We start from the raw sequence: 288358 nt of genomic DNA, 5'->3' as shown, positions 1-288358 counted from the left end.
ACAAACACCCTTAGGCTTTTGGGATTTTAGTACAGAATTTTGAAAAAACATCAAAGGGAGAAAAGTAAATACTGGTTTTGCAGCTATTGACACTTCAAATTCCATTTAACAACAGCAATATCAATTGGATGTTTCACACAGTGTGATTTCCTTAGAAAGATCAGCATTTGTTCTTGAATGTAGAATCAGACTTTTTGCATTGATTTGCAGAAAATGTAGGAAAGTTGTTCTCATTTCAGTAGCAGTAACTATAGTTCCAGAATGTTTGCTTTTACTGTACCTGGTCTTAAACCTTCAGTTACACAAGAGATGTATGACGTAGGAACTCAAGATATTGCAATCATTAGCTGGTAAATTGACTTGGGCTTAAGAGTGCCTTATGCTTTTTCTGAAGTTTTTAAACTTCCACCTGTCGTATAAGTGCAATGTAACAAATGAAACTTTAGCTACCTGTGACTTAGGTGTTCACCTTTTAAAAATATGAGGAATTTTTATGGTAAATATTGTCAGCTATTTTTCATCCTGATCACTAATAAAAGATTTTTATGTATCTACTAACAGAATTTGACAAGGTTTAAAATGTAGGGGTTTTTACAGGTATTCAATGAAGAAAGCATTTTCCCTAGGTAAGTGCCCTGTTTGGGTCTTAGTGAGTTTGCCTAGTATTGTTCTTCAATATGTGAATGCTTCCACTAAAGGACACAGGCTCATTTTTCCATGCATTAGAAAATGTATGGAAATTACATGCGTTACATACAAGGTATACAGACAGATGGCATTCTAATACTGTGTGTAGAACATTAATATCACAAAGTCACAAAGATGGGCTTTCATACCACTGTAGTATGTGTACAGAATTTACCAGCTCAGTAAGGAATCCACATGATGGGGGGTTTTTTAATGACTTGACTCAAATATTTCTATTTCATTTGATGTCTAGTAGTTATGATGCCACACAAAATCTAAAGACTGAACTATAGTATTTCAAAATAAGTGATTAGTGTGTTCTTCAAGGTGCCTTGGAGTGCCTTGCAACTTTAAGCTTGTTCAATCTTAGGGGCTAGGAAATTGAAAGAAGGGAAGAGAAGGTGGAACCCATCAGGTTTGCCGCCTCTTCATCCCTCTGGGCTGGAGCAACAGGAAGAAAAGAAAGAACTGCTCACTTTGCTTAGCATAGATGATGCAGTGCCCAGGAGAGTGGAGAATTTTGCAGGCACTTCAGGAAACAGCTGTGATTTGAACAGCTACTTTGACAAAACACACCAAATGACATAGGGCATAGTCATGACAGTGATACTTGTAGTATGCTAAACCCATGCCTATAAAAAGTACACACGTATATACAGAGTTGTTACAGGGTAGGGGTGTATGGTTGTCAGATGCAAAAGCTCTGAAAACACAGGCAGTCAAAAGAGAGTAACCTTTGAAAATCATGAGTTTCTCCTTTAGCACTGCTGGACATCTTGCTATAAAAATAAGATTACAACAAATGAATCAAAGATTTCAGCAATATCCTGAAGTCCCAGGATGGTAATGGAACATCTGCCTGTTTGTAAATGCTTCACTGACCTGGGACCGGTTATAAAAAATTATTCCAGCTTGAAATGTTCCCAAAACCAGAACATTTTATAAGTTTGTAGCTTATACTGGAATATAAGCATGACAGGTAATAGATAAAAGTTACAAACCTCAGTGGCTTAGTTCAATGTGTCCAATATGGTCCTGATTAAAGTAGTCTTCTAGCCAATGATTGTCTAATCAGGCAGAGATTCTACTTATAATCTGATCTCTAAAATGTATGGGTCAGCTAGGTAAAGAGACTCTCTTCAGCGATCCTAGAGAAGAAACCATAAAGCTGTTGGGAGGGATGTGTCCCCCTCTCTCCTTTGTTAGGTAATCTAGTTAGCAGTAGTAGGTTTCAGTTCTAAACCCAACACAAAATAAGACTAAGCTGCTCAAAAATGAAAATTCTCATCTCATAGAGAATTCTAGTTCTTGTGCACCTGTCTCCCAAATGGAACAGAAAGACTAATACATGTTAGCGATAAGTAAATTACTGAGAAATGGCTAGAAATTTTCAGTTTACAATGTGGAAAATATTTTCCGTTTCAAGATTATTTTGTTTCACTTTCCCATGTAAAATTCCCCTCAATTTGTTTAAAAACCACCATAATCCTGACACAACAATTTTAGTAATTCCTGTCTTTTTGCTTCCCACCCCCATTTTGTTTTTTTTTTTTTTTTTTTGGGGGGGGGGGGGGGCGGGAATGATTCCTTGTCATTTTGTCTCCCTTTGTACCACCCCAGTCATTTTTCCATATGCAAATTATTATTCCTCCAGCATCTAGAACTCAGCACCCAGAAAAACAGTGACGTTGTTGGGCAACTCCATTCATGTCAGAGGCCTGTTAGAATTTTAACTATTTTATTTGATGTAGTTTGGAGAAGCAAACCACCAAAGATTTCCAAAACTCTATGGTGCAGCTAGGGAATATTTTCAGCAGTTGATGCTTCCAAAAGTAGTTGTTCTGTGAACCTGCTGCTTCTGATTTGTTTCATTTTTTATCCCTCATGTTTGTTGGTGCAGTCATGCAGTAAAACAGATCAAGAATCAGCCAGGTCCTTGCTGCTTATTAACTTCTGTTCCTAAAACTTTCTGGTGGACCTAAATGCTAGATAGTTCATTCTTGATCCCCATACCTCTCTGGTTGCCTGTGCAAGGTGGTGTCATCTGTGCAGCTGGGTTCTGAACCCTTCCAAAGACTAGGGAGTGGGGCTTGGATATATGTGAGCATTTGCATAAGTGATGGTGGAAGATGAGGGAGATTCTCCTGAATTCATATGGTATTTTTTAATAAGGAGTGAGTTAAACAAAGTGTGTACTGTCTACTGTAACTCCCGATTCAGACTTAAAAGAGGACAGCTTTTTAGACTCAGGCCCAGGATCTCGGGATGCCCATCACAGTAATTATCCTGCGTGAATACCCTGACCTGGTCAGCGTGTTTGGTCTGTCTTTTTACATACATTTTGTATTATCATTATTAGTATTGTAATAGAGTACTACTATTTTATAATAAAGTACCCCTTTCTATTACTGAAAGGGCCTATGAAAAAGCTAAGCATAGTTGGTGTAAATACTTTTAAATAAAATAAAATCTAGGGAATAGTTAAAGTTAAGTTATGCAAAGCTTGGACATTTTAAAGGGAGGTATGAGTCTTTTGATGAATAGGAAATGTGTTAGGAAATTCTGATTAACTATTAATCTATTGAAAAAGGAGCTAGAAATATTAATATTTTATATCACAGAGATATATTTATATAAAATAATTTTGTAGTTGGTTAGTTAGCTGGTTAGAGTACAGCTTCAAACAATCTACAGAAACAAGTGAATCCTCCTTTATCTCAAATATAATTAGCCATTTAAATGTCTTGGGTCAATTTATTAACACTTTATTCATCGGGGTGTAACTTTTATTAGGCTTTATTGCTATCAGAAATTATATCCTACACAAATACAATAGAGATTTAAATGTTCTGTAGAATGAGCCAATGCTTCCTGACTTTATTGCACAGTATTGTAATGAACCTTGACCAGCTGTAGATTTGATAAGTGTAAAATATTACTGCTTGCTGCTAATTTTGTTCCTTTTTAATGACTGATAATCCATGTCGATTTAGTGTGATAGTCACAATCCAATACTGTTTTCCTGCTATAAATGTGATTGTAACAGGAGCTATTAAGTGTGTCTGCATAATAAAATTAGTCAGGGAAGCTCTGTATATTGTTTCCAGGTCTTTGGATTTTCATTATGGTAGTGGAACTTGTTAGACTGTAAAGCTTGATGGTTGCCAGCTCAGACAAGCTCTTTTCTACTTCTCTGCCAAGCAAAGGGGTAATGATGCAGCACTAGGAAGTCTGTTCTCGCTGTTCTGGAAAATTCATCATATATAAACATAAGGCATCATTTTGGGGAGAGCGTGGAAGGTGTCATTGGGGAAGAAAGAGAGGAAACTTGAAGCTTGCCATATGAGGAAAGGCTGAGAGAATTGTGTTTGTTCAGTCTTGAGATGAGAAGGCTTAGGGGAGACCTAATCACCATGTTCCAGTATTTAAAGGGTGGCTACAAAGAAGGTGGAGGCTCCTTTTTTACAAGGAGTCACATGGAAAAGATGCGGGGTAATGGGTACAAGTTACTCCTGGTGAGGTTCTGGTTGGATACAAGAGGAACGTTTTTCACAGTGAGAACAATCAGCCACTGCAGTAATGTCTGCAGGGAAGTGGAGGATTCCCCAACATTGGACCCTTCTCAGATTCATCTGGACAGGGTGCTGGGTCATCTTATCTAGACCATGCTCTTGCCGGAAAGGTTGGACCAGATGATCCTTGAGGTCCCTTCCAATCTGGTGTTGTATGAATCATCTTGGCAACAAACTATTACAACTGCATAATTGTTGCTTAAAGAGTCAAACCTGGCAGCTGAATGCCTGCATTTGGAAAAGGTAGTCGTGACATCCCTTAGTAATCCTGCAACACTGATAAGTCAAATGCTCATATTCATTAGGATGCCAAAGTATATCATACACTTTGGATCATAGTGAGGAAACCTAGGCAGAAGCCTCTCCTTTCCTTTATCACCCTGTCCAGCAGCTTACTCCATCTTTAGATAATGAACTGTTGCATCAGAGTAATTCTAAGAAACACACGCTTCCTCATAGTCTTGCTTTTGGTCTCATTTCATCTTGTCTAACCTGAAGGTTTCTATTTCAGTTCTTGGCCCTCTAGGTTTGAAGTGGAGATATTTTTGTAAGAGTGTATGAAATCCTAACTGTGAGAATAATCAATAAGTTGTTTCTGTAGCTTAATATAATTTTCTGGAGGTTTTTTAAGTGAATAGTTGTGAACTCTACTGATATCCTGGCAGAATAGTAACTAAAAACTGTACCCATATCTGGGTAGTATCTCAAAAGAAACTGCATTAAAGCAGATATTTAATGCTTGAGTTTCTCTTACTTATAACTCATTAAAAAGGTAACGGGGAATTCTGTCATTGATGTCAGTATAGGCAAAATTTTGCCCATGGTAATTTTGTCTGGGGAAGCCACCGCCCCACTGGTGTGAGAGCTTTGCTGTGCTTTCTTTAACTCGCTGTCCAGCTGGACTGAGCTGTACTGACCACTGGGGTAGGACAAGAACTACTTTCACACATGCACTGACATTGTTGGCTGAACATAGGCTTCTATTTACTTAGCATTTTATAGGGGGAAGCTTATAACGTTTCACTGACAAAATAATTCATAGTTTTCAATACAAGGTAAGAATAAATCTTATGACTCATAAACTTCTAAACTATTTATTTGTAGTATTTCCTCCAATGCTTGGAAAAGCTCCCCAAGAAAAAAAGTGCAGTAAGCAAGCTGACAAGCGTGTGCAGAGATAACTGTTTTAGCCTAAGGTTTACTGTAGCATTTTTACATTTTGGTGGCTTCATGGTAGAAGCTGTGAGGCCCTTCTGAGTTTATGCTTACTGGGATCTTCAGATGTCATCACCCAGTCTCTGCATTATTCAGTCCTGATATACAAGGGATCCTTCAGGTGTTCTTCCCATATGCCTGCAATTTCTATGAAGGCTTTCAATGCACAGCGTAACACACCAAAACCGTGGTCTAAAATAAATTTGGTATCAGCCTTTCTGCAGAGATCTTCAGACTGCCGTTATACTGGGTATATACTGCTTTGTGGAGGAGGACTTCTGCAAGTATTTCTTGGAGTTAAAGGGGTTTCTGCTTTGCTGGCTCAATCCTCTACCCAACACTACTTGAATCAGGCTCTGTGCAATAGTTTTGTGGAATGCTGGCTGGTACAGGGCTGCTTTGTGCAAGAGGACAAAACGCTGAGAGACCAGTCAGCATGTAATAAGTATCTGAAATCTGGCCAACATCAGTGGGAGGTTAAGAGCGTAGTCAGTGCACCAGCAAATTAGTGCATCTATCCATAATTGGGGTATTTCATCAATATTCCTAGGGGACTTTGTGGGAGAAGTCCAGTAACTGCCTCCTTTATGCCTCCAGAGCAAAATGTCTTTTGGGTGGGGAGAAGACATTCCCTTTGCTCAAAGACATAAAGAAAAGGGACCTATTAACTTCACCAGTTTGTAATTCAAGTTATTGGAATAAGTTCCTAGTGCCTCATTCAATTCTTTGCCAGATGAAGATGTCCCATATAGATTTAACTCTGGTCTTTTGCTCTAGCTCAGCAAGAACACTAATACAAAAGGTATCCCTTGCAAATAAACACTGGACAGATATAAAGAAAAACTGTGCAAAACCTAAGCCACGCAATGAGCTTCAGAAAGATCAGATCCACAGATGTGCTGACTGAAGTTTAAGAGGCAACTTAACAGATGTACAAAGCTGTAGATCAGAGGGGATATAAAACAGTTAAACTTGCTTAAAGGCACAATGTGTCACAATCTAACGATTACATGCATCCTAAGCCCGACAGAAGAGGGAACATACGCTCAGCTATGTGCTCTTGGCTGTAGGCATGCCAAGAAGATTATAAAAATGCCATGCTGTGATATGTTGCCCTCCTGCCTGAAAGGCTACCATTAAGCTGCTTATTTACTGCACCTATTCAGGCAGCAGTGTGGTTCAGAGTGCTACCTGTCTTCTTGTTGGATAAATTAGTTGTGGATATCACAGGATTATTGCTGCCTATTGTTCAGTCTGGTGAAGGTGGGAACAGATGAAAGACACTGATCTGACCTTGTAATGTTTTGTGTAAAATAAGAGATGCTTTTTCTTCATAGTGAGTGTCATAGTTGATCTTGGTAGGACTGATTGTGGTAGCAAGTTTGGAGCTAAATTTAAAAGGCTAATATACTAATGAAGGCAAAATTTTATCTCATTCATATATATATTTATCTCTAAAGGGAGAAAGATGGAGGGGGAGAAGATATGGAGGTGTGGAAGAAAGTGTATGTCACTAGAGCTTTGTACTCTCTTTCCAGCTTTGTAAATCAGCGCTGTTTGAAATGAAATCTTGAAGAGAATGCACAGGAAAACTTAGCCACCCCCTCAACTCAAAACGTTTTTTAATATAAATTGTTTTGCCCTCATATTTTTATGATATATGGAGCTGTGAACTTTAAATTAGTGATAACAGAAATTGACAAGTACAGCATTAAAAAATAAACCATGCAGCCCTACAGGCTTAATTATGAAGTGAGCAGGAAGATAGACACAGAAAATCCTGTTTCAAAATTTTACCTCACGTAATATAAATAAAAGATTATGTCTTCCACTGGTAGCCTATAGATCAAAAGGATAATATAAAATGACTACCCTGTATTTATTTTGCCTTTATTATGTGTATAGATAAACTATACATTTCTCATTTTCTTATGTATTTTAGCTATACAGAGACACCTAGATATAGCTATAATTGTGGATACATAGCTACAAATTAACATCTAATTATTTTTATGTTTTCATGTAATCATTAGAAAGCCATGCTTTTTCATTGTCAAAATGTAAAAATAGAATTTTTTTAAAAAGTATTCTAATAGATAATATGGCAAGTTGAATATAAATTAGGCAAGTAAAAAAATAACTATTGATTGGGGTTTATTTTAGAAACAGATTCTGATTATAAAGGTGTTTTAAATAATCACTAAATATCAGACACCAGTTACGATGTAATTATGTCATAATATAAACACCTGTCTCCACCATTCAGATATCATGTGTGCTGAACTGATAATTTTCACTGCTATTCTAAAAATTTTCTACTTTTTGAGTTTCAATAAGGCACTGGAGAGGGTTTTCTTCTTCCTGGTGAACCATTACCAAGGGGAACCATTTTACATTACTTCAGTGTAGCAAATTAGTGGCCAGAAGTTTAATTCTGATGGCAGCAATCAATAACTATAATTTTGTTGCTGATTACACCAAAACATGCCTAAAGTCTGTGTCATTATATCTGAAGTGAAGATCTGAAATGTTCTGAATTTCTAACATTTTTTATTACTAGCAAAAAAAAGGAGGAGGAAAGAATCTGAAATAAACAGGTGCAACTTTCTCCTTCCTTCCTTGAGCTACTTGTTTGATCATTTTTGAATGCCAGTATAAAACCTGCCAGAATAGCAGTTGACATGCACCCAGTAACATTTTGTCACATGAAAAGTGGCTGTTTTGACAGGAAATCAGGCTCACAGGAAGAGTCAAAGAATACGAGCACTTTTTAATAACAGATTACTAAAACTAACCTTTTGTATTTTTCCTTGTTACATCTCAGAATGCATGGTGGTCTTGGTGATGGGATTATCAGAAAAGTGTCAGGCTGTAATATGCAGGACTGTTCTAACAAAGTAATTCCCCATTTCCATATTTCTTTGCCTCTGATCTAGGACCATTTCACACAAAGTCCTTAGTTTGTGAAAGGAGCCTTGTTAACATCAGCCGGGATGATGGCTGAAGCTGAGCTCTTCTGATGGTGGCGTACAGCACTGAGTCCTCTTGGAGTGGTATTTTAATTGGTAATTATCGTATTTGATTTTGATCAATCAGGATGAAAATTGACTTGACTCCTTGAAGTCTAAGTTTCTTTATATCATTATTAGCCATGCATTTTCTTCCTTGTCCCTCCCTCTCAGTCTGCCTCCAACACACACATTTGCTGGATAAAGATAGACCTTTGCAGAAATTAATGGAAAATGTTGTATCGCTAGCAGTCCTAAATTGAATTTAGTATAGAAGAGACATTATAAAAATATTGTTTGTCATTTTCCATTATGTTTGGAGTTAATAATATTTCAGAAACTTTTGTAAAGTGAATGTTCCATTGCCATGATAATGCAGTAGCAGCAAAAGTCTGTCAACTGTAATAACAATTTTTTCTTAAAATACTGCTAGTCTAGAGCTAACACTGGCAGTTGTTACGTGCGAGCACAGCCAGACTGTGGTCTCCTCTCCCTTTTGGTGTATAATCGTATCTCCTCTCTGCAGTTATTTTTTGCCATTTCCCGCCCCTGCCCCCAATCTTTGGGGAGTATGACACAGGAAAACACACAGCATCACACCAGATCTGCAACTTGTATCTGCCTCTACAGTAATATGACTCTGCAGCCAAGGTATTAACTCCCTAAACCAGCTGCTGTACACCATTCCTGCTTCATGTGGACTGAAACGGTGATACACGTGTGAAATCAGCTCGTATCACTTTTTTAGCTGCTCCAGGTAGAAGGCTTCTAAGCACTACTGTATATCTTTAATGTAGTTCAGAAACGTATAAAATCTGTGAATTTCATGACAAGATGACAGAGCCTGGAGAGCATCACCAGTATTGCCAATCTGAACGTGCATAAATACATCTCTGAAATTCAGAAGATTTGACTGCAGTAGCATGGCTGTGCCTTGAGACATTTCCAGTTTTGCTACCTTTTTTGGAAACTATGAATTCAAAGAGATCATTTGGCTTAAATAAAAAGGAAAAAAGTAATGAAGAAGGCAGCATGTTGTACTTATCCTAACACACATGGAAGGACCTAAATCACTGCAGCTGCAACTGATGGTAATCACTGGCAAATCTGCCTTAAATGTGTAATTAATCCTAAGCATGTAAGTAGTCTAACTGATGTAAATGGAACTGCCCAGACACTCATGTACTCACATGCACAGAATTAGTCAGGCACTTGGCTTCTCCAGTAGGGCTGGATGGAAATGCAAAACTCTTCTGCTAAACTGCCATGAGCTCAAGAGAATTGTGCAGTTTAATTAACTTCAACCAGGGTTAAAGAGGGATGGAAATATCCTTTTGTGCCAGAGAAATTCTTGCAGCTGTCATTTGTAATGGCAGGAGCCACCAACTCAAGGGAGCAAGCATAGGCGAGGTTTTGTTGCATGGCAGTTACCTGTAAAGCCAAACTACTTCAAGATATTGATGCAAGCCCAGAGTCATCAGCCTGCGATGAGGTTGAGATTGTTTATTCAAATTTAGAGATGTCCTTCTGTTTGAAAGCATCAAGGGGAAAATTAACTAGGTCATGTAAATCAGAGTAGGAAATCATTTGGGGAGACTTCAAGTACTGCAGTACTAATAGGTACAATTTAAGTAGACTTCTCATTTTTCATGTGTACCAATCACCTGTAATATCAACTGGCTGCACATCCCCAAAACAAAGGGTTGATAGAAAGGGAGGAAGGTGGGAAAAATCCCAGAGCTGTATAAACTAGAACAAAGTTAGAACTGGTTCCTGTGAAAAATTCAGGATAATAGGTGAGCAGAAGGATTTAAAAGTATGCCTAGTAGTTTTACACGACTGAGTAACAAAGTTGCTTTACCCCAAACCTGCTCATAAATGCCAAGAGCAGACAGATGCCAGCACTCTTCACTCCTTGTAACTGAGTGATAGAAAGGCTTTCAGAAAGAATAATATAGTTGTTTAAGAACTTGGGGGTGGAATTGGGGGGAATATTGGTCAGAAACTGAAAACTGAAAATTAGAATTTGGTGCTGGTTTGGAGTGTGATAATCCTACAAAAATTTGTGCCTAATTCCACCAACACTAACATGGCTAATTAAAAGATAAATTTATTGCTTTGTCACTGTATTGGACAGTTAAACCTGGAAAATATTTTTGTGTTAATTATATACTGTAATAGCCTTTATTCTCTATATAAATCTGTTCCATATCTTTTATGATGTAAAAATACAAGTGCATGCTGGTCTTCAGTTAAATCAGTGGTTACTGCTTCAAAAAGCATGCTATTCTGGTTGAACAGTCAGTAGTTCTGATAAAGGACTAAACCACTGCAATGTAATGCACACTTGAAAAGTAAACAAAAATTGCTGTGATACTGAGCTGAAGAATATTTACAGATTCACCTTCCTTTGAAGGGAAGTTCTGTGAGGTTTTGCTGTACAGAACACCTTTCTCCAAAACGTAGCATAATGCAGTGAGAGAATGTATATACAGAATTTTTTACTTCATTTCTTTTTATCTGCATATTTTCAGAGGATGAATTCATGTAACCTCAGCAAAAGACATTCAGGATATTTAGATTCTACAGAATCCTGAAAGATAATTGCAGTTGTTGAAGATAGCTTTATTTTATCCTGCTTTGTGTTAACCAGGATTTGGCAATCAGCCCTGGGTCATAAAGATATTTTTTGATTGTTTGGGACTTTGAGAAAGCAAATATTTTTGTTCTGAAATTTTGCAAAGCTTGCAAAGTTTTATCGTTCCTTCCACAATGCCCAACAGATGGCAAATGGTGCCTGGGAGTGCTTGGGTAAACAGTATCTTGTGCAGCTCTGGTCTGAATCCAGAAAAGTGTGTATAGATATGAGGAAAATACCTGGCTTTCACAGTCTTTCTGGCATGTAAACAATAAGACAAAATGGTGTCATTTTTAAGTGGCTTTTTTATTATTTATCCAATCAGTGCAAGTCTGATCTACTAAGGTACTCTGAAAGTTTTACCCTTCTGAAGGCTGCAGATCTGGGCATGCTGTGTTACTCAGAGCAGTGCAGTGCAATGTGACATGACCGGAAAGAAAAATGGTGATAGAAGGTCAGCTTGGCTCCAGCCTAGTGATGCTTTGTCAATATTGTATTGGCAATCCAGTTACTATAAGAAACAAGAGAATTATGTAGCTGTTTGGAGCTAGAAAATAGATTGTTTGTGATGTTACATGCCATCAATCAGTTTAGTGAATAAGGTTAAGCTCTGGCTGACTGGCATAATTTCTCTCAAAAGCCCGAAGTGTCTCTGTTGCATAATATTTATTTAGATTAAATTAACAGCAAATTAAAAGTATTAGGTTGGGGGTTTTTTAATGTGAAAGAATTTAGAACATTAAACCAGTTTCAAAACTCACATTGTTTTAATTCTAATCATATTAAAATGACATCATGATTTTAAAAAGTATGTCAGTGCAGGAAAGCCATACCCAATGACTGTGTATAGCATTTTGAATTTAATTCAAATTGGAGATTAGTAATATAATTTAAGACACTTTCTTTAGTAAGGTATTTGTCAGTCATAATGCAACAGATGAAATTTAATTTATAGAGGTTAGTTTCTTTGAAATATTCCTCTTTGTGTTTGCAGTGTATCTGCAAACAAAATGTATTCCGTGCTTTATCTTACTCAGCATTCTACAATACCAGACTAAGTCTTCTACATTCTCAGTGTTTGCTTTGCTATGTAAATTCAAAATTTGAAAAGCTGTTGCCTACTAAGTTACCTATGTATGGTTAAAGGGATATAAGCAGCCCCACTCTCCAGTAATACTCCTTTCAGGTCAACTATTTAGCATAAATATTGAAGCTGAGAGATTTAAAATTCTTCCTAGAAAGGAAGCACTGCTGTCTTAGGACTTCTAAAATGTCCTTTAAAAGCTCACTGTGTTGAGTGACCTTAATTAAGTGACATTCTCCATTTAGACAACAGAATAATTGCATCATATATCAAATGTTTGCATTGAAAACCAGATTGTTTTAAGAGAGGACCAAGGATCAGATTGCCATGTCCCAGTAAGAAGGAAAAATGAGGCTTATAGGAGAGGAACAACTGTGAAGATGGTCTTTCCTTTCTGCAAACCCTGGTTCTCCTGCAGTCAGCCATGTTATTTTTCTTAGAGCCTAAAAGGTTTGATCATGGCCATTGGCTAATTCAAGGTCTAGAGAAGTTGATCAAATGCTTTCACCTGGAAAATAAAACCAACAACAACAAAAACAAAAAGTAAAAGAAGGAAAAAAAAGCTGAACACTGGTTAGAAGAAAATCTGTAACAGATTACTAAATAAAAACAATGGTAGGATCTAAATACCTTGCCTTCAGTTAAGTCAGGATATTTTATCCCTAAATTGTCTAGTTTTATACACTTTCACAGTACTGTCCTTTCAACTAGATAGGAGCACAGGTACCTGAGGCAGCTTTACAAACATCTCCAGTTACTGAGAGAGCACTTCTCTTGCATAGGTAAGTACATTGTGAAACTCTGTGATGCCTTTTGGTATCCTGTGTGTTGGACTGCTGACTTTGCATACAGCTTTTTAGACAATTTAGTGTATCAGAAGGAAGCAGACCTCCACAAGTTAGAGCTGAGAACTGGGGTTTAGTGCATGTCCAGCATGCTGTGTGGAAACTGGAGCTTGTGACTGCCACAAGCTCTCCATCAGTCTGTTCAGAATACTGAGGTTGTTGGATTCTCTCACCAGTTTCACAGGTTCCCTGCCACTGTTTTGATTTGTATCATCGGGGAAGTCTGTTTGTCTTTATTCTTTCCAGTTCATCAGTGATAAAAAACTGAAATGCTCACCTTGTGCAGACTCTTTTGCAAGCTCTGGCGGAACTACATACATGCTAAGTGCAGGGCACCATCCTTCTTCCTGAGGGAACAAATTCAGGTTGCTTTATGTTGGGTGTGCTTTGCATATGAGTGTAAATATTTAAAAAACATTGTCTTACTTGGTCTTTGTTTTAATGAACCTCCAAATCTGATGTTACTGCCAGTGAAATGTTTGTGTGCACATGCTGCATTTATGTGTGTCTGTTTTTTAACATCAGTCATCCTTCCCTACAGAACTTTTGTATAACGGTACTGTTAGGACCTCTGTGTAATATAAATATAACTTAAAATAGAGGTGTCTTATTTGGTAAATAGATTATTTTGTACTCTGCAAATACCAAGAAAGGGGATATTGGGCTGAATGACCAGATTCTGGAATACTGGAAGGGCTGGTACATGGACCTGCCTGCAGATTAAGCCATTGCTCTCAGAAAGATTCCCTGGAGCTGTAGGGAAGCAAGTCTGGAATGTGAGAGGCTGCAGGACACCCAAGCAAATGAGAACTGAAGAGGTGGGAATAAAAAGCAAAGAGGGGTGAAGATGATCTTTACAAACATTGGATTTAGAAGGCTGGATCTGCCGTGTTGATCAGTTAGCATTCTTTCTCTATGAGATCACTCACCTTTAATTTTCAGGAGTGATCATATGGTAAAACAGAAAGAAATCATGACTAATTTTTGCATAATGTTCCATCTTGATTTAGGATTTAATGGAAGTTGGTCAAATGGGGATGGAAATGAACTCATAAAATACAGAGGTTGCTATTCTGAGTTTTAGCTGCAGGGGAATGAAAGGGAAAGAAAATTTGCTGCTACGGTCAGGGAAGCTTTTCTGACTAAGCCTTTGTGGGTCAAGGATGTGAATACCCAGGCATCTTTGGGGCTGGTACGTTTGATTGTCATATCCCCCGTTTACCACCACTGGCCAGTGTAGCCTTCCTCTTCATTTTAATTCTCATGTAGCAAGTCATGATCTGTCCCTTAAAGTTACCTAGCCTAACCCCTCTCTGTGATCAGACAGGAGACATGCAGACTTTTTTTTTAGGTGGGACAGTGCCTATGTGCATAGGCAACAACTGTCTGCTGTGAGATCAGTGTCCATTCAGAAGTGTTTTTCAAACTACTTGACATGGAAGCAGACATGAAAACTACCTTCTCAGTGGAGAGCCAAGTTGTTTCCATAGTTTAAAGCTAACCACACTTCCCTAAACACGTTCCCTAATTGGTATTCAATCTTTAAAAATGTCTTTCATTAAAAATGTAATTTGACGAAGTAGGTAATTGACTTGCATTTGATTAAGGCAGATTCTATTGGATTAACATGATTAATAGATAAAATTATAATCAAACAGAAAGCAGTACAAAAGGTGACTTGAGTCATGGGTCATATTAAGATACTAAATTTTAAGAAGATTGATATGGTAGGAATATCCATTTCACAGTAAGTATCATGCAGTTCCCTTACAGTGATGCAATTCAAACAAATTTTGTAGTCAGAATTGGGGCTTTTTTCAAAGGCCTTTGAAGTTGATGAGAGTTATAACTCCAGAGAAGTGTGTTTACGATAAAACTTTACACCTACAATGTAAATATTCAATGCTTCCACACCAATAGCAGCAAAATGCTGGGTTACTATTAGAAGAAATAGTTCTGAACTCCAGAAGGGAAAAAAATGGCCTAATGGTCTTACAGTCAAAAAAACATGTCCAAAAAAATATCCAAAGCTGTCTTCTAAGACTTCCTGTTACAAAGCACTGGAATACAATGTAGAATTTCATTATACATATCTATTAGGAAGTTAACTTAAAATTTGGTATGAAATTTGACCCACCAATACATAGGACACTGCATTGACTCAGAAAATCTTAGTCAGAATAAAATAAAATTTCCAGTATTAAAACTGTAGTTTTCCTTTTAAAAGAAGAAGTAAGGGTCATAGACAGCAACCTCATTTTAAGATAACTGTAAGGATGGAGGTAAACCATTAAAGCTACACTGTGCCAAACTGGCTGACTTGTCAGCATTAATTTTTCTATCTGGCTTGTACTTTACTTTGAAACAGCAAGATTAATTAATTAATGTTTGTCTAGCAGCTAGAGTACTCTGCTGAAGTTAAAAATTTTTCTTCTTTGCCAACTATGATAACTGCATTTTGTTGGCTCCTTTTTAAGTGTGACAAGCCAATACAGTGGTCCATGTGTGGTGGATAAAAGTAATCATGACCTGAAATGTGTGAAATGGCCCACTAGACGGATTATATAGGCAACTAGTTACATTCTGATACTGGAATCTGATATAAAGGTAATGTTTTCCATCGATCATCATTGTATTTAAAAAGAATAGAAACAGTGGAAATAACTAAAGCTACAGTTAACTAACCTTCCTAGTTCAGGAGCTTGTCAGTGATTAGATCAGATTAGTTAGTAATTACATCAGCACTTTGTCTGCTAGTGGAGTTAGTGTGTGCATGGCATCCACTAAGTTATTTGAAAGAAAAAAGTGACAAACAAATTTAAGATACTGGTAAAATATAAGCGATGAATTCTCACTATGGGATGACAGACGAGTGTTTCAAATTTAATTTGCAATACATATGTTTTCAAGGTATCTGTAAGATATGAAGAAATAGATTAATTAAAGACTTTATTACAAGCATTTGATCTCAGGAGGAGGTAAAATCTTTAAGACATCTTCAGCATAATCTCATGATTCACTAAACCAGAATCTAAGTCTGGCAAAATACACTGAGCATCTCAACAAGTTGGAATACCCTGGGAGTTATGGGATCTAGTTGCCCATCCAAGGAGCCATTTTGTGTTTAAAATCACGATTATTTCAGGCTAGTCAAGTGGGGGATGATGATGCCAAGGCAATGTGGAAAAGCTGTGATTATAAAATAGCTTTCCATTGACTGGCTTACAGTGTCCCAAATACATAGACAAAGCAGAATCTGTTTATTGTCTAAAGGAGAAGTTCTTGTACTCTTAAGTTCTCATGCTCCAATAAAAAGGAGTACCAAAAGACCACCAAATAGTTTACTGATAACAAATGATTTAGTAGTGAACTATGACTGTATTTAACATCCTCTATTGTTCCACAAGGAAAAAATAGTTACTGTATCAGTGTCACAACATACCAGAAAATCTGTAGAGGTTGGAAGCGATCATTATAACTCCACAGAGATTACTTGATCAAATGGCACATGTCCCACTGCAAGAAATAGCTTGCCTTTTTTTTTATTTTTTTCTTAATTAAAGATTCAACTCAAGTGCTGTTCTGAGAAGAAATGGGCTTGCTTATTTTTCTTAATTGAGGCTAAAGTAATTCCTACCATTTAGTGGTTGCTACCTTTAATAGACTGGATTTATAAATCCAGAAAAGTGGCGTTACAGAAATGGCATAAACAGTGCTCCATTCCTTCAGAATATCTTCTGCTGACAAGAGAGCCTACTTTCAACATGATAACATTTAAAAGATCCCCTGAAAGGAGAGTAGTCACTATCATTTGGGTCATTCTTGTTCAGCTTAGATGGTGTGGCTCAGTCATATGTATAATATTTGCCTATTAGAAGAAAAAAAATCTCATTTCACTTCCAAGCTTACTTGAAATCTCTTGAACTGCTGGCGCATGACATTGGTATTTTAGTGCCAAAGGTAATAAATTCTGTGGTCTCTATGACATGTTTGGGAATAGCTTTAGCATTGGAGATGGAAGGGCTGAGCTGGACTCTTGTCTCTGTACTAGGATGTTCAGTTAATAAAACTGAAGAAATTCAGTCAGTTCACCATTATTTTCTGGATACCCTGAATCTCAGCATGTGTTACCTCTGTGAGCCAGTCTTTGCTGATGAAGCAGAGTGCTTGTCAAGACAAACTCTAAAGTAAAAGCTATTCACAAATCCAGTTTGCTTAAAGCAAATTGGAAGAAAACGTAAGAAAGAAGGGTGTGCTGTTTTCAATGTCATTTAACTTAGGCAGGACGCTTCACATAAGTAACTTGAAACTGTTGATTTGAAACCACTTGATTAGCTTACTGCAGAACCAGTATTCTGTTACCAGTGAACTTAGCAATGACTGACTAGGGATCACAGTATATAGATTTTCCATTTTATTTAAGAATAAAGTCATATTTAGATGGATGGATGAGTTTGGAACACTGTTGCTTCATTTTTATCTCTAATTGAGATACTACCATGGATTGCAAGGCTCTGGAGTATAATGATTTGTCAGCACAGGACACAGAGTGGACCAATTTAATAGTTGCTGGAGGGGTTAGGATTCACACATCCTTTGATGAAATCTTTTTTAGGTCAGTAACATTTAGAGATATAGAAAAAAAAATCAAGTAATTGTAGAGAAACCAGATGGTTTGTGGCTAATTTGGAAAAGTACAGATTATATTGTTGTGTAGTATCTTATTCATTAAATGAAAAGGTCTTAAGATTTTATAAGGGATAGATTAATATTGATATCATGTTATGATTCACACTGTTTAGTGAGCAAACATCAGCCATCCTTTATTTTTTTTTTTCTGCACATGCTCAGTGCTATCGCTGAAACCACTGTACCAGGAATTACCATGGTGAGTCAGTAGATGACAGCCTTATATGTATATTTCTCATTTATGTTTTCCACTGGAGAAAAAACATTTGCATGTCTGTAAACCATAAATTCAAATATTACAAAGTAGTCAAATTTATGCATATCATGGAAATAACGTGGATGAGTGAAGTTACATAAATATGAGCTGATCTCGCTGCATTCCCTACCATTTTTCAGAGCATCTTACTTTATTCTCATGCTCCTATTCATCATAATTACATCTATTAAACATATGTTCATTTTTAAGTTTCTTCACTGTTACATTCTGAGTTAATATACACACACTAGTTAAGAATTAAGCTATGTGTTTGCATTGAGGTGATAAAGGTAAAATATTTACCCATATCAAACTGGGTAAATATTATTTTATTCATGTTTATTACAGTAGTGCCCAGGGGCTCTGAATGAAATTGCTGAACATTTCATAGATACTTCAAGGGGCAACTTTTGCCTCACACAATTTGTAGCAAAAATAAGCAAGACAGACAAAAGATAAGAGTGCACACAGACTGAGAAATTACTTACTAAGAGTGACTTTATAAGGGAGAGGCAGAACAGGGTTAGCACCATGTCTGCTGAGTTGTGAGACCACACTATCTTACACAAGAAAGGGCTACATGTCCCAGCAGTCTTTATACATGTATCATAAAATATAATACATATTTAATACATTACTATAATTTATATTTATGTATTTATATATATCTGTGTATTATTTTGCAGATATTTCAAGATGTCATTACAAATTGTTACTAGTACACTGCAAGTAGTATAGGGGACTTTTTTGGCTCCCATTAGCTTACTTAGCATTCTTAAGGTCTTAACCTTCTGGCATGGGATGAAGAGATTTAAACTTCACAGCATCTTGCTGTCACTTGCTGACATACTTAAGAATATTGTCTGAGATTTTTGGAGAATCCTTTCCATTTGGCAGAGATGTTTGGATACGCTTGTTAGGAACTGAACACTACAAAATAGATGGTCAGCTCTGGAGGGGATCCTTCAATGAGGGAATAGCTGTAGGAAAACAGTGCCAAACAAGCAACATTTTGCTGAGAGGTTTTCAGAATAACATTCTTGACTTAGAGCCCATTATCTAACAGATGTGTATTGATTTAATAAGCCTCCCTACTGTTTCACTGTAAGCACTCAGTTCTCTCATCTTCCGTGTAGAACGTGGAGCAGGAATCTATTAATAAAAAGTCTCTCATTCCAGCAAAACATGTTGGTGCCCATATTTGCCAAAGACAGTTAAGTATTTCAAAGCTAATTAAAGCTTGATTTTTTTTTTTTTTTATTTTTTTCCCATTGGGATGCTGCAGGCAAGTCCCTCAACTGGATATAGTACCTGATATATATATGTATATTGATACCCTTTTGCTGGAACAAAGAATAACATTGAAAACTATTTAATCTACTCTTTTTTTTTCCCCAGTGTACCCCAAAATGATCTTACAAAATAATATGTCTTTCTGTGGCTACAGAGTAAGGAATTGACACCTTGCTACAGTCAAGCTGTTATCTCATTCTCATTTCTTTCCCTACAGGATGTATTTACTAACTGTATTGGACTCTGCTTTTCCTTTACATTATTTTTAATATCACAGTCTTCATTTGCCATCTAACAGTAATAACAGTAATGTTCTAGTAAAAAAGAATAGTAAAGGAAAATCCCTCTGCATGTGCAGAATAAATGACAGGGCAGAGTGACACACTCTGCATGAACACAAAGTCTCTGTCTTTCCTGGGCTTCAGATGCACTTTCTCTAACACTGTGGTTGGTTGTAGGCTCTTCCTACATTGATGGAAAAACTCATATGCAGCTGATAGTGAAGCTGAATATGGTCAGTCCACAACCCAAGACATCCACTACTCCAGAACTGCAACAGATGTGACAACTGCCTACCTCTGCCCTGTCTCTGAAAGGTGATTCCCTTAAGAAGGCAATAGCCCAGCTAGTTTCTCTGCCTTCCTCTCTTTTTTTATTTTTTACTAGAGCAAGAAACAATAAACAGGAGAGAGGAAAATAGGTGGGATTTGGCACAAAATCTGTTGTGAGAATGAGTAAGTGTGGGAAGGAATAGGGAGAGCCAGCTCTGCTGCAGCTGCAAAGTTCTGTCAGATTTAGCAATGTATTGGGTTTGTGTGGCAAGGTTTTGGTAGTGGGGGGCTACAGGGGTGGCTTCTGTGAGAAGCTGCCAGAAGCTTCCCCCATGTCCGACAGAGCCAACGCCAGGCGGCTCCAAGTCAGAGCCACGGCTGGCCAAGGCCGAGCCCACCAGTGACGGTGGTAGTGCCTCGGGGAGAACGTGTTTAAGATGGGGAAAAAGCTGCTGCACAACAGCAGCCAGGAGAGAGGAGTGAGGACGCGTGAGAGGAACAACTCTGCAGACACCGAGGTCCGAGAAGAAGGAGGGGAGGAGGTGCTGCAGGCGCCGGAGCAGAGATTCCCCCGCAGCCCGTGGTGCTGCCCGTGGGGAGGCAGCTGTGCCCTGCGCCCACGGAGGTGAAGGATGGAGCCGATACCCACCCGCAGCCCGTGGGGGACCCCACGCCGGAGCAGGGGGGTGCCCGAAGGAGCTGTGACCCCGTGGGAAGCCCACGCTGGAGCAGGCTCCTGGCAGGACCTGTGGCCCCGTGGATTGAGCCCACGCTGAGGCAGGTTTGGTGGCAGGACTTGTGACCCCGTGGGGGACCCACGCTGGCGCAGCCTGTGCCTGAGGGACTGCACCCTGTGGGAGGGACCCACGCTGGAGCAGTTCACAAAAAACTGAAGCCTGTGGGAAGGACTCACGCTGGAGAAGTTCATGGAGGGCTGTCTGCCATGGGAGGGACCCCAGGCTGGAGCAGGGGAAGAGTGTGAGGAGTCCTCCCCCTGAGGAGGAAGGAGAGGCAAAAATAACTGTGATGAACTGACTGAAACCCCCATTCCCTGTGCCCCTGTACCACTGATTGGAAGCATATAGAGAAAATTGGGAGTAAAGTTGAGCCCATGAAGACGGGAGGGGTGGGGGGAAGGTCCTTTTTAACATTTGGGTTTACTTTCTCATTATTCTACTCTGTTTTAAGTGGCAATAAATTATTTTTTTTTCCCCAAGTCAAGTCTGTTTTGCCTGTGATGGTACTTGGTGAGTGATCTCTCCCTGTCCTCATATAAACCCATGAGCCTTTTGTTGTATTTTCTCTCCCCTGACCAGTCGAGGAGGGGAGTGATAGAATGGCTTTGGTGGGCACCTGGCATCTACCTAAGTTCAACCCACCTCAAGCAAATACTGCTGTGTTGGAATGCAGCTGTGAGGGATGGAACCAGCTGCCACTGAGCTGGGGATGGCAAGTCATGCTCAGCATTGTACAGCTTTCTCAACAGTTCATAACCTCTGCTGTACACAGAGACACTCGTCTTCTGTCCTACATGCCCACATACATGTGCTTAGACAGAAGGTTGTTACAATAAGATGTGACCTTATATACAATGAGCGTAGCCATTATAATACTCAGATTTTCAAAGCTATGTAAATTAAAGGTTAAGCTGTGCATTTATTCTGATACTTCGCACTTTCATTCATTGTTATCAAGAAGCTCAAATGAAAGAAACAATCGGTTGTGTGTTGGAAGGCAACTAATTTACACTGTGGTTTTGTGGTGCTGAGCTCCAAGTATTTTAGAAGAGAATGTGAGTCGGAAAACTCTCATTGTTTCTGTTTTCTCAGCCTCTTGAGGACTATTCCTGATGTTTCCACATGCATACCACCCAAGAGCAACATGGAAAAGTAACAAGTCCCTTTTGAAAATCTTAGCATTTAAACATTATATTCTTTCTTACAGCTGCCTCAGTTAAAACCAGTTTTAATCAGTTTGCATCTCTGTATTTCGGTAGTGCATATGTTGTAAAGTTCCATAAATCCAATACAGGAAGCATCTTATACAACAGATCATTTTAAGGTAAGAAATGCTCGTATGAGGAGTTCAGCAAGCCTTTTTGAACACAGGACCTCTTCTTTCATAATCTATTACTATTTTCTGCAAAGTTTCAAGTAATTTGCTTTTCTGAATCAAGCTATAAAGCTTTTAACTGTAAAATTGATCTCCTCATAAAGTACGTGTTCTAATGCTGTAATTACCTGAGGCCTGCTCTTCCAACCCTTGGCAGCATAAGTAATCTTTTTTCATCTGTCTAATCGCACTGATTGAATATAGGAGGAGTCAAGTGACTCCAGCCTATCTGCTAGGTCTCTACTCAACTTTCCTAAATCACAATTTGTTTTCACATGGATAAGTGATCTAAGTGAAGGGTTAACAGTGTTCTGTCTCTCTTAATTTGAGATTTGGAAGACAATTATAATTCAAAATGCTTCTTCTAGTTGAGACTCCTTAGGAAAGACACATACGTAGCCTAGAGCTAGAAGTCCAACTTTGCTTTTAAATGCAAATATTTTAACAAGTATAACACACAGAAGCATGAACTATCAATTATTCCTACTAGGCATATGTAAAACATCTTGTTTATCACAAAGAGACCAAATTAGGCTAAAAATGTAAAGAAAAAAAAATTGTAATTGAAGTGTTGCCTGTTCTCCTTTGAAACTGCCCATTGTTCTTATCAGAAGTAGCCTTCAGGTTGTCTGGATGCATCTGAATGGATCTTTCAGTAAGAAAAGATGGGAACTACCAGTATTGGCAGTCAGTGGCATTTGTCATGCAATGAGACTTCTTGAGAATGTTAGAACAGTGCATTATTTACAGCACTAGCCTGTCACATAAGAGTACAGACTTTGTTTCCCCTTACTTTCATTCTCTAAAGGTCTTAGTGGTACATACAGAATGACAGGAGGAAAAGTTTCAGGTCAGGCAGAGTGGGTTTCCCAGCTTACCTACAAACACAAGGATATAGCCAAAAGTCCATGGAAATTTTGAAAGTGTTAACTTTGGTAGATTTTTTGAATCCAACTTTAACTGCATTAAACTGAAGACAGATCAACTATAAGTTTCAACAAATGGGTTTTTTTGATTTCCAGCCCAAATCAAGTAAAATTCTACCGTTTATCTCCATCCTCCTGAAGACTTATGTTCTGAGACAGTAATGCCTTGGGGGTTTTGTTTGTTTTTCCAGGCTACTGCTATCTATCTTTCAGAGCTACAGCTGGATTGAGTCCTTGAGGTGATTTTGTTGCATCATGTTATAGCCACAGCAGCCATTTTACCAATACTTTCCCTTTCTCAAGGCTAGTTGGTAGTTTTTGACCAGGAAATAATTGTCTTGATCATCTGAGCTCAGTGTGTCTTCAGGTTTTACACATGTGCATCCACACTCACAGGATTGACACGAACGTTAGATATGTATATGGCACAGTCCTGTGACTCCTACGTTCAGAAAACATGCCCTGATGATAGTTAACTCTGGAAACTTTCAGTGAAGTTAATGTTACATTGCAGCAGCCTGTATGTTATTTCCCCTCACCCCCATGTCTTGTGAGCTCTTTTGTAACTGGAAGTCTCTTGTCCATCATGGTTAGTGGACTGTTCTGTTTTGTCCTCTTTTGGTTTTGGTACAAATTTTTGTACACTGGTCTTACTGGTATGGAGTGATTTCAGAGCTCTCTACAATCTTTGTTTCTGACACCACAGGGGTTCTGTATATCACTCCAGACCCCTTGATTTGCTTGAGATATTTATAGATGTTATTTCTATTATATCAGTTGCATTTTAACCTTTGAATTTATAGTGGTTCATAATTTAATCTATTTGATGTTTACAGGATTAGTAGATTGTTGCTTAATACCTATTTTACAAAATAATATGTCCAAGTGCTATTATTTAAAGATCTATTCTCTACGTTGTTTCACAGTTTCATCTCTTGTCTTCTTTCTGATGGCTTCAATGCTCTTTAAAGTTCTGAGGTTTTAGGGTTAGGAATTATTTTTTTTTTTAACCATATGCTCTTCTGCTATCACCTAGTTCTAAGCTTTGACTTAGCTGCAGACTCTTTCACTTCAACTCATTAAGTGCATGACAACCCCAATAATATTTACTTCTGTTAAAATAATAGGTCATCTACTAGGTGGTGTTATATATTTATGATGATGTTACATATTTATATATTTATCAAACAGTGTATATATATGGTGTTTGGTTTAGCACTTAGTAAATTCCAACAGTGGAAGTCAGACCATACCCTCTGTGTCACTCAGACTTCAAAAGGACACAAAACAACCTTCACATCTCTATATCTCTATCCAAAGTCTCTCCTTTTTGTTTGGTTTCTTGCATTAGAGAGCAAGGAGTGTACCTGAAGCAGTCAGTTGTTTCTTGTCTTTGTATTGTTTGATGTGTGATAAGCTTGGTTAACAGATCTCAGGGTGCTATTTAATATGGCTTCATTTGCTAGAAAAAGTGCTATCTATAAGGAGGCAAATATGCCCTCTACTGACTTCATCTGTGGCTGGAGTTTAAAAGCTGCTGTCAGAGAGTACACAATGGAACTGTTTGCAAATAAAGCAAATTAAAATAAACATCTTTTATCATAAGAAAGCAATTAGTGTTGATTCGCAGCTTCACTTGGTTTTGTTTCCTGACCTTGACTATATTGTGATGGTTTTGTGCTTCCTTGGACAGTTTCTACTTGCATCTGCATCGATTAAACCTTGATCTCATTTATTATCTCAGGAAATGGTCTCAAGGTCACAGGGCTGGAAATTTAATTATGGTGGCAGTATATTAAGTGGCACATTTAAAGATGCTGAATCGTAGTAATTAATTTTTTGGATGGTGGTCTCTAGGGAACAGGTTTTCTCTACACTGGGTGTTTAGACATCCATCATGGCCATTCAGCTTGGCAGCTGTCTTTTAGCTTTAAACTGCGTCATTATTCATCTTTTACGACTGACTTTAAAAACACTAGACATCTATATCCTTTTTTATTGTAATATATGTCAGATGCTTGTATTAAGCTATACTTCACCTTTGCTATAAAACATTAACAGAGGTTGCTAGTAGTTACCTGGGCTGGCCTCTAAATTGAGACAACAATTACCCTTCGCTGACATCTAGTGTCAAGACATGAGATATAGCTGGAGTGCTGAATCCATTGGCCTGGAAATCCTGCACTTCCCCAGTGATTCAGGCTCACCCAAGAAGCTGCAGCACTGGACATAATTAGTGGACACGAGGGATTAACTTGGCACTCAGTGTTGACTTTGTAGCAGCACTAGGTTATTGAATGAAATGCAGCACTGCCAAGGTCTTAAAAAGCTTGTAATGTTTAATGAAGGAATGGTCATTAAACTTGCTGGATCAAATATTAGGCAAGATGGAACTGGGAGGTATTTAATAAAGAGGCTTGAAAATATGAACTAAATCACATATACTCATTTTAACTGCTGGCTAAAGCCCAGCATATTTCAGGAGTGTTCACTGCTGTTTCAAGTTAAGATGGTATGAACTGGGAAGGAGAACAGTAAGCAGATTATAGCTTTCTGCATAACTTCACAGAAAGTTTTTCTACTGTAGAATTATTTTTCTTAAACACTTTAAAGTTCACAAATTCTGCTGGAATTGCAAAGAAATGTTCGCCAGGGAGTATGAGGGCACTGGAGTTCTCATAGTGAACAATATCCACAGATTTTAAGTGAGGTCTTTCATAGCCTTTGCCAAGCTGAATCTTTCAGAATCAAGACCAGTGGGTTTCAGAGTATTGTTACAAGAGTTGGTCCTCACACCAGTACATTTTTACAGGCTGAGATTAAGAAGAAAATCTCTTAAAGCTGTTGGGACACCCAGAGACTGGAATTAAATTCTAGGCACAGAATATTGGGTGTAACATTCCTCCTGCACCTTGTCACCTCTTCATCTCTCTAGATGTAGTTCTCCAGCAGTGAAAATCTTTGTGCTTGCAGTATTTAATCTTCTCTTAAATTCTTGCCATGATCACACCTAGCTCTTTGGGCTATTTGGCCCTTCTGTAACAGTAGTGTATTTCCTTTCATAGAGATCAGTTATATCTCCTTTTTGTACTGTGTGTTTTGTAATTAGGCTTATGTGATTGTGGTTGAGATGTTTAAATGCTGTTCCTGTGCAGTGGAACTGATGAAGACTAGTTTTTCTAGGTTTATGTGTCTTTTGAGTGCATATTACTTCACTGAGCCAACTCTAGCAGCATGGAATGCTGTGGCTTAGAAAGTAACACCCTGTGGTTCATCTTAATTCAGAGTTTTTACAGGCAGTATTAGTAAATCCTCCACCCATGGTCTGTGTTCCCTTAGTTTGAAAAGGATAATAGCAAGTAGAACAGCGGCATGTCATGACAGAAGTAGAAGAGGGATCTCTGAAGTCAGATATACAAAGGCATATAGCATTTCTTAGCTTTACTTCGTGGTTTGATTGCAAACTTACTGGTGTGAAGGACATCTCCCAGATGTGCCAAAGAGTGTAGCTATTCTCAAAGCTTGGAGTGTGAGAACAGCAGATAATGTTGATCAGGGAAATTCAGTTGCATACAAACCTATTAGAAACGGAAATGAATGATCGCACCGTGGCTTGTTACAGAGTTGCATTGTCTAAATTTAATCTAATTTAAGATGTACGATAAAGGAAAACAAAACAGAGAACTAGGCTGGCCCTCCTCACGAACTAAGGAACGTTCAGGGCATCTATGCTGGTGCATAGGGATAGTTTGGGTCCTTCTTTACGTCTCTCCTGACTTTCTAAAGATGCTTTTCTAGTCAGTAGCCTTCTTGCATGTCCTGTGTGGTCTAGATCTGGTGGCTTCTCTGCATGTAGCCCATAAGATATGTTTTCCAGAATAATGGAATGATATTTAACTTGGCACATAATGACATCAGAAAGGCTTAGAAGCAAGTGAAGTGGAAAGAGGGCCTATGTCTAGCCAAGAGTCACTTCTAACATGATATGTTTGCAAGTATAATGTTCAGTCTAGCCAGCTGGTTTCCATCTACATGCAGTTGACAACTCCTTTGTAATTTCCTCTTAAAAACAGCCTATATGCTTGTAAATTGGCTCTCTTCTACTTTCAAATATTGCAGCAGAACATAAAGATGGGAATAAGGTATCCTGATCACTCCTGTGGATTATAATAGTTATTTTCCAAGTGCCCTAGCCTACTCATACATTATTAAAATTGGATAAATTGCATTTATATATGGTTTTACATCTAGCCAGGCAAAGAACAAATCAGGGCTTAGCTACAGCTGCAAGAACAGAATAGTCAAAATGTTTGGGTTTTTTTTCACATGAGTTTCTGAAGAAACCCCTTTGTTCAGAAGCCATTGGATTTTGTGTAGAAACAAACATGTACAGAAACAAACATGAAGAAACATACATGTAAAGTGAAATTGCAGTATTTGATGCAGGACTATACCTGGAGCTTAGTAAGTACCAAAGAAGTTGAAGAGGATATATGGAAATTCTTTTTTTCAAGCTTATGTTTTCTCACTTCTTGTACCCCATTTTAATGAAGAACATTTAGATGTTTGAGTTGTTACTGTTTATGCTATTGATGGATTCAAAAATGATTCAAATATATCTATATGTAAATATTGCCATCAGTATGTATGTACATGAGTATTCACAATGGACTGGGATTAGCCATATAGAAAGTTTAAATTTTGGAGCATGTAGAAGAGATAAAATCAGTATACCTTAGGTTGCCACTGTGGAAGAGTGATGGATATATAATAAATAATCCATAGATTAGGATAAGTTTATGCAAGCAATTAGGTGAGCAGCTGTGCACAATAAATTGAAGAACAGAAGAAAAAATCATTAGTGATAATTTCAGAAGAGGCTAATGGTCCCAAATTAAGTATTCAACATGAACTGCTTCTTCAACTGTAGTCATAATATACATTTTATTCATATTACTTTACTGTTGGATTAAGTTACTGGCATTTTAATGAAACCAAGATAGCAAATGTTACTACAGTTCACGTGGAATGATGTACGGTATGAATGGCAAAATTAGTCTGTGTCATGTCTTTTTATGTCAACAAGCTCAACAAAACCATTTATTGTTCATGTCTGGAGGGTATTTTATCTAAAATGCTACAGCAGAAGGGCAGCAATGATAGAAAATGGTTGCACTTTACCTCCTTTTGTAACAGACTTGCATATGTTTGGTCAATCAAAATTTCCTCCTACTGAAAGGCTGGATTTGTAAAACCAAGCATGGGAGGTTTCAATCCAAGCTGTACATCACCAGAACCTTCAAATGATATATCGGGATTTCTCCCCTGCTTTTGAACCATCTCTTTATTAGCATTAAACACCATGTCATTCTTGTAATAACTTATTGCAAATGTAAAGTCTTGAGTAAAAATTTCCTTAGAACATTATTTAAAATAGTTATTCAGTTTACTTGCTTTACTTTTTTTCTCATTCTGAATGCCATAGTTTTAGCCCGTGTCAGTGAAAGATTCTTCCATACACGGTATGCAATAACTGGATTTCTACTTAAAAGAACTATCTTTCAAAACTGTTTCAGTGCGTACTCACATGAATGATATCCTCAGAACCATCCACCCTGAACTACATTCAACTTTCCTAAATGAGATTTTATTGGAACTGATTATGATTAGATAAATGGGTGACTTCACTAATGTATAATACACTTTTCAATTATAGAGTACGTATGATAATTTACATTTCTTGTTTGATAGTATGATATTTATGTGACATATTCTGGATGAGATCTGCTGCTGTTTATATAATGGCCTTACTTTTCTCTTAAATTAAATCTGCTTTCAAGTTCTTGCAATATATTTAAATTTTTCAGATAAACAAAGACATTACAAATCCACCTTAATATACCCTTCAGTGGAATGAAACCTACTGGTGGATAAATTCTGGTGCCCAAATTTGTTGCCTAAGGAGACAAATTCTGTCATCAGAATTACAGATGAACATAATGTAGATGGGAATAGGATTTGTCCCCAGTTACGTTAGTGCAGAATCAAGCAGCCATTATCAAATTGACAGCTGAGAGACTGTTAAAGAAAAACAGAATTTGATGAAGAAACACTGTTTTTTCTTTCTTGCAGTAAATCTGATTTATGCCTCCTGGATTAACAGTTTTATTTACATGGAGAGATTTTGCAGAATGCACTGCTAATTTTGAGATACGTGAGAATTAGAGCATCTTTCCTGGCAAAGGACCTCTGTGCAGGGGAAGAAAGAAAAGTGTTTAATGTTTGTTGTTGTTTTTTTTTTTTTCTTGCTAGTAACCTGTACAACTTTTCATCTGGTGTCAATACCCAGAGAGACAGCATTCAGTTAGAAAAGAGAAAGTGTCCATAGATACATCAATAGATTGTATCACTAAATAGTTTTTAAACTTTATATTTTAAGAAAGGCTAAAATGGTAATTATGGGTCACATCTGTAAACTCTAAAAAATCAAGACTTTTGAAAACTATCATGTTCAGAATTTAATTTCAAAGTGGGCAACCTATTAGAGGAATATATTTTTCTAATTCAATCTAATCTTTCTGAATGCCTCCAGAAAATCAATGCAATTTCATGAAAGAAAATAACTCGGCATGTAATACAGTGTAAAAAGGTTCAAGACAAAGGTTGGTTGTGTTGGAAATCCATGGATGCTCCATAGCAGTCTTCCCAGAGGGGTTTAAATAAAAAACCAAACCCCCAAATATGCCAGGCAGAGGTGGTGAGGTGTCCTCTTCGTGTTCCATCACTCAGTATTGGTTAGTTTTGGAAGTGGTAGCTTTTCCAGTCATGCACTATTTACATAGCTTACATGTGACAATAGTGATATTGCCAATCTGTGTGTGTGTTTATACATACAGTGTATATATTCTTATACACACACAATGTCCTAAACCAGAAAAAATTCAATATCCCTACAACATGTACAATGAATTTATGCTTAGTTAGTATGGAACCAACATATGATCCTCTGATATTTGGCTTTTAATTCTTTAAAAGCTTTTTTTCAAATATACCTGATGCTTCTGTAGAATCTCTGCAAAGAACTGAGAACTCAAAGCTATGTCTTTAAGAAACTTTGAAGAGTGCGACAACACTTTTTTTCCTCCCTTAATGGCAAACAACAGAAGCAATTGGTAATATATGCACTTCACATTCGACATTTTCAATTGTTTTGCGTATCCTTCTGCTTTAATCATTCCTGGCACAAGCCTACTGGACTTAGAGAAGGAATGAGGCCAGCTCTGGGGTTAGCTGAATGGTAGCGTTTTGAATATGGACACAAAAATTTGTAATGTCAAGAGTTTGTTCATAAAACATAATTGTGTGTACTTTTGGCTTCTGTAAAATGTTTCATGAAACGATCCACTTTATTCCAGTTAATATTCTTGTGTAGAGATTGCTGCCACAGGTCTGTAACTTTTAAAAATATGTGAGTTGATGAGAAACTTGCATGGCCTTTGCCAAGTTAGTAGGTTACTTTAACAGCTGATCGCAACCTTCTGTTTTATTAGGACAGTATTTTCTAACCTATCAACAGATATATTAATGACACTGGCTGATAAATAAACCGTCAGGTTTGGACTAAAGTTAGGAATTATTTTTGTCAAGGAAATTGATTTTTTTCACAGTAAAAAGTTTTTTATCCCAGAGGACAAGGGGTGTAATGGTTTTAAACTGAGAGTAGATTCACACTAGATATATGGAAGACATTTTTTGCAATAAGGGTTGTGAAACAGTGGACCAGGTTGTCCAGGGAGGTGGTAGATGCCCCCTCCCTGGAAACAACCAAGTTCAGGTTGGATGGGGCTCTGAGCAACCTGATCTGATTGGAGATGTCCTGCTCAGTGCACAGGGGTTGGACTAGATGACCCTTAAAGGTCCCTTCCAAACCAAACTATCCTATGATTCTAACTCACCATAATTAATTTGAATGAAGATATCTATGTAATGTTTTTTGTGGAAGAGGGAGAAATAAGATAAATATTTGGGGACTTCTATTTGTTTAACTGGCACAGCTCTTTGAGGAGGGGCATCCTCCTCCTTCCCTTTCTTAAAGCTCCCAGAAGTGTGGGGGAGAGACACAGAGCCAAAGAAGCATCCTTGTCTTAAAACTGCTGAAACACACTCAAGCTATGCAGTTGGCAATCCCTGAGGTTTTTTGTTATGCAGGATTTAGACTGGGAAACAAAATGTTAAGTTGCGGAGGGGAGCTATGCTGTGAAATGCTGTTGTGGAGACAATCTGCATCTGAATTCTGGTGGCTATTTGCATGGCTTTCTGCAGCCCAGTGACAGGTTTGTCCCTTTTAGTTTCTGGAATAGGGAGAGGGCAAATGCATGAACAAGAGACGGTGTCAACTAAGCTAAGTAAGATGCAGGGTCTCTGGTGAAATGCCATGCAGCACATACCAGTGAGTGGGAGAAAAACTTAACTGGTAGCAATCTGGAGATCATACTATTAGGTCTGCAAGTCCCTCACTTTAAGGTCAAAAATTGTCTTACAGGAGCAATTAGCTCCAAACTCCTTTTGTGTGACAGGTGGATACTGCCCTTCAGAGAAAACAGAGGGGTAAACAATCCAGACTGTGGTTTGAGAAGCCCTGAAGAAGGCTTACAGATAAAGCTGAATCTCATCTTTGTTTTCTTGCTGTAAGGAAAATCAGATTGCAGAAATGATGTAATTTTGGACTTCAGTGAGTGTTGTGTTTTAACCCCAGCCAGCAACTAAGCATCACGCAGCTGCTTGCTCACTCCTCTCACCTCTCCCACCCCTGGTGGGATAGGGAGAAGAATAGAAAACACATAAAAGTCATGCATTCAGATAAGAGCAGTTGAATAATTGAAATAAAATATAATAGTAATGAACAGGAAGATAACAAAAAGAGGGTGAAATAAAACCCAAGGAAGACAAGTGATGCACAATATAATTGCTCACCACCCACTGACTGATGCCCAGCCAGTCCCAGGCAGTGATCTGCCTCTCCCAGCCAACTTCCCCCACATGATATATACTGGGCATGACATCATATAGTATGGAATATTCCTTTGGCCAGTTTGGGTCGGCTGTCTTGGCTGCGTCCCCTCCCAACTTCTTGCACCACTCCAACCTTCTTCTGGCAGGGCATGAGAAGCTGAAAAATTCTTGACTTACTATAAACACTACTTAGCAACAACTGAAAAATCTGCCTGTTACCAACATCCAAAACACAGCATTGTACCAGCTACTGGTAAGAAAATTAACTCCATCCCAGCCGAAACCAGGTCAGTGAGTAAGCACAGAACATCTGCATGTGTAGGCTGGAAAAGATAAACAGTTTCATGCATGCTGCAGTTTGCACAGTTAGAAATGGTAGTTCAGAAGAGTGAAAGTATTTTCACCTTCAATTGTGTTTGAAAGTATGAAGCTATGAATAACCTGCCCAAGGATACTATGCAAAAGACTGAATTGTATGTCCTTTGTAATTACACTGGGTACATAATTACACTGTGCACCACAATGAAACACATGCTTTCTTCTGTACTAAGAAATATTGTTAAAATATAGCCAAAATGTTGAATCTATAGAGAATAAAAAGGAGGTTTGGGCAGCAGTGTATATTCCACAAGGGACTGTTCATTTCCTTGGAACATTGAACAGCAGTGCTCCCGAGCATGGATGAGTCCTCATGTTCAGGGCTTTTACTAGAAGACTTAACAGGCTTATGGTTTCTGTCTGAACAATGACTTGGAGTCATAGGATAACGCCGGCCAGAATGACTCGCTGGAGGTTTGTAGCCCAGTCTCCTAATTGAAGTAGGGTCAGCTGTGAGATCAGACCAGGTTACTCAGGGCTTTATCCGGCTTTGTCTTGAAAACATGTAAGGAATTTCCTGAATCTTCTTTTCCTGCCCTTTCACATATTTGTATTATTGCTAAATTTTTCTCAAACTTAAGATGTTTTATTTGTAGGTATTAGGAATTCTCTATTCGAACAGTGAAAGCTGAAGGAAATGAGTCGACACTTGCTGTGTGGGGTAGCTATAGACGTGCATGCTCTGGCACTCAAGATTTGTGACCTGAATCTGACTTCTCTCTCTAAACTAGTTCACTGCCTTTCAGTAGCTAACTACTGAAATTGCAGGTAATCTGATTATGAAAAATCAACTGCTGTGTAAAAGTAGACTATACACTTAAACCTGTATGAGGTAAAGCGGCTATATGAGTCTTCAGAACATAACTGTAATTCTCTTCCTTCTTTAACAGGACACCACCTGCTATTTAAGTCACTAACTATTCTGATTATTTTAGACAAATTTTAGCATGCATTTTCCTTGTGTCTCAGTAACAAGGAGTGTGTTCGTTCCAAAATCACCCTACTACAGCTAAAGGTGAAAGCATGTGTATTTGATTCATACTGAGCTTGGAGTTTCTTTTACTGAAAAAAACCCAGGAATACGCCCAGTAAGTAAATACTTACATAAACAATAAAGCTGATGCAAGTAAGAGGAATGCTGAGTCCACAGATTGCATTATTAACAGCATATTAGTACACACATTGGCTGAGAGGTAGGTAGTTGTGCATGCTGTAAATAATTCTCTGGGTGTCAAAACAGTAGCATGCAAGACAACTGACCACATTGCAGACAAAATGGCATGACCCATTTTATTTTCTTTTAAAATCATGATTAATTCATGAATTAGTGGATAGCTGTTCTTAGATTTTTAACAATCTATTAAAGCAGTTGGGCAAGATCCTTCTGACTGGATGACTACTGATGATCCTGTTCCTGTTGTCCTCATCTAAATTGGTGTATGCTTATGTATGGTCCCTTTAGATTTCCTTTCAGAAATTTCAAAGTGTGGTTGCTTTACCCATCAACTTTAATTTTGTTCCTGTGCTTTTCTACAAAAATAAAAAATTCTCTTCTAGCCTATCTTTGGCTCTATGAGAACTTCCCAAGGAGCAGTCAAAAAGAAATCTGCTTCAAACTGAAATTCTTGAATTCAGGTATGAACATGCAAACAACCAGGCAGAATTTATTTAACCTTCAGCCAGCTGCTTAACCAAGTTGAAATTATTGATAGCCTATCAGCAATGATCAAGATGGAGAGACTAAATGAAGAGGTGCCTTTTCTTTTTCTTCTCCCCCATTCCCCCCTCCCCCCCCCTTTTTTTTTTTTTAATAAGAGAACCATTGAGCTGGTAACAAGACTTGAAATGCCGTGTCAGCTCAGCTAGCATGGTCAAGGAGCTCAGCTGTAGAAGGGAAATAAAACTGTTAAGTTATGGCTGCCCTCCAATCAGTCACAGGGGTAATGATGTTTGGCTTTAGTCAGGTTATATGTCAGTAAATATACATCTCTCAGACAGCCTTTAAGACAGTCTTAAGATCATGCTTATTGTTTTATATAGATAGGGGTTGGATGCTGATATATGGTGGTCATAGGCCACTGAAATAAATTTCACAACATTCAGCAGGTAAAGTTAATCTCAATAGAACAGAATGTGGCTGCAGTTTTGATAGAATATTCATTCCATTGACAGTGATGGGGCATTTTTTCTCTGTTAGTTTTTGTGCATATCACTCAAATGCAGAGGATTTTTTTTCCCTGCCTTGATTCTAAATTTATCACTACCTGAAGTGACCAATTACATTCAGTCTTTAGTGCAGAGCCCTGACAAGTTCAAATTTCAAAATTCCAGTTTATAAACATCACTGTGAGCTATATTCTGTTCACCTGCCCTGCTCACAGGAACATAAAAATCCAATTCAAAGGTAAGGAGACCTCAGAATTCCAAAAGCCAAGTATCTCTTTCATGAGTGAGTGATCGTGTGAACTCTGTCTCAGAAGCAAAGGACAGACACAAGACCACACTGAAACATACATTCTAGACTTAACAGCACTATGAATTAAAATCTTACTTGGAAATCTTACTGTAGACTTAGGCAAATATTTTTTACTATATTTTTTCTAATACTGATATTTAAGTTTCACCTTAAGCTTGCTGCTAAGGAATTTGTATGTATTTGCAAATATTGGATCTCACCTTCCATTACTGTAGATTGACATTAGTTATTAAATTCCACCAAGTCTCTCAGTAGTATTTGAGAGTTAAGATGCACCACTTAGCTTTTTTAATAACATATATTGGGTTGCTATAAAAAGCAGAAGGTCCCATTATGCAAGCCTTTGCTCTTACTAGTATCTGGTATGACCGTTCCGCAGAGTAAGAAAACGGAGAAATACAGTCTATGTGCGTTTTATGTAACACCTATACAATTAGACCAGAATTTGATAAAGCCATATGTGGTATTTATTCCATAAGTAAAACTTGCTGTGAGTCTTAGCCTATAATGAAGTGTTCATTTTTAATTTAGCAGAAATGTGGCTGTAAGTGTTAAACTAAAGCACTAAACTGCCCTGTGGTGTAGCAGCCTTTAATCTATATCCAGAATAACAAAATTGGTTTTGGTTTAGTTTAGTAGGATTTATCAGAGCAATGGCTTAATCTTAAAGTTTTATTTTGTGTTTTAATTTTCAAATATCCATTGAATTCAGAGAGAATTTGTGTGAATGAAGACCAAGAGTGGAAAAAAAACAGCTAATGTCCAAGATTGCATGCAGAAATTGTTTATGAGTTGACTGTGTATCAGGCTTTCAATGTTAAGCTTTGCTGACATTGTTTTGTTGGGGTTTTGTAGTTACTTTAGTAAATGAACAGTCCCTTTGATGATGAAAAATTTCAAACTCCTCCAGCGATCCAGGTAAGTCCAAGTTATTACCAGTGAGAGCAAGACACAAGCATTGTTTGTATGTTTAAGAGCGATGGAAATTTAGGAAGTGGGTGTGAATTCAATGTATATGTGATGCTGAATTTAGTCTTTTAATACTTGTAGATGTGCAATTATAAGCATACATATACTGGTCACAATGTTTAAGCGTTAAAATGTTTATTTTTCTATTAATTAAATTCTGGATTGCTTCTTTGAGAGTCCCAGCCTGGGGTCTGTGGTCCAGCTGATTTCACTGGAAGACTTACTACCTAAAGGGTACAGAATTTGCTTAATATTATTGTCTTCCAAAAGAACAACTTTTTCTGTGATTGAGACAAGCTCTGCTCCACAGCTTTCACAGTGCAAATTTTCTTATGTATTCCATCTCATGCATTCTAACACCTGAGAGCTTCCTGCTTTAAGCCCCCGAGCAGATGGTGTAGAAGGCCTTTCACTCTGAATTCCATCATGTGTAAGCATTTCCAGTGGGGTCCACTGAAATAAATACTAAAATTCCATTAAGAAAGAACTTCAGGTTCTGCATGCACAAAAATATCTTGGATTATTTGCCTTCTAAATACAATGCAGAATTCCTTGAAATTGCTTCAAACAACTCTGCTAATAACCAATCCACATTTCCTACCACCAACAGCTCAGATCTTTCAAATCTCCTGCAACTGAAAAAGGATGAAAAGACAATGACAGTGCCCCAGTCTGCAGAATTTATCACCTAACCTTGGTCTGGGGATGGAAGGGCAGTTATTAAGAGAGTCCAGGAATCATGGGGTCCTTTGGCACCATGGTTGTCAGCTTAGGGAGGACTTTAGCTTGCTTTTTCTCAGAGGGATTCCAGTAGGGACAGTGGTTAGGAAAGAAAATGTTCTTTTGATTTTATTTCCTATGATAGCTTGAGCTGGATTTGCTGTTTTTTATGCAGCATGTTTCAAACACATCATGAATCTGTTATCTGACTGACTGCTGGTGGGACAAAGGAGCAGAAGCAATAGCCCATGCTGCTGCTGCTAATATTTTCCATTCCTAGCACCACCCTGGGACTGTGGTGTGGTTTGGTTTTTTGGTTTTGGTTTTTTTTTTTTTTTTTAAATCGACTTTCATCATCTGTTATCTTAACAGGGAGTAGAGGAGGATGGGAGGGTCCTTATTCCCTGCCACTTTCCACTTACAGACTGCTCTCTCTTCCAACACAACCCCTTAAAATAGCAAAATTGTACCTTTGAGTGTGAAGGACTTCAGTTCCAAAAGAAATCTCTTCAGGACTCCTGAATTTCTTCAGGAACTGAGTACAAGTTGTATCGTCATATTTGCTGAAAGGCACTCACACAATAAATTCCTACAGGAGACTTACACAATACAACCAATGAATCCAGCTTTAGCCATCTCACCAAAATTTCTTATGGGAAGACAGTCCTGGAGTACAGGAGGTTTATTCAGGTAGTTACCTCATAAACCTAATGATACCTAGAGCACTTGATGAACCTCTGGGTCTGTGCAGATAGTCTTATCCTAAACCATGATAAAAACATGCACTCCATCATCAGATCCAGAATATCAAACATTTACCTTCCTCAGTGGCTTGGATTCTTGTGAGCATCTTGATCTGAACAGAAGCTTGACAGCAGTCTTCACCTGTGGGTGAGAAGAGAGACTATCATGTGGCTGCAGATAATATTACAGATATTATGGCTTTCACATCTCCATTGAGAACAAACTGAACTGATGGAGAATATTTTTAAACGTGCTTCATACTTTTAAATTTTGTGGACTCAGTGATCATGAACTGTCAGCTGGTATCCTTACCTCCTGGCTCCACCTCAGCATCTGCGTCTGGACCGCTGACATTTGAAATAGCCTATTGGAGGATCTGGAGTTTGTAGTTACACTCTGAGAGCTCAAGCTGGCCTGCAGGTAACTCTACAGTCTCGCTAAGCTGACATTACCTAATGGAATAATGCCCCCCCTAAAAACTTTTGACAGAATGGTCCAAACTCCATACTAGCACCTAGCCTTGCACCTTTCTCCCCCTTGAGCCAGTTACTGACTTCAGCAGAAGTCAGGCTTCACGCTAACACTGAACAGCTTTGGAAACCCCAAACTAATTGTATAAATATGGGCTCTGATATTTTTATTAAAGGAAATGCTTTTGTTTGCTTGGGGTTTTATTTAACATTGATTGAGATAACTTACACAACAGTGGTTTGATTCTATAAATGCACAACCACATTTTCTTTCAGAAATTTCTTGATGGATTTTACTTATGGTGTTACTGTAGTGTTACCAGATCAGTATGGAGAATAAATGTTTTCTCACAGATATGGGGATATCAAAACAAAATTCTCACTAGTCTGATAAATTTGGCTTTAGGTAAATCACCTATCTATCTGATATTTTTTTCTAACCCTGCTCCATAACATTATTAAGAGGTTCTTCAAACTAGATAACTAGAGTATATAGATGATACTAATTTGTAAAACCAAGACTGCTGGATTTGCTTCATATTTCAGGGCAACATGCGAACAAAAACAACTTACCTGGTCTACAGTCATTTTTAAAAAATATAAAATATGCTACAGATTATTTAATCTATATTCTATAGCATTTTAATTTTTAAGATTTAGAGTTAAACTCAGAGACTATAATGTTCATAGTACAGCCGTTATATTTGCTAAATGCTGATCCAGATCCTAAGAGAAAATTATTATATCATCAATATAAACATAACAGATTTTATCTTTTAAATCTGCCAGGAAAATTATTATGAGACTCTGAAATGTTGAAGAAGCTTTTTTTTATCTTAGATGGTATTACCTAGTCTATATTCACTACAAGAGGATTTTTCATTTTTTTTCCCAATAGCTAATTTTCATTCAGAGAAGATGCTCTAATATTCTGGGCTTGTATAGCGCTTTTAAAGCAGGTTTTCCAAGACGTCACATGCAGCAAATGACGTTTTATAAGGTTTTTGATGCAAACGTCATCAGCTGAAAAATTCTAACTATTACCAGGAACCCCACAGTTAACTTAAATCCTTTACATGTGAAAACTGAGTAAGAAATGAGAGTTCATGTTTGTCTGGACTATAAATAGGCATGAAATTATTCAGATACTTTCCATATGATCATCATCTGTAACTTTAATCTAGTAAGGCCCCTTTCAGGAAAGCGCTTAGACAGGTATTTCAAGCTATCGACTTCTGTAAGCATGTGATTAAGAGCTTTCCTGAAGAGTGACCCTAATTACTATTCTTATGACTTAAATAAGGTTGGCTACGTCTGCACACCTACTTAACTTGGGGAACAAAGATTCAGCTTTTCAAATTAACGTATTAAAGTTTTGTATTTTCCTCATTTAATATATTAAATTGCTTCCTTCAGAGAAGGAGAAGCATTTTAAACTATTTTTGAACAGTTTGTCAGGGACTGCTGTTTTTTAACTCCTCTTCCCCTCCTGGTCAGGTTTAAAAAGCATTAAGTTATAGGTCTCTGAATTTTCTATTACAGATTTTACTATTGGCCAATTCTGACTGTTCTTCTGTTTAATATTTGATCAATGTCTGGAAAGGCTTTCGTCTGAAGGGAACATATGATCAGTAATGACTTTTATATTTTTTTGTCTTGCTGCAAGTTGGCTATCTTTTAGCAGTGCTTTTAAGGCTATGAAATTGCTTCTGTGTTTTGCAGTAGTGTACCTTGTAGTGAGTTTCAAAAACTTTAAGTCCATATGTGGCATCCCTAATGTCAATGTTTCCTTTTATTTTACCCTTTCCTAATTACATGTATGCTATCATCCAGTACTACAAGCAGTTCTCCTAAAAGCTCACTTCTCAGATTTAAAACAATTTTTCTTCCTATTTTTTCCTGCTGATTTAAAGAAAACAGAGTAAAACAATCTTATGTAAAAAGCAGGTCGCATTTAGGGCATGTCTCTAGTTTAAAAAAAGTAAAAAAAAAAAGCTCCTGCTGCTTTATAATGATTTAATGAAAAGTAAAAAATTTCCCTTAATGTGGATAGGGATCAGTATGACATTTTTTACACTGATACAGCTAATTCCCATGAAGGAAACATAAGTCTTTTAAAGTCTTTAAAAGCACCTTTTCAAGCACTGTACTTTCATGTATGCCAGAATTTTTGCTGGCATGATAACATCATTAAAAAACAAGGCATACCCTTTTCTGTAACTACATTGGTGTGACTGTTCAGTATTGATTATTACTTCTGTGCTGTTACAGATTCTTCACTGCAACATGATGATCTATACAAAACCACGGAAATAAGTATCTGTTTTGTTTCTTACAGATTATTTTTGAAGAAGAAAACAAAGCCTTTTCCAGCTATTTTTATTAAAGTATATTCTGTTCCAACACAAAGATGTCTTTGAGAACAACTAATACAGGTAATTGTTTAACATTTCGTAATAGGCTACTCAAGAACTACACCAATGCCCAGAAAATGGAAGACAACTAGTCAAGCAGTAAAAGTTAAAGTCTACATAAATTATATGGTATTATAGGTTCAAATCTATACAAAAATTATTAATTCAGCCTTTTACTGAGGCTGATAAATGAAATTTTAGCAATATCTGTGTATGGGTTTTTGGATTTAGCTTTTTCTACTTATGTTATATCTTCACTGAACAGATTTTCAACTCTTGTAAGTAAAATACCTTTTCCTTATTTTTCTTACTGGTTATTAACAAACTACAGCTTATTCTCATATCAGGAAAAAATATGAAAATGTCAGGGAAAAAAATCAGGAAAAGTACTTAATGAATGCATATCCAGAATTCAGACACCCTTTAAAATGTTGATGTGGGGTTTTTGTGTTCATGCAACAAAGGCAGGCTTTGTGCCAGTTTTGGAAGGAACTCTGGGAAGAATGGAACTCAGTGACTCTTCAGAGTATATACTTCTAAATACTTAGCAGAAAGCAATTTATTAGCTACTTAAGATAGAAGTTAACCAAATCACAGCTGGCTAGAGCCAAGACAGATATACCAATCAGACTTCTGCCAACCTCTCAATTTCAAATGCAGCTATTTGATGTACAAATTTATCTTATGACTATGAAGATGGCAAGCTTCAGCATTAAAAGGATATTTTCATGGGTTACTGTACAAGTTCAGTGTGACTGGTTTTAATATATGCAATGAATAATTTTGCCCAGTTACTGCTGAAGAATATACTATGAAGATTTGTTGATGATTCCTCTTAGTAAGCACTTCCTAGGCTATCTTTGCAAGAAAAGTCAAGTGTGTTACAAGATGCAGTTTCTGATTTTGCTTTTAAAGGCTACTGGTTCTGTGGTGATTGGTACAGATTTGGCTTTGGAAAAAAACCACTATTTAAAGATTTAAAATTAAAAAGATCTCATGGAGCCTCAAAAAACACAGCTAGAAATAAACTGCAGTCTAATCACATGGGCATCATTGTGCACACAAGGGATTTTTTGAATTTTAGTGGGATACTCATGAATAAAGGTTTCTGGAACTGCCTACTATTTTTCTTGCAATTGGTTGCTGAAACAGAGGTATTTTTATTAATTAAGATGAATTATTCTGGTATTTTCCATAGGCAAAGTTCTGAAGGCAACTATAACATTTTCTGAGATATTTTTCTTGCCTTATAGATGGTGTTTCATCACAGTCAGAAAAGCTCCCTGTGTAGTTCCCAATGAAGCCTTGCAAACATTTAAATCCCCTACTGGAGGGGAAGTTGATTTAATTAGGAGTCAACATACTTTAAAACCTCACTACAAAAAAAAAACAAATTCCACAACTTTTTTTTTTTTTTAAATCAACTTCGGACCTGAGTATGATTAACAGGAAAATCTCTCTACAGTAATACAAAGAATGATTAAGCTGTAAATTCAGTCTGTGTTTGCCAAACGGGAAGCAATATTTTCTACTGCAGGCTCCCCCCTACCCCAACTTCATCCATCTAGATAAACATAATTAAGTAATGGATGATGGTTTGTTAGCATTTTATTACACATGTTTACAAGGGCATTAAGAATAATCATAAAATGCACAAAAATATTATAGGTATTGAGGTTTTCAGCAGTGGAAAACGTGACTTTTTAAAATCTGGGCTGGAAACATGTATTCCTACAAATTAACTATTCCTCTATGCAGAACAGCAATTGAGATGCTGCTGTCTTAGTTGATTTACATACACTAATTGCTAGTTCCTATTAAGCACTGAGTGGTCACCTGCTCAATAATATTCATAAATTAATATCTTCAGATAGCAGTTATTCACAAATAGTAGGAAACTCTAAATTCACTTTAGATTTTAGCAATGAAATTGGATTGTCCTTTTGTTTCAGAATGTTTGCTGCTTTGCTATACAAACAAAATGATCTAGTGAAGCTGTCAAAATTTGCAATATTTTTTATATGTATATTACATAAATGTACACACGTGTGTATATAATGGTAAAAGTTTCAAGCAGACAGGGATGGAAATATTTAATTTTTTCTGCACTTTGACTAAGTCACGTGGTCAAAATGTCTCTACTGAAGCGACTCATTTCTCTGGCTGGGAAATAATTACATTCATATTCTGCTGCTGAGCCTTTAAAGCAGATCGAATTCTCCACATACAGGACCTATAGGAACAATCCATATTTATGGATAATGCAGTTCAAAGGAAAACGTGAGCTGGCACTTGTAAAACTCCTTGCAGCTGAACTTCCCCAAAAATCCATTTACCAGCTTAGTTCAGTAGCATATGACTCGTCTGTGTCTTAACCAATGCACAGCTGGCAAATCAGAAGACAGCGTTACAGGCACAATACACCTTGCCAGCCTGTGGCAAAGGGAAGCCATAGACTCTACAGAAAATGAAGACTGGAAATGCTCAGCCATAGCACAACTGACATAACCTGTACAGGCTTCGCAGCATCGCATCACTGCATTGGTCCTGATCCAGCAAGGTACTCACAGCCAGTGAGATTAAAGCACAGCAACGGCCCTTCTGCTTCTGCCTGGATTACTCAATTAAATACTACACTGAGTTGAGGCCTTTATATGGAACTCCTTTGGGTCCTATTTACCAAACACGTCCCAGATTATTAGTGGGCAACAGTGGTAAAACCCCTCAGTTTTACAACACATTAACTGACACATTCTGACTCACTTGGCTCTTTTACTTTCCTCTAGATTTGCTAAAAACACTTAAAATCCAGGACAGAAAACCCTGGAGATTTAAGTACAGCTTTTGGTACATGCTGAAAAATACACAAGAATTCCACATTCTGCATCAATGACAGTGTGGAAGGATTGTTTTACCAACAACAGGTTTCTCAATTTTAGAGACACGGTCCTGTATCTGACTTCTGAAGATAACACTATACTTCTTTTTTCTTTTTTTTTAGGTATAGTGATACTTGTCATTTAAGAATTTCCTGATTTTTCAAAACAGAAAAACCCTCAACCCTCACAGTGATTTTGCTTTCTTGTAAGAAATTTTTGATTCTTTACATATGTAGCCTAATTTTCTAGAAAGTCAAAAAACTAGCAAGATAAATAGATTTTTACCTCTATTTAGTTCTTTGTGTTTTGAGGAGTATGTTCAGAGATAAGAGGGTCTCTATGCTCTTGTTGAAGGTATGAACATGTAAAATATGACAGAAAAAAGCATTAATACCATGCTATATGAGGGCGACAAATGCAGACCTAAGAAAATGCTTTTAAAGATAAACATTGTTTCTGTTATGCCAAGTCACTTGCTCAATTGAAGAGGCACAAAACCACCACTACTGGAATTTCAAGTAAAACCTTAATTTATTCCTAGAAGTTAGTGATTTTCAGGGTCTCATCTGTGGCCAAAGGGCCTGAATTCTGCTCCTGTTATGTTTCTATTGACTCCACTGAGAACTTGGACTGGAGTCCAAGAAGCCGTAATTAAGGAGGAAGGAAGTGCAAATGATGCTACAGGACAACTTCGAATTTAGGACACTATTGTGGTGTATTTCTGCACAGTTTTGATGATAAACATTGTCCTGCACGAAGCAAAATAGTAATAACTCAATCTGATGGACATGGTAAGTTCTCTTTTTACCCAGTGTGTGTTTGTGTCATGGTTTGAGGCCAGAGGGCAACTGACCACCACACAGCTGCTCACTCACCCCTTCCCACTCAGGAATGGGAAGGAGAAAAATACATCAAAAGGCTCTGAAACTGAGACAAGAACAGGGAGCAGTGATTCACCCATTATGGTCATTGGGCAAAAGACACACTCATTAGGGGAAGAAAAAAGAACATTCCTTTAATTCAAACACTAACAACAACACCACTTAACAGACAGAGTAGGGCAATGAGAAGTATAATCACATCTTAAAAACACCTTCCTCCACCCCTCCCTTCTTACCAGGCTCAGCTTTGATCTCAGTTTCTCTACCTCTTCGCCCCCCAGTGGCACAGAGGGCAGGAAATGAGTTTATGGTCAGCCTTGCCATTCCCTCCTCCTCAGGATTCCCGGCATTCTTCCCCTGCTCCCATGTGGTGTCCCTCTCATGGCAGACAGTCCTCCGTGGACTTCCTCCTTCCCACAGGCTGCAGCTCTTCCCGAACTGCTCCAGTGTGGGTCCCTCCCACGTGTTTCAGCCCTCCCAGCAGTGAACTACAACCGCGGGGGCTTCCCACAGAGTCCCAGACTTCTCTGGGCGCAGCCCCTGCTCCGGCGTGGGGTCCTCCCCGGGCTGCAGGTCGGCATCTGCTCCCCCGGTGACCCCCACAGGCTGCAGGGCACAGCCGGCCCTCTCACCACGGGCTGAGGGGGGGCTCTGCTCCAGAGCATCTCCCCCCAGCGCCTCCACTGACCTCGGTGTTCATGTGGGTGTCCTCTTCACAGCTCCTCCTTACAACTCCCACTTCTCCTCCCAGGTTCCCCTTCTTAAATACATTATCACAGAGGTGTGGCCACCCTCACTGGCTGGCTCAGCCTTGGCCAGAAGTGGGTCTGATGTGGAGCCAGGGGAGCTTCAGGAAGCTTCTCAGAGGGGCCGCTGCTGTAGCCCCCTCCCCAGCTACTAAAACCCCACAATACACAAACCTAACACACTTTGTAACAAATGCTGTTATGTGTTTTCTACTGTGTTACTTCTAATGTTAATTATGTTAATTATTTTAATTATTATCTTGAACACTGCTTTCACAGAAAGATAAAATTTCAAAGATATTAAATGTTTACAACAATGCAAATCTCACAGACAACCTCCACATTAAAGTTAAGTTCTTGCTGAGAATAGATGAGATTTGATTCTGGTAAAGTTTCATTTTGAATTTGTGTAAACCTAACTCACCAAGCAAAAATTACAGTGGCACAATTTATAAAGGATAAAAACCTAAAAGAAATGTTCCTTAGACATCGGTGCATTTATTTTACATATTTTTTTAATATGTCTTAATAATTATAGTGTCTAAACTCTAACAATTATCGCAGTTGATTCCCAAGATCTTTAAGAAGAGATAGTTACGGCTGTTGTGTTTTGTGTCTCCAGTTCTGAAAATACTTTGAGGTGGATATCTGGGGCTACAGAAGATTAGCACTAGCTTTCACTATAGTTTAGATTATATATATATATATATATATATATATATATATATGTAAAATTTAGGTTTTGGACTGCTAAAATCAGAAGCCCCTTTAAAAACCCAAAAACCATAATTGTACATGTATCACCGAATGTATTATGGGTTAAGAAAATAACAAGAAGGAAATTAAGGTGCTTGTCTCCAATTTGCATAAACATTTAGATGATGTTTTCAATTTTTATCCCTTTGAAATGCTCATTCTTGTTAGCCAAAATATCATTTGCTACTGTTAGAAGGCAAGTTAACAGCATTACAACTTCGGTGAAATTTGAATGCATTCCATGTTCAATTTTTTTAATAAGAACTGTAAATAACAGGCCATTTTGGAGTATAATAAATGATCCCTTCCAAAGTCTAATGATAGCTTACTTTAGTTATAGCCGTTCTTTTATAGCAATAGACAGCTTTAAAAAAATCATTCTTACAGCATACACATAATTTTAAAGAGCTGGAATAAAGTTTTGGAACAAGTCCATTCATTTAATTTATACAAATATGCAAGTACTAGGAATACCTTTGATGACCTAAGTATCATTTTACACAGGAAGCTGCCTTATCTTTAGGTGTTTCAGTTTGCACATAGTATTCTCTTCACAGGTATTTCATATTCTAGAGATTTCCTTTCTACTTGGTATTGCTTATCCTTATTGATCAAATCTCATCAATCAGATGTTACTGATTTATAAAGTAGGTTTAAAAATAATAAGATTTTTTAAATTAATGAAGTCTATATTAAAAATTTTCCTCTGAATTTGATGTCTCTGAAGAACTGTATTTTCCAGATATTTACTGAAACCCTGAAGAGTAATATTTAAAATTAAGTAGAGCACCAAATCCTACTTAATCACACAGCTTTCGAAGTTGCAAATTTAAAAACACAGCGAGATTTATGATATAATTGAGAGGTAAAAATAATGCAGCCATATTATTAGCACTAACTGCAGCATTATAGATTTCTTTACCTATATTCCAAGCAGAAAACTATTTTCGAGCACATCAAGCTTTAACTGTTCTGAAAAAATCAGAGAAGAAGAAAAATCAAGTCCCCTTCAGAGAAATATATGCATCTTTCTGCTTCTGTCGAGGCTATCATTTTATGTTCAGACCAGGACATAGAAAGCAGAAGGATAAAAAATACCACACACATTAATGCTGTTCATCATGAAAACAAATGATAAGATGAACTTCATTTTGAAATCACAAATATCTGGCTTGGAAGAAGAAAACAAGTAGTCTGTTACTATAACGTTTTGCCCTCTTGTTGGTCCTGCTCTTACCATATTTAAAATAGTGTCCCATCACCAGAATATGTGAGCATGTTATAGAGATACTACAGCCACAGAAAAATTCTCCAATTAGAGTTGTGTCTGAGAGAAAAAAAAAAAAAAGAATGAAAATTACTTATTCTGAGTGGGCATTTTTTTTCCTTCAAGTTTTACTATGTGGTCAGATTTATTCTTGAAGAGAAAGGTATGACATTCTTGCTTCCCAGCTTCATGCTACAGGCTAACCATCAACTGTCACAGCCTATAATGTCCTTTTTGCACTGCTATATTTTTTTACAGAGTTTAACTTTTCATGGTAGTTGAAAGATGAAAAGCTATTTATGGAATAAACAGCAACAAAAGCTAGCCAACTCTGCACAGCATAATGGGATTTTAATGTATTCTTCTTGTCGGCGTAGTGTATTTCTGTGATAATTTTATGTGACAGTGTAATTAAACTGGAAAACAATTCCCATTTCCTATGTATTTTATCTATTCATCATCATTTATTTCTTTACTTTCTTGCTCTGCTATAAATATTACTGTAAGGAGAGTTAAATAAGTTAAACCAATGCAATTACTTTTACAGATTGAAATTAACTTCATATATCAACTTATACTGGTTTGTATACAGCACCTACTATTTGCCCTGTACAAATAAATGCAATTGTTGCGGTATATTTATAGTGTCACTATGGTTTCCATGTTTGCACTCCTTTTGACTAATGTTCTATATGTTAAAACTTGACGTTTTAACAGTATTTTCAAACAATTTCATTCATTATCAAATAACCATTTATTACATCGTGGCAATTTCAAACCACTTACTGGACCCTCTAGACATTGCTAAACAATGATTTATCAAGGAGTATGCAAATTTTAGTGCTTATCACAGCAAATACAAAAAGTAACATTAAATAGTGACTTGACACCAGCTCTGGCTAAATTATTTTTCTTTTTTAATCTTGATGAGTCATATTTAGTCATAGCAGTTTGTAAATGCACTGGAAATTGAGGGCAATATTCTAGATTGCTCCATTGTAGAAGGCTTTTTCTGGTTTGCTCAATTCTTTGAATGCTTGGGGGATAAACTGAAGACTGTGGGACACAACAGACATGTCTCTTACTGCCTTTTTATTTTCTTATGGTACTTACAATGCCCCAACATTGTCATTGTGTGACAGTGCTTTTCACATTTGACCATGCATCTAACAAAAGCCACCTCTAGCTAAATCTGTATTGATTTTTGCTTACATAGAGCGAATAGCAGTGATGCAAAGGATTTTTAGTTCTGTTTTCAGGAAAATTCTCCTCCTTCCCAATGTTCTAGCCAACAAATAGGACTGATTTAATTTCATATGTGACCACTTGGCTGTAAAACGCTGTGTTTGTATCTCCATTCCTTATCCTCCCTATTTCTATGGAACTTGAGATCCATAGTACGTGAGAGAACAGACTGATACCCACAAATGATAATTAGGTCTCTGGAAGCATTTAAATGCAAACTTTACACTGCGAAGTATTTGAGGGAGACATCCCCATTCTCAGGCATCTCATTAATCATTGCAGAGCTCACACATTCAGCTCAACATTAAGTAAATTGAAAGGCTTAAATATTACAGAGGATGTTCATAGAAGGAGTTTCAATGATTTGGGAGTATTCCTCATTTGTGAGGTTCATACATGGACTACAGCTGAACAAATATCATTAACACTGAATTTAAATGATCTCTAAATCAATAGTTTGGTATTGTTTATTTCTATTACAGTAACATTAAGTAGCTCCAAATAAAGCCAAGGCCTCACTGTGCAAAACTAATAACTTAACATATTCATCCTTGCTCAGAAGAATTTACAGTGAATTGGGGTAGTAAGGAACTACACCTTGGATTGTGATCTTCCTTGGCCAAGATCATGAAAAGAGCAGAACTGGAAATTACACACAAATTTTCCATATGTCAGTCTTAATTTCAAAGGCATCCCAAATTTTTTGATTCATTATCTCCAAAAGAGGAGTGGTTATCAGGACCATTTTTTCTATTACTGCTTCCATGGTAGAGCCAGCAAAGAGAGCTTTTACTCATTAACCTAATAATGTAATAATTTCGTTTAAATTGCCACAGATTTCAACTTGTTCTGTAAACTATAGTAGAAAAAAACCAGACAACTTTTTGTTCTGCGTGGCATCCTCTGCCAGAAAGGGGCAGGCAGGCTTGGTAACTTCAACAGCCCATGCAGCAACAGCTAAGATACATCATAAATTGGGGCCCTGCATACATGCAGAAAGGTAAACTCTTTTTTGCTTGTTAAAGGTCTCACTACTCCTAGTTTAAGGACTTCAGTTCTTTAATTTTACCCATGCATATATCCTTTGTGTTTAATCATAGGATCTCAAAGATGATGTGTTTACTTGTGATGACAGTAGTTAATGTTTAGTTTGGGGTCTTTTTTTGGTATTTGGCTTCATGGGGTTTTTTGTTTGGTTGGTTTTTGTTTACCAGCTCTATTTACTAGTATTCTGTGAGACTTTTGCTAGAATAGTAGAATATGAACAAGCCCAATGCATGTTTACAGAATACACAAGGATTCTCATCCAAAACCAGTAAAAAATAATGATTAATTTTACCCCAGCAGAACTGCTTACTTGTCTTCTCAAACTTCAGAGATAATTTTTAGAAATTCCTCATCTATTTCTGAATGACAGTAATTCTTAACACACTACTACTACTTTAAACAAAATGGTCACTGAAGTCAGGTAGGCCAGATCAAGCACAAAAAGAAGTTTTGGCTTAAACCAATCACTTAATTTTAAGTGATTCCGTATGATGACAGAATAAATTAACCATTGCACCCATGTCCCTGCTTATTTAAAAAAAAAAAAAAAAGTCTTAGGGAATTAAAGTGTCTGAGGACCCTGAGCAGACAAGAGTAAGCATTTAATCGTCAGAGAATGTCAAGCTGAGTTCAGTCACAGGTCAGAGCTGAAGGTCTTCTCAGAATCAGGTACCTCAAATTGAAGCACTTTGGGCACAGATGTGTCTACAGCCGAACACTCAAATGAGCCTAACAAAAGTACCAGTGTGTTTGCTTCCTTTTATCTTAATCAGTCTAAATTACAAAGTCCTAAGCCATTGAGGTATGTTCAGACCCAACTCTTGTTGATGAAGGACTTGATCCTGAGATGACTGGTCTTGTTACCCCAATTCCAGCCTCCTTCCCTCCTCTAGTCTGCCTACTGGAGATTACTATTCCTTGATTTCCACTAGTTAAACTGATCCTATGGCTTCTTTTTCACCTACCTCTATGAAATTGAGTCTGAAAAAAACCCTTTTTGGTTTTGTGGTAGATTTTTTATATTACAATCCATGGAGGTTCAGCAAACATGAGCTATGAAGTCCCAGAGCTAAGGCCTGAAAATAGCAAAAAATGTTTTTTAATATAATCAGGGTTAACAACACTCCCTCTCAGAATTCAGAAATGTAAAAAGAGAGATAGTTTTCCCAAAAATCAAAGATATTATTTCTATGTGGCCAGCAGCCTAGGTGTGAGGGAAGAAAGTCGTCAAGGCGAGCTCTTTGCTCACTTAAGGAGATATTATACAAAACATTAAACCCAATGAGGGTATCTGTCAAAATCTAACGGACTCCATCTCTGCTGTTATCTACCTTCCATTAGGGATTAATCTGACACTAATTGCGAAAATGATTTAATTTAGCTAATCTTCAAAAAATACTATTTGAAAATTAAAATTAATGGCTAGGATAAAATCTAAGTATTCTAACTGAATAAAAACTTAGAGATGAAGAGCCAGAAACTGACAGGGAAATCTTAGATGGGAATTACCTCCAAAAATTACATTTAATACATAAAGCAACAGCGAACCAAAAAGGAATTTAAAGAAGAACATGACAGGTACCAGTCAAAGAAATTGTGTAATGATGGAGAGGGATGGAAAAAACAATTTTGAAGCATTTTAGCTCTAAAAAGGATTTTGGGACTCCTATTTTGTTCGATCTAAAAAACCACAAGAAATTACACACTTTAAAATGTTTTATCTAACCAGCAGAACCTAGAAAATCAAATATTTACCAACTACGCATTGGACAAACTGGAGAACATGATTTTTGGAAATGGTCAGCCTCTCCATATGAGGTTTGTAGTTCAAAAGTTAAATTTGCACCAGCAAACTGATCATAGTTTTGTGATGTTCTTTCAGGTCCTATTTCTGATAAAGACAGTGTGTAACATGACAGCCTCTCATCTATACCAGATGGTACAAGTCCCTGATGAATCATATGCCAGCTGTGCACAGCCAGAATACAACACACTCCAACCACCTTCCTCTTTCCTCTCAGCCTGCACCCAGCGCAGCGAGGCTGTGTGACACTCGGGCTCAGGAGCATTCAGAGCAGCAGCCCATGGGTGTTGGAGGCTCCCTGTATAGCAGACGTATGAGAGATGACAGCTTCCAGAGCTACACACTTTGTGCTCTTCCAACTCATTTCTTCCTTTGCCAAACTTAATGAGAAAGGAATGCAAAGATAGCCTCCTTTGTCTGTTGTGTCTGTTCTGTCCAGGAGGTTGGAAGGGTAACGTTCTCCAACATACGAAGAGTATGGTTTCCCTTATCCTTATGTTTGCATTAAATTAAAGGGTGCTATTTCAACATCACCCCAGTGCCACTAGACTTGCCTTGCTATACAGTACAGTGGGAAACCTAACTGCCCCACCAGAGCACTAATGCCTGCTTCCCTTGTGGTCTTACCTAATGTAATTAGCAATGTGTACAGCTTGCAAGGGAGAGTAAGGTTGATTCTAACACATGGTTAATTAAGATATTACAGTTAGCTATTTGCTAGGCTGACTCAAGGGAGAAGTAATAGGATATGGAGTCTTTCACCTTAAGTTCAGCTGTTCTTACCCCCAAATTCCCAGGTAGTGATCAGTAATTTCTCATTAACCCTGGCACAAGATGGGTCTGACTCCACTCAGGCATGTGGATGAGTTCTGAGCACATGCCTGTCAACAAGGATTGTCAGTGTCTCTGATAATTAAATTTCAAAGTGAAGAACTCCACTGCTGTGAGTGAATAGCAGAAGTTGATGCCTCCCTGTGGCATTATTTTACAGCTTCCCCCCCCCCCTTTTTTTTTTTTTGGTTGTTGTCTCCAGACTCAACAAGGTATCATAATATCAGCAGATACAAATTTTGGTTTTGAAGACTACAGATCGACTGTTGTCCTTAGGGTGCACTACAAGACAACTAACAGTAATACAACCATATAGGCTGGAAAAACGTAGTTTAAAAAATACCCAACCCAATACCTAAATTATAATGAATCTGCAAGAGGCCCCTAATTTCATGATCCTACCTGCACTGCCAAGAACATAAAGAATCATTGGTTCTTGACATCATTCTCTTGCCGAAGGGCAATTACCTCTTCTGTATGCATTGCCTTAATCATGTCAAGTTGTGTCCCGTAAATTTGCATGTCTCCCAAGGAAGCACAGTGCATTGCCAGCAGCCTGATAGGCCAGATCAAAACAATTTCCTAATGTATGTTTACATCAGCGTTGGCTCCTGAGCTGTTTTTGCTCTAGCTGTTCCGCAAAACACAGCAAATTCCCTCTCTCTAAACTGTGTGTTGCATCAGGAATAGGAGGCAGAATAAGCAGAGTATGGATGGATACATTGTCCTTACCAGAACTGGGCACTGCTTTCTAGATTAATGAACTGCAAATCAGCTACACAAATGAAACCCCATGCTAGATATAAACATAGTCCTCTGAGATGGGCTTGTTGTCACAGTCAGAGAGGGAGAAAGGGAGAGGGAGGGAGTGCACATGCATATGTGTGGTGGGGGGGTGTGTAATGAATGCCAGCTCCCCTCTCGACTCTCTGGGATACATGAGGATGACAAACTCTCTGAGGAACAATTCCTTTGACTGGTTCGTTGAGGAAAGGAAACTTGTCATGCTGCCAAGAATAAAACTGCTTCTGGGCTTAGTTTTGAATTTTATAAAGTGAATAAGTGAAAAACGTATACACATTCACTTCAGACCCAAGTCATGAATAATTAAAAGAATATATAATTGTACCCAGTTTTCCCCTGAAGCTCAACCAGCAAAGATATCTTCTGTCCATGTAACAGGGTACTTCATGTTTTTTTCAGAAACTGTAAGAAGTGAGCTGAACCAAGTATCAGTGAATTCATACTGCATGCAAGTATGAATAACAGCCTGACCATCAGAACACACAGAAATGCAAAATGAGAACACAACAGTTTCATATGAAGGAAGTTGCAGATTTTTTTATTATGCACAAATATTTTCCTGGTGTGATTCATCCACACTTGATAGTGGATTCGGACCACAGGATGATAAAAATTGTATTATTAACACAGCATTACAGTAGACATTAAGCTGATACTGCAGATGGCAAAGATCAGACATTTTTTACAAGGCACGGTAATAGAAGAATTTTTACCATGTCAAAAATACCTATGCAGAAAAGAACCTCAGAAAACAGAAGTTATCTGTACCTATGTGTAACCATCTCCTTTTCTGAGGTAGGAAGACTTTCTAGTACAAAGTAAGGAATGTGAATTAATAGTATACAGCCACATGTTTGTCTGCAATTCTACTGGGGCACTGGAACTGTCTAATAGTATTTATCTGGAAGAGGCAGATACAAGAGATCTCCTATTGCTTTTATTTTTCCACATCATTCCCACAGTCAACCAAAGTGAAATTTAGGATTAATATCTATTTTTCTTGAGGGCATAGCAAATATGGTATTAATAGCAATGTATTTAGTACCTTCCACTTGCAGATACAGAAATCTTATTTAAATACTAATGAAGAACATCAATAACTTCTGTAAACAAGATAATAATTATTTTCTCCCCCCTCCCCCAAATGTAGACATGAAGATTCTCATGGCTAGCAAGTTGGCTCTTGCTTTCTCTCATATTGGTATGGCTGTTTGTACCTAATGAACTGTGGGGTTCTCTGATAGGAAAAAAATATTTTAAAAATTAAAATCATACACAAAGGGGATGACTAGATTCTGGTTTGTATGTAGGTAATAGCTATGTCCTTGAAATGGCAAAGGTCTGGCGTTTGGTTTGACTGTTATTAAAGATGTGCATTCTTTGTATTTTTGTATTTCTCTAGCTGAATTACGAAACAAGATCTTCAGTAAGACCTGCCTTAGACCATGACTTCTTCTCAACAACGAGGTAGTTCAGAGATAGAAAAAGGCAAAACATCAAGGAGGAGTGCTAGGAGATGTGACGTGCAAGTCTGCTTAAGCAGAACTAGTCCACTACAGCATCATGGGTTGTATCTGAAGTAGCTCAGGGAGGTTCGGGAGAAGGTACACAGGGACACAGAAGGACTGTGGCCAGGGTCACTTTCTCATCAATATTTTACTCCATGATATGCAAAGAGGATGCAATTATGAAACTCAGCTAGCTGCAGTAGCACGACAACTGATTAAAGCAGAATGTCTTTAAAGACGTGATGATGTACCCAACAAGAATATCAGAAGTGAGGCAAAATATTACACACTATGTACTTCCTGTCCACGTATCTGAAAGCTGCTACTCTACAATGTGTTGCTCTTGTCCTTTTGTATCACAGGTGTCTAAGGAGCCAAATTATATGTGCATGGACCACAAAATCAGAGCTGAACTACAGCCCTAAGCCCTTATCATCAAAAATGGGCAAAATAAGGTTGGAAAAAAACAGTATTCGTACTTTCTGTATAGGGAAAATGGCAAGGAAGAATTCTAGACAAATGCAGTCTCTACATCCAACCCCACAGAGACAGACTTTCAAATGAGTGTTTTAAAATTCCAACGTTTCTGAGCTTGAACCACTTGAAAAGAGAGCATTTTTAATCCAGTTGTTGGGTTTGGTTTTTTTAGATTACTATAAAATATTTTTTCAATAAGTAAAATGGGAAAAGCCTGTGAAAAAGGTGAATGTTTTGCATTCTGTTGCTTTTGATGACTAGTTTCTATTTAAAGGTTAATTGTGAATTATGTCAGACCTGAAATTGTGTAACAGTTGATTTTTCCCATATACAGGACAAAATTCAAGCAACAGAGCATTATTCCTTCAAGCCTGTTTCTTTGGTAAAGGTTTCATGTGAGAAACTGCTTATATTTGCAATTGTCTGATGTTTAAAAATAGAATTATTCAACATTCCCTAGTAGTTGGCTCTGACCTCTTGTTTGCTTATTTTCTAGGCTGTATTTGAACACTCGATAGATTTCCAGCTATATTGTGCCACCCCGTGTAAGAGATGGCAAATTGCATAACTCTGCAATGACACGAATTTGGCATTGGTCCATTTTGAAGACAGTTTTGAGTTTATCAACAACAGAAGCACACTTAAAAAGTGTTAAAAGTACTTAATATTAGACTTAAATTTTCTTAACACATTCATCTGCTGGAAAATTTTCGACCTTTTGACTGTTGGCCCTTTATTTATTACTGCTCTGTTGAAACACAAGGAAGATTATCTATTGGGTAATAAAATTATTCTCTACAGCATAATTTAATCTCGTTTTCTACTTTACCTAAACCAGAATAGAACAGTACTGACTCAGAATCTATACTCCAACACTTTGCAAACTTGTTTGCTGATAAAATAGGGGGTGTTCAGCCATCAAACTATTAAGTTTTGATCATGTTGGCTGAGCAGCCCATAAAAAGGAACTTCTCTTTTCTGTAATGCAGTGTGCTCCTCTAGACAGGCACCCTTGATCTTTGGAGCTCAGTTAAACCTAGCTCATTTAGACCCAGCTCAGTTAGACCCAGCTCATTCCAACTGTTCACAGATACTCTAAATCAGCAGGCTGAGCTCTCTTCTCACTCAGTCTTTAATAATATAGGGAAGTACTTTGCAAACTGATCACATAAGTCACATAGTCAGATCTTTGCTATTGAAGGCTGGGGTGCTACAGACATAGAAAGTTCCAGAGTAGGAACACTGGTAGTGGTAAGTTTGGTGTGCAGCAGGGAGTAGATAGGAAAATATAATGTTCTTAAGCATGGAGTATTTGGTTATCTTCTGTTGCATTCTTACTTCCACAAACAAAAAATAATGACATAACAAATGTGGGAGGATACAATATTTTTTTCCTTTTTGCTTTTTCCCCTCACTGTTTTACTGTATTTCCCTTACCAGTAGTTTCAGACACTTTATTTTATTTAAGCTAGCTCTTGCTTTACATTTGTAACTACTATCTGATAAACTTACAGCAATAATGCCTAGAGGCCACAGGCCATTCGCTGTGCATGATACTAATTCTTTATAAATATATTTTCAATGCTCTAATTAATTTACCTCAATAATTGCTTTTTTTCCCTGTACTTGTAGATTTTATCTGTGCTTTCTGTTCTTCTTTAGTGGTATTTTTCTTTCTCATGTTTTCCTCTTCATTTTATGCCGCCTTATATGACTTTTTAATTCTTTCCACACTTTTTCTCCATATCTGTCACATTTATTCCAAGTTCCTTAAGCACCCTACAGTAAAACAAACTCCACTGCTATTGTTGTAACATTCATCTTTGGGTAATAGATTAGCTGTGAGTGATTTGCTGTGATTAAATTAGTAGCTGTCTGTATATGATCACAATGTGTTAGTGGCAAGTTCTAAACCTTAGCCAAAACCTTCCTTTCATCCTGATCTCCTCCTCCTGGTAATGTTGGCTACCATTACCATTCTTAGCTATGTGAAAAGGATGAAAATGAGATTTGTATAACTTCCTGTGCTTCTCTGTCCGTCTGTAGTATCACTATATTATGTCACGCAGGAGGACTGTATTTTGCATGCCATATTTATACAGCTGAAGCTGTAGTTTCAAGTGATGCGGAGATTCAGGTTTTTTGCTCATTAACTCCACTACCGCCGCCTTGCCGGTATGTAATATTGATGCCACCTCTTGTTTTCCTGGTGGAGAACGTTCGACTCTTGTTTCTGACATTCATCTCATACCTCCCCGAGCACCTGAAATGCCAGGCACGGCACACTATCTAGCACACAGAGCTCGGACTTGACATTTTCCATTCGGTGTCCCGTTATCGCGGCCCAGGACTCGACCCCTCTGTTAACATTCCCGTGACAAGGGGCTGCCCTGGCCGGACGGGCGGCGGCCGCGGAAGCTGTCCGTGCCCAGGGACGGCAGCGGCGCCGCTCATCACCCCCCGCCGAGGCTGCCCAGCCCGCAGCACTGGCGCTCGGCGCTGGCGCTCAGCACGCTCCCGGCAGGACGGACAGCCAGCACCCGGACAGACAGACAGCGCCCGGACAGACAGACACCCGCCCGGACAGACAGACACCCGCCCGGACAGCCAGCGCCCGGACAGCCAGACAGCGCCCGGACAGACAGACACCCGCCCGGACAGACAGACACCCGCCCGGACAGACAGACACCCGCCCGGACAGCCAGCGCCCGGACAGCCAGACAGCGCCCGGACAGACAGACACCCGCCCGGACAGACAGACACCCGCCCGGACAGACAGACACCCGCCCGGACAGACAGACAGCGCCCGGGCCCGCCCCCAGAGCAGCACGAGCCCCGCCCCGCGCGCGGGAGGACAGAGCGCGCAGGCGCCAGCTGTCGGGGGGGGGGGGGGCGTGCGTGCGGCAGCCGCGTTCTCTTACGCATGTGCCTGAGTGCGCCAATCCCCTACGGAGAGGGGCTGCCACGTGACCCCGGCGGCGTATGCGCTTCCGGGTGAGCAGGGGCGCGCAGTCGAGCGGGCTCTTTCCGCGGCGGCGGCGCGGCCCAGGCCGCGGCTCAGCCCGTTACGTTCCTCTCTCCCCTGTCTCCTCCCAGGTATGGCTGCGGAAGGGGCGATAATAGCGAGCCGGGAGCTCTGAGCCGTGGCCGCGGCCCGGCCGGGCCGGGCTGGGCTGGGCTGGGCTGTGCGGTGCGGTGCGGTGCGGGCGCGGGGCAGGGCCGCGGCCCGGCTTCCCGTCGGTGCGCGGGGGGTGGCGGGGCTCAGTCCGGAGCCCTCGGGCGCGGGCGCCCTGCCGGGGCGGTGCTCGCCTGCGTCTCGGGCGTGAGAGCCGCTGCCAGGCCGCGCCGGTGCCTGGCACGGTGGTTGCCCCGCGGGGCGCGGAGCGGGCTGGTGCGGCCCCGCTCTGCCGAGATCGCGGCTTCCTCCGCAGAGCGCGGCGGCGGCTTCGCCCCGTGTGGCTTCGGCTCGGCCCTGGGAGCGCAAAGGGTTTTGAGCCCGTAAGTGTTAAACTTAGCAGTGCCTTCCTCTGCCTCGATGGAGCGGTGGCACCAGAGCGTCAGCCTTGTTTTCACAAAATAGGCTGGGGGTTTGTCCTCGGTGACGGAGTCTCTATTTCCCCTTTCTCTGGTGTGGTTGAATAACGAGTGGAGTAACTTTTTCCGATGCAGGTTTAGCAAATGCACAGTATAGAGCTATGTCACAGTAGCTGCTTTCTAGTGTCTTTTATTTTAGTTCCTCCTTATTTCCAGCTATTAATGTAATACACTAAGTAGTGATTGGTTATTTCTGGTTAACTTGTATGAATATTTAAATCTTACAAAGGCATATTGCGTGCATTTAGGCAGTGTATAAATTTTTTTTGGCCGTTGTCTGGCAAGTTAGTATTTCCCTTTAAATCAATCTCAGTGATTCAGAAATTAGATTATTCCATTGCTTTGAATGTAGAGTTTAAAGTAGTATCCCTGGAGATGAAAGCAGCAGTGTTCTCAAAAGTTTTCTCTTCTAGTTGACTGATTTCTTTGTGCTTTCATGCAGAGAGAAGGGACTAAAAGTGGTGAAGAATTGACTTGTTATTAATAAAGGTTCTTGCACTACCTCATTATGCAAAGTTACAAGTGATAAAGTTTGGATGTCTGTCTTCAGAGCTGGGAAATGTCTCCTGAGGTCATGGATAGTGTGGCCACCTTCTAAAAGTCAGTGGGGTTATAAAACCATATAGAAATTATAGTGAGCTGCACCATGTGGATATGTGTATGAGAAAATACCTATCTGTTCCTTACTTTTGTCTTGATGTAAAATAAATGTGAAGAATATTCTTAGCGGTACCTCTTTATTTCACTTAACTAACAGTTAATGTTTCTGTCAAAATGGTGGAAGTGAAATGTAGAAAAAAAGTAGGCTAACCTTTTTTTGAAGTTCATTTCAACCTTCTGAGACAGGAACAGCAAGCTATTCTTTGCTGACCAGGTACATAGTTCAACAGCGTGCTCATCACTGCAATTGTCTTGCAAAATAAACTTTGTTTTTATTCTACTAAAGATGCTGAGGTACTGATCAAGGACTGAATATGAGTCTTAGTATTGGATAGGCAGATACGACCATATAAATGTGTAACTCCTATTTATTTGTGTATTCTGAGAACTCAAGGGTGAAAACCCAAAAAAAAAATTTTTGTAAGGGATTTTTAACTTAGGTAATAAGATTGTTTCATGCATTCTGTTTTTTTGGGGTTTTTTTGTTGTTTTTTTTTTACTTTAAGTGTCTGGGACAGATTATTCAGCTGAAAACTAAATTTTTAAAAATGGCAATTTATAATAGGCTGTTGTATTTGGTACTCCTGCACCTGCCAGTGAGCCAGATTGGTATTAATGAGAACTCTGAAAATTATCTTTTTGCAGAAAAAGGATGAGAACACTGATGTTTTGGCTTGTGGTGCAAGCAGTAATACTCTTCAGGTGCGAGGTGTTCTGGAAATGGACATCTTGTTCATTAGCTGTAGTGGAAGAGTAGTGGGTTTTAGTGATGTGTTTGCTTGTGATGCTATTTTTATTTTTGTAGCATGATAACTTGCCTGTTGAGATAGTTTAAAAGGCGTTGTTGAGCACCAAAGTCCTGTGGTTCCTGTAAGAGAGCAGAACCACATGGCAGTCCTGCATCCACATGTTCTTTGATGTGTTGAAGTTTCTGACCTTTAGATAGCTCCTAAACTTCCAATTCCATTTCTTTAAGTAAAATGGAAAGTAAGGAGAATGGAGAGTAAGAATGATCAGTCTTGCTGTTCTCAGAAACCATGACTTGACTTGGCCATGAAGAGTGATAGAATCAGGTAGAAATTATTGCTTTTCTTCTTCATGACTAATAAATACTTGCATTATTACAATATATTGCATTTTTCAAGTTAAGATTTTAGATCTTTGATTTACAGCTGAATTAAAAAGAGATTTTGCCGTAGTAAGACCAGAAGATGTCAGCACTACCACAGCAGCTATAGGAAGACTATTCTAAACTTGGCTTTAATTTGTATGAGCAGAAATAGTAGATCTTTTTCCCCTGCTTTTTAAGCATTTATACTGGTCATGTAAAATTATTCGATAGTTAACTTTGAAGTCAGCACTTTTCTAACTTTCTTGAGATTACCTTTCCTCCTTAATTTCTCATTCTTCTAGCTGACAAATTGTAGTGCTTTTGTATATGAGACTTTAAGTTGAAACATCTAAAACAACTGCTTAGCCTGCATCTTAATTAGTGTGCTAAAAACCTAAATTCAAGCTTATTTGATGCTTAACTTGGAACTTGCCTTGTAAGTTTTTTGCAGCTGTACTATGTGGTATTTAGAAAATTATTGTTTTCAAATCTGCCTTAATGAGAAGCTGCTGGTGAGAATTCTGTAAGTAGAGAAGTGTTCTGTAAAAGTGATTTAAACTTCGGTTACAGCATGAGTAATTTAAACTTTGTGCCTGTCTTAGTGTATTGAGTTTATCTGAATGTAATTTCTACATACTGGTAGAAATTTCTTCTGCACTGAAATGCTGTACATCTGAAATTAATAGATGTTACTTGGTGTTTGGTATTCTTAAAAAGTATGGTGAGAAAACTGATCAAGTCTTGGAGCAAAACTACTTTAAACTGTCTTGTGGGAACTGTATAGTGAATGCAGTGCAGGCAAGCTCAAGAGTAGCATCTTATCAGCACAGTGATAGGTTGGTTTGTGGTGGTGGGTTTTTTTACTGTCAGTTTTCTTAGTTTTTTCATCTGTTCCTTAAGAATAAAGTCATCAGTTTAGATTTTCTTTTAGGTTTAGTGTCTGTTTACAGTGAACTGTGTAATTGCATCAGATGGCCCATTCCATAATGACTGTAACAACTATATTCTTTTGACTGTGCCGGGTACCTTGTGAAACTTATTGTGCTTCATCTCAGTGTCCTGAAACATATGTGTAAAGAACTATGCATATAATTCAGTGTTACTACTAATCATAATCTTGTCTCCAAGCAAATATTTAAAATTCATCGTTGCAAACACACAGGAGAAACTAACTGTATGCTGAGAATATAATCATTTTACTGCAAGAGAGGACATGTTTCATGAGGAAAGTCATATGATTCAAGCAAGAAGAAACTACTCTAAACAGCATATTAGTCAAAGGATGAACAGAAAGAGGGAGAACTGGGAGGACAATTGCTGGGGGCAACTTCTTGGAGACTGTGTGCACAGGAACATACTGCCAGCAACTGAATGGTGCAGGGGCTGAATGATTCAAACAAGGAGAGTCTGACCCTTAAGAGGAGCTGGGTTGCTACCTTCTAGAAATTTTAGTTCTGTTTTCTGGAGGAGGGAGGCAGGGAAACATCAGTAAAATAAGCTTAAATTTTGGTCGTTAGCATGTAATTTTTCTCTGGTACTGCAGTTTTATTAAAAAAAAACCCGAAACCAGTCTTGTAATTTTTTATTAATCGGCTTGTATAGTGTAGGTTTAAGCATTGCAGGATGTTTTAAAATCAGTCTGTGACTGTAATCAAGTCAGGAGAAGAGAAATTGGGGTTTGTTGTGAAGGGTGATCCCACAGAACAGTAAGGGTAACTTGTTTCTTTTTATCCATGTAAAAAGTACATTGTCTCTCTGGCTTAATTAGCAGTATGTTAGCAGTCAGACTTTGTACTTACTGGTGTTCTGTGTTGATTGCTTCTTTGCATTTAAAAATATCATTTCCTGTTTTGATTAGCATTGGTTTTCTTAACATCTTCATTGATAAGTTTACCTGTTGCTGCCAGTCTTCAGAGCCAGCACTACCAAGGGAGTCAACAGCTTGGATTTATATGTCAGCAGAATGGTTTATTATGTTCCATTATTGGGAAGTCCTTGTTGCTGGTGATGGGTGAGCCTGGAAAAACACAGCTTAACTTGCACTTGACAGGGTGAGTTCTCTGAAAATACTTTCTGAAATAGGTATCTTTAAAATGTTTTGGGGTTTGTGGTTTTCTTGTGTTTTTTTAGAACTGGGTTGAGTTTTAGATTTGACCACTGTAATTCTTTTTCTCAAAATATACAATTATTCAATATCTCCTATGGAATCTAGAGAGCTGTCAGATTTCTTACAGCTTGAGCTGGTGTAATCCCAAATGCTAGATCAGGTTGCTCAGGCCCTTGATTTTAATTGAGAGTTGGTCCTGCTTGAGCAGGGCATTGGACTACATGAGATCCCTTCCAACCTAATTTATTGTATGACAAACCATTCCATAAGTAGTTTTGCATAAAAAAAACCAAAACAACAAAATAGAAACAAATCATAAACTCTTCTGTTTTGTGTGTGTGGTTTTTTTTCCTGCATAATACCTCAACTTGATAATAAGTAAAAGGATGTGTTGAAAGTATGGGAATTACAGTAGTACTGAACTAGCATCTTCTGTTATGTTCCTGCAGTTCCTCTTTAGTCCACTGTCCTGAAAACAAGAGGTTCTGGCTGAACAGGAGTCTCTATTAGCAATTCAAGTTGGCTGGAAAATGGAAGGCGTTGAGTTTAAGGAAGAATGGCAAGATGAAGATTTTCCAAGGTTTTTAATGTTTTTTAAGTAATTCAAATCAAATGCATAACATCCAGAATAAGCTGCTACTTTATCTTCCTGGTGAACTAACACTCGGTAATAACCTTGAAGTGATTTTCATTAATAAAGTAGTCTTGAAAAGGTTTTGTGGCATGTTTCTTTATGGTCTGGAAAGGGATCACTTCATGTTCATGTGTAACTTCAGCAGTGGCATTCCTGTATTACTTTCCAGTGTTGTTGAAGTGAAAATTTGAAAGCTTGGCTTTGTTTTCTGTAGTAATCTTTTGCAACTACATTGTTTGCATATTATTACCAGTGTCTGAAGGCCCAAATATTTGATTAAGCAACATTTCTCAACAAAATTTTTGAGACTGCTAGTAATGCTTGGGCCTACAAAGAGCTAAACCAGCTGACTTCAGAGGCATTCTGTAATAACATGAGTAAAGTACTTTTGTAATGTATTTAACATCAAATTTTTTCAAGCAAGAATATGAGAAGTTTTCTTAAGGGTGACACATGCTAGTAGCAACCAGTATTTTGTCATTTCTCACATCAATAGATGGTTGCTTGAATGCTGTAATGGAATTCTCTGCTACTTTGCAGTTTGCTTACTGAAAGCTTCAATTTAGGCTATAAGTAAATTTAGTTTGGTACTATACCACAGTGGGTTTTTTAGGAGTGCAGTCTAATTATTTAGCATTTAGCTGGCTATTTAAGGAAAAAAAAATGTTTTGTCACAATAGTTTCTACTTTGTACACCACCAGGCCCCTGCCAGAGGATGATCCTGTTGAGTCAGATATATTGGCTGCAGCTGGAGAAGAAAGTGAAGCTGGTACGAACATTTCACTCCAGTCAAGCTGGCTGCTACTTAGATGGCTGTTTTAAAGCTCCATTTTGTTTTAGGGTGTTTTGGGGGGAGTTTGGGTTGGTGGTTTGTTGGGTTTTGATTCAGGCTTGGGGAAACAGCATTCTAAATGACATTTTTGTATGTGAAGGTTATTATAAACATCTTGCCTAGAAAGAAAAGGGTTTTGCAATAAAATGAGATTTCTCCCTGTGAACAGAGCTATCCAGGCAATACTGGACGAAAATGAATTATTGCACTCCTGACCTGTCTTAAAATCTTGATTCATTATTTGGCTTCTGTGCATCAGTTAGTACTTCAGTTTTGCTCCAAATTTCAGACCTTTGTGGCCTTATTGTAAGAATGTTGCCTGCCTGAATGGTCAGAGGTGAAATAATGCAGGTGTTTTCTTGATGTTTACATTTTTTGCATCTTGTCTGTCTGCTTTAGTTGTGGCATTTCTAGTGCTAGATCTGTCATTTCATTTTATTCCCTGCTTTCGACTGCTAAATCACACAAGTATTTGCCTTGTGTCTCAAGGAATGCTGTGTATTCACCTAACAGTTTCTTTAATTTTCTGTCCTCGCTATTGTTTGTCAGCCTTTTTTTTTTTTATCTTGTATATTATTTATTTCATCAAAGATGCTTATGATGTTGCCAATACCTTAACAAAAACAAGGGCTAGGGACATGAATCTATTGTGTTATTTGCAAGACGTAGTATAACATCTAGAACAACTCATGGTATGCTTTGACGTAGCTAATATGGGTAATAGGGGCTTAGGTGGTGGCAACACTACAGGTTTTTCTTCTGTAGGGAGTATGGTGGGTCTACCACTGTGATCATAGCATGTATGCAATCAGGTAAACTTACGGTTTTGAGAACTCTTACCTCCAGTGCTGTTCTCTTCACCCTGTGTTTAATTCTTATTCCAAAGATACATTGTTTAAATTGTGTTCATTTACAATGCATTCTGAGAAAGCACTATGCTCCTCTGTCTTGCTAATATGGTTATCTAAACTCACTTTAGCTTTGAAAATAAATAATTGATTTTTTAAATACAGAGGTTAATAGAACCAAAGCGAGGAAGAAACTGATGGCTCCAGATATTAGCTTAACTTTGGATCACAGTGAGGAATCTGTTTTGTCTGATGACTTGGATGAGAGTGGAGAGATTGATTTGGATGATTTAGATACTCCTTCAGAAAACAGTAATGAGTTTGAATGGGAAGGTAAGTATTTTGTTACTTTTGTCTGATTCCCTAAAATATTTTTGTGTGCAGGTCAACAGGTCTTCAGGTGGGATATAACTGTGACTCAGTATTACAAGAGTAAAAATGTAAAGGAGTGATTAGATTAGAAATTGGAAGTAGGCCCAGTGAATTTTTAAAGTGCAAAGCAGAATTTAACTGATTGTTATTAGCTGAATGCATTAGCTGTAACTCCAGATAAACTTAGGTGAATGTCACTAAACACCTGTAAGACCTGAAGTTATGGAAAATCCTCTCTATTGCAGTATGTTTTCAAGAACCAGCCTGGGAGAAAAAAATATTCAAGGTGTTTCACTTTGAAGTGAACCATATGCAGAAATATAGATTAAAGTTTAGCTGGTCAAAAGTCGACAAACTACAAGCCTTTGTAATTAAGGAGGACAATGTTATTTTAAAATATATTCAGTAACACCTGAACATCTTACTGTGGTGAGAATGACAAAAGGTCAGTAGCCTTAGAGTTTGCATGCTCTCTGGATTGACTGCAAGTGGTAGAAGATCCTCTTTTGTGTCAATGAATTCTGAAATTATTTGATAGGAAGTTACCTTAGCTATAGCCAGGTTCTTCATCTTATTCTTATAGGCAAAACCTGGAGATTCTAGCAAATGTTATTTGAGATAAAAATGTTATGTGTATGAAGTTTTAAACTTGAGTTTAACTTTGTTTTAAGGCCCTTTTATGTAAGCCAAGAACTGTTGTGTTGGTCAAATAGTTGGAGTCTTTAACTTCTGTAAACTTCATGACTTAAGAATGTCTCAAAGTAAAAATGTAAACTATTATTATTTTATTCTGGAAATAAAATAATTTTAATTCCTGAGTAAACAGGAAGCTTTCTTTTCACTATTACATATAAAACACTACCTGTTCTTCATTCCGAGATGGCTTACAAACAGAAAAAAATACACTCTTTAGAATGAAGGGGGGGGGGCGGGTAATGGGTAAAGACATATTGCAGGTGGTTTTCATAACAGAGACTGGGTTTACCTGTGTTAAAAGGATTTTCATCATTTTAGTGAAGAAGAACTGGTATTTAGGGTTAGTTTTACAATGATGCAAAGGAAGTTTCCAGATGTTTGTGCCTTGTTTTTAAAAGTGGCTGAAAAGGGTTTCTGTCTTTTCTTCCTTTAATGCTGCTGCCTTCATTTTCCTGGAAGGATAGTTTCAATTAACAGCTTTGTCTTGGGAACAGACAACTAACTTGCAGTAGGTTTTTCTCGCTTTGGGTAAGGCCTATGCAACAAAGCCAAGAATCATAATTTAATTGGAGCAAATTGTTTTAGATTGCTGTCAGCGTAAATTTCATCTGTATTGATTGCACACATATGAATTAGATTTAATTTCTGATAGATTTGCCTGCATGTCTGCTTGCAAGGTATTGTCACTGTTTTAAATCATGCTTTTATGTAAATCTGTGATCAAGCAACCTGTGTAATTATCATTGGAGTTAACCACTTTGTCTACTTTGAGATTCATCAGGATCGGTATTCTGAAAGCCTACAGTTAAATAGGCTTCCTACATGAATGAAAGTTAGTCGTGTACTTTGACACAGAAAATTAGTCAACAGATAACTGCCAACATAGGAGTATTTTGATAAAATATATATTACACCCATGAGATCCTATTTTGTAATGACTGAAGGAACCAAGTCAACTGATGTGTCTGACTGGCTAGAGAATATTAAAATGCATTAGATAGCAAAGTGGTTAACTGGTGTTGTAACTGATTGTCACTACATGTAGTATTCATAATGGATCTTTAACGTGTTTTAACTTTGGCAGATGATCTTCCAAAACCAAAAACTACTGATGTAATTAGGAAAGGATCACTTACTGAATACACTGCAGAAGAGGAGAAAGATGATGGTCGACGCTGGCGAATGTTTAGGATTGGAGAACAGGACCATAGGGTGGACATGAAAGCAATTGAACCGTATAAAAAAGTTATCAGTCATGGTGGTAAGGATTAGTGATGTGCTGAGCGGAACTGTTGAGAAACTGCTTCTTTAAGCTGAGTTTGGGGTGGCACAGACAGAGCTCATGATTCATTTGTTGCAATGTTAAGGCATATGGTTGACACTATTTTTTTTCCCTGTTAAACTAAAATTCCAAAATGTACGCATGTTCAGATGAAGCTACTAACATGCACATATGTTGTAAGATAAGATTATCTGGTCTACAGTGTCAGTGTGACTGGTTTAAGAGTGTTGAAAGCATTAATTGTAGATCTAGTAAGGCATAATCAGTTTAATGACAGTCTGTGGAGTTTAAGTTGGAAGAAAAGTTCGCTGTATAAAAGTCTGAGATTTTAAACTGAGATGTTGTTTGTAGGCACAGCATTGGATTTACATCAGCTTCAGCTGTTTCTTTAGAAGTAGACAAACTTGAAAAAGAAATCTTGATATTTTCTGTAACTGTATGAATTTGTCCATATAGAATAGATGTTTGTAAATCTTTTCAAGGTAAATACTGAAAAAGCTTATTGAATGTGCTTGGGTTTGTGTAAATGTAGTCAATATGTAGTTATCTTTGTCACTATTGATGCTTTTTTCTTTGTTTTTAGGTTATTATGGTGACGGGTTAAATGCCATTGTTGTGTTTGCTGTCTGCTTTATGCCCGAAAGCAGCCAGCCTAACTACAGATACCTAATGGACAATCTATTTAAGTAAGTCCATTATCTGCCTCTGAATACTGTCTTTTCACATTGTGTAACTTGGCATTTTGATGTAAGAGCAGTTACTTCTCTCTTTTTTATGAAACTTTTAATATTTCAGATGAAAGGTAACAAATGGAAAAGCAACAATATCTGCTTCCAAGGGAAGGAGAGAAACTATTATTAGATGTTGCTCAACACTGTTGCCAACTCTAAATTTTTAAAATATATTTGATCACTATTAGGAATTTAATATCCACAGATCTTCACGTGAAAGTTTTATTTGCTTGTTTTTGCAGGTATGTAATTGGCACTTTAGAACTGTTAGTAGCAGAGAACTATATGATAGTTTACCTGAATGGTGCAACAACACGGAGAAAAATGCCAAGTTTAGGCTGGCTTAGGAAATGTTACCAGCAAATTGATAGAAGGTAAGAAGCTCTGCAGTGTTTTCTTACAATATTCACATGTTCAGTGATACATGTTTAGGAAAAACTGCTGTTTACTGTGGTGACTGGTACCTACTGGTTAAGATTTAATGAAGCAAATTGCTTGGTGTATTGAAAACCTCTTCCTAAAGCTAGACAGTGTGTAATAATGCTACAGCCATGCCTTGTTGTCTTGCATTTCTTTGAGTGAAAATACTAGTGTTAGAATACTTGATACTGTTACCACGTAAAATTTCCTTAAAACTTCATGTATTAATATGATAAGGTAATAAGGGGGGGGTCCTTTGTGAACCACTTCATCATTAGTCACGTAAAAAGATTCAAAGACACTTGTCTTTGGAGTGTTATTTCCCTGTCAGTGTTGTCAGACTGATACTATATCTCAAATTTTGACTATGTAGTTGTGTGGTATTTTTCTGTTCTGGCAGATAGTAATGAATAATGGAATATCAGAATACCGGACTGATCTGACTGGTTGTGCTTGCAAAAGCATACTTTTTATATATTAAACACCTTGTCATGCTGCCTTTTTGTTCTAGTAATTATGTTCGCTGTTTGAATTCTTCAGGTTAAGGAAAAATCTGAAATCATTAATCATAGTTCATCCTTCTTGGTTCATCAGAACAATTCTGGCCATCACAAAACCTTTTATTAGGTAATACTCTGAAAGCTATTTCTTTTTGTTTGTTTGTTTAAAAAAAGTAATCCTAACAACTATTTACTTTAAACTTCAAAAACTGTTTTAATATTGACCTACTGAAAAATTTTTAAGTTGTAACTGTACCCTGCATTCGTTCTTCCACAGCTCAAAATTCAGCCAAAAAATTAGGTATGTCTTTACCCTGGCAGAACTAGCTGAACTCATCCCCATGGAATACGTTGGCATCCCAGATTGCATAAAACAGTACGTTTTATTCAAACATGTTCTACACTGATTATATTTTAGAACCAGTATATATTGTATACAGTGATTGTTTGGAATGTAATACTTTGCATTTAATAAAATTTCATTTAACTCAGATCATTGCTATCTCTAGGAGGACGACCCATGTTTGACCACATTTCTAACTTCGGTTTGGTATGCAGTAGCACGGATAGTCAAAATGTTAACGTATAGGGATCTTCACGGATAGTGCCTTACATGATTACCAAGTTAGGGTGTGTGAATCAAGTCTTCTAGAGAGAAGACCTTAGTCCAGTTGTTCTACCCCTTAGTATACTAAACTGGCTTGTGAATGAGAAGTTCTGGTCATGTTTATACTGAAGTTACAGTATCTTCAGTTTTCGTGCTAAAATGTGTAACAAGTGAAGTGATGAAATATCACTTGGGTTGGGATTTAATTTAAAAGAGCTGTGGTGAAAAAATGCTCAATCCCTACCCGTAACAGTTCTAAAACTACTTTGGTGGTTAGGGCAGCATCAGTGTCCTTGGTTTTCTCCTCTTCCTTCCCTCCAGATATAAATATCCATTTTAATGTCAGCATAACTCTGCTTTCAAATATGATGATGACACTTTTGTCAGTAGTATCTCTGTAGTCAGTAGTGGGTGCAGCAATAGAGTAGAAACTATAAACTTGGGTCTTAATGCCAAATGAAAATACTAACAATTCTGATGATAAATTGATCAGCCTAGTAGAGGGTATAGCATACAAAACCTATAGGGTATACATCACAATAGGTGATCACAAACTGGGAACTCCATAAAGAAAGATGGCATAGTCTCTACTGTGTGGACCAGAGGGCACATCCATGTTGGACAAATTCCTTCCCCACTCCTGCAAATGGCTGGTTATTGCAGTAAACATTCAGCTGGTATGAGTTGCATGATTTAAATTTTTATGAAATAGAGAAAATGCATTTTTCTTGGGGTGGAAAGACGTGACAATGCTAAAGCAGTCTTGTACTGTCTTTAGAATATTCTTTTTTTTACTGGGGCTTTTGAGGGATATGTTTTGAATATTCAGACTGTCATTCCAAGTCTTGAAAGACTCCTTTCTGTATTGATGAACTTTTAACTGTTCTGCAAAGGCCGAACTTATTTGACAGGTGGAGTTAATTCTCAGACTTCTGTGAAGGATTATATCTGGCTTCAAATTGTTTTGAATACAGACTTTAAATTTTAGTGATGGATGTTAATACTTGACAAGAAGTTGTATTGAATTCATATGTTGTCATAATAACTAAATCTTAATGCTTCTTGTTGAATGCTTATAAATGTTGGAGGTACAATATATTTTTTCTTAATTATCAGTTCCAAAACTTGGTATATTTGTACAAACTGTACTGACAATAATACCAGATTGCAGCTTCTGTTGAATTTGGCCTTCATATGTTATATTTACTGAAATCAAACTTTTCCTCACCAAGGTATGAAGAAGAAAAGTTTAGAAAGAAACAGAAAAGGTATATTCATATTTTGATTAGGGTTGCATCTAGATAAGACAATTTGCACTGCAACTAACTCCCAGTTGATGGGCTTGCAAAAAGGAATAAGCATTTGTAAATATAAACATGCACTAGTGACTAAGTCTTTAAGCATGAAAGTAACTATACTGCTTGCAAGTACAGTGTATCATCTAAAAGAACTCACCCTGGATGTTCAGACAGATATTTGTGAATACTCTCCATTACATGAGATGCTCACTTTTAAGGGGATACGTAGATTCTCAACTGAATCTTCAAGAGGCCAGAGTAGTGCTTCTGTATGAACTAAATCAAGTTTCACTGTTTCTGACCAGAAGTGATGTCTGAAGGAAGAGCTGGTTTTAGGCGCTAAGCTGTAGCTATGCGTCAGCAGAGATGCAACTGGAAGAAGTTCTAATATTGCATCTTGCATTTTGTATTTTTGGTATTCACTACTTTTTTAGTTAACTTGCACAGATGCAATCTAAATTATTAGTTTTAGTGCTGTTTGTATTTGCAGTGCCTATGCTCCTTGCTAATAAACATTGGATTTTCATTTTGTTAATTTTCAGTCTCTTGCTAACTATTCAAGCTATTCCAGCAGCTGATGAAATTTTTTGAATGGATATGTTACTTTTTCACTGTCACTAACAAATGTACTGAAAGGTTTTGCTACTAACTTTGCTTTTTTTTAATTACTCTTCCTGTGTGTGCATAACTATTGAGAGGCTTATTGTCTAAATTGTGTAATGAACATAGAGAGGAACACTGAGAAATTAAAAGCATTTAAATTATTTCTGAAAGCTAGCAGGTAAAGCTGGTGACAAGTGTTAAATGTTTTCTAGGAATTATTCCAATTAAGTGATAGTTTTGCAGTGTATAACCTGAAGTACTAAGAAACCCTTTCAGTACATATTGAACAACAGTTCTGCTTGATTTTTTTTTTTTTTTTTTTTTCTTCCCCAGCATACATAATTTGGCCCAGTTCTATTACAGGGCCCATTTGTATTCAGGATGCAAACCTGAGACATTCAAACAGTAATGTAAAAACTTTTACAAATCTTTGGTACAACAAGCACCTTCTAGTGTCCCTGGCAATATCATTGCTTATACCACCATCACTTTTATAAAAGTAATACATTCCTAAGTGAAACTTACATATTGAGGAAAGATCACAGGCACTGTTTGATACTGAGACTTCAATCAGATTGAAAGCAGTTGTAGGCATTACTTACTATAATAGGGGGAAAGGATATGTGTTGAAGTTCAGTTACTGAATTGTTGAGGATGGAAGTAGGAATTTTTTGGCTATGTGTATGGGTCACTTTGGAAGCTAAAATATGATACGCTTCTGTGGATTTATATTGTCAGCTATATGCTTATGCATAGCTTGTTTTCTTAGACTTTCTGTGGTCAGTCTTAAGTCATGTGAAAACATGGTTTTTGAAGATACTGCAATGAGGACAGGGATTAGTTTCATACTGTGCAGGTGAACAGGTATTCAACCAAGGCTGTTGCTTCCAGACAACACTGTTCCAGACCTATTAGATCCTTATATGCTAGGTTCAGTTTACAGCTGCACAAATCCCCAACCCACTTGCCTTCCCTTCTTATGGGTTTAATTTACCTCCATGCACAACTTACTTTCTAGAAGATATAGTTAAGACTGTAGCATGTTGTTACTGTAAAGAGGAAAAGTACATCTCATGCAGGACTGTCAACTATCACTTGTCTCTGCAAAGCAATGTTTTGTTTGCTAGTTCCAAGGCAGATTACAAAAAAACCACCTACCCCCAAACCCACAAGCAAAAAAACAACTTTAGCAGCATGATGGTGAATTATTCCCAGGTAATTACAAGAGTTTTAAATAGAAAAGGTATTGCAGTTAAGGAGCCACTTAACTTTTGTTGATTCGACTAGTGCTGTTACCTTCTTGGCTTAATTACTGTAACATTAAAGGTAATTCTGTGCTTATTCTTCAGTCATGAATTCATCAAAGTAGTAGTGCTTGAAGATATTGTCATGTTACCTATAAACTTGTATTCCTGCTTGCATTCATTAATAAAAGCACAGAACCTGCTTTTTTTCTTCTGTAGTCAAACTTCACTTGCACTTTTCAAATGCTTCCTTTCAAATGCTATAGTTATTTAAATGGTTTCTTAACAACTTTAATTTCTAGGGGGAGGTAGAAAAATAGATACTTTTTTTACTTAAAAGCACTGTTGTGACTACATTCAATAAAAATCTTAATATATATTTACTAAAACTTTTTCCATGTAAAAGCTTTGTGTTTTCCTGATAGGGTGAATAGTTTTTGCTTAATATGAGCTATCAAACTAGACTACTTCGTAACATAGTTTTAATCTTACTGCTTTCTTTGCTAAGCAGAGTTGACCAAGAGCTGAATGGAAAGCAAGAGCAGAAAAGTGAACAGTAAGTTTGGAGTCCAAACAAGACTGAAGAATATGCAGATGGAATTATGCGATTTTTTGCTCTATTTACAAAGCATTCTCTGTGTGTGTATATATTATATAACCTATTGAAAAAGGTGCTTAACTTCTTTGGACTAGCACAGAATGGACTGCTTACTGCTGTATTGGTTTGTCTTGACTTTAATAGCTATGTTTATGTAATCATTTTATACTGCTAAATGTCAACCCTATGTTTTCAGAGGATGTTCTTGCAATTGTTTATCTAAATGATGCATGTTCTTCTGTAAAATATTTATATACCTAAATGTTAAAGGAAAGAGATAATATATATTTTTATGACTGAGCAATATATTGTGTGTACCTGCTGAAGGAATTAATTTGCAGGTAGATAATGCCATAAGTTACTTGTTGTTATTGTATACATCTGTTTTGCTGTAAATGGTCAAGTGCATTTCTTCGTTGCCACAGAAACCTTAATTTGTTTGGTTATTAACAATCACACAATGTAGTCTTTCACAAGTGTAGAGATCCTTATTTTTGTTCACAGACCTAATACAATCATGCACTGACCTCACTAAAGTGAGTTTGAGCTTTGATGTCTGTTAGTCCATTTTTCAGAATGCAGGACTGTAGTTCTGTGAACTTCAGTCTGTTGGCCAAAGGATTTAAGCCTAAGCCACAATAGAAGCTGAACTGTTTGAATGACTAGTAAGATATCGGACCTTTCTCAACTTAAGTTGCAAATTTAGATTCTGCTTCAGTAAATCAAGGTTATCTCAGCTACCATTAGGAAATAAGTACACTGCAGTTCTTCCTAGATGAATATAGGTTGTCACCAGTAGGAACTCTAGTCATACTCAGTAAAGCTTGGGAGTTACACAGATATTCTAGCCATAATATCAATTGTTTGCAGAAGTATGGGGGATCTTACGCTATCTTGTAGATGAAACATCTTAGTTTGGCACATGATACAAGCACTAATTGCACTTAATAGAAAAGTGATTTAAAGGTTGGTGTGTTTTTCTTTCCCCACGGTGATAGTAAACTTGTGTCTGTAAGAGGCGTTCTTGGACACATAACTAGTGTAACTAGGGCACCAATAATGCACTGGTTGATATGTTGTAAAAGTTTGTAATGTCTTTTGGTAATCATTGCTATTTCCCTCTAAGGACAGGTACATGCAAATAAATCCATTCAGGAACTGAACCAATATAATATTGTAGCCAATACGTTAAATCTTCACTTTTGTTTTTTATTGTGCTCACAATTTTGTTTTAATGTCAAAAATAGCAATTCTCAATTATATTAAAAGTTAGTGTTATACAGTTATTTAAAAAAAAAAGGTTACATTCAACCAAAGTACTACCTGACCCTGATAAATTGCAGTCAAGAGAGCATTCCAGGGTCAAGACTTATTACCAATTAACAGTTAATCTACTGTCTCTAATGACACCTGTATAGGCTCTGAGAGCATATTCATGTCAGATGAGGGCAAATTGCCCATGTCTCTAGGAGTTGAAGTCTGCAATTCAAAGACTTTCATCTCAAGATCTGGGTACTTTTGTTATGGTAGTTTCTGTATCACAGTTTCAAAGAGATTAATGTGCAGGGTGTTCTTTTTCAACAGGTAGTGCTAATTTCAAGTTGCCTTGCATCCATTTAATCAGGTTTGGATCTTGTTCTGAAAGCAGAACACAAATGTGAAGAGTTTCTTTGGGGCTGTCTTATCTCCTGCTTCAATTTCAGTGTTGGCCCAGATTAATGTAAAGTCCCAGTCAGTAAACTGGACACTTACAGCCTGTCTACTTCTGATGCTTTCACAGTACAGTGTACAAACATGCACACATGTAAACCTGCCTGATCTTTACTGATTCTGTGTGGGTCCTAAGTTAGATAACGAAGCATTCTGATCATCTCATTTCATTTTTTTCCTAATGAAAAAAAGTATTATTCTTGGTAAAGTCATATTCTTAGTGGAAGGATTGTACTTCTACGTGTCCTGTTCCTTCCTATGTGTATAGTGTAGTATAGAGTAGCCAGTCTAATGTATAAGCCGTACTGCCAAATGATGGGATTATTATTGTTGTCTTTCCTGGTGGCTGAGTGATTCTTTAGTTTTCATGCTGCAGTAGTACTGTTTCTTTTGGAAATGTGTATGTGCTTACCAAATGGTTTATTTCTCTAGTATGGTTTTTTTTTAATTAATATACAGCCCAACAGTTCTGTCCCTAAAGATATGCAGCTTGAGAAACAGTTGTACTAAAGACCTTTTGCAGCTCATCATTTAATGGTGAGGTGGATGTTTACAAAAAACAAAGAGGTCCCAAAGTTATCTTGAACACAAATGGATAAGTTTTTGGCAAACTTATCTTTTTTATCTATAAAATAATTAATATATTTTAATATTTAAAAGTTGGAATGTCGTACTGTTATTAAAATTATCTCAAAACCCGAATCACTTTGTGATAAGAGATGGTATTGTAGGGAATTCGCCATTCAATTGTACTTCCTGCTAAAAATAAAACTCATGTTGCCATATGGTTTGAGTGCTATCATGAAAAGATAATTTCATGAGTCACTAATTTATCTTTGATTTGGAAGTCTTATTAGGCTTTTTTATATATATGTGGTAATAAGTGATTATCTTTTATTATTACTACATGCAACTGAAAGAGATGTTTGGGCCAGCAGCCTCTCTGTGGGTGTCATATTTTGTAAATTGATTTCTACAACAGGATAAGCGTTCAGAAGTGGCAAATATATTTTGAAGAAAGTGTCATTAAAAACTGATGTTAATAGACTCTAGATTGCTTGAATGTTCTTGATGTTCTGTGTAGTATGGCAAAGCCATGTTAGTTTGGAAAGTAATGGAGAGGCATGTGTAAGGATTTAGTGCTGAAGCAGATTGAAGTCTTTGAGGATCTGGGATGTTAAAATGGAGATTTCTTTGGTTCCAAAAAGCTTAAAACTGGTTAGAATAATATGTAACCTTGTTCGTAACAATGCAGCTTAGCAAATTTTTTTATTTTCAGTGGATGAGTAAAGAATAGTACTTCTTGCTGCAAGGAACTTTGTATTGAGAAACAGTAGTTACATTCTGAACTGCACACAATTAGCCTGTATTTTTTAGCATGTTTCAGCAAGTTTGTTGCATTGTACACTTAAGTGCTTTGATGATGACTAAAGAACTTTCAACAGTTAGTGTCAGACTTCAAGATTAATTACGTGTTGGTGGTAATGCAATCTTTGTGAAATGACCTGGAAGTGTGTCATAGGGAGGAGATTGTGGCATTGGTGCCTAGTCATGTCAGCTTCACTGATGTCATCCACTGAAATGCCTGTAGTTAACTGAAAATAATGGAGCTACATTATGAATGGGCACTTTCTAAGCTAAATCTGTCACATAGTAGTAAGTTTCTCAGTGAAAAGTGTATTGTTCCAGTGTCAAATTTTTGTCGGTGTATCCTATGGATTTATAGAGTATTTATTATGTAGGATGGCTTAAATGCATCTCTTAGGAAAAGTTGTTGGTTTTGGAGATGACTTTGATTCTCAAGTCGTTCCAGTCTCCCTCAGAAAAGTCTCATAAGCAACAGAGGGGAGAGGGCTAATAGCTTGCGTGCTTTTTGTAACCACCCAAGTCTTACAAAGCTTTCAGTGAAAATTCTTACTCAGTCCTTGTGAATGCAGGTCATTCTCTGGAGGATTTGTTTCACCGACTGGTTGTCGGAGATGCTTGAAATAAGTGCTTTAATTATACTTTTTAAGGATGCCAGGTTTTAGTCAGAGTAGCACTCAGCAATGTAAGGAATACTTAAATATTCGTATTCTGAAGGACGGATTTCGCAGCTTTCCTAGCTTTAAAATTGTAAATTTTGAACTACATGGTTTCCCTTATTGCATCTTGTTCCCTGTATTGAGCTAACAGGAAAAAAGGATGTTTGTGAAGAGGATACAGTTGTATTACAGTTTTTTCATCATTCCCTTCAGCCATGACTGAGACCAGTGAAATTAAAGACATTCTTCGCTTAACTAGATTGGGGTTTTTTTCAATTTCAACTGCCTGGTTTATTCTGATTTAAATATACTGATTTTATTTAGTATTGAAAATGATCTGAGAAGCTGCTTGAGTGTTTTCAAAAAGTCAAGTCCTTATCTTACCATGCTCCTTAACTAGCAGCTGAGCAAGCTAGAGTAATATTTATGACATGGAATTCCAGGTTAATAATTACAAAAAAAAAAGGAAGACAGATGCTTACTTTCTTAGTGGCTGTGCAGTTCTGCAGTGTTTCTTAGTCATGTGAACAAAGCATTTTTATTAAGAAAAGCCTGAGTAGTAGTGTGCTCTAGGAGTTGAATAGTAGATAGAAGGGTTAAGACATTTTTAGTATCAGTAAACTTTAATATACATGATATGGGAAGTATGCAATTTAACAAAATGAAGCTGCAGTAGTCACAAAAAAACATAGCTTGTGAATCACAGATGATACAACTGGCTTAAATTTAATATTCTTCACAGATGTGATTGTTTTCCTTTGCCCCTTTTAATATAAAACTATGTAAGTACAAGACTTTCCGCCTACCTCTTAAGAATGATCCCTTCTTTTTAAATGATCTTGTTTGTTCCAAGGTGTCATGGAGTAATGTGATAAACACATTTCTGAATGTCCTAACTGTTAATACTTATGGGAAACTTCTTAATTAGGAAAAAAATAAATGCTGTATGCAATAAATACCTTTGGAAAAGGTCTGAATGTTTTATTTTACTTCTTAGGAATATATTGCCTTTTGTGATTGTACCACCACCTTCCTTGTAAAACCGTGAAATTTAGTTTTGGTTCCCAAAGCATTGCAGGTGCCAGTTCATAGTCGCAGTGAAACTTAACGGTTATTTTGAAGATAAGTTTTGGAGTCGAGTATTTCAAAGGCTGTTGGCAGCTGGTGCATGTTGGGAGTATAGCGTTAGAGGAAAATGGGTTAAGTGCTTCGCTGAAGGAGGGCGTGGATCAGTCACTTGAACAGGTAGAATACACCTGAACCCGGAACTACAGCCATTTTCGCGGCTCGCTCCTAGGTCACGCTTTAACCGAGCCCCTTGCAGCCTCTCTCGGTGTCCCGGGGGGCTGCGCCGGGGCCGGCCGGGCGTGCTGCGGCCCTGCCCGCGGGGCGCAGGCGGCCCCGCCCGGCCTCAGCCGAGCGCTGCTGCGGCGGCGCAGCGCCGGGGGCGGGGCGGGGCCGTGCCGCCGCGCTCGCCGTTCCGCTTCCGGGCCACGGGCGGCCGGGAAGGGCCCCGCACCTCTTCCGGCCGCCGGGAGCGGGTGAGCTGGGGCCGCGGGAGGCGGCTGCCCCGAGCGGGGCTCCCGGGCCCGGCCCGTGGCGCGGCGCATGCTGGCGCGGCTCCCCCTTCCTGCGGCGGGGCTGCGCGCCCGGCGGGCCGGGGCTGGGGCTGCCCGCGGCTGTGGGGCGGCGACCGGCGCCTTCCCCCGGGTCCGCGGGGGGCCATGGGCGCGGGCGGGGCGCTCGGTCCCCAGCGCCGGCCCGGCGGGCCCGGCCCGGCTCTCCTCAGCGCGGCCTGGGGGGACGGGATCGGTTTGGAAGCCGAACGGGCGGCGGACAGAGAGGGTCCCGCGCCGGTGCCGCCCCGGTTCCCTCCGTCCCTCCCTGCCGCCGGGCCGTAACGCTTTGTGCTCTTGAGCGCGCTTAGTTGTCGGTCAGTGCTTGCGGAATGATTTTTAAAATTCTGTTTGCTTTTGCTGTGCGTTGTACGTTAAGGGCTCTGTTGTGCTTTTTAGGCTTTTAAAGCTATTTTTGTTTGTTTTATCTGAGACCGAGGACTTAACAGGCGTCGAGTGCCGTGGATGACCAGGAAGGCGTCCGGCCCGTCTGGGTAAGCCATGGCGTACCAGCTGTACAGAAACACCACGCTGGGGAACAGTCTTCAGGAGAGTCTGGATGAGCTCATACAGGTGCGTGGGCTTTAGGGTCAGGGCCGTTAGCGTAAGAAAAAGAGAGTTTAGTTACCAAAACGGCTTTGTGGTTGCTGTATCGGCCAGTGTTTGGAAAATCACTGATTGCAATCAAAAGCTATTTGTACTCCATTGGTAGTACTTTTGTGATTGTACCACCACCTTCCTTGTAAAACAGATTAGAAGAGCCAGATAAATTGGGAACACTAATCGATTTCCAGCTCTTATGGTTGTTTCCAATGATGAGTGGTTTTCAGATGAAATATTTGTGTAGCACAGAAAATGATGTTAGCACATCATTTCTTCTCTCGAAGTTAAAATAGGAAAAAGGAAGTAAACATAGGAACGTAATACTTTTGTAAATTTTTCTTTTAGAGATCTGCTTCATGTGAACTTTGTTTTGATGTTTTTAATTTTTACTGCATTTTTGAGTTTACTTTGAAGCAACTCAAAACTTTTTTTTTTTTTTTTTAAACTACTTCAGTCACAGCAAATCACGCCTCAGCTGGCCCTTCAGGTGCTACTTCAGTTTGATAAAGCTATAAATTCGGCCCTGGCACAACGAGTCAGGAACAGAGTCAATTTCAGGGTAAGATAACAATATATAAAAGTTCTTCATGAGGTACAGTAACTAAGCGTTGATGCAGAACATAATTTAAAGCTGTGTGCTCTAAGCAAAAAGATATGAAGGTCCATTTTGACTCTGAAATACTGTTTACATGTATATTCTGTATGCAGTTGTAAGGCTTGTTATCTTACTCTGCCAGGGATCTTTTGAAGGAATGCGAAAATCAAACAGATTTGGTGGGTGGATGAAAATAGGGGAAGAGGGAAATGCTTTGATGAGTTGCATGGGCATCCTCAGTGTCTTGCAGATGGGGAGGAAGACTTGCCTCTCTTCGTTGTACCTAGCAGAAGTGAGATGAGGCCAGATTTTCAGCCACATCTGTAATATGAAGAGAGACTAGAGACTTGTAGAGCTACCTTTAGGCAAATCACTGGATCATTTTGTAGTTATATTCCCTAGGTATCATAGAAAAACAAGTTTGGGTTGTTTTGTTTCTTTTTTCCCAGATAGCCACCCTAATAATGTTACATAGCCAGTAAATTGTTAAATGTCAACTTGATTGTCATTGTGAGAAAAAACCCAAACCAATTGTCGTCTTAACTTACATTCTAATACTTTTTCTCCAGTCTATGCATAATGCATTAATGAAGTGAGCTCTTAAGATTTTAATTTTTAAACCATACAGATACCTTAAAAAGAGCATAACTTCTTTTTTCCAGCATGCTTAATTTGCTTTGTGTATGTAACACAGTATAGAAAACTGTTCAGAATGGGGTTAGTGGAGAAATTTTTAAAACTGTTACTTGGAGTTTAAGTTCAGGACTACCAGGTTAAAATATGTGAAGGTAAAGGTCAAAAGATTTACATATTGAACATACTTAATAATGTATCAAACATGAGGGATACTCCTTTGTCACATAGGTTCGTTTTGTCGTGATCTTTTATTTAAACAGTTGCAGAATTCACATTTTTTATGATCGTGACTGTAACTGATTTTTCTTATGCCCCGTGCTTTAAGGAATCTTTTCTGATACTGATCCTTTATACATACTAGAAAAGTTACAAAACTCAGCGTACCTGTGAAGCTTCCCCTTGGATAGACTAAAGTCTCTACATGGTCTTGAGAATTTCAGCCACTGGAGGGCATTTAAACTACAGTTTTCCTCAGAATTGCCTGCTTGCCAAGTTTGTATGCATTCAGGTTTACAGTTGGCTTTATGGCAAACCTAGTTCTAGGAGGTATGTAGTTCAGTAGATATTAAACATATGTTCTGTTATTTTTGGGATGCATCCTATAGAAAATGTCTCTTGTCTTTTTAAAGGGGTCTCTGAATACATACAGGTTCTGTGACAACGTATGGACATTTGTACTGAACGATGTTGAATTTAGGGAGGTCACTGAACTTGTCAAAGTGGATAAAGTGAAAATTGTAGCATGTGATGGAAAAAGTAAGTATGGAATACTGAGACACAGTACTTGATCGTTTATAGAAAGTTTTGACCAAATGTCTGATTAAAGCTAGATTGATTATATTATTCAGACAAAAGTAGGTCTCTGCACTCCCTTTTACGTATGATGAGAAATGAAACAACAGCAGGCTAAATGCTTCCCTAACTCATAATGTGTTAGAGGCTGCTTTACATCTGTTGTTGAGAAGTACGTACTATTATGGCAATGACAAACTCGGAGCTAATCTTATTTGAATTTCCGTGTGGTGATTTTTCTAGTATTAACCTGTTGGTTAGAACAGCACCATGTTTTACTGACTGTCCATCGGTCTGAGCAAGCAATTGTCTGGGAACTGTTTAAGCAGTTGTTTGCTGCATTTGATAGTAGGGGACCCAAGCATTTGCAAATCATAAGATTTATGTACTGCTCAACAGGCCCACTGTATGTACACTGCTTACAGGAGTTTGTTCCACATTTGCTTGGCTGGATTACTTTTGTCAGTGTTCCTTGGAATTCTTTGCTGGAAAAAGTCATTTAGTGACTTTTGTGGCACGCTGGTTTATAATTTTTAAAACCATCAGTGTGGCAGAATATCACTAAAGATGTGTGAAATGGTGCTACTTGTTTCATCACTGGGCAGTGATGCTAAAAGGAAGAACAGAGAATGGAAAAGGCTTTATTTAAATATGCCCTAGACCTCTGAAACAGGTTCTTCATGGGTGCCTGATCCTGGCATGATGACAGTAGTCATTGTAGTGACTTCAAATTGTAGTTCTAAAGAGTTGACCAAATTTATTGTTTGCTTAACTTCTGGTATTAGCCAAGCATATAATCTTAAGGTTTATTTTCTGTGTGCTTATTATAGTTAGTAGAGGAAACCTTACTTTCCAAGTATTCATCGTTTTCACTCTTGATAAAGTATGCAGATAAGATTTAAAGACCTGGGTGACTTAAAGTTGCTATTAACATTACAGCCTTTTTTTCCCCTTCAAGAAGTTGACTTGCTAAAGAATATAACAAAAACTGACTTGTCTTTCTCTGTATCCAAGTTATGTATTTTTTCCATAGAACAAGAAAGCAGTAGTGGTAGTAATGCCAGAAGTTGCACTGGTGCTAACTGGTGCTGCCGACAAAAGTTCAGAACAGAGAATTGCTCTCGGTTGTTTTATGAAGTTGATGCTCGTTCTTGCGTCTGCTTCAGAATGCATAATGAACTATAGCCTGCACTCCGTTTATGATACTGGATGTGTAAAACCCTTTTTCTCTAGTTGACCATGTGATTTAGCCAGATTTGCTTGTGGCTGATGGCAGTAAGTGTTTGTGTATCACTACTAGTTAGAACAAAGCTGCTTGTATTTTTAATGCCTTAATAGCAAATGATGTGTGTGCACAACCTTGAAGTTTTGTGCTGGCTCTTCAGTGTTGCTAACTGAAGGGAAACAGCGTAAGCAGTTCATGCATTGCATTGATAGCAGTGGAGGGAATTGAGTAGGTGCAGAACATGTTCTAAAATGCCTGGGAAATGCTTTTGAGCTTGGGGAAGGTATTAGAGAATGGTATTGGTTCTGGTTATAATCAACGATAGCAGGGGTATGTATTCTTCACACTTTCTTTTTTCTTTCCTAGACACTGGTTCCAATACTGCAGAATGAATAGAACTGTGGTTTGTCTGCAATATTTTCTGTTAATATGCAGCACTTTCTGGAGAGAAGCATGGAAAGGGACTGTGTTCATACTTAATTCTTGTGTTGCAGATGTGAGTTAATTCATAGTAGAAAGCATCACAGAATGACAGCGGAAGAAGTACCTGTAGCATTTCTTCAGTTCACCTTATAGGGCATGAATACAATATTACTTTCTTTTTTTTTTTTTTAATTACAACAGATACTGTTGTCTTTTTTTGTTCAAAATAATTTCTGTAATAAACTTTTATTTAAAAACTTGTGCATGAGTGATCATTGGAAAGCTTTGTTTAAAACCAATCATTAATTCAGTATTTTCTCCCAATATTGTCTAAGTGTATTTAGAGTAATGTTGCAAATGCAGAGGTCTTTCAGTTACAGGGTTCTGAGTATGGTTGCACTGATTAGTATTGCAAGAAATCAGAACGATGGAGGGTGACATCAACAAGCTCATGCTGGCCAGTGTATTTGCCTGTTACTGCATCTTTTTATCTATAAATTTTTCCCTTTGGTACCCTCTGCTAATAATACTTGAACCCAAGTAGTAAAGTTACTACACACTAATGAAATTGAAATAATGAAACTGAGTCTCATAAGATTGAACTATATTCTCAAACAATGTTAGTGCTTCTTGTTTTAATGTTTTTCTAAATGTTTTTTGTATTTACTGGAAATCAGTTTAATTGGACACCTGGCCAACAGGATTCTGGTGAAAAAGAGAATTTTGAGATATCAGATAAATTTTGAGGTATCGGATGGATAACTTTGGTTTTTTAGACTTAGACATTCCACTATATAACTCCCAATCAAGAAACCCTTAAAACAGTTTCTTCAGTTTGAGTATGATATGCTGACAGCTCATTTGTCTGGCTTAACAGCGGTGACTGTTCCAGTGTGGTCGTAGGAGTGCTGCCCGCCTCAGACTACTAGAAACTGGAAACTGTACAGAAGAAAAGTCAAAGGCTAACTGTTTTCAGATCAGTCTAAATACTTGATTTGTGCCAAAACTGGAGCATAATTTACATGTTGAAACCTTTCTCTACTTGTCAGTGGCCCGGTCTATTAATTGAAGTAATAAAGGTTTAGTATTTCTGACAATATGTTTCCAGACTGGTATGTTAACGGTTCTCTAATTCCTACTTTTGGACATCAAAGGATATGTATTTGAGGTTTAGTTAACTTCTGCTTTCCTCACTTCAAGTGAGAAAGGAGTTCACAAACTTGCTTGCTAGACTGTTAAAAGTTTACCACTAATTTTTTGTCTTGTATTCATACTAAATGTCCTTTGCTGCAAACTGCAGATTGCTAAGTAACCATTTTTGAAAACAGAAGAACAGGCTATTGCTCTCAGTTTGAACAGCACAGTAAGTACCTGTCGAGGTCATTATCTTAAAGGATGCAAATATATGTCAGTACTGTGGCTTTCTCTTTTTCTACATCAGACTCGATCTTCTAGGTTTGATTATTTTTTTTTCCTCTTAACAGTCATGTGGTAAACTGAATTTCAGCCCTTACAAGTACTAAAAGTTTGCTGTTCCTACCTCCAACTCTGCAGTTTCTTCCTGTCTCTTGACAGAAACTTAGTCTCCAGTTCTCTGTAGCCTTTGGACTCCCTCCTAATGCAAATAATTATATATCCGAGTTTGTTCCAATTGAGTGTACATTACCATATTTACTATAGCATTTTTCCATTAAAAACAAATTTAATAGAGAAGCACAATTGTACTGATGATGTGAGGTTATTGTGTGAAATGGATTTATGTTTACATTTCATTGTTACTCTTATCAGACTTCTCTTGTGTTTCAACAGCTGTATACTACTACTTCAGCACTCCCAGGCTTACTGCTGCCTTTGCTGTTAATTGAAAGTAAAAGAAATATTTAACTAAAAAAGAAAACAATGTAATGAATATATATACTAAACAAAATTATAAATAAAAGGATAAATAATTTTGTTGACAAAGATGTCTGCTACTTACTGATTTGAATTTCACTGATTACTGTGAGCAGGAGCCAGAAATTGTGTTCTTCATTCAGTACAGCTTTACCGAAGAGGTAATCATCCCATTGAAGCTTAAGACTTGGTCCTATAGAAGGAGAAGGTGATGGGGTACTCCCTGTGCGGATGCATAACAGTAATACTTTGAATTGTATACCTTACTTATCTGGTGGTTGCTATTTGGCATGAAAACTGAGATTTGAATATTGATTTGTAAAGAACCATTTGAAAAGGAGATTGACGTTCTGAAAATAATTTAAATGCTCTGTACCCAAGTTCTACTGTACTGAAAAAATGCGCCAACACTTGTGACACTGATGTTCTTGATAAGCTTCTTGTTTAGCCTGAGGTGAGGGGCAAAAAGTGGCATTTGTTGTGAAAGACTTATTGAACTTACACCTAAAACTGTTAACTGCACTTTTGTTACGCTAAGGTATTTTAATATCCAGCAGAAGACAAAAAATGTATTAAATGTTATGGATGCTTCCGAACTGTTCTAAGATTTTTTTGTTTTCCTAATAATAATGTAGTCTTAAATGCACAGCAGACATTAAAGCTTTTTGGAGCAAAAATGCTTGGGGGCAGACAGCAATCTGTTCCTGGGCATAAATAAAGGGACTGCACGCCGAGGGAATCTGTGTAACTTTGTATGAAAGGCTAGAAAGCATGCACGAATGGGCAGTAAGGGAATGTTTTAGGTGAAACAGCAAACAAATGAGTAGAACCAAGCAGGCAGTAGTAACATGCGTCTGTAATCTAGACACTCCTTTCCTCTCTCAAGCTGGAAGTCTGAGAAGGCCTTTCATACAAAACAACAGGAGAGGAGTTACCAAACAAATAAAAATCTAAGGAAAGAAAGGCAAACATGTACCCTGAGTCTTTTGTATTGCTACTGCCTGGGTAATTATTGGTGGTATTAGAAACTTAATTTCACATCTGGTTAATGTTTTAATATAACTTAAAAAAATTTCTGGTAAGAGTCTAGCTCTGATTATGGCAAATTCATTAAGCTCTTGTTCTGCAAACCACTCGTTTTCCACTCTTGTGGCAGAATCCTTGTTCTCTGTGTATTCTGTATTTCATTTACAAAATAAATTTGTTTTACTAATTTTTCCTAAAATTAACTCACATATGCATCTTGTGTTTTCTTCATGACAGTGCAGTGTTAGGCAATGCAGATATCTGATATTTTTGCATCCGTGGGATGCTTCTACAACATGGAATTCAAATCTGGATGTATACAGACTACTGAGTTTAGCTGGGTACACGAAGAACACTTGAACTTTTGGGATCAATGCTGCTGTTCTTTGCTCTTGTCTGTTGACCTTAAGAACAAAAGGGCAATCTCTGCACATGCAAGAGAGAAGCATTTGGCAGCAGTGTTCCTTGCACTGCTATGTTAAGGTTAGGTTCAGAAACTCCAGGTATTGACTGCTTCTTTGGTGTTAAACTTGGTCAATGAATGTTCAGTACTGTTGAAAACTGCAGAAGTTACTGTTGTGCATGTGAAGAAACAACATAGGTTGCTTTTTGGTTTCTAAAACTTCTAAAATAAACCTCACCCAGGTCTGGTGTTTCAACCTTATCTGGCTTTTTTCTGTATTTTGTTCGGAAATACTCTGTTCCTACCTTACCTTTAGCTTACCCTTTGTTGTTATTGTTTCTAAACTATCCTTTTTTCTTAAATTCCCCATTAAGCATAAGGTATTTATACCCTTTTGACTCACCTCTTTAGAAAACGGTTCCTGAGGCATGCTGAGGTGTAAATAATTCTTGAGAATTGCTCCAGTGATGCCTCAGGGAATATCTGCCGATGGGATGAAGGCTGCTGCCTGCAAGAGAAGCTTGCCTGTGCTTCTAGAGGATTCTTGCAAACCTCACAGCTGTCAACACAAGCTCTGACACTAGCTTGGCAGCACATATTATTTTTGGCTCTAACCACATTTCTGGGATGGTGTTTGTCCAAGCCTCAGATCTGCTACTTCTGTGGAGGCTTTCAGCTCACAAAAGGAGAGGGAAGCAAAGAGAAGGTAAGGGGATCTGACCTGTTTTTTATTGCTTCACTTTCCATAACTTTCTTGCCACTTGCTATTTTTTTCTGTTTGAATTTCAGCTAATCCCTCCGTGTTCATATGATTAATGTGTGTTGTGGTCTTGGAAGATTTGTTGAACTTGCACCCAAAACTTAACTGCACTTTTGTTATACTGAGGTATTTTAATACCCAGTGGAAGACAAACCATCTCGCCTGCGACAGCATCAGGATACTTGCTGCTGCCTATTTGGTTCTTCCTTGCTATGGACTGATTCATCTGTTTTTTTGATGATTTTTCTCCAGGAAGGTCATAGTTACTTCCACCTGTCAGTAGCAGAGAGAAGCGCTTTGACCTTGAGCTGGAATAGATGTTTCTATTTAGAAAGTAAATTAACTAAAAGAAAGTGAAGAAAAGGAAAGAACAAACACTAATGCAGAAGTGGCTGTGGGTGACTGCCTGTGTTTAAACATGGCTTCTGAGAAAAATAATTTTGTGAATTCTGTAAGTGTGCAAAACAGGATGTTATCTGAAGCAAGCTGTTTGCTCGGTAAGAGGTGTCAATACCTGACTTTAATTTGTGTGTCTCTGATAACATGTAAAGGAAAGTGCAGAGCAGGAAGAGGTTATGATGAATTCCTAGAAGAGAAGTTTAATCAGGACTGTTACGTACTTCTACACAATGACTAGGTACAATGGGGTAGATGAGAGTTACGCAGAACAGAGATATTTGCTTTTACAGATCTCAGCAACTTAAGAGGTAGTTAAGGTACTAGTGACTTAGTTTTGTTTTCCTGTGCTCTAAAAGTTCCCAGCGTGTGTGTGTAAAAGTTGTAGCATTGTAAGATGCATTTTAACTTTAATAAGGCTCCTGGGAGATGTGGACTTTTCCTTCACTGTAGCTTAAAGGCTGATCTTTGGTAGGAAAAGAGCTTTGCTCGAAGATAAATTTAGGGTATACATTAGTCATTAAGCTTCCTAGGTAGTAAGTCACAGATGTATTAATGTTTTGCTTTTCACCTTGTGCTAAAAGAGCGTGCACCCTCCAAGGAAGTGAAAAATAGTTCACTGAGTGTCTAGTTAATGTTTCATGGCTACTGCTCTGGCCGTCAGAAGAAAAAGGACACTCTAACCCAGTTCCTGAACAGTTTTACTCATTACTTCAAATACTTACATTTTGTTCCTATAGGTCATGCTTGCTTCTGGTTTTGTTCAGAATTTATTACCTGGTTTCCTCTGAATTTATTTCAGTTGACCCACCTCTTTATTATAGGACGTTTCAGAGATGGTCATATAAAGTATGAAAGAAATGCAAAGCAAGAAGGAAGTAGACCCTCCTAACTACAGTTAAGAAGAGCTGTTCATGGACCTGCTGTGTAAATATGTATTATGCCAGTTTCAGCTCCCATTAGGTTGTTCTTGTAAAAATTAAGTGAAACCCACTTGGAAATAAAATTAAAAGCCAGGTGGGTTTGAAGAAAAATAATCTGTTATTAGATTTCAGAATTACAGTTTCACTCTTCTGTGCATGTCTTGAAAGGTAAACGGCAATTTGCAACATATTTCCTCCTTAAACAACTGATGGTTTATTTATAAAGTTCAGGTTGTTAGCTAACGATTGTAGACAGAAGTATCAGAAGTAGATTTTCATCCTCTCACTAGACAAAGTTAACACTAGTATTTCTGATATATTTCCAATTTGGATAGCCCATAATCTTACTGATGAAGTTCATATGGGATTTAACCTATTTTTTTGGAGGTGATCCTACATTCTGATATGCCAGTGGGCTAGAGCTTGTCCTACTCTTGAAGTTTATTCTTTTTTCAGTTCTTCAATTAACTTTGGTAAGTTGCATCCTTTCTTGGTGGCCTGTTGCTAGTTTTCTAAGATGCTAGCTATCTTATTTCTAAGATACTTTGAGATCTCTGGAATACAAAGTTCTATATGAGAGTGATATTTTTTCTTGTTGTTTGTAATGGTAAGGATATTTTTTTTTCCCCTGTATCACTGCTTTGACATCTGACTGCAGTCATAAATCTGGTATTTCTGATGTCTTTGGAAGAGGAAATGCTGAGAACATTCCTTTGTAAGAATCTTGTCTTAGTTCACCTTCTGAATTTGGGAGTGGTCTGATTCTTTCAGAAGAGATTAAGTCACTACTAAAAGGAGACGGTGCGTTGAAGACAAATTTGCACAAGATATGCCTTTGTTTTTTGAACCAAATCATCTGAGATAAATTGTGAGTAATTACACCAACAGAAACTGAAAATTTTCTTTGAATCAAGAAAATTGGATGTGGAGGTCTTACCACAGAACAGATTTGAAGTGGTGCATATCCTCCCCCCACCCAATCTAAACACTTGTCTCTGTGTTTCCATGTGTAACATTTTTTGCCAGGGCAGTGTCTGTCAATAATAGATGAAACAAATAAGCAGTGTGTACAAGTAATACTTCATAATTCTGCCAAGAAGAAAGAGCTGAAGAAGTTAAACATATTTACAGAGTGGATTGCTGTTAACAAACCTATAAGAAACCTGTAAGTATATGTATTTCTTTACAGGTACATGAGTAGATGTCCCACTTTTAACAGTCTTTCACTGTATTAGGCTGGGGTTCCTTTTATCCCCCCAAACTTAAGAAAACAAGGGTGTTGGGTGATTGTTTTGTTCATCTCAAAGGCATATGGCAATTATGGGAATCTGGCAATTATATTACCGAAAGCACTCCTTACAAAAATCTTTTTTTCTGGGGGGAGGGAGAGAGAGGAAGATGTTAGAAGAATGTAGGTTTTCACACCACTAACTACATAAACATCCCTCTCCCTGTGTTACAGACGAAGTGGGGTGCAGAGGAGTTAACTGGTTTAATGGCTCTGCCCAGGAGCACAAGCCCTTCTCCTCGGGGGACTACAGAATACCAAAGAGCCATCTATTTGAATAAATTCGATTTTATTAAAGGGTTGTGTGTGTGTGTTTTGTTTTTTTTAAATGGCTGATGCCTACTGACAGAAGGTAAACTTTAAAGTGATGCGAAAGCAGCAGCCAGATGTTAAGCTGAGCAGCGCAGCAGGTGCCAGGAGCAGCTGCCCTGCCAGGTGCTTTGTGGAAAAGCAAATGAATTACAGTTTCAGCTCTGCTTGTAGCAGAACGTGGAGTCACCGTGGTCTGTAACCTAGCCCTCCCCGTCTACCCCAAGAAGGGCCGGGTCCCCTTTGCCAGCAGTCTGGAGGAGAAGCGAGAATGCGCTCCGTGCGGCGGCGGGTCACCGAGGGCCGGGGGGAGACCGCGCCCGCGCGGTGTCTGAGGCGAGGCCGGCGGGTCGGGGGGCGCCGAGCCCTGCCGCTGCCTCCGCCAGGCCCGGCGCGGGCCGCCCCCCGCTCCGGCCGGTACCGGCCTCCCTCCCGCGCTCCGCCGGGCTCCGGCCCCGGCCCCGCCCGCGGCGGGTGCCAGCCAGGGTCCGGGCGGCCGCGCTCAGAGCCCCCGGCCGTAGAGGGCCCTGTGCCGCAGGTGCTCCTCCAGGCACTGGATGGCGGCGTCGTCCACCAGCGGGTCGAACTTGTTGGCCAAGAGGTGGTGCTGCTGCAGCATCCAGGGCACGTCGCCCGCCCCGTAGATGCAGACGGTGCGGCGGTGCTGGCCGGCGCAGGGCGGGTAGGGCGCGCCCTTGCTGGGGTCGCCCTCCAGGTACTGCCACTTGACCAGGCGGGGCAGCGCGTTCATGTCCGACAGCTGGAACTTGTCGTTCTGCGGCATGGCGCCCGGCACGCCGGGCATGCGGTTGAGCGTGGCCCAGACGTGCTCCTCGGGGCTGTAGGTGTCCTTGGCCCACTCGAGGAACTGCTGCGCCGTGGGGTTCTCGAAGACGTGCCGCACGAAGGCCCGCGTGACCACGATGTACGCGTTGCCCGTGAACATGGGGTAGCTGTGGGGCGGCGGCAGTTTCTCCGTGGCTGTCCGGGAGATGAGCTGCCCCACTTTGTGGTGGTACTGCCAGCGCAGCTGCTTGAGGGCCGAGGGCTTCTCCGACTCCATGCTGTTCCGCCCCTGCAGCATCTTCAGGGCATGGACGATCTCGGCGTTGGTCTTGAGGGGGAAATCGGTGCCGCAGGTGTTGAGGACGTAGCGCCACGGCACGGGGCTCTGCAGCAGGTCCTGCATGCAGTTGAGGTCGGCCTGTAGCCGGGACCAGGAGGCGTAGACCACCTTCTCCAGGTGGCTAGCCACGAAGACGTTGGGGAAGCAGGCTGCGATGGCCCGCACCGCCTCCTGGAAGGCGGCCGGGGACTTGCCGTCGACGTGGACACAGTAGATGTTCTGGGGGGCGTAGAGGGACCGCAGGAGCCGCTCGAACATCTCGATTTTGTCGTGGATGACCATGGAGTAGGCGATGGGGAACTCGGCCTCCTCCTCGCTCAGCGGGAACTCGATGAACCGGCGGCTCTCCTTGAAGAAGCCGCAGTCCTTCGTCATGTTCAGGTACTGGCCCGGCGTCAGGGAAGCCCTTCGGTTCGCCACCTCCAGGTTGCTGAGCTGCGCCTCCTGGATGGCCTTCTCGTCCCCGCGGACGATCCCCGAGCAGTTGATTCTCCTGCCGGGGGAGAGCTCCAGCGCCTGGTAGCGGCGCTCGCGGCAGCGGGGGAGGCCGGCGGGGCAGAGCCGGGTGCGGGTGCCGCTGCGCAGCGCCAGGGCGGCGGCCAGCAGCAGGGAGCCCAGCAGCGCCGCGCACCGCCGCCGCGCCGCCAGCGGCTTCCTCTCGCACAGCCGCATCGCCCCGCGCCACGTGCGGGCCGCCGAGCCCCGAGGGTCCGGGCTGCCGCCCCCGGGAGGGCGGCGGGGGGGCTCCGCGCCGAGAGCTGCCCGGCGGCCCCGCGCCTGCTCCCTGGGTCGGCGAATAGTGGCAGGGCGATCCCTGCGGAGCCGCAGGTGAGTGGGAGGAAGTCTCCTCCTCCTCCTCGTGGCGTGACCGCCTTTGGGTTTGTCAACCCTGGCGGTGGTTGTGTATCTTGTGCCTCCGTTTAAAAGAAATACTTTATCTCACCCCGGTCACGGTGTAACGCAAGGAAAGTTTCTCTAGAATGCAGTCCCACACAGCACGCTTTTACAAAAGATTTTACTAGATGACTTGGGGATCTGACCTGTTTTTCCAGGGTTCAAATCATCCCGATTTACAGGTCGAGCGAGCGGCAGCGATAGTGCTGTGGTCTGGAAGCCCAGCTGCAGCAAGCGTTCTGTGGGCGTGGAGCATTTTTAGTGAACAATTACTGCCAAAGATGTTGGGTAACTGGGCAAAGTGGATTCTCTGCTTCTACAGCGGAAGCAGAGGGTGAAGACGGAGGTCGTGGTTTGTAAATAATTTGCCACAGACTGTCCGCTTAAATGAAGGAGCTTAAAGGAAGGTAGAGAGTGTCAGGACCGCCTGCGTGCACCTACAGGCACATCCTGATGACGCATCGCTTAATAGAAAAAGAGGGATCATTGCAAGTGACTAAAATACACCCTTGTGCCGTGATGAACAAAACAATGTTCTCGAGGTTTTGCAGTCATCCTGAACCACGCTGTGGTTTGAACCCAATACAGTATTTTGTACCATGTTTGCAAAAAAGGGCCAGTTTCAATGAGTTAAAAGTTCTCAGATGGGTTTTTGTAAGATACAAAAATCTTTTGTTTTTTTGTTTTGTTTTGTTTTTTTCTTTCTTTCTTCACATGTACCAGGGAACCAAACTCACAGAACCTGTAGCTGGACTAAGGACAGCTGATGTAAGTGTACTTCTGCACAGGTTATGGAAAACAGCAGCAGTTACGTCCCCAATTTCAACACTGAGGTTATTTGTTCAATTACTGCTTTTCTCGATCCAGCAAATAATTGTCTTAGACATTTGTGGTCCAGGAATTCTAATGGCCATTATGAAGGGCAATGATGTGATACACACAGTATTTCCCATATGCACAGCTGTCAGTTTGCCTGTGCTAAGTACCAAAGTGAATGTGCTTGGGAGAAACGTGGGGAAAAAAGGCTTGGGGAATGTAAACAAGATGCTAGGTGTTCCGGCTGCTTTCTCAGTGCAAGGAAGACATTCGTCCCATTTATATGGGATACTTAGATACAGTCTTTGCTCCTGAAATTTATTTCTAAGCTATGTTCAGCTTGCACTAGAGAGCTTGTTTACCTGAACAGTTTCAAAGTGTCTGAAGAAAAGTGCTTTCTAAGAAACAGGACAATAATAATCCTCTTGGTGCATCTTCTGCACTTCCAAGCAGCTCTTCCCCTCCAGGTCACCTCTGCTAGACTGTATCCTGCACTGTTGTACGGGGGGATGGCAAGTTCTTGTAGTTTTGGGATTTTCTTTTTCTAAAGCAGTGTCTTTATATTGATCCTCTACTCTGATTTTAGTATGCAGATACCATTTTTCATGCAGTCACTACTTATGGACTAGGAAGACGAGCATATTTTACATATCGTATAGCATTGTAAACAACCGTTTCTAAGGTTCTAGCTGCTTTGTATGTGTTGTGCCTTGTGACGGTGTGGTGGAAGAAATCCTCAAATTTGTAATCCCAGAGGAATTGCTGAAAACATGACGACTTCACGTGAGAGCTCTTAAATGGGCTATAGTTCTTCCCACTAATGTGCATTTTTGAGTAATTTTTCAAAAATTATGGCGATGTGATTCAGAAATGCACTGCTTTTTCCAAAGGTGTTTTTCAGGAAGTTGAAAAGAAACTGGAACTCTTGTCACATTTTTACCATCTGTAATTCTTTGTTAAGAGTCAACAGTTGTTAAGTCTAACCTGAGACTTGAAAAATGTGTTTTCCGTGTTATCAGCTATACTCTTAAAGCCAACAGTGTATTCTGTTTCTGAACAGTGCCAAAAGCTGAAAAAAAAAATAACCCACACCCCAAAACAGTGTGTTAAATGATAGTAAATTGCTGCTGTATTTCATTTTTTGCTGGCCAATGGCTGAAGTCACATGCATGGTCAGATAGAGAATGGGTTGTAGGAGTAATATACTGCTTGAAAATGCTGTCATACACATTGACGAATATCAGCCACATGGAAAATTATTTCCAGAAGAGTTATCATTGATGATAACTTTATCTGACAGTAAATGTTTTTCAAGGAAAGTCCAATATTGAGTAAGGAAGGAAATTATTTTGGACTAATTTGTCAGCATTCTGTAAATTTAGTCACAGGTTCATCAATATGAAACTTGTTTGGAAGAAGTCTGTCACTTATCATTAACATCTTGAACTTGTTCAGTGCAAGAAACTTGAAAGTTTTGAAGGTTTCAGTGGTTAGCAGCATGGCCATAAGACCATGCATCATCTACTGTGTGGTATGTAGCTTTTCACATATAGGCTCTTATCTCAAGTTAATGGAAGTGCAGCAAACTCAAGTAGTCTGAATGCTTATGCCTCTACTGACTGAAACAGCTTCCTTGCCTCCTTTCAGGGTGAATTTTTAAAACTGTCTCCTTTGGAAAGTATAAAACGTAAATGTCCAGCTAAATACTTAGCTGAAAATCTGAAAAACCTCCGTAATAGTTATCAGTTGATCACACTATATGTACTGACCAACCCTTTTGTTATTTGGCACGCTAGTTTTTCTTGTGCTTTGGTATTGTTCTTTAGGCATTCCCTTAAAGCAAGTGGTAATCCACGTGATCAACACAGGTAAGCATTTGCTTTATTCTCTGCTAAATACGTCTGCTGCATAACACACCAGATGAGCTGTGGTTATGATTCCAAACTTTACAATTTCTGTGAAGCTTGGTATCTAACTTGTCCAATATGAACAGTATGTCTTACAGACAAGACATATACATCTAAAAAACTTAATGAAAATGAATGTGTCCTTAGTGACTGTTTAGAGAAATAGTTATTTCAGTTATGTAACAAAACAGAGATGCTGATATCTCAGCATAATTTTTCCTGTTGCATATTTTTAATCCTTAAAGACACATGAGAATGGAATTAAATAAAAGATAATTAACAGCGTGCTTTCTGCAAAGCTACTTTTTTTTTTTTTTTCCGTGAAAGAAATGTTAGCCTACACAAAATAATAATTTGCTGGTAAAGTCCAAGACTTAAGAACTTGTTTTCATACTTAATAGGGATTAAAAACTGTTAATATTGATATTCTTATGTGTAACTGTAACTTCCAAAATACTTTGCTTTAAACTGTGGACTCAAGTCATTGGCTTTGACTTTGTTTAATGATGATACATGTCTCAATGAATATAAAAATGACTCTGTTTTAAAGTGAGTCATTTTTTTATGAGTTTTGTCTGCAGCGTAACCAGCATTCACTTGTTCGCTTATGTAGAGATCAATAGCCTGGAGATATGACAGTAGATTACAATGTAAGAGAAGGATGGTTTAGTCATAATTAGATAATAATCTTTGAGAACACTATCTGTGAGATGTTACATAATGTAAGATACTTGTGGTGTGCTTTTTGCAGAAACATACAACAGGCCGCAACCCTCTGAAGTTGTTTATATTTGAAATGATGGAGGAATGGCATAGAGAGGAGTTCAGGTGTTTGGCAGTAATGGCGGTGGCTTAAAGATCACTGCTGTTGTAACAGACTGATGTTTCTATTCATTTCCAGAATTTCCCTGTCAATATCAATCAATAAAGAGTTCTTCATCAGCATGAAGATGCTCAGTTAAAACAATGATGAGAAGTCTACGTGGCACATTTACCTAGTGACTTTTTGTACCTGCTTCCATTTTAAGAAGCCACATCAAACCAGAAGTTCCTGCTTTTTTAGCTTTCCTGTTAAGGGATAAAAAGAATCATCACTAGGTGACCTGTTGCCTACTTGCCTAACTGCACAATTTTTAGGTTGTGGTGCAGATATTTCTCTGAAGCTGGAGAGTGGAAAAGAAACATGTATTCTGCTTGCTTCTCCAGGGGGAAAAAATAATACTATGTGATTGTTTGCTCATGTTACCACACCTGGTAGAAATTTAGGTTGTGATGTCAAGGCTCATAGTCTCAGGGGGTTCACATGTACACAGTTAGCTTGTAGAAGGAATAGGGTTTTTCCCTGGGAAATCAGCATTAATAAAGAAGGACAAAGAGAATTCACTTGAAGGAATAAGCCTGAAGTGGTGGTTACTAACATGTGTAAGGAAGGGTTTTTTTATATATATAACTATACTGTTAGCTTCTTTAGTGTGACCTTGGAGAAATACATGAAAGTAGTAAATTTTGCTACCCTAATCAAATAGACATCTGAGACCAGGCTTGGACATGCTACAAAAAAATCTTGTGTGTTATACTCTATTGCTTGGCTGGGCTGAGAATTTTGGTTTTAGCTTCTTGGTCACAAATGGTTTGATAGGTTGTTTGTTTATTGGCTTGTTTGTTTTTTAAGTTAGAATCTGTGCCCTCTATTAAGAGACCAGCCTGTAGGGATTTTGAAGAACTCCACCTCCAAGCTATAATACCACTTTTAAGCCGTCAGGGCATTGTTGTCTTTATCATTCTGCTTCTTTTGTATTTTATATCCTCTCAGTTTTCAGAAGAGAGCCTTATCTCCTGCTGATTCATTCAGAGGCGTAGTGTGCATTGTAATGTGGTTTCTCCTGTGCTGGCTAACCGCTCTATAGCCATTACTAGCTCGCAGCTAACTTCTGTGTTCTCCAGGACATTTATGTCAACAGGAGGAATTTTATGTTCACAGCACAATAATTCTCATTTAACCTTTGTGTCTGATAGTTATTTGTTTTGTACATGTCATCTAGATAGTGAAACCTTAAATAGAAGGAAGTATGTACATGAGGCATAATTGTAATTGGAAAGCAAATGCACTTCCCTTTGCAAACTGTTTCAGTGTGGGTCCTCTCTGCACGCTACAGTTCAGGATAAACCTGCTCCAGTGTAAGTGCTCCACAGGCAGCAGGTTGTCAGAAAACCTGCTCCTGTGTGGCCTTCCCTCTGCTGGCTGCAGCTTCCTTCACAGCACACCCACCCCACCCACCGCTGCCTCCCTAACCCGCCTTCGCTGGCCTCTGGGTCTGCAAGACTGTTAGTTTCTCACACTTTCTGCTGAGCAGTTTTGTGGGTTTTTGTGTGGTTGTTTGTTTTTTTTTTTTTTGTTTAAAGCTGTTCTGAAACATGTTTTCATAGAGGCACTACTGATTGGCTCAGCTTTTTGCGTCTGGTATGGGTCAGCTTTTGGTCTCTTATGACAGAGGCTCCCTCTCCCTCCTTACAAATCCATTGCCATGTGAACCCGGTAGATAGGTGAACCTTGGTTTGTAAATTCATCCTCTTATACTAATGGCAGGGAGAGTGTGCAGAGGTGAGTGATAAGGATGTGACTTAAATAAGAAAAAGGTTGTATGTGACTTTTTTTCTTGCTTTTGTCTTTCCCTTACTTCCTCTACCACCCTCAGTTGGTTACATATTTGCATAGAGAGGCAAATAGCTGTAGTCTTCTTGGTGTCCATACAGCTATAAGGTGATTTATGGTATAGTTAACATAGATGATTATTCAGGTTTATAGATAACCTAAAACCATGGAGAACCAGCTAGCTGATTCTCTCCAAAGTCATATGGATTAGTTATGTGAGAAATACCCACCGGCATGAGACCTGTAAAATTATTTTACAGGCCCATATCTAAAAATACTTAGGGCTGGCTCTGGTCTTCCTATCATTTTTGGTTATGTAGTATAATTTAACAAAATTAGTGATACTCTCACTGGCTGCTACTTAAGCAAAATTGTTCCTAAATGTACTTTATACATAATTTGTTGTTAAGTACACACCTTGTGTTAAAATCTTGTATTCTGTTGTGAAGAGCTGCACTCCAATTTTTGATGTGTGTTCACATAGGGAATTTTCTTATTTGTGTCAGGTAGAAATGGATATTTTCCAAAAGAACTATTCTTTTTTTAATCAATACTTCCTTTGAACTATGCTAACAAGAAATTAGATTTCTATCATCTTGGCTGTTCAGACCTTCTTTTTTAGCTGCCTGTGCTAGTATTATGATACTTATCTAGAAAATAATAGAGTCATCTTTGGCTTATAATTTTAAGATTTGTATTTTTTAAATTACTGACAAACATTTAAAAACCATTTTGATAACCTTCCCATTATATAATTTCAGAGACCAAAAGTTCAGTGCTCTTTTTGTGTTGAGTCTGGCACATCTTGCTTTCCTGGGGGGTGTGTGTGGAGGGGGTGGGTGTGCGTGTGTGTGAACAAGGAAGTCTTGAGGTTTCAAAATGAATATAATAAAACTTATGCAAATATGTATGTACTATATGTGTACGCTTTATCTGTAAAAGTTTAACATGATGAACATGGTCTTATGCACGTTTTACTTTTTGAAGTTGAAAACTGTCTAATTACAAAAAACTGTAGCTTCGGTTTTCTTTCCATTTCATTGCAACTGAATTATGTGGTTCAGTCCTGTATTCTCTAACATGTCAACTTGTATTTTTACAAGCTACTAATACTGCATCCACACTAGCATTATCTTTGGTCGTTTTGATGACTAATTAGAGATTAAGTCAATCTTTGAGGAAACTATTGGATGTCAATTTTCTCTTTAGAGTTCTGCTTCATTGCTGGTTTGTGACAAATGGTTTGAAATCACTATATGCAGTACCTCTGGGTATGCCGCTGTGTGGACATGATTCAGAAAGAACATGAAAAGGCAGCACACAGAAGTAAAAAAACCAAAACACAGTCATTTTGATAGCATACATACCAGTTCCTGTTTTGTAACTGAGCACTGCTTGATGCTAATCACCTTAGAGTTACAGGCTCATTGCTCTTCTGCTTCTGGACCTCTGTGGAAATCTTACTGGCAGGGAGAAGGATTTCTGCTCTTATCCAAGGCAAAATAGCTAAACTGCATGGAGTAACAGGAGTATGGCTTTGAAGAAAGCTTAATCAGATAGTCATAACTGACATATAGTCATCAGGATGTTATTTATTACCTGATGTTTTACACAAAGCTGCACTCTGCTGATAAGGTATAATGAGCTCCCTAAATCACATTTTCTGTAATACAGCAAAATAGGGGGATAAGGCATTACTCACCTTATGCAGATTGCTGAAGAGACGAGCAAATAAATGAGACGGTGCTGGTAAAGGTGTTTACAAAAATTTCCTTGAAACCACTCTTAAAACTGGCACTGTCTCTGGCTGTGATGCCCAACACTGCAAACTGGACTGCATCCTGGGGGAAGAAAATAACCTGATTTTTCTTGAAGGATGTAACACAAAGAGAACAGTGATACTGGAGATAATAAATACATTAGCTCATGCCTCATTGTTTCTAGAAAAGGATTGCTTCATACAGCATGGGAAATAGAAACAATACAGCAAACAAGACTCTTTTAGATTAGGCACTAGAGGAGTTCAGGGTCGTAGAAATAGAGAACCAAAAAGAATGAAATTGATTTTGTACATTTCTTACAGTGGAGAACCCATGATAACTTATCTGCTGAAGAGATTACTTCATAACAGATAAATGACTTCCTGAAATAGACAGAAGTGTTACTGAGAGAGTTTTTATCTGAACAAAAAATAACCTTAAAGCACGTTAGCTTTGTTTCTTGCCTTGTCAGCAGTTGTTTAAATAGTATTCTGAACTTAGGTGTTTCTATTCCGTGGCAGAACTGTATTAATTTATCAGTGTTCTGTGCAGTTTATTTTGGTCATAAATAGTCTGCCATCATGATATCTGTGCAGAGTGAAAGCTAACATTGGATTGTGTCCAAAACTTCTGTGTAACGTAATATGCTTCTTTCGTGTCTCCGTGGCTGCCCAGAAATGCATCTGAATATGTTTAGAGCTACAGTTTATCTGATTGCTTTTGAATGTCCAACGGCTGGATAAGAATACTTTGGGAAGGGAGTTTATCCAGTTGTTGAATTGGTGTGTCCTGGGCTTAGTGAGTCCGGTAAATTTTCCTTCAATGCCTGTAGGATTCATGCAGAGCCGCACTCATGAGATGCAATATAAGCAAAGCCAGAAGACAAATCATCAGTGGAAAGGTGATCGTTACTCTAGAACTGTTATGGGCTATTCAGTTCCATCTGAAGTTCCTGCAGTGTTGCTGTCCTGGTTTTGGCTGCTATTCTGCAAAGAAACCCAAGTATTTCATAGTAGCTTGAGTGCCCCTACCTTCTCTGCTGTGTATGCTGCTGCTACACAGCAGTGGTCAAATATGCAATTACTTTGTAGGCGTGGGAAAAAAGGTAGTTGGGGGAGAGTATTGTACTACTTTCTCCTTATTTCAGGTGATCTGCTTCCTATTTTTCTCCCTGTAAAAAATCTCCTATACACTTGACATTTTTGCTTCCTCTCATGCAAAGCTGGAAGAAATATTACCTGTGCTTATTTCATGTTAGGGAAAATCCTTAACATTTTCACTGGTTATTATTTAATTTTTTCCATGTTCATAGCATGTCTCTGGACTCATGTCTTTGTCATCCAGAGGGACCTGGACAGGCTGGAGAGGTGGGCCTGTGCAAACCTCCTGAAGTTCAACGAAGCCAAGTGCAAGGTCCTGCCCAGGGGTTGGGGCAATCCCAAGCACAAATACAGGCTGGGCAAGGAATGAACTAAGAAGTCTGGCCAGCAGGTACAGGGAGGGGATTCTCCCCCTCTACTCTGCTTTCATGAAACCCCACCTGCAGTGCTGTGACCTGCTCTGGGGCCCCCAACATAAGAAGGACACAGACTCATTGCAGTGAGTCCAGAGGAGGCCACAAAGATGATCAGGGGCTGGAGCACCTCCCCTGTGAGGACAGGCTGAGAGAGTTGGGGGTTCAGCTGGAGAAGAGAAGGCTCTGGGGAGACCTTAGAGCAGCCTCCCAGGGCTGAAAGGGGCTACAGGAAAGGGGGGAGGGACTCTTGATCAGGGGGTGTAGGGATAGGATAAGGGATAACAGTTTTAAACTGAAAGAGGGCAGATTTAGATTAGATGTAAGGAAGAAATTCTTCCCTGTGAGGGGGGTGAGGCCCTGGCACAGGTTGCCCAGAGAAGCTGTGGCTGCCCCCTCCCTGGCAGGGTTCAAGGCCAGGTTGGACGGGGCTTTGGGCAACCTGGGCTAGTGGAAGGTGTCCCTGCCCAGGGCAGGGGGGTGGGACTGGGTGGGCTTTAAGGTCCCTTCCAACCTAAACCATTCTGTTATTTTATTTCTCTGTCCATGGATGTTGTTCCATGCTGCTGTGGACTAACTCCAAGGAAAAAGATAGCAATAGTGTAAGATAAATTTTCTGTACAGTAGGTAAGCAACTGAGGTCTAGAACCACTAAGGTATTTGAGTATCCCACTTGAAAATAATGAGAAATGCCTAAATAGATGGACCTGGATTGTGGAACGGTTCTGTACAAGTAGCGCTACTAAGACAGGAATTGCATCTTTCTTCTGGCATCTGTTATGTGTTAGTGTGTCCTGCCCCTACAGAAAGAGTCAAACATGAAACTGTTTTTCGAAGAGCACTTACTGTTGAAAGACTGACATGCTGATGGCTACTGACTGAAGGTTGTGTTTGTCAGTGCTTGCAGGTGAGCATGACTGAGCATATCTTTATGTGAATGAAGTAGTTTATGGTAGTGCTAGATATCAGTATCTCCTGACTCATAAAATCAAAAAATAGCATATGTATTTTTACTTAGTAAGTTTATTTAAAAAAAAACCCAACAACTTCTAACATTCTATATTCCTGCTTGTAAGAAAATGCCATTCTTTATGATTTTGGCATATGTTTTAGGTCGTTAGCCCTGCAGGAGTACAAACTGTAGGCCTATGGGAAACACCTTAATTGCAAATTCAAGGGTGGCGAGCAGAGTAGTAGTTCATTCTTTAAAGGGTATGACACTGGTGTGCCCTTGTCTTCATGTTATTTTCAATTCTGAACTTGAATGTAGTCTTTTTTGCTGCTTTTGTGTTCAGCAGTGATGGTGTTAGAGTCCAATATATGAAGCAGTGACAATAAATCTGAACTAAGGTACATGAACTTAAGAACTCTTTTTCATTGAAGACAGGTGGAGAGGGAAGAGGAAGAACAAAGAAGGTAGCCTGTGTTTTACTTCAAACAGGGATCATTTCAGTAGTTTATACCTGAACCTCTTAGTTCTAGCTTGCTCAGTCATTAGGTAGCTAAAAAATGTGCAATGTCTTAACTCCTCATGTTGGAATAATCCGTATACCTGAATGAGAGTTTCAGTGACTAGCCATGTCTGCTGCTTTTTAGATTACTTTAGTATTGTCTAATGCCAGCAATGAACAGTGTTTCCAGGTCATTTCACCCACCTATTTAAAACAGTTGTGCTGTTGTCATGAGTAGCAATTCATCACTTTATCTCTGAACTGTGTCACGACAACTGAAAGTTGCAGTACCAAAGTCTTTAAGGTTATGGAATTAAAATATATATTCCAATAATTTAAATATAAATTATATATATTAATATAGATATAATTCCAACGCATTTCTAGTTACTAGGCAGCTTGCAGAAGAGTGAGATGGTACTATAAAATATATTTTCAGTTAAAAATTGATTCACGTGAGTTAACTGAGTTAGCTTGTAAGGCCATTTTCTTAGTCACAACTGAGATGAAATTCTGCATGTTGTTTCAGAGAACAGCTGCTGGAATTGTCACTAATATCATACCCCCTCCCATTCTTCCATCAAGATCGCTGAGATATGTATATATGTAAAAAAGTTTAGACTAGAAAGATTTTGCTGTATTGAAGCACATAAAAGATGAGAATGTTTGGAAAATGTGTGTTTGACTAATCATAGAGCAATTCTTGGGCAATAAAGGCTGGGTGCAATCAAGGTGGTAAGTTTGAACTGTTCCTTCTTCCCCTTCCCCATTTAGGCTTACAAAACCAACAAAAAAACCTACCACACTTTGTAAGGGTACATTTTAGCAAACAGTAGATTACATAATGAAACAATGTGTGCTTTAAGAGTACTAATGTTCCTTATTGCAGGAAGGTTATGGTTCATGATCTTCTAGAAGCTACTTGAAAATAATACAGCAAAGAGCACTACAGTGTTCTACATTTAAAATGGTGAGATTCTAGCACTGATGTGTAAATACTGACTGGTGCTATTGCATGATGCCCTCTGCCATGCCACTGCAGGACAGAATTGCTAAAATACCAATAGCAGTGTCCCTCTGCTGCTGACACACAGTGTTAGCCGTTATTGCTAAAGCTACTGGTCAAGAGGAAATGGAGGGTATCTGTAGTCAATACTTTGATGGTTTGTTGTTTGTTTTTACATACACCTTTATATTGTTTGTTGTAAGGGTGTTACTGCAATTGAAACCATAATTCTGACTAGTGATACTGTCATGGTTTTACTGCTGAGGCTTGACAGGCATATTTGTACTTACTAGCGTGAATATTTAGCACATAGCAGAAAATTGGATCTGTAAACGTGGTGTTTGTGATTACATTAATTTGAATAAAAAAATACATGTCAGACTAAACTCTCTTCGCCAAAGAAGAGGAAAAACTATTTCACACACAGGAGGATATGAACTATGGTCTTTGTATCAGGGTAGTTTTGCCATTATTTCATCATCTTCTGCCTGAAGTATGTTAAAGATCTGGTTAACTCTAACAGGAACTAAAACGACACTGTTTTTATCAGTTAGTGAGAGCCGACTCTCTTGTTTTTTGGAGTACCAGAAGTGACCAAATGTAGTGTTAAAGCAAATGCTTGCCAATGTCTGAGGTAAGAATGCAGCAAAACCACACAGAGGGTTTGGAAAAGGTTTTGAGTTTCACAGCTGAGGGTGCTATGTGATGTGGGGTTTTTTCTTAGTTTTGAATGTCACCTGCTAATGACACCTGAGAACCCCACGTCCTTTCATAGAGGAGACAATGCTCAATCTCTAGGCTAGCAGTAATAAAAAAAACTTGCACTAGTGACTGCAGGAAAGCACAAAAGAGTATGGGCAATATGCAACAAACAATTGAGCTTTTGAGAAGAGAATAATACTTGACTCACAATGAGCTTGCAGTACTCTTCCAGTTCTGTAGTCACTGGATAATACAGACTTCGTGTTTGCCTGCAGTATACAACTACATGTATGTCGGAGAGCAGAAGCAAGTCCTGTTTTTTTGTTGGTTTGTTTTTTTTTTTTTAAACACATGCCCAGTCTTTGTGATCGTGGCGCAGTCCAGTGGTGTAATCTCTCTGAAAAGAGTTTAAAAGGAATAAGGAACTCACTGTCGAACAGGTGTTTTTTTCCGACATGTGTGCCCTCCCTTCTGAGTTAAACTTCAGCACTAATATTTTACCACTGGATTTGGTAACAGAGGTTTTTTTGTGCAAGCTAGACTAGTCTGCTGATCGTTAAACTTTTTGCTTTAGCAGTAGCATTAACTTGCCTAATTAAGCAAAGTCACTTCTCTATGAAATGGCAAGTTTAAGTGACAATCACTGAAAAAGCTTCAGTCATGAATGAAGGAATGAATCACAGCAAAGGCCTGAACTAGCTTGTACATATATGCCTTCATATATGTTTTATGTACAACAGGGGTGCAGCTGAAGAAGCAAAGGATTGTGACTGTGTGAAGTAGTGGGAGAAAGAAGTTATGTGTTTGGCTGCTTCTCAGATAGGTAGTATGTCAGTGAGAAGTGTATTTGAGTGTGTTGCATCAATTCAATTTTTAATCAGTACAGACACCAAAATATATAATGTTCTTGATGTTTGTCATCTGTTGTGAGCATTTTTACCCTGCCTTTTAAATCGTGTTCTAGGTGTCATTGTCTTAGATAAATTAAATAGCTGAATGAGTGCAAGAAAAGAAACAGAAGTGTTAAATGAGTCTGGGCTGTGACCAGTATCTTTGAATAGTTGAGTTGCCTTAGACTTTTTTACTAGCACAGGAATGGAAGGTATCTTGTCAGAAACCAAATGGTAACAATGTCCAACTACATCTTTCCAAAAATCTCTCTGATCTTAATCAGACTTATGGTTAATTTATGGAGAATGATTTGGTGATTTATTTTTTTTATTTTTAAAAGTTAAAATTTTTTTAAATAACTGAGTGTGTCTCTGCAAGAGAAAAGAACAGCAGGCCCACATACTTTCTTCTTTAACTTCCAGTCTGTCAGTAACAGCCTCAGGCATGAGATATTCATTAGATATTAGTGACTCCTGTCTTTTGAAGGAACAGGTAAATATAGCATATCAAGAATACGGCACATTTTCAGGGACTACAGCATATTTTCCTACCTGATTTTTCAGTGTAGTTGGTTTGTTTGAGTTGGTCATTTTTTGTGATTTTTTTTTTTCTTCTGGTGGGATTTTTTTGTGGTTTTGTTTGTTTGTTTTTGTTATTTGGGGTTTTTTTTTGGAGGGGTGGAGGAGTTTCCATAGACATGGAGACAAGACAACCCCTTAGCCACTGGTAAGTCACAATTATCAGGTTGCCCTATATTTCCTAGTGGGGAGAGAAGTCTGTGTGCTTAATATTTGATGAAGCCTTTATTTCGATGGGTGTGCAGTTGAAGTAGAGTAGAGCCGGACAATGCACAGCTATGTATGTTCTCCATCAGTGAGAATCTAAACACTGGGTTTGAGTGGGTAGTCTTGTTGGACTTTGTGCACAAATGCTGTGATTCTTCTCAAATTCTTTGGGCCTGAACACTATTTCTGGTATAGTCAGAATTGTAAGCTTTAGAATTCTTGTTATGTACATTCAGAAATTAAGATATGGAGAGGTGTTAATTAGAGAAGAGACATGAGAGGAAGGCAACAGTGCTGCGTATGGAGAGATGAGCAGATACTAGTTACCTATTCATAACAGGTGCCGTGAGCTGCATGCTGGGTTAGAAAAATAGGTAATTTTTCAAAACAAGGTACTAAACTCACAGCAAATATTAAACAGTTGGAAATCTATAGAGTTTTCTGAGTAAGACTGGGCAAGAGATTTTTCTTTTCAAGGCTGACAGCAGAAGTCCATTTTTCTTTCCTTCCTTCATAAGGGGATTGATGTAAATTGCTTGTCCAGCTCTTTGGCTTCCAGTTGTGTTTGGAGCTTCCATTAGTGATTAATCTGGGATTATTTGTATGCCATCAGTTTTCTGTTTGGTACTAATTTTTTGCATGTGTTTAGAACTGCAGATATAGTAAAAAGAGTTAGGTGGAGTGCCAAGTTAGAAACGTAGATATAAATAATACCTACAAAGTGCATGTGTCCCACTTTACAGCTGTTTCTTTAGCATTTTTAGTGCAAGCTGAATAAAGCTGAGGGGAGGATAAAAATCTTTTTTTCTTTTTAAAAAAGTTTTTGTTTTCAAATCCTCCAAGCAAGTACACTTGAAGCATGTCGTACTTGTTAACAAGCAATTTCTGTGTATTTGAGTCATCTTGGCATGGTTTGCTTTCCTTTCAACTTCAGGATCTGTGAAAAATCAGCAGCGTTCCAGAGTTGGTGGGTATCTCTGCAACCTTCAACACCACGTGAATGGGCTAAACAGTGGGACTCAATTAGACAAAGACCCATTTGAAGTAGATGTAGCATTTCCAACTTGCTGGCTGTATCATCAAGAGCTTCTGTCCGCCAGCTGAGTTAAGGGATCTGACAAATCCAGTATATATTGCAGAATCTGCCTCTAATACTGTTCCACTGTCAACTCTTATTTCTAACTAAACTGAAGTTGATTTACAGCTCAAGGGAACTGGCTGTGTTCCCTCGACTAGCCCTGTTCTTCAATTGTAGGTGAAGAGTTCAACTGTAGTTGAAATTCTTCTATTGTTTCCAGCAGATGATTCAAATAATCAGTGCGAGACATTCTGCCAGTTGCTAATTCTGCACTTCAATTAAATAGTTTTTATATTGTGTACATATAAACATATTTAACATGAAGGTAATATGTCTCTTCTGAGCAGTGTCAGATGTGATAGTCAATGGTATTACACTCTTTTAAGGTGAAAAAGCTGTGTGTGTCTTGTTAGTTTATCTAAATGTAATCTAGTTATTTTCTGTGTTCTTTTGTGGCCTGTGAGGGGTTTCCAATATGCTGTTAAGTAGTATTAGTACAAAAGTGTTTTGAAAGAGAACTTTCATCCATAGTCAACAAATCCTGTTCTGTCTCTCAGTGGAAATTTGAACTAGACACTGCTGCTCACACTGAAGTTACGTATAGCACATTGTCTGTTAACTTTTGTGTTCTCAGTGTATCTGAATATTCTCCCTCAGCTAGGTATGACTTTGTTTTCTGTATACATGCATTCCTATCTGTCCAAATCTCTATCCTACTGAGACACAGGACTCTAGCTTCCTTTTAGTGTGGGGTAATTTCTGAGTTATAAGTTAGTTCTACTTGAAACAAAAGGAAAAGGAAGTTATTTTCTTCAAGGGAAAAAAAAAAAAAATCACTGACTACAACAATCACCAAGGCCAGTACTGCTGGTTGGAAAGAAACTACTTTTTGTCAAAACTCTTCTCAGACCTTACAGGCTCTGGGTGGATTTGCTTTGTGCAGCGCTGGTTTTGAATTGAATTGCAAAGTAATCTGTCTTTTAAAATTAAAAACTATCATTGGATGTATACCTGTGGTTCAAGCAAAACCAGGTGTATTTTCTTTTGCAGATTTTCAATTCTATGAAATGAGCAAAGTTAATTAGTTTTTGTCACCTTGTTTTGTGTTTTTTAAAATAGGTGAGTGCAATGTTCTTGGGCAAGTGCCTGCTTAGTAATGCAAGAATAACTTAATGTCTCCTTTTTCCTAAAGAATACCAGGGGTTTTAGCATAGCAGTTACTTGGATGAAATAAGCCCACTGACCTGTTTGTTAAAGGAAGGGCAGATCGGCTTGTTCCGTGTTCTCTTGTCTGTGTTAGCAGTGGAAAGGATGACTGTAATGACGACAGTCATACCAGAAAAGGAGGCAAGATTTCAACTTGTTGAAGAAGCTAGTCAGCAGCTGCAGACTTTTCGTATATTTACTTATCTGTATCAGATTATTTCAGTGACCTAGAAATCAAGGTCACATAAGCCTTTTTTTGGCAGGGAGTGACAGGGATGACAGATTGTTTTTTCTCTGCATTCCACATGCTTTCTCTCACAAGTATTTAATTGAACTCAAGAAAGGACTACGCTAGAAATGCTTTCTTTCATATGAACTCATCAGTTCGTGCCTATACATACTTAGAAAATCTCTCTTTTAAAGTTATTCTAATAAGTAAAATTAAGTTGTTTTTCAGACAGATTTCTCTTTCCTTCAGTCCTTTTTATCTTTTCTTATACTTTGTGGTGCTTTTTGTTAGAAAATAGAAAACTTTTTTGATTAAAAAGAAAAAAAAAGTGTGTATGTGAGAGATAAGGGAAGTCTTTTAGTTGTCTCTTCTGATGTCTGTTTAGATAGCAGTTACAAATCCACATTTAATGACCAGTAAAACGCAAGTGTGCACATGTACTGGACTAAAGTCGGAACTGCTAACAGCTTTTCCAATTTCTTTTCATAGCTATGTTGTCTCACCTTGCTCTATTCTAATTAATGACTGACAAATTTTGGTCATACCATCTTTCAATTAGGTATCTTATGATTTCACAGACTAATGGAAGCTAATATTTTGAGAAAAGGTGCAGCTTGGGTATAATGTGTATATATATTTCGGTATTCTTCCAGTGCTATTACTCTCTCTAACAATAGAGGTAAGGTAAGCAAAAAGAAAAGAGACCGTTTCTGCCTCAGAGAAGACAAGGACAGCCAGAGTGCTAGCCTAGGACTTTGGAGAGTAAGATTATGTGTCATGTTTAGTGGCAGATTTTGCCATGGTGAAAAGCAATGTAACTTAATTTTTTGATACTTCATTTTTCTACTTTTTGTGGAACTGATCTTCACGGGGCTTTTCTGAAATATTTTCACTGTGTAATCTCTTTTACAGTATGAGGTGCTGTGTGAGTACCTCAACCTTAATTGTACAGATAATCTTCCTGATTTAGATTGGCATTTTGGTTCATGAATATTCTTGGGCACCCAGAGGGATCAGGTCTGCAAATGTAAGAGATCTGCTGAAAAATGCGCAGTAGTGTCTTCCCTGACTAGGATCTATGAACTTAATCAGAACATTAGATATACAATACAGGTGTTCAAATTCTCTGTCTCCTTCCGAACCTCTTATAATCTCTATGACCCCTCTTCTTTCTTTTCAGTCTTATGCAAAGCACAGACTCACAGGGAAATTGCATTTCTCATCTGGAGTTTCCTTGTTTGCTTTTGTGACACCTGCTTATCAGCCAGCAGATTTTTTTAGGAGTGATTTATATAAAATGAAGTTGACAATTATTTTTCCTGCTATCCTCTGTGTTTTTAAAATATGTGAATACAATGTTCTTGGGCAAGTGCCTGCTTAGTAATGAAAGAATAGCTTAATGTCTCTTTTTTCCTAAAGAACACCATGAGCATGGAGTGGGTCCAGCAAAAGCACAAGTGCCACAGTCTGACCTCTCTTTGTTCCAATGTGCTGTATGTAATTCCTTGTGGGTTGACCTACAGCTTCTCTTAAATTGCAAGAGTGGGTCACACCTGGATCCCTGCTGCTGTCCAGAACGGCCATAAGTGTCATCCTGCCTCTGGTGGGGCGATTAAGCTAAAATTCTGTCAATTGGAGGCTGATCTTGAAACTATCAGCCTGGCCTCAAAAGAGAACTGCCAACAACCATGCTCATCGGGCAACAAAGATGACTTGCCCACAGCAGATGTAGGGGTTAGCTGCGGCTGGTATTGGGTGGTCCTGAGTCCCCTGTTCCTTGTTTCACTTCAGCTGGTCCCCTTCTCTGAGCAGTGGTCCTGTCTGCAGTAAGAATATATTGCCGTATGTGCAGCAGCATTAGGACAAAGAGGACGGAGGCGAAATTTGCAACCAAGTGGCAGGAGCTTTGTTAGGAAAGGGTGGTAGATAGAACAAAATCCTCATCCAGTTTAGATGGCAAAAGTATCTGCCATCTTACAAAGGACAGAGCTTGCTGAAATGGCTTCATCTTCCATCTCTGGGGAAGTGAAGCGTACTGAGCTAGGGAGATGCACTGGCAGTACTTTGGGATGAAAATGTTGAAGGTGGCACTTCATTAACCATAGTAGTTGCTTTTGTGTGAACTTAATTTTAGGCTTGGCTTGGCCTGGCAGAATCCCCATTTTAGCAAACCCTCCAGTGTAAACATAATTTTGCTAGCATAAAAGTATATGATTAGGTCAGCTCTCCTTATGGTACTTAAGGAGGTGGCATAATAGCTAATTTCAGGATAAACTGCCTCTCAGTACAGGGGTTGGCAAACAGCTATCCTGATGTAGTGATATAGGCCATTCTTTATATCATAGTAGTGACATAGATCAGTTGCTATGCTAGTAAAGGCCTTGTAGTGTAGATGTGCCTTCAATAGTTATTTATATTGTTTTCTAGTTATCTTCAAATCAAAAGGAGATTCTCTTCTACTTCCTGTGAGAATAGTACCAACTAAAAGAGGCTACATCATTATTTCTGAACTTTATACAGTGAAGCTGTTTAGTAACTATATAGCTCATTACTCCATTGTATAAAGAATTTATATTGTGTGTGAAAGGAGTTGACTGTAACTGAATTATTATTACTGATTTTCTCCCATGAATAATCAAGCTACTGGATCACTGTTGGACTTCTATTCTGTCTCTGCAGCTGTATCCATGTCTGTTGTTTATCTTGTTGACATACTTGTCACACACTTCTGTTTAGTGCAGCACAGGGGGGAAAGAGCACACTTGCTATCCCTTTTGGGCAGTTTAATTCCTGATAAATCCTGTGATACCTTTCTGAGATTGCCAGTTCCATTTCCCTTTAACAATCTGGCAAAGAGTTACAGACTTGATGATTGATTTTAAATTTTTTTTTTTTTAAAGGAGACTAAATGTCTTCAGAGCAGTAAAAGGCTCAACAGCTAAATGTATCATGTAAATTCAAGAAATGTTCTTTCATGTAGTGAAAGCCACAAACTTGAATCTCTTCCATCCCATGTGAGCACCCTGACGATACTTCCACCATAGTTTTAGCTTAGCTTAGCTTAGTGGAGGTCCTGGCATCTGGAGGAATTTTATGTCATGATGCATTTGGAATGGGAAGAGTCTTCTTAGTTATCTTGGTTTTCAGGTCTTAGTTTTTAATGCATTAGGCACAGTCTCCTTTTTAAAACCCGTTTCCTAGTCTAGTGTTCTTCTAGTTGCATGTGCTGTAGGGGATTTCTCATAGGTGCTGTAGCAGTTCCTGGTCTATTTTCTAGGTGTGTGTGTGTTACCATTCTTTTTTCTTTGTTTTTCTTTTTTTCTTTTTTCTTTCCTAATGTTCATGTGGAAGGTAGCTATGGCTGGGTGGAGGTTTCTTCCCTCTGAAATGAAAGTGTGTGCTTTCTGTGTGTTGTTTTACATACCTGATTAATTAAATAGTCTCTTTGACATCTATTAGCTGACAGAAAATTTACCTTGTCTACATAACTTACTTCTAATGTTACCTACCCAACACTCTTATGAGCTTAAACGTATGTTACTCATAACTTTGGTTATAATCTTTTTAGTGATGATCATTTTAAAATGATAATTTTGGAATAACATACACTTTAGGATTCCGGTGCCTATGCTGTGCATCTAGAACTGGAGAAGACATTTTATTGTATTTATCAGTTTGACTTAATTTGTAATAAATAGTTCCTAGTACTCTTGATAAATGTTTAAACACAATTACTAAAATAAAAATCCCGCCATACTTCACCACCAGGATAGGCATAACTAACCATTTTATCTGCATAGTAATACATTTGACCCGCAAGGCTTTCTTCAAAGTCCAGAGCTTCAGGAGATGAAATAGTAGTCCCTAAAAGAAGAGGTAAGGGCACAGTAGGAGCAGTTCCCGAGTAACTGGGTCTGATCTCCTGCAGTAGCAGGTAAGAGACCTCTGAAAGTCATCAAAGCACATTTTAAAACTAATGAAAATGCATCTGTTCAGAGGCCTGTAGGTCAAAGGAAGGTGAATGCCAAAGCTGTTACGTGCCTCTCATGTATATGCACTAAAATACTTCACAGTTCTGGAATATGGCATAATTTTTAAATGTATTTGTCCTTTCAGCATCTATTTGAGGTTGCAAGTACTAACAAACAACTGCACAATTTTTACTTCCAGATGAGAACTGAGGTTAAGAGACTTGCTTTCAGGTTTGCTGAGTTAGTCTGTCCAGCAGAAGAGGGAGCTGAATTTGCATTTCTCAAGTCCAAGAATGGCATTGTCTACCCTGATCTGCAGTGGTTGGTCACTTCCCTCCTCCTGTAGCTCTCAGTCAGAGGGACTACAGAGTCAGTAGGGAGTCATAGTGATTTTGTTACCTCTCAGTTTTTCCTCAGATGAGCAACTCTTCCCTCCTGTTTAAAAGAAATGCCAAAGAAGGGAGTGAGGGGGAGTTTCTGGGGGAAAGCTAGTTTTGACTGCTATTTTGACAAATACAAATTATGGAATATAAGTTTGCTTCCCAGTTGTGTGCTGTCTCCTGTTGTTGCTGAGCGCATTTTGTTGGGGGCAGGGAAGGAAGAGGCAGGGGGAAGTACTGTGGATTTATTAATTATTTAAGCTCTTGCACCATCTAGTGGTAGTTTTTAAAAAACGCTGCTCAATCATGGAGTAAGATAGAAGCAGGTATCTATTTTAACTTTCTCTTTCAGATTCCAGCTGCATGTATAATTAAAAGCAAGTAGCTATATTCAGTCAAATATAAAAGCATCATCATTCCCCTAAGGAAGACTGATGTTATATTCCTTCTTAACATGTGTTTACACCTTTCTTGCAGGTAACGTAACTTAGTTTTATCTTTTCATGCAAGATGCTCTTCGTTGCAGAAGAGTTAGCTTTTCAGAGAAGAAAAATTATCTTGTTGTAAACCAAAAATAGCCTATGTACAAAATAATATTCATTTTTAGTTCAAAAGATCAAGTGTTCTCTTTAAAAGTATAACTTTTAAGAGAAGTGGGATTAGCACTCTAAAGAGTAAGAATATCCACTGCATAGACAGAGCAGTGAAAGTGGCATTGCGTATTTTTTCATATAAAACTGCTGATGTGCCTTACATCTGCTCTGGAGAGGGTCCAGTGGACAGTCAGCTATGAGGAGTTGATGTATTATCTAGTTCCTGCCACTGAAGGCATCAACTTAGAAATCATGAGGTTTTTCTTAAAAGCCCACTATGAATTTCTTGTATTCTTCCTAGTTTTTTAGCCTGTAGGCTGCACTGGTTTCACACTTTCAAGCTTTTCTCAGGATGCAGGGGAGTGGAAATCTTCTCTTTTAAAATTAATGCTAAGACTCTCAGGCGTGATTCCAGCAGCAGAGACTTTAAGAAAAGCACTAAAAATAGTGAGAGTCATGATAAAATTGTGAGAACAGGAAGTGTTGCCTCTGAGAGGAGTGGGGAGGAATCTCAATTTGTATGCATTCATTAACTTGGCTTCTGAAGTTAAGCTGCTTTTTCTAGGGTGCTGCCTCTTTCATTACTGAAGGAATTATAAAAACTGTTCACAAACCAACCCCTGGCCGAATCTCTGAGGTAGTTTATAACCATTACAATAACTTGCTATTTTACAATTTCTTGTTACAGATCTAACATGTAATTCAGATGATTTCTGTTTTTCTGGATGGCTTTGTTTTTGCAGGTAGACTGAAGTTGTTTGTGTGATTAATTTTTTGGATAAAACGTCATGGTTAGTGGTAATGATCTGGAGTGTGTTAGAAAGGTATCTGCATGCTAGGCACAATGATATCATTGAAATGAATGATCTTCTTGGTCTTCATAGTTATACCTATGATTTAAAAAGATGCTATGATAGTACTTCTGCATAGAGAATAGTAGTTTTGTATATGGCAAGAAGGTTCTACTTACATGCAGCTATCTGTGATTGAAGTATAAAAGCTTTATGATCACTGCCAGATGTAATGCAAATAAAATACAGTTACATCTCACATTGAAGGAAGGAGGGCACGGGGTGCTCATAATTCTACAGAACAACATGAAAGAAGATAAGGAAACAAATTCAACCAGGAACTTGGTCTGGGGATTTGTTCCACCCAGGGACCTCAGGTGTGTACTGACCCAAGTCCTTTTTACTTTCGAATTGGAATGTTTTGTTCTGACACCTTCTACCTCAGGTTAGCAGGTAGTGTATGTGAATCTAGCAGCTGTGCCTTCCTTACAAAGGAGAATACCCTTGAAAGTGGAAATGGCTGTTCCAGAGGTTATGGTACTAGGTAGTGAAACTTAGTGCCAGATGTTTAGTAAACACAGAAGGAAACTTTCCTGGTTATAAAGCATAGAAACTTCTGCTCCAGATCAAAACCAAGTTTGTCACAACAGCAAAAAAACACCAGAATTTAAGTTTTTGAAAAGTGATTTGTACTGTGTCTATAGGAAGGTAGGTAAGTTGCCTTAGTATATACATTTGTTGTTAACAAAACCAGCATATTTACCTCTGTCCAACGTAATATGTGACCTTTCACTTTCTTATTTTAGTGTACTGCAGTTGGAAATGGTCCCCATCAATATTTTTATTGTCTGGTTTTTGTTCAGTTTAAGTTGTTACAGTTTTTCTTTTGTGCCCTCATTTTGCTCAGTACATCTATACTCCCCTTGCCTTGGTGTTGGTTGTACATAACATGCTATCATTTCTCTTAAAGTTCACTAAGACACTGAACTATGGTGAGGCTATTATGTCAGTGATGTGATTTTCCTGTTTGCCGTATTTTAATCTTTCCTAGCAAGTGATGTGACTTTACTGGACTTTGTAGTGCAGTGGCATCTTAGTGGTAAGGTTTTCAAGGGAGCTTAAGCCTTTTCCTGCAGATCCATCCTTGTGTTAGTGCACTGAGAAATTCTGAAGTAAATACTAATCACAGTCCTTTCTGCACATCAGAATTAATTTTGTGAAAGTGATCTTTTAAGTGTTGCTGAGCTGATTGGTTATGGTTGTTATTTTTCTACGTGTACGAGTAAAATACAAACAAGGCCAAAATAAAATGTAACCAATCACTTTGAGATTTAAAAAGTAATCCAAAAGTATAGTGTCCAAATTATATTCAGTGTTCTTGAACTATGATTAACTTATATAACCAGCTGATGAAATATTGTCCATGATTACCCTTTCATTCCCTCTTGGTACTAATTTGGAATTTGAAATGTTATTTGTTTGAGATGAATAGTCTATTGTAGTTTGTAAAATTTCTAGCTGTTTCAGTTTTAAAGCAATTATTGGAAATGAGAGTGCCTTTCTCCTAGTGTGATGTTCATTTCTAGTAAAATTCAACTAATACAAGTAATGACATGTATCATAAACATCCTTACAGTACTTCTATTTGCATTTCTTTGGATGAACTGGAATACCCTGTCTATTTGTAGCTGCTTTTAAAATTCCATACTAGCTGTTTAAATCTCATTTAGATAGCATTGACTAAATATGTTGTCTGGCTAGTGAATTCATGTTCCTGAAACAGCATGACAATCTATTTTTGAGAGACTTCCAGCTACATAAATGGTTTGATGAAGTAACCAAAATTGTACATTCATTTTCCTGGGAATTTCTGGGGAGGGAGCAAAGGAGCTAGGAATGTGAATACTCCTGAAATTAATTGAGAATTGGTTAGCAAGATTGAGTTCTTATTTAGTTCTCAGGAATTCAAGCAACCCTGATAGTAAAGCTATGCTACTGAGTGGAGGAATGAAACAAACTAAGATTTAGTATAACCATGGTTTTGCTTCCAGAAATGCCCAGTATTACATATCGTTTTCTTGTCCTTTGTATCTGCCATTTTCAGAGTCAAATGTGTGCTTCTACAGCTTCTGCTAATGATGGCAACCCCATAGCAACACCATCTGTTTATTCAAATGATGTTTCCTTCTAAGTGCAACGTGGTAGTTAAATATAGCTTGACAGTTACGTGATGTTTTCAGAATTTAGGTTGTTTTTCATTGCAACATAGTAAAAAAACCCCAAAACTGGAATGAATTTGACTGTCAGAAGCTAATTATGTTGTAAATAATCTTTTGCAAAGCCAAACCCCCCAATTTTCTGTGAAGAAACGCTGCTCTTATCTCTCAAGTTCACTGATGGCCTGGTTACTGTAGGTGGTTGTATGATATAGATCATCGAGTTAAGGACTTAGAGTAGGAAGTATGCTATATTTATAAATGTCAAAGTGCCTGCAGCAACTGGATTTGGTTTGCTTTTGGAAAACACATACCATATGTTAGTATATCATGTACTCAGTTTTCCCCTCTCACGTTTATTTGGATGAATGAGAAGAGAATTGGGTTCATGTTACAACTGTAGACTTGCACATTTTTAGGTGTAAGTCCACAAATGTCAAAGAATATCAACCAGCATGAGAATAAATTTTTAGATTCCACCATCTCTTAAACTGTAACTGTGCACAGTAGTTGATTTAGCACTGCTAGTCCCGAAAGAAGTATCATAATTTCTGGGAACTTTCTGGTTTGTTTTGGTTTTGGCTTTGGGTTTTTGGGTTTTTTTTAGACTAGATGTTTTGGAGGCCTGCCTGCACACAGGAGTTCATATGCCTGTGTTTAAGTATCCAAACCCAATCTAAGTCAGAGGCAGCTGCATATGTGTAATGGAAATGCATAATAGAAATATATTTTATCTGTGCAAGTTGAGTTCCAGTCTCTACCAAAACACATGACAAGATAAACCGATCTGACCTTTAAATGACTAATGAAAAAACAAACTGGTATGGTTATCTTAAGTAACATAAATGACAGAGCAGCCTTAGTCATGGCCACCAGTAAGTGTAGTCATTTGAGCAGGAAAGTAAAAAAAACCCTACAATATCAAGTGCTTAAATAATATATTTGAATGTCTGTTTTGGTTCTGTTTAATGCACAGCTTAAAATGGACATGTGGCTATCCCTCTAATTTCTACAGACTTCAGCATTGTAGGGAAGGAAGCAAGAGGAAAGAGGAAACAGGATACTTCCTTCTTAGACCTTACTACCCTGTGGCAAGCAGAGTGGCATTACTGAGAGTTGTTCCTGTCTCTGTTCCTTTTGCTTAACCTCTAGAGAAATTGTAAAGTTAAAGCCTGCTATCACAACAGCACAAACACTGCTAGTGACAGCCAGTGTGGGCTTTTCCTACTTGTCCTACTTAGGCTTAGGTATATGAGAGAAGGCAAAGGAGCAGGCTGTAATGAAACTGCAGAACTTCAGGTCCTCAACATGAAAGGAAAAGAGATTAAAATGAAATGAGACGTGAGTCGTCAAATTGACATGCATCACTGGATTTAGCAGTTAGTATCAGTGGGGTTTTCTGTAGGAAGATCTGTGGTATTTTTGGCTATTGCTGTCAATAGCTGTCAGAAGAGCTGGACTGAGTAAAATGAGATAAAAAGGAAGACTGTAATACAGAAGGGACATTTAAAAAAGCAACATATCTAATTATTTAATTGCAGTGTACTTATATTCATTAGCTGCTATTATGAATTAATCTCTGCTTCAGGTTTCCATTTTGAAGGTATAAGATACAGAGAAAAGCAACTGTTCTCCAGCCACTTACTAATACTGTTTTAGGTTTTGTATCACATTTTATGCCTCTGATTTAAATAGTATAATCCAATTTTAAGTGCTTAAGAAAAAGTTCTTATGGGAGAAATATGACTGGTTTTTGTACAAGAAGATTAAGTGCTATCGTTGAGATTCATATAGTCATGATGAGACGGACTGTCTGATCATGCTTGTAAATAAGCAATTATCCATTCATTAACAACTCTCAGAAAATAGTAGAAATAGAATTGTGTGTGTGCATGTGTGTGGAAAATAAGACTGGAAAAAAAATCTGTAAACTTTCTTTTTAATTGAGAAATGCCATTTTAATTTTTTTCCCCAAAAAAATGTTGAAATAGTTGATTCTAAAGCTTCTACTCATTTTTTGCTGGACTACTATTAAAAAAAAAAAAAACAACTATTGAGTTAAAGTTCAGATAGCAGTTTAGCCTGTCCTTGCAAGTTGTAACACAAGCTTTTCATGTGATATAAGGAGAATACCATTTAGTAACTTCCTCTGGATAGAGATCTCTTCCATCTTTTCTTCAAATGCAGTTGCTCTAGCCAGTTGTTTGCTGTTCTTTTGCAAAATGTGCTTAAGAAGCTAGCGTAGTACTCAGTAAAGGTCTATATTGTAAATTGCTTAAAACTTTTTTCTTTAGGATAAAGTACAATTACTTTATGCTTTAAAAAATAATTATAAATATCTGGGTAAGAGAGGTCTCCCTTTCTCCAAGGAAGGCAGGTCAAGTCTTTAGTTTACTTCATGTAGTGCTGTATACTTGAAGCAGAGTAGGTCTGTTGAAATATCCACAGATACAGAGGCCTGAAGAGCAACTTTTGTCTGGGAAGGGTATCTGGGGCCTCAAATTTAGCATCTGTCAGGACCCTCAGTCAGTTCATACCAACACTGGCTGTAATCTTTTGGTTCCACAAATGCAGCAATTGTGATCCTTCACTGTGAAAATAGTCACAAGCCATGTACCTTTAAAAATATTTCTCTTCAACACCAGTGGCTCTTTAGTTTCTTATTTGCTAGTAATAGATTCCCTCATAGTGTTTTGAGCTGAACCATCCTCAGAGATGACACAGGACACTCCCCCACAGATGAATACGCAGTTGTTGGCTTGTTATGGAACAGCATGTGCCTGAAGCAATCCAAACTGGCAGAACACCTTTCTACTTTTCCTTCTGCTTCATGGAACTCCTTGATCCTGATGGAGAGTTGTAATTCTGATCATTTGTTCTCAAAGCTCTACTGGTTGCCCTTGGTGAGCATGAAATGTCCTGGACATTGTTGCATACTGAACAAAATCAACTTCTGCCTATGTGAACTTCCCACTCAATTTATTACCTTTTCTTCCTTTTCTCACCTGCAGTGTTGTTTGCTGCTGAACTACTGTTTTTGACTTAAAAGTTGTCTGCATATCATACTGAGAACATATGGGTAGGTATGCTGTGATGGTCCCCATCCAGTTGTCTGCGTATGAATAATATTCTTCCTAAACTTTTTCCTGTTGCAGGCTAATTCCTTCTTTGTATTATCCTGTGCAAAGTACCAGCAACTTAAAAAACTGGTGGTAAATCTATTTCATAGTAGAATAATAGATATGCTAAGGGATTGCAGGCATATCACTGAACAGAAATGATTGAGTGGAGACTTAATCTGTGTTATTTCCTTTACTTTTTACTAGATTTACAGAAAAGTAAACTTAAACCAAAGAATGACACAAGCTCTTGTGGGCAGGGCGAAAAAAATCAGACATGCCAGAAAACAGTGGATGAACATAGTAAAACAAACTAATAAGAACAAATGTTCATATGGGTAGCTTCAGGTAGCTGAAATTTAGCTCACTTAATTCTGAAAGAAAGAATACGGTTGGAGTAGATAAATAGGGAGGACAGATGATAAATGGAGGGCTTGTTCCTTTTTTTGGTATTTTCTTGGTGTAGAAGCAGATAAAAGTCTCCTCTTTGTGGCCCAGTACAGCTTTCTTCTACTGCACAGCCCTACAAAATAGCCCCTTTAACTTTCAGAAATACACGTTTGTTATAGTCCTGGTCAGGGCAGTTCTTACAGTGAGGCCCTCCTCAATCAGAACTTCAGTAAAGTCTGTCTGAATTTTACTTCCCTTATCAATAAGCACTGACGGGGCTGGTGGCAATCAGCACAAACCCAGCACTGCAATCCATGGAAGAGGAAGCACCTTGCATTTGCCTGGTGGGATCGCCACTGAGAAAAAACACGTTACAGTTGACACAAAGAGGGCTCTGAAAAAAAGAGAGAGCTGAGATGGAGTAATGCTGTACTGTAGTGCTTGTGTTATTACAGGTTGTTACGGTTGTCAGGTGCTTTGCATTGTAAAGTAGTTCCCCATTTCCTTATGACTTTGACACACTTTGGGCTGAAACACTGAATTTTTGTCAGATGCCTCACAGTGCATTCCTGGAAAATTTCCACAAAAAGTAGTATGAAGATTGCTTCTTCGAATTATCCATTAGAGGCCTTTAGGAAGGGCTGGCAAAGGCAGTATTACTTAAATACAGAATTGAAGACTTAACAAATTTTGTAATTCAGTGGGTGACAGCTGATTTTGTTTTGGACAGTCTGCTTTTTGATGTAGGTGTGTCTTCTTAATGGATATGTAACTGTAAACATTATCTTGCTCTGCTCCCTGTTCCCATTGCATTTGGGGCTGCTTCAGTGCCTGGACAGCTCTTCTCCGCGGGCGATGCTGTGCCGTTAGAAGCGCAGCGTGCAACCTTGCCCAGCCTGCACTCTAGCACGCCTGTGACTGCTCACCCTACTGGATTTTTTTTTTCACTGAAGCAAGCAATACAACTTGGCATGTATCCAGGCTTTGACTGAGAATGGGACTGAGGTGGAAGATTGCCCCTTTTCTCAAACACACCGAAATAATGGGAACAGTTTTCTTTTTTCCATGTTAAAAAGCAAACTATTGTTCATCAACGTCATTGCCTTATGAAATACATGGTATTTCTAGTAAATCTGCTGTAAGCCTATGAAATACTAGGTTGAGACTGACAAACTGCAGATCTGATAAGGCTGGGTTAGAACTGTAATGGTGGAGTGTCAGGAAAAAGAGCTTGACAATACCAAATTCAGGTCTTTTGCAAAGACCCAGGCATCAAAGCTCAGGGCTGTTCAGGTCAGGAGACCTCAGTATTCCCCCCTCCAAGGTGTGAAAAGGAAAATATGAACAGCAGAAAACTATCTTCTAGGAAGAGTAGGGGGCTCTGCTTTTGCTGATGATGTTAAATGGAAATAAAATAAGTTTGTTATCTGAAGATTTGCCATTTGTTTGTATTAGTGTCTTTGTGAAGAGGTTGAAGAGATAATGAGGTGCTACTTGTCCAAAGCAGAGCTGCTGGTATGACACTTAAGGCTATATTTTCTTAAACAACTAGGAAATACGGTTTTTTTGCAACTAGGAAATAAAAAAAGAAGGGGAGAAGGGCAGTCTGATGCTTTAAAATGAGTTTCAGGCAGTTCAATTAATTTGGCTTCACCTGAGCACGTATTTCTTCTAGAATGTTTACAAGGGTTTTATTGCTGTTGTGTATCCTTCTTTTTGGCGATATTTATAACAAGATTTACCCTGAAGCAGTTGCTTTGAAATGTGATCTGAATTGCCCGGTGCTGGCAGAGTTCCATCTTTCTAATGATTGTATATATGGGTCTAATTATCTGCTTTAAAACTCAAAGCTCACTTTGGTGAAGTAGCTTTATGATTTCTATCTCTAGTTTAAACACCAAGAGATGGCCAAGCTTGCTGATAATGTGGACAAGCTAAATATGTTGAGTTGGTATTTCCTTCTTATATTAAATTTTTAAAATCACCGAGTCACATGGATATATATCAATTTTTTTTTTTTTTCAACTGGACTTTTTCTTCTGTACAGTTCTAGCAAAATTATTACCTTTGGCTTAACGTAGGTTTGTGTACCTTAATGAGGTTTCTTTTCTATTTGAATCTTCAGCATAGTAAAAAAGAAAATTGCAGCATTTTAAGGCCTAATGCTTACCTCAGTATGATCTGTAGTTCTTAGCAGTCCACACAGTGCAAAGGTAGGCCTGCTGAAGTAAATGTTCATCATACCACAATATGAATATCTCGCTAGGAAGTTTTGTCTAAAAGTATAAAAATACTGTAAATTGCTGCAATAAATTCATTATTAGGATGTTTTTCAGATTGGAATAGTGATGAAAAGTGCTATTATCTAAATTTTACTCCTTGATGATTAACTGTAGACAACAAACTCCCTGTACAGCTATTGCACAGCTTCTGGTTTATGGGCATGAGATACACAGAGAATGGAAGTGTCCTATAGGAAGCTCACAAGGGATCTGCTAGAAATAATTAGTGCATCTGTTTTCTCTTCCCAAGTACATCTGCAGTACAAAACTAGTTGACAATTCTATTTTGCTTGATAATTGTATGTGAGGTAGGTTGACTAATGAAAATTCAGTCTTCCTCATTCAGATAGGTAAATTCATGTTGCATAGAGAAATGTAATGTAGGTAGTAGGAAACAGATTGCTATAAAATATTACTGCTCCTAATGCTTTGCTTTGAATGAAGTCTTATAAAATGTGTGAGATGGAGTTAGCAATGATGATCCCTGGGAGTGCAGAGGGAGGTTTTTGAGGAACAGTGCAGCTGCCCTACCCAGGAGGCAATAGCTGTAATAGGTGAACGCTGTTTCATTGACTCTTAAAAAGCTTCATTTAATGAGTTAGAATTAATTCTGTGCAAGTCTGATTTCTCCCTTGCTCTTTTAATAACTGCCAGAGAGGAGGAGGAGGAGCACTTCATGACACACCATTGTAGTGTTTTTGCTTTGAGAATAGAATTTCAGATGAGTTACATAATATGAATGAAAACTGATAGTGAAATGTACTGTTTTGACCTTTGCGGTCATCTGGTACAGCCATCCCAATTTTCTGTTCTTCTCAGTATCATTAAATTGTAGAGACCTAAGTCTGGTCAATTAAGCTTTACTACTTTAAATAAATTTTAAATGCAGTTTTAGAAAAACTTTTGATGTTCTAATCCTGCATTTATTATCAGAATAGGGAAAGCTTGTTGCTATATTTCCCCTCCCAAAGAATATTCTCAAGACTCTCTTCCTTGAGAGGACATTCCTTTGGATGCCTATCATAAACTACGCCTCCTTTTGTAAATAATACTTGGTTTTGATTCTATCTTGATCATAGCATTCCTGAAAGTGAGTATCATTTCATTTGTAAGGTTCTCATTGCCAAATGATTTCAAAGAAACAACTTGAAGACCTTTCAGCAATTTTCTATTCTATTCATTTACTTCTCTGCAACATTTTGCCAGGACACAAAGAGTAAAGATGAAATCAAGCATTTAGGGCTTTTGGCTACACTGGTTTCCAGCATTTTCAGCCAAGAAAACGAAGGTGTATCATCAGACACAACCAAGGCCAAAGTGCCTCAAGACAATGGTGCATCCATGAGCATAATTTCAATTCTTAGTATTGACTGGAGACTGAGATGGTTTCAAGTCAGAACCCACAGCTATCAGCAGGGAATGCTTTGGATTGGGAAGGAAGGGAGAAGTATCTAAGACCTTTCCACAACCCTGAAGTCACCTTCTAAACTTCCATAGGAATTATCACCAATGAAAACATCTCACTTCATGGTTTTGCACAAGAAATAAAAAGTGTGGGTGTAAGCATATGCTTTAGTTGCCTTAAGTCTCTGCTAACTTTATTATAAAATGAAGATATCGTAACTTTAAAATTAGACCTGCTTTGATCAGCAAGCTGGACTAGCGACCTTCCTTCCAACCTAAATTTTCTGTGATTTCTAGAAAATTATCTGTGAGTTGGAATGTGTAAAATGGATTAAGAATGGTAGAAGCAGTTAGCTATGCTTATGTCCAGTTAGGTTTTAATTTTAGTGTCACAGAGGATCATAGATTTTAGAAAAGATGGTTGTTGTGAAACGGCTGTTAGAAGGGCCAATGCTTATCTGAAGCTGTGGGCCACTTATTCTGGTAAGATATGCCTCCTCTCCTTAAGGAAACACAGATCAAGAACTCATGTAAAAATATTGAAGGGAGATTTTACCATCAATTTTTGCGTTACTGAATGGCTGTTATTCCATAGTGGAGGCCTGAGGTGCCTAGAAGCAGCATCTTTAACTTACCACAGGCTAAAATTAATATGGTTAAATACAGATTTTTTTGGCTATCACCAGTACACAGCTTTAAACCCATTAGAAAAACAGATCGGAGGAAAGTGCACATTCACCTCTGGTATTGCAATATTTGTAAATTTAGAGGCAAATTAGTGTGGGGTTTTTTTAAATGCTTTTTTAGAGGCAGGAGGAGGATGAAGAATCAATACAAGTCAACTCTAAGGAGTGTTTGAGTTGGAAGGATTAAGGGCTGTTATTTTAACTGAGATGGTTCACCCAAGCCAAATAAATTTCTCTTATTTAGGGAAATAGCTATACTAAACCTGTTAAATATACATGAATGGTACTGTCATTACTATTACTATAAACATCCAAATATAGGAAAAATGGATCAAAACCCCTTTTTTTTTTTTAATATTCTGCTGTTCTTAACCTTAGTAGTTTTAGGAGATTTCTCTTTTTAATGAGCGGCAGTTTGCACTTAATTGTCAGCATCAAAGCAATGAAATACAGAATGTTTCTGTCCAGTGCATCAGCTCACTGGAACAGATTGCTCGCATGTTTTAGGTAGAACTTCATGTTCATGCTTTTTTTCCCTCTGAGGTGCAACACTTAGCGAGACACCTTATGACGCTTACTGCATATGTTTAATTAGGCCATTTGAGGCACTCTGAAGCAAAGTGAGAAAAGACCCTGTTATTGTGGGTCAAGTATCTCAGTCCCTAAAGCCTTTCTATAGATTCCTGTGAGAATTAGAGAACATTATAATTTTATAGTTTTTTTTTTTCTTTCCTTACAAGAAAGCCTTAAAGTCAGTGTGGGGAAAGAAAGGACTCTGGTTAAGAAATAAGACTCGTTGAAGGTAGTTGTGTATAATGATTGCATCTCATAGGTTGTGTGAGTTTTTCTGCAGAGTTCCCCCTTGATATGAAAGATACATTGTGATTAAAAACGAGTTGTAAGCCCTCCTGCTTTATTTTGCTTTGTTTAAAAGCAAGGCAAGAGTGCCTCTGACCTGTCTACTAGAATAAAGTGTAAAGTGTGTTCGGTTGTTTCTCCCGTGCTGTGCCATTCAGGCTATGAACTATGTGCTAGTAATTCTCGGAGGAGTAATCTTAGCAATTCTAGAACCAGAAAAGCCAAGTGCAGGAAAGGCAAACTATAGAGCAAGTTCATTTCATTCTATTCTTTTGCATGCTAACTGTAGCAGGATGATCTCGGAAAAGAATTGTGTCCCTGTGGACAATTATGACCTACATCTCCAGGTCTGTGTACATGACAGTGGTATGTTTGGCATAGATGTGCAGCGTTGTTAGTGTTGTGCTGTATGTTATGGGATTTGTGTGGTAGTGTCTGTAGGGCACTAGAATTTTAGGGTCCAGGGTGAAACCTTTTAAACATCTTTGATTTATCTTTCATGGAGTCACTCTAGAAACCTGGATGTGTGCATGTGGAAGCTGCAGTCTCAGTCCAACAAAACCGAGAAGCATAACCTTAGCCCACCTGCCCTGTAATGGGCTCAGAACTGCAGCCACCTCAGATGGCGAGTATGAGCTAAATGCCATTCCTCATGGCAGATCTCAGGTTTATAGTGTGCTTTGCATCGAGTTAGCAGGTATCCAGCAGGCTGCTGTAGTGGTAGGTAAAAGTGTTATGGCATGTGAGAAAACGGGCAAAACAATGTATTTGTAATGTGAACTGTTTAGTATTTGTTGATAGTCTATTGATAGTCTGTTGATAGTCTCTATCTGTTGATAGAGAGTTTCACCTCTCTAGAAGAGGTGAAAACTAGTCTCATCTTCATATTTTACTGTGGACTGAAGAAAATAATGGAGTGAGCAACAAAAACTACTTTTGGCTTACTTCCAGAATAGTCTGGAGGTGATACAAGCAATCCAGTTGCATGAAATAGAGCTCAGGGGACTGTGTCCACCGTAGATGGCTTTGTTGACAGAGCAGGTTGGCTTAGTCTTGTTTTACTTTGGCTTATAGAGTTTAATATGGCCCACAAGAGAAGACTGGTGCTACTAAAATTCATTTTGAGGATATTCAACAGCAGAATTCAGCATCATGGGGAAGCAATTTTCTAATGAATTGGTATAGAACTCTGGAGTTCTCTTTTCCCTTTTGCCACTGGGAACCTTTCATTTCTCACAACTGTTGTCCAGAATGTGTGTCCAGGGGCAGAGCTGATCACAGCTGTGCACTGCTGCATATGTATGTCAGAAAGTAACATCCTTGCATGATAATGGAGTGGGGGAAAAAAATAACAAACACACACACACAAAACAGGCTATCCTGTCACTGTCTGTTCTGCATGTGTGTATGTGTTGATTTAAGTATAAAATTTTCAGGCTTGCAAGTTCAAGTTTTGGCTGCAGTTAAATGAAAGAACTCTAGCTGATGTCAAGAATGTATTTGCCAAAAGAAACATTTATTTTAAGTGAAGTCAGTCTAAACAGATGTTGACAGACTGAAATCACCAAAAAGAATGCATGTCCAATTACTTTACATGGAAGTGTCATATCTTCAAGTAATCTAAGTCTGGAGATGTCTCACACATTCAAAAAACTTGAATGATGTGAGAAACATGTTCATGAAAACCTGTAGAAGGGTGAAGTGTTTTTTTTCTGTGATAATTAAAGATGTCTAAATTCATACAAGAAGCCCATTCATTTGAGAGTTTAATCCTGTGTTGTAGAAGGCAAGGGAGGCTTTTTGGGTTGACTTCACATTCAGGATCAGACCTATCCATGTCATTGTCTGTCCACATAGTCACACATATAATTGCCACTTGTGTCTTTAAGGTCCTACCCTGTGCCTGACAGCAATCCATCTCGAATGCCACATTTTATAAAATGACTTTTTTATTATCTGTTCCACCATCAGCAGAGAGATGAAATATTGCTTAAGCTGAACTGCTGCAGGAGGAGAAAAACGTGGATATGTTGCTGTCCCTCTGCCTTTCCCTTTGTCTCTGATTTTTGACACGCTGAATACATCCTGTGTTTCTCCCAGAAACTGGAGTAGTGAAATGTGAAGACTTGTCCAGATTTTCAGACTGCTGGAGCAGCCTGATTGGAGCTGGAGCCTGGGCTGTGCCAGCCACATCAAGGAGTGTAATACCTATCAAGTGTGCATGTGCAAGTAAGGCCCACGGCTTTGAGAGCAGTGGCTCCAAGAAGCATCTACCCTACTGAATGTTTGCGAAGTCTCATACATGGCAAACACTTAAACTGCTGCATGTGAGCTTTTCCTCCTGTCATTAAATCCTGGACTGATGTGTGTCATCTACACATCTGCGAGGGACTGCTTGTTTTCTCTGAAGTTAAGTGTAGCAAACTTATTATGATAAGTCATAGCTCAGTGTCCTGGGATAGATTCAAGCCCTACAGTGTACCCTGTGCTCCCTTCAAATTAAAAAAAAAACCAAACCAAACAACAACCCAACCTAAATTCAGCTCCATAAGTAAGTAACTGTTGAAAAGTCATTTCTTCAGAGGCTTTAGAAGATAAAATCTTATCTTGGATTCACAGACCCTCTAGTGCTATTAGTAAAGAGTGCACTATGTATAAGAGAAGACTAAATTAGTTCTATGGTGTTATCATTAAACATTCTATCAACAAACCTCTGATGGGACCTAACTCAGCTCTTTGCCTGGACAGAGGGGAAAAAAAAAATCAAATATTTAATTAGGTCTTCTGTAATGTCAACCAAAGATGGATTTTTTTTTTTCTGAGATTTTTGTATAGGTAACACTTCCAGTAAATTCTGTTGTCAAAAGCTGCCTTCCTTCTTTTCATAGTCTGAGTTCATAGGGGTTGAGTTCTGCTGAATTTGGTTGTTTTGGACAGTGTGGGAAACCAGCCCAATACAGGGGATGTGGTCAATGCTGTAGAATCTTTAGCTCAAATGTACTCTGGGATTGCTTTTATTCGGCATATACCCTGTTCCTTATTGAGGAGAAGGGATTAAGAACTGAGAAATGTAAGAAAAGCAATAAAGGCTAAGCATTTTCCCACTTACTGCCCAGTTTCTGAACTCAGAGAACTGGATAGATGAGTAATTAATATTTCAGCCTTGGGTAAACCCTACAGTAAAGACTGGCATTAGAAAGCATCCTGCCCTTTTGTGTTTTAAGATGTGGGTCAGTGTTTTTTGAAAAACGGTTTTGCCTCCTTTGGTATAAAGAACTTCCTGCTTACTGTTTCTATCCTTAAATTCTTCCTTTCCTCTCCTGGGGTGAGTAATAGCCTTGTGCTGAGTCAAAGGGGAAGGTGTTGTTTGGTAAAGCATAGAATTGTAATCAAGATGCTGTCAGTAACTAAATACTTGTATATTAACTGCATGTTAGTACTAAGTTGTTTGTAAATTTTTTTTTTTGTTTTATGTCTAGGAGCAGCAAGGGAGTGATGATTTTCTGCATTAGGACCCTTCCAGTAGCCTATAACTGGACAAAAAGACAAGCTAAAGCACACAAAACATCAAGTTGTGCATTGCCAAATGGTAGTTCTCATGCCACTGCCTTTCTGGGCAGCAGCGAGGTAATAAACTGCTCTCCCGGTTCTTTTTAGGGATAATATTTGGTTGTCAGGGTATTCAGCTAAATGTGATGATAAAAGGGAGCAAAGAAGCAAAACAAATTACCAGAGAGACACTTTATTTCTAATTCAGGAAGTAAACTAAATCCATTGTTTTTGGTCAAACTGTGAAGAGGAAAAAGATGGAGGGAATGACAAAAAAAAGTTCCACTGTTCTTCAGTTCCATATCCTGCCAAAGGTACAAGTATTCCTGTTCTAGAGAGCAGCTGGATGTGGTAGAGGACAGCAGGTTAGATGAACAGGAACAGTGTCCTCACTTTGAAAATGTTTTCTCATTAGATATGCACAATTTAACTAAATCCAGCCATATCCAAGGAAAGCTAAACTTGAAAAGAAATACTTGACTGTCGCTAAGCTTAGAGCATTAAGGTTTGGATAAAAACAATAATAGCTATTTGTTCCTTTTGGCTGCTTTGACAATTGGGGGTTTTTTGCTTGTTTGTTTTTCCACGAACAACTTTGACATTAATAGTTTCTTGATCACAAATTACTGGATGCTTAATCAACATACTGGACACAATGTAACCTTTTAACAACACTGCATATTTTATGACTAGATTTAATGGTAAAGCTTTCTCTGGTTCTTGGATTTGTAGATTGCCTTGAATAAAAAAGACAGAATCAGGAAAATATCTGTACATAGTCAGTTGGTTCAACATAGTGAAATTGTTTATCAAAACCTGGTCTCTTCTGTGTGTCACTAAAAAGGAGCTTAATATTGAAGATGTGATCTATTTTTATTGAGTCTGTAGTTACTGTGTAGTCTGATCTTGCTTCAACAAACATAACTCATTGGTTTAAATCAAAGAGCTAATGGTCACAATTATGACTTAACTGTTGTCTACAGAGATTCATCAAGCTGTTGAACAGATAAGATTATGTAGCCTTAGTAGCTAGTTTGGGTTGAATGTGTTTTGCTTTTTCAGTCTGGTTAATTGGCAACCCTTGGTAATCCACTATCAGCGTTTGAGCTGAGGTATAGTAAAATCTGAAAACATGAGGAATAATTCGTTTGATGATCTTCATATTTTGAATCCCAGGCTTAAATCCTCTCTTTTAATGCCTAAACCATTGTATTTAGGAATCGGATTTTTTTCTGATAGCCTCATGTGTGTTAATTAGCCCTTATTGTAGTAGGATTATAAACTTGGTTAGGTCCTCATTAGCCAATTCATTATTATATCCAGCTGGATGAACTATTAAAACTAAATAATGAAGATAAAGACTGATTTAGGGACTGATTAACACTGAACAGTGGTTTTACAGTGTCTCTTACCTGAATTAAAGAAATATTCCTTTTGTGGTTTTGAGTTGCCACCTTTCATTGCCTTTTGGAGGGGGGGGATGTAAAGGAAGAAACATATGACCTTTATCAACCGGACTTGAAATGTGTAGTGCTCTGCAATGTTCCTGGCTCTTCAGCTATCGGTTGCAAAACCAGCTCTATGTACACCTAAGTTTGTGCTTCTTAGGTTACTATCGTTTCTTCTCTAACTGATGAGCAAGAAGAGAAAAGAGCAAGTCTGCTATTGCAGTAGGAGATGAATTTCTGATTGGTATGCTTGGTAAAGAAACTGTCCTTCTGCGAATATGGAAAATTTTCCCCTGGTGCCAGTGGCTTAGAGCTCCTTTCAGGAAGCAACAGGAAAATAGAAACCTTCTGAAAAATACTGCTCATTTAAACTCACGGATTTTCTCCAAGTTCATATGGATAGAAGTTCTTCATGAGAGTCAAAAACCCTGTATCACTACATAAACTTTTTTTGGCCTTTTATCAGCTATTTACATGCTCTTACTTTTTATTGTATGCATTTAAATGAAAAAGCTCTTAACCAAAGAAAACAATTTTGTTATTAGAGCACTTTCCTTCTCTTATGCACACTTTGAAATGCCCTCCAATCTTTATTTTACAGCAATATCATGAATGCAGGAAAATACTTTTATTGCCCCTTTCCAGATTCCTAAATGCTGTATCAAAATGTGGATTATAGTCCAATTAAATGAATACATATGCAAAATGCATCATGCATGGTGAGATTAACGACTGCCTTAAAAGTAGAATAACAAATGATGGTCCACCCTTTTCGCATATCTTTTCAATGTCTGCTTATTCATGATATACACTAATGGTGTGTTCTTCAAGTTGAACAGAGGCAGTTCAAGCATTTGGTCATCCAAATAGGATTGCCCACTTGGATGGGAAAAAGAGCTTTTATGACTGATAGTGAAAGTTAAATCTTATCTAGTCAATATAGCACCTCTTATCATTCCTTAGCAAAATTTCTTCTCTATTAGTAGGCAATAGTAATCCAGAAGGGTAACCAAACAATTGTCAAAGAAATATCAGAGGTGGTATCACTTTTCTAGACTTAGCTAGAGGGAAGACAAAGCATCAAAAAAGTTAAAACTCACAAAGAAGCTTGACCAGGGTGGGGATTGGGTTTTTTTTGTTTTCTTTTTTTCTCCCTTGTGACATGATAAGCCAAAATTATTTAATGAAGAAAATTGTTTTTAAAATATGGATTTTTTTCCATCGTCTCATTTTTATAGTTACTGTAAAAGTCACTACTGTTCATGTGACATGGGATTGTAATATTTCATCACTGTTGAATGCACACAAGTTAGAAATTCTCAGTCACTAGAGTTGTCACAAACCTTCACAGGACAGGTTTTCTATGCTGTTCCTTAGAAGGCTCTTTCAGAAATACTGTCCCCTTCCATGCTCCACTGACCTACTTTATCACACACAATGTACTGTACTTCTTGGTTCTTCTGCCCACCATGTGACTGCAATGCTTCCAAATGGTCACATTCTGCCTTTTAAATGTGCTCATGGATGTTGATGATGTATGTGGCAGCTGCTCCAGGAAGGGAGTGTGCATATGTATGTCTTTTGACATTCAGTCCTTCAGACTTCTCAATTTTATGACCTTTAACTTTTTGGTACAAAACCTGGTGGTGAGATATTGCTGCAGGTAATATTTTTTCAGGGAGCTTTCTTTCATTTTCAGTTTTATTCATCAGGAAGGGTGACCCTGGTAGCCTTGACATCTGCATGTACTGTATTGCTGTGTCATTACTCAAATGAGAGGTATTTTACAGTTTTTCATTTGATACTTCCTCAGTGTTTTTTTCCTCCAGTAGAAGAAAAAAACAGTCTGTATTTTACTGCTAGTGGAAATGTAACCATTTATATTTAAGCAGCAGCAGCAGCCCATGTCTGGGCTTCTTTAATATTCAATGGAGAGTGGTAGAGTTAGGTTTGTGAGCCCTCCAGAGGCTTTGTTGACTATATGAGGAGTGCAGGCTTCTAATTTGGACACCTGTATTAGATGGCTCCCATATTAGATGGCACCAGTGTTCCCTGAAGAGATTAACTTGTGTGAGTGGTTAATCATGCATGCATCCATGGCAGAAACCTGGATGAAGTCCACGTAGCCTCATTCCCAGACCTGTAGTTTGTCCAGACTCTGAAGGAGAGGATGCCTAGGGTATGGTATTGATCTTTGTAGCCCCTTGTTTCCAAAGACAGGCTTTCAATCCTTTTCTGTGCCATGCATTCATTTAATAGCAGCGTGTGCTCTTATATTCTTCAATGAATTGGTGTTGAAAACTTCCATTCCATCCATCTAGCATGAGTAATCAGTTAATCTTTTGCAACAGTGTCCACATAATGGACCCAGCTTTCCTCTTAATGTGCTTGGTAACCCCAGTAATGTTAGTAGGAGTTTCATGTGCACACAGGGAATAATGGCCTCCAACATCCCTATGACAACTGCTAATTCAGTGTGACCAATGTGTAATTTCTGCTTCAAGCCTGAAGCAGTCTTTGGACCATTAAGTTAGTCTTACAGCCATGTTCAGGAATTTGTGGTAAATTCAAATAATGATGTAGGAATCTTAGCAGGATTGTATTTAACTGATTAAGAGTTAAAAAAATTAAGATGGTAGTTATAAACTGTTCAGAATCATGTTCCATTTGCTACAATTCAGTATGTGAACTGAGTATATTAATCTTAATTAATCTAAAAATTAATAAAAATTTCTAGCTTTTATGACTAAAGGCTGATGGAGACCTTTAAAGAATTCTTAGTGATGAAAATTTAAGACTTTGTTCCAGGTTGTATCATAGAGAAGGGAGCACCTGTTATTAGACACTTTGGTGTGCTGGTGAGATAGGAGTAGGAAACCATTTCTTGTCAGGAATAACCATAACTAGTCTTTTAACAGTTCATAGTGTTTTATGGATGAGTAAACTAACTTATGAGCCAATAAATGAAAATATTCCTTAAGAATTTTCTTTCTATGTATAGTGAGAGCTGGGTACCTAATGGCATTAGGCAATTTTCAGAATCCCAGAGCTGTCTGGCTGTCCAGTCTTTGTTTTAATCTCTTGGTTTCAAATGTGTTGTGAATTTGAGTTCCGGTGGCAATTAATGCATTGAAAGGGAAGGGGAACTACTGTAATTTCAATCACTGCAGTTCATTTTAATGGCATGTTCCTTTGGATTTCTGTGAGGATAGTAATAGAAGCCCACAACTTTTCTTGTTTTCTTACTAACTACACATCTTGTAGTGTCTCCTCACCCACAAGTCCTTCCATGTCTTTACATGTTTTTGAGTCTCTTCAGCTTCTGCTCTTAGATAGCATTCTCAGGTTGAATACAGTAATCGAGAAGAAACCTTTTAGGTTTTTTTTTAAGTTTTAACCTTTTAGTAAAGTATTTGACATCATCACCACCACTGAAAGACAATGTTTTGTTTGTTATTTCAAAGGCTTCTGCAAACAGAGCAGAATGTATCTCCCACTTGTAATTCTTATGACTTTGTAAAAGCTCTTAGTTATTAAAAGTAGCAGTTTATTTCTTTTCAAACCAATTGAAACGTTCCAAGTTTGCTAACTGGTTCCATGGTTTTTGGAACAGTATTGTTGTGTCTTCGCATAGATGTGAAAAATACATTAACAGCTTGCAGTTCAGCAGAAGTCAGGAATGCAGACAGGTATTCTTTCACTACTGTTGGTTAATCTGGTAAATGAACAAGTCCCATGTCTCTTAGTAATAATGATAATGCAAGGGTAATTTCCCCTTAAAGAAAGCTGAGATGACCCTCACTACTAGCTTATTGTCCATGTCCAGAATTGACTGTTGCAGGTGCTCGCTATCATTGCACATAGGCAGTTATTTTCTTCCACAAGTTCTAAATTTTGTACTGAAAGACTTCTCTGTTCATTGGGATCCCATGGATTAGAAAGGTTTGCCTTGGCATTTTTCAAAAAAGTTTACTCCACTAATCAGACAGCTCCTCAAATGTCAGCCAACAGTGTGGTCACTGTTGGAAAGCAAAACTTTCCCTCTAGGAACCCTGAGTATTTATAAATCAGGAGCGCTTACTGTGTCTGTAGGTATTATAGTACTGAGTCTTCAGCCATACAAGTTGATTTAAAAATAAAAGATTAAAATAAAAATTGGAAAGTCGCATCACCTTCATCTGTCATAAACAAGTTCCAGATCCTCTGTACATGCCAGGAGGGTTATTTAGAAGCAGGATATGTTGCTTCTCTTCATAGCTCTGTAAATAGAGATGTATGAAGCATGTGCAACTGTATCAGTAACACTGTGTGCTTATAGGTCTAGGCTTTTCATCAGCAGGGGTATACCTTTGCCATATTTTATGCCTGACCTTGTTAATGCAAAGAACATTTTGTTAGTGAAGTACAGCTGCAGTCAGGTACTAGTGAAGTCAGAAGAGATATTTCAAGTGATCCTATTTCTCACCAGTAAGCAACGAAGGCATTGCAGATTTGCTGTGTTTCAGTACAGAAGTGTCATGCCTTAGTGCATTAGTAATTCTGTTCTGTGCCAGATTTTACTGCAGAATTAACTCCAACACATCTGTAGAACAAATCTTCTTACTTGCTGTGTAAAAATGTGTTGCTAATTGTGTGGGTGGCATTTCTCAGTCTGCTTGGGAGTGCCAGGAACCATATTGTATTATTTTTAAGGCCTCTGAAGGCTGATAACAATCTGTCTGTAACTGTAAAATAATAATCTGATGTAATGACAGGAGAAATAAACTTCTCAACTGACTTGATAGAAAAATGTGTTCATGTTGAATAGATGTTTCCAGAGTTAACAAGTAATAAAAGTAATTGGCTGGCAAGAAATGCTGCTAATTCCAGTGACATTTAATAATAAGAACAACTTTAAAAATCAGATTAATTAGGAAACCTTTTCTGGGTCCCAGTCTCACAGGTCAGGAGGAGGAAACCAGCTTGATCTCTTCCCCCACCCCTGTTCTGTCCTGGCTGCAGTGTATGTGCTTCCAGCAGTGTAGCACTCAGCAGTGAAAATGCTGATGATCTGTATAAACATAACGGGGAAAGCAACAACTCACAGGAACCTAATTTTAGTTACCATTAGCTACAATTACTCAAGAATTGTTAAAAAAAGAAGTTATTTTCCCTCATTTCTAGTTCAGGTTAAATCTCCTGAAGTATTCATAACTCAAGGATGTCCTTCCCGCCTTTTCAGCTGTGTGTGTGTATTTATTTTAAGGTTTCATTTAACATCTAGAGTTAAATAAGATTTTCCTAGGCCTTCGAGGAAAAATTTTTCTCTGGATACTGTATTTTAAATTACTTTGTCCAAATAGAATAATAATAAAAAGGTTTTTTTCATTAGAAACTCTTCCAGGTGCTAACAGAGCTACCATCAAAGTATCATTAAGGGCTATATAGCAATCTTTAAAAATGACTAGAGGAGTTCTTCTTCCTAGGGATAATTGACTGTGTCTTCACTTACTTTACTGGACAGAGTTTCTGAAAAAATGTCTATTGATCTATAAGCATAAATGTCTCATTACGTTTGTATGCAAGATGCAACTTGATGTTGTCTGTCCATTCATATCTAGTCTCTAATGATCTCACAGACTGATATTAGCAGTAATAAGAACACTGAAACTTGTGTTTACCATTTATATTCAAGATCAGTCATAATTTAATTTGATTTTTTTTTTCTAAATGACATTTATTAGAAGGAATCCAAGTTGCATTTCTGTTGCATATAGTTTATGTGGTATATAACTTAACAGGTTTGCCACAGTTTCCATGATTTCTGAAGTGGGAGTTTAAAGTGGATTCTTCATCATATTAAAGACAGAAGACATGGAGTAAAGTTGTTTTATAAAGGTGATATATCTACCATACACCAATGAAGCTGGATTAGATACCTCATTCCGCAATTAGTTTTGTCATATATATAGACACATATATGTATCTTCTTGTTAGCTTCAGGATATCTGTGGTCCTCTAAGGAACCTCCTGCAGTCAGTGAGGTGTAGAAATGTGGATAGGCTGAAGGACAAAGTATGACAGATGAAGAGAACATCAAATTAAGTCAAGGAAATGTACATACAGCAAATGTTGCACAGGAAACCATTCCCAAAGTTAAGGATTCAGCAGATTTTCATTTAAGCTCATTTTGACTACTAAATTATATAAATTCTGTGTTTTGATCATTCTCTACAAAACAGCTCTTTTCCATCAAAATCTGGAAGTACGTTATCTTGGCTGGATTTATGTGACCAGAAGAAGCGAGAGCTACTAGAGAAAACATCAGTAGAAATTGAGTGTGTGCTGGGGGTTTATTAGGAAGTTTAACCTAGAGCGTTCATTTATTCAGTAATCTGTCACTAGCTCTTCATACAATTAGAATGAAAATGATAGGCTTGGGAGTTTGTTAGACTTTGGTATATCATTCCTTTCACTGCTAATTTAGCTGCAACAAGTTCTTGCACCCTTCATGAACTTCCTACAGATGACTTGCACTGTAGATTGTCTTGTAGAATTTATTTACTGTTTAAATGTAGTTATCTCCTACAAGCTTTCTCTTACAGATCTTTGGGGACCAAACCGAAGTTTGGAAACTTCAGCTATCTCTACAAAGTCATAGATGTCACATTGTACTTCTATGAATCTTCTCATCAAAATGTTAAAAAACACCCAACCATCCTCCCAAAACAAAACCCCAAACAAACAAAATGCCCCCACTATAGTCTGACACTCTTCTGTGGAGTCTGTTTTCTGCTTATTTACTGTATAGGAGAGAGACATTATTAGAGCTTCATCTAAGCCAAAGTTGTTTATCCAGAATTCTTAAAAAAAGGTCCAGAAGGATAAAACCTAATGTTCTTACCACTGGGGGAATATAACTGCAAGCTTACCATCCAGAACTCACCCAATGTCCCTTCTGGAATCTCTGTAACTCATTGCAGGTTCAGAATATATGGGAGTGGTAGAACTGAAATTAGACAGAATAATATGCATTGTAGATGGCTGCAATATGTGTTGGTTTCTCTTTATAAATAGCTTTGTGCCATAGGAAGACAGCAGCATGAAAGGTGGTAGGAGAGAAGGAAAGGACTTGAGTGGGGCTGTGAGGCTGATGAGAAACCCCCAAGGAGGCTGGGGATCTGGGCAAGGATACTGGATAGATTTATGCAGCTAATGTCTGTAATGACGATAAGGCAGTAAGTGACTGAAGTAGATGTTAATATGTTACTCACTGACTTTTTTACAAACTATCGACAGATTGCACTGTGACAGAGACCTTTTTGCCTGTCAATACCAACAGCAGAATGACTTAGAGACCATGAAATGCTTATGGTAGATAATGATATTTACATGTTTACATTTAAATGCCTATGTTTTCAAGATATTGGCAAAAAAAATTCTTAAGAATCAAGAGCAGGGCCTGTATGTAGATTGCTAGTCTTTATACAGACTCGTAATGAATCTCCTCTTGTTCAAATTATTTAACCTCTGTGTAATTGCTGCGTTTATAAAATGGGAATTACAGGGCTCTGTGGCGTATGGTTGCTGTTACTGTTGCAGTACTGTGGGAAAGCAAAATGCTTCACTATAAAGAAGCCCTGCTGAGAAAAAGCAACCTGGAGGTTTGTTCAGTGGCATCCTACAAGGGAAATAAGCATCTCTCTCTCTCTAAAACTCTGCATTTTGAGGGCCAAAGATATGTAGGCAAGATAAAACAACTATGCCTTGAACAAGGGAATAAAGCAAAGCAAGAGAATCTGGAACTGAACTAGGAAAATGAACGTTCTTTATATCTGAACATGAGTGATTTTAGCCCTATTTCTAATTTAAATGTCCCCCAGACTCTTTCTTCTCTTTTAAGCATATGCATAATTCCAGAGTAATTACTAATTTTTTTGTCCCCAGACTTTGTTGGGTTTTTTGAGGGTGGAGGTAAAGCCAGCACTATTACCATCTATATATAATATTTAAGTTCAGAATATCTATGTAAAAGTATATGTATCATAAAAAGATTATACATTATGAAAAGAAAAAAGGCAAACTTAGAAAAAGTGGAAAATATAAGGTTCATAAATTGTCAACTATTTATTTTATGACTGTAATATACTTCATAATAAATCCAAGTGTGTGAATTGGAATATATAAAATGTTCTCAAATGGTTTGCAATGATTAATGTCAACACATTTTTGTAGTAAGAATTTACTATTACATAGAAGCTTCTAATTTTAAACTATTTCTCCTTCAGTTACTGCACTGCCATTATTTTATGTGTGCCTATTAGAAATATAATTTTTCATATCACTTCAATGATTTAACAAAAATATTTTAGCAGTTATTTTGATCAATGGTAAATACATGCCATTATTGAACTGTAGACCGGTTTTATTATCCCATAATGCCAGCAATAATGAAACTGAAAAGTAAACTAAACGTGCAACCCAAATATTGTTTCTATCAAAGAAAATGGAGTTCTACTGCCTTAGCATTAAAGGAAATTGGGTGTGTGGTTTCTGTGCTTTAGAGGATGTTATACCGAAATGGTGTATCTGTATAAACTCTATACATTTTGTGAGAAGAAACTGTAATTCTGTATACTAGCTCTTCAAAGTCCAGGGTCCTCAGAAGTACAGCGCAGCATTTAAGTGACTGTGTGGATGTTGCTGTTCTGCTATAGCTACCCGTGTCGGCCAGATTAAAGCTAACTTGGGTATGTCTGCAGATATTGTAGTCAGACTCTTAATGGGGACTTAAGTATATGTCAAACCCTGTGAACATGTTTGTGACTGTCAGACTAATCTGCAATTACTATAAACTTACCATGAGAGAGTGAAAACAGCAAGAGGAATGATTTTTTTTTGTTGTTGCTTTGGATGTTTGTATCTGTGCAAGGCTGATATTTTAGTAGTATATTATTACCAAGTTGTAATGATGCCAGTCATACCTCACCATTTATTTTTGGATTACAAAGTTCTGTACCCACAGAATTTGTTTTCTGCTTAGATACTACTAACCAAACCACAGTGCTCCTGCTCTTATCTCTGTCTCTGTTTAGCCAAGTGTTCAATTTTAGTATATACCTGGAAAGTTCTCTTTCTAAGGTCATGTGGATGCAAACCAGCTTTATATATATTTTAGCAGCACACATTTTGTAGAATTGTATCCGAGTTTTCTCCCTCATTCCATTACTCTTGCAGTATGCTTTTTTTTTTGACAGAATTTAAACCAAAATCTGTATTATTAGGAATGTCGCTCCTTGCTTGAAGAGCACAGGCTACTCAGCCCAGCTGGAATGCTAAATGTTTCTTTGTTGTCTTTGAATTTATTAGGTTTATAAACTCCCTTGGATATGTATAAATATTTTGTGGGAGATGGATCCTTGGCCTACAGTTTTGTCTTTTGTCCCTACATAGAACAGAAAAGGGAAGGGAGGAGCCAGCCTTCTTTCTTGCTTTCCTCCTTTTATTTATTAACCACAAAAAGCTGCTTGCTGCTTCATCTCTGTCTCTTTATGCTGGGAGGGTTTTTGTTACAAATTCTTATTTAACTTGCAGTGGCTTTCAGTGTAGCTTTTAATGTATGTGCAAGGTGAGAGTGTGGAATCTAGTTTCGGTAAATTTACCTTAAATCCATGAGACTGCTTTGTGCCTTTCAGCCCTCTGTATGAGTATCTCCACACATCCAGTCCACAGGACATGCTTGGGATGCTTACTACAGTTAGGGTATTTCCAGTATGGTTTTTTTCATTAGAGTTGTCAATTGCAACAAAAGTCTTCACCATCTGCCTTCTGATTACAGCAAAGTTCTTAAGGTCAAATCAAGCTGACGGAACAAGTTTATTTAGGGTTCTGTTCTTTATCAGATTAATAGGCAATAGCTCTATACCCTTTTTATACCTTCATTTAACTGGGGCTCAGGATAAACACTCTTTCACCATCACCAAAGACAGGGATTTTGAAGACATTTCTAAAGTGTGCAAAACCATACTGGGTCACATCACATGTGATTTGTGATAGCACTGTAAGTAATTTAAATGCTGGGTAGATCAATACAGCACTCCTTTACATACCTAGCTGGCAGCTGAAGGCCAAGGTTCATCCTTTTCCAAGAAAATACCTTAAAGTGTTCATATTGGTGATGTTCCCCTGTAAGCAGAAGAATTGCCACCAGACTTGCAGAGGTGTTCTGCTTCTGTCTTTGCCTACCTATAAAGACAAGAGGATACCCATTTCTGTCTTTGGAGGGTGAGAACACCTAAGGCAGTGTTTTGGTTTGGTGGTTGTCAAGAAATGAGTTTGATTTTACCAGAACGGTTTTGAGCTCGAAGCAATTTGCTTAGTCTGTGATCAGTTCTGCCTCTGACCCTGAGCAATGTATGACAGGTGATGAGAGACAACACAGTGGCAATGCTTTATGTGAACACACAGGGAGAAACCCCAGATCGTTTTCATTATGACAGGAACCTGTCTACTTATGCTAACTCAACTGCCAGGATTAATGAACAGTGTAGAACATCAATAGTAAAGCTACGTATTTTCTTTCTTTTCTTCCCCCTACGTCCATGTATGGTCACAGAAAAGATACAATAGATTTTGCAGGGAATGTCGGGAATGCTTCCCTTCTCTAAAAGCTTGGGAATTTATGATCTCTGAATGACACTGTGATCCTGATCTTTGTGGACTACTGCACGCCTGCGTTCTAATTTAAAGAGGGGGAAGATGTTCAGATGAGAGACTGAAGTATTCATTGCATCTCTTTGGACTAAAGAATTGGTTCTTGAATCTGTTAAGACTGCTGTTATTTGAGATACTACCACTTACCATGGAGGCAGAACATAATGTCCCCAGAGTATGTGAACACTTCACCTAATCCCGCATCTCTGCATTTTCACACTTCCCCTAGGACTCTGACTGTTAGACACGTTTGTTTTCCCATAATGGTGTCATAAAAGAAAGTTTTGCTAGTGGCAAGAAAAGGTGGAAGAATGAGGAAGCTTCAAGCCTTGATAGGAGAGCATCTTTCTGCGTGTGTCTAGGCACCCTTTCATTTGCTAAGCCCTTCAGACTTCTGCTAAGACTGTATCTGGCTTTGCCTGAAAGAAAGAACTGGCTGCTTCTGCAGCAGCCATCTAAATGAATCTCTGACTCTACCACCGGTTGATCAACTTAGAGTCTTATGATTAAACTGTGGTTTGACCCACAGGCCTATATAGCTTCTGTGACTACTTTCAGAATATCTTCGGTCCTGAGAGCTCTGGAATAGCCACCTGAGGGTTTCTTCACATATTCACAAATGGATTTCCTTCACAAGGCAAATAGACTAGAACTTTTTTGGCAAAACTCTGCCAAACTGTTCTGTCTTTTATAGAACTCTCACTGTCTGGGAATTGCCTGTAGGACAATCTGTACAGTCACATCAAGGAAGAAAAAGAAGGATCTCTTTCTGCAGTTATGTTTCTGTGTGTGTTACCCGTCCGTATATTTCAGAAGTTATTTTTCTTTGCTACACTTAAAGAATGTTGGACTTTGCATTGATGAAGAAACCAAGGAACTGTTCTGCTCATGACTTTTTTGCTTTTGGGAGTAACTTGAGTGCACAGCAGAGTACTCTTCTTGCCTATGTAATCTTCAATCATGATCATAAAGAATGTCTTTAAAGAGACTAAAGGATGGGAGGGGCGACCAATGACAGTTCATTTTGTGCAGACCTAGAACAGTATTAGACAAAACTGTTGCGTTTTTTGCCTGTCATGCCAAAAGCTAGTAGCTCATAACATTTGCAGCAAAAGGCTATATATGGAACAGTTGGGAACTTTTCCAAAGTTTGTGTCCTCCTCATTAGCTGCAAAAGGAAGTATTTTTCAAAAGTAAGGTGAGCTTCTTCTGGGGATTTCAACAATTTTCTAAACTGGTGTTGGGGTTCTAGCAGGGAACTAGAATTTAAGTTAACGATCTGGTTTTCATATCATTTTATGATATGAAAATGCATATCCACAAAACTGTCTTCACATGTCACCAGATGCACTTCACCTGGTGCAAAACGTGTTACGACATTTTGTTTATATCTGGTTAAAGATTTATCGTTGCTACATCTGTCACAGACTGCATGTCTTATGCAGTAGGCTGATTTGGTGTGAGAATTCTCAGTGTTTCTAGATAAGGAGGCTTTTCTTAAATACAGGTGTACCACCTGTAACAGTGGGGTGTTTTTTCCTTCTATCCCACATACTTTGGCTAGTTCGTGGTCTCGCATGTTTCTGGTTTTGTGTCACAGTTAAGTGGAAGAAGGGAGTGCTCAGTGACAGAGGCGTGTTCCTTAATGCCTTTCCTTTTCAACCCTCGCGTTACTGGACGAGGGGAAGCGAAAGACCTCTTTGGGGTGGGGGCGGTAGTTGTAACTGAGCGACACAGAATACACCTGTGTGTGTCCTGAAGTCGCCGGAACCGGGTTACTGGAGAAGTTGCTGTGGGCCGAAAAACTTTACTGTCCTCCCTTGACCAGATAACATGAAGCATCAAACCAGAAGGCACAGGAAGAGCACTAAGGTAGAGAACACACCCTCTTTGCAGAGGGCAGGGCTCGGCTCGGCCATCCCCGCGCTCGGGTGGGTGCGGGAGGGGCGCACCGTTCGCCCCCCCCCTCCCGCGGGCCCACCCCGGGGCTGCGGAGCGCTGGGGGGGGCGGGACGGCGGCGGCCCCTCCGCCCGGGCCGAGCGCTGCCGCCTTTCTCCCGTCTCGTTCTGCGGCGGGGACGTCGCGGCCGGGCTCGCCGAAAGGGCAGGCGAGGGAGGAGGGCGGCTCTGGGCCGCGGCGGGGCCCGGTGCCGCGGGGGCGGGCGCGGCGCGGGGCGGAGCGCGGCTCTCCGGGCCGCTGCGGGCAGCGAGGGGAGGGCCCTGCGGCCGGTGACTTCATGAAGGAGGCGGCGGCGGGAGGTGGGTCTCGCTTTCCGCCTGCCGGTGCCGTCTGCAGGGCGGGCGAGAGGCGGCCGCTCCGCCGGGCAGCGCGGGCGGGGGGACAGCGGTGACGGAGAGCGGCAGCTGGGGGGGACGGCAGCGCTGGGTTGACTCCCCCCCCTTCCCCCCCTCCCCGGCCGGAGGAAGATGGAGCTCGGTTAGTGAGGGCTCGCGGGAGGAGCAGCGGGAGCAGGTAAGAGCTGCCTCTCCTCCTCCTCTGCCCTGGCCGGGGCAGGCCGGCGCGGCGGGGGGGCCGGTGTCAGCCAGCGGCAGGTGGCCCAGGTGGGCCCGGCCCGCGGCGCTGTCCTTGCCTGCGGCTGCCCGCTCCGCGCCGCTCCGCCCCGCCTGCAGAAGTTCCCGCTGCGCGGAGCTGCGGACAGGCGGAGGGCAGAGCCCTCGGCCGCAGCCGGTAAGGGCAAAGCCAGGCTCCGAGAGGCGCCCCGCGCCGCGGGTTGTGCGGTGGGGATGCGGGCAGGGCTGCCGGCTTTGCCCCCGCCCCGTCTTCCCCCCAGCTCATTGATGAGCTCCGGGAAGGGCTTCTGCATTGCAGACGCTCGCCCTAGCTCCGCTCCTGCGTCCGCGGCTTTGGCTGATCCGAGGAGCTGCTCCCGGCCGGGCGGTCCGGTGCTGCTCAGCCGAGGGCCCATTTGGGCAGGTGGAACCTCCTTCCGTGGTTCCTGGACCCTGTCGGGACATTTGGGCGATTGACCTCATTCCGGTCAATATTAGATGTACGTACGAGATTTGTTCTCTCTCTGAAAGAGCTACAAAAGGGAATCTGTCAGGAATCTGTGTGAATAATGATCATTTGGAGTTCACAGGACGCAATATTGTGCGGTGAGATAGAACGTGCATATAAAACATAATGCAGTGAGGCACACGACCTTACATAATCTAAATTTAAAAAGCTCACTACCCCTACGCTTACCCTGAAGGTTGTAGGAATATGTCTGTTCTCAGCTCTTTCTAGAGGTTCGTTTAACTATCTGTCAGCCATAAAGATGCAGACCCCTTGTGAGCCAGTACTGAAAATAAAAGAATAAATTGTTGACTACTTTTGCTGTGGTTCTGTCACAATAAGTTCCTCATCACTGGTCAGTATCACACACACACGGTGGTACTCGTGGCTATGTGGGCATATATAGCTCCACGTTGCAAGAAGGAATGGTCTCTTCCGTTGTCCCTTAGATGCACCTTTAAATTGACCAACTATAACGCTGTCGTATTTTAACAAACTCTTGAGGCTTCTCTCCCTAGGCCCTGAATGGTGCTACAATTTCTAGCTTACAGATATTGATGTCAAGTTGATGTAAACAGAAAGCAACCTCTCACGCTTTGCATTTGACCTTCAGTGTCTCAGACCAATACTTTGAAACTGAGCATCTGGGCAAGTGTTTTGCAATGGACCAGTTTAAAATACGTTGCTGGATGCAACACATACAACTGGGATCACATTTAGGATGACACACAGTCGGTGTTCTGAGCTCTGTAGCCTAATGTCTGATAAATTTGGCCCACATTTTAACTCAGTCTTTACTGATGACATTGACTTTAAAAAAGGTTGCTATGGCACAGATTTAAAGCAAAGTATATTAAGCTTCTGGAATTGAAAGTGCTGTTGGTAGGAAAAGTGTTGTTTTGTTATTTATAATCTGTTGAGGCTGGATCTGGCTCAGTTTTCTGCTGTTGGTGTGAATTGACTAAATGGTCTTCCTTCTGTGGATGAAGGCCAGATTTTGCCCAGGTACGCGTGTGCTGCTCACACAGCAGCAAGCTAGAGTTTCCTCATTTGGACCTGGAATATAGCTGAATATCAATACCCACCTTCCTCTGGGGTACTTCCTATTACAAGCCCGTACGCTTTTGGTAACGCTGTGACATTGATTGTGGTGTGGAGTGCAGAACCAATTTGGGCTATGTATGCCTGTCTGCCCACGCAGCAGAAATGAGGGGATGACGTGGAATAGGAATGATGTTTTTGTGAATCTTGCTCATTTGTGCTATTATGTTTTTGTGTTTGTAGTTTATAGAAGCTCAGTCATCTTCAGGACAGATTAATTAATTTATAATGTCTGTTGAAAGTAGGAGGCTGGGTAGGGATCAGGTCTAATAGACTAATAATTTGCTATATGTATAGTGCAAAAAATAACTGATCATTTGCTTAATCATAATGTATCTATTTTTGAAAAAGGTAGTTTTTTGCAAGAGGGATCTAGAAGATTTTAGTCTTGGTTTACCAATGCAAATTCAAGTAAGTGTGATAAGGGCTGGATGCTACAGACTCCAGGTAAGCATGGAATAAGCAGTGGGCAGGTACTTAGTCCTTTCGCAGGGAGCCAACCTCTGCATCTTTCATTGCTCCTGGTGCATCTCCCCTAGTGTCATGTTGGCATGTTGGCCAGGGATTGAAGAGTCTTTCAGTGAATGGGACTCCAGGTCAGGAATTTTGTAGAGCTCTATACATGCAGGCGCATGAACATTGACTCAGATCCTACCAATGCTAATCATTGCCGTAGTTTCCCTTCGTGTTACTTACTAAAAAATTAGGGAATCTATGTTTTAATTAGCCATAGTAGTATATGGAGAACATTTAATTTTAATTTACAACTATATGTTTTAAATCTCATCACTGTGTTTTTATGTCATTTAGAATCTTGTATGAGTTCATGGTATCGTATCTGTGTTACTTGGGGGGAAAAATGGTATTTTATTAAATTTTTTATTTACTGCACAGACATATAAGAACAAAAAATATGTATGTCATCTTGTTCTCACATACTGTTATTTTAGCTTGTTATAGTCTTTAGACACAGTAACGTCTACAGTCTTAATCGGAGAACAACACTGGCAAGGCGTTCCCATGTAGTTATGTATTGCTGGAGAGAAAGTTGGAGTTGAAAGAGGGAAAGGACTAAGGGAAGTAGCAGAATATTTGTCACCAGATAGTCTAGACCTCAGATATTAGTGTTTAATGGTTTTCTTCTATTTAATATATTCTGCATTCCCAAAAACATCATGAAATCTGGATCTCCTTTTGACTTGAATTTCATAAAATATCTTGAGTCTTATTTTAAGCAAAAATTAAACATAAAATTTCGAATAAGGAAATGGCATGCCTTTAAAATATCAAGTGCAACTGTTATTAAATTGAGGACTGAAAGAAGTAGAATAGACTTGTTGAAAATTTTGTAGCCTACCAGTTCATTTATAGTTGATATGCAGTGCACAGCCATGCAAATGCATTCATAGTTATTTAGACCAAAGCATAGAGCTAAATGGTATGTTTACCTTCTGAACAAATTAATCAGTGTTGCCCTAATGAAAAAAATGGGAGATTAACCTGGCTGCTTAGATGGTCTGAAAATCCAGCCATGTAGCCTTATGCAAGAGTAGAAGTTTACCAGTTCAAGTGTCATATAAATGTTGCATAGATGTTAGACTGTGTCTTCTTGTGTTTCTATATTGTTGGTTTCGTAAGACAAAGCATGACACAAAACTGAGGAAGTAGAGTGTCCCCAGATAAGATGACAGAACTGTCCTCAAATTCTTGATAGTAATGAATTGGTTTTACTTGAAAGGCAGATTAATTAGTACATACATGTAAATGTAGCAATGCAACTATTTCACCATCAAATATATACCACTCTTTTTGTTCAAGCTGTCCTTCCCCAACTACTGACCCAAGGAAGGAAAAATTGTAAATCTAACAAGCATGGAGATACTGGAGATACAAAAGACCTGACTTACAGTTCTGGTTTTGTATTGTTCTGCAAGCGTAACTTCTTCTGTAATGAGTATTCCTGATTTTAAGTAGTTTGAAGAGACAAAGCTAATGGTGATGTCTCAAGTCTCATTCTCAGTTTACTTCAGGTATTTGTTCTTCTATTTGAGGTCGATGCTGTCTATTTTAGGGTATGGTTATATCAGTGATTTTTAGTCATACTGCTTTGCTGTAGTGTTTTGCTGCAGAGTATTATTGACATTAATTGTACTTAATTAATATCTTTTGGATGGACCCTTGGCAAAGCTTCAGGCTTGAAATACAGAAATTGTTGAACTTGCTTAATTGGCCTTTATTAAAAGGTTTTATAAATTCAGTTAACATTTTAGAGTCTCAGCCTTTAGAAATGTGCTTTAATTTGGGAAAAAAAAATCAGAAATCCCAGATCAAGAGCATAATTTTGATCTACAATGGTTTGAAAATGTAATTTATAGAGAAATGGAGGATTGCTACTGCTGAAAGTATTTTTTTAATACTTACAGGTTTCTTCAGAATGAGCTTATCTGTAAATACTTCATGATACATTTAGTGAAATTAGTATGTTTCACATTGTACGTTGAAAATTTCATCAGTCAGAACACTGAGTTATGCTCTCTGATCATGATTTCAATCTTGTCTGCGATGCTTCAATACCATTTAATCTCTACAAAGTATGGGGTTTTTTTTAACACAAGGGTAAAGTAGCCATTTTTGTCTGTGTTTTGCAGATACTCAGTGCTCTACAGTGAATTTTTTTTCGCTTGCACGTTCTCTTAGGATCTGCTGAGTAATCAGATGTATTGACTAGTTATTCAAAGAAGGGGCAAAACCCGTGTAGAAACTGAGCAAGCTGTGAAAGAATTTTGATTCTCATTTTTGTCACAATGGTTATATTTCCACTATTGTTTTCAGAATGAGAGTAAGGAACACTGAGAACTTGTTCTTTAATTAGATGCTTGAAATACCATGTTTCTAATTCTGATGTCTGCTGATGCCATTAGTGACCCCTATCATATGGACATTTACAAAGTTGTTACTGCTGCATATGACCAGGCGATGAAATATATTTCTAAGCTATTGCTATGATGTTATCAGAAGCATGTTCTAATGCCTGTGATTAAAATGGCTAGCTGCCATGGTGATAGTACCATAGAAACTGGTAAAATAATCATCGTCTATTAGGAAATATGAATGAAAAAATTCTGCATTTTTCTATCTGTTATGTTTCAGCACTTTAGCTGGAATGAAGCTCTATTGATACTATGTTCCTGACTGAAAAAAAGAATTAACAAATTCCTTTGCTCTGTGTTACACAGCAGACCAGGCTAAGGTTATTGTATTGGTACTGTCAAAATGTTAAATGCATGAGTAACTGACAATTTAGTCATTCCGTGGACTCCTAGTCTCAGGAGCAAGGGCAGTGGAGTAGAGGCCTACCTTACAGCACTGCTCTTTGTTAACTCGCTTTACTTTCTTCTGCTGTAATTACTTTCTGAATAGTGTAGTAAGTATAATTTTCTTCAAAAGCACCCTTCCAGCAAAAAAGGTCTACAACTATGATCCATAGGCAGTGTCTACATAGACACTCAAAGCACAGGAATGACAGAATTTTAATTTCGGAGCCTGACATTATAAAGGGTTTTGTCTGTCTCAAACTATGCAAATCATGAATACAAGAATGCCAAATAAGATCATATCTTTACTTGATTAATCAATATTAATAATTAAAGTAATATCTTTACTTGATTAGCTTCTCTAGTCTCTTGAGATCTATTGCAACAAGAAACAAAGTGTGAGAAACGGTCCCTGACTTGGATTGCTCTGTCTTTTGGTTGGAATGACTCATTTCTGTTACTCGTAAGTGACTCTATCGGGTACTTTGGAAATTGCTAAGCAAGGACGTGGAAGGAGTGATCCCAGATATATCTGTCTAGGTATATGCTCATTAAATTTCTGTGCAAACATTTCCATTGCCTTTAAAGTTTCTCAGGTACTGCCAAGGAGCTTTTTTCCTGTGTTAAATAGTTTTCCTGTTAGCACTGAGATTGGTGCAAAGGACAGATTCTTGATGGCAGTAAACTTGAGTTTATTAATTAGATTCAGTCTGTACTAAGCAGCAAACAGTAGAAGTAAACATAAGCTATCAAACTCTACTCTTAGATATAGATACGACAGCATACTTGCTTTAATCAGAATAACATACCTGAGAACAGAACACAGACCAGAGTGTTGCAGATGGAACACTTAGTCTCAGATCTACCATCCCTTACCAGAAACCTGGCCATCTCTCACCTGAGAATATTTGATATCCCACTATTTTAAGTCTTAGAGCTGTTACACTATCAATTTCAGAGAAAAGGTGGACAGACAGGTGTATTAAATTGTGGTAATGGGAAAAGATTATTTTAGTGTAAAGAAAGCACTGATTTAGCAAATTAGAATTAAGCATGAAGCAATGAAACCACCTCCCATGTCTCTCTAAATAACTTTATGTCTTTGTTTCAGGAAGAGTATAGGTGAATTAAAGGAAAGGTAGAGTGTAAAGGGAAGGCAGATTTATGTAATTCCAACAGAAATAATGACAGAATATGCCACCTGTAGATAGAGTTCACCTGTGGGAAAGACTTGAGTATCATGTGTTCATCAGTTCTACAAGTACAGATGAGTAAGAGCTGGAGAGAAACTTCCTTTCAGCACAAATTAACAGAAGTAACATAGAATAATGTAGTGTCCCAGAGAAGGCCGTGAGGATAATGCTAAATAAAGTCAGGTTGATAGATACAGTGTCTGCAGTTTGATAAGTTGAGGCTGTTAAGTGATTGACATTGGAAAGTAGTAACTGTTTAATTAAGTGTGAGTACTGGGATGCCCAAGCATTTACAAATTGAGGATTAAATTCAGAGATTGTGAGGTTAATCTGAAAATTTGGAATTTTGAAACAAAAGATACATCAGCTGAGATGCTTTATATAATTTTTTTTTTTTTTCAGTAAGTGTTTCATGTTTGGTTTTTCAATAATCATAAAAACAAGACTTGATACAAAACCATAGGAGAGCATTTCAATACCAAGTCATTTAGGGGGAAGCTCCAGGTCTGAGTGACAGTTTGCCACAAGGATTTGAGGTCCTATGAGTTATTCTCACAGCTTCTTATGTATAGTTTTGATATTCCAGGAGGCAAAGGGGGAAATCAGATTTTGGGCTTTATACAGTGTCTCTTCTGTGTTGAAAAATCTGTGTGAAGGAATGAATTTTTGAGCCATATAGTTGTGGATGACTTTTAGTGGATGAGGCACACTCTGAATGACAGGTCCTGTAGAAGCTAAGTGTTTCTTAGCAATAGACAGTTTGTTCCTTCAGGCTTCTTTATATGAATGCAATATTTTAGGACCTGATACACAGAACTTGCATATGTCTGTTTATAATTGAGGTTTTCTTGCATGTTTGTGTTACGGTAGAGTTCCTTTGTTCTCTTCATTGCTAAATACTTGGAGGCAGATTTTCAGATAAGCTAGGAAAAGTTGTTCGCGCTCTTATAAAGAATCTTCTTCAGTGAAGCACCAAGTGCTTTACTGATTTTCTTTTTCTCTCGTATTCTTCTCTGTCTACAATCATACTTGTATGTCTCTAACATTCCAAACTGAGGATGCTTAATAGATAAGGACTGTATAATAGTTTTGGGCAGAAAGTACATAGATAGTCATTAATGTATAGGCAGACTGTAAATGCTTAAAGCAGAATTTAGTCGGGTTTGATAAATGAATGTCTATGCTTGGCAAGAATAGGAGGAAACTAAAGGCTGTGAAAAATCATGTTCTATGAAGGTGTTTTCCTTCAATCACAGAATCATAGAATACCAGGTTGGAAGGGACCTCAAGGATCATCTGGTCCAACCTTTCCGGCAAAAGCATGATATGGATAAGATGACCCAGCACCCTGTCCAGGTGAATGTGAAAAGTGCCCAATTCTGGGGAATCCTCCACTTCCCTGGGGAGATTATTCTAGTAGCTGACTGTTCTCATTGCGAAAAATTTTCCTCATGTCCAACCAGAATCTCCCCAGAAATAACTTGTACCCATTACCAAGCATCTTTTCCATGTGACTCCTTGTAAAAACAGAGCCTCCACCTTCTTTGTAGCCACCCTTTAAATACTGGAACATGGTGATTAGGTCTCCCCTAGCCTTCTCAAGGCCAAACAAATCCATTTCTCCCAGTCTTTCCTTATATGACAGGCTTTCAAGTCCCTTGATCATCTCTGTGGCCCTCCTCTGGACCCTTTCTAGCCTGCCCATATCTTTTTCTTTTTTTGTACAGCAGGGAACAAAACAACACAGTATTTCACATGTGGCCTGACAAGCACTAATGAGAGTGGGATAATGACATCTTTATCTCTGCTGGTGTTGCCCTTGATGCAGCCCAGCAGCCTGTTGGCTTTCTTTGCCGCTGCAGCACACTGTTAGCTCATATTGAGCTGTTTGTTCACCAGGACCCCCAGGTCGCTTTCCCCAGAGCTGCTCTCCGGACAGGTCGATCCCTGTCTGTGCTGCACTCCTGGATTATGTTTTCCCAGGGGCAAGATCTTACACTTACCCCTGTTGAACTTCATAAGGTTCTTGTTAGCCCGCTCTTTAACCCTATCCACGTCTTCCTGCAGGATGGCTCTCCCTTCTGAAGTGTCTGCTTCCCCACTCAGTTTGGTATTGTCAGCAAACTTAATCAGGGTGCACTTGATCCCATCATCCAGATCACTTGGGCCCAATATTGATCCCTGGGGGTCCCCACTTGTGATAGGTTGCCAGTTTGAAAAAGAGCTATTTACCACCACACTCTGGGTGTGGCCTCTCAGCAGTTGCTCACTTTCTCTCCTTCAGTGAAGAAGGTTCTCTTGAAGAAGCCCCATGTAGAGGTCTGTAATGTCTCCTGGGCAACACAGTTTACATTTTTATCATTCTGCATTGTTCAGAATTTCTTCTGACATTGATAGAGAAAAGCATGTGGAGAAGAAAGAGTAGCACTGTAAAGTCTAGAGCTGTGTTGTTTTTTCCTATAATCCTTATTATGTTGTCTCTCTCTGGGCTCCATCATCTTTGCACAAGAGATACCTGTTTTCGGTAGTTTAATCTATGCCAAATACTTTTCTCAGTTATTTTACCCTTCAAAGGGAGAGTCCCTGTAATTGGCAAAGGAGGATGGGTCAAACAGAGGTTAGTAGGTTGGAAATTTAGTTTCAGGACTTGCAACTGGGAGAATTAAGAATTTTGCAATGGAGTCGAAATCTGTTTGAACTGGCTCTGTGATTACAAACACATGCTACAAACTATTCATTACTTATTACACGTAGGGGAATCTTTAAAGCAAGCCTGAGGGGGCTGATTTACTGGCACATGCACCTTACTGATATGATGTATTGCTTATCTGCAGGCCTGGTAGTACTCTGACCGCAGAAAGACTCTATGCTCATTTCAGCAGATAAGCAATATGTAGTCATACTGGAAAACCTGATGAATGTGCATCCAGTTGAGGTGTTGCTAGCTTGGCTGCTCTCCCTCAGTGCTAATGTAGATCAGGTGCTTGAGATAAGCTCTTACGAGCACAAAATGTTGCCCTAGTGAAGTGTAGACCTCAATTAACATGGAAATATAAATCATTGCCTTTTGCTACCACAGGAGATGAATATTCATGCCTGAGCAGCTCAGTTGTAAGTATGTGGAGTTGATGAGATGGTTGCAGCTAGCTGATAATTTCTTGACTTTCTTTGATACAGAATTTGAGAAACAGAGCCATTATAATTTTCCTTCCTCCCATTTTGTCTCCTAAAATATGCTTTACATGAAAACGGGAGAAATTATTCCTTCAAGAGCTATTCAGTTGTTAGCTTTCATTCCATGTGCCACTCCTATTAAATATAAAATATTTCCCTATCCCTTATAAATAAAGGGATATGTACTCATGAGAGAAGATATCTCTGAAGCTAATTGGTTGTCATTAAATGTATTTTTACAGCCATCAAAGAAAAATATGAAATACCCTTTTTTGGATTTCATAATAAAGATTACCTCCATAAAAAGCTACTTTATTTTTGTGAGGAGAACTTTGGAAGAGCATATAATTTTACTCTGCATGCTGTACGTCATTGTGGGTAGAAATAACCCTATGACTGGTTTTACTCCATTTATTATCTTGTAGAAGTTACAGTAACATATGTATACATAAGTTTTCAGTGAACCATTTTGGTTTTTTCTACAAATCTGAAACATCAGTGGAGGAGAAAATGATTATGTCTGTAACAAATTCCTTGAGCGTCATGCTGCCATGGTCCTTGGGAACTGGAGAAAAAGAAGTCTGGAGCTTCAAAAACGCAAAACCAAACAATCCACCTCCCCAAACCTCTGAAAGGGACCTTCTTTCCTAGTAAAATGATACCAGAAAGTAGCCCTTGAGTTGTTGAGTTCTGAGTCTCTTTGGCAGATGGTGACCTTGGAGGAAAGAGCTGTTTGTGGCAGTGAAATACATTTTAAACTGAAATGCTAAAACAGCAAATGGCCAACAAGTGGGTTTAGCTCACTACTATTACTGTTACTCTGTTCACACCTGGAAAACAAACTCTTACGCTGTTGGAGAGCTTCAGATTAAGCCCTAGATCTTTCAAAACACTTCTCATGATTGATATCTATGGAAAAAAAAAAATTTTTTTGTGCTGCTTGAAATGATGTCATGTCAGTATATTCACTTTTAAAGTGGGGCAAAATATAACTGTATAAAGTAGTTTGCCATATAGGTGTGATTTCTTTGGGATGTTTTATCTGCAAGCCATATCTTTCTTGGATATGGAAAATAAATTCTGTTTAGAGAGAGAAAAAAAAGATTTTCAGAAAACCCATACACTCTGAGTATTGTACAGCATATTTCATGGTCTTAAGAGGAGGTAATTTTGTAAGTGATTCAACGCTGTACAGTAAAATCCTGAGATCTAGGCAAAAAAATCTCTAATAAGTGAAACTCTGATTATGATAGCTTGTTTATCTTACTTGTTTTTATCACCATACCACGAGAAATTTAACTTGTTAATGGTAATTCTATAATTTCAGATAATGGGCGCTACACACAATCCATTTCATTTTTTTCTTCAAATGCAACAGTAAGCATGGGGTTTGCTAGTGTTATGAAGGTAAGAACACCAAAGCAGGACTTAACTTTCTGTACAGATGTTTATGCAAAATATGACCTTTATTTGATCATCTAGCTTAATTTACAAAGCAAATGAAATGCAGTAACTGTATATATAAAACTATATATATGAATATAGTTATAGGGTCTACCAGTGTTTTTGAAAGAAAAGGAAGAGGTTGTTGGAAACGTAGCTGCAGATTTACAGGCATGTGTTCTAGAAGAATGAGTTATTGACAAATAGAAAAAATATTTATTTAAAAACATGCAGAAATCTTTAAACCTTGTGTAATTATTTTGAAGTAGGGAAGTAGCTGATCCTACAGTATTTTGCCAGAAAAGTTGCTTTTTTAAAAAAAAAAAAAAAAAAAAATTCCTGAGCAGCTAGGTAAGATAAAAGCTTATCACCTGTTTAATACAGTATCTGGATGGAGAGAGCTGCTAATAATATGCAGTGTTCCTTCTGTGTTGCTTCTGCATGTTCCCACTGTTTGTTTGGCTGGAATGTAGTGATGTTACATATTCGTAGATCTAACAGCTCTTCTTTTCTTCAAGCCCTCTGTTAAATTGGGTCACTGCATACAATGCATGTTAAATAAGACAAGAGAGTTTGTTGTATTTGCAGAAAAAGTTACTAGCAGGATTTCATAGTATTACAAGAAACACATATTGCAGTTAAGAATAAGCACATTTCCTTTAAATACATTACTAGCAGTTCACAAAGTAATGTGCTCTGGGATATAGCTTCCAATGTATGTAAATGTCACCGTGTTCAATAAAGTTGACCAAATGTAACAGGAAGCAGACTGTAGCTCTGAGGCTCAGTGGCTTGGTATATCTGATTAGTGTTTTGCACGGAACATTTTTTTTTATTTACTAATAGCTGAGATAATTTTACTGTTTTGAGAGACAGACTGAAGTTAATTACTTTATAGTATCAGTACCCTTGCAGAGAGAATCGTTTTAGAAGTTTCCAAAGCACCTTGACTCACTTGAAAAGCTGACTACAGGTCCTTAAGAGATCACATAATTTTTCATAATGGGATTTAGGCTTCTAGGTCATATGGAGTATTTTTTAAAAGTTTATTCTTGTCCTGGTGATTAATCTGACAGATTAAGGTGTAACTTCATTAATAGTCAAACTGTAAAACCCTAATTCAGAACATTGATTCTATACCTGAACCGTGCTGTGTACCTGCCCTAAACCCTTGTGTTTTCTCTGTTCTGTAATTTGTAAAAATAAAAAGTTTCCTAGCCTTTAGAAATGTCTGTTTAAAACAACCTGCAGCTCCATGTCTTTCCTAAACTATGGCAAATACATTTTGTACTGTCATGTCTCTGCTAGGCATTCATTTTACTGCTTTTTTGCTGTAATGGTAGGAATTGAATATGTTAGAAAAGACATCTTGATTTTGGGGCATTCAAGCAACCGTTGCTGTTCATAAATACAATATTTTTGGAGAGAATTCATAAATCGGAAGATAGTGTTTCATGTCAGCTCAGATGGTAGCCTAAAAAGCCAATGTGTTTTTGTTTTGTTTTTTAACTGAGAGCTCAGATGCTCTTTCTGCTTTTCTTCTGGGTATGATTCTCTATGTCTTTATTACCTTTGTAAAACAATTAGGGTCTTGCAGAAATCCAAAAATGTCCTGAATCTAGCATTAGTTAATATTTTCATCAGTGGCTTAAATGAGAGTACCTGCATTATTTATCTGTGAAAAAAAGTTAGGAGATACTGGAAGAATTTTGGAGGATAGGAATAGAATGAAGCATGGCTATGACGAACTGAATGTGTAATCTAAAGTAAGCACTGTTTAATGCAATTACACTTTACTAAGAATAATCAAAGTTTGTGAGTACTAGTCAGTTGCACAGATTCCTAATCTGAGAGAGCTAGTTGATCATGTGTGATATTGTGGCACCCCTGCTCTTAATTTTGTGCAGAAGAATATCTATTGAAGGAAACTACGATTCATGCCCTGTTTCCATCCATGCTTGTCTAATAATCCAGTGTACTCAGGAATAATGAGCGCCTTTCTTTTCTGTGTGTTCCCACCCCTCTGGGTTAAAAAGTGTTTCATTCTAGTAATGCCTATCATTTATGAAGTTTTTTGCCAGTTTCTATTCTAAAGTAATTTGATTTCAGATTATTTATTTTCCTGAAAATAACCCAAGTATTTCATTGGCAACCAGTTAAACTTCATTCTTACTGCTGTGAATCTAAACATATTGTAGAACTACTCTAAATACACGTTGTTTTATGAATCCCAAATTTGCTGATCGTAGAGTTTACATTGCTTTGTGAATAAAGATCAGTCATGAAACAAATTTTCTAAGAAATTTATTTTCAGTACCTCTCAAGAAAAATTTCAAATTAAACTGCCCAAAGAGTGAGCAAATGTGCCAAGAACAATAAAACTTGTTTTAGTGTTCAGGGGAGTATGGCTTAAAATTTATTCCAGAATGTAGTTTCTGTGTACTGATGGGTAAATTCTTCAGAGACTTTGCATCTGCTGTTGACTGCAATGGGGATTTAGTGTTTTCATGAAGAGATGCCTAGGATGTGACTCATTAGATTTCTGAGTTCGGTGGGACATTTAAGACATTAATGATCTGATCTCCTGATATTGCTCAAGCTATAGAACCTGGTGGTAGAGTTTCTACTTAAAAAACTATAGGTCTAGTTGAACTATAACATCCTTTTCAGAAAGACACTCCTGAGTTATAGACTCTTAATTCATTAGATAAATATCATGAACACATAAAAAGTAGCAGTTTTGGTTACACAGGTTAAACTTTAATGGTTTAAAGCTCTTTGGTATTCCCTTTTGCATGACTAGGAGTGAAGTTGAACGAACAGCCTGAGTTTAAAAAAACATGGCTAAGAGGAAAGAATTTGCTTTGATATGATAGCTGAGCTCAGTGTGTCTCAATTAACCAGTAAGTGTATGCAGGTTTTAGAATTACCACCTAAAATATACGTACTGTATCTGTAGAAGTGATCATAGAGTGTGAGATTTATAAGTATCTACATACTTATTTTGATAGATCTTGCTTTCTGTCTATTTGCATTTTATAAATTTATCCTATGATAAAAAACTCCTGTTGGCTTCTACTAATGAGACCATAAGTAGCTTCGGAGATGTAGGTGTATAAATCAGGTTACAGAATCAAGACCAGGATGGAGAAGCTGCTGTACAAACTGGCACTTGAAGTATTTTATATGTCCAAAATTACCTACAGTGTCCCATAGAGCAAGTGTTTGGGAAAAAGTTTTTTCTTAGCATCATAAGCTAAGACAGTTGTTAAATTTCATGCTCAGCTTCAGAATTTATAACATGATCACTGAGATGAGTATCTGCCTTAAATAAAGGATTAGGTCATTAATCTTTTGAGAGCTGTTCATGCAATCTTTGCAAAAACAGAGGCCTTGAGGATAACATAATTTCAATAGCAGAGCCTGCTAGCTCTTGTGTGTCAGTGTGGTGTTAACAGGAAGAGAATGATAGTATATTAATAAACATGCGTACTTGCAAGCTGAATTGCCACCAATCTGTTTAAAATATTTTAGTTGCCTTTCTCAGATCGTTACTGTTAATGAAATTACCTCTTAAGATTTTGTGTATCTGAAAAGATGCAATAACAGTGCCAGAAACTAAATTAATATGCCATGGGAGCTTTCCTAGTGAAATTAATATGGCATTTATAACCTTTTTAGAGAGGCTTTTCACCAATTACAGCATGAAATGAACTCCCAAGAGATTCAAATGCTTTTTTTTTTTTATCCAGGCTTTTATACTTCTGCCTGCTTCCTTTCATGATACGTGAAATGGAAATTCTGAAAAAAAATGTAACTTTGATATCCTTCCATGGATTCATAACTACTTTATTATTAATTGTGAAGTTCAATTTTAGATTAGTGTTTCTTTTTTTTTTTTTTTTTTTTAATTTGGTAGGCTACTTTTTTCCATGAGGTAGCAGCAACTAGCAGTATGGAATTAATTTTTCTTTTGAAAGAACATGTTTTCCATTTTCTGCCAAAATGCTTTTGTAATTGCAATGCAAAACTTCAATTTGAGACCTGCAGTTACAAAGTTGAATTGTGTAAATGTTTTCTGGTTTGGGGGAGTTTGATTTCTTCTTTTTTTTTTATGTTTTTGTTTTGTAAATGGCGAATAAAATGTGCTTAAAATTTTGTAAATAGGTAGTACTCTTCATAAGATAGGCTGCAGCATGCTGAGAACTAACAGGAAACAGCTGTCAGAGGTGAGACAAAGCTAAAACCAGTATGTAGTGGAGCTACATATTAGGGTTTATTTAAGAACCACAAGATTTAAGCTTTTGTCACACTTGATTCATTGTGCATACTCACTTAACCTGCTCTACTGCCGGCAGACTACATTCACTAGGTTTTGACTTCCCTTCCCAACAGGGAGATGTTGGTTTGTGCTGTGCATCTTGTTGAAGTTACCAATCTTGGACATCACTGGCCAGGGTCCTTGGGCATCCCCTGGCAGTCATTTGTCTCCATTGCATCTCTGATCTCTAGGATTTTGCCCGGCTTTTCTCCAGTCCTGAACTTTGCCTTCTTTCCTGGCTGCTGCTTCTTTTTAAGACTACTACTTTTTTTTTTTTTTCCTGGGAACTCTTATTTTTGCCACCCAAACTCCTATTTTTTCCCAATCTAAATAGTTAGTGTGCAGAAACAAAACATGTGAGCAGTCTTCTAATTGCATGTTTGCCTCTCTGTTAATTGGAGGATTCAGAATGCGACCCTTCTGTTTAGTCCGGGTGTCATCAAAGTTACAAGCAACCTGTATAGACTGCAGCGAGCAAGTACCTGTCTTCTGCTTGAGAGTTCAAAACTGAGTTTCAGACATTCACCCAGAGACATACACCTATGCCCAATTATCTGCTGCCTGTTAGCATTTGCAATTGAAACTATTCCTTTCACTATGACAGCAACTAATGTATTTATGCCAAAAGCTATGATTGGTGCCATTAGGAAAACCTTCATTCACCTTGTCAGAGTCTCTGATCTTGACTAACATGAATATCTAGCTTCTGCATCTTTCTTACAGGAACTGAATTTCTAAGATTACTTGGTAGGGAAGAAATCCAAACGTGGATTGGTGCTGAAACAGGAGGGACAGCATCTCACGGCAATTTCAGGGTTTACTCTATTTGGAGGTCTTACATAATGTGAGAACTTTAACATGCTGCAGTGCTTCACATGCCAAATTTCAGGTATCTTTATACAGTCCTTTTAATCATGCAAAAGATTCCTCTATTGACTCTTATGTGTACAAAAATACAGGTTAAAAAAAAAAATGTGGCGTGGTAGTAACAAGAAAATGTCTTTGTTCTTATTGTGAATTTTGGTTGTTTCTTTTTAACTTTTCTGCTAACTTTTTGTTGATGACCCTTTCTTTGATGCTTCCTAGGTGGTTATCATGAGGGTGTCCCTTTGCTGGATTGGGGAAGGGTCAGCTTTCCCCTCACTTCTCAGCCAGCAGTCTAGCTGGCTGTTATGTCATTTGTCGTTCTGAGGTAACTGATCTCAGAAACGGAATGCATTTTGGAGGGTTTAAGGCCCAAAAGCATTGCTTGTGAATCTTACTGTTAACATTCCAAAAGGTTTTTCTATGATTAAAAAGCTAGTATATTTACAATAAAAATTAATGGACTTTCTTAAATTGCACTGTAGAAGCAGCACATTACTTTCTCTGGTTATTATTTCTGCATTTCAGGATATGTGGAGGAGAAAACATTTGGAATATGAAGAACAGCTTCAGAGATGAGGCAGCTTCTTCATTTTGCTTGTATAGGCCCTTCAAGGAGCAGATACTCATCTCTTGTTCTTTCCTTGCACTGCTTCTGCAGCTTTTGGTTCTGCTGATTTATTTGAATCAGTGGTTTATCTGTACCTCCAGTGTTCCCAAGAGAGAACAATATGGAGTCGGATTGTTTCTTCTGGTGACTTAGCATCCTTTCTGCTGCTGAGTATGAAATTTTATTGAGAATGTTTCAGCCAGCTCTAAGAATTGTGCTGCTGACTGAAACCAAAGGAGTAGCCGCAAAATGTGTGCTTCCCTCAGTGCTGATCCAAAGCACTGCTGCTGCTCAGCTGGGAGGGAAACTCAAAGTACTGCTCAGGCAGTATGCTCTACTTCCCTGGCAGCACCAAAAGAGATGTCCTAATATTTTTTTATTTTTAATTTAATCAATTAGAGAAAAGGGGTCAGGAACCCTTGGAGAAGTAAAATATCACCCTTTATGCAAAGAGGAAACGCACATTCTAGATGGTAAGCCTTCTCTGCATTTGTGGTGGAGAAGGATGTTTGCCACACAGGTGTTAATACACTGTTAGGATAAAATAAATATATATACATATGTGTGTGTATGCATGTATTTATATGCACATGTACACACCTCTGTGTGTGCATGTACATCTAGAACAGGATAGCTTGCTGTTCTGGTGTTCAGCATAAGCTTTTTCCGTAAGTCCTTCCTTTCTCTTTCAGGGGTCTGTCCTAAACTCTCAGCAGGGAATATAGTGGGAATGTAGCATATAGTGAAGTTCTGGCCCTGCTGACTTCCAGAGGGAGAAGAATTGGGAGGCATTGAGACTTTTAGGGAGTGAATGATGTGGGGCTTTTTTATGCTCTTCAGTGCGGTTTTGTTTGAATTTATTTGGGTTTTTTCTAATGTTGCACCATGGGTGTTTCATTTTGGGGTTTTTTGGTTTGGGTTTTTTTTCACAAAATCACAATATGCTTGTTAGAACCACTGAAGTTTTCTGGTATGAGTGCCATAATCATTTCCAGGCAACATACGGGCTATTTATTGTTTTAAACAGTCTCATTACTGTTAGCAAAATGCAGCTTTAGCAGCTATTGTAAATAGTTTATCTTGGTTGTGGTAAAGCATCTAAATACTAGGTTTTCTTAAAATGTTTTGGTGCCAATGACTTTTTGCTTAGGATTTATGTACAATCAGAAGTGCAGAAATAGTCAGCACCTGTTGAAAGTTACAGCTGTGCCAAAATGTTTTAATTATTTAATGTACAATCACAGGAAATCTGAAAATTGTGGGATATAGTAGTAGTTTGTCTATACTACTTCAGTTAAAATGAGAGAATGTATTTACGATAGGTACTTACTAATAGTGAGTTGAATGCTTTCTAGATGTTTAGCATAATTTAGTGTATTAAACAAAATGCTTGATGAAAATCAAGCCCCGTAATTTTACACTTTCAATAAAAGCCTGACAATGTGGAAAGACAAAGAAACTAACCTACATTTTACTATATCCCCTGTAAAACTATTTGCTTTTTTCACAGGGTGATGAGGAAGGGTCTTTGCATAATACAAGCACAGTGTACTCCAGTTGCCTTTTTTTTTTCTTCCTTGAAGTTTTGGTTTTTTTTTTTTCCTATAGGGGAAAGAAATTTCTTGAGAAGTGAGAAAGCTGTCATAGAAACTATGGTCTTACAAAGGTGAATTTTGCCTTCTTTTGAATAGGGAAATATGCTGTTTAATATAGAGACCATTAGCAGCAAGGATTGGCAATTTAATTGACAAAAAACCCCCACCTTGTTATTTCATTCCTATATATGATGTGGGATGAAAATAACCTCACAGTTGAAGATGTGATTGACCTGCCACAGGTAGTCTCTATTTCTACAGGACAGTGAAAGCCATATACAAAACTGTGACGCTTCTTGTAGCAAACCTGACACTGAAAGGGAAATTAGGTCCCTGCTGAACAGCTATGTAGTTATTGGCTTATCATCTAAGATCTTATTAAAATGCTTTCTGCCTCATACAGAATATTTGTAAAATGATACTATGATAATCACCATCTTGACTGATACATCAGATCTGAAGTGCAGATATGGAATACTAACAGCATGTCTCTCCTTAGCTTGAGCTAGAGACTCAGGTGTTGCACCCAGGATATGCAATAGCTCCGTATCTTCTAAAAGCAGGTAAAACACACAGTGAGCCAGTGGATTGTATTTTTGATGTGTGTAGCAGAAATGGGATAGAAGTGAAGTCCCCAACAGATTTCTCACCTAATCATGGATGCCATCTTTCTCATCTGTCTCTGAGGCTGTTCCTTTCTTGCTTCAGAAAGGCAAGAAAATACTTTATTTTGTGGTTCTATTAAAATTTCTCAAAAGACTAAGAGAGGAGGGTAAAAAAAAAAAACAAAGCACAATTGCTTTAAAATCCAGTGCTTTTCAGCCCTTTGAAACGGAACGTTTTGTAAATGTCTGTTTCTTGCTAACCTGTCTGCATCTTTCAGCAGCAGGGTTCTACAACTTCCAATCATTCTCAACTGTAGTTTACTGAATATTTGGAGGATTAACACTCAGATTCTGAATTGTACCTTATTGTTCCCTTAATAGATCACTTAACTGGGGAGTCCGGGAGCGTATAGGGGATAATTGCCAAATTTACAAAAACTGGAAGGGAACAGCTGCTTAACACATGTGTTAATCAGTTGTATTACTGTCTATGGTAAATGAAGAATCTAACGTGATTAGCTTGGATAAGCATGCCCTGTTATTTCTGGAAGAAGGTTTTTGATACTGAGGATACTGTGAAGGAGGAGACCCCTGTGCCTGGGGCAGAATTTTTGACTTTGAGGAAAACTGATGCATGGAGTCCAGCAAATGATTGTATGTTAAACCTGTGCCCTTAAACTTAGGACATGAGTTCTATATGTAAACACTTAGTGATTTGTTTTTTCATACCACTAACTATGCTGTGACTTAAATTAACTGGAAGATACAGATGGTTGACCCCTTAGGCCATTTTAATTTTAGACACCTAAGTTTAGACTTTGGACTTCCATTTGGAGCATTGCGTTTGAAAGATTTGGACTGGAACCCAAGAGCTTCACCCTGTCCCTACTTAGGTTACTGTCATCTCTCTGAGACTCTCCCTCCCACTGAAATTAATAGCACTTCTCTATCTTGAGATGTTCTCAAATTGCTTTATTAATTTTTCACTCATTTTGCTTCAGAAAGTATGTATGTTGCAGTTCCTGTTATTAAAAGCAAAATCTGAATCAGGTATGCAATGCAGAGAGTTTCCTCTCTTATAATCAGAAGTTTACCACTGGCTGCTGTAGGTGAAGTTTACTGGGGGTCTCTTTATTTAGCTGTGCCAAAATTTTCAGTCAAAATGGATTAATAGATAAAGCTTGTGGAGGAAACGGGAAAGGGAAAACATGAATGGGACATTTTGAGTATAACTGAAAATCCATTGGAATTCTTCCTTTTAGTTCAGCCAAACTAAAACTATTTATTTGGTTTGATTATTTTAATTTAAAAAGTAACTCTCTCAAGTGAAATGTTCTTTTTTGGACTTGTATGAAATCTAATCATGACTTACATATTGGTTCTGTGATGACCACTGCCCAGTCTTGGAAGAAAATTGGTCAGTGTGGTGCAACTGGGTCTGCAGGGGCACTGCATAAAAGCCGTTAAAGTCTTCAAAAATCAGCTAAGCTGTAAAATTGAATGGAAAAATCTATTTAGATGGGGCAGTTTATTAGGTATATATTAAGCTGGATGTTACTGAAGGGAATTTCAGGTAAAAGCCTGAACAGCATCTAAGTAAGATGTTAAGATTTTTGTATCAAAAAAAGCATGGTTAATAAAAATTAAAAATTTAATATTGCATACTGTATTGCTGATATTCTCCTAAATTTTGAAATTGTGCAAAGCAAGGTTGCTCATTAGGTTTGTTTTGGAGTTAACTAGTGTGTTCTCATCATTGCCTGGATTGTAAAGTAAAAGTTACAGTATGTAGTGAATCTTTCAGATTTCATAATCAAGAAAGCATCTTCAAATGAAAGAGGGAGTTACTACATCTATCAGAGGAGAGACTGACAGACAGATACTTGTGTTTTGGAAGGGAAAATAGTCTTTGATATACTCAATTTTACCTGATAGCTCAGCACAATCCATATTCAACCTGTTACTGCAATTCAGCATTGGAAATCGGATCCAGCACATTCTGTGCTGGAAGGTATTAAAATCACATCAATGCATCTTTATATGAAACCAGTAGTCTTTAACTATACAGGGAAATGTAGACCACAGTCTACCAACCAGATTACTGAGTTGGGGTATACTGCAGCCACATACTGGAATTCCAAAATACATTAGGGATGTTAATCTAGGATATTGTTCCTAGTATATCACAAAAATAGTGTTTGAAGTGGCACTCTATTCCTTTAATCACTATCCTTTATTCTCAGCAGCTCAGTGGAATTAAGCTTTGGGCCAGACAGTGACGGCTGGAAACCATTTATATGAGCTTTACAGAAAGCAGCTATCACGAAGCGTTCTTTTATTTTTATTTGTAATTTGGGAAGAGGATAGTGTTATTTTCCAGTGCTGTGGAGAAAGTAATGCACATTTCGTGAGCCATTTCTGTTTCGCGTTTCAATGCTGTCTAAGAGCAAATGTCAGCAAAATCTGTCATCCCCCACCTCCCCGAAGCCATAAACAAGTTCAGGAGTCCCAGTTCTTTCAGAAATTTCTGTTACTATGACAGTTTTGGTTTTTTTTATTGTACATATCAAAGGCTGTACAACAACTCTGCATAGTCATTAAGGCACAAAATAGAGAGATAAAAGTATGTTACATTTCACGAGCCTTCTCTTTGGGGAAGGCCCCTGAAATGGAGCAGCAGTCTTGTATCAGAAAAATGAAAGTGTAAGTAAGCATATCAGTACAGGCCTGTAGGCATGTTCTGATGGACACAATCACTATGCATTTCCCAGATCCTGAGATAAGTAAGACTGTAAAAAACATGCTCACAGTTCATGAGGATTGGGTTGGTTTTTTTAAGGCACTAGAATAATTTTCATTTTTTCCAGAGTATAAGAAGCAGTAGAGATGTTAAAAGTTCCAGCTTACTGTCTCTCATACCATTTTTATATTATCATAGATCTTTTTAGCAAAAATATTTTACTTTTTCTACCTTTTAGAAAGTCCAAAGGAGCTTGACTTCCATGATTGGATATAACTGTTTATCTGAGGGGTAGGTACTTCTGTCTAATAAGAAATGGGATGAATGGCTACAGCTGTTAGATGGTTGTAGTCCAGAAAATGGACCAAACAGATCATGTAGAAAATTGTTTAGGACAAGATAGATAAACAAAAGTTCATCACATACATTTGTTACACGTTTCATATTTTGGGTGGATACATTAAGACTAGGTTTGAATGGTTTATCTTTTTCAATAGGCTAGGTTATACAGCCTGAAACAATTTCACATACTGAGAACATAATAAGGTTTTTTAATTGCTTGGTGTGTTTTTACTTTAGGAAGAGCTATTGAGTTTGATGTTTTTCTGAAAAACAATCAACTTTGATGTAGGAGATTCCATGTAATGGAGAATGAAATCTGATAGTTAATGCTCAGTTTAAAATGCTGTGGACTAAAGTGAGAATTTAATTCAACATATATCTAAATGAAAAATCTCTAAATCAAAGCCACTAGAAAATGTGAACCCAACCACAATATTTTGTACTGTAGCTTTTTGAAAGGGTGCCATACAAAAAAAATAGTAAAATGTGTTTGTACCGATAGGAAACAGATACTTCAAATCTAGAAGTGTACATGTATGATTGAATACTTTACCATTGCCTCTTCTATAGGTTTCAAAACCTGTGAAAGGTTTTGAAAATAAATTGTTGCTTGGTACGTCATCCAGTTAATTTTAACATTAAGTTTATTATTCAAACAAGAATTGTATTGGAATGTGACAGTTTAGGCTGGGAGTTTGAGACTGAAAGTCCAATGAATTTTATGTAGTGTCTATACACAGCGATCTGTGTAACTGGGTAGTTAAAGATTGTTTACAGACCTGATAATTAAATGTTAACAGACTTTGCTAAAAAGATCTCTAATTTGTCAGATTTTTTTTTTTTTCTTGGTACGCATAAACATTTTGCCTACAGTGTTTGGGGGTGGGTTTGCTGTGGGTGTCTTGATAATGTGTTTTTGATTGATGAGCTAAGCTGTTTTTTCAGGTACTGAAGCAAATAAGTATTGCTGCAATACTCTATAGAAATTGCTGTTCCTGAAGAGAGGTGGAGAGAGGTTCTGCTCCTACAGAGTGGTCCTGTTCTCTGACAATAGGGTTTGCTTTTGCTTGGAAGCTGTTGTTGAAAAAACACATACAGCTTTCTGCTGCTTGATCTGCACTTGTAATTGTCTGTCTCCAAAAGCTGAGCAACAGCTGCCGTCACTGAAAGATGTACCTAATACAAAAACAAGAATCCTGAGCTTTGGAGACATTAAAATGTGATCTTTTAGTGGGGAAAGGGTTTTAGAAACTTAATCCTGAATGAAATATTTCTGTTACTGCAGTACCTGTTAATTTATTTTATTAAATTGATTTAGTAGCTGTTGTGTCTCAATAAGGTTTTCTATTTATTTCTCTTTTCAGGAATTAGATGGAAGATATCCTATAAATAATAATGTTATTTCTGATAACTTTGATGTAATTTGACATTTTCTTCTCCCTTTGCCTGTTCTTTTGTTTTCTGTATCTCAGAAGGATTATCTGTCTTCGCAATAATTTGATTGATTGAACCAAGGCCAAGAGGCTTTTGGGACTGTATGTTGAAAACTTGGTTTGCCAGCTTCTAGTAATAGTTACACCTCTGGCAATATATTCGCTGACTTGATTCTGTATGAATTTCTAGTTCACCGAGGCAGCAACTTTATTTTTCTCTATTTTAGTGTTAATTTTAGAAGGTGTTTTCTCATCTTCAAGCTTGAAACATATTTTGACAGTTAATATCTAAGTGAAAAAGCAGGAAAAATTAGAACATGGCAAAGAACATTGCTGTAGCACAGTGTGTTATTTTGTGGAATATCAAAGTCCAAACAGCTTTTGACATGTTTGCTTCCTGAAGTTGAGAAAAAAAGGCTTCTGTTGAGGGGTTAAGTAACTAATGATGTATATTTCCAAGGTTCTGAACAAAGGATCACATTAGGTATTTGAGTAGCTGGAAGACTCCTTGTTAATTCCTTTCCCACCATCCTATGTGTACATGTAGGTAGCCTTCTCAGCATACAGTCCACCTGTTCTTTATGGGGGAGAGGGACCTTATTGTTTAAGTTCTATCAGAGCTGGTTTTCCTTGCAGTTGTTAACAAATTCATATTTGTGGGATATTCCTCATATGGTCCAATTATCATTTAAAGGAAAATAATATAAATAATCCCTTCTATGAGCTATGATCATTAAACTGAATTTGGAATACTACACCACAAGTTTCCCTCCAGGCTTAGTAACAGTTGACTTCGCAGCTTTCCAACAGCCTTGTCCAGGGATAGAGAAACAACTGATTCTGTCAGATACAGTATGATACACTAAATATTTTGATATTATATGTTATGATAACAGGAAAAATCCTTTTGAACTTAAGTGCTCAGTTTACTAAAAGGTTGCCTACTTGCAAAATAATCTCACTTTTTCTCAGTGGTCACTTAGAGTAGCAGTTATTTGCCCTGTCAAAGTCATTCAGTAATACAGATCTCTGCAGAAGAGGCATAAGCTGCAATGCCTTTCATTTTGTTAATATCCAGAGCACTATGGTTTTCTTCCCTCTCTAGCCTATATCTCTGTTCTTTCCTTTGTTTTGTTTTGTTTGCTAGTTCAGTCAGAAAGATCTTGAAAATCAGTGGGATAGATCGAAGCATGTCTAGCTGCAGTTGAAGTAATTGCTTTCACTAGTTACTTTTAAAAATTATTTATTTTTATATTTTTTTAAAGTGGGTGATGCTGTAAAGGATAGCCAAGAACAGCTGATAGATACAGCCTAGTGTTTTGGAATGAAGTCAGACTGGCTGTGATAGGGACTCTCTATTAGATGTATATACAGTGTCAGTGTCTTCAGCAAGTTAAATTTTGCTTTTGTTCTTGTTATTTGTTAAGATTTGAAAGGCAAGTAACTTGCAGAGCCATGGTATCTTTCTTCTGGGTGTGAAAAGCTTTCTCTGCAGGATCAATATTACAGCAGTGGTACAGTTATCCTAAGACCTTTGCCTCTGACTTTGAAGTATCTGTTCTAATGAGCTCTTATATCATTCAGAGATGTGGCCAGGAGATAGTGATTCTCCTCTTCTTTGCAGAAAATGGTGGTTAAAATATCTAGGTTGATCCTGTGAGATGGGAGGATGCATATCTGCTAGGATGCAACTATGACAACAACTAGAGTATAGCAGGGTTTTATTGTTGCCATTTTGACTTTTGGGAGAGAAAATCATACCAAGATCCACTTCACTGTTTGCTGGATGCCATGTCAATGAAGACTATTGGATTACCAGCTATTATCAATAATTCCTATATACCTCATTATAAATAAGACAAACTTTCTAGGGTCTTGGTAGAATAATTTCTGAGACTTAAATTATCAAGATTCGGATTTATTAATGTGGGTTTGTTTGCTTTTATTCTAATGGCACATTGAAAATAGTTTCAGAACATACTTGGTAATGAAAATTCATCTTGCATTTCCAGCAGTTTGACTGAAAAGGGCATGTCCTGTTACCCACACAGCCCGGTAGAAACTGTTGTTTTGCACTGTAATACATAGATAAAAGGCTGCAATGTATATATCTTTACAATAAGCAAACAGTACAAAAATCCATACTTCAGGAACTACATTAGCAGAAGATTATGGTTGGAAATCCAAGGACTGAGAAGTTAGGAAGTGATTAAAGAATTTATCTGTAGTTTGATAGCTCAGTGCCTTGTGTGTACTTATTACAATGCAACCTTTTGTAATAAAGTCACTTCTTAGGTCCCAATTTCAAGGTTAAAACTTGAGCATTTCTGACACCTCTGAAAAGAACATCCCAGAAGATTCTTCTATTTCTAACAGTGTTTTGAAGATTGACTTTCTGTTAATCAGTTCCTTTTCCATTTTCAGTAGATGTGTTTGTTACAGATAGTATTTGAAAGTTTTGCCGGTTGTACTAGCTTAGATAGGAAGCCCCTCTTTGATCTTTTACCATGCCTGACAGTGCACAGGTTAAAACAGGCTGGGTGAACATGTAACTTCATTTAATGGTGTCCTCAGCTGTCAGTGTGCAAAGAGCCACCAAACGCTGCAGAAGGAAGAAGAAATGGCAGTGACTGTCAGGTGTGACTACCAGGGTCCTTGTTCTGAATGCCCACATGTTCTGTACTGTTGTGCATAATTCTGCTGGCTGCTTGCAGTGCCGAGGTATGACTGTATCAGACTGTAAAAGTGTGGTTTTTAAAACCTAAGGGTAAATCTTTTTTTTGAGAGAGAGTGCGCAGGTTTTCAGTGCTGTAGGAGCAGTGGTCTGCCTATATGTGAGAGAAGAGCTGAAACAACGTGTTATCATAATCTGCTCTTAAAAGACAAGCTTTCCAAAACTCAAAATAAACTATTTGCTTTATGCAAAAGAAGGATACGAGGAGATTTAATTATTGTTTAAAATTATAAGAACAGAAAAAAAGACTTCTGATAGTAGGAGTATATTTTTAAGTCTAGCACAGGGATGCTATAATGAGATCCATGACTTGGAAACTGGAGCTAGATAAAGCAGAGTGGAAGCAAGTTCCCCAAATTTTCAGTGGCAGGTCTAATTAACCATCTGGAATCTGATGGGTTTTCTATCAGCTGAAGTCTTCAAATCAGTGCTGATTTTCTTCCTAAAATTAATTATGTAGCTCAAATGAAATTAATGGGGTTGATACAGACATGACAGAATGAATTTCTTTGGCTTGTCTTGTACAGGAGCTAGACAATCAGAGTCCCTGAATTACACTGCTGTCCTTGGAATTACTTCTATGAATGACTTAAATATTAGTCTGAAATTTATAAGAGCATAAAATAGCCATTTTTATAATGATGATATATTCAGGACAAATATGATTGGCTTTAAAAATGCATTGTTTAATTTTTCCCCTTCATCTGCTACAAAACTATGACGAATCTTTTAAATTAATTGTTTTACTAAAATCTGGAATTTTCTGGAGGAATTTAAATAGAATGAAAAATTATATTTTTGCTTGTCCAGAAAAATAACAGAAACTGCTCAGTTGTTGTCAGAAAAATGCAGCAGAAAGGGAGGAAGATACCCCTCCCCGCCCCCCCCCCTCCAATCCCAAACAGCAGTAAACACCTTTCTATTGCATTTTGTTAACATCCCAGGGAGCTGAAGAAACAGTCAATATTTCAGTTTATTTTTGTTATGAGTTCAGCTGTAACCTTAAGTGATCTGGTTCGCATTCAGCGAAATCTCAAAATAACAATTAATTGTCAGCTCAGTTAAAAAAGCAATTATTTGACCCAGTTTTCAGTATGGATTCAATGCAGCTCCTTAGTTAAGATTTTTAGCGTTACAGATCTTCACAACTGAAAAACCAGTTTTGCTGTTTTATAGAAACTCAGTATTCCTGTGGTCGTTGCATTTAATGAAAAAATAAAACTAATTAAAAACAAAAGCCTTTTCAGTATTCACATCATTCAGTGTGATTAATTGGATGAATAAAGAATTTTGTGGATATTTTTTCAGGAAGTCTTTTGCAGTATGAATTTGTACATGTTGTAAATTGTAAGGTACTGTCCTTCAAGGCAGTCCATCTGAACAAAAATCTGTGACCACTGCAAGCCTACTACAGGACATATTACAGACTTGTGTGTGTCTCAGGTACTTGTTGATTCCCTTTTTTTTTGTTAATTTTTGCATAGCATGGTATGAATATGTTTCACCTCTGGAGTGTTTCACCTTCCTTTTTCAGTATGGCCAATTATGGCTGTAGCTGAAGAAGACCAAAGAAAGAAGAAAAATCCTTTCCCCCTCCATGCATTTTAAAAAAAAAAAAGTTATAGAAGTATATGGGAATATACTAATACATATTTGCTTTATATATACGTGCCTGTAAATATGCGTGCTTATCCTAAGAGTTCATGGTTCTAGGATAAGTGGCTGTTACTGAATTCTTGACATAAATCTGGGTAGAGTGGAAAAATATCCAAGTTCCCTATCATGTAGTTGATCTATGCCCATTACGTATTTTGCACCTTGCTACCATCTGTCCACTGGCACACTGCATAGTTATAGTAACAGGGGAAAATTCCAGTAAACTCAAACAGCATACAGTAGATGATGGTGGTTTTTGGATCCGCAGATCCAAAACATCTAGGAGCATCAGGTGCTCCTAGACTTGCTAAAGATCTTTTGACCCTTTTTTCATTTGCTAATGTATTAGTTCTTTAAATCTGTTGCAATAACAAAACATTGTTTTAATCTGAATTCAGGAAGTCTAGAGATTCTAAAGAATCTAGAAAAAAAATTTGAGACGTCAATATAAACATGTAGATAATGTAATCGATTATATAAAGCTGTGTATAAAGTATCCATATTATGCTAATTATCTGGTTTTAAAAAATAGTTCAGGGGTTCAGCTGAGATCATTGCTGAAGACATTACTCCAGCAGGACTTTTCCATAGAAAATCTTATGTGCTCACAAGCAGCCAGCTAAACTTTGCATTATCTGAGGAACTTCACTATCCATTTAGAAAAAACTCAATCCTCTTCTGTTATGTCTTCATGTTGTACAGTCACCTAACAGAGGGAAGGAAATGAAGGGTTGAGGGAAATTCCATTCTAATTTTTTTGTTTCTATTCTTTTCTACTTAGTTGTTCAGTATGACTTGTTTTCCTTGTTGAAGCATATAAATCTCTTTAATAGTGGCTTTAACTTAACCATCTAGTAATTGATCACCAATTTTCAGTAACTTGCTCTCAGTGACCTGTCCAGGTCAGGTAGCATTGGAGTATTTTTGGATATGACTGCTACAGCCTCAGCTGGGTCTGACAGGTCCTGCAAGGCCAAGAGAAGCATTGTTCAGGTAGATTCTGAGTCTGCAAGCTGTTCTAGTTGGCTCTAATTGTCTGTGCATTTGGAATAGTCCGTGGGGGACAGGATTACCAATGGAGTAAATCCTGGCCTTCTCAGAGTACAAATATGTTATTAATATTTTCTATTTGTATTCATTCAGGAGCAAATTGCTCTTCATTGAGCTGCCAGACAGTTTTCTGCTATTTCATGTTTGGAAATAATTTTAAAACCTTTTGTTAGGAAAGCAAACTGAGATGCTAAATACACATAAAATAATGAAGGTGGACATGCTAGAGTGAATTGTAAAAGCCTTGCTTAGCTTCTCTGGTGGAAGTCTGTAAGAATTCACATAAATTGAGCAAAAATCTTGTTTCAGGATAGATTTTTAAAGTTTCTTTCTGGTCATCTGGAGACATTCATATATTCTAGGGAAGAACTGATTACAGTTAACAGAAATCTCTTCAGTGTTTGTTCACATGATAGGACCCTTCCTCTGTTCAGGTTATAACAGTGGAAGTCCATGGTTTGGTGTCTTTGCTTGGCTAATATGATTCATAATGTTTATTTTGCCCCTATGAACAGGTCATAGAATTGGAATTGTGTTTTCATTTTAATGTCTAATGGAATACACAATTATGGAAGCATAGTGACATTGACTGTATCTGTAAAGTCTGTGGTACACAGATGTACACTAAACCTTAAAGCTGATCTATAAAACAAATTCCTCATGAAAGATGGTAGAGATTTTTTTTTTCTTTTTCCAGCATGAAATGACTTCCTGTAGTTAAGAAATGTTCGTATAAGTGAGATGGAGATAATCTGAAGAGGGAGCTCACTCTTGGAATATATTGATTAATATCTGCTTAAGCAATAACGAACATTTTTCTAGAGTGAGAATTTCCAAAGGATCAGGAGAGTGTTGACAGCATTGCATCATTTATTTTTAAGGATGAAGGAAGAAAGAGCATTTTTTATTTATGCAGAAAGAACAATTTTTATTTTCTGCTTATTCATAAGGCTTTAAAGATTTAGGTAAATTAAAACCCAATAAAAGCAGCATTATAATGTATCAAATTTTGCTATCTGTGTTCTGAAGACTCTGAAGTCCCTGCAGAGACAATTCTTCCCTCCTGAAGCTAATGTCAGAATCATAGAAAGATAGAATGGTTTTGCTCAGAGTGGACCTTAAAGATCATATAGTTGCAGCCCCCCTGCCCTGGGCAGGGACACCTTCCACTAGCCCAGGTTGCCCAAAGCCCCGTCCAACCTGGCCTTGAACCCTGCCAGGGAGGGGGCAGCCACAGCTGCTCTGGGCAACCTGTGCCAGTGTCTCACCACCCTCACAGGGAAAAATTTCTTCCATATATCTAATCTCTTTCAGTTTAAACCTGTTACCCCTTGTCCTATCCCTATACCCCCTGATAAAGGGTCCCTCCCCATCTTTCCTGTAGCCCCCAGTAAGTACTGGGAGGCTGCTAGAAGGTCTCCCAGGAGGAGCCTTCTCTTCTCCAGGCTGAACAACCCTAACTCTCTCAGCCTGTCCCCATAAGGGAGGTGCTCCAGCCCCCTCATCATCTTCGTGGCCTTCTCTGGACTTGCTTGAGCAGGTCCGTGTCCTTCTTTTGGGGGCCTCAGAGCCGGTCACAGCACTGCAAGTGAAGTCTCATGAGAGCAGAGTAGGGGGGGGAGAATCCCCTCCCTGTGACACACTTCTCTTGATGCAGCCCAGGATACCATTGGCTTTCTGGGCTGTGAGCGCACGTTGCTGGCTCACAGTCAGTTTTCCATCCACTGATACCCCAAGTCCTTCTCCTTGGGGCTGCTCTCAATCCACTCATGGCCCAGCCTGGATTTGTCCTTGGGATTGCCCTGACCCATGGGCAGGACCTTACACTTGGCCTTGTTGAACCTCAGGAGGTTTGCACAGTCCCACCTCTCCAGCCTGTCCAGGTCCCTCTGGATGGCACAGCCCTTCCCTCCACATGTGACCCCACCACACAGCTCGGTGTAGTCACTGAACTTGCTGAGGGTGCCTCGATCCCACTGTCCGTTCCCCCAGCAAAGATGTTAAACAGCGCCGGTCCCAACACCAACCCCTGAGGACGCCACTTGTCACTGCTCTCCACCTGGACATCGAGCTGTTGACCACAACTCTCTGAGTGTGACCACCCAGCCAATTCCTTATCTACCGAGTTGTCCATCCATCAAATCCATGTCTCTCCAGTTTAGAGACAAGGATGTCACATGGGACAGTGTCAGATGCTTTGCACACGTTCAGGTAAATGACATCAGTTGCTCTTCCCTCATCCACCAGTGCTGTTCACCTTGTCGTAGGCCACCAGATTTGTCAGTCACGCTTTGCCTTTAGTGAAGCCATGTTGGCTGTCACCAATCACCTCCTTATTTTCCACGTGCCTTAGCAAAGTTTCCAGGAGGATCTTTTCCATGATCTTACTAGGCACAGAGGTGAGTCTGACTGGCTTGTAGTTCCCCTGTAGTATTAGAATAACCAGTTCTAATAAAGTTCAACTTCTACCTTTAAAGGACTTTCTGTTCAGTTTCAGTGATTTGTTCTCTGGGATACTGTGGGTTTGTGTGTCTGGCAATCGTGTGAGGTTGGTTCTTGTCTGGGTGCTTTGTGAGGGCTTTGGATGATTGCCTGGAAATTTCTGTAGTGGTTCTAATCAGCCCATGGGACATTCAGTTGGAGTCATACTTCATCTAGAGCTACAGATGTACAGAAATCCTAGATGTTTTGACAGTGTATGTTCAGATCAGATGTACTCTGTGTGTGCAGCAGGAGTGATTTGCATGTGGCTGATAAGTCCAGCTTGCACGACACAGAGAACTTTTGCGTCCCATCTGACCTAAATACGGGGTTTAGTTTTGTACAAGGAAAATCCTAAATAGTAATGTAAGATGTAATTAAAGATTTCTTTCAATATTCCATTTCCAATGCAGCAGCTTCTAGAGAACCAAACTAAAAATAATGGGCATGGGGAAGGGACCATATTGCAGTAGGCAGCATACTGACCAAATATGTTTGGTGCCAGGTGGAATAGGTCAGCAAACATTAAGGAGATGACCAGGTATCCGTGTAGATGTGCAAGGCAGCAGTGAAGCTGGATCTGCTTGCAGAGCCACATGATTACTGTTAACCATCCATACTTCCAGCCCTGGACCAATACCGCTTTTCAGAGACACACCTTTCTTTTAGTCTGTAAGGTTCTGTTTGAGTTGTGCCTTTTCAGGCTTTGAATTCTCATCTGGCTGAGGTTAAACATTGTTGTCCTCATTTACTTCCTTGAGTTTTTATAATTATTCTTGTCCTTTTTTTAACTGCTTTGTTTTGTCTAGTTGGGATTTTTAAAGCTTTAGGTGTGGCAGCATTCTGTAAAAATCATAGTGACTGGGAACTGATGAGGCAATGGGTACAAAGTGAAACACAGGAAATCGCGTCTGAACATCAGGAAACACGTGTTCACTGTGAGGGTGGCCGAGGTCTGGCACAGGTTGCCCAGAGAGGCTGTGGAGTGCCCATCCTTGGAGATACTCAAGAGCCCGACACGGTCCTGAGCAACTGGCATTAGGTGGCCCTGCTTGAGCAGGGGGGTTGGACAGGGTGACCTCCAGAGCTCTCTGCCAATCCCAACCATTTTGCGATGCTGATTTTGTGAAATTACTTGATTATGAGCCTTCCCCAAAGCACTCCCCATGACCTCTCCCCAAAAACCACTTTACCCTGTTATGTGAGTAATTGTAGGATGCAATTTCAGAGACAGAAAAAATACACATTAATCTAGAAACCTGTTTTATCTGGAAAAACTTCCACAGATTCTTGAGAAGTGCAGTGCAAATTGTGTGCAGAATTTGTGATTCCTGTTCTTGTTTTTAGTACTGAAATACTTGGTCTGCACTGAGTAGCACCAGCCATTGAGAAAATCTGCAGTCCTACACAAAGTACATCTCTGCTAGGGCTTTGCTGAAGCTGTTTATGACTTTTGTAAATGCTATCCCCATGATGAGCTGCATTGTTCCCTGAAGTCTGCTTGAGTGTTAATTGGTTTATTGTTTTCTGTAGTATATTAAAAGCTTTTCTGTTCAGTTTAAAGTTTGAACTATAATTCGATCCTTAGGATGCCCCACATGTGAAGCAGAGTTACAAAGCAGGATGTTGGGATGTGGTACTCCTTTTCTGCTGTGTTGCTGCCCTGGCATATTACCTGTTCAACACCTTTGAACATCTGAAAAGAGGGAGTGAAAGACAACTAGATTTTGTTTTCTTATCTCCTGTATTAGACATCTCATCCTCTTCTTATGGTGGGTTTTTCTCTTTCAGTTTGTGTGTCAGTGGGAAATACTACAGTTAACTTATGTCACAGATGTACCTTCTTGAAGATCAGGGCTCATTTTGTCAGGCACTGTTACTGTTTTGTTATATGGCAAGTTTTTAAAAACAGCATTACAGGCTCTTTTGTGCCTCTTGGTATAACAATACTGTAACTCTGTAATACCTGAAACTGTGTTTATGGTCAATTGCACTGTTTTGACTCCAGCCTATAGCTTAATTCACTTCCAGTTGCAATCCCCATTATGTTTTCTGACTGCTAAAATTGGGTCTGTTTTTTCCCATGCTGCCCAGTGTCCTATTCAGTAACACAGTTGCTCAGCTGGGGATTTTAGTCAGACTCTGTTCTATTCTTGATTTGAACAGCTTTTTACTTTTGCAGGATGACAGTCTTTCTGTTGAATGTTAGGCTATGAGAGCTCTGGATGCATTTTCATTTTACTCATAACGTAAAGATGCCCTGCCAGTATCATGATGGAACACCTTTGTCTTTTCTGGAAGGATGATAAATTTTGCTGAAGTTTACAAACTCTATGTAAGTTGCTGCGTATGTAATTCTTCATGAGTCAGTGGACAGTGTAAGAGGCTAGTCTTCTAACTGACATACAAGATTAGTTTTCTTTCAGCGAAAAGATAGAGTTGATGAAACTTTGCTAGGTAAACTTTGGGAATATTTTGTGCTTGAACAGAATTCAGTCACTTATAGTCAGGGTAAAGATTTTATTTTTTCCTCTAGATTATGATAATATCTATTTTATCAGGCAGCAGTGGTTTTATATCACACTTTCTGTTCTTTCTGAGCAGCCCATAACTCGTCACTCTCCAATTGTCTTGCTTACACTGTGCATTTCAGACAGGAAGGGTAAAAAAATGAAATCATTAGCAAACTGAAATGGAAACCAGAGCTTAAATACTTACCTTTAAAGTTAATACAGGCCATCATACTTGTTTAGTTTCTGATACATTTCTGCTATTGCCCAAGTTGTGTTGAAAAGTTGAGCTCACATAAATTATGTTAATTATATCTTCTCAATGTTTTTCAGTTACTTTGATCTACCAGTTTTCAGAGGTCTTTTGTTCTCTAATTTGACCTTTGTACAGGAGTTTGTAGTTCATTATTTTGTCTATCACTAAGGTGGGTGACTATAGTTTGGAATGTTGTATTTGGTTATTTGAAAGACTTCACTGGTACAATCTCAGGCATCTCACAAGTGCTTCTGTAAATGACTGTCTCACCTGACAGTAATTACACACATTTTGAGTGCAGAAGGCAAAGGAGCAAACCTGAGTGGGATCAAGTTCAAGATATCTGGCTGAGTGTTACCTTTCTCCACACTGCCAATGTGACATGTGACAGATTGATCAGAACCACTGTGAGGAGTTGGGAAAGGTGCGACTTTCTGTTTAAAAACTCTTGCCTTTCATCATCTCCACCCCTGCTTTGTCTTTTTGTCTGCTTAAAAAAAAACCCTAAAATATTAGTAATTTCTCAACATCTTGCAGGTTAAATAAAGGCATGAAATCAATGGTGCTGGAAGGCTTTTGAAGACAAGTAGAACATAATTACCTTACAGTACATTTTATGGTTTATTATCTTCTTTTCTAGTTGCATTTTGTTATATACTGTTTAATGCATGTGACATAAAACTAGAAGGAGATACACGTCTTCTCTTGTAATTTGAATTCTTTGTGCCAGAGAAAGAAAAGAAGAATTGATAAGTTTAGGGGGAGAAAAAGGCTTGATGAATAATATGAAATGTCCTGTAGAAGACTTCTTACTGGTTTTTGCAACACATGGTACCTTAACACACACATTAAAACAAACAAGCAAGCAAAAAAACCCCAAACAAGGCAAGCAAGCTAATGAACCAAGAATGGATTAGTATTTAAGATAATTTTAAATTTGTTTTTTAAAATGAATGCCTCAATTTTTTTTTTTTTAGAAATTAATAAAGCAATCACCATTTGTTATAAACAGGTTTCCCATCCCCCACCCTAAAATTTTCTCTTTCGTTTGCTAAAACATCTGGGGCTCAGTGGCATAAGCCTATGGATAAGTTAAATGGAATGTTATGTTGCTGCATTGTCAGATATCTGTGAACTGCTAGTAAGAGGAATATAAAATAAATCCTTTAGGATCTAACTGCACAGCTTATAGTAGGGTTAATGATTCATGTATATGAAGTTTTGTATTTTGAATTTACAGCTTATCCAAAATGAAAAAAAAAAAGTGGTGTTAGTGATTTTAGTTATCTATATTAACTGTATATAAAATTATGTATATTTATAGCTATGTAAATATATCAGTAATATACAGACATATAGATAGCACAGATACAGCATATACCTATTTATTACATAGAGATTATATAAGCATATAATACTTATGTACATATAATTTTCTTTCTGTCCATAAAAACACATACTTGTAATTTTCATATTGATAATACCTCTTCTCTAATGCAGTTGACTCCTAGTTATTGAAAAGTTTGCTCATTTCTCTTCATGTTACTTGGTAAGCTGCTGATAATAGCAGATGGGGGGGTTGTGCTCTTTTTTATTAATAGGAAGGACAGCTGGCAAATAAAAATCATCAGGTTTAGGGATTTAAGTAGGAAATTCAGCTATTGAGAATCACATTTTTCTTATTGTCTGCATTTTATAAAAAATTGTATGGAAATATCTGACTTTAGCTGAAGAATATATGAGACTGATAAAAGAAATATGGGATAATCTTATGTACATAACATGACATTTAATTTTTTTCAGTCTATGGCAAGGTTACTTTTATTGTAGTTTAGGTGCTTCATAATGTTGCCTTCCTTAAATCTTGCAAAAGTTCTAATTCAATGAAGAAGACAGGAAAAAAAATCTAGAAATTGGAGTATCTAATTTACTGCTATTTTATCTTTATTAATTTCTCTCAGTAGTTTAAGATATGAAGGAAGAAGTGGGGATGGGGTGGTTGGTTGGCTTGATGGTGGATTTTTTTTTTAGATGAGTTTTAATACCAACTGCTATGCAGATATATGTGATATACAGCAGGGCAGATTCAAGAAATCTCTGAGGTGGGAAAACTTACAAAATATACTGTGTGTATACGGGTGGGTTTCAGCAACAGATTACATTGGTCAGTAAGTTTTACAGTATTTTCAATGTGTAAAAATATTTTCTTTTAATATATTTTAAAACTGTTGAAGTCTGTTTCTAGATGATAAGGCTGTGTAAGAACTCACTGCAGAAAAAATGTTTTTCCCCTAATGGTAGAATATGAAAATTGCCTACAAATGATCTGCAGTACAAATGAGAACTGGAAAATGCACTTTTTAGACGTATTACAGTATGTTTGTGTGGTTTGGGTTCTAAGATCGCTATAGCTGACTTCACAGGAGAGTGCAGATGTATCTGGCCTAGATGTTGTGTCTCAAATGAGAGAATTAATTAGATGGGGTATTCCAGGGATGGATTATGTGAACAGAAAGTGAATCCTCTTCAGTTGATGTGTTAAATTCTTTTTAAGATTAGTATTATATTCCCATTTTAAAGGTGTAAAAACTGATACAGAAAAGTGAAGTTGCTTCCTTTTAGGAGTCTTTTGAAACACATATATGGACCTGTGCAAACTAGAAAGCTAAGAGTACCAAGCCTGTTAAATTAATTGCAGTGTGGGTGTCTGTGGAGCTGGAGTATCGATTAAACATGTCCCCATGCCCTCAGGCAGACAGCTTCATAATCTTTCCAGGTCAGCTTTGTGTATGGATAAATATCTGCCACGCTTGAAATACAGCTATTATTTGAGCAGTGTGTGTTCCAGTGTGTAAATTCATCACCCACATTACAGTGTTTAGATGTGCTTTGTTGAATTCCTGAGATTTCTTCTTCCCTCCTTTCTACTTCACTTAGAAGTTTTGACTTTGCCTGTGATAGATGGGAAACATTGAGAGAAGGGAGGGGGAAGAGAGAGAGATCTGAGGCAAGTGTTTGATGTCCCACTGAAATGCAAGCTGACTCCTAATGTGTCAGGATGTACAAGCAGGAGGAAAATAGAGAAGTGTGTGAGCAGAGGTGAAGAACTGTCATTGCCCTCCACTACTAAATAGGCAGAGTAGCTGATGTCATTGTGAGCATCCGAACAAAAAAAACCCACAGAGATGCTAGGCTTGATTACATCAGTTCATAAAATTGGCTTTGCTTTCCTCTTTGCACTACCAGCTTTGATGCAAAAGCTGATGTAATGCAAGCATGCTTATAAAAGTGCAAAACAACCACGCTCTGTCTCTTTCAGCTTCAGAGAGGATTCCTTGTTACTGAAGGCAGTGGTGATTTTGCCATTCATTTCAGTAAGAACCTTTAATAACAGTTGACTAGATGATATTCAGCTGGGTTGGCAGAGACACCTTTCCATCTTTTGATGCTGCTTCTAGCACAATCCATAGTTGAAATGGAAAATTTTATTTCTTCATCCTCTTTTACACATACTGAGGAACTTGAATAGAGAAGAATGGAAGTCCTGCATTATTTTAATGCATTGAAATGTGCAAATAGATTTCCTCTTTTTTTCGTTGTTGAACTTCCTGCTTATTCTGCCAGTTTATATGAGAATTTGAATGGGTCCCATTAAGAATGCTTATGAAGCAGGATTCCCAGCTTGCTTCAGTGAGGGGCTTTGGCTCAGTTGGGATGCCTAGACTGGCTGATGCTGAAACATCTGCTATTTATCTTTTGCAGCTTGTTTCAGGAACATGGTATAAAAAAAGGTGTATTCTCGCAGAGCTGTTTACAAAATGAGAGCTTGAGTCTGTTTTGATGTAGGTTAATGATATGTGAATATGTATAATTGTTATCGTGGGGTTTACTCACCATTTACTCGTGTTGCACAATTTTCAGGTTGTCTCTGTTAAATGGTAACTATCAATGTAATATTGGTAATCCTATCTAATAAATCTGAATTTCATACTTTTTAGTTTGGGAAGTGTTTAGAATGTGGCTTTGGCAAGTGCTGAGGAGGTGTATACTGAGTAGCTTGTAATAAAAGTGAACCATTGAGGATGTTGTGAAGAGCATGTCCATTTAGCACATGAGAAATGGCAGTAACTATTCTCCATTATTGTAAGCTATTTGTTTAGTATAATGACAAATGTGAAGGAGGAGGGTCAGTCTTGGAGAGTAACTTAGCATTGTGACGTAGTGAGTGTATGCTGGGTCATTTTGCTACCAAAAGGCTATAACCATGTAAGTATAAAACATCAGTTTGTCACACTTAACCTGAATTGTTGGACATCTCTTCTTCAAGATTGCTTTTGAAAAAATAGAGTTAGGCAATTTAAAATGTTGTTTCTTATGCTATAAAAACAGTTAAGGACCTTCTGTTAATACCATACTAAAATCATCAGAGTTCTGTCATTTAAAATAAAAAAGTAATTTTGTGATGTAGTTCATTCTCAAATTAGGAAAAAAACAGCTGCTCACAAAAGGCAGTGGGGGATATAAATTTACAGTTTTCTAAAGTATATAGGAAAGTTATATTTAAAAAAATAAAGGGGCAGGGGTGGGGGAAGAAGCAAGCATTCACATTTCCGTGGAAGCTCTGTGTTTATGTAAAGTACAGCAGCTGCACTGCAAACTCCCTTCTCTGATGACCTCAGTCCTGAACAAGACAGACTGTTCTGGGTGCAGGTGTGATTACTGAATTATTTGTTCTGTTTTAGTGTCAGTCAGTTACAGTGAGGTATTCTGGGTAAAATTTGTATCCACTGAATAAAGTGAATTGGTATATTTGGTATGCCACAGTTCACTATGTGCCTTCCTGCTATTGCAGAAATAGTTTATTTTTTTTTCTGTTGAATTACATTAGTTAAATAGGACGGAGAAGAGGAAGTGAGTCCAGCAACAACCTCTGAATACATCAGGCAGGCAGACAGAAAGGCAGAATTGGACTGGAGATGGTGCAGGACATAAAAGATAGTTTTGACAGCTGACTTTTGGAGAGGTTTGTATATGCTGTTTGAATTGAGAATTTTAAGTTTCTTCTCCATGCTTCATGAGAAATAATGCTGTGAAAAATGCTCACTTCTAACGCATGCATTTCCAGTCAGCCTTTGTTTGAATTTGACTGTTCTTGTGAACCTGTCAGTGGTTAGCTAAGCTACCTTAGATCACACTGGTCTTTGCCAGGTGTCAGTACCTATTTAATGTTCTGTGTGCCTTTTGCCAGTTTATGAAGTTTTGTAGAAGGATCTTGTTCTTTCATTTGTGTTCAGTGCAGACTGCAGAGAGTAAGACTGCATGTAGTGAAACATGGCTACTTTCCTCATGGTTGTTTCCAACCAAAAAAGCCCAGTCAGACTATGGGGAAGCGAGGTTTTCCAACCTATAGGATGTAGGCTTTTCAGTGTCTTGGAAGAATCAGCACAGGTCTAGAACCCACAACAGCAAGTCCTAGAAAGATGGGTGTAGTTTTCTCCAAATAATTAATAAGAAATTCAATGTCTGCTTTGGCAACCATTAAAGAGAGAACGCTTCATTCACCATAAGATGTATGACTTCAGCAGCTAAGTCCACTTAACACATCTAGGAGGTTCTCCCTTTTATCACCTGTAGTGCAATAAAGGGATATAGTGTTCATATGAGTTATAATCCTAAGGGTTACAGAGAGTGGTGGCAATAGTATTACTCTGCATTTGAGATCTTGGTCTTCTACAGATCCACTATCCTCTTACCTCTCTGTAAAAACATCCTAGTGTCATGGCTGTGGCTTCATGTGAGGCACAGAGCATTAGTATAGAAATGTGAGAATTTGATAAAATTTATTTTAAAATAAAAATGGATTAACATTAAAGTTCCTATGTAAATAGCAATGCACTCCTAACACTTTTTTTGTTCTGTTAAATGAGCATGCCATTGCACTATGTGCTTTATTAAGTAAGAAATAGGTGGAAAATGGAAGGAAATTTGCTGAGACTGACTGAGTTTAAATAGTGGCTCTTGTTTCTGATCCAGTGCAGTTTATTGAAATGATCTGATCTAACTGAAGACATATAGGGAAATAGATCAGATATCTCTGAGGATTTAAGAGGGGTTTTAGGTAACTCATGAATGATAAACTAGCTCGATTGGCTGGTACAAGTCAAATGAATGTATAATCCATTATATTCATAGTATAGAATAGTTCTCTTGAGTGCAAGAATTGTCTGCTAGCTATTTTTCTTTTAAACCATCTGAAGCAGACAGATCTTCCTCATGAAATTGGTAATACATTCATGGTAGGACTTGGAAACACATCAACATTTCTAATAGCGGGAAGTAGTTGAAGAGGGATTTGGCAGGGTCACGGACAGCTCAAACACCACCCACTACTGTTGGTATTGGGAGTAGTGAGACACTGCGGTGAACAGCTGGTATTTCTCTGAGTCATTCATTCTGCTCTTCCCACCTCATCACTCTGTCTGAGGTGTGTGGGTGGCCAGGTACCTTTCGGGGCACGAAGTCATTTAAATTGATGTCACAAATTATAGTCAAGTTATGGGGGAAAGGGGACATGGTTGCATCCCTTTCTTACCCCTTTTAAAGCCTTTACACACCTGATGCGTGTGAACATCAATAAAAAGAATGGGAGAACAACGTATAGATGGCCAGTTATTGTGCCTCACAAGATACGATAGCTTGCGTCCTCAGTATCCATCTGTCTGTCAGTAGGCCAAGCACTAGGCTACAGACCCATATTACGATGCAGGAGAAGAGTCTTTCTCAGTAACAGAACTATGTATGTCTTTGTATTTATGTATTTATTTGCCTGTCTGCTTTCTGGAGGGTAGATGCTGGTTTTAGGTTAGCAGAGGTTATCTGATACATTGAGGGTTAAAAGTTAGGTGTGATGCAGTTAGGGGCTGTTGAACTTTAGCAGGTCATATAGCTTGTGCTTGCATCTTCTGCCTCCTGTTGAGAAAAACGGGGTGCACTGATACAGTATCCAGGCTGTGTCTCCTGGAGCTTGATGAAGGTCACAAGTTAGCTTAAGAGTTCATGGTATGCTAGCTGTTGTGCACTAATAGCTTGTGTGTATGTTCTTATCACCAATGTTGGACGCTTCAGAAAAGACAGAATGTAGAAATTTAGGATAAGGTTGCTACCCTAGCGTGGAGTTCTGTATATACTTGGTTTTTTTAGATTGTATAAGGCAGAGCAGAATGTCATTCTGCTTATTTTAATGACAAAATCTGACACATCTGAGACTGTGGTGGCCAGCTGAAAAAAGACACTGGAATGCCCCAGTAAGTGGGGTAGTGCCATTTGGACAAGTTGTATATAACTTGAGATAAATAAGAACTGTTTCTTTATTACCTTTGAACCTGTTTGCATGTTTTTCTTAATTATGTTCTTTCAGGTAAGACAGTGATGTCTCTAGCTGCTCCAGAAGGAAGGGGTCTGGAAAGAAAATTAACTCTGTCTTTTGTAAATAAGAATCAGGTAACGGTGATGGTGGGGGAACTTCTTAATTTTTAAGATTAGAAAGATCTGAACCAGTCTTGATGAACTGAGTTACACCTGAATTTGGAGTTACAGATTCAGAGGAAGGAAATTCTTTTCATGTCTTAAGCTCTTAGTCACTGAAACCAGAAAAGTGGCTGCTTTTCATTTTTGTGTAAAGTGCTGTTGCTTTTGATATGCAAATAGTGCACTGTACCATATAACCTCAGTCTTTGAGAGAGCAAAAGGAAGGGCAGAGAAAAATGTGTGTGGTGCAGGAATTCAAATGATATGGAAACAGGGTTCCTACTCTTTCACAATTCAGTCCTAAATTCCAATAAAGCAAAAAGAGATCAAATCAGTTTGGACTCTGAGGGCAAGGATTGCTGTGTGTGATAAGGGACATTTGAGAATTTCTGCATGTAAAGAATATAAAAGGTAACTGAGCTGACTGAATGTTAAAGCAGCTGTAGTGAGCAGTAATAGAACTGAGTGGGTTGTAGCTGAGTGACAGCTCATCATATAATCATCATGTTTTCCACTTAGAGCCTCTCTGAAAAATAAGAAAGGTGGTTTAATTCTTTTTTGTCTTCCTCTAACAAGAATTCCGAGTAATTATTTTTTTGGAAAATCTTCATTAACATCTGAGCTATAGATACGTATTTTGAGTGATAGAAGAGTTATTGTCTATAGTTCAAAATATATTCTCTCTCCCCCACATCATTAAACGATACAGAGAATTTCCCCTAGTCATTTTTCTTTTTCCTTAATCATCTCTAGTACAGAGGTCAGATTTGCTCTGCTGACATTTCACGATGCAGAAGTAATCACTTAGCAAAGCACAGACTTTTGCGTATTTCAGTGTCTTTGACGTTCTCCATTCTTTTTCCCTCCCACCCCTCACCCTTGAGAAGCTGCCGGTGAGAAGCACAGATGGGCGGCAAACCAAGTAGCTCTCTGAATGCAGGCTGTTGAAATTACCATGGCTCAGCCATACAGTGTTGATGAGGCAGGCCATAGTCTGCCTTTCTTCTCTCTCAGTCCTCAGTTCTAAGAAGCTGATTGAGGAGAAACAATGCTTCCATGATTATATAAAGCAGTAGCAGGTTCCCAGGTTTTACAGGAAGCTCTCACTAACTTCCAAGTCAGTCTTTTTTTTTTCCACATTATTGGGAGAGTGGCAACTGGAAAATGGCTTTATGTGGTGAAGTAGGATTTAAAGGAAAAGAAGTCTCGTGAGATGAAGCTAAAATCAATAGGAGACTGTGCTTTATGCTGTGAGTCTTTAGGCATCAGTACATACTGTGTGCTCTAGTTTTGCATCATGTTTTTCTCATCCAGTAGTGACCAGAAGGGTCCTATCACACCTGATCAGTTGCTTTGAAATATGGTATAGTACTACTCCTCATTAGTGGGCTTTGGAGCTTGCCAGGTTTTGTAGCTAGAGGTGTACTTTATACTTAATACAGTATGATTATTTTAGAAGCGAGATTACAAATAACAAATGCAAAGGTGAAGCTGTCCCTATGAAGTTGACGAAGTGTTCTAAAGAAGTCTTGAAGGGTAGAACTATGGCTGTGTTTTTCCTGCAAAGTCAGCAAACTGAGTGGTTGGTGTAGAGTGCAAGACAGTGCAAGACTTGAATTGCTTCCATTTTATATTTTATTAGAAGAGGATAGCTCAGTTTGCAGTTGCAGTGCACTCCATTTATTTGCTAAAGTTTGTACAGCTCTCTAGCAACAGGTTTTCCTAATGTAGTCCACCACTGAGATGTCTGTATGCTTCTAAATCACTTTGCTGATAGTTTTCAGAGAAAGTTCATAATGTAGCTCTGTTCAGTTACTGTTGCGGATTTTTTCCATGCGTATAAAGTTTAGAAATAGCTTTTTATCAGAAACTTACTGCAGATCAGTGAGTTAGAAATAATCAGAAATCAGGATTATACATTTCAAATAAAAGTAATTCATCTTCTACCACCTAGGAATAAATGAAGGACATACTTTTAGATTAGTAAAACGTGTAACTTTTGGGAGTTACACATGGAGTATGATGGAAGAGAGTTGTAATTAGAAACTTTAATTAGTGACTTTGATTACTGAAAATAGTGATTGGGCACTAGTTCAAGATCTGTCTTCTTGTACCAAAGTCTGTGAGGCTGATGGGAAATGGTAATGAACAAGCAAGGTGGATTTTTTATATATATGTATGCGCATACACACATATAGAGAAAAGTATTTTATATGTATTTTAAATTGAAACATATTCTAATAAGAAAGTTTTCAAACCACAGAAATTGAGAATCCACGGGAAAAGTTGGTTATTGTTGGCATTGTTTAAAGATGAGACATATTGATTGATCTTCCCTGAGACACTTGTTTGTTTGCTTAGTAACAGAGTTCACAGTATTCAAAGGGTGTTTATAGGTGAAGGTCATGCAAAACTTTCTATGACCTCACTGAAGTTAGGATTTCTTCTTGTGTGTCCAAAAGATCTCAGAAATACATTGTCATGTTGGTGACTAGGTGTTTGCTTTCATGTGAACAGTCTAATGATGTCAGTAAAACTAATCATGCAAGTAAATTTGTATGGGGTTAAGGTCTTTAAATTCAGGACAAAATAAATTAAAACATTATTTTAAAAGTAACCTTTTCCTGTGTTACACCAAATTATAATGATTTTGAAACCCACATCAACACGCTGACTTCATATTATTCACAGAGAAAACTGTACTTTAATATTTTACGTTAGTACTGATGATGATGTGAGAGACAAAACCTTAGAATTTAATTTTTGTGATTTAGGGTACAGTGCAACTTTTAAGAGTTTGTAAGAAAAAAGTGGATTCACATTCTAACAAAAAGCCAGGACCATACTAAATACTCTTTACAAGATTTGTATTTTATTTACTTGATAACTTTTCTGGGTTTTGTTTCAATTGCTTGACAATAAAAGGAGGAAAAAAAAGCATTTTTCAGAAAGTCACTTGGAAGTCCTATAACTGGTCTACATAGGGAAAAATAATTAAAATTTGAATTGCATGTCTCAGGGGTTTTTTTTAATGTGTGGAAGTGTGACATCATGTTTATTCCCTGAAACTTACTCCTTTAATTGAAGTAAGGCTACAGAATGAGCTTTTGTTGAGCTAACAGGTGAAATCAGACAATCTTGTATTTAAGAATCAAAACCAAACCCATGTTTTTCATAAAGTTAAAGCAAAGTGGCACGAGTTTATCAAGCTAGACACTTAAAGTGTAACGCTCTTTTCCAAGGTATTTTCCCAGTATTAGAGTTCCTCTGGCTTCTACTTCTTAAGATGTTTTAATGCAAGTATATAGATAGTTATGTAGTCAAGATCTACTCTTCTGGAGTTCAATTCCTATCCGTACCATTTCTAACTTGACAAAAAAACCCTTAGACTTCATTTAATTGAGAATTTCAATAGCTAGGGAAAAAGAGCTACTTATTTAATGACTTTTAAAAACATGAATATGTAGGTGTTCACAGTATTGGGAACATAAAACCAGGTTTTATGATGTATTTCTCAGCCCTGTTTACAGAGACTTGATGAGAGTTGCTGGCTGCATTTCTGACAGCATGAAAGAGTCAAATTAATTGAATGATGTGTATCTAGACAGTCTAATAGTTTAGTCTTTCTTACTCTTGGCACAATGTTCCTTGGCTACTGAAGAAAAGGAAGATGTTCCAATCTACTTTTCTTGCCCCAGTCTTCTAGGATGGTAAGACTGGTGCTATTTCCACAGATTGTTTATTTGTGAGATTGCAAAGAAACGTGCAAAGATGTATTTGGAAATTTCTTTGAAACACAAGCTGTGTACAACGTGCTCCTAAAGCCCTCAGACCTAATCTCCAACCCAGCTTGCTTTTATATTATTAAAGATGAAGACTGGTTTTACAGCTGTCACCATGTCAGAAGGTGCCAGCAGCATTGTGGAGCAGACTTCAGTTCTGCCCTCAGTACAGTTGCAGTGGGCCAACCTGTAACTAGCTCAGTTGCAGCTCCCTGAAGCTGTGGATCTACAAAAGAGGAGAGCTCATGTGAAAGGTCACTGGCCATGAAGAAAGATTCTTTAGCCCACTTGCTTCATGTTGCCTACTTTGTACTGGCTATGCTGTTTTTGCAGACCCTTCTGTGAGCTGATTCAATCCAGCACAAAATTCTTCCAGACAAAAAATGTAGCAGGGCTTTTTTTGTTGGTTGAGTGAGTTGAAGTGGCTACAAGACCACTTAAAGTATCGGAGCAAATGAAACGGAGGAAATGGCACCAAACCAGTGCAGCAGAGAAGGGAGTCCGCCTTTTAAACCTAATAGGTTTTAGTATCATCTTTGAGTCAGTACAGACTGGTTTTGCTAGGAAAGTAGTATAAAACAGATGTGTGGAGATTGGGGTTAACATCCATTGTTTGTTCAATTCAGATTTTAGCTATCTTATTCCAGAATATGAATGTAAATAATTGATAAACTTGAGAGTTTAGATTTGGTAGCTTTCTAGCATGGGCCTGGAAAAGTGTCTTTGCATTATGTGATAAAAAAGTATATGTTGTATATAAGTTCTTAAATTAAAAAGACAATTTTCCATTGTAAAAATGTATCATTAGCTTTTAACCAGTCAAACAATTACTGTGTTTTCTGTGACTTCATGCTGTTACTACAGATGCTAAAACTCAGCAGCAATAAACATAACCATGTTTTTCATGTCTTAAATTAGAGCTTTGGACAAAAAGACTGCTGCCTCAAAGTGACCATGTGATACTGAGAGCTAAAGGGGACATACAGAAAACTTTCCAACATCTTGGTGATATTGTTTCTGTCAGTGTTCAAATACAGTAGCTTTTGCAAAAACTACTTAAATACCTAATCGTGACAAAACCTGACGTCTGCCATAAACCTCAGACATGGACACTTCCAGTATACCTGTACTGTTCCATCACGGCCTTTCATTTGGAACTGATCAGAATAGAATTGTTCACAAAGGTCTTTGTTTGCATTTTGAAGTTGGAAATCTTCAGTATGTATGTTTCTTTGGCCTAATGCAAAAACACATGGAACAATCATCTGCGTGACTGGGAGTGTCTGTTTTATTTTCAGAGATGGAATTGTCAATCTGAGTTTAAACAGTAATATAATCAATACATTGATATCTGTATCATATGATCAGATATGACAACATACAGTACTTACTACAGTGTAATCATGTCAAGGTATTACTACACCAAAACCTTCATGAATCATTAGTGAGAGGTTGACACATTTTGGTTATGCCATAAACAATACATAGATTGAATTTTGAAAGCATTTATTACCTTTGTAGGAGGAAATGTTTGATGTTCTCTCCATAAAAACTTTCTTGTGATTGTTTCAGTTTGAATCTAGTGTCATTTGTTTTTCTTTTGTTATGTATGAATCATTTTGACAGACTCTTCAAATAACTGAATATAGAATTGAATACTGAGGTCATATTAGTTGCTTATATTGGCAATTACACTTTCCTTTAAATCTGTTGTTCACAGTTGTAGATAACTACAGCTTTTGCTATGGCCTCTGTATTGAAAGATGAGTTTTGTGTCTCCTTGTCCATTGCTTGTGCTGTTGCATGAATTACATCCAATTAAGATGAGACGAATATACTTCCTCTCATTCTGCTGACCTCTGTTTTATTAACCAATGGATGCATTCAGGTGTCCAGGGATGGGTTTAGTGGGAGGCAAAGTAACCAGGAGAGACTTCTCTGCAGTCTCTTACATATTCCTTTTTTTACTTTACATTTTTGTTATCCAAAGAGAGTTTTGTTCTGACTGTTTTTGAATTTCTGCAATTAAAACAAGCTGGTTTTAATGGCACTTTGGAAAAACAAATGGGCACTTTGGTGGACAGTGATACTGAGTAGTTATTCCATGTCTGCTGTTTCTAGAAGCGTTAATTGAGTTTTGTGTGTCAAGCAGTTCAGCAGGATGTGAGGGCATCAGAACAGCACAACAGGCTTGGGCTCTCTTTTTGTTTCCACCAACAGCATTACTGACGCACCACTTGATCTCAATGATTTGTGTGTGTGACTGTAATGTGTGTTGTGAATGAAATGTTGCTGGTGGAAGGCAACCAGACAAACTCAAAGATCTTGAGCACTGTTCCTGGGCTATGAGAACTTTAATTGTGTGTTCTTATGTGTACAATCTGCACATGACAATATAAGCACTACAGTGAAATTGAAGTTTGAGCCGTTTTAATGTAGAAGTCTGAAATAAAGACCTCGGGAAGAGATTGACCAGATGCTTTTTTCACTCTTAAAAACTCTTTTAATTTGGCATTTTTGATTGTTTCTTGTAATGCTGGGAATCAAAGGTGTGGTATCTTTAATCAATGTCACTTTTGCCTATGGACTTCAGTAGACACTTGTAAAAATGTGCATTTATGTTCCCAACTGCATGGAGTTGCATGTTCATTTTCCACACCTTAAATATGTTATTTTTGTGACCACCACCACTTCCAAATACTCTGGGTACAAATATGGAGGATATTTAATTCTTTTGGGTCAGGTTACCATAGCTGTTTTCCCATTTCATTGGCATTTCTGAGAAAAGTGAACTTAGTGCTTTAGGTGACTGACACGAGTTGGTCTAAACCTAAACAGGTGAAATACAACTGAACCTGAAAAACAATAGCAACTTATGGCTTTTAAAATGACCAGTGAAGGTGTGGTATATTGAAATAAATTTGTTGACAACATGTACCAGGAAAAATATAATTGAAAGAGTGGAAAAGGAAAATGGAAAAGTGAGTTTGTTAGTCTTTCTTTTTGTAAAACAAATATATTTAACAAATATGTGGATTTACTTACATAAATATACATTTACTTAGAAGTAAATATATCTCTATATATGAACCTGTTAAGAAAAAGCAAACTGTATGTAGAGAAGAAAGTGTAATATGTTCTAACTGGGAGGAACAAAAATTCAAAGAATTCAGAGAAAACAAGTACAAGAATGCTAACCATAAAAACTTTAAAAGGTATAATGTTTTAAGACCTTGATTAATGGTACTTAGACTAATAGAGAAGCAAATTTCAGTCAGGATCAGAAAGAATGATATCTGGGCAGAGTATCACTAAACAGGCTTTAAAAGAAGAGTATGTGCTGGTCATTTTTGCTCTTCCAACAGGTGAACCTGATAAAAAGCTAGATAAACTACAGCATGCTCACATATCCAGTCAGGAAGCAAAAAATTATCATATAGCTCTTTAAACCACTTGGTCTATGTTTCATGGTTAATTTAATTAATAATAAGGATTCTTTTAGACCAATCTGCAGTGCTTTGTTGTTGTTGGGTTTGTTTGTTTTAAATGATACTCCTTTTTTTTTTTTTTTTTTAACAAAAGCTGTAAATCTCAATATGCAGATGAATGTTTCATGAGTAGGAAGGAACTAAATATACTGGATCAGCTGGAATAATTTACTCAGTTCTTTCATTGACATGGAATGTACAGTCAAACTGGTGGAAAACCAACCCTTTGAACTGGATTTTGAGGTATACTGCCTTTGTTTCTCTGAACCAAACAGTAGGGTGGCTGCATTCCTGAGAAGCTGTCATCGATGCACATACCTCTGCAATGGCAAAGCAATCTCAATCTTAAAGTGTACCATTTGGGTTTATCAAGTTACTTTTTAGAATCTTTATGTCTAGGTTAATGTGTGCCAGTGGTCAGACAGTGTTTTTCCTCAGAAAGTTTCCTTTCTGTTTCTCTGTTTGGTAATGAATGTTTCTTTTGCTTAACCTAAATTGGTTTGGGCTCTGACTGAAGTTCTTGATGGAAAAACTATTGTGATCTCAACAGTGAGATATTGAAGTGCTTATAGCAATTTGGGGAATGGTCAAAGCTGGAAGAAAGGAAGAAAATATTTCTCCATAATAGTGCTGCAGATTAAGTTTCCAGGGTCAGGCTGTGTAGTGGGAACAATGAATAGATGCAGAACACTATTTTACAGTGACACTTCTGGAGTAAAACAGTAAAACATGTTCTGGTCTTCTCTCCATTCTCCCAGGCACATGATTCTGCAGAGCTTCAAGATCAGAAGTAAAATCAGCTGGACAGTTGCCTCCTGCCTTCCTAAATAGGTAAACACATTTCAAACATAAAGAGGGGTCTACTACTTCATTCCTGTAAATAGCTGTGAAGATCCCCTCCACTCCCCAAATTAGCTTCTGTTATTTAGTTGTTTTGAAATGCTGAGCATAAGGGCCTTGCAAAGAAAACAAGAATTTATTTTCTGGTTGACAACAATTAAGTGTAGCCAACCAAAGAAACCAACTAAAATTATTAACAAGCTAACAGCATGCCTATTGCCTGTGGCAACATAGAGCTGATGGATGATGCAGTGCTACTCATTAAATGAGTCTTTTATCTGTGCTTCTAAAGCTTGGATGTGAAGTTCCTAAAACCATCCTTATCATTGCTGTGTTAAACTGCTGCAGCAGTTGATCTGTCACCACGGAAGCTCTGCTTTGGGCTTGGTTCCTTGCTTTTCTATTTCTTAACAGTTCATTCTGTAATAACACGGTGCAACCCATTGTGAGACTTAAATGGAAGATCGCCATAGTAATAACCTTGATAGGGTCAGTGAACTGAACAATACATTTGCTAAATAAGTGGTGTTGAGCTGATGATCCACTGCTGTAAATTGCCATTTATTTGCTGACTTTTCTGTCCTTTTTCTAGGGAGAAGGTGGGTTCACCGGTGTGGATGCCTGCCTCATTTGCTTCACCAAAATGAGATAGGGCATGCAGGAGAGAAGGGAAATTTTTGCAAGTAGAACCTACCATGGTGAGTTGGATTTTGTCGCTGCTTCTGCTTCAGAATTTCTCAGTGATGCTAAATACATTGCTTAAGCTGGTTTTCACACAAATATTTTTCCTTCCCTGGAAGCGTGTTACATGTAACACTTCCTTGGCAGCACTGCTGGATTGGAAAGTTCTTCCCTAGTGATTTTCCCTCCTCTGCCACATTAGGTCCATAGAGCTGCTTGAGGGGACCTTCAATAAATTAAAGCAGCAACCTAAATGGAGCTAAAAAGAATTACTTTCTGTAATGTGTATGAGAATATTATGAGAAACTGGTCTGTATTCGTGATTTGACACCAGTGTCTGTCTTGAGCATAATAAAAATTAAGTACATGGGAACTAGATTTTGAATTTTGAGTTGCTAAATACATTCTAAAATTGTAATAAAGTGCAGGGACTCAATACTTTTTAAACTAATCTGTCAGCCTTGACTCTATTTATAAAATAATACAGTAATTGCACACCTTACAGTCACAACTTTAACCAAGCTCATTAATGTTTTCTGAGACATGTATATACTGAACACATGAGCGCTGAACCTTCAAGAGAATCAAAAGGTTACAGTAAGTCAAATTCCTGGAGCCACACTTGCACAGTTGTGTTCAACTGAATATTTGAAGAAACTGCTGATTAAGTGATCCCTGTCAATTCTACATAATGTTTAAAAGTAGGGATCTGGAATGAAAATAGCAGCTTGAGGATAAAATTAAAGACTGTATTACAGTGCTTATGCACAGGAGAACTGAATGAGTATTCTGGGTTCTTGCGTTTACTGAATTTGACCTACAGGGGGTTATGACCAGGATATTCTTCCAGGACCTGTGGCCTTGAGGCCTTGCAGGCCATGCAGTGTTCAAATTTTAAATCTGTCTGCTTTTTTTTGCTAGAATGTGTTATAATATCCTTATATAGATATAGAAGACTTCTGTGCATATTTGTGACTTTGGAAGCTCTCTTTTTTGTGTGTGTGATCTGTTGTTATATTTGACATGCATGAACTGTTCTATAACATCTTCATGAAGAGCAGCAGTAATGCTGTTGTGAGTCGTGTTGTCGTCGTTCCCGTCCCGTGTGTCGTCCCGTCCCCCCCCCCCTCCGATGTTGGAGGCTGGGTCTTGGTTTTTTTTAACTGCTGTGAATGCTAATAATTTTTTGATCATAAAATGAAAGTTCAATGCTTAAGGATGTCAGGGTAACAAAATACCTAGTAGAGATTAATTTTCCATTACTGCAAATGTCCTGTTGTTCACTGTGATTATGAAAGAATCCAAACAGAACTTCTAACAGTCCATAGCACTGCAGCATGGAAAATTTAGCCGCCTTGGTGTATCTATTTAATTGATTTAGTTTGTTTCTAATTTTGAAGCTTAACCTTGGGTTTGAAATTCACTATAAACAACTTTCTCAACAGCTGTGGGGACTAATGAAGTCAGTGGTTTGCTATAGGTGCATTGCCTTTGTCCCCACTCCTCATGAGAATAATTCTCTCTCATGGCTTCCCTTCTTTGTTGCCTCCATTTCTTCAGTTTCTCCTAGATTTCCATTTGTATGTTATCCCAGTTCTCATACATGTCTTCTCAGTGCCCTCTGCCTGGGCAAGATTTCCTCACATACTGCACACAGAGATAGGCCTGAGCACTTGTGCATCCAAACGTATGACAGTTTTCAGTTAATTCAGAATTAATTTAAACAAAGCAAATATGATTATTTTTTTTTTACTATTGTTGTAAATTCTATGAATGATTCCTAAAACTGTAAGGGAAATTATTCTTAACCTTTATCAGTGTGAAATTTGATAACTTTATTGTGACGAACTTCCATGAAACATACCAACTTTCTCTATAGTAGTCTGTAGGACTTTAAGATGATTCAGTATTTATGACCTACTAATTGTATCGGATCTGTTGCAGAACCAAACCTATCCAGTATTTGTGAACTCTATCAATTTCACAAAAGGTATTAATCTAGACAATGATTTGACTATATTTTTAACCATGTATTCCTTGAGCTGAAGCAAACAAAAAAGACTTAATATTAAGTGGACTAAACCATGCTTCCTGCTCTAGTGTAAGCCCCTAAATCAGATGCAAGTTATTAAATAGATGAGGTGGTTTAGAACCAGTTAGAATTGGGCATGGAGTGTAAGCAAGACAAACAATTTTTAAACAATATCTAAATGTTTTTATTCATAAACGGATTAGTTGTGATGAGGTTGTAGAAAACTGCTTGGAATTTTGTGGGAAAGTGATGCTGTTCTGAAAACAAGGAAACATGTTGAGCAGAAGAGGGGGAGTGCCAAATACATGAAGAGTTTGATTGTTGTTAAAATCTACAGCATGGTAGGATGCAAGTGTTTTGAGGCCGCTCAGAGGAATAATGCTTGTTACCGAATGCTTGATGACCAGCTAGTCATAAGGCCACTCTGTAGAGCCTCCTTGAAACGTTGCTTGGATTTGTGACGGTCTGCCTGTGATCAAGGTGTGGCTGGGTGTTAATGAATGGCTTTAATAAGTGCTCTGCAGACTTTTGCATAAATACTTTATTTGTGTTGTCAGGTACAGATTGTTAATAGGAAGTAGAAGTATGAGGAGAGGAGGTTTTTAGCTCACTCCAGTGTCAGGAATAGGATTTAAAAGATCAGACAGAATTTAAAGCTCTTCACACTGTACCTTACTGAGAGTTTTAAATAACTATTTATTCTACATCAGTCAGTGTTGAAACTTCGGCCATACAGATGTCAGAGAATTCAGTGGTGTTTCTCATGGATAAATTCATAGCATCTGTTTTCCAGTTTGCTTTACAGAAGGGCCTTTTCATTGTTGCATAATAAAGAGATATGAACTTACCTACTTGCAGTGATATGAAAAAATAAATCTTTCTATTGGATTATTTCTATGTTTATTTTTTTATTATTCAGGATTACATGAGCATGTATCATGAGATAAGTTGACCATGAGGGATGGATGAACAGGGGAGGGAGAGCTCAAAAATACCAGGACAGCGCTTCTAGCAAAACTTGGGGAACATAATGGCAGTTCATGGTCTTTCAAGTAGAACAGAATCGGAAAAAAAACCAGAAGTGAAATTCAAACAGAAGAAACCTTTAAGCTATCTAACTCTAATTTTCTATTGCCTCAAAATAATTATTTTTAATACTTTTGATATTTCCTAATCTGTTCTAAATATAAGAAATGTGTATAGCAAAGATGGTGAGTAGTCATCATTGATCATAGATTTTAGGGCAGACTATTTGGTAGCAAATTTTACTGTCTTGCAGGTGCCAGTTTTAGCTGCTTTTGAAATAGTGTATTTTTCTACTAAACTTTTCTGTTTAAATTGGAGATTGTGCTTTTAAAGTCTGAGCCATAACCTTGTTCTGCTACTGGTGTTACAGTCTTCAGTGGAGTGATTGTCAGTAGAGTTCTGATCTTTCATAAACATCATACTGACAAACCTTAAAATAGATTTTGCAACTCAGGTGATTGGAAAAACTTGCTGGTAGTGTGAAAATTGGAAAAAATCAACAACAACAAAAAAAGCAAAACATGGATTTTTGCTTGTGTTAAAAAAAAAAAAAAAGGTCTCTCAGTTCCAGACATTAAAAATAAAGCCTGCAGAGTTCTTAGCTAATGTATTTGTTAAGTTATGCTATTGCAATTTCAGGGGAAACTCTTATAGAACTCAGTCAAGCATGAGTAAAGTTATTAAATACAACATTGGACTACTTCTTGATTTGCCTGTATTTCGTCATTTTAGCCACCATCAAACTTCATGGAGGAATAGTACAAATTTGAATCAACACTGCTTGGATTCAATATTTTTGAACAAAGGATGGGGATTCCTCAGTATTTCATTATTTTGAAATATATTTATAATATCTGAATGATGAAATTAGTTCAGCAATGTGTCTGCAGTAAAAGAAAAAAGTAATTAAATAATAAACTGTACTACTGCAGGTATGCTTCTCTTTCATGGAACATAGTGCTGGAAAGGCCTGTATTTTCTTTCTATCTCCGTAAGTCCTTTTGTAATTCATTTGAAATGAGAGAAATACTGGTTTGTTCAAATTCATTGCAAAGCAATGATAAATACATTTGTGTTTAAAAAAAAAAAAGATTGGGGGGCTCTGTTTTGATGGCAATAGAGCAGTGTCACAGAATAACATTGTCTTATATGAAGTTTTAAAATGAAAGCAATATAGGTGCTAGCAAGAAAATGTGCGTATTTAAAAAAAACCCAAAAAGTACTTGTGAGCTAACCTGTTTATCCAAGAACAACAGCCGGTGATCTCAACTGTGAAATGTCTCTCAAAGAGATGAAAAAGGTATCCTTGACCAATACTGCTTTCCTTTTGCTGTCCGAAGTGTAACAGCTGGATGAACCGGTTGTGCGTTTTGCTGTTAGCATTATGCTCTCTTGTGCTTTGGTATATATGGTCTTGTTTTTCTGCCACGCTGTTTTATGAAGTCAATAGACATTCAGGAAGAGCTGGATTTCTACATCTGACAATTGGACAGTTGTAAAGTTTGTTGAACATACTGTATTGATCTGGGGACTTGAAGTTATTTTTGTTAGTTCTTTTGGGTTTTTTTCCTTGTTGAGTTGTAATTATTCAAATATTATCTGGTACAGTTTAAAGATAAAATAATGTTCTTCAATAATTGCAGGGGATGGAGTAAGAACATAAATATAGACCTGGGTAATAGTTCCATACTGAAGAGTGTTCTTTCTGTCTAAACAGATTCTGAGTAGTAAGATTTTCATACAGTCTAGAAAAAGAGAGATGACAGAAGTGTTTACTTACCAGCAAACCTTCATACCAATTACATGAAAGCAGACTGGATTGTGTGTGGATGAAGCTGAGCAAAGAAGCAAAGTCAGAATTCACAAATCTTTATTTCCTCATTTCAAGCCTGAACTGTGTCCAGATCCTGTGGGGTTTTTTTGTCTCTGACTACCAAAGGTCTCTTCCTGAATGCAGATTCTTTGTCTCTCCCTTTCAGAGGTGGGGCTTGATGTATCAAACTATCTTAAGGCTACTGAGCTACTGCTCATTAGTTCTCTCTATAGCTGGTGCACAGGTGGTTTGTTGTTTTTTTCAGAACTCCACCCTCCTCTGTGGGAACTGTTTGTTATTTAAGCTGTTGAGGATTAAGAATTACACTAGTATAACCTTTGGAATTCTTGCTGAGAATTTTATAAGTATCCAGTTAGATAATGAAGAAAAAGGTGATCCAAGTGTTACATGCAGAACGTTTCCTCTGGAACCACTGTCACTTCAGAAGTCCTTGTGAGTTTGGACACTGCACTCGGCATCCGCAAGTCCCTGCCTTTGTACTCTGGTGTCAGACTAATTTCATTTGTCCTTGCCAGATCACTAGCACTGAACAGATTGCATTGCTCTGTTCTGCTGGGGCAAAGTCAATCCACGTTAATGGCTTCTTTAATCTTTTAAAAGTGATTATTTTATTTGGGGCAGTGACTCTAGCCATTTCCAGTCTTTTGCTAGGGATAGTGGTCAACTAGAGATAAGCAGTGCCTGCATAAGACAAGGTAGACTAATCTTTCCACATTTTGTGCTAAGTTAACTAAAAAAAAAATAAATAATCTTAACTTGGTTCTCAGGTGTCATACACCGTTGATTTCAGTTAATACTAACAGTTAATAGCACTTTATATGCTATTAGCTGTTATGTAACTGATCTAAACCAAATCTGTCTGATGTGTCTCATCCATGCATCTGAAGTATCTAATTCTACAGTATATTTCTGTTAGATTTTGCTTTTCAAGGACTAGAAGAGTAGGAAATCAGAGTAGACCAGGGAGCCTGGAGATCTGAAGAAAAAGGAGGAAGTTAAATGATCTAATATTCCACCTTACATTGCCAATCTAAAAATCTTCAAATGGCAAAATTAGCTTCTAAGCATTTAGTAGTTTGTTGCAAAAATAGATCATTCTTGCATATTCCTTTTACCATCATTACAGAACTTACTTGTCAGGGTGTCTTCTGATACATGACTTGGAAAAGAAAACCCTGGTTTAGACTAAAGCTTAAAGCCACAGATGATGTTGTGTTGCTGTCTTGAAGCTGTAGCTTGTACTGTGTAAGCCCTTCAGTTCCTACTAAGCTCAACATCTACTTTGACAAGAGGGTTTTCTGGGTTGTAAACAAACCAAAGTGTCTCTCACTCTCCCTCCCAATGGCTGCTCTGGGCTCATCTGCAAAGAAATCTGGTAAGTTCTAGTTTGTTTTACACATCTGCATCAGATGTCTGCTGTCTCCTACAGGGCTGGTGATGGTGTCACCTAATGCATAATAAACTACTGGTTACAAGTTTTTAGGAAACTGCCGCCTTTGACATGTAACCAATGTCCCAGAACCTTCTAATAATGAGGAAATGGTTATCAGTAGAAACAAATCTCACTTCTAATTTTCTGATGCAGCTAATATAACTTGTAGTCAGAGTGATAAGACAGAAAAGTTATTCCATTTTATTTCAGTGTTATCTAGACTATTGCTGTGGTAGTATTTTTAGACGAGTGTGTTGGCTTATTATAGAGCAGTGGCATTTGATTTTGCTAATAATTGGGACTCATTACCTGTCACTACAGGCAGCTTGAATTCATCGTTTGGCAGTTACTATTAATTTTAGGCTAATTTAAGTCTATATGCTATTTGATTGTAGTCTATCTGAAATTCAATATTGAATTTGTCTTAGGAGTCCTCATTAAGGTACAATTAATAAAGACTAACTGCTGTATTAGGCTACTTGGGCTGCTCTGACTAATGTGGGTGGAAGTAGAAGTGTGTTTTAATTACAAGCAATACTCCACCATTCTGAGATTTCATAGAGTCATTTCAGTGGGAAAAGACCGTTAAGATCATCAGGTCCAACCGTAAACCTAACACTGCCAAGTCCTCCACTAAACCATGTCCCTGTCCCACATCCACATGTCTTTTAAACTCCTTCGGGGATGGTGCCTCAACCACTTCCCTGGGCAGCCTGTTCCAGTGCTTGACAACCCTTTTAATTTCTAGTTGGTTATTTTAATCTGTCTGAGACAATTTTATTACATAATAACAACAATATGGTTATTGTATGAGTACATATTGTTAGTGAGTGCAAACATACAGCTTTGCTTTTTCAAATGCAGAAAACATAAAGAATATATTTCATATAATTCATGCTCTTTACCTCTGATTACCTGTCTTTACAGGTTTCATTACTTATTTTATCAGTGTGGACTGGGCTAATTTACTTAGTCCTCATGAAACCAAAATACTTTTGCTTATTACCAGGTGTAAAATACTTCTAAGCCCTATTCCGTAGTGAGAAATTAGATTCATCCTCTTTTGTACAAACTGTGTAAGTCATGTTTTTCCCCACTCAATGAAGCCATGTCTCTAGGGCAGTAGCTTCACACAGCTTTTCAGGCCAGTGTATCCAAACAAAAATTAATGTCTTAGTCAATTTTGTCCAAGGCATGTTCTTATGGAATTCCAGGAATTTTTTGTCTTGAAGACAAATCTTGAAGATTTTTCACAGTAAAGCTGTGTTTTTCCAAGGCAGGTAGCTCTAGACCTGGATAAAAAGAATTAAAGGTATACTTAAAAAAATATGTGTTCTCACTGGACAGTCCAATCATCAGGATGTATTTTTAAGGAAAAAATACTGACTGCCTCAATTTAGAGCAAGAGTCTGTCACTCTAAAGAAATCTACCTTAATCTAAGAAGGCCTAACATGAAAATAGTGTAGACTAGTAGAAGGATGCAGTTTAAACATTTCATGCTGTAGAAAGACTTTTATACTACTTAAAAACTCCTTTCATAGTTATTTAGCATGAAGTCCATGAGTAGTGTCTACAGACTAAGGTAGTAGAGAGTGACTACATGATAAAAATACGATCTTTGTTTCTCTCTCAGTATTACTATTTTAGGTAAGGTGATTAGAAACGCCAAGTTTCTGATGTATTAAACCTTTAAAATCAGGACAATTCAAAATAAATGTCATCTGTTCTAGATGCTGTGCGGGCTCTGTCATAAATTTTTAGCATTGCAGAACCAAACTATAGCCCAACCTAAGTTCATGTACTGTTTTGAATTACGTCTTTTGTGAAGACAAAAACAATTTCAGTAAAATTAGACAATACCTGATCTCTCAGTTTTATTAATGTGTATAAGGGCAGAGCATATGGATGGAGAAGTTTGTATAGCTAAGAGAAGAGTGAACCAGTTGATATATCGAAGGGGAGACAGGGAGTGACTCCTTTCCAAGTAAATAATCTCCTCTCACATTTCTTCTTGATGTACCTCCATATATTTCAAGTGAAAATCTGACACTGTTTGTTTCACATGGATGTTAAAAATATTTGGAAACTTTATTCAGAGAGAATAAAATCCTTTTGAGTAACTAAAGTAAGTTTCAGTGTAAATTAGACCAGTAAGATTCTAAAAACATCTATTCAGGGAGCAGTTAATTTCTTACAGAGGACTAGAGGATCTTTAACACTCTTATAAGCTGAAATGGTATTTGGCAAATAGGTTTCAAGACTGAAAAAAAGTCAAACACATGCTGTGGTTAAGTTCCAGACACTTATTTCCTGGCCATATTTTGCTAAATTTGGAACTGAGTCAACATCCTTTGCAAAACGTGTACTGCATGTAATGTTCCATATATTGTTTCATTGGAGGCTGTGAGATTTTGCTGTTTCATTTGTGTTCTGAAGTTATTTATTGTTGCTGTGTCATAAAAACGAGTTGTGCACTGGTGGTGTAATAAACTAACAGGTGTTTTATTTGTCGTATTAAGCCGGCAGGGATTAAAAGCATATCTTATTAAAATATCTTGGTTGAAAAGTTGCGTAAGTAATTGGATAAATTTTTATGGTGAGGTATTTTATTTTGCGAGTGAAAGATTGTTCCCTTTATGCAGAAATTAAGAAAGATCTGCGCTCTTTTCAGTGTTTTTAACAGATTTCAGTACATACAAAGAAATCACTTAAATTTTTTTTCATTGATTCTGAAAGCATCTGCTGAATTGCTCAATACTGTAATTTGTTAAATACACCTCTGATTCATGTGATGATTGAAGTATCACTGAGGGGAGATGCCACCCAAGAGGAAGCCAGTTGTCCTTCTCTATATCTCTTAGCCGGTGAAGCTATACTAGTCACTACCCCTGGTTATCAAGAACAGCTTTGGTAGTAAAAAATGACAGGAGCTTAAAAATACTAAGGGATGCTTGTGTGTTCTTGAATGCCATCTGATTTATCTACAATACCCGTGAAATGGGGATCTCTCTAAGTTGCTGAGGTTGGAACTGCTCATGAGAGCAGTTGGTACAGATATTTAAATGCTACATATTTAAATATTACATATTGGCACAGGTACTTAAATACTACACTGGCATTTCTTCAATGTCTGAATTAATCCAACATGTTGAAAAATTGACTGCAATTTTCTAGCAATATATATATATATATATATATATATATATATATATATAAAACAGAGCATTTATATGATGTGACTTTAACCATCTTTCTGGAATTAAGAACCTAGACTCCCAAAAGAGTTAACAGAGACTCCAAATCACCACTAGAGCACCTTAGTAGAGCCTGTCTGCATCTGTTAACTCTCCAGGGACAAGTTCGTGTCTCCATTTGCAGATTGACTTGTCTAGCTACAGACTAGGGGTTCTGAAAGCCTTGCGCTGTGTTTTTTCCATCTCTTGGTAAGAAGAAAGGCCGATTAAATGGGTAAACCTTCAACTCTGCCATTAGGGTCTACAAATCAGAGTTATACTGGGCTGGAAATGGAAGTTTTGAAATCAGACATCACTGGATAATGCCATGCTAGCAAACTCACTGGCATGCGGTCTTGAACTGATATCAAGTGTCATGAAAAGGGGAATGCATTTTTAGCCTGTTTTTCTAACAGTCTCTCTAATGAGACTAATGCCCATCATCCGTGTATCATTCTTCCCCATTCTTCTGAAATCATTGTACAATTTGAAAGCCAGTTAGAATTGTCAAAGTTAATAGAGTTCTTACAAAATTTATGAAAGTCTGTGGCTGGTGGAGAAGGAAGACTGAAACTAGAACAGTACTGTTTTCTACACTGACAGCAGTTGTCTGGTCAGTCTAGTGCATACATGGTTCTGGTCAAACTCGGGGATGTGCTGGTGGCTGCAGAAGTTTACGGTATTAAAGGACAGATATACAAAGAAAACAAGGCTTCCTTTCTGCTGCTCACAGAACAATTTCCTGCAAAGCTGATAGGATTTTCCAGTTTTCTACATGTGGAATTGATTTATTGATTCTGTTAATTCAGAGATGTTAACTGTGCCTCAAAGCATGCTGGTATTTGTGTGTTGTTATAAGCTAAAGGTAGATAGATGGGTCCAGACAAAACTGAAGACATCAGCACCTGCATCTGAAAAATGTTGGAGCTGTTTGTAAATCCTGAAGGTTACAGGAATGTATGTTGCTTATCATGCTTATTCTTGTTAGTGCAATATCTTGGAGTGCACTTACAATGAACTTTATTTCTAGCTTTCACCATCAAAATGCTGTTTTTCTTAAGACCTAGTGTCCTTGTGCAAGAATACTGGATATTTTTCTTCACTGAAGCAGTGCAGCAAATTGCAATTTATGTATAAAGTATTTCTCTTCAGAGTAAATAGTATATATTGTGCTGTTTGATATTAGTCAGCATAGTCATGTCCAGGAGGAAGTTGCCAAACCTAGAAGTGAGAGCAAAAGTGCTATAAAAACTAAGCCCTAAATTTCATCTTTATGCCTCTACATGCAGTGAGCAAGGTAGCTCAGACTGCTCAAACTGCTTGAAATATAGATGCAGGAAAAGAAAAATGAATGCACTTCCTTGCTGCTCTTCCTACCCCCGTTAGCACTCTTCAAAGCAATACATACTCTGCATTTTTCCTGTGTTCAGCCAAGGCAAGGTGAGTCTATTGACCTATCTGCAATCCTTTCATTACAAACATTATGTCATTGCTTTTCCACATTAGGAAGGCAAAGTAATATATTCTAGCAGTTCAGGTCCCTTCCTCAGCCAGGTTTCTCCAGTAAGAAACTTAATACACTTCAGCCATGATAGTCCTTAACTTTTTGTCTGCATATGGAAAAAAAGGCCCTTGCTGAAGTCTTTGCTTCTACAGATGTATGTGTCTTCATCTCAGGAGTTTTAATCGCTGGATTAGTTTGTGGAAAGAAGAGAGAACACTGTGAGGAAATCTGTCACTTAGTAAATACTTGTAGAGGTTTGGAGAAGGACTGATAACCCTGGAAGTCTTCCAGTCCTAGCTTTCAGTGGTGATACTGGCTGAGGTGACATTTATAAAGTGTCTGACTTTCAAGAAGTAAAGTATTATGGGAAAGTTTACTGCTTATCTGTGAGTAGCAATAGAAATTATAATATAAATTCTCTGAATGTCTTTCTGTTTGAGGACATGCTACTCAGAGCTTTTAATTCTATCATTTGAATTACAGAGAAAACACAGAGCCAGATTTTCAACTTCCTGCTAGAGGTTGTTTACATAATTTTGGGCCTTTTGGCTATGGCTTTACTTTAGGAGACTGACAGTCTAATTTAATCAAGCAGATGTGGATTTGTATATGTGGACTAGATATTCAGTCACATAAGCTGTGTAAAAAATCACAGGTCAGATTCAGGACTGTTTGAAGTTGCCTGAGAAGTTCTTTGCAGCTAAATCTCTGTTGGATGAAATCTATTTGTGAAGGTGGTGTTTTTCTTCCTTTTAGTTAAAGCTTCCAGTCTTTTAGAGATCTTTGTCATAGAAAACATTAATTTTATACATAAGAAAATAGTAGCTGTTGTGTAGTTTCTGAGTTGCATATATTATGTTGCACGTAACCAGATCCATTTCTCTATTAATTAAAACACAATTACTGGGGGCACAAGCTTAGTTCAGATCCAAGTTTAAATATTTGACTAGTTGATGATAGTAACCTTCTTTGCCTGACACCATCACTTTTGCTTTGATGCTAATGCTTGAAAAAACCAAATTATTATCAACCAGATAAAGTTCAGCTTGTAGTTTTTTACATTTTAAAGTATTACAAATTCCCCATAGATGGGTTTGCTTTTCCATGTCTACTGTCTGCAGCTTCAAGAAATAAGCTTATTCTCTCTGACATGAAATGAAGAAAACTGCTGGTTAACTGGTTCAGCAGACTGAAAAGCAAGAGGTTTTTACAAGACATTTGTAAATAAGAGAAAAGCTGACTCAGATGAGCAAATATTGCATATATTCACTGTCCAGCAAACCAACTGATTTAGTGGAGGGTGACTGACATAAACAATAAAAATCTTAATTTTTCAAATAGGTTTTTGCAGAACTAAACAGAGAAATGAGAGTAACCCTGTTTCTCTGCTCCTTTCACTGTGGTTGGTCACTCCATAAGCCACCATTATGATCAGCTCATTTAGTTGCTTTTTTGCAGGTGATGGAAGAATATGGTTTCAAGCAAAATCTTTTCTTGTTATTTTTCCTTTCATGTGGTCTGTAGTCTTGCCTGTCTGTTGAGCACCTTCCTACTAAACATTTCTGATCTGTTGTTGTGGGACCAGCTCCCCGCATCAAATAATAGATTTTTTTCTTTCCCTTCCCTCAATAGATTTTCTTTCTTTTCCTCCCCTCCCATCAGCCATTTGTATTTCATATAACACCTAACTGAAATTATAGATCATCACTGATTCCTGTTCTACCACCACATCTTTTTATTTTGAACCAACAATAACCGGGTTCTATCTTTCCTCCTTGCTTTTCTGGCTAATAAACAGACCTACTAAGTCAGGCAGAGCAATTTTCTGCCATGCTGCTTTGAAAAATTTATAATAAACTGATAGTGTGTATTGTCCAAAGTGATGAGACATTGTTTCTAAAAATAATCAGCAACAACTCCCAATCATTTTTGCTATGCATTTAGCTTAAGATCAGCAGCAAAACAGAGGAGTTTGATCAATGTGTCTTTAAAATATAGGCAAAAAAATTTAATGTGTAAAAGAGAATGCCATTTTGGATAGCTTTAAAGATTTTTGCTTTATGAATCTGTCTACTTTCCAGGGCTCTTCTGTTATAAAAAGCAGAGAAAAAGACAGGTATTTCTGAAATCTATGTGTCTGAGATGTTTAAAAAATATATGAATAATAGCTTCTGCAGTAGATTGAACTGAAAGATATTTATGTGCTGAAGCTTGCATTAAGCTTTACAAACCATGTTCTAATTCCTTAGAGTGGTGTTGTCATTACAGTTGTTGACTAAGGCTCAAGGAGAATACAAATTCTTTTGTATTTTCCCCTCTTTCCTGTCTAGTAGTCTGTGATGAGCAGTTTGTTTCAGAAGAGATTGTTCTTCATTTAGTTCACAGGCATTATATTAATATGTGAATTTGGTATGTAAGTTAAAAAAAAACAGGCACTGTTATTATTTTCTTTAGCTGTTGTCTGTAGACATTAATATTCAGTGTGGTGCGGGTTTTATTTCCCTCACCCCCAGGCTTATTTTACAATCAATAGCAATTTCCATTTTTTCCCTGGATTTCTAAATTTTCCGTTTTGCACATTGATATTAACTCTGACTGTGTCTTGCTTTTCATAGTATGTAATAATAATGAGAACAGCAATTGGAAATAATGCTCTGCTTCTAAGAGGTTTTGAATTTCCATTAATCCTGTTGAAGTTTGTCAGAACTGTTCAGAAGCTCTCAAAAATCAGGCTGTGCTATTTTAATGTCAAACTTAAAAGATCTGTTACTTGCTAATGCTTTTTTTTTTTTTTTTTTGGTGTAAATTCTTCTGCATATTTCCTTATAACATTTTCCTTGATTCATCAGTTTCCAGTTCTCCTCATTGGGCCTAAGTATTTCCTGTTACTTTTTTTTTTTTTTTTTAAATATTGCCTGAATTACAGGAAAAATTATAAATGCAGAGAGATTATCAATTTTTACACATGTAGAGGTAGCTATAGCTTATTTCTGGTGAGAGAAAACTTACTAAATGTTACCAAATTGCTTTGACTAAATGAAAGAGTGATTTTCTTGCTGCTTAGGACATCTTATATTTTCTTTAAGTTTTGATGAATTTATACTAGATAATTTCACACTAGATGCTAGGTATTTTGCTTGAAAATTAAGTGAAATGTATAGTTTGCTAATATGTATAAGCATAAGTCTGAAGAGGAGTTACAACACAAAAAAGAAACAGATTCCAGGAAAACTGCGGAGGACTAAGTAGTCCAGTACTACTGTTGTCTTTATTTTTAAAAAAGTTCTGCATGTTTTATGTTGTCATTTGACACACACACACAAAAATCTTTAATAAGCCAGGAAAAAGGCACAAATGACCAAGCTCGCTGTTTTGTTGTTTTACTGGAGAAAATTGTTTTCACCTCTTCATATTGTCCCCTCAGGGTATCTCTAATTGGAGTATGAGAGGTCTCTGACAAGTTTTGAAAAATGTATTTAGCATATGTCTTGTCTTTTCTAATAATTTCTATACTGATAATTTCACGGCAGCATATCAATTAAGATATGTTCCTCATATGAACTGGACTAATACTACTGGCATCCTTAGAAGCTACCAAACAAAACTCAGAAAAGTTTCAGTTAATTTTAGAACAGATCATATTCAAATCAGTGATGTGGAAGTAAACCCAGGTGTACTGGGTGTGACATGGCCTAGCAGTGGGGGACTCTGTTCCCTTCTTCTGTCAAGACTGGTTCAATAGCACTTTTATGTGAAAAAATGCTCAGAATCAGACAGTCCGGAGCTTTGCCTCTGCTAGAGGTTTGCTGTCAGAGATAGCATTGCAAATCCACCTTCTGTATTTACTGATTTGTAAGTCAGTCCTGGTTTGATTTTGTCAATTACAGCATTCCTCTAAATTAATTTACACCATCAGGCACACTTTTTATCCAGTGCAACTGTAACTGTATGTGATTGTTGGTCACAGAAATTCCCCCCTTCTCTTTAAGAAACGTTTTATATATAAATAGAAGCTTTTCATGCAGGCCAAACATGAAGGGTTCAGCCTATTGCGCGGTGTTCCTTTGACATTGCTCTTCAGTTGGTGCAGATACCTATTATTTCTTTCCCTAGGACTCAAAAGAGAGATCTTTTCAACTGCAGCAGGATGTCTCAGCAATTTCATCGTAACTTAATTAAGAGTTAGTACTTCTGCATAGATAATTAAACAAAACTTGCCACATTTTTCCCTTTCCACCACAGAAAGTGATCTGTTGAGCTGGCATTGAAAATAAGGTTCTTACACCTTCCTATCCTTCCCTACCCTGGCAGAAAGTTTTAGAAATAACCCATAATTGAAAACAACATGGTGTTTTTCCCTAACCCTGATACTAACTTGCAGATTTTTAACATTAGCAAAGATTCCAACAACTGAATGTGATTTATAATAGTTGTTATTTAATCCTGCTGTAGTGACTGTAGGGAATGAGTACTTAAAGCAGGTTAGTATCCATTATAACCCATTATAGTCATATTGCAATTCTTTCTTAGTATAAAATGTGATGTATGACTTTCACAGAATCACAGAATCAACTAAGTAGGAAAAGACCTTGAAGATCATCCCGTCCAACCATGAACCTCACACTGACAGTTCCCAACTACACCAGATCCCTCAGTGCTACGTCAACGTAACTCTTAAAACACCTCCAGGGATGGGGACTCCACCACCTCCCTGGGCAGCCCATTCCAACGCCCAACAACCCCTTCTGGAAAGAAATGCTTCCCAATACCTAGTCTACACCTTCCCTGGCGTAACTTGAGGCCGTTCCCTCTTGTCCTAACTGCATGGCTTCCCTACAGTTTGATACTTTGAGACAAGGAAATGTTTAAGATTCATGTTCTGGTCAGCTACATGTCAAGCTGTGACTGCCCAGTTTCCAGCATAACTATTGAGTTGTTTAATGGCCTTTAATCCTGCGTCTGTGATATTTTGTTCTGTGTAGCATTCAAATTGGAGAGCGCTTTCACTCTAGATTTCTGATGCACGATTTTCACTTTTCCTGATGGGTTCTTCACAGACTGTCAATTACTTATGTAGTTTAAGTGAAACACACAGTTGCTATACTTAAATCATGAATCTTCAAAATGTTGTGAAATTAAGAATTCCAGATTCCATGTCTCATATCTTTATTTCTCCTTTGTATCTCTAGTCGTTCTAAAAATCTTGGAGTTTACATTAAAGCATAGTTTTTAGTAGGAAAAAGAATTAAGCCTTCTATTCTTCTTAGTCTAGTTTTCCAAACTAAATGCAATAACTGAGGAACTTAATGTTTCACAGAAATGAGGGCAGTATTCACGGGGTTGAGGGAAATTACCAGTTCTGTTTTGCTGCATAATGTACCTGTGTGAGCTCTTTCCTGCTGTATTTTATTTAGCTGCTGTACACACTGAGCTTATATGCTTATTGTTGAATTCCAGCACATTATATGAATGCCTGGCAAGCTAGTAACTTGCTGTTCTTTCTATGTTACATGCATCTCAGGATTTACCAGGACTTGGTTTTTATTCATAATCTGAATCTCAGAAGTTCAATTCTGCTGTTATTTTTAGGGTACTTGTAAGAGAGGGGACTTCCCCATCAGTCACTGAAGTGGTGGGATGTACCAGTTGGTCCAATCGGTATTCTTAAGGGAAACATGGAAGAATCACCGTTATGTGTTTTGCCTTCATGTAAGGAGCAATGCAAAGTGAAGAGTAACAGACGGTCAAGCCTTGTTTTTCAAATAGCAGCTGAATTTTCTACTTCAATGCATGAATATGCTGAAGACTCCATTTTAAAAGACTATACTGAACTCAATGTGTTGACTGTGCACTTGACATACAATTAAGCATTTGAGCCTTTCTCTAATCTCTATGCACAAGAAGATAAAGGATGCTTGGAGAATTGTATCAGTAAGACTATTTACACAAAGCTCATAATGCTTTTGATGTCCTTTAAGCTTCTGCCTTCATATTGCTGTCAGCTCAATACACTGCACATATTTTTTGAGCCAAACTAGCGTAAGCCAAGGAGGGGAGAAATGTATTCCATTTCTCACGTGGAAGAACCACTAGTCAGGGTAAATAAGAATTTCTGTAGCTAGAGGAGAAATCTTTTCCTTCATCAGTAACTTGTGACAGACTATAGAGACTTGGGAAATAGATAAAGTAATAGATGTTTCTTATGCAGTGGTTACAAAGAGATTTCAAGTGATGAAGGTTCAGTACAAAAGGAAAATATGTTGGTGCTAGCACTTCAGGCTGTGCTCAAGAACTGGTCTTTGAAAAGTTAGATCACCAAAGTGCTGCTGTACTCTGGGGAATAACATAACTTCCAGAGGTGTATGCAAGGATGTGAAACATTAGCCAGTCATAGATCTTTTGTAGATGAGCTATAGATAGATGCTTTGTGTCAGATTTTGTATCCTTCCCCCACAGTTTTCAATACAGACATCTGCAGGACGTGGCAGAGCCACTTTCTGTAACTAGAATAATTTCTTTGATGCTTAGTCATTTCTCTTTAAGAGTACCTATGTACTGATAGTGGTCATCTTTAACATAAAAACCTCTTCCTTCAGGCGGTCTTGTTATTACTTCTAGGCCTTGTTCTGAATGTAGAACTTGCACTGAAGAAGCCTAGTCTTAACAGAAACTGAGCATAAAGCTGATGTTATAAAAGATAATGCTTTTGTCTTGTCCTAAAACTACAAAAATAATGGAAGTAAGCACACACTTGAGACTTTGTGGGGAGATGCTGATCCAGGTTCAACAGAATATTAGCAGAGGTGGTTTTCAGCACTGTGCAGCTGGTACTAAACTGCTGAGATTGTAGGAAGTATTTCAGTCCTGTGTCAGAAGTGGAAAATGGGATCCCTCTTGAGTTTAGGACAAGGATTGCATGAGAGTCTCAGAAAAGGGTTGAGGTCCTTCTAAAAACTGAGTGGAGGAAGCCTCTTCAGTTCTTTGTTAGTGATTGATTTGAAGTATCAGACAAAACCTGAGAAAGTTACTGTGAATATTCCGTCTTAATGAAGAACTCTGCCGTCTGGCCTCGGTTGATTTGCTAAGACTCCTTCTTACCCTCAAAAGACCTGTTTGAGATCAAGTTGTTTGTTTTGAAATATGTATGTAAGTGTCTTTAATTTGTGTTTCCTCATTTTCTTTGCGAACTTCCCATAGAAGTATTGCAGGGACCATGCAAATGTAAAAAGATAAATTCAGAAGTTGTCCACAGAATTATAAAGGAATAGCAGCTGAGATTATACCCTGAACCTTTTGATAACTAGTGATAATTTTATTCTGTATATTTATATCTCTGTATGTTTTTGTCATGGACCAAGTTGTGGTTATATGGGGAGCATTCTTCGGTGTGTATAAGCCCACTATACAGGGGAATACAGCAGAGAGAGTAAGCAGTATTTAGGTTGATCTTAAACTGGGTATTCGTAGCACTTAGCCTGTGCTTACTCTGTAGTCAGTGGGTAAAGAGAAGGCTCCTTCAGAAAATGTGTTCATCATAACAAAATTAAGTTAAGATCTGAAGTTAGACTTAATGTTCAGTTCCTACACAGATTATGATTACAGTCTCCCGTACGCCAGTCAGGTGAAAGGCCATTTGTAAGGAAGAGTAAGGAAGAACTTGCATTTCACAGAAGAAATTATTTGCAAGGATAGCAAGAACTGCTATAAACCTCACCGCAGGTTATGTATAAGCTTGAGTTTTTGCACACTGTACCATCAAGCTAGTGTTCAGTGAAACAGATAAAAACTAAAAAAAAAAACCCAGAAAACTAAATAAATTCTTGAAGCTGCAGCGTGTGTGTGTGTGTGAGAACTGCCAATAAGGACTGAGCTACATGCGGTTCCTTGTGCCGTAACAATTGTATTATCCATGGCAAACTTTTAGATAACTTCTTTACAACAGCAAACTAAAGGGAATAATTTTTAGTGTCGTTTAAATGGTACACTGCACAAATGGTGCAATGGTGATTTGCTAAAAAGAAAAAGTGTGTATTGCAAGCACATCATTATGTCCTCTTTCCGCTGAAGAAGTAGGTCGAGTGTTTGATAGAAATGGTTTACTTTTCTGTGCACCTGATGTGTTGAACCAAACTATAAAAATGTTTCAATTGTTGTTTGTTAATATGTAACTGAAAAAGGAAATATATCTTGGCTTCTTGATTATTTCCAGGGCAGTGATAAAAGTGACATCTCCTTGATTTTGAAGGAGTTCTTCATTTGGTTTTGAAGGCTGAATAACAGAGTTTTTAGTTATTTCCCCATAGCTAATAAAAGTTTCGTAGTGTAGATATTTCAGTCTGTTAACATGGTATACATGGAAACATTGAGGCGTATTCACACTTGATGGTTATTTCTATCCCTTGCAGTTGAAGTATCTTTGAAAGTGTTAGAGCTATTTAAAGTTACTTCTGTAAGTTGATGAGAGTTTTACAGTTGTTTTTTTTTTTAAGTTCTGTGAGGGTGATAAAGGTGGTTTGACTGCTGCTTTTATTTCCTTTGCAATGTATGAAATGATTCTTTTTGTTATTCTGAATTTTAAAATAATCTACTTCTGTATGAGGATATCTCTGACGTGGTACATTCGTAAGTCAGTCCAGCAAAGAATTGAAGATAATTCTTTGGTCAGATGTATTATTCTTGCATGAAAATGTATCATGTGAGGAAAAAAAAGCTAGGAATATTAAGTACTATATGTTAGCTCACAAACACTTCATGTTACAGTTCAGTTGTTAGACAACTGGGATTCTTTGCATAAGGACTATTATCTACTGAGATCTGGTTATTTCTGTATGTATTCTGGGAAATAATGAGAAATAGGTTATGAAAACAGAACATTATATTAATTCTCACAAATTCATAAACATGGTGGACCTTGTTATTTCTGTCTGTTTTAAAAGCACTATCAGAAGGAATGTTTTCCATTATGAAAGGGTTTGGGCAGATACCTGTTAAATGCTGGTTTTGATAAACCTGGGTTCAGTTACAAGCATAGGAGTTTTGCAAATGGATTAAAAAACCAGAAACAGTAAAACATTGTAAGTACCTTTTAACGTAATAAGGTGAATCTTACAGTATTTGCATTGTGTACTTGCAAGCAGCAGGCCTTATACTTAAGAGACAGGAGTAGGTTATACATGAAGAGAAATGCTGTTTGTTCTAAAAATAAAGAAATCCCATGAAATAAAGTAGTGTTCCTTCTTTCTTCATATGTTTGTCCCTTTTTTCCATGAAAGAAAATGGCAATCATAATTGAGTCTTCTGGATAACTCTTCACTAGTTCATTGCCTTAGATTTTGATAGCTTATGAGAAGAAAAACTTCCAAAGGTATATTTGATGAATCTTGAGAGAGAACTCTTAAAGGAATTTTAAAATGTGAATTACTATTTTCACGTAGGATAAAGGACATTTTTGTACATTCATAATTTTTTTTTTCCTTAATTGTTTGGGTTGTGCCCAAGTGATCTTCTTAATGCAAGTTATTCTATATAGTAACTTATCTGCATCGAGAGTAGTATCCATTAGGCTCCTAAGGTCAAAGGTAAAATGGATTTTTGCAAGTTGTTATTATTCAAATAGCATAGAACAAATGCAGTGATTAATATACAACTTCTTTTTTTCCAGATTTCTCAGGGGACAAAATTTTGCTTATTCATACCTTCTACTGTGGCAAAAATGGATTATTTTCCTCACCAAAAACCAGCAGCATAACGCCCATCTGACACATGCCTCAAGGAACTCTTATTTAAAGTCTGTTGCAAGTAAGTCAAATTAAAAACTTGCTTAAAGGTAGCTTTAATCAGCTGTGTATCTATTTACAGCTCAAGAATAAGCAGCCTTTACAGGAGAACTAATCTTAGCAGTCTGGCTTTGCAGCTGTTCTTAAATTTTAATTATAGGAGGAAGTAACTTGCTTGTAAAGCAGAGGTTGAGGGTAAGCTGCATCCTGACCACTGCATGCCCATATATCATACCTGTGTGTTCTCTTCCTCTCCCCACTGCCCCGCTTAAAAATTGACTGTGATACACTTGAAATCAGAAGGTACGGGGTTATGCATGAATAACATGATCAAAAAGATTATCTGCATTGTAAATGAAGACTTAGACTCCTGTTGCTATGACAATTAATTTTAGAATTTGCAGTGTAGAAATAGGAGACTAAATAGCTCAAAATGTAAAAAAGCAGCAAGTGGTTAAGCTGGTCTTCATTGTGTTGGCTGAGGTTCATGCACTTTGTGGTGCCTGTAGGCCCAAGTGTTTCATATTTGATGCAACACAAACTTGTGGAGTTTCATTAATTTCTTCATTTTATATATTCAATAAAGGCTGCTCAGTCATCTTGCTTTTTACGTACTCAGAGTAAATTTTGTGCATGCAGAATATATGATGTATGTTTTTGTGAGAGAAAACTGTGTTAAGATTAGAGTTATGGCCAGCATACGTTCTTTACTTGAAAGAACGATGATTTTCAGAGTAATGTGTTCAATATTTGGGAGCTATCTTCTTGCAGTGTCAGGAAGAATATATAAACGAGGAAAATGAGGGGAAAAAAAATACGGAAACAATTCTGAATGAGGAAGAAATCTGTCTTGTTCATAATGCTCCTGTGGAGATAACAGTCTAGTGGAAGAGATGCATGTTACTTAATGAAACTGCATTTAACAAGAGGCCTCTTGTTAAATTAACATTTGAAACCCTAATTGTTAGATTTCCAATACAGTACAGTATAATACAGCCTACTTCTTTATCACTCTCCCAGGTGAAAAGCTATCAATTATTTTTAATTTAAAATTAAGATCTTTGTTTTCGGAAATTCCAGTTGTTATCAATGGCATTATATTTATCTCTTGCATTGCTACTTTCTGCCAGAATACAATTAACACACTATGAGGGCCCTTGTGAATAAAATAAGGGAAACACTGTGATTGCCTTATGTTCATTCTCTTGTTGTCCTGTATGAAAGCAAAAATGTTATAGCAATGGTGGTGTTTTATCCTGAAAAAATACTGATGAAGGAATGTAGAGGATCCTTACCTGGAAAGGCTCTGTCTCCTCCTTGTTGGTTTGTTTCAGTTCTGGACACCTAGTTCTATGGACTTCTTGTTTACCTGTGACATTTTTTCCCTCTGAGAATGTAACCATTCTTGAGTAAGAACAATAGTGTTATGAAAACTCTCTAAAGCTCCACGAAAACGCAGTTGTAAAAATGTTCCAGCAGAACATCTGAGCAGATGAATTAATCCTGCAAGTGCATCTGACACAGGACTGGTGCTGTGCTTTTTGCTAGGCTGCCCTCAGTGGTGGAGTGCAACTAAAGGACCTCTCAGTTCTTATCAGTGTTATCAGTGACTGTAGGTGTTTCAGAACGTTTTATGGGGACTTGGGTATTTTAAAGTGTTGAGTGTCTCTAGCTTTCCCTAATGTTTCTTCAGTGGGAGTGTACCATAGCTCTTAAACACAGTGTGATTTTTTTTTTTTTTTTTTTCATTTTTTTCTTCTACTTTTGTTTATCTTAACTTCCAATAATAGGTTGTAATCAATAATTCTTGAATAAATCACCTCAAAAGATGGTTTAGTTGTGTCCTTTGTCAATATTTCTAGCTTCAAATAATTCAAATATTAGATGTTGTAATTAAATAAATAACATTTCTGAAAACTGAAATGTAACTGTGTTTTTAAAATACGTCCCAGTTGGTCTCTGAACTTTGGTGGTGTTCTTCCTAGAACTGATCTTGAAAAATAGTTGAACAATTCTGTTCTCTTGGATAATAGCTCTTCTTTGATGGTTCCTGTGGGGGTCTAGTGTGTTGACTGAGGATTCTTCAGCATAGCTTCCCTCATTCTCTATTTTTTCACTTCTGTGTCTAACATATCAGCTCAGGGCTTGTCTATACAAGATACTGAGGAAAATTGATGCAAGTCAACTAGATGTAGGACTTTAAAGAGGGCAGCTTAAATCCTACCAAGTCTCTGTGTGCACTCTCCCAGTCATTGATAATTAAAGTGGTCTCCAGTGAATTTAGATTAATTCACTTCAAAGGCAAGATGGGCCAAACCAAATTAAGGCCACATTTTATTCCCAGATGAAAGTGTTTACAAAAGAATTTAATGGACATGGACAACTCCAGTTAAATTAATTTGAGTTAATTTTCCTGAGTTCCATTGCGTAGACAAAACCTTAGTAATAATGCCTGATTGGAGCTTTTATTTTTCTTCTTTCCTGTTCTTCACCTTTTGTTCCTCTAACTCTGATATTTTGTACTTGAGAAGGTAGATGGCCTATAGCTGTACTAGTCACTAAATGTTGCATGTTTTCAGACTCCACATTTTATAATTAACATATAAATACCCCACTTTGCTGTCCAGTCTAGTGCATGTTACCTTTTATTAGGTAGTTATCATCACTTTGGCTGCTTCAACTAATGCCTTTTAATTCATCACTGTAACCGTATCTGCTGTCAAGATCTTAGCCATCCAGCATCTTTTTAAAGCATGTTTTGCAGAACTGGGTGATTATTATGGCAAACAAGTTGTGACTGCATGTCCCTTCTGTAACGTAATTAAGCAATGCCTCTCAATGGAGTGATTTGCTGTTCCGGTGGTAGAACTCAGTCAAGTGCAGCTGATTTGAATGGAGGTGCTAGCTCAGCACAGAGGCTTTAAGGAGCATTTTTGTTACGTGTACAATACCTTAAACGGTATGGTTTGTACAGATATGTTTCCTGAATAATGCTTTGTTTCTTTCATTGAAGTTCTGTGAGCATCATGGACTTAGTTGTACAAAACAGATTGCAAAATTTAGGTCTGCTTCATCTTTGATAAAAGTGTATAACATACATTTAGTTCTATGGGAGATGTTCTTCTGACTGTGAAGTTAAAAACTGACTTTCGTCTTTATATTCTTGGCAGCTAAATCTGGGAACTATTTGAAGATAAAAGTGTTTAAAATAAAACATGTGCGAGGCTGGCAAAGTGATCTCTAATCTAATCTGCATGGGATGAATACAAAGTCTAAAAGTAAAATACTTAAGAGATGTGCTTTCTTTTAATTGGTGTTTAAAATTGTGTGATAGAGGAGTCTGAGCATAAATATCTACCCTGAAGTCTGTTATGATCCGAGAGATCTGTTCTGAGAGCGTTTGGCTTAAGGAGGTTTATGCATTGTGTGAAAAAGCTGCCTTGTGTTCAGTGGTACACAGTCAAATTTGAATTTCTGGTGGCTTGGAGTATCCTGCTAGTAGGCAGCATCAGTGCTATGCAAGTTAGAGCAGTGCTAGACACATTTTGTAGAAGTTGAAGGCCTGGAATCTCTGGGAACAGTGAAACCACTGCAGAGGGAGCTGGGATGTCCTGAGTGAGCAAAAGGTGTGGAATATTTTTTTTTTAACAAGTTTTGTTATTTGTCACTCAATCACCTGAGAGCTATTTTTGTTAGGAAACAGAGCGAGCTTCTATTTGAATGTGTTTGTTGAGACACCGTGCATCTTTCCAACTAAAGTAATTGTGTCTAGGAAAAAAATTGTCTTGAGAACCAAAGATCTTTCTGGAAAAACTTGGTGTCAGAATTTCTGTCCAGTTGTTTGTATTTATTTATGGTCTTGTGCAGTCTTGACAAATTATGGTGAACATTTAAATAAATAAATAAAAAATCCCCAAGTCCTGGATCTTTCAGTATTTCAAATGTGATTTAAGTGCCTGAATACACACCTGATAAGGGTTACAGGTAGCAACAGGTGATTCAGGTACCTTAAGCATAGATGTGTATTGCCATTTTGAATGCTCTATATCATCTGCAATAGCCTCATGGGACTAGCAAATATGATGCAGACCCATACACTTCTGGAGCAGCAGCTGAAACCCAGAAGATACTGTGTGATGTCTAGAGTAGCACTAGCTACATACCTTTATGTGCCTGAATTGAATTGTACGTGTTTTATTAGACTGTGCAGTCATGTTTTACTCATGCTTTCTCCTTTTTGACATATCTTTTCTCTGAACCCTATGTGTTTGTTTTCCTCCTTCCAATTACTGGATCATGGTAAATAAATAAAGAAAACTGAATTACAAATCTGTAGACCTTTCTTCATACAGCTAGAGATGCTGTTGATTAATTTGCCAGAAAATTTCTCCTTTTAAATTTTGAGAGTTGCACAATGTCATACACAGCTGTCATCAGTCAAGCTGGAATTTTAGAAGACTTCACATTATGTAGCTTCTGCTCTGAAATTGAGTTCTTTAGTTCTTTTTCCTGGTTATTTTTTAGTTGATTTTAAAAATTAAAATCATGCTTTCAGGATGAAGTACTGTAGTCATACTAATACTTGTTAAAAACCAACCAACAAAGAAACAAAAAGAAACAGAAGAAAATTGTATGCAAAAATATACACTTTTTTTTTTTCTTTTCCCCCACTATGAAAGGTAGTTATTGCTGAAATTTTCCCTTTCAGAATTCAAAGTTAGAGTGTTTCAGTCTTGACTTACGTAATTACTAGGGTAGATTTGTCCGAGGATATATTTTGTAGAAGTAATAAATTAATAAGCATTATTGATTTAGTGTAGTTGCTCTAGTAGTGCATTGGATGGTTAATATATTCATCTGTAAATGATACATGGCTTGTGGCAGTCTCAATACTGGGTTCTTATTAACACACAAAACCCCCTTTGAAATTCCAGAAAACAGCAGATCTCTATTAAAGGTAGTTGTTAAATTGCTTGGCCATTTCAATTCAAAGGATCAAGAAAAATAAGCTATTATTTCATCAAGCAGTAAAATGAATTTAATTATAGGTATACAAATGTATCACGAAGAGAAGAACTAAAGCAACGTGAATTTATGAAGGACCATACTGTGGTTTTAATTCATTGTTTTTTAAACAAATATAGATGCTAAACTGCTGAAGTTTAAACCTTTGGGATTAAAGAAACGAGCAAAGAACAATGAAACAATTGTCAAATATGAGACTAATTAAAAATAATTAACATTTTCAGAAACATTCGGAGGTTTTCAAATAAATTAGAGTGAACATTTCAGTAAAGAGATTGTTGAGGTAACCTCTGTTTAACTCATAACAGTGTGCTGAATAGAATTATTTCCTTTTCATTTGCTGAAAATTCGAAGTAGACTTTTATAAATATTCTTTACTGTACACTAATAGTTGTTTGCATAATTATGCAATCTTTGGGCAAGGAGTTGCCTGTAGCTTTTGGAGAAGCTTATAGATTGAAAACAAACAGGACAAGATACACTTCATAACTGCATCTGCATTGTGTAAATACAGGGAGATTTCCTGCTTTGTAATCTGTAATGCCCTTTCATTCTGTAAACTAACAAACTGTATTAAGAAGGACTATTTGAGTCTATTTATGACTAAACTTACTAGGTGTATAGTTTTAACGCACACCCCCCGCTAAAAAAAAAGTAAAAAGGCAAGCTCCCCCCAAAAGGTCCATCCTACAAAAGACCTGACTTCTGTTCTGTTACAAGCAGGGGTTCACTCTGAGATGCCCACAACTAAATATCTATTCAGAGCTAGCTACTGACATGAGCAGCTAGGTAGGTATGTAAAGGCAAACCAGTACTGTCAGTGATAGAGGAGCATCATGGTGATGTAGCAGAATAGTCAGTCTTGCTGAAACATGCTAGATTAAAAAGCATAAAGGTTTCTGCAGCAGACAACTTCAAAGTGTTAAGACAGTGTTATCTTCCATACTTCTGTGTCTTCTTCACCAGTGTGTGATCCCAAGTGGCATTTTCTGACTGATTGGCATCAGCAGTTCCAAGTGAAACATGAAAGGCCAGGATTTGTATGTGTACTTCATTCTGCAAGTTTCTCAAGCCTAAATATGTTCTAATGTTTCAAAAGAAGATAAAGGTGACAGAATGGCTCTGGTCATCTGTACCAAAAAATTAAACTGTGATGGATGGTACCAGCAAGATTTCATCCTAATGCAAAATAAAAATAAATAACAAGCCTGATAGCGTTTTGGAACATGCCTGTGTAGTTAACTGAGGTGCTAATTTAAGACTGTGGACTGTTTTGTTGGTTGTTTTGTTGTTTGTTTTTTTTTTTTTTTTTTTTTTTTTTTGTTGGTTGTTTTTTTATATTTGAAATTATATATAGGACATTGATGCTACTAGTAGGCTTGCCTTCTGCCACTTTACATATCAAAATAGAATATCCTTCTTAGTTTCAACTGTCATTATCTGAGTATAGTCTGAGGAAAAAGAACTGATTTAGGCTATTGTGAATCTGAGAGGAAAAGTACATGTCAGACCAGTGAGCAAATTTTACAGTTAGCAAAAAATACCCTGTCTCCACTTTCTTAAATGACCATGCTGTGGTCTGTCAGCAGAGCTCTTCTACCCCCAGCTGTCCTCCCATCATGTAAGAGAGCTTTTTATTTCTTTATTTTAAATTTTTTTTAAAAAAATCAAAATTATGGAAAAGTATCTAATGACAAGGAGAGTGCTAAATACTAAGGCAACAAAAGGAAAAATGAACATGTCAAAAGCTGTATTGCTCCTGCAGGTAAAAGGCTAAAACTGGCTTTGAACAGTTGGTGTTCCAGCCCAAGTTGCCAACAGCAGTTTATCTGGGCCTCAGCAGTAGGTTACAGGCAGAAATTTGGACTGAATGGCAGCAATGCAGGCTGTGGCAGGAGGAGTATAATTTTGTTGCTAGAGGGAAATAAAAGAAGAAACTTCTCAATCCTCTGATAGGATACTTGGGACTTGTAAAATTCTTGGAGAAATGCTAAGGCAGGCAATTCAAATCAGTAGCAATTGGTTCATCACGCTGCCTGGGGCACCAAAGCAGTGCAGTCTTTTTATCTCTGATTTGGGTAAGATTTTGACATGTGCTTAAAACCAAGTACATGGTTCTGTGGGTTTTTGAGCTGCTACTACAATGATTTGTGCAGAAGTGCTTTCAATGAATGTGACTCGATATACACTTGTACTTTATACCATACCGTTACAGTTACATAAAAGATCAATGAAATTTTGTCATTGCACATACTTTGCTTAGCTCTTAAAAGGATTTTTCCATTTTTATTCAGTGCTTGGTATCTTGGACCAGTATTTGTGTTACAATTTGGAGTCTAATACGTTAATGGTATTATTGTCCCTGTAAAGTATTACTTTTTCCTTTCCTGCCAAAAATTAATAGCTAAGTCTAGTTGACAGGGAACAAAACAAGATATATGTTCTGGAAAATAACATTGACTTGCCATTAAGTTCCTCTGAAAGGTAGAAAATTGTAGATCTAGAGAATAACATTACATTTCTGTGAGCTGTTAACACTTTAATGCATATGCGTTTGCCATGCTTGTTCCACACCAAAAGACCTAAATGTGGTTACATTTTTAGCAACATGGTTATATACTAGTGATTGTGGGTTGTTTGGTTTTTTGGGTTTTTTTAATCAGATGTATAGTTATCATCATCAGCTTAGTAAAGATGTGTGAATTCCTATAGCTAATGCTTACATGTTTTACCATTGGAGTGTAAGTTTTAAAAAATCGGGTCAAAAAGTACAGTGGAAAAAACCCTGTCAAGTAAGCTTAGTATGTTGTTCAGGCAATCACGTATCTTTTTATTGATACACTATATTATATCCTCAATATTTGCATATAAAGATAGACATTTATATTGTAGTCTATATTTTAATATACACACTTGTGTTTTAGAAACCCAGAAACTAGGGAGGAGAAGACTTTTATCCAAAGAGACAATTTGTTCTTATGCCAATTCTTAATGTGTAATCAGTATGACCTTTGAAAAAGGGATTATAAAATACTGCTGTGAATTTAAGGTAGATTTTTTCACCAGTGCAAATTACTGTATAAACTAACTTCCAGGAAGAATCTCATTTTTAAACTTCTGATATTTTCTTTGCATCTGTATTTAAACCCCATCCATATGTACATGTCTTATCACAGAAGTAAGCAAATTCCTAAGTGTGTATAAATTGCTTATATAATTTTCCAAGTGGAAATTATAGGGAGAAAGGGAAATAATTCCACAGATTTATGTCATATAGAAATTGTTTTAGTATTACAGTGAGGACCATCTTATTTCACTTCCCAGTGAGAATAACACCTGAAAGAGTTTCATAGAAACTCAGCTTATTCAGTAGTGTGAAAAAACAGGCCACTGGACTGCAAGAAAACAGCCCTTTTTTTTAGGTCTGTTTTCCTATCACTGCAGGATGTTGTACTGTATTTTGCATGTACTTAGGTAGTTCTGTTTTTTAAAATCATTCAGTATTTTCTCCCCAACTTCTAAGGAAAGATTGTTCCTATTACTTCTGTCACTGGGAGTCCTGTCTTTATTTCCAGACTGTATTTGCTTGTGGCTTGATGTATTTATGGAGGGCAGTCTCAATCCGGTTCTCAACCTTGTTTCATTGGCTCTGCAATCCAGGCTCTTTCAGTGACTTGTCCCCAGTTAAATTCTGGTGATCTGTAGCTTTTCATTTCATCTATTTCAGTCAGAGGTGATCTCTCTGAAATAGAATTTATTGAACCTGCTCGCGGTATTCCAGAAGAGGCTTTGCCAAAATCTGTCTTTTGTTTTTACCTTCCGGTTCCAGTTTGAGTACTGGAAAACAGAAACATGTTTGTCTGAGGAATTGTTTCTGATTTTTCCAACTATATCTTGGGTGCAGACCTGACTATATCTGTACAGAAACAAAAATGCATCTATCTAAACATAGAGATAAAAGTCCCCAGCCGTTCAGGGAAACACTGCAACAAAGCATAACTGAAGTGTTAATCTGAATGCAAAAAGTATACTGAATTGAGGTCATAGTGTGCTAAATAATGTTGAAGTTAATCCACATGAAAGGTAGGGAGAAATTTCATGTTGGCAATAAGGTAGTCTTCCTGTAGGCAAACCATAGTATTCACAAGATTGTGTCTTCATTGGTGCAAAAACATTAGAAATTCAATGTCATTCCTTTCAGCTACTGTTGTCAGAGCATTGTCTTTCTCTCTTTCGGATTGGTGCTGTATCTTAATATTTAATCACCTCCTACCTGGACAACAAATGCTCTGAGCAATTAACTGCTCTCACATATACGCTGTATTCTTACTAGGCAATCCAAAAAGCTGAGTGCCTGCATTAGCTACCAGTTCCATTAAAGTTGATGTTCCCCTCCTAAAAAAATGTTCTGTAATGGACTTGATTGTTTAATTACAGTTTTTCCCGTGATAATTTTTCTTATATATGAATATTTGGCAAAATATTAGGTAATGAAGAGTGGAACAGCTTTAGAAATGTAAAAACCAAATAAAAACTGTCTGGCTTACTAAAAAATTAAAGTCTCCGTGAAGCTGTAAGTAAATTCATTCTTTTCTGCATGCAAAATGTGAAATTGCACAGCCTGAGCTCAAAAAATTTTAATGTTTCACTAAGAAGAAATTATGTTCCTATGTAATTAATTGATTCAATTTCATGACATTGTCAAGATTGTAGAATTAATGACATTCTCCATCAAATATGGCACATCAGAAAGAATTGCTTTCAAAGTTAGGAGCTGTGCGCAAACAGGGTCTTTCTGCCTTCACAGCCAAAAATGCCAGCAGCTTGAACATTGAACACAAGAGTGTTCTGCACTTAGCCTGTATAGTACCAAACCAGCTAAAAGAAATCAGTGATGTTAATAGACATTTAGTCACACTGCAGGGAAATTAAAAAAAGGAGAGATGGTTTAATGCAATTGGTGAGTGTCTGTCCACTGGCTTCCTAGAGCACTGTGACGGGGTGTATTATTGATGGTGCTTATTTCATCCTTTCTTTGAAAATTATGAAAGTGAAAGATCTTAGTTGCAGTTTAGTCATTATGTCTCCCTGAGGATTTGTCCACTGTGCATTGTTTGTGCACAATTTTCTTTCTGTTCCTCACTGGTGTTTTGTCACACATTTATATTCTGGACACATGGGATGTGTTTTAACATACTTGCTTTGCTTCATTAGTTAGCCCTGTGCATCTCTTTACGCTTGTTTGAAAAAGAAAATCTTGATACTGTTTAACTGGGAGAAACTATTTGATTTTGAAAAAGTCAAATTTAGATTCAGATGAAGATCATTTACTTCAAAGTATGGCTCTCCAATAGCAGAAGTAAAGATCAAATATAACTAATCTTGTATTAAATTGGTATCAAGTCCTATTAACCCATTTTAACATTTAGAAGCAATCAGTAAGTATCTCTTCTTTAAATACTTTAAAAATGCTTTTTCTTACAGTATACAACAAATTATCCCCTTTTACTCCCTCTTGTATTTACATTGTATAAATAAGTTATTTAGGGAGGAAGTTTGGCTAGAGAGTGAAAACCAAGTTCTTTATTGTGTTTTGAGGATCAAGATTTTTCTATTTACATTCAGTTCAAAGTGTCCTTTGTGTATCATGTGTGACACATTTGAACTGCAAGTATATACGCGTGTCCATACTGTTGACCACAAGAGGAGTGATGCTTATTGACAGGTGGATGTAATATGGATGACTGTTAGATCTCCTCTAAGTGTGTATACTTAAAGTGTGAGTTGTGCTAATGCTTTGACTAGCCATCCAGAGCAAAGGTGGTGGTGATGGTTTTGTAGGTTCATCTGGTGAGAACAGTAAGTCTGATAGCCATCTGGCTTCTGAGTCATTGCCTCCTTCTTTACAATTTATTTTCTTTTTGCTTAGTAGTTTTTACTATTCCATCTGGGTGGGTTTTCACAGCTAATAGTAGCTTTTTGGCAAAGATGGTATTTTTTTTAAAGACAGCTTTTTGTTTGTTTGTTGTTTTTTCCCCTTCAATTCTAGAGAGCTGAGAAAACAACTCCCTCTGGGAAAAAAAAATAAAAATAGTGCTAGTTCAGATGTGTACAGGGATACTAACTCTGTTCACTGGATACCAACTCTGTTCATTGTTTTCAGAGTGTAGAGCATGCGCAGTTCAGACTTTCTGTAAAGGTTTTTCTTCAGGTTGAGGTAGTATGCATAACAGCCACACCACCTGCCACCTGTGATAAATAGGACTTCAGAATGGGGTAGAGGGGTGATGTTTGCTGTGTGAAAAAAAGAAAAATAGTACATGGTTAGTAGCTAGTGCCAACAGTTAGTGAAATACTGCTATGGTATTATATAGTATAATCAACACTGTTAATCTATGTTGTGCTGTTAATTTAGGCCTGATGAGTAACAGGAAGAATTGAATAGTGTGGATATTTTTGTGCAGGTGTTCTAAGGACAGTTGCAGGACCCAGAACCTAGAGAATTATATAGCATAGTGCACAGGTATAAAGGAAGCATTTGACTAGAAAACTTCTCATGCTGTCGTGGATTTGGAAGATCTGGATTGGGTGTGCTTCCTTGGCGCCCAACACAAGTCAGGTGTTTTCTACCTGTACATCTATTTGTCATTATATAATGGAACCTGGATAGTATTTAATTTTAAATTACTGTTTTTTGGTAAAAGAACAGCTAGTCTTATCTCTTGCTCTGTTGCACGTGAGCTGTGTTTTCATCAGCTGTCAATGCACAGATATTGCCAGTTTTCTATATATAGAGAACTTTCTGCATTGCCAGAAAGAACCTCTTTTGTAGAAAAGATCTTCATAGACAGCTTACATAACTTTTGCTGGGATGAATTAAGAATGAAATGCCTCCGTTGACATGGTTACTGTATGGGTTCTGATGATCTTGTAATCAAGAGGCAATTCTGAGGTGAAGGTGATGTCATAAGTGCAGAAAGAGATTGGTCTTCTGCTGTTAAAGGGATATCTTTTCGATACTACTGTTGAAAATACTGAAATAATGCTGATACCAAGACAACCCATGAATTGACTTCTTCAGACGATACGCACTTCAGTCTTCCAAATTTATGAGCAGTCTAGCCCCCACACATAGTGACTGTACTTGAGCGCCCAGCTGGTGCGTTTTAAATTAGCAGTCATTATACTACTGAGTCACTTTTGATTGTTGTCTGAAATTCAGTAATGCTATGTACCATTCACCTGTGGCAGGTTCTTTTAGCTTGAGCTGTGTGTTTCCGTCCTGCTGGTTAAGATTTTTTTTTCATTCTTTATCCTAGTTACTGAAGAAATTAAATGTATTCAGTTTCTTGTGATCTTTTCTGTATGGATGTTAGTACTGTTTAGTACAGTGGATCTATGTATGAGTTGGGGTTTTTTAATAAAAGTAGCATTTTTGTCCTGCATTCCCACTGAAAACAGATTCAGTTGCTACAAAGCTTAGGTGCTAAATTTGGCCATAATCCTCTAAGGTAGTTCTCTTCCTGAAGTGTCTGCATTCCTTTTTAACTAGCCTCCTCAATATTTCCAGCTTTTCTTCTGTTACTAAATCTTCACTATGCTACATTTTAGAAGTATTTCCCTTGTCCAGTGGTGATCCAGGTGCACGGTTCGTGGTCCTTCACTGGACTTGCTCCAGCATGTCCCTGTCTGTCTCGTGTTGGGGAGCCAGAAGTGGATGTCACGCTCCAGATGGGTCTCACCAGGGCTGGCTAGAGGGGAAAGGATCACCTCACCGGCTATCTTAATGCAGCACCAACATAATGATAAATAGTATATTTATAGAATAAAAAACATAAAGAATATAAACAATCATAATTATAAATAATAGTATATTGTATAGATATTATAAAAGCATAAATGTAGAAGTGGTATAAAACACACAGTGGTACAGTATAGGGGCCAGAAGACTGTAAAGTGAGTAGAATTTGCAACGACATAATCTTCTTTCATACCGAAAAACATGTAACTATGAAAACATAACCCACACACTTTCCGGTTGTGGGAGAAAGTTGGCTTTTGCAGGCAGTCCTCGTGGATGAGGCTGAGAAGGACCCCACTGGGTCCCGGGGAAGAAGGTAAATGAAGTTTGCATTCTACCTGGGAATATATACTTGGAGAAAGAGACAATTTCTAAGAAAGGAAAGGCATTCCATTTTTAAGGTTAAATATAACCAGGTAATTGTACATGGAGTAGGAAAGCACTGTGTTTCATTTGGGGAACAGTGAACTCAACTGGTTTCCAATTTCTTTCACAGTTTATTTCTCTGTAGCTGTGGTACAAGCAGGAGACCACCAATATCATCTGCTACAAGTAAGAAATCTCCATTCTAGTCCTTACCCTTGGCACGTGGTAAATTTGCAACTCAGCCTGTGAGGAGGAATTAACAGGAAAAACCTAATTCATGTTCAAAGGTAAACTTTGACCAGTGATGAACGACAAGCATGAAAGTAAAACATAGCTTTTGCTTATGTCGTGTATAATTTAACTTCATCCTGTTTTCTTTGCTTTGCACTATTTCTGCACACTATTTTCTTTGCACCGTGGTGCAGACGGGGTACAACTACAGAGATACCTTTAGCATAACTGTTTTGAATGCCAGCTGTCTTAATGGCTTGTCTAGCACCAACTACTCTTGAAGTACCTGCTTTAATTTTCATTTGATATTTGTAGAGAACACTGCCTAGAAGGATGAGTTACACTTTTACAGGAACAAAAAAGGAGGTTCAAAATGCAGTGGGGCACATATATTTGTCAGCCATGGATTTGGCAAGAAAAACTCCCATGCCAGACATTGTGTCACATTTCACTTGAGACAAAACATGATCTGCTTCCTAATGGGTCCCTAGGTGATCATGCTCCCAAGAGAGTACCCTGGTAAGATTGCCTCCCACAGACTGTTTAAAAACACAGTAAGACATGTACAGTAGCTACAGTATTGGTTACAAGTAAATGACCATACAACAAAATAAAACAAAATAGGAACCCAAAACGTATAAATTACTGTAATATCAGCTCCTTCCTTCTCCTCTTCCTTTTAAAATCAACCTTGAATTTCCTGTGAAGTCAGACTGTTCTAGATAGGTGCCACCAGCTTGGCTGCGGGGCTGAGCTGTGCCCTGCCATGGGTTGTTGCAGAGCCAGCCGAAACCAGCTGCGTGTGGCACGGAGCAGCCCTGACCTCTCCTCACAGGGGCCAGCCCTGCAGCCCCCGCTACCAGGACCTGACTGCCGACACACAGGGCAGTGATGTATTGGTGTGATGACGGTTTGCTGTCACTTTGCCTTGGGACAGGCAAATCCTTCCAGGAAGGAAACCTGACATCCTCCACTTGTGCAAAAAAACAGTCAGTGCTTTTATGGTTAAACTGGTATTACTTAGTAACATTAGAAAGTCCTGGATAGATGGTTGAGTTGTGTGGGGTTTTTTTTGACTGCTTGGGCTATTAGATATAAAACCAGTAAAGACCTTTGTGTAGCTTGATTGTGTTAACTAGTACTCTAAATGCATCTCTCAGAAGAGGAGTGAAATCCTACCAGACCCTTCCTTTCTGTCTCTCAGCTGGTCCTCAGTCAGTCCAAGTGTTTGTAATGTGTGTTTGTTGGAGGTGTTTCTGATATGGTTTGAGGAGATGGTTTTTCCACTGAAAATTGGGCCAAGGGCTTAGCTGGCCCAAGGGCTACTGCACATACTGTCTACTGTTTGATCTGTTCAGATGCTTATCAGTGCTCAGGATGCCAGTTGAAATAGTTCTTCTTTCATGTCACTTGATACAGAGGACTCACAATCTGACTGTAACTTGGAATATGCATTCTCCAGAAAACCATAATATAAAATAATGTAAGCATAGAAAACTTGTGTTTCTTATTTGTTAACTGGTGGGAATATGGCTGTTATATTATTGTTCACATCCATTGGCATATGATGTCCATCTCACCATTATATTCCCCAAAACTGGACCTCTTGTGGAGGTCCTTTGACCTTACTTTTTTTTATGGCAAAATTACCTTTCAGAAGAATTTGGGTTATTCTTTTCCCTTTCTCAAACATTTCTTTCACTATGCTGCCCCATATGATGATGAAGTCAATGTACTGTGGGTGTTTGGGGGCTTTATCCTTTCCCTGTGTGATTTATATTTATCCATGAAAATGGTAGTGCTGTGCTTCCATCCCTGGGGCAGTCAGTTCTGGGTGTATTGGTCACCCCCCCAAGTGAAAGGGAACTGTGGCCTGCAGTGTGCTGCCAAAGGAATCAAAAAACCCACACAGGTAGTGTCAGTTGTAGAATACCACTTGATGACTGCCTTTGACTCCAGTTCACACCAGAGTTCTAGCATGGCCAGTACAGCAGCACACAATGGTGGCATCACTGTTCAGGCTGCAGCTGTCCACTGAGCTTCTACCCACCATCAGACTTCCATACTGGACACATGGGACTATTACTGGGTCAGTGAGTCTTGCTGATCCCTCCTTGTCTCTCTCCTCAGTTAATCAGCTCATGTATGGGAACCAGGAATTCTCAGTGGGTGCAATATTGTTGACCATGCACCTTCATGGTAGCAGTGAACACCTGCTCTTCTTCAGCACACACCCCACAGCAGAAGGTGCCTCTGAGAGGCTGGGCAAGGTAGATAGAGGCCCACTGGTTTGGGGAGGAAGAGAGATTCTCTTCCAACTGCCGGAGCTGGCAGACCAGACAGTTGGTACCTTGATGTCTGTCCAGTCCATTATCGCCAGGGTGCTAGCATATAGTGTAGGTGTGTTCCATACAGACTTCCTGTGGACCATATGCACTGGATTTTGTCCTGATCTTTGGAGGACTGGATGTTGTCCAAGTTGCTGTAAACCACTAATTCTCTCAGATACTGGATACCTTCCTCAGTGGTGGTCTGTTTGCCTTACTAGCTTGCACATCTTCTTTGAGGGAACACTTTGCCTTCACACCCAACAGGAACTGCCTCCAGGGGCTCTGAATTGTTGCCTCTTTTCCAGTACCTTTGCCAATTCCCTGGTCCTTAGCTAGGGATCCCAGCTGCTGGGCTTCCTTACCCTCCGACTATGGACCTCAGTATCCCAGTGGCAGAGCAGCCAGGTGGTCATTTGCTCGTGTGGCTGATGGCAGTAATCTTTGAGCATTCTGGTTTTCAGGGATATTTGAGAAACTGGAGGGCCACTGCAACAAGGCAGGGAACATCTACCCATGAGGAGAAGGAGGAGGTGCCATTCTTATTTTTGCTACAAAGTTGCTCCTAGAGGAGGACAAAGGTGTAATTGATAATTGACTCCATGAGATGATTCCAAGAGTATTGGGATGGAAGCAATACATGGGCCAAGCACCAGATGAGACTTGAGGCTAGTGCTTTTATCATAGCTCTCACAGGCAAAGAAAAACAGCGATAGACAGAACAGCAAAAACTGAAAGTGGCCATTAACAAATCCTGGAGTTTGATGTACAAAGCCCTGGAGTTTGATGACCCCAGCCAGCAAGGAAGCACCAACCAGCTGCTCACTTACTCTCCTCACCCTGCAGTGGGATAGGAGAGGGAATCGAAACAGCAAAAGCAAGAAGAAAACCTCATGGATCAAGAGAAAGACGGTTTGATTGAAATGAAGGAAAAAGGGGAAAAAAAAAAATCAAGTGAAGCAAAGACAGTCAGTCCCTCACCACTTCTCACAAGCAGACTGATGCCCAACCAGTCTCTGAGCAACGGTTACTTTGGAAAGACTCTACTCCAATTTTACTGCTGAGCATGATGTCATATTATCTGGAATATCTTTTCGGTCAGCTGGGGTCAGCTGTCCTGGCTGTCGCCCCTCCCAAGCTCTTGTCTACCCTCAGCCTACTCACTGAGGGGGCAGAGTAGGAAACCATAAGGCCTTGAGACTGTGTAAGCACTGCTTAGCAATGACGAAAATATTGATGTGTTACCAATGCTGGTTTAGCCACAATTCTAGAAAATGAATGAAGAAAATTAACTCCATCCCAGCCAGACCCAGCACAGTGAAGAAACTATAAATTACAGGAGTGGTAGTGTCAAGGCAAATAAAAGAACAAATACTAAGCTCTGTTGTATATATATTAGTATTAATAAGTAAGGCAAAAGAGCTCTAGACTAGCCAAACATTTAAATACTTGCTAAGCTTCAGTGTATGAGCAGTGACAATGATATGATGATTGTGCTTGGAATGAGCAGTGCCTGTGTTTAGCTGGATTGGAGTCTTCAAGTTGCAGAATTTTTTGCAAGCGACACATAAGAAAAATCAATAAAAATATGAAGTGTTAAGAAAGATAAAACCTTCTGGTGTGAGTGACAAACAACTTCTAGGCTAAGGCAGGGATGGATGACAAATGCTGTTTATTTTAGTATGCTGTAACTTGAATGTTTTAGCATATTTAGTAGTCTTGTTTGGGGAAGAGAGGTAAAATGTGATTTATATCACTTAGTAGTATATTCTAAAATCCTGTTCCTTTTTCCTCTTGGCAGATGGATGCCTTCTAGCCAACCAGCAAGTCCTACTGCTGCTGCATGTCTGGCAGCATCTCTGAATGATCACATGACTCTTGATATGGATGCAGTCCTGTCAGACTTTGTTCGGTCCACAGGGGCAGAACCAGGTCTGGCAAGAGACTTACTGGAAGGTAAGCATTCAGAACATAAGTATTCCTATGTTCACTGCTTGCTTAAAGCAAGAACGAGTCGTAAAAGGAGCACTCTGGTCTATGGAAGCAGACATTTCTTAGTATTTTGACTAGTAAGTCAACTCTTGGAATAAGCTGACCATAGAGTATACTACGGTAGGTGTTTTCAGCAAAAGCCTTAAAAAGTTAACTCTTAGTGTTAGATTGCTGTATTTTTGGTTGTTAACTGTCATGTGTTAAATGTGTATGTGTGTGAGAGAGAGAGGGGAGGGTTTTTAGGTGAATTTTGTCATTTTCAGCTGCCTGAAAGTGGCTGTAAATGTTTCAGCTTACTGTGTAAAGCAGCTAAGTTTAGTCTGAAATAGACTTACTGTAAAGCGGTAGAAAAACCAGAGATATTTTTGGAGCCCAGTGATTAATACACATACCTGAACTTCATGGTATGAGATTCAAATGACTAGGCTGAAAAACATCTAGCAAGCCATATCAGAAAAATAACTGGGGTTTTTTATTTATTTTATTGTAGTTGTTTTAAGTTTATAAGCTTAAAAGTGGAAAACCACCTTTGATATTTGAAGGCATTTTCTAATAGCTGGTTTTGTTCATTTCTTCTGTTGTGAGCTAACAATTGTGAAGATGGGAAGTTAGAAATGAGTAGGTGATATCTAGGTAAATCGCAGGGTGGTTCTGTGGGCTTGGTACATGCACACTGGACTTTTCCCTGAGAGTTTTGTTTTTTGTTGTTTTTTTTTGGTTGGTTTTTTTTTTTTTTTTTTTTAAATCTTAATATGCTTTAAGAAGTTGTCTGTTAAGTCAAATTAACTACCGAACAGCCACAGAAGACTTAAAAGTATACATCAGGGTATATATCTCCTTTTTGCCAGAGTAATTTCACTTTATCATATGCATGCTGAAAGCTTTAAATTTTGCTATCGGTTCTTCTTTCACTCAGGGTTTTTAATTAGTAAGGAATGACATATTATTAACACAGAGGTGCACACAATTTTGTAGCATTTCCCAAGTCATCTGTGATACATGTAATAAAACCTTAGAATACCTAGCTATGAATATCATCATTGGCTTGCTGTATTTGAGACATCTCTGTTTAGTCTGATGTGATCAACCTTTCATTCTAGCCTAGAGTCTGTCTTGGTCTGTTGGTCTTTTTGAAGAAAGAATATAAGAAGGTTTTTCTCATCAATATCAGGACAGATTGTCAGTTATTGTGCTGTTACAGCATTGCCAAAATTTGAAAAAGTGTTCCTGTGTATCAGAGGTAGTTCAAAACAGTTATCTTGTTTTTCTTGCTATACTTTTTCCTTGCTATAAAGGATAATGCTTCCAAATAAATATAAAACAGTATTTTTCTGTCTTGTACTTCTCATTTCTATGCATGAATAAATTCACACCATACATATTAACAAAGAAATAAGCAAAAGGCAATTTAATTATTCCGAACAGGCTAATAGACATATGCGTCTACCCCAAATTATTTCCTCCTACACAGAAATTTACCGAAGTAAAAGGGATTGTTGCTCATGGGAACATTTTGGCACCTGTGGTTGTGGCTGCATTTGGTGTAACAGTTTCTAACACTGACCGTATCTTGTGCTGGGGGACAGTAATTGATCCAGTGGTTTCTCAGTTGCTTAAAGAGACGGAGGAGGGGCTGCTACCCTTACACAATTATAACTGTCTTTCATAGTAGTCACAGTGTGTAGATGCTCTGGGCTCTTGAGAGCAGCACTGAAACCCACAAAGTAACTTCTTGGAGATAAACAATATTCAGAAGAACAATCCTCCACACTATGGTGCACAAGGCTATAGCAAATGAATTGCACCTGGTCTTGGGATGATTATGTCTGGATAATATTTTCAATCAAAATTTGATAACAGGTGTACACAAGTGTTTTTGAGAAATTTCAAGATTTGATTGTAGTTTGTAGCCCAAAATGACTGTCTTGGAGAACTTTGAGTCAAAAAAGCTTGCTTGTATAGACCCTCATTTCCATGTAATCACAAGTTTTTGTCAGTTCTTCTAGAGTCCCACAGCTCTTTTCTCGTTCTGATTTGCTCACAGATTCTATTGTTATAACACAGACTGATTGTTCATATCGTGCTTCTGTGGAGCATACACATCTTTTTCAGAGCCATTTCTAATGTCATCTCCTTTGTTTATCTTTTGGGGGAAATCTCTTCAATTTCACTATTCTTGAGACAATCAAAGTTTCTGCTTCCTTATCCAATTATTTTAATATATTAATTGTTCTGCTTTGATTGTTCTGTGGATGCATCAGGACAGTATTGTGCACACTATGTGGTGTTCTCCCTGGCAACAAATGGGTAAGTTAAATACACAATGACTGTCAAACAAACAGCTAAAAAATCTATACACTGCATATAGATTTTCTAAACTGCCAGAAGCTGTCCTAAATATTGGCTTTGTTGATGTTTCTGTACTCCGCCTGTCCTGCTGGTAAAATCCCTGCAGGTTTTTTTTTGTTGAACTTTTTGAGCACAGCTACATGTCTCACTGAAACATTCTGCTTGTTGTGCTAGATGCATATCTTCCAGAAAGTGTCCATTCTTGATTTGAAATGAAGATATAAGGAGTTTAAAAAAAGTGTGTGTGTGTGTATATATATATGCACACACATACATTGGTTCCAATTTGTGTCTGGTTCTTTTTGCCAGCTATTAGTATCCTAAAATAAATAATACTGTGAACGAGTTGCTTTGCTATCTAGATAAACTAAACTTGTTTAGCTCCAAGTCTCACTTTTTATCTCCATATTTTCTCTGTCATTCAAAGGGTTTTGACTATTTTCATATATATGTTTCTAGTGCAAAAACTGCCTTTTTGCGATTACATTGCATATGCTGTTGTTTGTATCTTTGGCCAAGTTGCTTTAGTATTGCAACAGGGAGCTTGTGGTCAAGTCTGTGCTCAGTTCGATGTTTCAAAGTTACCAGTTCTTGAATTCTGTGTAGTTGTTCAACTGTTAAGGAGTTCTGATTTCGCAGACTTAAAATCTTAAAGGCATTATTTCAATGGTATGAGAACTTTGTTGTACACATTTGAAAATGGATGTGAATGTAGAATTTTAAAGCTGCATCAAAATGAAAAAAGGGTTTTTCTTAGTTCTGCCTAAGAAATTAACTTTATTTTCATGACAATGCTATGTTTAGAAAAGGCTTATATCTGTCTAATCAGCCATTCATTGGTGGATAGAACTGCATTAGAAATTGCTTAGTTTGTGTTTGTCCAATGCACAATTGGTGTTTCATTCCAACTCGTTAAACACTATTTATTGCGTCTGAAAGGTGGTTGTAGGTTACTTGCTATTTGTTATTTGTGATACAGCTGTGGGAATTTACATGGACAGGCTTAGGGAAAGTACAAGGAAAGGTATGTGGAGGCAGAAGGGATTTAGCACCTAACAGCACATAGACCTACACTTTAGTAAGGCTATCTGTCTTACTGTTTGGGTTTTCTTGAGTATTGTGAAGAACCTTCCATTAAGTTTATTCTGATAATTCGGTAGATTTATGAACAGCCTATTTCTGCTATTAAAGAAAACTTCTGAAATTTGAGATGATAATCTGATACGTCATATGTGTTGTAATTTATTTGGTGATCTTTGTGTTAAACTCTGTGCAGATACTTCAAAACTAAGGCCTTTTCCCAACTGTTCAGTATAACAGCAGTGATATTTATGTTTGGGTGTATTTTGTAAATATACACAATTTGTGTTAAATAATAATTAAGCATAGCAAAGATGCATATTAAGCAATCAAGCATAGCAAAGAATGTTAGACTTAGTCATGTAGAGTTATATAACTCGCATATTGTAAAGGATAGATTATGAATAGTTTTCAAGCAGAGATGTTGCTAGCACAAAATCATTTGCCTTATTACTCTCATGCATCTATTAAAGATATATAATCATATGATTAATCAAAGTTTATTCCACTCTCTGATGTTCTATGGATGTTTAGTTTAATGAGATCTTAGAAGCACTTTGTAGCTTTAAAGTGCTAATAGTCTTCTCTTCCCCTTTCTGCCCCCGGGATTTCTTTTTCCTTGCTTTTGAACATCATGATAACTGCATGCCCACTTCTAGGATGAGAACCCAAGGTAGCTGAGATCACGAGAAAAATCCTTTCATGTTAATTACTTACAGCTAACCCAAACAGCATCTCGTTTCTCCCAATTCAGGAGGCTCTCACCTACCCTTCTCTGTACTAGTATAAATTCTTTCTTGTGCCCACAGTGTGCCTGCATGCCTGAGCAATAGCTGAGTGAGCTATTTCTGGGCTGAATTCTCGAGATGATCTGTCTCCACATCAGAATCTGTCTTCCATCAGAAGCTGCAGTACTCTTTGTCTGCTCTGTTAGTTGCTGGCAGTGACTTGTGCGTAGAACACTTCATGCTTGGTTTCGGTTGCTATTTCTCTTGGTACCTTTCTGTACTTTTTATACTGAACGGCTTTTTCTTCCTTTACTCAGTACTCCCTGCTTTTGTTGTCTGAATGCTGTCCTGGACCACCCAAACAACTTCCATCATTCTTTTCAGTTGAAAGAACAGCTTTCTACCAGCCTTGCCAAAATTCTTAGCCACTGTTACGGCTGAATTACTAAAACAGAAAGCAAGTTCTTTCACCTTGGTTATGATTACAAGACTTTGTAATGTTCGTCCTTGTTTAGGTCTACAGGGAGGACACTTGGTGATAGGTATTTACACCTTCATCTGTAATCTTGCAGAGACTTTAAAGTAAACACCCAGCAGGAGTTACCTTTCCAGAGTCTGCACATCTACAGAGAAGTGTTCTCAAATTCATGGCATCTTCAAGACATCATAAATCCTGATGTTTTTATGTTAATAATTACGAGTCAACCAAAGAATGAGTATGCTCCTATGCAAAGAAAATGACACCAAAAGCTATTTGCTGACTGTTCCAGATAATAAATACAATCCTGGGTTAGGGAGAATATATGAGCACCACATATGTCAGCAAATTATTATAGAGTGCAGAGTGACTGTGACAGTTGCTTGGCTCTCTGAGTAGCATTTGACTCAGGGGACATGGAAACTGGATCTGACATTACACAGTGTGATGGTTCAGGAATCAGATATGCTTGAAGCAGATCCCTTTGTGTCAAAAACATCTCCTACAGACCTGCACACCTGAGATCTTGTCTCTATGCACTTTCATTCAGGAGGAAGAAAGACTGTAGAAGTTTGTCTCTTTTCCAGAAAAAACCACAACAGACTTAATCAATCTGCCTGAAAACAAGAGCATTCCCATCACTGTAAATCTTGCTCTAACAACCTTTCACATAATTTCTTGAGATAAAGGCTTCATTTTCAACTAGCAGTGTCCAGGAGCACAGTGTAAACCTCTATATCTTTTCCTAAGTTTAAGAACACTTTTAAAAATTACATTTAAATCTCACATTGAATTTTGTGCACCAGGACAAGATTATTACCAGGTCTTTTCCCCGGTATATTGTTCCAAAATATATTGGCCACTGTTTTTTAAATTATGGTTGTTAATTTTATTATCCTGTCTTTCATGAGGAACTTGCTAGCTATAGGAAACTAGATGGTCGAAAGAGAGTCAGGTACTTGAAAAAAAGGATACAGTTTGGAGCATGGAGGAATACCGTTCATTCTGTATTGCTGTAAAAGAGTTTTTCCATTAAATGGAAACATTCTGTGTTTTTGTTATGTTAGTCTTATTTTTGAAAATAGGAGCTTCAGAAAAGCAGAATATTCTGCTAGGGACCACTTGTATGTTTAAGGTTATAGCAAAACTCCGAGTCAGAATGAGGTCATCTGTTCTACTTAATCTTCCCTACGTGGGAGATCACTTCTGATGCTGTTTCATTCTACAGGTCACCAACACCACCATTTCAGGTGTCTCTGCTTTTGATACTCATTTTCCTTTCCTTCTGTTTTATTTTTCAGTGATTAACTGTGTAGCTCTTGACTGCTGAAAATATATACTCGGCCTTTAATCTCATTCATAGCTATGTTCCTTGTACATCAGTATGTATCAGTGAAAGTTCTGCTTAAAAGCTGGTAGTTGCATTCTTTGAAAATAATTGTGCTTAATATCGATTTTAATTCCCAGAATTTTCTTGATGTGTCTAGTGCAGCACAGGAATAATTTATGGGGCAATTTAATGTGGGTGTATGAATGGATTAAAAAATAAGAATAAAAAGTATGTGAAAAATTTTGTCATACTATCAATTTTTCCCCTTGATGCCAGCTAAAAAAAAAAAAGAAATCAGTGATCTGAAATCTTTTTACTTCCAATAAAGTCCAAGGGTTCTTGCCTTCTGCTGTTACATTGATGAAAACAAAAGCAACTGAAAACATTTTCATGGCTGTCTGGTATAAAACTCTTAATACCGGACTTCTATATTAAGATCCTTTTGAGATTGGAACTAGATGATCTTTAAGGTCCCTTCCAACACAAACCATTCTGTGATTCTATGCTTACAACTATTTTAAATTAATTTTAAATTAATATTCCTAAATTTCAACTATGTATCATTAGCTCTGCCTATTATAAATTAGTGGTTTGTGCACATTCGCTAAACCCTTTGTTTCTTAGAAATGTTTTTTTTCATCTTCACTTTAATGTTTGGATGATTACTTCCCGGGACTTTAATCTGTTTCATTTAATTTCTCTTTGAGATATCATTCACCACTTTCTGAGGATTCTACGCTGTTTGTGTGCTCACACGAACTGAAAGCAAACTTCTGTATGTGAGATTATGTAGAGTAGGTGTTACATTTCATGAAACTTCACTGGGTCTCCACTTACAGATTATTTTTGTTTTGCATATTTGCTAACCAAATTTTTTTATTCTTTGCTCCCTTGTTCCTGGTCACTAATACATGTTCTTTCAAGTTTACTTACTTTTACTAATAAGCCGATTATGGATGAAGGTACTATTTCCAATATATTTTTTAAACTGCTCCTTTACTGAAAAAGTTGGCATCCATTACCTATTGTTTTGGCCGTGAATGAAAATTATTGAGAAATCACTGACTGGGACAGTTGTTATCTGTCCCCTTGTGGGAACCTCTACAGTTCTGCTGCAGAACCTGAAACTGTTAATTCGTTTGCTCTTTGTGACCTGACCTTTTGAGTGCTGCATATGCCACTTACGGGGTTTTTTTAACTTCAGTTTTATACTATGTATTCAGTAAATGCGTTTCTGGAGGTTAGGTCTGATTGTTCGAGGAAACATCTGTCATTATTCTTTTACTTGCTGATGTCAGTGCCTCAGTTTTCAAAAAAGTGAACAGATCATAAATTTCCAAATTTAAAGCGCTGAAATGAAGTGAGTCTAAAATGATCCTATTTCCAAACTTTCTTAGATAATTTGATTTTTCACTTTAAAACTAACCTATCAATTGCTATGCAAAAACCTGGAAGAAGTGTAATGTGAGTATAATAATCGTAAATTATATACCAAACCCCAACCCCTTTTCCCCTACCTGTAATAGAAAAACTAGAGATATTTCAGACATGAGAACTACGTGAATGTAGCAGAAGGTGGGGACACCTGAATGGCAGGTTTAGTATTGCTTTTTGCCTTCCTTTTAATTTGATGGAATGAAAATGTGCTAAGTTAGGGCCATCTAGATGCTACAAGATTTCCATTAATTACCCAGAGATCTGGATTTCAACCTTCACTTAATTTTGAAGATAACGGGAAAAAAAACAAGCAAACACACAAAAAAATAATGATTTTACTTAAAACCAGGCTAAAATAAAAGCCCACACTCAAGTGGTTAATATTGACAGAACAGTTTGACAGTGAATGTGACCCAGCTGAAAGAAACAACAATCTCAGCAAAATAGTTTGAAAAACCACCCATGCTGGTAGACATGTGTATCACTGCTTTGTACAGGATTAAATTAGGATATGTATTAGATATGTGTCACAGGAAAACATGAAATCAGCTGCAAGACTCTCCAGGTGTCGTCTTTGTATATGCATGCCTGTTAATGGCAACCAGACCGAAAGGCACCGTGAAGTCAGTGGAAAGACTTCTTTGCCTCTCTAAGCTTTGGGGAAAATTCTTAAGCATGAACAGGTAGGTCTGCATGGTAGAGAATGGATTTCCCTCAGCTGGTTTTGATCCCCAACTTCCCCAATATCCAAGAATGAGGAGGGCATGCCTCTTTTCCTTTTGGATAGTATAGGCTGGCACCTTGAATCCCTCATGTGTAGAATAGCAGTAAAGCTTGAGTTGTTAAGTATAACTTACTTAAAAGATGGCCTAAGGCAGAAAAAAGGTCATTAATGAAAATAGTTTAAAACAAGTTATGAAGTATTTGGTTTACACTGCCAGGGCTGTAGGTATGGATAAACTTGGAGATGACTACTAAATCAGTTAGAAAACAGCTTAGTTTTCAGGAAGCAGCAGGTGTGCAGGCCATGACCACTTGAATATAGGGGGAAGGCATAGGATGAAATATTTTAAAATGCCAGCAGTATAGACAGCCATCAGAAACTGGAGATTTTGTGAAATTCATTGGCAATAATAATAATACAATAATAAAAATTAATATAAACATAAAAAATCCAAACTGCATAAAAAGTAATGTATTTAACTGAAAAGCTGTCCTTTTATTTGTATAAATGGTTTAATTTATTTATATAAATGGTGTAGTATTTCACCATTATATAAAAATAATTGCTGTCTATTTCCAGTTTTATATAGTGCTTAATTGAGGTATATGTAGTTCACCATTAATTCAGAAATCAGGAGATTGCCTTTCCAGTCATGAAGTGTATGTGGTAAAGGAAACTGCCCCCATGGAAGATGACAGAGATGCAGTAGATAGATATCTCTCAAAGAATGGTGTCTATAAGCAGAATTTGAAGGAAAGAACATAATTAATGGAGAGGGAGAGAGAAATTTACAGTGCTGTCATGTGACTGAGTGTACAAAGCTAACTCCTCCAAAATAGTCTCTTATTCTCATCTCCCTCAGACAGTTCCTTTTTTAGTTCTCTTGTGGAAGGCTTGGCAGAGGGAAGAGGAAGCTGAGCTGCTACCACTGTCTCGTTATACAGAGATCAAAATTGTAATTTCCAGCTGTCTGTTCAGCTTTGAGCAACTTTGCATTCTAGCAGAAAATGAGGCAAATGTTAACAAAATGTCCTTGTTACATTATTTGCCTTTGAGAACATGTACCAAAATTAAATCTTGTTTTAAAATCTATGGCCTAATTTTATCCTAATTTTGCATAAGTTTTTTCAGAAGGAATAAAGCTGGTCTTGAGTTCTTATCTTATGCCTGTCAATATTTGTTAATCTACTTGATGCCAAGTAAGAAAAAGTGACAGCATTGAAACTAAACTTGTGGATTGTTTTTTTTAGCAAATGGTTTGTAAGAACAAACTTTCCCTACATGGGAAAGAAGCTGATGGTAGACTTTGTATCTTAACAGATTGTTAGGTTTGGGGGATTTGATTATATATACATACACATACACATAAATTTAATAATTGTGCACTGGCCTAGTGGCACAAAATGAGGATCACTTTATGCTGTTCACAGCTAACTATCAATCAACAGTCTTGAAAGACAAAAGCTGCTTTTCATTTCTCCAAATGCCTTTCTAGCATAGTCACCTAAAGCTACTAGGTCTAATAAATAGCTTGTATACAGTAAAAGATCTCCTAGAATTTATCAATGCTACAAATAACTGAAGAAGTAAATGAGCTTTTGCAGTTGAAGCTGGAATTACTAGTTAGTTAGCTGATAACTCTGCCTTGTGCCTGTAATGACAATTTTAAATACTTGGAGAGAGTCTTATGGAAAAAAAGAAAAAAGAAGTGTTGTGAAATTGTGAGGGTAAAATCTCAGAACTCTTCTAGTTCAGAACAGTTAATTGTAACTTCACCAGCACGTAGAACTATAAACATACGCTGTGTTAAAAAGATTGAAGTTAGTCAGGTTCAGCTAAGCCATTTAAATAAAGGCTGTTACGAAGATTTGGACAAGATATTAGAATGATGGAACAATGTCCCTAGTTATATAAAGGTAATAATATTCCCTTCTGGTCCTAAATAAAATTCAAAATTCATGTAATTATTGGCGATTACAAATCCTCTCAGCCAACATCATCTCACAAAACATCATCCTCCCAGATACACAAGTATGTAGGGAGAATTCCTCTCAATGATTTAAGTTGACCATGCTCAGCTTTTAATTTCTATTGTGGCAAATTTGAACATTTCCATTTCCCAAATATATAGGGATCAAGAGCACAGAAGTTAACTTTAAACCTAGGCAGGACAGTGTTGAGGCTGATAGGAAAAGGAAGCATTTCAAAGGCTTTCCTCAGTTTTGGGAGAGCTATATCAGTTCACAACCTTCAGGCCTTTTTGAGTTCTTCTGTATAATTGAATACCCACATAACCCAGGAACAAAAATTGTTCTTTTGCTGCAGTTGGCCGTAGGCTGGTCTATATTAGGCACATCCTTGTTCATGAGGAGCCCTTAGAAGTAGAATTCTTGGGGACCTGATAGTTTCAAATTATTTCATCTAAGTGTAAAACTACACAGAAGCATGAATCCCACATCAGCAAGAGATTGTCATAGATGCATTAGCCTGGAGTGTTACTTTGTTGGCTTCAAATTGAACTTACAGATGGCTTCTAATTGAATTTACAGGTCCATTTCATAGATTGTGTCTTGATATTCAGGGACTTCCTCATGTTGGTTATTCTTCTCTACCTGAAAGTTAGCTTATTGCACTCTCGGTTGATGTTGTCCCATAATGACTGTATTCCGCTGGGTCAGATTGGTGACTTGTAAGTCAAGATCATAACACTTGTACTAGATTTATGCTATGAAACATTGTGAGGATTTGTCTCGTTCAGACCTAACTGCAAAACTGTTTCTCATTTCGCTCAGCCTTGTAGCCAACACTTTCAGCTAAGAACTCTTCCCTGTGTTCTTGTAAGGAAGACATTGTGGAGTAGAGATTCATATTGTTTTACTTTCTAACATGCATAACTGCTCAAAATCTAAGCTGAAAGATGACACAGAAAAACGTAGATGGAATAAGAGCCCTGGATTTTGTTTTTAGAAGTATGTTATACAGCATGCCAAATACTGCATTTGTGTCTGGCTATTTGTAAACATCTCAGATTGTGCACCCTTACAGGTAGCTTTCACCCTCATAAGGAGAAGGACTACATGAAGCAAGCATTCCTGCTGAAAATTCCTCTGCCTGTTTAATTGATGTATTACTGATCCACAGTATAGTCTCATGTAAAATGCTGGTTTGTTAAATGGGCTAAAAGGAGAGATGATGTGCCTCCCACACAACAGCTGATGCTTTATATTTGTGAGACAGCTGCTATGCCGAGAACACCTTTCTATATGCTGGCGTGGAGTATTTGAGTCACAGAAGCATGTTCTCTGTGGTAGACTTGAAAGAGTTATAATGATTGGGATGATATTGAAAACAGAAGTTTTGTGTGCCAGCAAGGCTTTTCCTGTTCTGTGGGCAGGTACACTTTGTTGAATTTTTAATTTCTTTTGAATAGAGAGGGGTTTTTTTTCTTGTGGATGCTTTGCATTAGCTTTAGTAAAAGCATTGTAACTTTTTTCCCATTTGCTAGTAAAAAATACAGTCAATGATAGTAAAATATTTAAGAAATGGTGGCAAAAACCTTGAAAGTTACATTGCTGGTACTGATTCTTCAGTAGTCTCTCTCTTCTAAAAAGTTTCCTAAATGGTATTGCATTCAAGTGTGAGTTTCACTAACAACAAAACCAGCATTAAATGTAGAGTAGGTGGGCAGATACAGTACCTGATTAGAGTGGTTAAAAATTCCAAAGGGTGTGTCCTTTTTAGTTTTACCATCTCACCAAAATACCTTTTTTTCTTTCTTGCATTTGTCACATTGAAAACTGGCATGCTCTCTTCCTTTCAGTTTAGTTTCTTGTTCAGTTTTGTCATTTTTTTGTGTTTCTATAGACCTCATTTCTATTTTCTGAAATACATAATTCTGTAATCTTGTCCGAGTTGCTTTCTCTGTGACCTGTCTTGTGTTTTGACTTGTTTTTTTCCTTTATTGTTTTGTGAAAGTTTTTCATTAATTCTTACTTGATATTTTTATTGTTTCTGCTTCTTAGATACATGCACCAGCAGTTCATGGACTGTAAACGCAGGCTGGATCATAATTTGTTTAATTCTGTCTAACCTTTCCCTTCTGCATCCTATTTCTTACATGTTTCTGGTCCTGTTTAGCTTTAGGCAGCATTTCCTGCCCATTTTAAAATTTCCTTTGCTGAAGTCCTGTGTATATGTTGTTGCTACAAGTTGGCCTTCATTGTGGCCCTTACTGTTTAGATCTTTCCTAGTTCCCCATCTCAAATGGCATCCTTTTAGCATTTTGTTTGTCATTAAATCAAAAATTGCTGGTGACCTTTCAAATGTTCTTTTTAACATATTGGAGTAGGTGGATACTTGAAAGCTTGGCAGGGGGGAGTGTTTTATAGTTGCATGCTTGCTATTCCTACTAATTAGTGATAAATGTTCTCTAGTTTTATTATATCTCATTTAAGAAGTGAAAGACAATAGATTTATTAACTGTTACAACCCTACTAAGCTACGCTGTTTTGGCCAAAACAATATAAAGCAAAAACCCCGAAGACCAAATAATAACATGTCACTCAGGTCTTGCTGACTGAATGTTATCTGCCTGAAAAAGTAAAATCTAGTATCAGTACAACAAACGTAGGCTGCTTAATGGGTGCCTGATTTTTGTTATTAGAGGGTATGAGTTGCGATCTGACAAACGATGTGCTTACCATTGGGAGAGAAAGGATTACTCATGTGCTGCAGATCATTAAGAAGTCACTTTCTCCTCACAACATAATCAAGTTGAAGACTTGACTAGAGAAAGGTTCGGTTAAAAAAAAGTCTGATCCTTATTCTCCAGAAAAACACGGGTCAATGCAGCTGTCTAAGCACTATGAAAACTACTGTAAAACCCGAGTGGTGCCAACTGTACTATCTTTATGAAGGCAGAGTGTATTTCTCATCTGAAAAATTTTACAGTATGTCTTGAAGCAAACACTTTCAAACAACACTCCAAAGTCTCTAGTCCTCTTCTGCTTTCAGATTTCAGCTTTCAAGCTGGTCAGTTTTTTAAAATGTGGATTGAGTTGGAAATACGTACATATTAAAAGAAAGAAATTGGGACTTTTTCAAGAGGTCAGTCTGAAACTTTTCCAAGAGAGCTTCCATTAGAGAGCACTTTACACTTGTATTGTTTCATTAAAAAAAACACACCCAAAAACCAACAACCTGTGTGATGTATTATTTTGTTTAAAACGCAACAAAGTGGGAATATTTTAAAATAATAACCGGGCAAAAAAACCCTTGGCTGTCTGATATTACAGCATTTCTGGTTCCACTCAGGAAAAAGTAATTATGTAAATATTTCATGTTTGTTATAGTGCTGTACCACCTGTATGTACATAGTGCACGGATCCAGTATGGTGGATGATGCAGCCCACATGCAGCTTGGAACGGAAACAGATAGCAAAAATACAGCTACAGGAATATTTCTTGTCCTGTGAATTTTACTCTGGTTTGGTTTGACCTCTTCATTGGCATCATGCAATTTCCTTGCTGCAGAGTCTGAGGAAAATAATCACAGTGATTTACTCTAAAGTTCTGACTAACCTATTGGCTCGGTATGTTTAGTTTGTCCATCTAATTCTCAGTCATGTCTGTGGACTAGTTTTTTTGCTAGTGTACTTCAAGAGGAAAATAGTAGTAGTCACAGCTAAATATAAAAAGTTAGGTCTTGTTTTCAGTTTCTTTTGTCATGGGTTTTCTAAGGAGAGAATGGTGTCCACAACTTGAGAAGGACAAGAAGGCAAGGTGGAGGGGCTGGGTAAGGTGAAGGAATGAGGTATCTTCTCTGATCACAATGTGGTCTGTCCTAATGAGGTCACCTCAGCCTTCCCCTCCCTCAAAAGCTGGGTTTAATAGCAAACAGCTTTCCCCAGTGTTCACTAAAGATGTGATGCCCAAAGAGCAGTGTGCCAAGGTGAGAATGTGCTCTTTGTGGATCCTGCAGTAGTACTCTTGCATAGAGAATGCTCTTGATCACTGCCTCCTTCTCAACTTCTTTCTAGCCTGGGATTTGGAGTCCAGTGAACCTGCCACAGAAAGACCTGGCACTGGACACTTGGTTCTCATCCCCTGCCCCTTTCTTCTACTGTTGGTGCTTTTATGTTGTCCCTGGTGGCCGCCTACGACAAGGTTACAGTGCTGGTGGATGAGGGAAGAGCAACTGATGTCATTTACCTGAACATGTGCAAAGCAGTTGACGCTGTCCTGCACCACATCCTTGTCTCTAAACTGGAGAGACATGGATTTGATGGATGGACAACTCGTTGGATAAGGAATTAGCTGGGTGGTCACACTCAGAGAGTTGTGGTCAACAGCTCGATGTCCAGGTGGAGAGCAGTGACAAGTGGCGTCCTCAGGGGTTGGTGTTGGGACCGGCGCTGTTTAACATCTTTGTTGGTGACACGGACAGTGGGATCGAGGCACCCTCAGCAAGTTCAGTGACTACACCGAGCTGTGTGGTGGGGTCCCATGTGGAGGGAAGGGCTGTGCCATCCAGAGGGACCCGGACAGGCTGGAGAGGTGGGACTGTGCAAACCTCCTGAAGGTCAACAAGGCCAAGTGCAAGGTCCTGCCCATGGGTCGGGGCAATCCCAAGCACAAATACAGGCTGGGCGAGGAGTGGATTGAGAGCAGCCCCAAGGAGAAGGACTTGGGGATATCAGTGGATGGAAAACTGACTGTGAGCCAGCAACGTGTGCTCACAGCCCAGAAAGCCAACGGTATCCTGGGCTGCATCAAGAGAAGTGTGGCCAGCAGGTACAGGGAGGGGATTCTCCTCCTCTGCTCTTGTGAGACCCCACCTGCAGTGCTGGGTCCAGCTCTGGGACTTCAGACATCAGAAGGACACGGACCTGCTCAAGAGATGATGAGGGGCCTGGAGCACCGCCCTTATGGGGACAGGCTGAGAGAGTTGGGGGTTCAGCTGGAGAAGAGAAGGCTCCGGGGAGACCTTAGAGCGGCCTCCCAGTATTTAAAGGGGGCTACAGGAAAGGTGGGGAGGGACTCTTTATCCAGGGGTGTAGGGATAGGACAAGGAATAACAGTTTAAAAAACTGAAAGAGATTAGATATATGGAAGAAATTTTTCCCTGTGGGGGGGGGTGAGGCCCTGGCACAAGTAGCCCAGAGCAGCTGTGGCTGCCCCCTCCCTGGCAGGGTTCAAGGCCAGGTTGGACGGGGCTTTGGGCAACCTGGGCTAGTGGAAGGTGTCCCTGCCTGGGGCAGGGGGGTGGGACTGGATGATCTCTAAGGTCCCTTTCAACCCAAACCATTCTACAATTCTGTGATTCTATGAATGCTTCTGAGGCCAGTCCTACTCTTGCTGTTCTTCAGCATCTTTTTTTGAACCCTTTACTAATCCAGTTTGAGGTGGTAAGGCAAAAATGGATAGGTGGCATCTTAAATTATATATTGTTTTATCTAAGTCTTTGTTTTTTCTTCAGGCTCCTGTTGATATTCAAGCAACTATTATTTAGGACAGAAAATTCATCATGTAACTGAATTTATTTTTTGCTTTTATGTAGATGCCTGATGTCTCTGCACTATACAGATACTGCTGTCAGTAGCAGCCCTTAGTCACCATTCCTTATTCAGCTGCACTTTTTTGTTTTGTTGTTTTTCCTCCACACTAGGAACACTTGGTTTTAAAGCAGAGGCCTTTTAGTCCTGTTAAATTTTACACCTGCTGACTCATAGCACATGCAGCTGTTCTGGAAATAATTGTTCAGTAAGAGTATTCTTTCTGATGAGCTAGTGAATTCATTTGATTCCTGCATCCTGATCATGATTCACTACCTGTGTTTTCTAACCAGCTTTGTGCTGCTCCGGCTTTTTGCTGACTTGTTCTCTGACTGTTAGAAACTCAAAGCCTTTCATGTAAACCCACTGTGTCAGTGCTGCTCTGGAGCAATTCAGTTGCTACTAACTGATGTGCTGCTGCTACCAGTGACGTCATCTGATGTGATTGTGTGTACTGAAATAACGTTGTTACACCTGTGAAATACCTTTTTAAATACAATGATATGTCATATAAATAAAGAAGCAGTCAGTGGACAGTAGGGTGCATCAGATAAGTAACAGTAAAAAAAAAAGCAGACAATCTGAAATATAGTCTTGTGTTGATTTTGTCTGTCAGATTGCAACAAAAAGTCTTACTTGACTTAATTTAGTTGATGAAACTGTGCAAAATATATGAATGACCTGTTGCTTCTCCTTCAGCCTTGTGATGGGAGGGCATGTCCGTGCCTATATCAGGGGTAACCTCTGTGAGATAGGAAAGATTGTTCCTTTCTGTTGAGAGCCTGTGCAGGAGATGACAATTAAAGAAAATAAAAAAGATATGACACAGCAGGGACTTGTGTGAGAAGCAGGGACTAGGAGATTTCAGAGAAGAACAGGGAACATACAAACAGAATTTAGATAATAGAAAGACTAAGTCTTTTCCTAGGGACCCAGAGGGACTGCATGCAGTCTCCTTCAAACCAGAAGTCTGCTGAAACTTGTTGGACAAGTAGCAAGACTGAAAGATTACCCCATGAAGCACTGGCGGAGATATGTTTGATTTCAATGTTATATGAATTTACTTTTGTTGTTGCTGACCCTGAGCATACCTCAGGTTTTTTCTTCTTTCAAAACTTAGTTTAGAAATTCAAAAGCTTTTGGTATGCAAAGTTTAAAGGAGGAGAGCTAGGCAGAGTTAGCTCTGTTCATCTCCACAATCATAAGCCCCACTAGTTTCTTCAGTAACTTCCAGCTGAAACTTTCTCACCTGCCGTGTCACACTGCTAGAAATCCTTGTTCAGAGCATCTGCTCTGGACATCTCTGAGTTTAATGACCTTTCTCATTTGTTCCCAGCTTGTGCATTGCTTTTGCTGTCCGTTTCTGTGCTCCAAATCACATCACACTTTTTATTAGATCTGCTTACCTTTTTTTTTTATTTTACGCTGCATTAAATGTTTGTACTTATTTGTATTTCTTCACACAGTATCTTTTATAAATGCCTCTGGTTTTTTCCTTTCTTCCTTTCCCCTAATTTTCTTTGCTGCCTGCAGTTTCCTCTATTATGACTTACAAATTTTCTTCTTTAATCCTCCCAAACTGATGAATTCCCATGGGAAGAACAAAAGGTCTGTCACTTAGATTTACATGTGAAAATGTAAACCAAAATGAGCGGAAGGCATGGCAAAGGAGGCAAGTTTACATGTTTCTAGTACCAAGAGCAGTTGAAAACACTTATGCTAGTCAGTTAGGGTGGCTAATACTCAAAAACACTGTTTCATGGAGATGGAAGGGCACTTAATATGTTCTCTAGTTTGATTGAATTTTCTTCTTGCATTCTGATGCTTGGAGGCTCCAGCAAATTTGGGGAAAGTGAGTCCAATAATCATTTCTTGTGTTGGTTCTCTGAAGTACAAGGCTTTGGTGCTGAATTGGTGCTTTGGTTAGGAAATGGTGACAACTCCAGGGAGATGGAGAGATTTGAAAATAAAATATTTCTATGTAAGATACATTTACATGTAGAAATTTTACTTTAGGTGTGGTTTTAAGAGTGTATTGGATGTTCAGTTGCTACATTGTACTGTGGAATGCAACTCAAGGGTCACTATGAAATTTAGTTTTAAATGCAGCGCACTGTGAGCCTAGTTTCTGAAGGCTGACTGTAATTTTTTATGATAGAGCTTTTATCTGATTGCGTTTGGCTTAAAACTAAGCACAGTGGGATTTCTGTTAGTCTGCTGATTTTCTGCTTTCCCATTACATACGTTAAAGCCCTGTCACACAGCACATGCATGGTGATTTTTGTTAGATTTCAGAACTTGAACATGATAATATCTTGAGCAGGTGACCTGTAAGGAATGCCTTGACACTAGAGGAATGCTCTCTGTGTTCCATTAATACAGGACTGTTACTCCAGGATCTGTACTGAATAAACAAACCCAGGTTGCTGCTCAGAGTCATGTAATGCTGGACTTGTCGCATTGCCAATACTTCGATAATACTGTTTGTTTAAATGTACGTTTCCTAGAATTATATTTATTGTCACTTTCCATTTTTTAAAAAAGGTTTTATTTTATTGTCCTCATGGCTGAGAAGATGTAGAAAACATCTTGTAAGTGCCTTTTAAAAACAGGACTAAAGAAAAGCAAGCTGTACTCCAAACACTGATACATGATCATGTCAGTCTTGGGAACACAATGGTGATTCTTCCATGTTTGGGTTGAGCAACTTGATTCAGACGATATACATAGTTAGAGCAGAACCCTGACAGGATTATAGCCATTGAATCTACATGGGATTTTTAGGAAAAAAGTGCTGGCAATAACTCAAGTGCTTGTTCTAGGATCTCTTGACAATTTTCACTGAATTTACATTTTGTCATCCAGGCTTTCTAATAGAGGATTACAGCATAACATGTATAATGATTCCATATCACTGACATGGTGGGTGTATATAACATTCCTACTTGGTAATACTGATTCTCCTTTCCCAGTTTTGTTTAGTACTTCAAAATTGAAAGACTTTAGCTCAACCCTGTAGGTAACAGCTGTTTATGCAGGTTTTTTCCTACTTCGGTTAGGTTTTTATTTTTCACAGAAGAAGTAAAAGACTCTTCTATCTGCATAAAACTGCTTTGTACTATTTTTAGCTTATTCTCCTTTGTGTAAGCAAATAAGTTATTTTTAACTGCTACTCAAGTAATGTAGCTTCTCAAAGTACATAAAGTGACAACCTTTTATGATGTAATAAATCATGTATTAGTCAGAATCAGGTTACTTTTGAATTCCCAGAAAAAGTGCTCACAGAATGCTGTGAAAGTTTCATCTAATTAGTGGGGTCTTTTTTCTTGCTATTAAATATTTGTAATTTTCCAGTTAAAGCCAAGCACTTGGAGAATGCTAGGATATCTATGTATTTTCATTTAGCAGGAGTGTTTTGAAAATAACATACAAATATCTTAACATTTTTTTCATTATTATTTTTAGAGAGTGACAAGTACCATTTCACCACCTGTACTAAGCAGATTTCTTTATGTCTAGATATTAGCTTGCATTCTGTTATCGTTGATCATAGCAATATGATGAAGTGAGAGCTTGAAAGCAAATCTTTTCTGTGTTGGCAGGTTCCGTGAGCAGCTCACACAGACATGGAACCACACTGAATCCTCTCACCGCATGTTTTGTTACAAAACACTGTGCTATATTATCTGCTTTCTGAAAGACTTTTAAAATCTCTGAGAGAGCAAGTCCTCTCTGATGTATAAGATAAAGGGACCTGAAATATTTTGCATTCTCGCTGCTCTGCGAATAGAAAGATAAGAAAGTTTCTCATTCTTTTGTGCTATAACAGTCATGTCTTTCCATCGTTGCTGCTAATTATTATTTATTATTAATACAACTGTACAGATGTGAATTATTACTGTCTCTCATTATTTTATGTTAAATTATGTGGGATTTAGTGTTCTTCTTAAATTGCCAGTTGCTGGAACCATTTGATCAGAATCCAAGCAAGGGAAGTCCTGGCATTGATTGCCTTGTATGATAAAATGTCTGGATTTGTAGATGAGAGAAGTGGATACATTTTTACCTCAACGTTAGCAGGTTTTGACACTGTTTCCCACAGTATCGCTATATTCAAGTTAAGATTTTACATTCTGGGTGGGTGGATAACTAGATGGGCAAATAACTGTTTTGATGATCAAGCTCAGAGGGTTGTGGTTAATGGACAACTTTCTAGCTGGAAGCTGCTAACAAATGCTGTACCTCAGGGGTCTATACTCGTTTAAAGTCTTTATCAGTGAGGCAATATCAAGTTTGCAGATGACACCAACTGGGGGGACCAGTTGATGTCTTCAAAGGCAGAACGGCCCTTCAGGGAAACCTAGACAGAGTGAGGGAACTGACCAACAGGAACCTAATAAAATTGAACAAGGATGAACATTGGAGTTCTGCCCCTGGAAAGGAAGAACCCCCAGCAGTGGTATAGGCTGGGGGGCAGCTTGGCAGAGAAGGACCTGGAGGTCTTGGTAGCCAGCAAGCTGCACATGAACCAGCTGTGTGCCCTGACAGCTAGAAAGGCCAGCAATATGCTGAGTTATATCAACAGAACCGTAGCCTGTGGATTGAGGGAAGCGATTTGTACCTCTCTACTCAGAACTTCTTAGAAATTTATAATACAGTGTATAATTTTGCCCCCCACCCCCAGTCCAAGGAAGACGTGTATAAATTGGACTGAGCTCAGGGGAAGGCCACAAAGGTTGTTGGTGGTGAAGCACAAGTCCTGTGAGGAGACACTGAGGGAGTGACGCTTGTTCAGGCTGGAAATGGGGAGGCTTTGAGGGGATCTAACAGCAGCCTTCCAGTGCTAGTAAGAAGGTCATCAGGGAGTCAAGAGCTGGGCTCTTCACAGTGGTGTGTGGCAGGAGAACAAGGGGCAGTGGGTATAAGTTGAAACAAGAGAGGTTCAGAGTGGACATAGGTCTCATGAAGACAGTCAAATGTGGGAACGGTTTGCCCAGAGAGGTTGTACAGTCTCTATCCTTGGTGTTTTAAAAACCAAACTGAATAAAGCCCTGATCATCTAGTCTGATCTTATAGCTGACCCTGCTTTGAGCAGGAGGTTGGGCAAGAGCTTTCCTGAGGTCTTCTCCAATTATGATGTAAAGAAAACTAAAATATAAATTTTAAAAGAGAAATAAAAAGATTTCTTTGTCCATTTGCTGTGTATTTTTAAGATGTTTATCAACTGTGCATTTTTGTTGAGGGAGGAGTGGTTGTAAAATGTTTTATCCAAAGATCCTGTTTCCTTGCTGATGCTTTAAGTGACAGTGATTTGTCTGTTTAAGTTTATATTTTAAGTGCATATGAAGATGGTTTCCAGGTTATCAATCTGGTCACATACAGATGTGAGCAGAATGTCCTTTTGCTATTTGACAGGCAAAAATTGGGACTTGACAGCAGCTTTGAATGACTATGAGCAGCTCCGGCAGGTACACACCGCCAACCTGCCACAGGTGTTCAATGAGGGCAAGTACTACAAGCAGCAGGAGCCAGAGCAGCCTCCCCAGGTGACGAAGGCTGAGCGGCCCTGCCTGCAAAGGCAGGATGACATTGCTCAAGGTAAGAGCTCTTCTCCAGGGCTTTTGTGGACAAGCAGCTTTTTAGCTTGTCTGCTTGCAAGTTGGGCTTGTCTGCAGGGAGTTGGAAGTCATTTGCCATCAGCCTGTGAACTGTGTCATTGTGATGGGATTCACAGAGCTGCTGCTGGACCCTACGTTTCATGTATTTCATTTGACATGAATTTTGCCTCAGATCTGCAAGTTGTTTTTTTTAATGTGAGATTAAAGTACAAAAATATGTTGTCCCCAAGCACTCCTGTGGTATTTATAAATGTAATTAATTAGAGGGTGCCACAACTATTGTATATAGTTTTCTATGCTTATTGAGACCAAAAAGGTTAAAAAAAATCCATAATTCAATCTTTGCATTCTTATTCACTGCATGTGATTAGGCTATATGAAATCTATTAATAACTTTCAGCTTTACAATTCTGTTCTTTTATGGTTTCACAGAAGAACGGGCAACCTCCTATCCCCTGCCAAATAGAAATTGAAACCTTAAGAAAAATGAGTCAACTACTTCTAGCAGATGATTTCCAGTACAGGATGATAAGCATTAGAATTTACTTTATTGTCTGTAGACCTCTTATAGGTTTTATTTCAGATCTCTATCTGTCTCAGACTGTTGGAATGCCTTTTTTTAAAATATATATTAATTTATCAAGTAACTGTAGTTTGCATCAAAATGAATCTATAGGTCTGACAGCTTGTCAAATAGATCAGCTTGGTGATGGCTTTCTATGTAATCATTAAAGGAACATAAAGTCTTCCTTTCTCTTGCTGGCTTTTCCCTCTTATTAAACAGGAAATGGCATCAGTACTTAGGAGTGTCAGTAAAGCTTTTTTAAAATTGATAACTTCTATTGGTAAAAAAGGAACTGTAGTGCTTCTTATGACTCCTTAAAAGCACTGAGTACAAATAAATGGAGGAAGAGTAGCACACTGTAGTTGATAAAACTGTGTCCCTTCATCCTCATAAGGATATAGCTCACTCTAAAATTCCATGTTATTAAACTGCCCAGTTTACACTGAAATGGCCATTTGATATTTTAGTGGGTGTAAGCCTGGCTTTAAATGTCCGGACTGATAGTAACTTTCCTACCAATTCAATGCATAACTGATGACTTCATGATCAGAGCGCATCTCTGACTGAAATGTGAAACTGGAGTGAGGAGGATGTTCAGGGAGGAGCACAGAAGGGAGAGGAGGGTCCTGTTATGGACCAAGTACTTGGAGTGGAGGATGGCAGCCAACAGGTGAGGGCTGGACTGTGGTGGGAAGGGGGGATGGAGTGGTACTAAGGGGTTGTCAAACAGAGATGCTATCCTATACTTCAGTTCCCTTGTTTAAAAGTGATTTAACTGATATGTACAGGGAGCAGAACAAAATGGAAATGTAATCAAACCTTCTGCCCCCCCCCCCCCCCCCCCAATATTGGGATATTTTAGGGAGTGTGATTTAACTCATATAATTAGAACTTTGATCCATTAAAGAAACAAAAGTTCACAAACTGCAGGAAAAATAATTCTTTAATAAACTTTAGTCAGTTTGAGATGTTTGAAAAACACTATTAGCTTAAGGGATAAGTTGCATTTAAGTAAGTTTCTTTGTTAATTTCTGAAGGCACAGAAGTACAGGAGCATCTTTTATTTTAATATAGCATTGTACATGTTTGAGAGTTGATCACTAAACGCTAATTTATGGTAGTATTTATGAAGCTACAGAAGTGAAGCTGCACCAGATACTTCTTTACGAAAGCTTCCAGTAGGTTAAAGTACCCACCAGGGTAAATCCCTGTAAATCCCACCAGGAAGCTTCCTGCATGTTCAAAAGTGTAAGAAACTCCATAACCTGGTGTCAACTCAATAATAAAACTCAGTAAAATGCCCAGGTCACCTTCTAGTATTAATTTTAGATAATTCCCATTGCGGGGGGATGGCTAGAGAGAGCACAACTCAGTAGAAGACCTGAGGTCAGTGCTTAAAGCACAGAAAGGCCGTGGGACTGTGGTTTAAGGAATGCCACTCCTCAGATGCAGAAAGAGACTTTATGCTGAATGTTAAACTTCAGAGAGAGACTAGTAACATTTCATGAACATAAATTTTAAGCATCTACAAAATGTTCATTTCAGTTTTTAAAAATGTAAACACATGTACAAGGCAGAAACTAAACAGAGGGAAGGTTTCTCTGCCAGTTTGTATTGAATGATTCTTGATTTAAGCACTTGAGTATTTCTGTTACACATTTGCTGATACCAGAACCGATACCATATAGCAAAGTGAAATGATATGATATGTAATATTTTGGCCATTTCTTAACATTCTAATGCTTATTTTGCTTTGATGACCCTTTACTGCTTCTTACATAGCAGTTGTCCATGGAGAAATTCAATAAATTATAAGATATTAGCTCATAGTTGTTTTGATAAAATAATGCGTTCTTTTGTATCAGGCTTGTTAACTTCGTCATTCTTTTTGAACTATACCTTGTTTTTTGGATTTTAAAAAACACATATGCATAAAAACTGAGTTTGTCTTAAATCCAGCATAATGATGTGAAAATTGCTTTCAGGTAGATTGTTCTGATATTAAAACAGTATGGCACATTGGATATGAAGTGATTGTGCAGTGATGGATTTTTTTTGTTCACAAGAAGTCATCTTAAATTAAGAGTTCAAAACATTAATTGACATTATCATCTGTCTGCCAGTAAATGTTTCTTCCAGTGCATCTTTGGAAACTTAAGATACATTCAAAAACAATTTTACAGAAATACTTGTCTCATTACTTCTAGTGTTTATCTGTTTTGCTAGAGGGAGAGTGAAATTCTTCAGACTTGCCATAGGGATCCATAGTAAGAACTAAGCAATCTTTTACCATGGGGAAATAACCCAAAACAGGTGACCAAAAAGCAGGGGAGTAAATTCATAAGTGAAATAAACAGCTGTTCACCAGACTTGGTGTTGATGGGTCTTTTATGTAGTCTTACAGGCTATAATATCTCTCTGTTTTTTCTACAGAAAAGCGTCTTTCCAGAGGTATTTCTCATGCCAGCTCAGCCATAGTCTCCCTTGCTCGATCACATGTAGCAAATGAGTGCAGCAACGAACAGTTTCCTTTGGAGATGCCCATCTACACATTCCAACTACCAGACCTTAGCGTGTACAGTGAAGATTTCAGAAGCTTCATTGAACGTGACTTAATTGAGCAGGCAACAATGGTTGCTTTGGAGCAAGCAGGTGGGTAAATACTTCGGATGTCAGCAGCTGGGCAATCTTGACATTTTGGTTGACATTTGTAATCATGCTTCATTCTGGAGCTTGTGCATCCTGCATGGGAAATAAATGCCAGAGAGTGATCCTCTGTTTCTTTTAAAACATTATAAGGAAAACAGTCAAATTCAGTTAATAAAACTGATATTTTTATTAACTGAAATAAAAAAGGGAGGAAGGAAAGGAGAACTGATGGGGAAGTCATGCAGTAGAGAAGGACGTAGAGAAGTCTGGGTGGTTGGAGGGGATTGGTACTTCCAGTTTTCATGAGAAATTACATTGCAATGACTAAAAAAGGAAGTTCTGTTGCAGCTTGAGAAAATACCTTTTACACGTGTATTTTATGTATTGATGAAGTTTAAAATTAATTTTGGTTCATGTTTATTAGTAGTTTGAAGTTTTAAGTCAGTTTTGAAAGACATGGAGTATTATGTTTAAAATTAGTATCAGTGCCTTATGAAATAGCAAGTGTATTAATGGACTGTGAAATTAACACAGCTATATAGTGTGAAATGCCCAACTCTGATGATATAAAGGAGTTCTAAAATCAGATTTTATGACTGCCTGTGGAATATCGAATAGCCAGTTGCTTTTCTCTGTTGATTGCTGTACTGGCTTGTGTAACGCTATGTATTCACCTTGAGAATTCATTCTTAAAACTCTGTGCATAGTCATACTGTGTGTGTTCAAACTGATTAACTGTTGCTTGTTATTGATCAGGGCACTGCGTCATAGTATTCAGGCAGGACCTCTGCTAATCAGGTATCACACGATATTTACCATGTATTGTCATGTGCTCTTCTTTTGGCTTTGGTGTTTGAAAAGCAAGACATTCTTATATAATAGCATCAAGCAGTAAATACTTCAGAAGGAAAAAAAGCGCCACAGACTCAAAGAGTATTCAGAAGGCCGCCTTCTGGAAAAAACAGCAGTATAAAATAATGCAGAAATGCTTACCAGGCGACTATGGAGTATGAAAACTGTCAGTATCCTGTCAAGAATATACATCTTATTTCTCTAGGAACCAGCTAAGACAATGAAGACAGGGAAAAACCAGGATGGCTCTTCCTTTGGCAGCTCTGCCAAACACTCCAAATTCCATAGGGCTATCAGATACCTTGCTACAGTATCATTGTTGACCTATCCGCTTCAGTGCAATTACAGCCTTTAGATTCAGTAACTGCAAGAGTACAAACGAGAGCATCACAGTGGTTTTCTTACCTTAAAATCAGGGAACATGTGAATTTAGAGCTGTCATCTTCTAATTAATACAGAGCTGGCTGGCTTTGAACTTGAAATAGGGCTGCAGAAACTACTGCATTTGCTGCTTCTTAGCATTCCTCTCAAATCTTTCTGAAAATTAGAATAAATGATTCATTCTTTTCTTCACGTTCCTTTAATTAGGGCAGTAACTTGACTCACACTGGAAAAGCCCCTTCCTCCCCAGAGCCTCTTGTGTCCTGGAAAGGAGAGTGTTTTGACCATTTGAAGTGCTTGTGGTTTTGACCACATGTATTTTTGTAGCCTGTGTAGACTTAGTTTATTATGTGAGCATTTAATTCAAATAAACTGGAACTTCCTGGGAAACAGTTATTCAGTTCAAGTAAGTTTAAAAGATCAAACAGTCAATGTTTAAGAAAATCATGTAAGACTTCATGTAAACTGGCCTTTTGTCTCTATTTAAGACATAAAGGTATTCAGTTTCCTTTTATTTCTTGCCTATGTTAGACATATTGTCTGAAAGAAAGAGAGTGAATTAATAGGAAAGTTACTTAACATTAGACATTTTATTGTCTCTCCCAGCAGGGCCCAGCTGAGGTTGGAGATACTGTTAAAGGGAAAGAGAGAGGTGTGTGCTTGGCTTTAAGGGCTTGAATTCCAAGAGAAACGACAGTGGGGAAAGCTGATTAGACAAAAGGGGGAGAAACTTTCCTAGGAACATGGAGCAGGTTACTACTCACAAAGCATAGATTGGGAGAGCAAAATTACTATTAACAGATTGTCACACGTGTTGTCTGAAGTAGCCGTATGAGCTGGATGTCTATAAAAGCCTGTAAGGTTTTTATATTCTCTTTTTATATGCTTAGGCACTTGCTACCATTACATCTATATGTGAAAGGATGTTCAGGCTACGTCCTACCTGTATAGAAACTCAGAGCAAAATTCCTGATTTACTCAGAAATGCTGTGTGATATTATAAAGGCCCAGATAAAGGCAGTATGATTTACTTACTCTCTGCTGCTGCAATGTATCCCTTACTCTTGTGTGATTGCTTTCTGAATATTTCTCTTAGAGGATGGAATTCACCACATTCATAAAAGCATTTTGGTATTTTGTGCATCTTATAAACTCAGCTGTTCATTATTGCCTGAACTGGAACGAGGTCAGCTTGTAAGTAATGTGCAGACTGATCTCTGGGTGCTCGTGCAGTAATCAGTGTGGTTCTTCAACAGAGGATGGCTCAGATACTGGTAATATTAAATGAAATCTGTGTGAAAGGAATTTTATAATTCTAAATATTTTGCTGCAGCAAATTGATTTTCATTATATACACATGTTCCCATGTGTATCATTAATGTGTAGGCTGATACAAAGAGAGATATTATGAAAACAACTTCTGCTGTACCAGTGAGTTCAAAAAATAATAATATAGGCAGAAGAATGGCTGATCTAACAGTATTTTTAATGAAAGGGAAAAAGTTCCTACTGCAGTACTAAAATATTATTCAATACAAAAGTTTAAAAAAGTAAATTCTATGCACCTTCAAGAATATTGCTTTCCTACACTTTCTGTGCTCAGATCTGTGTTTTCTGTGACAGAGAAACTGCTGCATTTTATACAGCTACAGGCAAAATAAACAGTAACATGTTTAAGCCTGGGTTTCACATCCGCAAAACCAAATCCACCAGATTTCTCTAAATGTTTGATTTCAAACTGTTACAATTAAGCTTTGTTGAAGAAAAATTGATGCCTTTTCAGCTGGTAGAAACAGTATATGCAGGGTGCTGGATAGCAACCGGTATAGTTGCAAGAGAACTGTATTAATTTCTGATTTCCAAGCTTTGCAATGCACGCTTGTCGAATTCAGTTCTAATGTGAATGACAAATATGGTATCACAGAGTAGGATGAAATGCAATAATGTCATTGAAAACAGGCTCTCTCAGGTTATGAAAGAAACAAATTAAGAAAACCGGTAATAATGGATTTGCAGTTACCTGCAAGTAGCTGAAGTCAGCATCAGTTATCAGGAGCCAGTTAGGCCTAGTCATATATCGCTGTGCAATCTTATTTATGATCTTTGATTTGCATTCTGGTCAGTAGCTTCTGTGACAGAGTCTGTGTTGCTTATGCATCAGGCTAAAAGAGAAGCATTTACTTGATTGCTCAGTTTTACTTATTTCTACATGCACAGCTCAACATTACATTTCAAGGACATCAGTAAATATGAATAGCCTTGCAGATGCTACTGTGAAGCTGATTTCATCATCTAGACTAAAAGAGAGAGCTTCTACAAGAAGGTCCTTTTTCTGAAGTACAGAAAATGTATTGGTAAATGCTTTATTCATTCACTTATTTTAAAAAGTAAGCAGCCACCAAATGATTAATATGAGTCCATGTACAAAATCTGTTCTTGTCATTTTCTTCACTTCAATACTTGTAAGTACACATTTATTGTATGAAGGGACTAAAACTAAACATAAACAAATACATTCTCTTAGCTAGTCATGTAAGAAACATGTAAAGTGTAGAAGTACCTCTGTTGAAATCTGGATTTAAGGTTCCTGCACCTATTGCTTATTGCCTGGCTGCTCTGAGTGGGCTGAGTAATCCTCTGTTGACTTAGCAAGTCAGTCCTATGCACATCCCAGAGCAGTTCTTGCTGTTGGAGTCCAGACGGGAGTTTGGGAGTGTTTAGGGTGGTCCATTCTTTTGGGAATATATGGCGTATCCAGAGTTAGACTTGCTTTGGATGTTGAAAATATTACTTTTGTGACTTGCTTATCTTGGGGGATGGATGATAGTTGGATTTCTAGAAATATGATGTGCTGGAGAAATAAAAAAAAGGCTGGCTTTAGCCTAGTTTCTTAAGGAAACTGAGCTTGTGTCATCAAGCTGTCTAAATACATACCACTGTTTATTTTTTTAATTTAACTGTCAATTTAAAACATATTTGTGAGTAAGCTTTTACAAGTTTCATTAAAATAAGCGGCTAGCTTACTTTTAGTATTTTCACAGAAGAAAAACTTGCAATGTGAATATTATTTATTAAACGCTGCAGAATCCACATGGGAAAGACCTCCAGGTTGCCCAACTACAAATTAAAGAAAAGCCATCAGAAGTCTCACCTTCAGCCACACGTACAACACGGGAAACTGGACATTGAGTCCCACTGTGCACAGATTGACTTGTTTTCCTCAGTGAGATGTCTGCTCTGTCAGTGTTTTTGAGGAGTTGGCCTAGGACTGGTTTACTTAGCTGTATGAAAGCGTACTGTTAATAACACAGTGAAGTGCATTAAAAGATGATCGCATTCTAGAGGTAAAATTGTACAAGCTGTGACATGACACTTCACACTTTTTCCCATCTTTAACCATTCTTTGTTTTCTCTTAACGTGTATTCCATTTTTTTTCTGTAAGAATTCTGACATACTTTTAATCCAATAAATGCACATGGCATTGCAGGCAAGAGACTGCCTGCCGTGGAGGTAGCGATACGCAATCTAGCTTTGCAGTGAAACTTCAACCACACTTGATCATATAGCACTTGAGAGGGTGCTCATCCTTTGTAGCACGTTCTTTTCCCCTGTCAGGAGAGCTATATTAAGTTGCTGTTCACTAAGTCGTTGTAACATTCTGGTGGTTAATTCTGCAAGAAAAATCCCAAATCTGTAAAGCGATGTAGTTTATGAGTAGCTTAAACCAGAAGAAAGAAAACCTGCACTGGAGAAAATGAAGAAGGAGCAAAGGATTTATGCAGAGTTTCTATAAAGGTTCTTTTGTATTATGTAATCTCATGTTTGTTTTGAATTTGGTTGGTTTGTATGTGTACCACCAACCTTGTGCATGCTTGGGCAATGAATACTTCATCACGGATTAGTAAACTGGAGGGCAGCTTTCTATGAGCATCTTTATGGGATAGCCATGAACTAGAATAATTTCTGTTGCATATTTTTATCTTCTTGGTTATGCTGTTAATGGAGCTTTGCATAGAAGACATCATACTGAATGCTTTCTTACATAGTATAGTACCAGAGTATAAGGCATCAGAGGCTGATGTCGAAAACCAAGCCTGGCCCCTGTTAATATTTGAAATGCATTCTCTGTTCTCTGCTACCACCTTTTTGAGCTATTCTGGTCATACAACTATCTAGAATTCTCTTTGGCAATTCTCTCCCATAAATCCTGCAGCAAGAAACAATATACCGGTGGTTTGTAATACTATATGGAGGCTTATGAAAATAACACTTAAAACTTTCTAGTGTCTATTAATAATACTCCAGCATTAACTTTCTCTGAGATTGTTTACCTTCTTTGCATGGAATACAAAATATATATCTGGTTCTGTCTAGGAATGATTGATTCTTGTTGGGCCCTGCAGATAAGGGAGCAGGGGGAGTCCATATATGCTTTGTATTATGTGGTCTAATACACACTACGTAGTGCAGGACTAGGATAATATCAGAATACAGAAATAGATGGCCTGCTTCAGCCACGGAGGATACTACATTCTGTTAAATTTCTTTTGACTTTGCACCTGAAGTCTTAACTGTCATGCAAAGAAAGGGCAATATTGTGTGCTCCTGTCTGCCTCCCTGATCGTGTGTTGTGAGATCATCGACCTGGATAGCGCTGTTAATCTTGATCTAAAATTAAGATCAAATTTTTATGTATTAGAAAATAGTTATATTAATTCTCAGAGGTTTTTTGCTCTAAAACAACAGAAAAATTTCTTGAAATTATGTTTTTTAAGATTAAATTGATATTGAGAAAGAAAGAAGCAAGATCAAGTAGAAGACCAACAAGAGGGACAGAAAGTGAGAAATGGGTCCAGTTTGTCCCTAAATATTGTCTGATCAAAGCAGACAGAAATAAGCCTAAGGCAGAACTGTTTCCCATTTTCATTTAAGCTCCATTTTCCTGTTGTTTCCTTAAAGGCATCCACTACAACCACTAGATCTGAAAAATGAAAATGCACCAGTTTTTTGTTAAATTAAACGCATTTCTGCTAATTTTTTAGTCAGCCATAAGCTTTGTGATGTTAACCAAGTCCACAAACGTTTTTTGCATAATCTACTTGAAAGCAGTTCGCTTTTATATAAACCTTCTGTTATTCAAAAGATTCATAAACACCAGACTTTGACATTTATTACCAATAGCTGCTAGTTAATCTGCAAAGCAATACCACTCATTATTCCCTTAAATCCTAAGGTCTGTCAGTTTTAGATGTTGTAACTATGCTTTAAGAAGCAGCTTGGTATAACTTATTACTGAATATGATACCACCAAAACATTCTGCAAAAAAACAGGTGGCAAGTTGTTACTTCACAGCCTACAGACACGGGAGTTGCTAAAAATGGTAACTTGTTATTTCAGATTTATCTTTCCCAAAGGCTGTCCAATAGCGTTTTAAATTAAGCTTCTTTAATGCATATTTAATTTAGAAATCAATCAGCCTAGTCTGAGATGTTGAGCATTTACAAACTAGCTGCTAAAATCATATGAGGATTACCAAATATGTTTAGTTATTGAGCTGCTATGCATCTTTACAATATAGTAACTCTCAGCTCTTATTGACTAACTGAAATTTAATTACATAGTTCTTAGTATTCAGAACAAGTAATTGGGGGCACATGTTAAAATACTGTTATACTGGTTTTTTGCACAATATGTATTACCTGCCATTACATATAAACTTCAGTGTAATTTTATAATGAAAACATATTAATGGAGAAAAGCTTTTCAGTGCTTGAACTTATTTCTGTTTTGGAGATTTAACCTTAAATGCAAGACTGGCTGTATAAATATATAGATGCTGTTTCCTCTTAGCTTGCAAGTAAAGAAATCAGGGGAGAAAAAGTCTGCAGAAGAGGACAAAGAAAGAAATGGAGTCACCACAGGCTGCCTGTTGCATTATTCATTCAATTATTCAATTGTGCATTACCCACAGACCTTCCAAAAGTCTTGGGAAATATACCAGGTCTACTCATCATTATTAATCATCTGCTCTTCCTTATCCCCAAAGATGTTCTACAATTAGTCACATCTCTTTCTTTGCATTGGAAATTTTCACGTGACCATTTAGCCAAGACTTTAACACTCCAGTAAGCTGCCACATGGCATCTTGTGTGCCAGAATTACATATTTCCAGTGTTGACTTCGGCACTGATACTCTTCATGGCTTTATTTGCTTCATGTAGATACGTCAAATATCTCTTGTCAGTCTTTCTAATAATCCATCTCTGTTTTATAATCTGTAAAACTTGCTTCATGTAGCAGTGATGGATAAGTGGTTCTTTAAAGGTTCCCAAAGAGAAAAGCCACATGCTATCCTGTACCTTGGGCTATGCATTTGGTCTCATTTTAATTCTCTGGTAGTGTAGCTGTTGATTTTAGTAGGTCTAATCATGATTTACACTATGGTAAATGAGAGGAGAGTCAGCTGTTGAAACAATCCATCTGATTGAAACAATAGTACTTAATAGACTTTCCAAACAGTAAAATATCTTGATTAACACGTACATATTACTTTCGGTTTTTTGAGACTTTCTTAATGTAACATAATCTGTCATCTGTGTATGGGAGGCCAATGTCAGTTATGTTCAGGGACTGATATCAAGACCCATAATGATATTTAGGCAATGAACTCCTTGGAAATCCATTCCTGAATGCAGCATATGGGAATGGAAGATGTAAATTTAAAGGTGCTCTCTTCTTATTCCAGAGAATAGAATAGAGAATTAGAGAATAGTTAATCTGCTTCTTATTTCTAATGTTTTCAGTTTTCACTTATGACATTACATTTAAGTTTATTTGGCAGGAAGGATGTTCATGATTAATCTTCACCATTACCCATCATCACTGTATGTACACAGTATGCACCCTGTTGTAGTATCCACTGCACCATTTTAATAGATGCTTTCTTTTCAGGACGACTAAATTGGTGGTCTACAGTGTGTACAAGCTGCAAACGTCTTCTTCCCTTGGCTACAACAGGTGATGGAAACTGCCTCTTGCATGCTGCATCTTTAGGTAAGGGAGAGTCTTTATAGGAAACCTTCTGTCAAAAATATTTACCACTTTTCTCTATCCCCATCAAAAGCTCAGAAACAAAGAGATGCAAAGACTTTAATTAAAAGCCTGGTTCTGGAGCAATATATTATTCAAATTTCACTTAGGCATTGTTTGCTTTAGGCATGCTTGAGGGAGGAAGGTAAAAGTTTTATCAGGTTATAAAAGAAGTATAATTGGAACAGTATCAAGACCCATGTATCATAAACACCAGTGATTTGCATTTTCCTTACAGAGCCCAACCTATCAGCTCTGGAACAGGCAAATTCCAAATGCTTCTGCAGGATTGTCTTCATTGTGGGCGAGGAATTGCATTCATACTCTGGTTTTTGGTGAACAGTTCTCTTGCTGTCTTAAGGAATGCAATATCTAGCTATTATCTCTCGATGGTTCCTTGTATATATGGGAACATAAACATTGGGGTGAATTAAAATAACTTCCAATTGATTAATTAATCATTAATTCAAGATCTATGAAGCCTTTCTTCATATCAAATAAATAGAAACCTCTGAAGCTGGAAGGCTTTGATATACCTTCCATATCCTAACATATTATGAGGTAACATATTTTTTGTTACAGTTGCTAAAATCTTCCACCAGCAGAACTCCAAAAGGTGACTTTTTAAAACACTGGGATTTTTAATATTTGAAGAGACTCTTCTTTTTGAAAGAACTAGTAAGAAAAGAGCTTTTGCTGTTTCCAAGGTTCCTTTTATCTTTGTCCACTTCATTTTTAATTAGGAGGAATTGTATATTATTTGCAGCAAATGTTTGGAATATTTTGACTTTCAAAGTCTTAAATAAACATATTTAATGCCAGCAGCTCACAATATGGTAACTGAAATGTGGCTGTCTATGGGCACATGTCTTGGTGAGAGCTCTGCTCTCTTGTTGTAGGTTTCTATTCTCAACTACATGAAGACATTATCTTAAAATGAGCTTGAAAGCCTGTGGCTGGTTGTATTTTTAGACTTTCAATCATCTTGACTGCTTGTCTCTTTATTGGGATGTTGAAGCCAAAGGAAATTTACCATCATGCTGATGAAGAGTTGGAGGCCTTTGGGTGTTGGTATCATCTGTGATTCACAAAAGTGCCTGCAGTTGTCATTAGCATTCTTGTGTCTGCAAGCTCTGTTGGCAACTACAGCTAAAACCAGCCTGTTCATTGCATATTGAAGTTGCCTGCAAGCAAACACTGAAACAACTCAAACCCTTAGTCATTCCTTAATCAAAGTTTGAACATTGTTAGAATTCCCTCTTGTTGTTCATTAGCTTATCTATATTGACTGTTTCTTTGCGAAACCTTAAAAATGAGTGAATTATTTGCCAAGGAGACTCTTAGATGATGTATAAGCTATGATTCTTTTGCAAATAGAGCAATATTAATTGTTTTAGTACTTACTCTTTCTATTTCACTATAGCTTCTTTAAAACTGAATGTTGTCTTGTGCTACTTAGGGATGTGGGGATTTCATGACCGGGACCTTGTTTTACGTAAAGCACTCTATACTATGATGAGAAGTGGAGCTGAAAGGGAAGCACTGAAGAGAAGATGGAGATGGCAACAGACCCAGCAGAATAAGGAGGTCTGTATGGCTGTCCTGGTTTCAGCTGGCATAGAGTTAATTTTCTTCCTAGTAGCTGGTACTGTGCTATGTTTTGGATTCAATGTGAGAATAATGTTGATAACACACTGATGTTTCAGTTGTTGCTAAGTAGTGCTTATCCTAAGTTAAGGATTTCTCAGTTTCCCATGCTCTGCCAGCAAGCAGGTGTACCAGAAGCTGTGAGGGAGCATGGCCAGGAGCAGCTGGTCTGAACTAGCCATAGGGATATTTCGTACCACAGAACATCACGCTCAGTATAGAAATGGGGGGAGCTGGCCGGGAGGGGCGGATTGCTGCTCGGTCAGCAGGTGGTGAGCAGTTGCATTGTGCATCACTTGTCTTTTCTTGGGTTTTAGTTCTCTCTCTTTCTTATATTCCTTTTTGTTACTATGATTATTGTTGTTATTTTTTAATTGTTGCTATTATTATAATTTTAGTTTAATTCTTAAACTGTTCTTTCTCAGCCCATGAGCTTTAGGGTTTTTTACTTTTTTTATTTTAGATTCTCCTCCCCATCCCACTGGGAGTGGGGAGGAGTAGGCAAGTGGCTGCATGGTGCTTAGTTGCTCACTGGGGTTACACACGACAGTGGCCTGAAGACAGTCTTGTTAATATCGTCTAGCATCAAAAGGATTTTTCTGAAGTTTGGTGTGACAGTTTTAATTGCTATCAAATTCATGTGCTTCCATTTTGCATGGGGAGAGAGATGCTTGTATTTAGAAATTTTGTGTCAGAATGCAAATATGTTTCTAGCTTTGTGGGCATAAATATGCACAATTTTGTGTCTACAAACATCTAAAATGAGTTTGGAACCTGTAGAAAATTTTGGACTGCAAAATTAAATGTATAATTTAGCTATCACAAGCATTACAAAATGAGTGGATGAAATCCACAAAAGAAAGAAAACCCCATTTAGGAAAGTTTCCCCAGAAGGGTGAATTAGGATTCTTAGAGCTGTGACCAAATACTGAGTGGATGTTTCTTAACTAAAATCATTAGATTTAGTTTGACTGTTGATTAAAAGCTGTACTTCAGCATGTCTCATTTTCTGAAGATGTCTGTGCCTAAGTAATGACTAGAAAATCTAATTTCAGGAGTAATCCTGAATACAATCAAGTGAACATGCTTAGATGTTTGTGACTTATTTGTATCGGCTTTTTGTTGGCAGCAGTCAGTGAGAAAACAGCTGAGTTGTGACTGACTCGGCTACTTCAGGCTACCTGAAAACACAGGGACACAGAAGCACTCATGTACCCTTTCTGCTCTTGAACACAGGGAGAAAGCAGGTCCTGTTCGCCAAGGAGGGCATTCATAGTTATTCCAGATACTGGGGAAGAAAGCAAACCTGCAGAAATGGGCAGTAAAGCATGCTAACAATGGTTGCAAAGAATTCACATGGACATGAATAACTGGATCTCCAATAGTGGAGCACTGTGTTAGCACCAGCAGACCCACATCTATAAATATAATCCAGTATACTGTTAGTGGTTTAGATCTTCTTTTAATAAGTTAATATTCTACCACCTGAATAGAAATGTTGAACCGTTAATGGTCCAAGACATTAAACCTTATCATGTATGAAGCTCAAAATAAGTTAGTCGTAAATACCACTGCGGAATTCTGCTTACATTTTGTATCAGCATAATTGTAAAGGAATTTAATTCTCTCTCATAGTCAGGTTTAGTGTATACAGAAGAAGAATGGGAACGGGAGTGGAATGAACTGCTTAAACTGGCATCAAGTGAGCCTCGTACACATTTCAGCAAAAACGGAGGCACTGGTGGTGGGTAAGTTTAGAGTATGACAAAAGCTTTTAGTTTTTGTTCTCAGTAGGAAAACAATACAGTACAAATGAATGAAGATGTTTATAGGACCATCAAACGGCTTTTTGAACTGGTTGTGATTTTGTTGAGTGATAGAATATAATTATCTAAACATCCCATTATAATATTTATCCTTGTGATGAAGTTTCCTTGTACAGTTACCACACTAACTTGAGGTTACTTTGCATCCAAAAGACTCTGGATTTCATGAATCCTGATTTCTTAGTTTCTGGAAAAAGCATGTTGGCAGTAGCATTTAGCTTCAAGGAGATGAAATGCCTCATCTCACTGAAGAAATGTAGCTTTTTGTTTGAGGAAGACTTAGCAGAAAGATAGCCACTGCTCAGATATTTTCACTAAAACATGGAATGAGAGAATAACATCACATCTTCTAAAAGCATTCTAGAAGAAAGTAGTTTGTGCACAGATATCACCTTTTCTGTGCTTTAGCACAGCTTTAATGCCATCTTCTCATATTCATAATACATTGATTTTGGTCCTTTTTTGCTTTGCAGTTCAAATTGATAATCTTCAGAGATCTTTTTTGAGTGCAAGTCATCAAGTAACTATTCACATTTTCTACTTCTAAAATGCTGTTATCCCTAAACATATGGGGAAAAAAGTAATATTTTTGGTGTTAAAGCTAAAAAATTAAATATTTGGATGCAGTGTCTTTTTAAACAAAGTAGAATATTTTGTTATATTTTGTGGTCTTCTGAATAATCAATATGCTTCTTCAATATTTAAACAGTTATAAAAAAATTAACTAAAAATTATTATAATTAATATTGCACTGATAGGAACAGTTGCCCTTTCTTTGACTATTCAAGCTTTTATTAAACCCATGTAACATAAATAGTACTCTCAAATGCAAGAATTATATAAGGTTTGTATGGGGGTTTATTTCAAATTATACTGATTCACTATGATCCTATTGAAGTTTGATGTTGCTAGAAGGTTTTGCATAGGAGTATGTCTCTGTTTCTGTGAACTGCATCAGATTCTTTTCTCACCTAATATCATATCTGTTTATCTAGATTGTTTCCATAAAAGTATGGTTGATTGCAGCTACTTTGATTACACTCTGCAAATTTGCAATGTTTGCCAGTTACTACCCCGTGCTAACAGGCAAGCAAGGAAAGAGTGTGTTTTCTGGAAGACCAACTTAGTATGTGTGTTTTATCTTTGTATAATACTCAATTGGTAGCGTTTCAGTCAATTAGCTTATTACAAGCAGTGCCAGAAAATTAGATGGTTGCAGAAAAAAATGCAGTACTGTCTGCTTTACTGCCAGCATGTATTTAGTTTAGATGTTTAGAAGTTATTGGGAAAAAATGGCTAGAAACATATTTTTGAAAAAGTTTGAGATGAAATAGTATCTGCAACATCTAAATACTCCTGATCCACATACATAATCTGCTTTAAATAGCTAGTGTGCTAAACCATCCCTCACTTTCAGTGCGGTTGTTCCCAAAGTACAGGATTATTGATCAGCCTTAAGAATGCAGAAACTTTAGATTTTGTGTCTAGTCTTTATCACTAAAAATATTTAGTGTTTATTAACTCAGTGCATGTTTTTCTCTAGCTACTGTTTCCCCTGGGAAAATTGGATGTGGTGATAAGTAAATTGACAAAATAGAGCATACAACACAATGAGAATAATAACATCTTTAGAAAATATTGTCTGGGCTTTGAAAGAATATTATATTTCCCTTTTATCCCTGTGATGTCAAGGATAGATAATTCTACTGATGGATGAGGTCATTGGTTAACAAATTGTCAGCCCTAATGTGTCTCATTTTCTTCTTTCAAGGCTAAAGAAAAATAGATTGGTTTTCATTTTACTCTCTACTATGTTTGTAGATATTTTCCTGTTGATATGGTTTAGTCTTCTAATGCAGTTCAATTCACATTTCTATTAAATTTGGTCATTCAACACCGATTTTCTCTGGCTTTATTCAGTCTGCTTCCTTCTTTACTTTTCATGTACTTTGTAGTTTCAGTATGTACCAGTCAGAGATGTCTTCAAACGTTGCATTTGCCAGGCGATCAACCATCTTTACCTTTAGTTCCTAGATACTTAAACAGAGAGTATCACTATTACATAAAGAATTAATATAATTTGGTTTTAATGTTCTCATCATGTTTGCATTTATCTTTTTGCAAATCAATTTGAAGTAAGGATAAAAAGACAACAGTTAATTTTTCCTTTAAAACAGTGAAAGAAGAGTCAGGCAAGAAATTTAGCTTATTAAACATGTGAATATGTTTTTACAATCATTCCAAAGACAGAATGAATGTGACAGAATGAATTATTTTCTCAGTTTAATGTACCCATGTTCAAAATAGAGCCTTGGGAAGGAAAAGAAGTATATCAAAATAGTATTGTTGAGATGGGGTATTTTGTGTTCTGTAGTTAGGTAGTGTATTAAGAATGCTTGCAAATTAGTCTTTGAATTCTAGGTGAGCCATTCTCCTTTGGTATCAGAATTAGCTAAAGCATCAGAAGTTGTATCTCCTTCAGAAGAATTCAGTGACAAGCCTAATTCTGGAATTGTGCCGTCTCATTCACCTGCAAGTTATTTTTAGTTATTTTTCAGAGTGAACTACAGGCAAGGGAAATTGTTGCTAAATCTCAGATTTCTTCTTTGGGAGCACTCTCATTCTGAGACTTGCAAGTTGGAACAAAAGAAAAAGATAAAGGGAACACAGAAAAACTTGCTTCTTAAGTTTCCAACGTGTAAAATCCATCCAAGTAGTAAAGCAGAGCAAACTAACTATGAAGCGTCACAGCTGAAGCCGGGACACTATTGCAGTCCTGCTAAAGAGAAAATTCCAGCTTAATCCTTCATTTTGCAAACTATTTTCAATCAGACATTTCCAAGTGTGTTCTAGTGCTAGATTGAGTATCACTTGTTCTTGAAAACCTGGTGGAGTTGCAAGCTAGCTGTTGTGTCATGGTGTGAGCTAATACAGAGTTTGAAAGTGGGTGGTATTCTTACTTAGTATTAACTGTCACCTTCTAGCTAGCTGTCTCATATGCCATTGGCACTATCCTGTTAATGAACTCAAATGATTTTAAATGGGGAAGCAGGGAGGGAGCATTGCTGTAATCTTCCAGTGTGTCATTAGAGTTTTATTTAAGGCAGAAAACTGGAACATTTAAACAGGAAGCATGTAATGACTGTAATCTCTGAGGTTTCAGACTTGGTTAGGTATTCAGAGTATTTCAACATACAGATCTTCATACAAAACTACTGTGTCCATCAAAGACCCTCATCTTGTAAAGAATTTAGTTTAGATCATTTAACAAAGAGATTGCTTTGAAACTATTTGTATTTGATCTGGTGGTCTGTTACAGATATGGTAAGTAACTGTTCACTATACGCAGCAATTATAGGATGCACATAGAAAAAGGTTCATTATAACAGTATATCTTCTCCTTATTAGCTGAAGTTTCTGATGGGTAATAAATCTTTTTATCTGGCCTATTTTCAGTTGATGTAAATTGTACTAAGCCAGACACAGTCTGGAAATAATCAAATTGCCATGGTGATGCAAATATGCTAGTTCAGACAGCCCTTCAGATCTGAAAACAGTGGATATCCCACAGACTCTAGGAAAGAGGTAAAATTCAAGGCAAAGGAGGGATCAGACTTATGTCATATTAAAATTAAGTACTAGGACCTACAAAGTGATCAGGTGTTTCCCAGTTTAACAAGTTTTTGTTGAATTCAGGATACTTCCTATTTGACAGATGCCTGCATCGCACATGCCACAGAAGATGTTTTACACAGAAGAATGCATTCCCACATAATTATATACAAAACACAATTAAAACCAAAACATTTTAGGGGAAGTTGATTTAGGTTTTCTCTTTTATTATATGCCTTCAAAACTGCCTCCTGTATCTTGTTTTTGCCTGAGAAAAAAACACTGGTATTTTCAAAGTCTAAGAAATAAGAATTGGAACTCAAAACATTCACGTTGTGTATCTCCTGTAGTCAATGCAGTATACTTTTTTTTTCCCCTGAAGAAAAGAAGGGAAATGTCACACAACTGTGCAATTTTTTGTGTTTGAGTTGAAGCTTATTGCTGAAATACTCTGTAAAAAAATCAATGGATTGATTCCTACGGCAGAAATTTGTATGTTGGTTTTAATTTGGGGATTCTTAAGCAGGGAAAGAAGAGGTTTCAGAAATGGAATGGTGGCAGATCGAGGAATGAACCCAGATTTCATTCTGGTCTCATGCTTGTACCTTATCACCAGTTTGAAGAACCTGCTACTTGTCATGTTGTTTGAGTACATCTCAGCTGTTAACAGGCATTGGTGTCTTGCTCTCCATGAGTCCTGAAACTTAATCTAAACTTGGAATATCTGTTATGAGTCTGTTGCATAAACTGAGAATCTGGAGTGTATATATGGGAAGGAAAAGCAAGTTTACCATCAGGAGCTGTTTAGAAGGAAATCCAAAAATGTGAAGAGAGATCTTGCTCAGAGTTTACAGGCAAAAGAAGAGGAACAGACAGCAGGTAGTCAGGTGGAACAGCAGGGTAGGTGACTTTCTTGTTTCAGCTTTTTGAGGTTTTTTTCCTTACTGGCTGCAGTACAAATTGGATTTTCCAGAAGAGAATCTCTTTGGAGTGCTGAATAGGTGTCCACTCTTTTTGGATTGGAGATATCAGTGTCCTGTAGGATAGGCTGAGATTATTATTTTTTTTTCTTTCTTGTTAATTTGTTCTTACAATCAAGATAAATTATTCAGTTAGAACGCCCTGGTTGAGCAGGATTCTGCAATGCAGATTTATATGCTCTTATATATGTAGATTTCATTATTTAAAAATTAACTTTACATGAACAGAAGAATTAATTTCAGATTCTTAAATTTCCTTTGCTTCTGTGTTATAGTGACAACATTATTTTGTCCGTAATTTTCATGGCCATGTAGTTAGCATAAATAAAGGTCCATGAAAAAAAACAGAATAAAAGTGGATCAAAGGATGTGGCAGGTTGCTATGGATACTTAATGATGATTTTTCATTCTCATTAATCTTTAGGAAAATTCCTACTGAATTCTCAGCAGTAGCACTGAAATAATATAAGATGGCCCACATGAATTACTGGCACTGATGAAATAAAATTGAACATTGTAAAGGTTTCTCAGAGAGGCTGTGAAGTCTTCCTCCTTGGAGATACTCAAAAGCTGCTTGGACAGGGTCCTGGGCAAATGGCTGTAGGTGGTCCTGCTTCAACCAGGGGCATTGGACAAGGTTACCTCCAGAGGTCCCTTCCAACCTCAACCACTCTGGGATTCTGGGAAAGTGAGCAATGGAAAACAGATGTGTAATAGAAGAGAAGGATTTGAAATGTGTGAATATGATCATAAATAATGAGTCAATTAACTCGGTGATGTGATATTGAAGAGTGAAAAGCCCAGTGGAATTTCTGGACTTCATGCTCAGTCAAGCTTTCTATCAGCTGACCAGAGGGATAAAGGTCCTTCTGATACAGCTGCATCTGCAATATGCCTTTCACTTCTAGAAACTTCTTTAATTACGTGATGAGGAATAATGAGAGGATTTGAAGAAAAACTTTAGGACTGATAGTCTGGAAATATTAGTATGAGAAAATAGCTGGAAATCTTTGTAGCATATTGTCTTGCCAGTAACAGGATTCTTCTAACTTCCTTTTGGCTAACTAATTACTCTGAAGGTGACATAATGGACTGCAAATGCTGAAAAGCTGTTACAGCCAACCGTGGGGAAGAATTCAGTAAGGAATACGACAGGAAATTACAAAATGGGGAATTTAGTTTGAACATCAGGAAAAATTTCCTGATGGGTTTGGGTAATGGGAAGAGGAATACAGGGAAGGAGAGGTTTTGTGTCCTGCATCAGCGTCCTGTTAATAATTTCCATCCTGGGTGGGCTGTGCTTGTAGGTTGGAATAAAAGATTTTCATGTGAAGTTCCAGGGATGTGCTGGATACCATCAGTTTGTGTGAAGCTTACTGTTTGTCCCACATGTCCTAGAGCAGTGCCCATACAGTTATGTTCGGTTACTATTTTTCACATACAATGAAAATTAATTAAAATTAATTATGGAAGTTCTCTGCACACCTAACTATAAGAGGACAATTGCTGCCTTCATTTAAGAGTGTGCCTAGGTTATGTTGCCCACCTTTCTTCATCATGTCTCACTGAAGCTCTGCTCTGTGTGTATTATATTTTTAAGTGGCACTCAGCTGTGAATTATCATCTTTACTTTTGTCTGATTCCCACAACACTCCCATTCCTCAGTCTTCTTCCATCTAGTGTGTTTATTTCTGTCTTGTAGGTAGAGGCAGAACTTTAAAATGTATTAGTGATATTAATGACATTTAACTAGAAAAATAAGAAAGGACATAACTGAAACCAAAAAGTCTATAAAATGCTTATGAAGTCACAGAAGGGCTTGGAAGTGTTCAGCTAGAAAAGTGGGGAATTTAACAGATTTATCCTTGCAGTCCAGATAAAAAAATGATCACTTTCAGAAATGACTGACTTTATTGGTTAGTCTCCCAAAGGTGCTGGGCATTTCCATTTCCTAGAACATTGTGGGGCTGATCCAAAGCATACTGATGCTAGTTGGAAAACTTTTTTTTCTTAATTTTGTCGTTCAATTTTAATTCAGGTGTTCAGTCTTACCTTTCTTGCGGAAAAAGTACCCCATTTCATTTAGTGATCAGCAGTATATCCTTAGACGTTGGTAGCACATGTTCTTTAAGACAGAGTTTCTTTCTTCTGTCAAATGTTTTGAGCCATGAAATGTGTAACTGCGCATTTTGTAAACTTTTCAGTAAGAGAGAAACAACCTTAGCAGTTGTGTTTGTCCATTCATATATGAAGAAAAAGGTTTTCTGAAATTTGTACAGGTTAGGAAAATAAGACTGTATTTCAGATGAATAGGATAGCACAGATACATTTTGGAAATAATAGCAATGTACATTTTCCTTTCCAATTTCTTATATTGCCCATTTCAATAATTGGAATATGTTAGAAGACTGGGAATGTGAGTGACAAAGAAGAAGAAATATCTGTTGCAATATGTTTGTTCACTAAAGTTTCAATGTTTGGTTCAAAAATTTTCAACACTGTGTCTTTCAGAGTCGATAATGCAGAAGATCCAGTATATGAGAGTTTAGAAGAGTTCCATGTTTTTGTCTTAGCCCATATTTTGAGACGACCTATTGTTGTAGTAGCAGATACAATGTTAAGAGACTCAGGGGGAGAAGGTAAGAGTTTTTTATTAGAAATTTCCACCTGTGTTAATTGAATCAGTCCTAAACTGTCACAAACAAAAGACCCAGCTGCAATCTATGTGAGTGTTTATGGGATAGCTGCTGCCCTGGGGGGGTGGGGTGGGGTGGAATGAGACCAAATTCATTTCTATTAGATAAAAGTAAAAAGTACAGGATAATTATGTAAGTCTCACCAAAAATCTGTTTATCTTAGATATTTAATATTAACAACCACCAAATTACAGAACACAATACATTTCTTACTGGTCTAGGTTAACACGGTTCTAATTTTGCTGTGTTATTTTGATGCCCCTTAACACTGCATAAATCAATCTAATCTGACTTTGAACAATTTATATACATACATATACACATTCATACGTATACGATGTGTGTGATGATATGTGTGTGTGTACTGTAAATGCATTTGTAATGTTTCTTACAGAAATCTGTTAATGCAAGGCATGAGCAGAGTATGTTACGAAAAGAACTGATAGTGTATTTACTGCTGAGTATTAGAAAATATCCTTCTACCTAGGAGTACTACAGGAAGACACAAATCTGCATACATGTGTGAGAGTCATCAAGATTTTTTTATAAGACCTTAATATCTTTACTAGTAAATAATTAGAGCAAGGAAAATACATGTAAGAGCAGAATGTTTGCATTATTGTTCTTAGTATATTTCCTGATGTCTCAATAATGGAATTTTACCTGTTATGACTGTTTTCTGCACTGATTACTCCAGGCTACTCTCCTGGAGCTCTGAAAACATTGTAGCACAGTTGTTACATACAGTAGAACCAACTTTATTGTCTGTTCTTTGACATAGTTAAAAAAAACCCCAAACAACCTAAGTTTTCTTTGCAGCATTTGCACCTATACCATTTGGAGGAATCTATTTGCCACTTGAAGTTCTACCTAACAGATGCCATTGCTCACCTCTTGTGCTAGCCTATGATCAGGCCCATTTCTCTGCTCTTGTTTCCATGGAACAAAAAGATCAACAGAGAGAACAAGGTATGCTATAAACAAAGCAACCCAAGGGTATATGTTGAATGCAATGCACAAATTACTTTCTTCTACCTGTAGGTGTTTTGTCTATCAGAAAGGAAACAATACCCACTAAATTATACTGCTGCGTTTTTAGGAGTCTGTGTGGTCTAATCGTAAGACTGTGAGCCAAGAACTCTTCAGTCCTGACCTTGTGCCATCACTGTCTGTCTGACCTTTTTTGTCGGTTCCATATATGTCAATAGGTATCATCATAGTTACTTACTGTGCTTCTGGGGTTTTGAAGGCCTTTGTTAATTTGGGTTAATAAAGTGTTTAGAAGTTTAAGTGTGAGTCAGATTGCTATTGAAAATTCATGTGATGGAAGAATCTCTCTTCTAGTGTGCTAAATGCACTTTTCTCATTTAAAAACACTTAGTTGAAATGGTTTTTTCTTATCACCTTGCTGTCTTCTCTTTTACTTTGGAACACTGACAGCAAAGTCTGACCAGATATTTCTGTGTCAAGTTTGAGCTTCCTGGATATGGGATTGAGAGTGACAAGAGCTTCAGGACTGGTTTTGTTCCTGCATCAGTAGTCTAGGAGGTAGCCGTAACTGCCCTTAGTTGGAAGACCTGTTCACTTAATAATAGAAAGATGTGAGATTAACTGATACCTGTCTTTGATCCTTTTGTGGGAAAAGGTAAAGTATTTTGTCTAAAACATGGTGAGACATAAGAAAAATTCAGTGGAGTTTTGCTCTTAACTATGAGTCGTCTTTCTTTTTTTCCTGATGTCACTGCAGAGGTGTTTTAAATCCCCTATGAAGGCATATACCTGTAAAGTGAACATGGAATGAGTGCTGGTTGTTGAGATCTCCTGAGTGAATTTAATTTAATCCTCCTTCCTACAGAGTAGTTTAGAGGCAACTAAATATCCTTCATTTAATTCCCTAAACCTATGTGCTTTTCATTTGATTTTGGATGTATTAGGCATTTTCCATGTTGTGGGACAGTCAGCATGCTGCAGCTGTGCAAAGTAGAGAGAAAATTCATTAAAATGATGCAAAAGAGGAAATAAACTATTGAACAAGATTCTGTTGTCAAATGCTTGTATGAAGATGTCTACATCTAGTTACATCATCCTTCTTGGAAGGAGCAGAGTTTTTCACATGAGATTCTGTGAGCTGGGAAACACTCTACAAAGGGTTGCGTGTGGTGTTGGTGAAGAGGAGACTGAATCATAAGACAGAAATGGAGAAGGTGGTTGATCTAGATGTTGGATATTCCATGGGAAAATCAATCCAGCCCAACTATACAGCCTTCAGTGGCACATTTGGGGGGGTTTTGTAGGTAGGTGCTTGGCAATAGGTCTGACCTTTGCGTTGTACACTGGGACACTGCAGCTGCCTTTCAGCCCTTAGGAAAATGCTTTTCACATAGGAACCATTTCCAGAGCAGTATGGTGAGGCATAATGTGAAACACCTTGTGAGAAATTAATGTCTGCAAAGCAAATTCATACCATTGTAATGCAGTTGTTGTTGATGGTTGCTGATGATATGCTGCAGCCAGGACTGTAGTGCCAGCACACTATTAAGTCAGCAGCTCCTGCATGTATGTCTACATTACAAATTGTAGAGTTGTCTTGTTGCAGAACATGTCCCCATGTCTTTGGTCTTTGATCCGTTTTAGGTCTGAGTTCTGTTGCAGGTGAAACAGGACAATTTCTGGAGTAGGCAGAGTCCATTTCTTCCCTTTTAACAATTGGGCTCAGAATAATATCAGTAGAATGACAGTAACCTCATTTATTTCAGACATGTCTATCTGCCTTCATACCGTACTTCATTATCACAGGTCTTACAAGAGCCTACGTGTGTAAAGAATTAGATCGAATATGAAGAACTTAACTATCTCTGCATTAACTTTGCAGATAAAGTAACTGTCACCCACCAAACTTCTTGCTGTTGTGGCATCCTCTGAGTGACAGGATTGACAAAAGTTATTGAGGGAAACTACTATTCAGCTGCTCTGACCCTGCCTCTCAGCATGTATTAAAGTATTCAGTGGTACACCTTGGTGCCACCTACTGAAAGATTCCTGTTACAATCCATATATTCTTGTTACGCCCTGCAAGATCTTGGGTTTGGTAACAAGGTCATGTATTTGATTTCTTCTGTGTTGGCAATAATGTTAAATATACTTCTTGTAGTTAGAAACTGCCTTTCTGTAGGATTTGCCTACACCTGTAGTTGCACTACAGGTACTGTAGGAAAGGTGTTGGGAGAGAAAAAGTTACAAATACACAGCACAGCATCAGAATGGTTAAATATTGGCTTTGTTCATGTGTAAGTTCATGCAGGTTAATTACAAGGATTGTTGAATCAAAATAGTATTTGTTTTGTATGATCTGATTTTACATAGTTTACTGCAGGGCCTTGAATACACAGGCTTCAATTCTGTGGAGCAGCAGAGAGCACTTGGCATGAAGTCTGGGATGAAGGGAATGCTTTAACTTTCAGCTGCCAAGCTTGTTGCTGTTAGAGACTGCAGCAGTCTAGCAGCAACCACAGCATTGCTATTGTTCTTCAAATGCTGTGACAGGAAATAGATTGGCACAAGGATGCTCTAATAATGCCTATTTTTTGTACATTGTCAGCATAGAGATGTTAGCAGCTTTGGCACAGGGGAAGGGAGAGCCACAGTTATTAAGAGTCAGAAAATAGTGGCACAGGTGCCACAGTACATGGTCAGATTTTGAACTATCAGAATGCAGCTAAGAGCTCAGAGCTACAACTTCTTAAAAGGAGCACCTCTGATAGCCAGGCAGTTCGTAATTCTTGTATTTGTACTCTAACCATGTAGCCAGATGTCAGGAGCAGCATCTGAGGCTGTCTGAACTATTGCATGTACATACATAAATGTTTCAGCTGCTGAGAAGCTCTGTTGTTGAGAAGACAGTATGTCCTGTATTTGTGAAATGTGTGGTCAAATAAATGCTGATGTGAAACTGCTGGTGCCAAGTTCTGCTTTGGCATATAGTCATTTATCAGATCATTTTAGCACTACTATAAAGGTATATAAAGAGAAAAAACATGCTAAAATCCTCTTGTCTGGAAAGGATTTAAAACGCTTTTTGGCATGTCTTCTTTTTACCAGCATATAGCTGTCATTCTTTCTGATGGTCACCAAAGGCCCTCTTGTTTTGAAATCCACAATGTCTGATTGAAAACCTATAAATAATTTTGTAGTTATGCAGGTTATAGTTACGGAGGTGTTTTGTGTATTTTTAATGGAAAACAAAGACCAGCTCTCAAGTGCCCCTAGGACTGCTTCATTGAACTTAGAGCCTCCCACACTCCTGTGCTTTGTCAGCCAGTCAGCAGTGAAATGGCTGCCCACAATCAGTTTGCAATAGTGTGAGAGGTGTGACAGTGATTTTTAACAGCGGTATGTCAGTATCTGTGTCAGCATTTTATTTTACTACTATTTTCAGAAGTAGTTAAAGTGTTCTGTATAGAAGATCAGTAATGATGCTTGAGGCATAAAGATGAGTGCTGGGAAACCCTGTGACTTCACAGCACAGAAGGCAATACACCCATCTGATGAATGGCATGAGAGTCCTGACCATATGTCTTAAAACTGCCATGGACAAAATAGCTGCTCTTACTTTTGACGTATCCCATCTGTTGGCCTTAGGACTGTGTTTCTAGTAGTGCGGTTTCAGCTAGAGAGCATCCAAAACCAAGTGTAACCAAACTACCACACCAAAGTCACAAAAATCTCTGATGTGGCTGGGCATCAGGAATCATTTGATTTAGAAATGAATGTGATGGATCCTGCTTGCAGTCCTAGTATTAAAATGCTTTTCTGTCAGGAACATGAGGAAATCCTACAAGAAACCCCAGCTATCAAACAGAATTTCCTGAGAGGGAGGAAATCTCTTGCAGTAAAGATAGAATTTTAAAACTCCATTACTTTAGTGGATGCTTTTTGTATGAAGGTGGTAGTGCTTCATACCAACCTCAGACTATCCCTTAGAATTAGTATAGAGTTTCCACTCACAGTTTGAAAAGTACTACTTAACAAATTTCTGTGTGAAGATGGGGACAGTGTGTGTCATAGCATGTACATTAGTTAAGACAACAGTGACATGCTATGACACATGCTTTGTTTTGTACTTAGATGTTAAGAATGTCATAAAATGGAGTGTCACTAAACATTTTTAATAGGTGTATTTTTAGTATCAATAGAAACAGCCTTAAAAAGGATTATTTAAAAATTTGTTTATAAAAATGATTATTTATTGAAGTATGTGAAAACTAGTTAGTTTCAGACTGTCCTTAGAAAAGAAACTCAAATTTACTTTTTGAGGTTTATATCCCAAAGAGACCAACTCAACTCTCTGACAGTTCTTTGTCCAGGCTTCCCAATATCCCTTGCCTCAGGGTCACATTCCCAGTTCCCTACCAAGCTGTGCCTGTAAGGTCAGGTGGAAGTGTGTTGTAAACTTAAAATGCTGCTCTTTTCTAAGTAGCCTTCTTCCTTTAAACAGTTGATGTATCGCTTCGTAAGGTTAGTTGTAAATCCAGTCAGTACCTGCTGGTAATTTAGTTAATTGGCAGAATATGTGTTTTCCTTGGGAAACGTGATCAGTTAATTGTGTTCTCAGTTATTCTACCCCCTCTGTTGCAATAATTTCATTGAATTCAGCAGGGTAATCCCTCATATTACACCAGTAAGTGTTAAAAAGTGTGTTCAGTTGTCACCTCTGCTGTACATTTATGTTCTTGTGCTTCAGGAGCTCACTTTACAGTGTATTTTAAACTGTAGAGTGACAGTCTCTGCTACTTACTCACATTGAGTTTCTTTAAGGAGCTAAATTCTCTTAGAATATTAATTTCAGTGCTTGCATTTTACAGTGGTGTCTGCAGCTAAAGTTGATTCATCTCCAGCTGTTCTATACTTGCAGTTAACATGGGGAAAATATTTCAAGAATTACCTACTATAAGCAGTAGGGGGCAACATTTCCATTAAATTTGTAGAGGATTGACCTTTTTATTTCCAGTCTGCAAAGATGAATAAATAAATAAATAAATAAATACATATATACACACTTTCTGCAGTTGTTTTCAAACTGTCTGAACCAAATACTGACTTCACCCTGTTAATCTAAAATGCAGGTTAAATTTCATGCATTCTGCTAGGTGAGGAACAATATTTAACCAAAAATGCTGTACCTTTGTTTTGACAACATATGTTTTCTGAACTGCAGAAAAGATGATAAATAGCATATAACCAATAAGTGCAATCAGTTTTCAGTAATTCAGTGCCACGATGTTTGGGTGATTCTTTCAGGTTTCTTTGCCCCTTGACTTTGCAGGATGAATACCTAGGCAAAGTCCTCAAGGGTTCTAGTACAGAAAATTAAATTCCTTGTTTGGTTGTCAGAGGAGCAGCAGTGACTTGCACCATGCTGAGGATCCCCCCCAGTCCCTCAACAGCTTTTACGTTTTTTTTCCTAATGAAATGGAAGCAAATTGCTGGCTTTAATTAAAGCTGACAGTGTTTTTATCTTAGTTTCTTGCTGGTGATGAATGATAGACACTCTGTAAAATCAGAGTGCAGTCCCTGCATGCTGAGTATAAAGCAGAGTCATTAAGATACGTGTCAGAAGGCAGAGCCCTAGCAGAGAGGGGGAAGGACAGAAGAAGCAGAACAGCTAGACAGTAATGCTGGGATATAACAGCAGTAATGGCCTTTTCACTACACTCAGGACAGGCCTCAAATTGACCTCTTAACCCATATATATGTTGATATTTGCTCCTCAATTATGTTAATTCACAGTTTTAGTCCAAAATTGCTGTAACTGCATTTTACTTTGTTTCTTAATGCTGTTATCAATATATTTTTGTTTCTTTGGCAGTGGAAAACAGAGGGACTAAACTGAAAAGACAAAATAATTAACAAGTATGTGCATCTGTGTGAGACACAGGCAGGAATATTTCAAGTTTTTATTGCTTTCTGCTATTCTAATGGCTCTGTCTCCAGGAAATGTTTATTGTGCATTACAAAATGGCAGTGTTGTTCTCCCAGAGGTCTCCCCTCCTCCACAGGTGACTGATCTTTCACTCCAGGAGCAGTCAGTGTATTAACCTTTCCCTCTCTTCTATTGCACAAACTCAAAATAGGGAAATGGAGCCTAGTATAAATCATTGTGGTGGTCTGGAAGAGACAGTTCTGCAGCACGCTCAAATTCTGCCCTTCTTCAACCAGTTTTGCTGCTTTTCACAGCTGAATCATTATTTTTGTCTTTTTTGTTTCCCCCATCCCAATCCTTGTTTCTTCTCTACTTCAGCGGTGATCCCCCTGACTGACTCTGAACACAAGTTACTGCCTTTGCACTTTGCGGTTGATCCTGGGAAAGACTGGGAGTGGGGAAAAGATGACAATGATAACACCAGGCTGGCCAAGTAAGACCTTTCTGTAACTTTAGTGTTAAGCAGTAAAATGTCTTGAGCTGTACCTGATTGAAGTATAACAGAGAGGGCTTTGTTCACGTTCTCTGGTTACATGGGAGGAGACATGGGTGGGTCTCCAGCTGATGGTCTCAATTCAGGCTGCTGTTACATCTCTCCCTGTTAAGAAGTATTGCATTTTCTTTCAGGCTTTTTGACTGTTTGTTCCCTTCTTTTTCATCCTTAGTTTGATTCTGTCTCTTGAGGCAAAGCTTAATCTTCTACACAGCTATATGAATGTAACCTGGATACGCATACCATCTGAGACACGGGTAAGGTAAACTTCCCCCTCACTCTAACAAGATGAGAGATACAAGGCACGACAGGGTGTTGTGTAGGGTAGGCTGTCTGGACTGGCCAGCTGCCTGGAACACCTCAGTGTCCTAGCAGCAGGGACAAGTCACTCATGGCTCATTGTCATTGCAATCAGGCTTATAGATTTTTTTTTTTTTTCCTAGTTGTTTTAATAACGCAGTTGCTTGTATATTTTTTGCAGCTCATACTCTGTTCTGAAATGTATTTTCTAGCTTAATCTTTCCGTTACTTATTTCAGTAGTCTGTGTAGTTTGGAAAAACCTTAAAATAGACCTTTTCTCACCATTGTTTTGTCAGAACTTTGGCTTGCTATCCTAATGACACTGTTAGGTTACCAATCCCAAGTCCTTTCTCTTTCTGAGAACACATTTGCACCCCTGGACAGCTCCCAGTTTAGAGCGGCTGACAAAAGGCCACAGACTGGCGCTGAACTGGAGCCTGGTTCTTTCAGAAAGCTATTTTAGAACCATGCCCAGCTGGCACCTAGTCAGCTGCAAATTTCTCTGCAAATTACATTGAATACATTTAGGGGTTAGTCTGGAGGCAAAAGGTTGCTAGGAGAGGATGGAGGTGATTTAGACAGCCTACACAGATGGGATTTGAAAGGAGGAACAGAACACAAAAGGAGAAAGCATTTAACAATCTGCAAGAGGGGAAAAAATCCATTTTTTGACAGTTTCTACAGTGGTAGATACCACCTCAGAAAAAGTAGAGGCAAAATGGTCCTGTAGTTGTAAGCTGTGAGCCTGAACCTTGTGGGACCTGGGTTACCTCTCTCTGCTTCACACTTGCCATGTGAGCATGGTCAGGTCACTTTAGCACTAATTTCTTCCTTTGCCAAGTGGGGATAACAGCTCTGCTCCAGACTGGGTGGTGGGCAGCTCAGGGATCCCAGAGAGGACATTTAAGTACCCAGGGATAGGAAGCAGGCATGCATTTCTGTACTGGAAGTATATACATCTCCAGAGCTTGTTTTTTGTTTGGTTTTTTTTTTTCTCTGAATCGTTATGGTTAATTAAATGTTTCATATTTATCTCTAACAGATTTTAGCTTCATGATGCCTGAAATCAAGACAAATTTTGCAGGAGTAAATTAACAGAGCCACATTTTAAAGTATCCTAGGATCCTCATTATTGCATTTTCAGGAAAGAAGTTTTATCACCTTAACTGAAATACAAATTGGAGCTCAGACTTCTGAGACCAGTTTTATCTGCATTGTATTTCCGCCAAGAATAAATTCCTCATTGTATTCCTCAGTCTACTTGCTGAAGTTCAATGTTTAATATTTCAGACAAGATGTTTAACTTTGGTGCACTGTACCTTTAATTTTCATGCACCAGAGTCCTGAACAATGAAGAAATCAATTTAAATAAGTTGGGTTTTGAACATAATGAATTTTGAAATATTGCTACGTACAGGATTGTGTGCTGCATCCCCCTCACAGCTTTCAGCAAAACCTCATTTCCCTTCCATCTATTATCAGTTCCTTTCCATGCTCTCTGTCTCCCCCCTGGCTGAGAGGCAGCCTGTATTGTAGATGCTTCCTACTGAATGGCCAGGCTCTGTATGCTGGCCAGCACAAGCAGGGAGGTTGTGCTGCAGCCTCCCCCTCGACAGGAGCGCTAACTTGCATCTCTCCATCATTCAGACACTGATTTTCACAGAACCTCTCAATGACTGACCTCTGTTCTACAAATGTGCTTGAAATGAGACAAAAGCTACTGTAGGAACAAGCAAGATACATAGTCAGCACAGCCATATAAGCTTTATTTGGTGAAGAAACCAGGCTAAAATGTCAGTGCATAAATTAAAAAGTATATTTAAAATCAGTGTCAAAATCTGTATTGGATTTGTTGTGTTTTTTGTTTTTTTTTTTTTTTTACCAAGTCCCTGTATGAAACTGATTTTGCTGTATCTAATTATAATTACTTTTCCATAGCAGGCCCCTTTGGCTCAACCAGAATCCCCTACAGCTTCAGCCGGGGAAGACGTTCAGTCTCTGGCTGACTCAATGGACTCAGACCGAGATTCCATCTGTAGTAATTCCAATGGCAATAATGGCAAAAACAGTAAAGAAAAAGAAAAGGACAAACAGAGGAAAGATAAAGACAAAACCAGGACGGATTCAGTTGCCAATAAAATAGGAAGTCTGAGTAAAACCTTGGGAATTAAGCTGAAAAAGAATATGGGTGGTCTTGGAGGCCTGGTGCATGGCAAAATGAGCAGGGCCAATTCAGGGAATGGAAAAAATGGTGACACAGTAGAGAAAGTCAAAGAGAAGAAGTCTAAGTCTCGAAAAGGGAGCAAAGAGGAATCTGGACAGTCTGCAAGCACTTCTCCATCTGAAAAGACCACTCCATCTCCAACTGACAGAGCTAGCAACTCACCCATTGAAAAGATGAACACTAAATCCTTCTCTGACAAGCAGGCTGACCCGTGGAAGTACAGCACTGATGTGAAGCTCAGCCTAAATATTTTGAGAGCTGCCATGCAGGGTGAACGAAAGTTTATTTTTGCTGGCCTTCTTTTGACCAGTCATAGGCATCAGTTCCATGAGGAGATGATAGGCTATTACCTGACCAGTGCCCAGGAGCGTTTCAATGCAGAACAGGAACAGAAAAGAAAGGATGCTGAGAAAAAGGCTGCACTGAATGGGTCGTCTAGTAGGAAACTGGAGCCAGAAGCATATTCAAAAGAAAAATTAGAAACATCTCCTCAGGATAGGGCATCACCCGTCTTGCCTCAAAGCCATACTACTCAACTGGTTTTAAAATTTAAAGATCGCACTAGTCCCACTCCTGGGTCATTTTCTTCACCTAGTAATGGTGCTAAGAAAAGCGGACCCATTCCGGTATCTGCCCACTATAGCCATACGCCACCTGTTCAAAGGCAAAGTGTCATCCATTTGCATGATGTCAACTCCAAGCCATCGAGCTTCCAAGATGATACCTACAAGCCAGTGGTTGGCACCTTGAAAACCTGTGCCACCTATCCCCAACAAAACAGATCACTGTCTTCTCAGAGCTATAGCCCAGCCCGGATATCCGGTATCCGTACAGTGAACACAGTGGAATCGCTGAGCTATGCCATGCCTACTGAACACAAGTCTCAGACATACACAAATGGATTCAATACTGGCGATATTAGAGACTGCTTAGAATATGCTGATGAGGATGCTCCTCAGACCTGGTTGAACAATGATAAAAATCAAGGCAGAAGCACAGTTTGCCCAATATATTCCATCCAGCAGAACCGCTGTAAGAAGGAGAACTGTTCCTTTTATGGTCGTCCTGAGACTGAAAATTACTGTTCATACTGCTACAAAGAAGAGTTAAAGCGCAGGGAGAGAGAAAGCAAGGGACACAGGCATTGAGGATTCTTCTGTGACTACTTAGTTTTACCATTTTCTTACTTACAAAGTAAACAGTGTTGAATTGCAGTAAAAGGAATCCTTAAAAAAAGAATAAAGGATTGATGAGTAAATAGTGTCTAGCTTTTCGCTTTTCCGGGGCAATGACAAAATGATAGGATTAATTTATCATAAAAAAATATTATTTTCCATTTTGTCAGTGTCTTTTTTACATATACTGGTAAGCTGAAGGGTTGTTTACTCCTTTGTCAGTGCTGTGTATATGTTTGGTCAAAAATTTACTAATGGTGCCTGAATTTACACTGACATCACTCAGGTAGTAGAATGATAGGGGAAAGTCATAATACCGGAGATGTGGTGTTGTAGTAGGGTAGTATCTGCCTTGCAGATGTTTGAAATTCTATAGCTATTATGAGAGTATTTTTTCCCTCAGTAAAACCCAAATTTTTTCATAGCCTTTTTTTTTTCAGGACAGTAGTGATCTTGCATACTTCATATTTTTGACATGGCAGCATATTGCATTACTACTAATGCTTGTACTCACTTCAGTCTGAAACTGAACGATTCTGGGAAAATGAGAGTGAAAGGTCTGAATTCATGAGGGCTGTAGCTCTTCCTAATTTCAGGTTCTTACCAGTTATTTCTACATTTCCATAAAAAAGTAGATTTGAACCACTTTTATTTGTACTGAATTTTTAAACATGTTTTATAAAAGATAAATTATGACTTGCAAGACTTCACATCACAACCCCCCCCCCCCCCCCCCCAATATAGTTTTGGGCACCTGAATTTCAGTAGTATTTTCATTGCTGTTAAAATACAACTAAACTATAAAAACTTTATTGGATTTTAAAAATTTGATGACCAGGTAGGAAATTTAGGATCATTTCAGAGCTGAATGAACTGCTTGTCAAAACAAATGTATTGCATCAATTGATTCCCTTAGCCATTGCATGAATTTTATCATTATCTATTTATTCGTCTCTCAACATTATTGAGTGATAGTTATTGCAAATAATTCTGAGCCTTTCTTGAAGACTGTTGGCTCCACCTGTTTTTGAGTCTTCTAGAGTGAATTATGTACCCACCAGGAAGTTCCAAGATGGCATAAAATACCTCCAGTATGAATGGCAACTCCGAGCACAGATGTGCACAGGTCTGGTATCCAATATTTACAGAAGTATTTGCAATACTTTTGAAAATAAAACTTTGCTTATAGAATCACTTCTATAAAGCAGACACCACAAATGCTGTTAAAGTAGATGTATGACATTAGGAAGTTTTCTTGCTGTTTTTGCACCTCTCCACCATCAACTGGCGTAATGTAGTAAGAATAGATATTTAGTGTTGTTATACTTGTAAGCAATGGCTAATTTACTGTTTACCCACTTTTTTTTTTTTTAAAAAAAAAAAGCTCATTTTCCACAAGTAGGTGAAGTACTGCCTTCAAGACTGTTTATTCTGCCACATGAAGGTGCAGAATATGAGTTCTGCCTTATCATTATGGAATAGCACTTTTGTGGCCTGCACAGGAAAGATTCTTTGCCAAAGAGTCTTTATTTCTGATTGTTTTCTGCTCTACCCCGATTTCTACTCTCGACACAGGTGGCACCATTTCACTTGTGTACAGTTAATTCTAGTTAGCCTTGAAAACAAGCCTAAAGTAGTCTGTGAAACAAGATACACAAATTTATGCTGACGTGTACTAGCTTTCAGGAAAACCACATAAGCTTTTTCTAATCTCCCATTGAAATTTGTGGAACTGAGCACATACTTAAAATTGACCATATCTTTAGGTTTTCTGCTGATGGGGAATTTTAAAGAATAGTTTCAAAATAAGTCCGTTAGCCACTCCTAAGAAGTCATGGTCTTTGCCATATTAGCTGTTCCATGAATCCAGACCTGTATGTCATATTTCTTGCCATATACTGAGCATACACTGAGTGTTACTGATTTTGTATTCCTTCATAAAAGGGAAATATCAGTATGCGTAGTGAGAGGTTTAAACTCCACACGACTTCTGTCCTTAAGGTAAGCACGTTCTAAAACCCACGTCTCTGGTTGCATACAGTAGTAAGCATTGTGTCCATTTTTGGTTAATTGTTGTAATTACATGTAAGTTCTTATTGCCAAAGAAATCTGTGATTGCAGATTATGCCAGCCAGATCATGTTAAAAAAAATCAGATATTATACTTGATGGTATTTGTTGCTGAGACTGAGAAATCTGACAGGATAAGACCTCATGAAAAAAAAAGAAATATTTAAGATCTCTTAGAGCATTAGAGTAGCAGTAACATTTGATACTCGTGAGAAATGCTTCTGTGTAAAGTTGTGCTGAAGAAATATTACATTAGCAGCAAACTACACCAGCCCGTGCATTTAAGTCGGTTGCGGCCTTTCTAAATGAGGAAAAAAGTAACAAACAGCATGTATGTAAAAATAAGCAATTACCATGAGAATCTGCTGTTCCCCATTTTTCAGAAAAGTTGTTTCTATAGTATTTTTAAGATCTATTGCTCACAAAAGATAGAGGTTTACAGCTGGTCACTATTTAAATAGATTACTTTGTTCTAAATTATTGAATAGATTGTACCTGTATGTTAGAATATTTTGAAAGTTAATTGGTCTTCTGAATAATAATAGTCTTGTTTGTATAGAATACCAAGCTTCAGTGTTCATTCTCATCCTCAAGTCACTCAGATATTTCCACAAATACTTACCATGACTGGATTGCTCATTTTAAGATATTTGTTACATGAAATACTGACAGAACATTTTTTAGTTGTATGTGCTTCCTCAGAATCCTTTTCTTGGTGTATC

General features: G+C 38.0%; 4 protein-coding genes across 11 annotated transcripts; 3 read left to right on the top strand and 1 right to left on the bottom strand.

Annotated features, from left to right (window-relative positions):
* The first annotated feature begins 57284 nt into the window (after positions 1–57284).
* Positions 57285–74939, top strand: BNIP2 (BCL2 interacting protein 2). Of its 4 annotated transcripts, none has more exons than XM_074916730.1 (12): positions 57285–57400; positions 61577–61720; positions 62226–62356; positions 63113–63180; positions 64257–64424; positions 66244–66420; positions 67025–67127; positions 67415–67546; positions 68133–68219; positions 68370–68468; positions 69932–69967; positions 72356–74939. In XM_074916730.1, the coding sequence occupies exons 3-12, from the start codon at positions 62307–62309 to the stop codon at positions 72402–72404; spliced, it is 969 nt and encodes a 322-aa protein (XP_074772831.1). In that variant the 5' UTR covers positions 57285–57400; positions 61577–61720; positions 62226–62306; the 3' UTR covers positions 72405–74939. The 4 variants fall into 4 exon arrangements, with proteins under 4 accessions (XP_074772831.1, XP_074772833.1, XP_074772834.1 ...); XM_074916732.1 differs by having other exon boundaries at positions 61559–61720; XM_074916733.1 differs by lacking the exon at positions 69932–69967.
* A 2691-nt stretch (positions 74940–77630) lies between these two features.
* On the top strand, positions 77631–83163 carry GTF2A2 (general transcription factor IIA subunit 2). 2 transcript variants are annotated; one of them, XM_074917446.1, is made up of 5 exons: positions 77631–77717; positions 78226–78365; positions 78850–78954; positions 80256–80382; positions 82010–83163. In XM_074917446.1, the coding sequence occupies exons 2-5, from the start codon at positions 78294–78296 to the stop codon at positions 82033–82035; spliced, it is 330 nt and encodes a 109-aa protein (XP_074773547.1). In that variant the 5' UTR covers positions 77631–77717; positions 78226–78293; the 3' UTR covers positions 82036–83163. The 2 variants fall into 2 exon arrangements, with proteins under 2 accessions (XP_074773547.1, XP_074773548.1); XM_074917447.1 differs by lacking the exon at positions 77631–77717 and adding an exon at positions 77874–78109.
* Positions 83164–86186: 3023 nt separating this feature from the next.
* On the bottom strand, positions 86187–91095 carry GCNT3 (glucosaminyl (N-acetyl) transferase 3, mucin type). Its single transcript, XM_074916893.1, has one exon. The coding sequence runs from the start codon at positions 90860–90862 to the stop codon at positions 89567–89569; it is 1296 nt and encodes a 431-aa protein (XP_074772994.1). The 5' UTR covers positions 90863–91095; the 3' UTR covers positions 86187–89566.
* Positions 91096–141751: 50656 nt separating this feature from the next.
* OTUD7A (OTU deubiquitinase 7A) lies at positions 141752–285726 on the top strand. Of its 4 annotated transcripts, none has more exons than XM_074917438.1 (16): positions 141752–141933; positions 191457–191529; positions 192131–192236; positions 212943–213079; positions 226380–226536; positions 230609–230763; positions 251894–252076; positions 255095–255313; positions 263497–263598; positions 265094–265221; positions 266917–267029; positions 274211–274338; positions 275215–275364; positions 281693–281807; positions 282040–282124; positions 284110–285726. In XM_074917438.1, exons 6-16 carry the CDS (start codon positions 230613–230615, stop codon positions 285538–285540), a joined length of 2805 nt encoding a protein of 934 aa, XP_074773539.1. In that variant the 5' UTR covers positions 141752–141933; positions 191457–191529; positions 192131–192236; positions 212943–213079; positions 226380–226536; positions 230609–230612; the 3' UTR covers positions 285541–285726. The 4 variants fall into 4 exon arrangements, with proteins under 4 accessions (XP_074773539.1, XP_074773537.1, XP_074773540.1 ...); XM_074917436.1 differs by having other exon boundaries at positions 284107–285726; XM_074917439.1 differs by lacking the exon at positions 284110–285726 and adding an exon at positions 283211–283448.
* Positions 285727–288358: the final 2632 nt, after the last annotated feature.

This window comes from Athene noctua, chromosome 13 (assembly GCF_965140245.1).
Source record: "Athene noctua chromosome 13, bAthNoc1.hap1.1, whole genome shotgun sequence".
Classification (NCBI taxonomy): Eukaryota; Metazoa; Chordata; class Aves; order Strigiformes; family Strigidae; genus Athene; species Athene noctua.
Note: the sequence above shows the minus strand (reverse complement) of the source record. Positions and strands in the feature narration are given on the sequence as shown.

Coding starts and splice junctions, on each gene's coding strand:
- GTF2A2 (XM_074917446.1), top strand. CDS start 78,294: ATGGCGTACCAGCTGTACAGAAACACCACGCTGGGGAACAGTCTTCAG. Junction 78,366..78,849: donor GTCTGGATGAGCTCATACAG/GTGCGTGGGCTT, acceptor AAACTACTTCAG/TCACAGCAAATCACGCCTCA. Junction 80,383..82,009: donor TGTAGCATGTGATGGAAAAA/GTAAGTATGGAA, acceptor TTTCTTTCCTAG/ACACTGGTTCCAATACTGCA.
- BNIP2 (XM_074916730.1), top strand. CDS start 62,307: ATGGAAGGCGTTGAGTTTAAGGAAGAATGGCAAGATGAAGATTTTCCA. Junction 62,357..63,112: donor CAAGATGAAGATTTTCCAAG/GTTTTTAATGTT, acceptor GTACACCACCAG/GCCCCTGCCAGAGGATGATC. Junction 68,469..69,931: donor ATCCCAGATTGCATAAAACA/GTACGTTTTATT, acceptor TTCCTCACCAAG/GTATGAAGAAGAAAAGTTTA.
- OTUD7A (XM_074917437.1), top strand. CDS start 230,613: ATGCCTTCTAGCCAACCAGCAAGTCCTACTGCTGCTGCATGTCTGGCA. Junction 267,030..274,210: donor AACGGAGGCACTGGTGGTGG/GTAAGTTTAGAG, acceptor TGTGTCTTTCAG/AGTCGATAATGCAGAAGATC. Junction 274,339..275,214: donor AAGAGACTCAGGGGGAGAAG/GTAAGAGTTTTT, acceptor TTTTCTTTGCAG/CATTTGCACCTATACCATTT.
- GCNT3 (XM_074916893.1), bottom strand. CDS start 90,862: ATGCGGCTGTGCGAGAGGAAGCCGCTGGCGGCGCGGCGGCGGTGCGCG.